Genomic DNA, 284,134 nt, shown 5'->3' with positions numbered 1-284,134 from the left:
GTGATCCAGCAGGGCTGGCTGCCACCCTGGCCCTCCAGAATAGACTAGGGAAAGAATCCTGAGGAGAGTCACAGGTCATATTTGGTAGGGCAGGGAGCCAAACTCAGGAGCTTATAGGAGATACGGTGACAGTCCCAATCCTCTGTGTCCCTCGACCTCTGTTAGCCTCCCTGCCTCCTGCTCTGTGCACCGTGGCTGGGCTCCTACGCTCTGACTCCATACCACACATCCTACTCTGAATTCAGCAGCCCTTGGCCCGTGATGAGGCACGTAGAGCCCAGTTCCCTTCAGACATTGGGCTGCCAGGGTCCTGACGGCAGAGGCATCTCCCTCTTAATCTAATCCCCTGCTGTGTCCCAGTCCGCTGGGACGCAGGGGTTGGGGACAGGTGGGACAGGCAGGAGGCACAATGACCTAGGCCTGAGGTGCACTGCTGCCATCAACACGAAGCCCGATGTTCCGGATGCCCCGTTGGTTCAGCTCATGCGCAATCGTGGCTGCCAGCCCTGGGACACGTCCTGTCTATCAGAGGGCGCTGCCGAGGCCCGGAGCCTGGCTGCATCCCACAGGGGCCAGGGCACAGGCCCTCTGCCTACGGAAATGTCTGCGTGTGGCCAGCGCTCTGCCAGCAGCTCGGAGGGGACGTTCCCTCCAGCACACTCCCCGAGGTACTGGTTTCCAGAAATAGCAAGGCAAGCATTTAGTTTCTGTATGGCGGCATTTTGTTTTTTAAAGAATGAGGGTAGAAGTGGGAGGAAGTAGGAACAAAATTTAAGAACCCATGTTGGATAGAAAAGGGTGGACAGTTGTGGGAACTAAAGTGAGTCCAACCACAGATCCCCACACTGAGTAAGCGCTCATTCAGGCAGGAATTGGGGGGGTCCACAGAGGCTTCTAGAAACATGCAGAGGGGCATTTGGGAAAGAGAAGTGCCTCATCTTATTTTTCTAACATAGTTTAATTTTCTAGTTTAGGATAGAGTTCTTTTGTTGAGACATCTATTGAATGCAGCTCATAAACTTTATAGAAGATCCTTCTGAGCGCTACCAGGTCGAAAGTGGGAGAGAAGGGGGGAAGGAAAGGGGGAGAAACGGGGGGGGGGAGAGGAAGACAGGGAGAGAAAGACGGAAAGAGAGACAGAGAGAGGGTTTAGAGCCCTAGAAATCTTTCCAGGGTCGCTCTGGTAATCTTGGAGTCAGGGACTCTCTGCTAATCCAGCGGAGCCATGGTCCAGATTTAAGAAACTCTCCCTCGGTGGAAGGATCTTACTTAAATGGCAGCCACTTTCCATTCTTTCTGAGTTAGGAGTGTTGGGAGGGGCTTGAGAGGAGAGGAAAATGGGCTTCTGTATGAAGCGTGAGTCTGGGCGTCAAAATTCCAACTATGTCATAAAGACGGTCATGCAAAATTGAGTACTGGTGGGGTCTACCATCAAGGAGGCAATTAGAGGCTAACCTTGGGGCCTGTTCCATCTCCAAGGAGCTCTCCACACACGCTCGGAATTAGATTGATCTCTTTCATTAACAACAATAGCTCCGAATACCTTTGTGTACTTATTATTACCTGGCTTTAATGGGTAATGAAATTGTGGCATAATATTGCTAACACCTGAAGGGTGTCTAATGGAGAACACAGACTGAAACTAAAGGGCTTTTTCTTCCCTTTCTTTGAAATCTAAAGGCACCAGCTCCTTCAGTCCATTAGAAATGATGGGCTATATGTAGGGGCAGCTCCGCAGAGAGCAGTGTCTCACTGAGCTGGTGACGCACCTTCCCCCCAGAATGAGCAGGGCGGCTGCCTCTGCGTGACTCCCCGAGAGGCAGTCCTCAGAGGGTGACCTCAGCTGGAGAGCCCCCACTCGGGCTACCTGCCTCCGCGATCCCACCTCACTGAACTAAAAGTAGCATTATTAACAGACTACAATGCTGCTCAACAAGCATCTTTTGAGCTCTGGTGCCAGGCTCAGTGGTAAGCACCGAGGACACAAACATGAATGAAACAAGGCCCCTGAGACCTGTCATAGACCTCGCAGTCTCCCAGGGAGACATAAGAATAATAACCGCGAAAGGGAGCATTTACTCTGTGTCAGCCACCGTTTTACGAGCTTGTACGTGTGATCCTCACACTTCTTTGAGATGGGTGCTCTAAGTATCTACATTTTTACAAATGGATGAATTGGGGTACAGAGAAGTTAAGTAACTTACCAAGGTAATGGGGTAACTAGTGGAGCCTGGGCTTGAACCCAGGCAATCTAACTCAGGAAACGATGTGCCCAAGTCTATGGGATGATGACACAGCTGAGCATAATGCAGCACGTCCCAGTCCATCCTTTGGCGTCTGTCCAATGTGTCACTGGGCAAGTTGCCTGCATTTGTTTCCTAGGGCTTCCATAACAAAGTACCACAAACTGTGTGACTTAAAACAACAGAAATGTGTGGTCGCACAGCTCTGGAGGCCAGAAACCTGAAATCGAGGTGCGGCAGGTCGGTTCCTTCTGGGCTCTGAGGGAGAGCCTGCTCCACACCTCTCTCCAGCTGCCAGCGGGTGCCAGCAGCTTTGGCATTCCTTGGCTCTCAGATGTAGCGCTCCAATTTCTGCCTTCATCTTGACATGCCTTCTCCTTTGTGTGTCTCTTCTTCTTAAAAGGACCCTGCTCTCCTTGGATGAAGGGCACCTCTTCTCCCGCGAGACCTCAGCTTAACTAACTACCATCTCCAAATACGGCCTCATTCTGAACTTGCGGGAAGGACAGGCATTCTCGGGCCCCCTATCCAGCCTACTGGTCTGCCACCTTCTGGCTCCTGAACATTCACGTCTGTCCCACATGCGAATATATGCACCTCGTCCCAACATCCCCAAACATCTTAACCCATTCCTGCTCCAACTCTAAGACCATCTAAATATAAACTCAAAGTCATCTAAATATAAAATCAAAAGAGCCCAAATCTCATCATCTAAGTCAGGCATAGACTCTGGGTATGGTCCATTCTGGGCTAAACTCTCCCGTCATCTGTAGACTTGGGAAATGTCTAACCTCCAGAGTCTGGGTCCTGATCCCATATGATGGGGAGGGAGGTAAGGGACGGGACCTTTCCTAGTAACAGTCCTGACTCCAATATTTAGGATAGAGCCTGACACTCTGTTCATGCTCAATTAATCTTTCTTGAACAAGGAAATAAAGGGCTTTGAGGATAAAAAGAGGTAATGAAAGCAAAACATTTCTGAAACCTGGGTGATAAAATTAACATTTCTTTAGGCTGCATTCAGCTTATAGGGAAAATTAGCCCGGTACATAGTAACAATGCCCTAAAACAACATAGAGGAAAAGGCAGATCCTTTGTTCTTGAAGGAAACAAAAAACTATAGGCCTTCCTTGGTCCATCTGAGGAACGGGAGCATCCTAGCTAACGGTAGAAAGTGGCTGAGGTAGCTCTGGAGGGCCCATCCAGGTTCACAGTGCTGTAAGCCCAACGTCAGCAGGAGAGATGTCTGCTTCCTGTTGCAGCAGAAGCTAATTGTCTCTCTCTGTTCCTACTATTGTCCCTCTACTTTCGGCTACTGTTGATCCAGTGAGGAATATCCTCCTAACAAGATGGGTTATAGAATTTGTGAGGCCTTAGTGCAAAGTGAAAATGCCAGGCCCCTTGTTAAAAATTACTATGGATTTCAAAATGGCCTCAGCAGAGCACTAAACACAGTGCAGGCCCTTCTAAGTGTGTAGCTTTGTGCAATTGCCCAGGCTCTGTGCCCGTGGAGCAGGCTGCCTACCGGCCTCTGAGCTCTTGCTACATCTGTCCCCCAGCAACTGCACCTCCCTAGAAATCAGGGGCCGTGAGAAGCCACCCTGCCCATCCTTGGCTCTGGCCCAGATGTACATTCATTCTCTGCGTCAGCCTCTGGGTGGAGAGCAGTCATCTCAGCACCTGCTATTTACACAGGAACTTTACTTAAAGAGTACAACAGCTAATTTCAATTGTACCCACGATATTCTGCAAGGTAAAAGTAAACTGCTCTTTTAAAGAGGTAAAATCAGGCATGGAGAGTGGAGAGGTTAAATGCCTCATCTGAATCACTGAAACTGGCACATGGAGGCAGAGAACCGAGGGGCTCTGGAACCCTGCTCCGCTGACTGCGTCTGGACTCTTCCATTCTTATTACTTTTCATCCCCTTCATGTAATATGTGCCATGAAGTCTCCAGGGGGTCTTCTGCTCCTACCCACCAGAGACAGCAGGCTTGGTCACCCCCCGCACACCATCCCCTATGTCCAGATAGACCGCCAATAGGCTAGCCTGAGCCCACATCCAGGACCCCGTGGACTCTACCCACTCGGCTCCCTGCTCACTGCCCCCGCCTAACTACAGCCAGCTCGGGCACAGCGTGATGCAGGGAGCTAGGGAGGTGCAGGTTGATGGCAGTTCATTTTGTTGTTGTTTTGCTGTTGATTGCACTTTGGTAGAAATGGGTTTTAACCAAATTATTGCAAAGCAGTGAGTGTTGCTCTGGTTTAGGTATCTGCAGCCAATTATGCTTAATGTGAAAGACAACAGCCAGACTGCAATCCGCCAAACGCTCGGGCCTGTCAAGCTCCACTGAGACCGAATATGCTCTCAGACCCAATGGCTGGGGGGTGGGGGGTTCCCCCCTCTCATCGGCAAGGTGATGTCTGGCCTCACCCAGTCACGCTCTTTCCCTGCCACCGTCCACACCGTCCCTGGCCTCCATCTTGGCTTATTTGTATTGAGTCTCTTCCAGAGCAGGAGACAGAGAGGAGGGAGGAGAACCCTGAACCCAGCTCAGAGGTCTGGCCAGACCAAGAGGTGTAGCTAAAAAGAGTTGCGAGCTGTGTGAAAAATACCCCCGGGCTTGTTATCAGACGTGAGGGCACCTCCCTGCCCTGCCACTTACGCACCTTGCTTAGGCTGCGGAGCTGCATTTGTTAAAATCTGTAAAGCAGGCTGTTGAGCTCCCCGCCTGCGAGCTCGCAGTGAGGCTAAATCAAGCCCGCCACGGGCATCTGGGCGCCCGGAGCTCTCACAGGCAGAAAGCCTCCGGTGCTTGAGAATCCCAGAGATGGGAAATCTCAGACATTATGTTCCCAAATCCAAATGTGAAGAGCCCAGACCATTCATTTGTTCAGTAAATATTCACTGAACCCCCACTATAAAATAAGGGTTCTTTTTGGCTCTGTGGGAGATTTTTAAAAGTTGCTACTTTCACTCTCAAGGGGTCCACTGTCCGGTGAGGAAAGCAGCCGTGTGGACCCTGGTTCCTCTCCAGGAAGGAGAACAGTTTGTGTTTATTGAAGACACTTCCTGTCACCATCCCAGAGAAACTAAAACAATGGCATCAACAATCATAGCGATTTTATTATGAGACTCAAACTCCCAGCTACAAAACCCATTCAGCAGCCCTGCCTGCCGGCCACACTGCAGGCCACGCGGGGCCTCTTGCACTGGCCGGCATAGGTCCCCTTCTTCGCTCTGGGGACTGAGCTGTGGCCTGCAGGGACGCCTGGTCATGTTTGGCCAACAGAGGGCAGTGGCAGAAGGTTGGAGTGAGTGGGTGCTATCTTTCCATTCTCCTCTCTGTGGAGTCGCCGCCAGGCTGGCTTTGTCCCTAGAGGAAGCCACAGCTGCAGGAGTCCTGTCCACACAGCTTTCTCCTCGGGTCCCTTCAGGCCTGAGGGTAGGAACAACTCGCCCAGTCCCCCCACACCCCTGGGACACTGCCCTCCTTCTTGTGGTTTTCATGCCCAGCCTGCACTTTGTAAACAGTCTCTTTATGAAGCCCTTCTCAGATTTCCCAAATTAATTATGCTTTGTTCCTGCCCAGACTCTGAGAGCTACACTCTCAGGTGCTACCAAAGCTCGAATTCCAAGTAAGAAGATAGACTAAACCAAAACCACCACAATATGTTGCGTAACAAGTGGTTTAAGAAGAAAGATTTTGGTATAAGACCTGGTTTTAAAACAATTTCTCACCCACCAGCTTTGTAGCTTAGAAAGCACTTTCATCTCCATGAGCCTTGGTTTCCTTGTCTGTAAAGCAGAGATAACAATACCCAGCCTTAGAGCTGTGAGGAATGACTAAGACCAAACATAGGAAACATGTAGTCCAGTACCTAGCAAACAGCAGGTGGTAAACAAATGGTAGATTCTTATTATTATTATAATTATTAATAACAATATTAGTTCTATGTAAAAACTGAAAGATTTTTTTTTCTACTTTCTAAAGCACAAAGTAGCCTCCTATTTCTAAACTACGCAGACTTTTCACATTATGCAACCCTTGAGACTTCAAGGCACGTTCTTGGCTATGGCTTTAGCCAAATGCTAGGCCATCAGCTTAGACCCTCTTTTCAACAGATTTCTTGTCCCTGGCCAGGTAGTGATCCGCAGGCGCCCACTGGTCTATGTGGTGAGCCTGCTGATTCCCAGCATCTTCCTCATGCTTGTGGACCTGGGGAGCTTCTACATCCCCCCCACCTGCCGGGCCAGGATTGTGTTCAAGACCAGCTTGCTGGTGGGCTACACCGTCTTCAGGGTCAACATGTCTGACGAGATGCCACAGAGCACAGTGCACACCCCTCTGATTGGTAAGCAGCCTCAGGGCCATCAGACACCCGTTTTGCAGGACTCCTGGCAAAGATCTGCTGTTGCATCTCAGATCTGGGGAGGGAGAGGCCCCTAGACTCCAGCTAACCCCACCTCCTGGTTCCTTCTCTCAGGGGTCTTTTTCACCGTCTGCATGGCCTTCTTGGTTCTCAGCTTATCCAAGTCCATCTTGTTGGTCAAATTCCTTCATGATGGCCAGCACAGCAGCCAGGAGCGGCCGCTCTTGTGCCTTCGAGGGGACACCGATGCTGATGGGCTTAGAATGGATTCCAGGGCCCAGCTTGTTGGGGCGACAGGTTTGTGAGAAACCTTGAGGTCCCTCCCCTGTCTTGCTTTGTCTCCCTCGGCACCAGTTCCCATTGGTGGGTCACCGGGTCAGGTGCTGGGCCATGTGAAGACTCGGAAGCCTCTGCTTCTCAGCCTCTGTGCTGCAGTTTACATGACGTCCCTGAGGACCGAAGGCCACTTCCTGCCACTTCCCAGAAAGTCTCATTTCAGCTTGGAAGTCAGGTCCTCAGCTCCCTTAGCTTGTTTGTTTCTGGGTGCGCACATGTGCGCGCACGCACACACACACGCACACACACAGAGGTATGTATAGATTTGGATTGGGTGCACACACACACACTGTATATGTATAGCTTTGGAGTGTAGGTGTTTCTTGTGAAAAGGTGTAAAATCATCTTACCCACTAAAGTTCCAAGGAGCCAACATGAGCTGGCCCCTAGCTCAGAAAGTCCCTTGGAGGGATCTAGCCTAGACACCCCACTTACACGTGTTCTCTGGGTCTTCCTTCAGCACAGTCTTGCCTCCCCTCAGCAGGCAGGGAGAGAGTCCCCAACCCCAACTCAACCCACTGCCCAGTTTCGCCCACAACCTTCCTTGAAGGATGAGGCCCTCAGCCTTAGAGGGAAGTCCAGGAGGGCCTGGTAGTCCCTGGTTGACTGGGGTGTTTTCCTCTCTCACGCAGAGCCCCCTGTTTGTCGAGAGCACCAAGCACAGTCAGGGAACCTGAAGGAAGTCTTGTCCCAGCTTCAGTTCATCAGCAACTACTTCCAAACCCAGGACCAGGCGGCTCGACAGGAGGTCAGATGGCTGGCCCTCCTGGAACGCATTGACCGACTGCTCTTTCAAGGCTACCTTGTCGTGCTGGGACTCTACACCATCACCCTGTGCTCCCTCTGGGCACTGTGGAGCCGCTTGTGAAGACCAGAGTTGGCTGGTCCCCACCAATACGCTCACAGCACTTCAGGAAGGCTGAATATTTTTGTGGGGAGATTGGAGGAGAGGCGTGTTAAAAAGCTCTCCACTCCCTGTTGCCTCTTTTCATTCAGTCCAGGTTTGCACACCTAATGCGCAATTAAATGACCCAGGAGTTGTGTAGTTACGATGAAAATGCATGAACAGGGGCATACAGGGAAAAGTCAGCCTGCCCTATATCCCAGTTCATTCCCCAAAGTGACTCCTGTTAGCAGTCTCTTTCAGCAGATTTCTAGGGACATCCAAGCATACATGTATGTTTTAGCAGGTTTTTTAATAAGTGTAAGATCCCTTCGTCTCCCAGTCCTGTCTTGGTCACTTATTCAGTCAGTCATTCAGCACAACCTTTATTGAGTGTCAATTAAGTTCTAGGAATTGTATTAAGCACACCAGAAAATACAAAACAAGTTAGTCACAGATCATTCTTCCCTTCACTTGATTCCTGAGGTCAACCTTGTGTCAACCTTTTATCAACCAGAACACAAAACCTCCACCATTCCTGTATCCTGAAGCTCTTGTTCCGCTCTCCCAGCTGAGCCCACCTTCCCCTGCGCGGCCTCAGCAGTCAGTGCGTTACTACTGGAGGGACCCCAGGCTTCCAGGTGCGATCTAGCACAACACTTAGTCAGCACGCACCACGTGTAAGGCACTGGGCTGGGGGATGGCCTTAATGCACAGCCCTTGGGTTCAAGGAATTTATAATCTGCTATCCTATATCAGTCTGCTTGGGCCGCCATAACACAATACCACAGACTGGGTGGCTTAAACAAAGATTTGTTTTCTCATAGCTCTGGAGACTGGAAGTCCAAGGTCAAGGTGCTGGCAGAGTTAGTTTCTTCTGAGGCCTCTCTCCTTGGCTTATAGACAGCTGCTTCCTCCATGTGTCCTCATAGGGTCTTTTCTCTGTGTGTGTTCAAATTTCCTCTTCTTATAAGAGCACTAGTCATATTGGACTAAGACCCACACTAATGACCTCATTTAATCTTAATTACTTTTTTTAAGGCCCTATATCCAAATATTGTGGGACACTGGGGATAAAGCCTTTAACATATACATTTTTGGGGAGACACAATTCAGCTCATGACATTAATGTGATTGTGGAGGCTGGCAAATCCAAAATCTGCAGGTTTAAGACCTGGGAAGAGTTGCAGCCTGAGACTAAAGGCAGTCTGCTGACAGGATTTCCTCTCTGGGTAGGTCAGTCTTTTCCTATTAAGGCCTTCAAATGATTGGATGAGGTCCGCTCACTTTCGGAGGATAATCTGCTTTATTCAAAGTCTACTGATTTGAATTTTAATCTCCTCTAAGAAAATAACTTCACAGAAACATCCAGAATGTTTAACCACATGTCTTGGTACTGTGGCCTAGCCAAGTTGACACACATACATAAAAGTAACCATCGCAGTCCCGATGGCTCCTCAGCTTCCTATCTATGCCCACAGATACTCGTCCTGAACAAAGGAACCCTGGTCAGCTGGCACTTGGGTAACTCATCCATTTCTGGCTCATACTCTTTTGTAGCCAAATCTGCACTGATTAGCCTATTTTATGGCAGTTCCAGTAGCTTTACATCCTGACTCCTAAGATTAAAATGCAAGCCTTCCACAAGATTTCCCTCCCCTTATACTTGACTTTCTATGCTTTGCAATGATCCCTATTGCAGAGTCCTCAGTCCAGCCAAGCCAGCCTGCTGCCACCCTCCTCGGGAAGGGCTTTGTTTCCAACTAAGCTCTACTTTCAGTTCACCAACCTGTGTGTCACTGTCTGAGGGTCCTGCTCAAACAGCCTTCTTCCCCCAACCTTTGTAACTCACGACTCTGCCCTCTTCTCTGTCTTTAGTCTTACACCGCCTTTACCTTCTCCCTTTGAATGTTTTGTGGCCTCGCGTGTGCATGTGTGCGTGCACACGCGTGCACCCCTTGTCAAGTAGATCACACTCTAGAACAGTAATCCGGTCTTGTATTTCTAGTTTACCCCTCATCTCTGCCCAGGTGCATACAGAGCTTTGCTTACGGTGATTCTGCGGTAACTATCACAGAGCGACTCTTCCTAGCTCATTGACAGTGGGTGCATTTCTAGTGTGTTTCCCCAAGTCTGAGGGACAGAATCCACCTAAGGCCAGACACCCAGTGCCTCAGTGTCCCTCACCCAGGGCAGCCGCCAGGAGTTGGTGGGTAGAAGAACAGGGTGGGCTGGGGGACAGTCACCACTCCTAACACTGCCGCAGAGGACATGAAAGTCCAAAGCTGTCTGCTAAAAACTTTCCCAGCACTAAAACTGCCTTTACAAAAGTCTGCCCCCCTCCATCCGCCCGAAGAAAAAGAATTTAAATTCAAACAGCCTTTACCTGCATCCTCTCTCTCTCATTACCTCCCAGTTAGTGCTCAATGGCAATTGTCCTTGAAATTCCACTGCTGCTGTTAATGAAATGAGCGTAAGACGCTGAGAGCAGGAAGCGTCCATGCAGCCTCCGCCCGTTTCCTCCTCGCCTCGTCCTCACCGCCGGCTTCCTCGCCTCCACCTGCTCAGCTGGCCTCAGATCTATCCCTGAATCTCGCTTTGCTTCCTCGGTTAGGAGAGGAGAAGACCCGCAGTCAGCTCCCCGCAGCGGACTTTCCTTCCTTTCCAACCCTGTCGTGGGGAAAGCGCCTGCTTTTGGCCCTGGCCCCACCACTGTCCGGCTGGGGGGCCTTGAGCTTAACCTCTCAGAGCTTCGGTTTCCCCTATTTGACATTAGGGCTGCTTCTTCTAACTCTACCCACACCACAGAATTTTGAAGATCAGGATGAAGCAATGTATTTAACAGTGCTCTGAAAACCAAATAAAACATCGCAAAATAAAAAGTCCTGCTTGCTGTTAACTGATGGATTCAGTTGTGAGTCCTTGGTGTGGGGTCCCACTTCCAGCTACCTCGATCAGAATCCAGTTATGGGCTCTGGTACTCCCCGAAGTGCCTTATTCCAGGATCTCAAGCCCAAGGGCTAAAGCCATCACACGCCTCCTTGTAGGGGACTTGAGAGATGGGGGCTGCCAAAGGGACTTTCTCTTCCAATTCCCCTACCACTCCTTCCTTTGCTCCCTCCCCAAAGAAGGTCTCTCAAGCCCTGGCAGGTGTGCACCGAGAGGTCACCGGTTCAATTACCAGTCAGGATGCATGCCCGGGTTTCGGGCTTGATCCCCAGTAGGGGGTATGTAGGAAGCAGCCAATTGATGTTTCTCTCTCTCCCTCTCTCCCCTTCTCCCTTCTCTCTGTAAAAATCAGTAAAAATATATTTTTTAAAAAGAACATCTTTCAAGTTGTTTACACCAGCCTATAAGGAGCAGCCCTTCAGGAGTGAAGACTGGCGGGCAAGCTGGGCCCCAGTGTGGTCTTCTGTTCATGTGCCAAGTGACCCTGATCTCAGCATGGCAACCAGGAACTCATCCTAAGCCCCAGAGTCAGGTCCACGTCCTGAAGCAATGCCATTATTAACAGATGGCAGGAGAGCCCTCTTCCTTGGATGGTGTCCCTCCGCAGTGAGGAAAATGGGGTGCCAGCAGCCCTTATTTACAGAGCAGCTTTAGCCCAGCCCCTCCAAATGCTTATAAATTTCATGACTCCTGTTTCATGGGGGAAGGAAACTGAGGAACAGAGCAGAAATGGGGTTTTCCCAGCTGCGAATGCTCCTACCATCTGCTGTTTCCCAGAATCTAAGGTAGTTTCAGCTCTCACCAAGAAATCACAGCTCCATTCTGGGGACTTCACCAGCGTCTAGAATGGAGACTTAGTTAAGCACAGCCCCAGGCTAGACAGGCAGCCCTCTGTTCGTCATTACATCTCAGAATAACTGCCAAGTGCTGCTGTTACGCTTTCTCACAGCCTGTGCAGGCTTTCTCATGGCCATTCATTAGGTGGCAGAGGGTCTCACTCCCCTCCCACATCCCCGTCTCCTTCTTGGGTTGTGCTGGAGGAGAGGAGCTGTGTGGTGAAGGAAGCCCAGCCCTCACCTTCGGGAGTCCAGGACCCAGCCATCTCCTGGGGGTCTGGCTCTAAGCCTAGATGGTCAGACTGGGAAGCAACCCAGAGAGCTGCCAGCATGAGACTGCCCCCGACAGGCTTAGCCCTCCCCTCAGCAGAGCCTCCAGGGTTCCCACGTCCTCCCACTCTTCAATGATCTAGTTCTACATCCACAGGCAAGGTCAGGAGCAGGGGGTGGAGCTTACATTTTCACCCTACCCTGTGGCTTTGAAGTGTTTAAAAATTTCAGATCTTGGGTTGGCAGGTAAGGAGTTCCTCCATCAATTCCTGGATGGTGGATGGTCACCTTGGGGCAGAAGCCTCGGTTCCCACATTCCCTCCAGGAAGGCTCTGCCTTCCCCCCCGCAAGTCCATCTGCACACTGGGGCCCATCTCAGGCATCTCCCTGCCCTGTTCCATGGTTCACGCTCCATCTCAGCAGCCGGAACCTCTCAGCTCTGAGTTATTTACCTGCCGAGTCAATAAGAGCTTTGTAATTAGCTGAGCAACAGCATGGAGGCTCTTATGAGCAGCCATGCCCCCACCACACTCTGGTGTCTGTAATTGAAATGACCCAGGCCAGTGATTAGATTGGGGGACTGAGCAGCCCAGTGTGCGGCCCCCGCCCCCTCCCCAACCTGTCAGGGGGGCGATGTAGTTAAGTTTGTGCTTCATTTGGCAGAGTCTGTAAAGCAGAAATTGCAGGGAGGGTTTCTGCAGGGGTGGGGAAGGACTGCAGAGCAGTGGGCAAGCCCTGTGACTGCCACAGACTCCAGATCTGGAGGTAGGGGGAGCCCCCTGCTCCCCCTTCACCTTGGCCTCACTGCTTCTCCTGCGGCCTAGTGCCAGGCTCCAAAGACCTGGAGCCCTCTCAGGCCCTGTGGGAATATGAGCCCTACTCAGTGTGACCAGGGACCAGGCTGCATGTGGACAGCCAGCTCCTGATCAGATCCCACTCTGGGTCACCCTACTAATCTTCTTGTGAGAGCTCCAGGCCAGGAGCGAGGAAATCAAGGTGCTGTTGACCGTCCTTTTCCCCCCACTTCTCGCCCGAGCCTGGCTTCTCAGCTCTTCCCATCCAAGCCACTCCCACCCCAGTGCCACCCTCCTGCTACCTCCTCCCACCACCTGGCCCCTTGAGCACCAAGGCTGAATTTGGTCAAGTTTCATAGTACCTGAAGTTTGCCTAAATTTCCGTCTCCTCCCTGCTCTTCCCTGCCCACATCTCCCTTGGGACCTCGGTCACACACTGACAGTCATTTACAACTCAGCTATCCTCAAGTACTGATAGGAGAGACCGGTCCTGCCAAGTCCTCAGCTGGGGCATGAGCATCCCCAGAGGGACACAGTGGTGTGCCAGGTGTACTCAGAGGTCCAGAATGAACATGGCTCATCTTCTATATCATTAGTTTTACTCAGTATGGTGTTAGGAAAATTATTTATTTTCCTATGAAAACAAATACTATGATATGTTTTGGTGAAGAAGCAAAAAATTAGAATTAAAATAAAATTTAGGACTTCATGGAAGTGGGGAGAGTCTTTTGGCTATGCTCCAGCTTTAAAATATTGTGTATGAATAGAAAGTTTGAGGTATAAGAAAGGTAACAGGTCAGGAGGCGACAGCCACTGAGCAGACAGATCATTACTCACAGCTCCTAGGAAGAGGGGCGCGCCATGGGCGGGGCAAGGGGGACCCACGCCAGAAAATACCGATGATCACAGGCAGAAAGAGGGGAGGGGCAAGTTTGGGTGAGAGCCTTCATTGTGATTTCCCCAAGAAGGATTAGGTGAGGCAGGGCCAGCAGGCTCAGGATTGGCTAGTTTGAATCGTTTCAGCAAGCTCTGGGGCATAGGACTGTCCTTGGACGTCTGGTACCTGACCCTAGGGTGGTTAGGGCAGGTGGGCAGTGCGGCCTGGAGTATGGGAACCCCATGAAGGAGGTGGTTGGAGCATGGGCTCTGCATTGATTGGTTTGCATGTGAGAAGTGAGCTGATGGGTGAGTTTTCTGCTATCTCTAGTAGCTGTCTAGCCCTGGGAGGGGCATCCCTCCAATAACCAAGGCCCCAGATGGCCAACCCTCAGGAGATAGAAGATAAAGGCTTGGTAATAGAGCACAAGCAATCAACTTTTTCCTGGGTGCTGCAATGGAAACAGGCAACACAAGTCAAAGGACTGACTCTGCAGGTGAGAACCTTGGGTCTAGTGTTAGAAGATGTGAGCTTGAATCCCAGCTCCACTGCTCATTAGGTTTGTGACTTTGAGCGAGTTACTGAGTTATCCATGAACCTCAGTTTTTCTCACCTGTAACTTGTGAGAAGGAGCCCTTTCACGGAGGTGCTGTGAAGATCGAATGAGATACAGCCCATGTCTTGCCCAGTGCAGTGCCTTCCACTAGAAACAGAGATTACAATTATTATTATTATCGACACCTTGCCACAGGGCTGCTCCAATAGCCCAGAGAGCTCATGTCTGTGACAAAGCTATGTGAACGCTAACGATTTCCTTCCCAAAGCCTGGTTGGTCCCTGGGCCAGCAGCACAGCAGCTCCTGGGACCTGGTTGGAAACGCAGGATCTCCGGCCGCCCCGGACCTGCTGAATGGGAATAGGAATTCTAACCAGCTCCCAGGGGTCCATTTGCACATCACAGTTGGAGAAGCGAGGATCTAAAGAACCATGAAGGAGGGAGACAGTGGGAGCTCGGGGAGGGGCTCCACCGCGGGTTCAGGAAAGTGCAGGGTCATGCGAGCCTGCCTCTGCTACCAGGGCAGCTGGGCCCACCAGGCACTTGCCATCATTGCGCCCCACTTGGAAATCCGCCCTCCCAGCAATCAGAGCAGTCAAGCACCGGGCTGCTGGGCTGCTGAATGAGAGGCTGTGGCAGGTGGCAGAGCTGGCTCTGTGTGTGCCGTCCCAAGAGAGAGGGAGGGGAGAGAAAGAAAGGCCCTTCCACTGCCCCCCTTCCCCGACAGCAGACCCCCCTTCTCTGGAGGATCACGCTGCCAGCACCACAGTCAGGCGCCCCCTTTCCCAGCTCCCACTCGTTGCAGGGGCGAACCCCCAAGCCCTCCTGCCTGCTGGGTCGTGGCCTCAGCCTCTCCAGGGACCTCAGTTGTGTGACTCCCTCTCCTTGTGTGATGTACAGATGTAGCCCCTTAGCTCACCCAAACCAGCTCCCCTCCCTAAAGCTTCACACTGAGACTGGAGGGACCACGCCTCAGTCATCCGTCCTGTACCCCCGGCACCCAGGACTAGCCTGGCCCAGGGAACACGCACAAGGGGTTCTCAATGAAGGAACACGCGCCCCAGTTTCCCTGAAAGGAGCCAGCAAGCTGCAGTAGGGGAGCGCCCTGCTGCTATCTCATATCATAGCACTGGTTTTGGGGGTGGGGAGCCTAAAAACTCCAAGTGGCTGGATGGGCTGTGCTGCTGTCCCCAACTTTATTACCCTGCCTCCAACAGTACCAGCGCTGGCAGGAGGTGCCACTCAAGCAAAGCCGCCATTCTGTCTCCTCATCAGGTCCCCAAGGCTGCCCAGTGGCCTGCTGTCCCCGCCACCTTGTCTCAGCCCCAGTCCCTGGGAGGGATGAAAGCTCTCTCCACTTCGGACCTGCCCCCGCTGGTGAGGTTTCAAACACCCATTAGGTTTTATGGGTGTTGCTTCCAGGACTACAAGAGGCGATGGCTCTGGGGCTGCAGTTCAGGCCCTCGGGTCGCCCTATAGCCTGCCGATCCTTCTGGCCACTCGGCCCTGTCCCCCTCACCTCTGCCCTCTTGCCCTTCAGCTACCGTGACACTCTCCCTAACACCTGGACTTGACACTGGGGTACCTGGGCAGAGGCCAGGCCGGTCACTGCTGCTTTGTAGGCCTAGGGTCCCTGCGCTGCCTCTTTGGGCAGCAGGGCATGTGTGCCAGGCATGTGTGTGCACGTGTGTGTTTGAGGTGGAAATTCCAAGCTGGAAAGGAACTAGGCCAGCTCGTTCAATGTCTTGTTTTGTAGATGAAGCTGAGAAAGGGTAACAATAAACCCAAGATCATGACCAGGACGATGATACCAATGCTGATGCTGATAGCCACTGCCTGTGGGACACTTACCGTGTGTCACGCGCCGCATGAGGACTTCCCATGTTGTATCTGGTTTAGCCCCATAGTAAGGTAAATGTGTAGATACAGAAACCAAGGCCCAGAGGGACTAAGTAACCTGACCAACATCACACAATAAGTGAAAGGGTAGAATTTGCACTCAGGGTTATCCGATGTGATATCTAGTAGCTTTGTTAGTATCTAGATGCATCTAGTGTCCCTAGTGTTTAGAGAGCTGGTGGTAATAACAAGTGCCCTCTGTCCCCGGGAGCAGGGGCAGTTAGATGAGCTCTTGTGGGGGTGGGAGGCGCAAGGGTAAGGAATTATTGCTCTCGACTGCAGGGCCTGGAGAGAGCTGGGGTCTTCTGCTCCCCACACAGGGTGCGTTTCTTGAGGTTTGTCCTGCTGGAAATAGGCCCTGCCCCAGTGCACTCGAGCTAGAAGACGTACGTGTGCATAGTCCTGGTCCAGAATCCCAAGGACCCCATCTACTCCCTGCCCAGCTAACGAGAAGCAACCTCAGCTTGGTGATGACAGATCGAGCTGCAGAATTCGGAAGGTTCCCGTGAAACGAGACAACATGCTTTGCAAAGGGCTGCTGCTCTGTGCGTTCATGAAATCACCTTCAGGGGAGCCAGAGGGGAAGGGAAGTTTCCAGGATGACAGTCAAGGGCGACAGCAAATGCGCTAATGTGATTATGTCAGCAAATGGAAGACTTTTCATTTAGGACTAATCAAATACTTGGAAGCAGGAAGGCTGAGAGGGTCCTCTCGGGGATGCTACTCCAGGCCAGCAAGACACTTCAGGGCCTATTCACACTGTTTGGAAAGTTCCAAAGGAGGAGGGAGTGGGTGGCTCAGCTGGAAACCACACTCCGGAGGGGGAGCACGAGGCCATCAGGGTGCAATCACTCAGGAGGTTACAGGGTTCTCCCTCCCCAACCTTGGTCTCTGAGGGTCTGAGGTTTTGTGTGATGTTAGAAACCAGACTTGGGTTTGTGCTGGTGGTTGTGAAGAGCGAGCTGCCCAAGAAATGGCCTGTATTAGTTCCCTGTGGCTGCTGTAACAAATTACCACAAACTTAGTAGCTTAAAACCACACAGATATATTCACTTACTGCTCTAGAGGTCAGAAGTCCAAAATCAGTCTGACTGGATTAAAATCAAGGTGTTGGCAGGACTGGTTCCTTCTGAAGGCCCATTTCCCTGCCTTTTCAGCTTCTAGTGGCCACTCCCATTCCTAGTTTTTTTGCCCCTTTCCTCCATCTTCAAGGCTCGCCACTCCGTTTCTGCTTCTGTCATCACATGGCCCTCTCCTCTCTGTCATCAAATGTCCTTCTGCCTCCCTCCTATTAGGACACAGTGCTACAGAGCAGCAAAGACAGGTCATGTAACCAATCCGTTTATATATTAATAAATGTTTGTCCACACCCACTGTGTCTTGTGGGAGGTGATTCAGAGCTGGGGCCCTGCTAGGTTCTCTGAGTAGGACATTCATTCAACAAATATTTACTGAGCTCCTACTAGGTATCAGTCAGTATTACAGGTACTTGGGATAAAAGTACCTATAATGGACAAAGCCCCAAAAGCTCCCTGCCCTCATGGAGCTAACATTCTATTGGTGGAGACAGATAATAAAGAATCAATGTAAATTAATCATGTGGAATGTTAGGAGGTGATGGGCCCATGGAAAAAAGAAAAAAGTAGGGCAGGCTAAGAGGGGTCAGGTGGGCTGAGGTGGGACAGGGTAGGTGAGGGGGTCAGCAGAGCAGTCAGGGTAGCTCTCATTGAGCAAGTGAGATTTAGGCAAAGATTTGAAGGAGGTGAGGGGAAATTAGCTACTTGGCCATCTGCAGGGAGAGAGCTCCGGGCAGAGGGGAGAGCTAGAGCTATGGCTCTAAGGCAGAAGATGTTGGCATGTGTCAGGAACAAGAAGAAGGCTGAGGGGCTAGGAGGGCCTCTGTGGAGCCAACCAGGCCAAACCCAAAAAGAAAAAGAGAAGACAAAGCAACCCCAGATCTCTAAACACTCTGGTGTGGAACTCTGGAAAGTCCTCTGGACTGGGCGCTAGTTCTGGGGTTAGGAATGCGTGCCTTGCTGATGTCACTTTCCTCACATTTATAAATTGTACCATTCATTCATTTCCCTCATCCATTCATTCAACAGACTCCGTCAATGACCCATGAGGTCCCAGGCTCACAGCCCAGCACTACAGGCTCCAGGGTGGGCCATGGGCAGTGTCTGGCCTCCCCACCCAGGTCCTTCCTGCTCTAATTCTTCACTGAAAGAATTGAGAGGCCTGGGCCTATAGAAAAGAAGGCATGTGGGGGAAAGGCTCTGCATTGACAAAGAACTGGAATTCTGAATAGACCCAAAGGATAGCACCAGATGGGTAGAAGCTTAAAGAAATAGATCGGGGGACCAAAATAAGAAAGATATCTGCAAAAATAAAAGAGACTGTCATGAGAGGTCCCCTCACCATGAAAGGTCTGCAAGCAAAACTGCAAAGAGGATTTCTGGGGAAGTCAGAGATTTGGGTCTTGGATGGAGGCTGGACTAGCTGGTTTTAAGGACGGAGGGAGTTCTCTCTGATATCTCTAACTCTAGATGACACTGATACAAAAGTAGGCTCTCTGCTGGGGTGTGTCGAGGGCCTTGCTGAGGGACAGATTGCTTTCCCATAAACCCCGAGGTGAGTGACACAGCAGCCCCTGAAGCAGAAGGGCCATGTGACCTCCTCAGTCGATCCTGCCTCTCCTCCGGGTGGTGTAGAAAGAATGCTTCTTAGCTGAGTACTCCTAGGAGGGCTTACCGTCTGCCCCTTGCAGGGAATGGGGCTGGGATTTCTCCCATGCCTGCCCTGTCCACGTTGTCCCATCTCTCCATCTACTCACACAACACTACAGGCTCTGTGTCCAAGAGCATTTGCTCTCTCCAGGTAACAACAGCTCAGGGGATCCAAATGCTCCCCATTCCAAGGAAAGCATTATTGCACGGGCCTCTCCGTGGCCAACTGAGCAGCAGATCAGAGTTACGGCAGCAGTAGGACTAGGACAGTCTGCTGAGTACATCCCAGAACCAGAGGAGGCAGCCAAGGATCCAGCTCCAGGGCTGGAGGCGCCCTTCCTACCTCAGTTCCAGGCCCCTGAGGAACCAGGAGGGCTCCAGAGCACAGGTGGATTTCACTAAATACCCCCACTTTTCTTTCCTTAAACTAGTGCTACTCATTCATTCACCCAACAAATATTTATTGAGCATCTACTATGTGACAGACACTCTTCTAGGTTCTGGGAATTCAATAACTAACAAAACAGATAAGATAAATGGTGTTGGGAAAACTGGATATCCACATGTGAAAGAATGAAATTGGGCCCCTATCTTAAACCATTCACAAACATTAACTCAAAATGGATTAAGGGCTTAAATGTAAGACCTGAAACCATAAAACTCCTAGAAGAAAACATAGGTAAAAAGCACCTTGACATTGGTCTTAGCAATAATCTTTTGGATATGACACCAAAAGCACAGGCAACCAAAGCAAAAATAAACAAGTGGGACAACATCAAACTGGAAAGCTTCTGCCCAGCAAAAGAAACCATCAACAAGATGAAAAGGCAACCTATGAAATGGGAGAAAAAATTTGCAAACCATATATCTGATAAGAGGTTAATATAGAAATTATATAATGAACACAAAGCTCAATAGCAAAACATAACCTGATTTTAAAATGGGCAAAGGACCTGAATAGACATTTTTCCAAAGAAGGTATGCAAATGCCCAGCAGGTACATGAAAACGTGCTCAGCGTCACTAATCATCAGAGAAACGCAAGCCTAAACCACACAAGATGTCACCTCAGACCTCCTAGGATGCCTATGATAAGTAAGAGAAGAAATAAATATTGGCGAGAAAGTGGAGAAAAGGGAAGCCTTTGCACTCTTGACAGCAATGTAAATTGGTAGAGCTATTATGGAAAACAGTACGGAGGTTCCCCAAAAAGTTAAAAATAGAACTACCTTATGACCCAGCAAGCCAAAATTTGGGCACATATTTAAAGGAAACAAAGTGAGGACTCGAAGAGATATCTCCACTCCCATGTTTACTGCAGGACTGTTTTCACAGCGGCCAAAATATGGATGCAAGCTAGGGCATCTGTCCATGGATGAACGGACAAAGGAAATGTGATATAGCTTCATCTGTAGATACAGGTATAAATAGGAATAGTCATTCACAAAAAAGGGAAATCCTGACATTTGCAACAGGACGAACCTGAAGGGCATTACACTAAGTGAAATAAGCCAGAGAAAGACAAATACTGTATGGTATGGCTTATATGTGGAAATCCTTTCTCCCCCCCCCATAGGAGCAGAGAGTAGAATGAATGGCGGTTGTCTGGAGCTGGAGGAAACAGGGTGATGTTGGTCGAAGGGTACACACTTTTAATTATAAGATGAGTAAGTTCTGAGGGTCCAGGGCACAGCACGGCAATCACAGTTAACAGTGCTGCACTGTGTACCTGAAGTTTGCTAGGAGAATAGATCTTCAGCATTCTCTCTCATGTGCGCACACACACAAAGATAACTATATGAGGTGGCGGATATGTTAATTCATTTGGTTGTAGTAATCATGTTGCAATATATCCTTACATCAAACCATCTCACTGTACACTTTAAATATATATAATTTTATTTGTAGGTTGTACCTCAATTAAGCTGAGGGGGGAAATAATCCCTGCCTTGGTGGAACTTACCTTCTAGTGGGAGAAACAGACAATAAACAAGATAAATAAACAAAATACATAGTATGTTAGATGGTGACAAATGCTGTGGAGGAACACAGGGCGTGTTGGGTATAATTTTAGATATGGTGGTCCGAGAAGGTGACATTTGAGAAAGGTGACATCCGCTGGAGTCACAGATGAGCTGTTGCTCTTTAGTTCTTCCCTCCCGCTTTCCAGCTCCTTGGGCCACTGTGCCAGGCTGCGCTGGGTCACCCCTTTCAGGTTTTATTGCTGCCTGAACACTGTCTGAGGGTGTTCACAACCTATTGCCTCATCGCCTCATTAAATTATTAATTCTCTTGATCCCTCCTATTTGTAATGGGAAGGAAACTAGCGGCTCGGGAGTACGTATTGCTTCCTGGGCGCCTTGCTACCGCTTTACAGCCATCATTTCATTCTCACCATGACCTGCGGGGATGTGTGGTTAGGCCCAATTTACACATGAGAACACTGACGTTAGTTATTTTAAGCATCTTTTTAAAAAATTGATTTGAGAGAGAGAGGAAGTGGGAGAGAGAAGCACCGATGTGAGAGTGAAACATCCATTGGTTGCCTCCTGCATGCACCCTGACTGGGCATCAAACCCACAACCTGGGTATGTGCCCTGACAGGGAATCAAACCCGTGACCTTTCAGTGTATGGGACAATGTTCTGACCAACTGAGACACCTGGCTAGGGGCTACTTTAAGCATCTGACCAGGATCATATAACTAGTAAGCTGAGCATCTGGGATTTGAGCTCAAGGCAGAGTCTGTGTTTTTTCCATAACACCATGAATTATGGTTTTTATAATTATCTGCATTAAGGGGGAGAGGGAGCAGATATCAGAATACCTGGGAGCAGGGACACATATAAATTGAGCTCAGTGATGCTGATATCATACCAGATTAACACTTTCTGACATATAGTATTCTTAAAAAAGGCCTGTGTTCAGCAGGCAGGTGAACTTAGTAGGCAGAGCCATTTCCTTTCCCTCCTGATAGGTGAGGAGACCGAGGCAGGCAGTTTCACTGGTTTTCCAAGTTTGCACTGATGGTTTTGATGGAACCAGGACTAGAACTGGCTTGTATTCCATTCTTCCCATTGCTGTTTTTTAAAATTGATTTAATTTTTTGCATAGATAACAGGTTTACATGCTACAAAATTTAAAGGCAAAACTGGGTAGATAAAATAAATCTCTCTCCACACTGTGTCCCCCATACCTATACCCCCCAGAGGCAGCGACCATTACGTTCGCCGCTCTCTCCTCTTCACCTCTTACCCCCGTGGACCAGGTAGGCGGCCGGGTCAGGTATCCAGGGGGCTGCGCTTGCTTGGCTCAGGCTTCTAACCAGGCTCGGTCACCTGTTAGCTGAGCGACCTCGGACAAGCCACTAAGCATTTCAGCATCATAGGTGTCCATCAATAAGATGGAGGTAACTTCACCTACCTTGGAGTTTCAAAGGGAAAGCGAGGGCGGGCCTGCAAGCGCGCTGTGGGCCACGCGGCCGAGCAGAGGCTGGGAAGCGCTGCTGGTCTCCTCCTCCGCCCCCTCTCCCGAGGATCCCAGACGCGACCACTGCGTGCTTGTCGCCTCTCCCAGGCCATGGAGAGGATGGACGGGAGATAGGAGGCGTTTCCACAGGATAAAAGGAAATGATTCAAATTTTACCAAGTGCACTTAAAGTTAGATATTAGAAGAAACTTTGTTTTGAAATCCCAAAGGGGCTTGTGAGGTTTCTTTCTTTGAAAATTTCTCAGAAAATTCTAATAAAATATATTAAGACATTAATATTCCCAGAAGCAAGGGGGTGAGGGGATGGATGGAAAGAAATTTCTAGTCCTTTTGTCTCTGGAAATTAGAATTCAAGTAAGAGAGAAATTTAAGCCGAACCATCTTCTGTTCCAGGTCCAGCTCTGGGGTGGCCGGATGGACTAATGGCCACTCACCAGGAATGAGATGGCCTCTCTGGCCCCTTCCTTCCTGAGTTTCGTCATTCTCTTGCATTAGAGAGAAATTTAAGCTCAGTGACTTTCTGCACCCAGGTCCAGCTTTGGGTGAACTGGATGGGCTAGTGACGCATCACCAGCACCATAAGGCCCCGCGCTTGCTGCCAGCTTGTTAATACTAGAAGCACTTTCCAGGGTGACCTGCGCTGGACACCACCCTGGAGTTGGCTCTGTTGGTCAGGGCACAGGAGTTTCCACCCTCAAGGAGATGAAAAGATTAGAATTTGAGGGAGATTTGGGGAGAGTGGTGGGGACAGTGTCATCTTATAGGAGGAGACACTCTCAGGAGGCTGGAGTATCCCTTCGTGGGCACCTGCAAGGACTGGAGTGAGGCCTGCACCCCTCTGTGCCAGAAAGGAGGAGAGGTGGGGGAACGAAGGCCCTGCCTGCTCTGCTCCTCCTCATTCCTGGGATTCCCTGTGGCTTGTATGGAGGGTCACCACCTCCCTTATGAAAACGGGCCCCCGAATCCCCACGCTTACAACACGAAGATCTGCAGGCAGAGGCACAGGGGCCCGGGCAGCCCAGCCTGGCCCCTGGCTTGCACTGTGCTTGGCTGCTTCTCCCTCTCAGACCGTTGCTGCTGCCACCACGCTGGTCTACTCAGGAACAGCCTCTCCTTAGTGCGGAAGATGAAGGCTGGAGACTCGAACATAAATACATATTAAGGGAGAGAGAGGGGACGTAGCAGAGGGTGTGCAAAGACTGAAACCTGTCTCTCGCGGCACAGGGTGCCCAGTGCTCCGCGACCTGTCAAATCTGTCCGCGAGTCTGAAAGAGTTTCCTGGGGTCCTGGAAGGTTAGCGCGGCTTCCAGGCCCTGGCGTGGGTTCAGCATTGCTTCTCCCTGTCTGTCTGCATGTGGACCGTGGCAACATGAACACGCACCTCCCAAAACAACCTCTCGGTCATCTTGACCTTTGGGGTCAATACAGAGGGGAGAAGCTCCCCTGCACTGCTAACTTCCCAATCTTATCCTTCTGGTCGGAAGGCTAGAAAAGGCCTCTTCCCCAGGTGACAGGAGATGAGAAATGACTCCCTTTGAGGAAGCCCGCCCCATGCACCTAGACTCAGCAGAATAACATTGCACCCCAGGACTCCAGCATTGCTGCCATTCTACCAGGAGGGGCTGCAGAGGTCACCAGTCCCAGGTTCGCTGTGACGCCCCACAGCTGACGTGGGAACCGGCTTGGCTGGGACCAGGATGGTGGAGGACAGCACCCCCGAATGCACTCCATACGGGGGGAAACACTCAACTTAATGGTCCACCCAGTTATTGTGTATTCTTATTTATGACGCTTTCAATAAAAATATCTTTAATTAGCAGGCTCACGTAGGGCACACACAATGAGCCTGTTCTTCAACAAAAGCAATCACGCAAGAACGAAGGCCTCAGCCATTCCCAGGATCGGAGCCAGAGTCCCATCAGCCTGGGTCTCATTCAAGAGGGTGCTTGGGATTCAGGGCAATCAGGTGGGTGAGAGCCCAGGCTTCCAGGTCATAAGACCTAATACCACACCCTTCACATGTTAGCTGTGCAATTCTCCACAGGTCGGTTCACTCCTCTGTGCCTCGGTTTCCTCTGTGCAGCATGGGAATAATAATATCTTTTTTATAGGAAATCAAGATAAAATATGGTGACGACCTTAGCACAGTGTCCAGCATGTAGTATGTGCTCGATGGATGGCAGGTGCTGCCGGGGTGGGTACAGAACCGGGCCATTCCAGGACCAGGGCCTTGATGGAGGAGAGGTCATGATGGGATGTGACAGGATAGCCAGGAAAGAAAGACAGGAGGGAAGAGGCCCCCCTATGTCTGTTGAGGACATTGCTGTTCCTCTTTCTCCCTATAAAGGCCACCACTGTCTCTTTGGCAGGGGTAGTAGGAAAACTGAATGAAGCATCTTCCCATCCTGCTGGGTTCCACATGGGTAGCCAACCCCGAAATCTTTCCACTTCCGGGCCGAGACCTGCCGGGTCCACAGAACTGAGAGGAGGAAGCTGCACCTGTCTGTCCCTCCTACGCAGTCACAGAGCAGGGAGGGTGGTTCTCTTATGGACCCTGAGCAAGTCCAAGCTTGGGTGTCCAGTGGAACTTAGTGGAGTCCTCTCCTCCAGCTGATGGGAAGGATGTAGGTTTATCGCCCATTTAGCACGGTGATGGCAAACCTTAAACCTCCCCCTGCTGTTCCCTAGCAGGTGGGCCCCTAGAGGGGCCAGATGTTTCTACAGATCACAGAGTTTTTGTAAGTTTATAGGTTTTAAAAGGCCAGGTTCTTTGGTGGTAAAAGTTTTACAGACCAGTAAAAATTTACTGCAGAAGATGGGAAATACAACTGTAATGGAAAAGGCTGGCGCCGGGAGTCTAGAGGCTCTCAGCTCCGTCCGTAACTACCTGTGGGAACTGAGGCATGTCCTGAAGGCTCTCTGGGCTCTGTGTTCTCACCTGGAAAATGGGAGCAAGAAAAATGCTATGGATGGATGTGTGGAAAGCTCTTGGCACATGTGTAAGTACAGACCTCCTTCCCAGGGTGCTGGGAGCAGCTAGACACAAAGGGAGGCCCCAGCCTGCGGCTCCTGTAGTCCTGAGCTTTTCATTTCCCACGCTGGATCGCTGCCATCTGCGTGTCTGCCTCTGCTCCCTGGGAGGAGCCCAGCCGTCTGCAACCAGAGCTCAGGAATCAAATTAGCCCTGCCTCTGCTTTTCCCTGATCCCCACCGGCCAAGGGGAGTTCATCACGGCCTTGAACTAATTCCTGTTTAAAAGGGGCAAAAGTGACTCCACAGTTTCATTGGAGGCAATTTACACCCCGCCACTGGCAACAACTCCAACTCCTCCCTGTTTGTTGTGCCATCAAATCCATTAATAGGAAATCTCTTCAGGGGAAACTTGATTGCTGCTCCATCAGAGGCACACAGGCAGTGCCCGTCCCAGGGAGGCTGCGGCCTGCCGGGCTCGCTCTAATCCTGTTACCCAAGTAGCTGATCTCTAATGCACACTCCGTGCCAAAGACGTCTTCTTCCTTCCCTAACACAATTGGCTCGTCCCAGAGGGCCCAGGAGCTCAGTGCAGAACAAGGGCTCAGGGTCCGTGGGACAGGGTGTCCAGGCGTGCGTGCTGCCCCAGATGGCTCTTGGCACGTGCCCGGGGGGCCGCTGCACTCCACAGCGAGGGAGCCCACTCTCCTCACGCCCAGGGTAGGGCGCAGCGGGCGCATCTGGCCACGCTGGGGCTCAGCCCCTCTCGCAGCTTTTGCCTCCCCCCAACTCTTCTCGACTTTTTCACACCTCCCTCCTCCTCCTCGGTTTCCTACCAGATTCCTGTCTTTTCTCATTTCCCTTTATCTTTTTCTTCTCCCCCTTCTCCTCTTCAGATCCATTTCCTATAGTTCTACCTCCTGTTCCTGAGCCCCCTTCCCTTCTGCTTTGGCACTGCCCCTTCCAGGACAGGTTCAGTGCCGATACCTCTTGCCTTTTATCCCCGCATGGCCGGCTCTGTGGAAGGGATGGGCCCCAGGCACGCTGGCCTTGGCCTGGAGCGAGATGGGGGAGCGCCTCCTGCATAGACCCAGGGGGGCATTTGGGGGCAGCGGTTACTGTGTGTGTGGGGGGGAGTGGTTATGTGTCTGTTTGCTCTTTGATGATGAAACATCTATAATGAAACCCCAAGTGGGTTTGTTACTGCCATGTGAAGGGACCCCGTCAATGGATGGTATAATGCAGATTTCATCATGCAAACGAACAGAGGAGGAAGCCTTCTAGAATTCGCAGCCGATTTAGGGGCAACAGAGGTGAGTGAGCGTGAGCCCAAGAATTGTGTTCACCCCTCCAATGTTGGGCTCGTGGTTGCGTTTAGGAATCCACAGGGCCCTTCTGAGAATGAGCCTCGTCGAGGCCTGAGCCTGCCTGGAGGCCCGCAGGCAGCCCCCGCTCTCCCTGCCCTGCCTTGTCCTGCTGTCCAGCCTGGAGTCTATGTACCTTCTTTCGGGGAAGGGTGTTTGGCTAAGTTCTCTAGGAGTTTGGGGCCTCCTGTTTTCTCCTTTCCTACCACTTCTCCTCATCTCCGTTTCCCCAAAAGGAATCCTTGGAGCTGGTTTCCCTTGTTTTTCTGGGTTGTGCAGTGAGGAAGCCCATGACCTAAAAGAAGGGCAGTCCAGGCTCCTTGAACTTGACTGACCATCCAAGGCCACCCCCTGGCTAATGGCCATGTGAAGGGGCCCCGGAGAAGGGTGTAATGCTACGTGCAGGCCTCACATGTGCATGAATAAGAGGGAAATCCAGGCAGAACCAAAAAGGACTTGCTTCTGGCCCTCGTGGGGGTTTTCTTAACTAAAATTCAGAAAGTGCTTTCTTCCTGCAATTGTTCTCAGCCCATTCTGCCCTTAAATTCAACTGAAAAGGAGTTAAAAGGAATGAAATGCCCTAGATTGAAGCCAGCATGACAGCACTCTGGTGCAGATGCATCTCACCTTGAAACGCTCCAGAGAGAAAAGTCATCTCCTCACATGGGGGGGGGGGGGCACCTCCACATACAAACTTACAGCAAATTTGGTGTCACACAGTGGGTATATGAGGGAGAGCTACTTGTGTATTTAACTTATCAAAGCAAAAAGCAAACAGAAAAAAACAACACACACGCAAAAAATAGAAAGAAAAAACACTTCTTTCAAGAAAACCACATTTAAGAGAAAAGTGTTGTGACTGCCCATGAAGTGATAGTAAACAAAAAGTGGGTCAGGGCACAAAGTTATACGATGGTATATTTACTTCCTTGCATACATATCACAGAAGGAAATTATAGAGAATATACACCAAAATGTGAGCGGCGCCTGCCTCTGGGCTGTAAGTAAGCCTGTGGATGATTTCACTTTCTCTTCATTTTTTTCTACACTGAGCATGTATTGCTATTATATTTTAACTATGCATATTTACTTTGTGTAATAAAGACACATAAAATAGTTATATAGTATAGAAAATAATTGTATAGTACAAATATATATTTCTTCTTGAATATTTAAATATGAATATTTAGATGAGAACAAAAGGGCAGACACCTGGTGACTCCAGGTCCCCTGTTTCTGTCTGCGGACATGCCCGGTCACCTGCTTAGCTAGGGGCGCTGTGTCACCCTGTTGAGCAGGAGAATGGTCCTCCAGCTCCTCCTGCCTCACCCCACCCAGCCCAGCCCAATGCTGGGAAACGTATTTACCGTGGCACATAAATGAAGGCAGCTGCCTGGAGCCCCTCACCCAAGCCATTCCTTGGGGAACTCAGTCAGGCCACCTGGTAGGACAGGAGGACTGAGCTTTGCTGAATGACATCAGCCGGACAGGCTCCCCTCTCAGTGGTTCCATTCCCCTCCCTCCCACCCTGAAACCCGATTCAGCTGAAGGATTGCTTGAGGAAAACTTGGCAGCTTCCCAACCCTGGTGGCCCGGGCAGTGCGAGGCTGCAGCCTCAGAGGTGCAGGGAGCAGCCTGGAGAGGAGAGGCAGGCTGGCTGGGACATGAGGCTGGCAGAGGGCAGATAGGCTGGCCCTGGGCTGGACTCACCCTGAACGCTGTCCACTCTGAGGCACCCACACCGTGGCAAGCTCACCATGCTGCAGTGGGTCCTGCAGGCGCTGCTGGCCCTGCTCCTGACCCAGGGAGAAGGTAAGGTGGAGGTGGAAAATGCGCAGGACTTGACTGGCCGTCTACGGAGGGGCCGTAGGGGATGCTCGATTCCTCCCAGGGTTGAGGGAGTTGGGTTTGGAGTGTGTATGGCTGCAGGAAAGTCGGGGATCTGACCGCATATGAGCTTGCGAGCATTTTGAGGCACTGTGGTCCAGCTGGGAGGTTGAGGTTGAGCCGGGGTGAGAACAGGGCTTGCTGAGAGGGGTGTGGAGCAGCCTGTTGTGTGGGACACTCGTAGACAGGGACTGGAGCGGGGTCCTCTCCTCTTTGCCCTGCCCCCAAACTCACCAAAAGGCAGCTGCAAGGCCCCTTCTTGTTATCAATAAGAATGCTGTGGTCCAGAGAGGGGAATAATTTATTCCCCTCTTGTCAACAGCATGGAGACTAAGCTAACATAGTGCTTTTTCCTCAGCCTCACCCGTTTCATTGCATGGGTTCTCTGGGCCTTTGTTTCCTGGAGTTTCCTTCAGGAGTTCAACTCCAATAACACCAAATCCCACTCTGCATTCCCGCCCATCTTTTTCCTGCCTCGCATGTGGATACAGGGTGCTTTAGTTGCAAAAGGATCCGTGTCCTTCTGCTGCAGACAATATTTATTCCCCATTTGGGAAGATTTTCCCCTCTTCCAGAGCTGGGGCCAGGGTACAATTAAGCTGGACAGGGGCTGGGCGCGATGCTTTCCTCCCTGCGAGCTGTCTCTGTGGAAGTTCAGCAGGACGAGCAGGCCTGGCTGCAAGTGGTGACTGTGTTGTGTTTCCCTGGCTGAGGACGAGCTCTGTCGCTCCCAGAAATGGCCTTTGCTCTGGCCTGCGGGGCCCAGTCTAGTTCTCTCCGAACTGGTCCGAATCCCAGACAACAGGATCTGGGCTGTTGTTGCTGCTATAGCGAAGACACTCGGGGCTCTGGGTTTGAATCTCAGCTCCTCCACCTGCAGGGCCAGTGCTCACCTTTCTGGGCCTTGAGAATTCTTAGCTGTGAAACAGGCTATCACAACAGCCACCCCAATGGGCTATTCTAAGACTGAAGTGAGTACTAAGTTAACTGATGTCCTTCCAAAGGAAACACTCAGTGCATGCTCTCCTGCCTTTCCTCTCTCCTCGATTCTCTGTCCTGAGAGAAGCTGGGAAGTCTATCAGGGATAGAGGGCTGGGGAATCTGTAGGGGAGTGGGGGCAGGAAGGGGAACCGTAGGACCAATTTGCTGTACAGGTTGCACACATGATGGACAGGATGAGAGAAGAGGCCGTCTTCTTTAGAGAAAGCCAAGCTTGAGATCTGCTGTCTTCCTAACCCCATCAAATTGCCCCCAGAGCAACGCTGTGAAGGACTGGGCAAACCCTCCCCCAGGAGTTTGTTACACGGAGGTGGGTGGGTTTTGCAAGAGGGAGAGAAGATGTCAGTTTTCACTGGACACCCACCCTTCTTTCTTTGTCAGTTGCAGGCTGGGGTCAAGGAGACCATGAGCTATATGAACACTGAGATCTGACCTTGACTGAGGCAAACCCTCATGCAGGCCTCTGGGCTTAGAAATTGTGCACTTGGAGCCACTTTTTTTTGCACCTCTCTCACCTTCCAGTATCACACCCAGGGACAGCTCCCCTTTGTTTCCCCAGAGCCCCTCAACCAGGGCCCCACAAGCTGACCTCCTCTGGGCAGGTGTCTGCTCTCAACCTTCCTCCGTCCTTGGCCTACTTCAGACCTCACCTGTCTTGTATCACCTTGTCTTACAACCCAGCTCCCTCTCTCCTGTAAATGAATGTGTAAGTTACCTTTATGAGATTATACCTTTGAATTTTGGCAGGAATCTCTGCAGACAAAATGGAAATTTCCACTTGTGGGGGTATCTGGAAGTTTTGTGAGGTGGGGATGGTGAGGACACTTTCCTTTTTTTATATATAATATATCTTTAATGATTTCAGAGGGAGGGAGAAGAAGGGAGAGGGAGAGAGATAGAAACATCAGTGATGGAAGAGTCATTGATTGGCGGCCTCCTGCATGTCACCTACTGGGGACCGAGCCCGAACCCGGGCATGTGCCCTGACTGGTAATCAAACCAAGATCTCTTGGATCATAGGTTGATGCTCAACCGCTGAGCCATGCCGGCTGGGTGAGGACACTTTCCTTTTGACAGCTTTCAACCCAGGGCTCAATGTCCATTTGGAACTGTTCTCCTTCCCAGCCAGGCGCAGAGGGGGCCCCCAGGCCCATAACACCTCTGGGCCCGCTCTGCGGAGGCTGTCGGATCACCTCCTGACCAACTACAAGAAGGGCGTGCGACCTGTGCGGGACTGGAGGAAGCCAACCACCGTCTCCATTGACGTCATCATCTACGCCATCCTCAGTGTGGTGAGCACTCAGCCTCAATATGCCCCCAACTCAGAGGTGGCAGATTGGGTGGGAGGCCATGTAAAACCAAGTCACCCCCTGGGCAACGTGGTGGACATTCAGGCACCCATAGTACCTGTGGTCTGGCACCACAGCTCAGGAGAGACTGTAGCACCCACCATCTGCAGAGCCGCCCAAGCCAGGAAACTGGGGTCACCTTTGTGGCTGCCCCTCCCACACTCCTGCAGTCAGCGAGTCATTCCCACAGGTGGTTCCTCACACACTGTATCATGGTACCACTTTCTGTGTGAGCTGTGTGAGGGATCAGACTGCCCAAGTCATCTCCATGCCCTGTGTCACACAGGTCCCTGGTACGTGGCAGGTGCTACTCGATGGTTGTTGAAGAGTTCATCACAAATCAATTAATTAATTGATTCCTTCATCAATGACAGTAGCAGGATGGGGAGCACTGCTTAGGACAGGAGGTCGGACACTGTGCAGAGATAAGCTAGAAGGCAACTTTGAGATTCAGACACTGGGGCATTGTGCTGGGTTAGGGGGGACAGGAACTGACTTCAGTCTCCACCACAGTCCATGTAGCTGTTTTGGGGATGAGAAATTGGGAATTGGATAGGAGGAAGGGAGAGTGATGAATTTTTCACTGTACTTGGCTTTGTACCTCTTGACTTCATACTAGGACAGGCGATATATATGGATATATGGAGAGATATACATGATATTGTTATATATGCCTTGTATTAGCTCCTGTGTGTATATATCATATATGTAAAGTATATATAGCATAATAGACATATAATATGCATGACACAATAGAAAATAATTGAAGGTATGTACACTTACATGTATATATGGTTTAAGAAATCACTGTATTTCTTTCTGGACCCATCCTAGTAAAAGACTGACTTTTCCTGGCTGACCCCTTCTCCTTGCCCCTTTTCTTCGCTCTCACTTCCCAAGGAAGTAGGGACACAGAGCGGCAGCACCTTCTGGGGTTCATGTGTGCAGGGCGGACCCCAGCCCACAGGGCCACCTATGCCCAGCTCCCTTTCCTTTCGCAGGACGAGAAGAACCAGGTGCTGACCACCTACATCTGGTACAGGCAGGTGAGCAGCCCCGCCCTTCACCCCCACCTCATTCCTGGGACGGGACCTGCCTTCCTGGAGGGGGTTCTCCGCCTCAAGGGGCAGGAACCTCAGGGGCCTTGGTGCAGGAAGGTGGGGGCAGGTTCACGGGCAGACTCAGCATGAGATGCAGAGGCCTGGGCTCCCCTAACTCAGGACCAGGAATGGCAGGAAACTGAAGGGTCAGGGGAGGAGAGAGCCCCGGAACCACTCTGGGCTCTGAAGTTCCCCACAGAACCCCAGCGAGCGCGTGTCCGACCCCTTGATCGAGCACCCGCAGTGGCTGGGAGCTCAGTGGCAGCTACTTCACTTTCAAACAGCTCCAATTGCTAGAAAGTCTTCTTTCTATTAAGATTGGACTACAACCAAGTCGGATGATTGAAACAAGATGAATCCATCCACTTAGGCTTCACACCCTCAGCCATTTCCCCATCCTTCCAGCTTCTGACTGGCATTGGTCAGGCACTGGTGTGTGGGTCAGGCACTGCTGTGTGAGGTCAGGCACTGCTGTGTGAGGTCAGGCACTGGTGTGTGGGGTCAGGCACTGCTGTGTGAGGTCAGGCACTGCTGTGTGAGGTCAGGCACTGCTGTGTGGGGTCAGGCACTGCTGTGTGAGGTCAGGCACTGCTGTGTGAGGTCAGGCACTGCTGTGTGGGGTCAGGCACTGGTGTGTGAGGTCAGGCACTGGTGTGTGGGGTCAGGCACTGGTGTGTGGGGTCAGGCACTGGTGTGTGGGGTCAGGCACTGCTGTGTGGGGTCAGGCACTGCTGTGTGAGGTCAGGCACTGCTATGTGAGGTCAGGCACTGCTGTGTGGGGTCAGGCACTGCTGTGTGAGGTCAGGCACTGCTGTGTGGGGTCAGGCACTGCTGTGTGGAGTCTCCGAGGCCTCAGCAGCATTTCTGGCTTGGAGCTGGTGGGGGAGGGCAGGCAAACAAGGGAGGCTGCTGTCCTCAGGTGTGTCCTGCTCTGGTAGCTCCTGGGTGTGTGGGAAAGGTGTCAGAACAGAGGAGAAACCAACGTGACTAAAGTGGGGTCAGGGAGATGAGGACAGTTCATAGAGGTCAAACCTGAGACTCTGGGGACACGCTTGGCATACATGGGTCTCTATTAAATCTCTCCCACTCCTCATGGACACACTCCACCACAAGCAGACCCTGGGACAGGAACTGGGGGACAGGAAGTAGCCAAATCCTGATTCCTGACATAATGCTCCCTTTCTGCCTCAGAGAGATCCCACATACAGAGCACACCCTCCTCAAGGGAAGGGGCCCAAGGAGGAATAGGCTTCCTGGAGATGGAGTAGGCAGGTGCCTCGGTTACGTCTAGAAGGATGGGTAAGACTCGCCTGGCTCAGGAACAGAGCTTGCCGTGTGGGAGAGGGAGCAGGGCACATGGAGATGCCGAGCTTCCAGCTGTGTTAATTCCAGGGGCTGGAGGGCAGGCTCCACAGAGAGGCACGGGGGAACGAAAAACCGAGACTAGGAAGGTAGGAGGAGGCGGGCTGTGCAGGCCTTTGCTGACCACGAGGTTTAACTTCATCCTATTGCCAATGAGGCGCCACTGAAGCATTTGAATCAGGAGAGTGACCGGGTAGAATTTACATTTTATGTTTCTGTAAAAGTGAGATTATCCATTGTACTCTGTTTTATAACCTTTTCAGTGTGTGTTCTCTTTGTGTTTTTTTCTAGTGACTTGAAATAGTCTTATTTTAATCCAGTCATGCTTGCAATTAGTTCACATCATTTTGTCTAGTTATCAGTAATAATATAGTCTATTACCTTCTGAAGCACAGCGCCCGATATTTAGAATGCCAGTCCTCAGGGACCATTCCCACTGACCCATCTTTTTCCCATGTCTTCAAATAGCATGTGGAATGTTAAAATATGTATGTATTTTAGGTCAGTCATTCTGGCAGGATTGTGGAGAATGCATTGATCAAAACTCAACAGTAACCATCCCCACCCTGTGAGGAGCATGCTGTCACCCCCACTTACATATATACAGACCAAGACCCAAGAAGCTGTTGTTCGAGATCCTTCAGTTGGTGGCTAGGGGACTCAAAACATTAGAAATGACGGAGTGATTTCCCTGGGAGAGGCTGTGTCTGTGTAGAGTTTATACATAGGGAGTTCGTGAGTACAGAGGTGGGGAGACTCAGGTACTGCTGAGTGATGTGGGTGCCACTGACACCCAGATTTCCCCAAGAAAATGCCCACCTGTCTCCTGGGCACCGAGTGGAGAAGTTGGCCTGACCTGGGGACGGCTCCACCCGCCCTGACCCGTCCTGTTCCTTCTCTAGTACTGGACAGATGAGTTTCTCCAGTGGAACCCTGAGGACTTCGACAACATCACCAAGCTGTCCATCCCCACGGACAGCATTTGGGTCCCGGACATTCTCATCAACGAGTTGTGAGTGCTGTCATAGGTGCCGGGTGGCCAGGGAGCTGCGGGCGGGGAGGCAGGGAGGGGGCTGGGCAACAGGGCCACAGCTGCTGTGTTTGCAATGCCCCACCCAGACATGCAGAGCTGTGGGTAAGATTAGCTTGGGCCCACAGTCCTTGTTGTCTGTTTCTTTTCTTTATAAAAGTCCTCTTTTCCTGTGCTTAATGTTGAAACTCTGAGCTTCTTGATCCAAGGGCCTCTTCCTGGGGAACGGAAGCCAGTGACTGAGTTTACACTGTTATAATAGCCAGACGACAGACAGCTGCATTTTTAAGGGACAATAAAGTTACTGAAAGGAATGAAGTGCTGGCCTCAAGGGGACTTGAAGCTGGGACACACACCTCTCAAGTCTCACGTGTGCCTGACCAGCCACAGGTTGCACCCTCAGCCTGAAGTGGGTCCCACTCGCTTTTACTCTCAGTAGCCAGACACTGTCTCTTTGGCCCCGGCCAACATTCCTTCCCCGCATCCTTCAGGTTCCTTTCAGCTCCAGTGCCTGGAGGCTGGTGCAGAGAAGATGGCGGGGGTAACAGGTGGAAGGAGAAGGGGGGGCAGTCACCCTCCACCCAGGACCCACTGCATGGCCCAGCTCCAGGAGTGCCACCCACAGTTTTCCATGAGAGGCAGTCGGCCTAGAGCCTTGTGCCCTGCATAGCTCAGGCTGGAGGGATTGGGGGAAATTCAAGTTTCTGGCTGAATCTGCAGTTTAAACCGTGAGGCAGCTGTAGTCCTGATTTCTCATCTCTCAGCCTCATTCCACAGAAGGCCACAGGCTCAGGACCCTGGGCTTAGACCACTGCATGCCACAGTGGTCACTTGGAAGACCCTGGGACCAGAGATCTGCTAAGATAGCAGAATGAAGTATTTTCTGCCTTGCCCCACCTCTTCTCAATGATCTTCTAGTTCCTTTTCCTCCAGCGATGATTCGCTGATTCGTCTCATTTCACAGAACTTCTAGCAGCAGGAAGCCAAGAGAGGCGCAAGTCAGGAAAGAGCCCACCAAGCCTGCCCATTGCCACCCAGCAGGTCATCCTGGGAGCTAAGCTCTGCCCCACCCAGTGGGTGGCAGTGTGGGGACAACTGGGCATGCTCCTTAGGGCCCGTGGCTTTTGGGGCCCATGGATCCTTGCCTGCCTTTCGTGGCTAGGCTGCCAGGGGAGGCAGGAGAAATGCCTTTATTCAGGAACACAGGGAATGTGGCCTCAACAATGGCAGGTGAGGAAGCCTAAGACAGACTCGAAGGTTAGAAACACCGAGTCCAGACAGAACTGCCCTGCTTCCTAGACCCCTCTGAATTCCTCTCCCTGCTGGGTTGCTCAGAGGCCTTCAGACTCCCAGGGCTTGACCTGCTTCTTGAGCCCCAAACTGACGCCCCTTCCCTGGCCAGCGTGGACGTGGGGAAGTCTCCAGATATCCCGTACGTGTATGTCCGGCATCACGGCGAGGTCCAGAACTACAAGCCCCTGCAGGTGGTGACTGCCTGCAGCCTCGACATCTACAACTTCCCCTTCGACGTGCAGAACTGCTCCCTGACCTTCACCAGCTGGCTGCACACCAGTGAGTAGATGGGCTTGGACGCAGGGTGGAGGTTGGGGGCCAGGGACACTTGAGTGAGGAGCACACACATCCTGGGTGCAGTCTCCCTTATCCAACTTACTTACCGTTTATTTCCTTAATGCCACTGAGCCTGTTTCCTTATCTTCCAAGTATGATTAATCTGGTTGCCCTGAGCCTCCCTCAGTCATCATACCGACTGACAGACAGTAAAAACTGACTGCAGGCACTCAGTAGGGTCAGTTCTCTCCCATTATCACTAACAGGAGCTGGCACTCGATGTCTCAAAGCCACCACCTCTCCTCTCCACTGATGCACCCTCCCCCTAATCCAAGCCACCCTGATCTGCCCAGGTTTCTGCAGTAGCCTCCTAGCCGGTCCCCCTCCTTCACTCCTGTCCCCCTCCAATTCATGCTCCTCACAGCAAACAGAGATCTTATTAAAATGAAAATCTGCTTAAACCCCTCAGTGGCTTCCCAGCACTCCTGGGACAGAATCCAAATCCTTCACCTGGCCCATAGGGCCCTGCAGTCTGGCCGGCCCACAGCCCATTCCGCCAGCCTCGCCTCCTGCACAGCCCCTGAGATCTGCTCCAGAGCAGCTGCCTCCTTCCCAGGCCCCACCGTGGCCGTCCTTCCCCCTATCACATGCTGCGTCCTCTCCTAGGCCACCTTGCCCTCCCCTCCTTCCTCTCCTGCTTTCCTTCTTGTCTCACTCCTGCCCCCAACCACAGCTGGGTTGGCCGACTCCTCTGCTCACCTTCGAATCACAGCCTCAGTGTCGATTCGTTGGGGAACCCCCGTCAGCCTCCAGGCTCGGCACCCCCAATGCCCAATGTGCAGCTTCCTGTTCGTCTTCCCGCTTCTACTGCATTTGCAGGCACTTGTCCACTGCGTGCTCCTGTACCAGGTATAAACTAGGAGGGGGCAGGGGCATGACTTCTGTCCCACCCTTAGGTGCCCAGCACAGTGCCCAGCACAGTGCCCGCACAGAGAAAGGTGCTGACAAACTTACAGTGAGTAGTGAACGCCAGGTGCTCACTGAGGCCTAGGGACGTGAGTGTCCCTCGACTGCAAAAAGGCATCCTCCACTTCCATTCTGATTGCAATTCTGTAAATTACAAAGCAGCCCATAACTTCCTCGACAAAATCCCAGAATTGCAAATCATCTTTGACCTTCCGCCCTCATTCCCAAACTCTTCAGCTCCCCAGGACTTACTGACTTTCAGCAGTACAAGCTCCATGTAGAGTGTTCTTCCAGGTCCTTCTCTCTCCTTTGCATATATACACATACATGCACAGCTATGGACAGTACATGGAAATTACAGGGTTTTTACATAAGTGTATCACTGGTGCTACTGCTACTTGATTCTTTACTCAGCAACAGGTCTGGGACATGTTGCAAGTTAGGGCCTCTGTAGACCTCCCTCCTCAGTTCTGACGGCTGTAGACACCCCGTGGTCGGATCGTCAGAGTTAAGCATTTTCCCGATTGATGGGCGTCTCGGTCTTTCCCACCATTGGCTGCAGTGGACACTCCTGTCCTCTAGTGCACATGTATGTTTTTCCTTGGCACAGACACAGAGAAGCTGAACACTTGCTCTGTACACGGGGGGTTTTCTTGTTTCCTAGTTCAGGCAGCTCTCCTCCGGCGAAGGTGAAGAGTATTGACTTTTGTTCATTTCCTGGGTGGGTAGTTCCAACAGGAGAACCTAGGAAGGTATGTGAAGGGGGAGGGGAGCTTCCTAATAAAAGGTTTGTTTGGCTCTTTGCATTTTGCCGTGTGTTTCGCTCAGTACTTCATTCGCCTCACTCCAGCCCACTGTACAGACAGGCACAGTGTGCACAGTTGCCTCGTTGTATAGCTGAGGAAACTGAGGCTGGAGCCGAGGAGCCGAATCCAGCGAAGTCCTGTGGCGCGGCCACCCTGCCCCGCCGCAGCGGGGTCTGTGTGCTCCTGGCATGCACCCCAGCGCTGGCTGGCTTTCTCCCCCCAACCCCAGTCCAGGACATCAACATCTCCCTGTGGCGCCTGCCGGAGAAGGTGAAATTTGACAAGAGCGTCTTCATGAACCAGGGCGAGTGGGAGCTCCTGGGGGTGCTGACCCAGTTTCGGGAGTTCAGTATGGAAAGCAGCAGCTGCTACGCGGAAATGAAGTTCTACGTGAGTGGACAGGGAGCGGGTGTGGGCAAAAGGCGAATAGACCACTAGGCCGTCACACCAGGTACACTGAGGAGACACGGGAAAGAGCCACCATGGCCCTTGCCCATCTCCAGGGTCACACTCATATTCCGAAACTTCAGGGAGCTAGTTGGGGCAACAGCTGAACTGTCCCTCACTTGTCACGAACAACCACAGCCTGGGTCCAGAGGCAGGACGTGGCGTCTGTCCGTGTCCTCTGGGCAATCCAGGCTGCAAGCTCTACCACACGAGGGGGGGCGAGAACGGGGTGGCGGTTCCTGGGCACAGGGCCTCCCCCAGAGCTCCTCTCCTGCCCCAGGTGGTCATCCGCCGGCGGCCCCTGTTCTATGCGGTCAGCCTGCTGCTGCCCAGTATCTTCCTCATGGTCATGGACATTGTGGGCTTCTACCTGCCCCCGGAGAGTGGCGAGAGGGTCTCCTTCAAGATCACACTCCTCCTGGGCTACTCCGTCTTCCTGATCATTGTGTCCGACACGCTGCCGGCCACCGCCATCGGCACCCCCCTCATTGGTAAGACCCGCTCCTGGGGAGAGCTCGGTGTGGCCAAGGAACCAGGAGCGGACCCCCACTTCCTCTGTGTCCCTCCCCCCGCCCCGGTGCACAGGGGTCTACTTTGTCGTGTGCATGGCGCTGCTGGTGATCAGCTTGGCCGAGACCATCCTCATCGTGCGGCTGGTGCACAAGCAAGACCTGCAGAGGCCCGTGCCCGCCTGGCTGCGGAGCCTGGTTCTTGAGAGGGTCTCCCTGCTGCTGTGCCTGGGGGAGCAGCCAACTTCCCATCGGCGCCCAGCCGCCCCCCAAGCCCCCAAGACTGACGATTGCTCAGGTGAGAGGGAAAGGGGGAGTCCATATGAAGGGGCCCCTCCTGGCCTGGAGGCAGGGGTGCGGCGGCGAGTCTCTGGAGGATGCACCATGCTAGAGAGCCTGCGCAGGGCCTGAGAACTGGGCACAAGTTCACTGGGAGGGGGCAGCCCACGTGTCCATCTTTCTGCACCGGCACGTGCTCCCATCAGCTTGGGTGTGGACAGAGAGGGGGTAGGAGTCCCAGAGGCTGAGCATTTCAGGAGCTGAGACCTCTGGGCTGAGGGTGGCTTCTCTCTGAGATGGACCCCAAACTGGGCCAAGAGATGCCCCTCAGGCAGTTATCTGACTCCTTGTCACTCTTGGTTAACTACTGCAGCCAGAATTTCTACAACTTTGAATCAGCTCAAAGACCAGGTCCCTTGGAATTTTTTTTTAATATATCTTTATTGATTTCAGAGAGGAAAGGAGAGGGGGAGAGAGAGAGACAGAAACATCAGTGATGAGAGAGTCATTGATCGGCTGCCTCCTGCACGCCCCCAACTGGGGATCAAGCCCGCAACCCGGGCATGTGCCCTGACTGGGAATCGAACCCCGATCGCCTGGATCCTGGGTCGACGCTCAACCACTGAGCCACGCCCAGCTGGGCTCCCTTGGAATTTTAAATACCTATGAGGCAGAAAGACAGGGGTGCAGAGGGACACTAAGTGTGGAGCTCGTAGCTGCTGTGGAGTTGTTACAGCCACCATTTGCTGGTGGTCGTGATGGGTGGTTTGTTGGTTTACATCTTGAGCATTTTGGGCCAGGCCCGTGCAAAGTATTTTCTGTGCATATCACTGGTAATACTGGTGGTGACCCAATAGGATTCACATCCTCATTTTTCAAATGAGAAAACAGGGGTACAGAGGGGCCAAGTAGCTTGCCTTAAGTCACAGAGCGAGTAGCTGGTAAAGTGTGGTTTTAAATGAGGCCCATCTGACTCTAAGCAGGTGTTTTTAATCACTGCACCCCCTCCACTGCTCTGTCCTCCCTCTGGCTAGGGCCACGCCTTTTACAGAAGATACTTCATTAACCTAAGACCATCTCAACCTGAGCTAATGAGCTAAAGCAGCAATTTTCAACCTTTTTCATCTCATGCCACATATAAATTAATCACTAAAATTCTGTGGGGACAGCAAAAAAACACACAAAAAAAATTACATTTTTCCCCAATCTGACAAAAAAATAGGTATAATTTTGATTCCTTCACACTGAACAGCTATTGTTGTGTTGGCTGTTGTCATTCTTTTATTTGACAATCTAAGGGAAAAGAGGTCAGTGCCCCTGACTAAATAGTCAGGTACTGCATGTTTGAAAAATTCTTGTGGCACAGCAGTTGAAAATCACTGAGCTAGAGCATCAGCCTAATGCCCAATTTCACTGCCACTGGGCGAAGGCAGCCATACCTGCAGGTGTGTTTTCTGGTGCAGAAGGACTCAGAGCCATGGAGAGGGCAATATGACCCAGGGGAGAGAGCAGTGGACTGACTCAGAGTCCAGATGTCTAGGCCTTGGTGGCCTCACTATTAAATGACACTCCAGCTGTGTGACCACAGGCTACTCACTTAACTTCTCTGAGCTTTAGCACCTTCATACAAAAACTGTGGATAATAATGAATCCTACTTTGCTCTTTCATGGAGCTGTTGTGAAGCTCAACTGAAATAACGAATATCAAATTGCTGGGGAAAGCCCATGAGTTAAAAAGAAGTGCCTGGGAAGGGTCAACACCAGATTTGTGATGTCAGTGACTTGGGGAAGGGACAGAGGATGTGACTAAGAATGGGTACGTAGGAATATTCAACGGTACTGGACTTCTTAATTTGCTTAAGTTGGATGGTGGGTACACAAATATGTAAGTTATTCTAGATACTCTTTCTGTCTAAAATTTTTCACAATAAAAATTTCTGCAGGCCAAAAAACCATAAGGGACAGTGTCCAGGCCATATGGCTGGGCCTCCCTCCCTTGACAATGCTTTGCCCCTTCTTCTAGACATGGGAAACCACTGCGGCCACTTGGGAGGACCCAGGGACTTGGACAAGACCCTGAGGGGCAGAGGCAGCCCGCCCCCGCCGCCTCGGGAGGCCTCCCCGGCCCTGCGGGGGCTGCTGCAGGAGCTGGCCTCCATCAGGCACCTCCTGGAGAAGCGCGAGGACAGCCGGGAGGTGGCCCGGGACTGGCTGCGCGTGGGCTCCGTGCTGGACAGGCTGCTCTTCCGCATCTACCTGCTGGCGGTGCTGGCCTACAGCGTCACCCTGGTCACGCTCTGGTCCATCTGGCAGTACTCCTGACGAGCACAGCCCAGCAGGGGGAAGGTCCTGGTTAGGATGGGGGGGGGGTTTCAGGGCCCAGGGGATGCTAGGGGTGTTCTCAAGACACAGACACAGTCCCACCCCTGTTTCCAATGCCAGTTTACCCCAGTAATCCCAGAACAGGGCCCTAACTTGTCCCCCCAAAACTTGGTGTTCGAGACCCTTACATCCTGCCCTGCCCTCACATGCCCACGATTGCTTTAAAACATGTTGTCTTAGGTCAGAAGAAACCCATGCATCTCCCAACTCCACTCTATATATCTATGCATTAAGCCTCAGTTTCCCCATTGGCACCTCCCTAAGGAAGGCACTTTGGAATTCTGCTCATTTCCCTCAGCCTTGTTTTGAGGCTGAAGGCCAACCAACTCTCCACTCCACAGGCCTGACAGCTGCATTGGGTTTACCCAACACTAGGGTCTCCTTCACTCACCTGTGACCACTTCCCTGAGCATCGTGTTTCATCAGATGGTGGGGGTGGGGTAATAAAAGGCGAGAAATCCATAACCTCTCTTCTCGACCATTTGTCAGGAGCTGGGTGGGTGGATGAAGAGGTTTGAAGTTACTGGTGAAAATGAGGTTGGAGAATTATCTGCAGTTTTGGTTGTTTGGTGCTTCCTGCCCCCAAGGAATTGGGTGGTGACCCAAACAGAGGCTGTTCCGAAGAAACGCTAGAAGGTGGGATTTAAAGTGGGAAGGTCAGGACCACGAACACTTAGCAGTGGAGAGGTGGGGCGGGGGACTCAGTTCTTGATCTCTGGAAGATGCTGGAAGGATCCACAGTCCTCCCTGTGTGAGGATCCTACAGCTGAGATAAGAACATCAGCACCACGGCCAGCACCAGCTGGTTTGGGGTTTGAAAGACAGAAAGCTCAAGTTTGAGTTTTTGTTGTTTTCTAATCCCCTCTGGGAACTCTCAGCAGCCAGCCCCTGGCACCTCCCCCAGCAGGCAGGACCACGAGGGAGGCCTGAGGCAGAGGCAGGAGCATGGCCTTTGATCTGACTGCTTACTTCTGGCCCCCCTCCCACACACTAGAGTGTAAGACATGCTGAGCAGCACCCCAGCTGTCACCCCATCCACCTAACAGGCATTCAGAGGAGAGGGGTGCCAGACCCACCGAGAGCAATCACCGTAGTGTCCTCCACGTTTGCCTGAGGCTTGCTCTGTTTCCGCCTTTCGCATTCCAGCAGCACCCCTCCCCTGTGTCAGAGGACGACATGTGGACAGGGACTGAGCATACCAGGCTAAAGGGAAAGGGCCTCAAAGGCATATCTGGAATGACTTGTTCCTGGCTGGCCAATTAGAAGAGATTTAGTATGAAACACCTAAAGCTATACCTTCCCTTGACCCAAACTCTGCAGTTCTAGTTAGCAGACCATCCTGGGCAGAACTTTGGGCCCTTGGGGCCTCATGTCTGAAAGAGCCTAGAGCCTCGAGGCTGAGGAAGGAGGCTTGTCTGGTTCAGTTTCTTTCCCCAGGTCCCCAGCATGCAGCAAGAACTCCCGTAAGGAGAACTGCCACCAGAGTTCATCTGTTACTTCCACCCAGACATATGTGCTTTGGCATTAGCTAAGGATTTTATATTTATCTTTGTTTTGTCAGTGGGTGGGTATCAGGGTCTCCCAGCAAAAGGCAGGAGATTGTGGGGCTGGAGAGAAGCCCCGCTTCACAATTGTTGCTTCATGCTGAGTAGAGATTGCTGATCCTGATGATCTCAGGATGGTCCCTGCAGCAATACTTTGGAGCCTGGTCTTGGGATGAAAAGCTGCCCCACTGCCTTGGGCTTGCTGGGCCACTCATGCTACTTGATGATTCTCAGGTCTCAGGCCTAGGGGAGAAAGTTGGACAATCTGGCCCTGTCGCTGCTCCACTGGTCAGGTCAGTAACTGGGTGGCTATCGACAAAGTGTCCAACCAGAGAGCTGGTAAGACACTAATCAACCTATTGATTCCTCGTCTCCCCCTCCCCATCCTTCGCCCACAATCGTTGGGGCAAAGAGTCCAGCACTGTGGCAGCTAATTAACCACCTCGGGAATGAGCTGCCATGTGTAACATCTTCTGCTCCACTAGCCACAGCCAATCAGCTCACTGATCCACATCCAGGCTGTACTGCCTGGGGATGGGAAACTGAGGCCAGGGCCAGGGAACCCCCAGTGTACTAACTCTCATCATCAGTATTGACCTTGGACTCCTCCCACAGAGACCTTTACCCTTTCTGGGACATGGAAAGGTCCAGAATCTCCCTCCCAACGGTTATATTTCGCGGATCTGCTTCCTTCCTTCCTCCTGAGAAGCTTGTCGGTTCTCTATCTCATCTCTCCTCCTTTCTATTCACCTATGAAGACTCCCAGGTTCTCAGCTCCCTCTCCCATCTACCCGCTTTCCAAAACCTGTCGCTTCTGCTCCAAAGATCCCGTCAAAGGTCTCGAGAGTACCGGCCTCCGCAGCGCTCCAGGCTGTGGGGCCCGAGCCCACATCCCAGGAGGCCGCCCTTCTGCGCTCGGTAACCTCAGGGCCCGTGGCAGGAGTGTAGCCGAGCTCGGAGTCGGGAGATGGGCTTCCGGGAGATTTCCCCGAGAGAACAGGGGGGCAAGCTGCCTGGAGGGGGGGGAGCATGTGGAGAGGTGTTTCAGCATTCCCCAGCCAGATTCCCTCCCTCCCCCATCTCCCTCCAGCCTCCAAATCAATACATTTGGAATCTAATCTAATAACAGAGATTTAACGAGGGGATAATGTGTGTGCAGCGGCCAGGAGCTTTGTCTCTTCTTTCAAGCGGCAGCTGGGGCCCATTATCCGGGGACAATGCCCCATGCTAATCACTCCTCTCTCCTCCGAGTGTTGGGGGAGGGGTGGTGGGTGAGAGAGGGCAGCTCCTCCCCGGATTGGAGGGCAGTGGAGGGGGGAAGAAGTTGAGTAGGGTCCGGATGGGCCCCACACAATTGTCTTGACCGGACACCAACCCACTGGCCTTCTCCCCCAGCCCACGCTGTCCACCCCGGCAGGCAGGAAAGGGAGCCAAGAGTGCTCGCAGACAGCAGATAATTGCCTATCAGCTGCAGCACCAGGGGCTGGGAGCTGGGTGGGTTTGTTGCTTTTTTCTTTCCTCTAACTTGGTCCTCTATAATTTAAGCTCTCCCATTAAGGCCCGTGATTGGCCAGCCCTGACTGGCATGGTTAGAGAATTAAACCCTGGTTTTAGAGACCATGAATACCCCTCTCTGGAACAGAAGCCTGCTTCCACATCCTCTCTCTCTTCTATCTGGGACCTGACCAAAAATAAAAATAAAAAAAATTCTGAGCTGTTCTAAATTACAATCCCAGTGGCCAGAGTGAGAGAAAGAGACGGAGCTCAGCCTGCTCACCGCTGGGGGCCAGCTCTGACAAAAGGCCGCTCACACTCCTCAGCCGACGCTGGAACTGCGGATAAATCTCCAGGTGGCTATTTCCAGGATTATTCTAAAGAGAGACTAGCCAGGCACCTCCCGGCCCGGAGCCTCTGCCTCCGACTCACACGTGAACTCTCCGGACTTGCCTCCACCTACCCAAGAGCACACCCTCTCCCTTGGCCTCTGCGCTGGCCCAGAGCTGCCGCGGCAGCTTCCTCCGTCCCCTTTCCTGCACCGATGCCAGTCCTTTCAGAAAGGCTTGTCTCTCTCCCTCTACTTGATGTATAAACACGCAAAACTCTGGGCAATGTACCCACCTTTCCTACCTGGCCGAGCTGCTGGCGACACGGACTCCATGCCCCGGGACCCACTGGCGGCGGGAAAGTCGCCTTCGCCGCCTCCCCCTGCCTCTCCTCCACTGCCACATCCTTTTGCTAGCAGTGGCCTAATAAGCCTTTCTTTTAAAAAGATTTTCGGCCTTGAAAGTTCAAAATTTTGTTTAACAGGCTTCATAAATGGACTCGGCCTGCAGGAGACGTGGAGGTTAGACTGTAGGAAGAACTTCCTGGTACTCACGTTCCCGACGTGCTTAGATTGCGACTCTGAAAGGGCAGGAGCGGGACCTCATCTCCCAGAAGCCTTTACAGGGAGGCCTTGTTTAGGCTGGGAAGGGGCGGACCAGCTGGAGAGCAGACTTGCCCCAATTCCCACTATCAGACGGGGACTGGGAGGGCTCCCGGGGCTGGGAGCCCTGAAGTTTGGCCACTCTCACTCCTTTGTGCAACACGTTTATTGGGGGCCACATAAGAGTGAACCATCCAACACTTGGGCTTTTGTCCCATCACCTGCCAGCTCTGAAACCCTGGGCGAGCGCTAAGCACTCTATGCCTTACGCTTCTCACCTGACAAAGGGCTATCACGTCAGTCCCTGGCTCACGGGTGTGGCGTGTGGCGGGCATCCTGCTCCCAGTTGGGGCAGAAGCCCAGGGAATCAGAGGCCGGAGCAGATGTCTAGCGGCTGTCGCCTGCCCTCCGTCTGCTCACGTCGCCTTCCGACCGGGTGAGAGCCTGTCCCGGGGAGAGTGGGGGAAAGGCCTTTATCCTTGCTGACTCCATGTCAGGTATGAGCAGGGCAAAGTGAACCGGTCATTCACCGTAAGGCTAGTGGGGGCTAAAGCTCCTGTCCCCGCCAGGCTGGACTCAGTCAGACCTCTGCGTCCCATGCCTGCCTGTCACTTTTTCTCCCATCACTGCCCCTCCCCGCCCCGCCCCGCCCCGCCCTGCCCCCTGTGTATTTTCAGCTTCCTGCAAAGAGTTCTTTCCTAAAACCACAGCTTTGAGTCCCTGCTCTAGAAAAGTGCACAGATGCTGGCAAAACTTGTGGCCGAGCCTTATCCTGGCTGCGCGTCTCCTGTGCAGTTCCCCCTCCTCGCTCCCTGTCTGCAAAGAGAACTCCGCTATTGGTGCGCATCTTGGGACAAGGGCAGCCACAGCCCTGTCCTTCTCAATTCTGTCCACAGGGTGGCAGCAAAGTCCAGAAGTTCTATGGAGGGGACCTTATGAAATATTTTATTGCCCCCTTTACCCCCCATATGGCCCCATGTCTCCCCAGGGGGTTCTGAAGCCCCCGTCCTTCCAGGGAAGCCCTATCTTTTGGCCAACACTAAGGATCCTGTTCCGGAGCGCTCAGTGCCCTGTTGCCATGCTTTGGGCGGAGACTGGCTCACTGCCCCCTCCCCCATCACACAGCTGTGCCCATACTAGTCCCTGAGCAACTGCTCCTCTTGCTCGTGTGCTCAGGCATAGACTCCACCCCCAGCCACACACTTAGTTGCTTTTCTACTTTCTGCTTATGCGAGGAAGATACTGATGCCTTAGGGTGAAGAAGCTGTTTTACCCAAAATACATACGCATACAGGCCCATGAAGGTATCTGAGCCTTTAATTCTGCCCACATCTCTAGGTCCCCAACTCCGGCTCAGCCCACACTGGCTCTGAGACGGACATCACTGGTCCTTAGAAAGGAAGGTTGAGAGGAAGGTGCTGACCAGACTAGGAGCTGGGGGGGCCAGCAGGGGGCAGTGGTTAGATAGGGAGGGTGGTCACTGGGAGATATTCATCTGATGGCTCCCAGGTAAGGACTGAAGAGGAGAAGTTGCTTTCAAATGGAGTTAAATAACGTGATTTTTCTACCCATTCCAGTGCAACGCCCACAGCTTTGCAGATGTCACATGCTAGCTGTGCATACTCATTTCACTGCTGCTGTAACAAATTACCAACTTAAAACACAAAGCTATCATGTTATAGGTCTTGAGGTAAGAAGTCCAAAATGGACTGGCAGGGCTGTGTTCTTTCTGGAAGTTCCTTGCCTTCTCCAGATTCTAGAGGCTGTCTGCATTCCTTGGCTCATGACCCCTTCCCCCATCTTCAAGGCCAGGAGTGTAATACCTTCAGATTTTTCTGCTTTGTCACATCTCCTCTGACTTTTCTGAGTCTCTCTTTCCCTTATAAAGACCTTTGTGATTATAATGGGCCCATTCAGATAATCAGAATAATGTCCCCATCTCAAGATCCTTAAATTAGTTACATTTACAAACTTCCTTTGATCTTGTACTGGAATAGTCACAAGTTCCAGGATTAGGAATTGGATAACTTTGGGGGGGGGGGGCATCATTCTGCCTACTGTTCTGAGATTTTGGGGCAAGTTGCTTAACTTCTCTGTGCCTCAATTTCCTCATCTGTAAAAAAAAGATACGATAACAGTTCTTACTTTTATTCACAGAGCATGGAAACAGTGCCAAACACTTGGGAATGTTGTGAGAAGCAACACAAGTAAATGCTTGATAAATTTCAACTATATGGTTTGTCAATGGTTGATGCCAATTCAAGGCCAACAGGAACCCCCAATTTGGTGCACAGTGAAGAAGGAAACTTTATTCAATGCAAAACAGCTCAATTATGATAGAGCACAGCTGTGAAAACAGCACCACTGTGAGGCAGCTCTGGGACAAGGTGGCCTAGGCCAGGCCCCTCTCTGACTAAACAGCTCTGCTTTGTTCCATGCTGGTCTGCTCTACTCCAGAGGGGCACCTTTGGTGTTTCAGCTCCAGCTGTGCATTCTTACACCCAGTGGAGAGCTGACTTATATGGACAGAATTCCCTTCCCCTGGTCCCTGACTGGTCCATCCTCATGCAAATGAGGACTCCAAATCCTCACAGTTTGTTTGGTCCAAAAAGGTACTGTCCTGATTGGTCAGAATAGAGCTGCTCTGGTTGCTCGGTGAAGAAGCTGATGGGGGAGATAGCTGCTCAGCTCTGATTGGATGGGGAAAGCCTCAGTCCTATTGGTTAAAATAGGATTCCAGGACCTCCTTTATAAGGGGTGGCTCAGCGGCAAGGAACACAGTGCAGGCCCGTGAGTGCAGGAGCTGGTAGCTCAGGGCAGGCTTCTTCCTGAAGTGCAGTTTGCATGAGAGGCCGGCCCCTTTATAGAAATGGCTGCTAGGCTCTGTTGTGTTGTTTTGATTGGAGCCGTTAGCCCAGAAGCCCTCTTTAGTATGTATCTTCTTTCTCAGGGTCCACGGGTTTTATTATTGCTCTTATGCATAAATATAGAAGCTTCTTGCCCAGGCCCTGCATGGCAAAATTGAGATGTGGTCCATCTCAGAGCCATTTAATTAATACTATATAAGGCAATAGTTTCTGTTAGGAAACATCCATTTGTGCAATAGTGTCAGGGTGATGAATACTGAGCTACTTTATAACCGTAAGAGATGGGAGATATGAAAGCAGAAGCCTGGAGGCAATGAGTCCAAGAGGCCAGCCTGGCAGGAGATGTAGCATCGGGCTGGAGGCAGTCTCTCTGCTCATCCCCTGCCCCACGCCCAGGGGCTGCTCATCCGCCTCAAGGGAGAGATGCTGGACGGTGGTGAGGGCTTCTGGAGGCCAGGGGTGTTAACGCAGCAGGGGTGCCGAATCGCTTCCCTCAGAAGCCCCTGGCAGAGGCACCGCCCCTTCCCCCGACTCACCATCTGTCTGAGGCAGTGGTGCAGGAAGGAGGGTGGACAGGATAACCCCTGGAGGACTTCCCGGCGGAAGGTCCAGGAAGCCCTGCCTTTCCATCCAGGTGACGCTTAGTCCTGGAGCAAGGCGCAGCTCTGGGCTCCACCCTTTGCTCTTTGCTGATACATTGACCGTCCTGCCTTTCTCACCCAAGGACTTTTTCTGGTTCTCACTAATGAAACCCAAATCTATCTGCCATCTGGGTTTGCCATTGGGCTTAAAATTCCCACTAAGGAGCTCATTCCTCAAAAGTCTTCTGAAGGACCCTGGTTGATGTGACTCAGTTGGTCCCATACACTGAAGGGTCACACATTCAATTCTGGGTTGGGGCACAAACCCAGGCTGTGAGTTCGGTCCCCAAATACAGCATGTTTCTCTCTGACATCGATGTTTCTCTCTGTCTCCCTCTTTCTTTCTCACTCTTTAAAATCAATTAAAAAACAAAACAAAAAACTCTTCTGAAGCTGAGAAGTGCTTCTCCTACTCCTTGAGCCTCACCCAGTATGTGCTCATTCAACACCCTCCCAATTTCTTTACTCTCACAACAATTGTTAACTCATTTATTTAGTGTTGGATGATTTGTTTAGCATTTGTCCTGGCTCCCAGCCTGTGAGTTCCCAGAGACAGGTATTTCTCAGCCCACTCACTGCTCACACAGTGCCTGACAGAGTCCATGTTTCGCGTTTAGTGAGCAAATCAGTGAATGAATGAGGGGAAAGATCTCCCACGAAGAGGGAGGGCCTTGTCTGAGATCCTTTCTCTAACCTACTCCTCAGCTCTCACTGACACTGCCTGTTTGCCGGGGAGCATGGAGCTGGCATGAGAGAGAGACCTGGGCAGCCAAGGGCACTGGGGGATGGGGGGGCAGCTGAGCTTGAGGAGGGCTTCAGAGCCATTGAAGCTCCTGATGTCACTTCTTCAGTGAACCTTCTCTGAAATCCTTTGAGGAAACAAATAACTTCCACCCAGAACTTCGGCACTGTGCCATAACTGCGTTGGGGCTGAATCTGCCTGAACCGTGAGCTCCAGGGCAGGGCCTGTCTGCTTCCTCCTCAGCTCTGTCTCCAGGGCCGGATGCCTACCTGGTGCAGGGGTGAGGCTTGTTACTGCTGAATGAAGGGCTGGTGGTGTAGATTCTATGTGAGTCCCTTTTTGCTGGATGACCATACAATTTATTGTCCAGTCCAGACCATTTCTGTCCTGGAAATGAAGGCACTGTTAATAATTGCTCACGAACAGCAGGCTGTGCCCGGGGCTGTCCCAGACAAGCAGGGTTATGGCCACCCTACCTCCCTCTTTAGGGTCCCCCTGGCCTCTCCCACAACCAAGTTCCTACCCCAGCTGATCAAGCCAAGGGTGCTTCTACCCACAGATTCTAGAGTCAAGAGAACTCAGGCTGGGGGAGGGGAAGGGAGACCTCAGCACTGCCTTTTGTCCACGGTGGGGTCATGGTATTCCTCCTGAGCTTCACCTCAGAGGTCAGAGGTCAGAAGAATTTCCTGTGGGGTCACAGGTCAAACACCGCATGTCCTCAGCAGAGCTACGTGGAGGGCCCGCTTGGCCTCTGCCCTCCGGCCCCAGGAAGAAGGATGAGCTGCTTCTGGAGCAGGAAGCAGCGCTGGGCAGGTCAAGGCTGGCAGGCGGGGCTCAAGGGCCACCCCCCCGTCACAGGGAGGACGTGGCTCTGGTGACTCCCTGAAGTGGGAGATGGACAAGGGATGGATGGGACGGGGTGGAGTGCGGTGTGGAGGGTCACTGCTAACAGAAGGGAAATGTCCCATGGGGTTGAAAGCTGGCTACACGGGGCTGGATTGGCCGGGAGTCCCCAAATAAACTTTTGCCTTAAACGTGTGCTTTTCAGTAGTAATCCCTTTCGTGGAGGAGGGAGCCCATATAGACCCGGAGGTTTCCGTGCAGGTAACAAGAAAATGCGATTGTGTTGCCAAGGGGAGAGATGGACTGGGGGCACCCCTGGCTTCCTGAGCACGCCCTGGGGGTTCCCCACAGTTTGGGAGTAGAGCAGAAACCCCCTGGGCCTGGTCAGATCTAAGCAGTAGCCCCCATAAGGTGGGAAATGGGGGTGGGGTGAGAAGTCCAACCCTGAACTGTGCTGTAGGCCAGGTTGAGGTCCCATCCCCATCCCGGTGTGCCGCCGGGCCCAGGTGAACAGGGTGGCTGTGTCGGGCTGTGCAGGCCATGCACTGTACAACCCGGGGCACCGCTTACAGGGACCCCAAGTGCCACCCGGGAAGCTCTGGTCATGAGCCTTCACAAGGTAGTTCCTGTACCTAGCATGTCGTTCTGGCAAGTTTCCACCCAGCCTTCAGGACCCAGCTTGGATTTCATCTCCTCTGAGAGTGCTGAGTGCCTCCTTCTCTGGGGCGCACGTCACACCTCACACACCCCTGCTCTGCGCGTTCTGCAGACTCGCGACCAGCTGTCTCAGTGTCCGATTCTCCACTGTTCTCAGTCTTAACCTCCTTCCCGCCACCTTCCAGTGCCTGGAACATGGAGTCACTGAATGAGCAGCGTTGGCTCAGCATTGGAGCTGGAGGGACCGGGAGACCACTGTGCACTCTTTCGTTGTAAAGAAGAAGAAGCTGTGGTCCAAGGGGGTGAAATGACTTGTCCCCGGTCACTCAGGTCTTTGTGGCAGTGAGTGGGAATAGGCTCAGGCAGCGATTCCCTGAGCCAAGGAGGCTTGTAGAGATAACCGTGGTCCCTATTCTAAGACCTCTTGGGAACAGGTACCCAAACCCTCTCCCTGGTAGGTCACCCCCTCCTGTCCTCTCTCTTCTCATTTTCCGACCAGGGGTATTTTTAAGGCTATTTTGACTCCCTCTGCTATAATAAGAAACCAGCAATTAACTATTATAAGGCTGTTTTACAATTGTGTGGAAGCCCCTTTTATCTACTTTGCTTTAAATGGTTATATCTTTTATCCCTAGTTTTCAGGAATATAAAACTTTACAGCGCTTCCTGCAAACCTTCATACTTTGCAGTTTATTGTCCCCTCTGCAGTTATATCTTCCATATAAATAAGACCTTCGTCTGTACAGTGCTGGGCTTAGGCCACTGTGGCTCTCCATGATCTCATCGGCGGGACTCAGTCTTGGACACAAGGTGGCACACAGAGCCACAGGACTGGTTGGCCGTCCTCGGTGCCCTGTCCTCTGATCAGGGCTAAGCCAGCAGCCCTGTCCAGAAAGAGGTCATGGACCCCAGGCAGAGGGAGATGTAATGAGGAATCGGGAGGGGATGGTCCCCACCTACCTTGTGCCTGATCTGAGTTTTGGACCCTTGTAGACACTGGCCAAGAGTGGCCTGGCTTCTCCTATCCTTAGATAGAGAAGGCCTCTCTGAACGTAGCTGGGAAGCAGCAGCAATAAGCTTAGCCAGAGCTCCCCGAGGGTGCTTGGAGCAGAGCACAAGCCAGGTTCATGGGCAGCCACGCCCAGGCCTTCCTGAGGCACCAGCCTAAAGGCCTCTCTGAGCAGAGGGTCTGTCTAGAACAGCCGTAGTAATGAGAAGGATCACAGGCAATTCTGTCCCCAAGTGAATTTTCCAAGTTTAAGCTGATTTTCTATATTTTTAATCTAGAGTCTTTGGATCAAATGTAAAAACGGATAGCACCTGATTTGGTGGCCATGAGGATGCACTGCCCTGGACCTCCTACTACCCTGAGGGTAAGTGATCAGGGCTCCGCCTGCTGCTCTGAAAGCCAGGGCAGCCCCCAGCGTTTGCGCTGAGGTCACGCCTTCTGGGGGCTGCCTGTAGCCACTGACTGGGTGTGGCAGGGATGCTAAGAGAGGCCCACTCCTGGGAGACGGGGACTCCTCTGATGCTGACTGGAGGACTCCCCAGCAGCCTTGCCAAACCTTTCTTACACTCTGCTGCAATCTAGGAAGATTCTGCCCAACCTCCCTTCCCTCCCTCCTCACTGGAATCAGACCTGTAGAGCAATCTGATAGCTCTCAGCCTGCGCCGACTCCCTCTCCAGCTTCCCCTCACAGGCATCTCCCCTAATAAAATCCTTGCACATTTAATCCCATATTGGCATCTGATTCTCAGCGGATCAGGAATAGCACACGTCTCATTTACATAAGGAGAGAGTTGTATGCATCAGTGTCAAGGATGGAAATCCCGGGCCTCCATGTTATTTATGCAGAAAGCTGCTAGAAAGACCAGACTGGTAGAATAGCTGCGCCTATGTCTACATGCAATGCTAGAAGCAAATCTGTGCGTCTCTAGGCATAGCATACGTAGGTGGGCATAAGTTGATAGCTATAAATATACTTTTTAAAAAAGACTTTATTATTTTAGAACAGTTTTAGATTGATAGCAAAATTAAGTGGAAAGTACAGAGATTTCCCATATAGCCCCTACCCCCCACCCCCCCACACACATAGCCTCCCCATTATCAGTCTCCCACCAGGCTGTGTATTTGTTACAATCAATGGACCTACGTTGGCACAGCACGACCACCCAGGGTTCATAGTCTGCATTAGGGTTCACCCTTCGTGTTGCACATGCTACGGGTTTGGACAAATGTACAGTGACATGTATCCACCATTATAGTGTCCTACAGGGGAGTTTCACAGCCCTAACAATCCTCTGTGTCCCACCTATTCATCCATCCCCCAAACTCCTCCAACCCCTGGCAACCACTGGTCTTTTTACTGCCTCCATCGTTTATGCCTTTCCCAAAATATCATATAGTTGGAATCATACAGAATAAATGTACTTTTAAAATTGTACATGGCAATCAATTGCTAATTAGCCAATGATGTTATGTATAGAGAGAGTAATGGATGTGTAGTCATAACAATTATCTGACATACATACGCATTTTTATTTATAGACATGATCTCACTTAACTCTCACAATAACTTCATGAGAGGTGCAATTTTATCTCTATTTCACAGATGTGAAACAGAGGCCAAGAGAGGTATCCCAGTAGCAAGTGGCAGAATCTGGACTTGACTATGTATATATGTGAAGCTAGACAATAAGTGTGCATAGACAGATAGAAGTAGGTGGGAACTGATGGGTCAGTAGACATATCTGAACACGTGGAGACCGAGTGTGGATCAGCAAATAGACAAGAATGTGTGAGCCTTTCCCCCCCCAGTCACAGCCTTTGTCGGTAACTCAGGACTCAGGATGTGGCTGTGTTTGGACTTGAGCTCAGAACACTGAGTTCTGCCTCAGTAAATTTATTTCACTGCTTAGCAGTAAATCAAAACCCATTGCTGCTTCTTGTCACTTAGTTATTTGGATTCCAGGAAACCAGTCCCAGCTCTAAGAACTGCTCTAGCACTTGGCATCAGTAGCAGACAGTGCTTTATGTGGAACTTTTATTTTGTGTAAGTGTTCCCATGTCTTGTTTTCAGATAAAACTGTTCTTGCTAAGATCAATAAAGGCCTCCTGGTTGTCCAAACCAATGGTCACATTTCAGTGCTCACCCTCCTGGCCCTCTTGGTGACAGTGACGGTGTGGAGCGCTCTCTCCCTGAATCCATCCTCCGAGACTCGCTTGACATCTCTTCCCTCTGACTTTCTCCTGCCTGTCTGGACACACTCCTCAGTCTCCTCCAGGCTGTTCTTTGGCTATTCTGTAGCAGGCCCAACGGTTTTCTCCCCTTGCTCCTTTCTGACAAAGACCTGACTTTGGGTATCCACCCTCCTCTGTGTGGCAGTGGATCCCCCAGGAGTTGAGTGCAGTCCTCTGAGATGAATCCCGATCAGTCTAAACCACCGGTTCTCAAAGTGTGGTCCCAGGACCAGCAGCCTCAGCCCTGCCTGGGAACTAACTCATCAAAAATTCAAATTCTCAGACCTCTCTTCAGACCTACTGCACTGGAAGCTCCGGGAGTGGAGCCCAGCAACCTGGGTTTTAACTAGCTCCCCAGCTGATCCTAATGCATGTCGAATTTGAGAACCGCTGGTCCGAGCCAGTCGTGCTAAGTGGCCTTGCTCCCCTTCGCAGTGATTGAATGAGGCGTGCATACGCGGTGAAGTGTTTACTAATGAGAACCCAGAGGAAGGGCGTCTTGGAAAGGCCCCTGTGCTTCCAAAAGAGATGCAGGGGAGAGATGATTCCTCTGCTGCTGACAGACACTGTTGTGCCAGATGCGGTGCCTGGGGCCCCTGGAGCCAGGTTTGACCGTGGGGAGAGCAACATAAAGAAAAGCGGGCGGGTGGAGAAGGGCAGAGCAGGAGGGGTCCATGTGGGCTGAATTCTGTCCCCTAAAAAGATGTATTGAAGTCCTCGCCCCCAGTGCCTCAGAATGTAACCGTATTTGGAAATGTGTGGTTGCAGATGTAATTAGTTAAAATAAGGTCGTAACGGAGTAGGATGGGCCCTAATCTAATATGACTGGCATCCTACTGAACAGAGAAGCACACGGAAAGGAGCCGGCCGCGAGGCAGAGCCTGGGGTCTCTCTTACGGGGGGGGCGGGCACATGGCCCTGCTGACAACTTGGCTTCGGCCTTCCCCCCTCCAGCACTGTAAGGAAGGACATTTCTGTTGTTTGAAGCCATCGGGTGAGTGTGACCTCGTTATGCAGCCCTGGGAGAGGAGTACAGGCCCCTTCTGACCCACCCACTGCCCGCAGCTGCCCCGCCCTGAGACCGCCTTTCTGCGGAATAGCGGTTTTCCTTTATCATTGAATAGAGTTGGGTGGGGCTTTTTCGTCTGTGTTTTTAGAGTCTGTGCAATGGCTTTGTGACTGATAAGCACTGAGTCTTATATTCCTCGGGGTTCCTCCGTGGCCCCTCTTCTCTTCTGACCTCACCCTCCTTCCTGGGAGAGCTGGTCCACGCTCAGAGCTTCAGATATTGCTCAGTGGGCTCCTAACTATTAAGCCTGTACCCCACCCCACGCCGCGCTCTGGAGTTTCATACCCAGCGTGTATTTAACATCAAAACTCAACGTGTCAAATTTCAATTCCCTGTCAACCCCCTCCTTCAAGCTATCAGACCTTCATGTTTTCGGTTTTGGTGAATGTCACAGCTGCTGACTCGGGTGCCCGACGACTGACCCGGGTGTCATCCTGTCATCTTCCTCTTGTGGGTAGAACGTCCACCAGTTCTGCTGATTCTCCCTCTCTCCCTATTAGCTCTTGAATCTGTCTTCTCCTTACCATCCCCATTTTCACTGAAAGAATGTAAGCTCTCATCATTTTTGCCGAGGATATTGTAACTCTGGCCTCGAACATTTCTTCACATTACTGAGCATTTAAAATGCGTCTCTTAGAGTTTGTTAAAATCCACTGATGAAGTCATCTGGGTAGTTTTCTCTGTGGACAGCTTGTTTTATAATTACAGATATGATTTATTTAATAGATAAAGGATTTTTTCAAATTTCTTTTTGTATTAATTTTGTAAGTTGTATTGTCCTAGGAATTTGTCTATTTCATTTAAAATTTCAAATTTAGCCCTAGCCAGTCTTGCTCCATGGTTAGAGCGTCGCCTCGCAGACTGAAGGGTCTCGGGTTCAATTCTGGCCAAGGGCATGTACCTCAGTTGCAGGCTCCATCCCCGGCCCCTGTCGGGGGACATGTGGGAGGCAACCAATCGATGTGTCTCTCTCACATCGATGTTTCTCTCTCTCTCCTTTCCACTCTCTCTGAAAAGCAATGGCGGGGGGGGGGGAATCCTCAGATGAGGATTAAAAAATAATAATTAAAAAAATAAAATAAAATTTCAAATTTATTGGAATAAGGTTTTTTGTTAAAACATCTTTATATTAGTTTCCTAGGGCTACTGTAATAAAATCCCACAAAATGGGTGGCTTAACACAACAGGAACGTATTGTCTCTCAGTTCTGGGGGATAAAAGCTGGAAGTCAAGGTGTCCCAGGGTCACGCTCCTTCTGGAACCTGCCAGGGAGAACCCTTTCTTCCTCTGCCCTCCTTCTGGTCATCAGTGTTTGCTGTTCCCTGGCTTGCAGCTGCATCTCCAGTCTCTGCCTCTGTAGTCCCATGGCCTTCTCCCTGTATCTGTGTCTCCTCCTCTTATAAGGACACCAGTCATTGGAGTAGCACCTACCCTTCTCTAGTATGGCCTTATCTTAACTTGATCACATCTTCAAAGACCCTGTTTCCAAATAAGGTCACATTATGAGATACTGGGAGTTAGGTTTTCAATATATCTTTTTTGAGGGAACACAATTCAATCCATAACAATCTTACGATTTTTTTTTTTAATTATCTTGTTTTGTTTTAATGCATTTATGTAAAAATTCTAAAAGCCAAGAAAATCTTGTAAGAAGAGTAACAAAATTGGAAGATTTACATTACTGGTTATTAAGACTTTTTGCATAATTAAAGCAATCAAGACAGACTGGAATAGAGGCACGCATAGACATATAGACCCATGGAACAAAAGAAAAAGTCCAGAAATAAGCTCAAACAAATATAGGTACTTGGCTTATGACAAAGATGGCACTGCACAGCACTGGTGAAAGGATGGTGCTCTGAACACACTGGGTTCCACGTGGGGAAAAATTGAATCTTGACTCCTACTTCACATCGGTCACAAACATCCATTCTATGCGGATAGTAGATCTAAATGTGAAAGATAAATCAATAAAGCTTTTAAAAGAAAACATAGACTATCTTTGTGATCTTCCAGTAGTCAATAATTTCTTCCCCAGTTTTTCTCTTCCAATAAATGGTACCACCATGTGTACAACTGCTCGAGCCAGCTTTGATTTATGTGTTTTTGTCCTGACCTGCACCTGATCACTCACCTTACCCTGTCTTCTACTTCTGAAAGGCGTATCAAACCCACCACAGTCCACTGTCTAAGTACAAGCCACCACCATCTTCCATCTGCAACAGCCTCCTAACTGTTCTCTTTGCTTCCACTTATTGTATTACTTTCCCGACTAAGATCCCTCATTCACTTCCCATGATGTGCCAAAACCTTACCTGCCTCAGGACCTTTGACATGACGTCCTTCAGTCTGAAATGCTCTTCCCTCAATTCGCCATATGGATGGTCCATTCTCTACTTTTCTCTCATAGCTCATGTCACCTCCTCAAAAAAGCCTTCCCTGCAGACCTACCTGTATTCTTCCTTACCTCAGTAATTCCCTAACACAGCATGCTGTCTTGCCACAATCCATAGTTATCTCTGTATTTTACTCATTAACTAATTCAATAAATATTTATTGTGTCTCCTCTATGCCAGGCCCTGTGTCAGGTGCTAGGGATAAAGTCCTAATTGATAGACAAGGTCTCTACCCTGAGGTAGCATACAGTTTAGTGAAGGCTACAGATATTAGTCAAATAATCATACAAATGACAATATAACCACAAACTCTGAGAAGTGCCTGAAACTTATCCAGCACTCACAGAGAGTAAGGCAAATTTTGGAGAGCAATTTGGCACTACTTACTTAAATAACAAGCTGGCAGTTCTGCTCCTGAGACCCCAAGCAATTCTCGCAGCAGCTGTTGGGGCTCCTGATCAAAGGGGGAGCCAGTGGTCTAGCTGCTGATCCAGGTGCAGACTGCAGGGCAGATGGCTTGGAGGAACCCTCAGAAGCTGGTGATGGCAGCTATGAGCCCTGAGAACAGGGCTCTGAGAGCGGAGGTAACTCACTGTAAACAGCTGTATGACCTATGACAGCCTCATAGCCAGAGTGGGGGGGATGCTCCCCTTCTAATCTCCCAGCAGGCAGCCCTGGCACTTGATTCTCCAGCCTCCTGAATGGTCTCCCCACCTTACTAAGCCACCTTGACCTTCCACACTGCTTTGAGAGTGGTTTTCCCAGAGCATAATCTAAATAAGCCTTTCACATACTTAGCTTTCCTCAGTGAGTTCCCATTGTCTTCTATAAAACTAAAACTCTTTAGCATCTACACAAAATTCTTTAGGACTGGCCCCTTCCAAAGGAGAGTCTGAATCGGGTTCTGATTACGCCTCACTGCACTGTGTGCACTGCAGCTTATGTGCTCTGAGATGACCATGCACTTGGCCCAGGTAAGGGGCCTCCGGCAAGAGTGCTGTGTAGGTCATGTGCTGTAAGCTCCGGCCTCACGTCTAATCGTGGGTATGTGTTTATATCTGCAAACGGAAGCAAATGTGCTGGAAGCTGGGCGTCAGGGCCCCTCATCTGCACAAGCCCCTTCCAATGCCCTGGAAAGATGGATGTTGGCTGTATTTACTAGCTTTTTAAAATGTGAAATTTGCTCTGATTTCTTTTTTCATTCTAAATAAATATTTCTTTGTACCTAATTATATATTCATAATTGTATTAGTTTTCTTAAAGGGGGCACTTCCAAACTGTTTAAGCTTCATGTCCATAAAGCCTAGAAATAGGTCCTTGCCTAGAAGTAGACAGGCTTCCAAAAAAATCTAACGTGACCCTCATCTATTCGGAAGTCCTCACCATTGTCCTGGGGAACGTGATTGGTGTCTGCCATGTGTCCTGAGTTCCCTCCTACTCTGTAATTAAGGAAACCCTGTTTGATTTACCCAAGTGGGATCTGCACTTGGTTATCTCTCTCAGCCCAGGCCTAACGTGGGCATACAGTTGTCACCTACTTCTTCATCTGGCTCAGTCTTACTCATCTTTTAGGATTTATCTCAGGAGTCACTGTCTCCTGGAAGCCTTTCTGGATGCTGTGAGTCCAGGCTGGGTGCCCAAACAGAGCAGATATTCAATAGCTGCTGCTTGAATAAATGAATGAATGAATGAAGCCAAGCCATCATATTAGTCCTCTCTGCTCCTAGAAAAATAAGCACTTTTTGGTTGGTCCAGTGGAATCCTGAGTTCCATCTGAAACAAGCCCCCACTCCCCTGGTCCCTGGGTTGCCCCTCTCACAGGATCCCACATCACTCACTCCTGATTCCTTCAGACAAAGGTGGTTCCATTCTCTGTTCTCTTGTTCGACCTAATCCATTCTAGTTCCTGACCTTTATATGCCACTCTCTGTGGTAAGAGCCAGAAGGTGGCATATTACCCTCTATCGTTTCTCACATATTTTCTGCAGGTGGCTGTGTTAGTCTTCTAGGACTGCCACAACAAAGCACCACAGATTGGGTGGCCTAAACAGAAATTTATCTTCTCACCATCTGGAGGCTGTAAGTCCAAATTCCAGATGTCAGCAGGGTTCGCCTCTCTGACACCTCTCCTCGGCTTGCAGGTGGCTGGCTACCTTCTCCTGTGCTCTTCCCTCTGTGCACGTCTGGGTCCTAATCTTTTCTTGTAAGGACCCCAGACATCTTGGATTAGGGCCCACCCATATGACCTTGTTTTACTGTAATTACCTCTTTAAAGGCCTTATCTTCAAATACAGTTGCAGTCTGAGGCACAGGGGGCTAGCTCTTTAACATATGAATTTGGGGGGATACAATTCAGCCCATAATGGAGTTATCCTCGTGTTATATATCAAGAAACTGATACCCAAAGGGATTCAATAACTTGCTGTCTTAGTCCATTTGGGGCTGCTATCACAAAACTACCATAAGCTGGTGGCTTAAACAAAACAAAAAAAAAACACATTATTTCTCACTGTTCTGGAGGTTGGGAAGTCTGAAGTCAAGGTGCCAGCAGATCCAATGTCTGTGAGGGCCCATTTCCTGGCTTGTAGATAGCTGCCTTCTCCCTGTGTCTTCACATGGCCAAGAAAGAGATCATGTCCCTTGTGTTTCTTCTTATAAGGGCACTAATCCCATTCCTGAGGGACCCACCCTCATGACCTAATCACCTCCCAAAGGCTCCACTTTCCAAATACCAGCTTGTTAAGAATTTGGCTTCAACATATGAATTTAGGGAGAACACAGACATTCAGTATTTAGCACCTGCCCATGGTCACTCAGGCAGCAGGTTGAGGAGCCAGGTCTTCTGAATCCAAGTCCTGGTGCTTTCTGCTACGTTCCTAGTCTCCAGGGTCAAGCCCCAAGCCCCTGGAGCTCTCTGTTCCCACTGTCATCTCCCTGCCGTTTCATTATCTGCAAAGTAACATATGTCTACACGCCACGTGAACACAGGCAACCATGACCACGTAACTGGAGGGCATGGGACTGGGAGTTCCTCAGCCAGCCTAGTAGCTGCAGCGGTGGGGGGGGTGGGGCGGAGCTGCAGCATGAAAGGGAGGTCAAACCAAGCAAGTTCAAATGCGGGCTCCCTTGCTCTCTAGCTCTGTGGTCTTGGCCAAGTTATTTGAACACTCAGTGCCTCAGTGTTCCCTTCTGCAGTACCCAAGTCACTGTTATTGAGGTGATGAAATGAATAAGTAAACAGTGACCAGCCCTTAGTATCCCCTGAGTGAGTTAGAGCAATAATTATTATTACTACCTTTTTCTACATGTACGATGTCCTCAGTCCCATGTCCTACTGCTCAGTTTTCAATTGCTCTGAGGCAGAATAGTGATGGATTCCTGTCCAGGGCTCTTAGGAGGGAAAGAGTGGGCAAAAAAGGATGGGTATTTGGAACATGCCCTGATCTCAGGGGCAATGATGCCTGCCTTTACCTTTGGGGCATGAAGTTCAAGAAGAAACAAGATCCTTGGGATTTCAGGCTGACAAGGCCCTGGGAAGACCTGGTGGCTACCCTTGCCTGCAGGAGGCCTTTTGTATATTCTCTGCTAGAATGAGGCCTGAAGACTAGGTGACAACGTGTGGCTGCCAAGAGGCTTTATGGTGCTTCATGCCAGCTCTGGCTTCTATTTCAGGATCCACAAAGGTCAAAGTCAGTCCCTGCCTTCAGAAATGGTGAGATGTGTGCTGGGAGCAGCTGGGTTCCCAGCCTCTTAGGTCCCACTAGCCAAGAGGCAAAGACCTCAAACCCATTAAACACTGGGGTTGACATAAATTCAACATTGAGTCCCAGTGGGCTGCTATGGACAGAATCCCAGTGAGCCCCAAACGGGGAGAAATCCAGCTTCTCACAGCTCATTCTGCAGCTTGCCCTTCTTCCCCTTCTCCCACTCCCTCAGCCAATGAAGTAGTTTGGTTAAAAAGTAAATACAGTAGCTGTACCTCCCCGCCTCCTCGGGCTGCTGTTGACTCTGGCAGGGCTGAGCCCCTCACTCCCCCGCCCTGATGCTGGCACTGACAACTTGCCCATAAAACACCCTGTAAACGAAGCTGAGGGGTCAGTGAGCCAAGCTAGTGACTGACTTTCCGACTGGACTTTCTCCCTTTGTGCTAGAGCCCAGAGCACTTGGTGCTCGCTTTTACTTTAGCCCATTTCCCGGGGGCCTTGTAGATTTAACGTGACCCCAGCCTGTCTACCTAACTTCCAGGTGGAGAGATTTCAGAGTGTTGATAAAGGCCCCACCCAAGCACTATGCAAAGGGGAGCCAGCTGAGGTGCACAGGAAAGGACTCTAGATTGGGGTCAGAAGGCTTGGGTTGCAGTCCCTGGCCTGCCACTTCCTAGCCACGACTCTGGAAGTCAGTGGTCCTAAAAGCCTGGGCCCTGAACAGCATTGTCCCTGTCACTTAGGAACTTGCAGAAATGCCAGTTATCAGGTCCCGCCCCAGACCTGTGGGATCAGAGACTTGTGCAGAAGCCCAGCAGTGTGTTTTAACAAGCCAGGTAGGTGATGCTGGTGCACGCTAAACGCTTCAAACTACTGTCTGAAGTCACTTCCCTTGTCTGAGACTCACCTTCTTCATCTGAAAAGTGGGGAGAAAACTTTTTGCAAGGTTGTTGCATTAGATGAGATTATGGTACTTGCAAGTGCCCGGCACCACACCTTGTCACACAGAAGGTGCCCCACAAGTGCTGCTGGTCTGGAGGGTGGAGGGTCCGGGTAGACCTGGCGCCTGAGCCCTTACTTGCAGTCTCTGGAGGAGGGTGCCTCTCATTTGCTTCTGGCTGTGAGGGATTCTGAGGCCAGACCGCACCTCAGCAGGCGTCAGAGGTGTGTTAGGAAGCAAGTACTTCCCACAGACAGCGGGAGTCCAGATCCTGGAATCCAAGGCAGGCTCGGGCCCGCAGTCTTCACCTGTCCTCCTCTGCCTGTGTGAGGGGCTGCCTGCAAATAATCTCAGGACATAAGGGTCTGTTCTCTTCTCTAACATTCTCCATAACCTGTGAGCTGAAGTGCTCCCAACCCCCAAGAGCAATCACAGAAGTAGCCACTAGAGGCTGCCATGTAGGGAGCACAAGTCTGTTTACTTCTCACAGTAGCACTAAAGAGCGGAGCTATTCATCATTGGTTTTATTACTGAGAAAAACCGAGGCGACAGGATCAAGTAACCTGCCCAAGGGCACATGGGAAGGAGCAGGTCCAGAGTGTGAACCCTGTTCTAATCCCAGTGCTCTTTCCACAGCATTACCCAGCCGTTAAGGCTCCCCCTGTATCTACCACTTGTTCCTTGATTCAGTAAACACATATATTTTTTCAATAGCAGTTTACATTCAATGTCATTCCACACCAGTTCCAGATGCACAGCAAAGTGGCCGGAAAACCATGCACTCCACACAGTGGTCCCTCCCCGCACTGCCCCAAGCACTCACCTGGTCCCATACCCCGTTATCTCAACATTATTGACTGTATTTCCCGTGCTGTAATCCATATCTCTGTGGCTATTCTGCAACTACCAATTTGCTTATTGCCATCACCTTTTCCACACAGCCCTGCCAACCCCCATGCCCTCTGACAGCCGTCAATCTGTTCTCTGTATTAGTCTGTTTCTGTTTTGCTTGTTTATTTTGTTCATTAGATTCCGCATATAACTGAAATAATATGGAACTTGTCTTTCTCTGACTTATTCCACTTAGCATAATACCCTCTGGGTCCATCCACGCTGTTGCAAAAGGTAAGATTTCCTTCTTTTTTTACAGCCAAGTAGTATCCCATTGTGTAAATGTACCACAGTTTTTTTATCCACTCATCTACTGACAAGCAAGTGGGTTGTTTCTAAATCTTGGCTATTGTAAATAACACTGCAGTGAACATAGTTGTGATATATTCTTTTGAATTAGTGTTTCGGGTTTCTTTAGCTGAATTCTCAGAAGTGGAATCACTGGGTCATAAGGCAGTTCCATTTTTAATTTTTTGAGGAAACTCAACACCATTTTCCATAGCGGTTGCCTCAATCTGCATGCCCATCAACAGTGTGCTAAGGTTCCCTTTTCTCCACATCCTCGCCAACACTTGTTTGTTGATTTATTGATGGTAGCCACTCTGACAGGTGTGAGGTGATATCTTGTTGTGGTTTTGATTTGCATTTCTCTGATGATTTGTGATATTGAGCTAATATTTGTCTATTGGCCATATGAATGTCTTCCTTGGAGAAGTGTCTGTTCGGGTCTTCTGCCCAGTTTTAATTGGGTTGTTTGTTTTTTCTGGTGTTAAGTTGTCTGAGTTCTTTATAAATTTTTAATATTAACCCCTTATCAGATGTATCATTGGTGAATATCTTATTCAATTCAGTAGGTTGTCTTTTCATTTTGTTGATGGTTTCCTTTGCTGTGCAAAAACTTTTTAGTTTGATGTAGTCCCATTTTATTTTTTCTTTTGTTTCCCTTGCCTGAAGAGATTGACATCAGAAAAAAATATGGCTACAAGAAATGTCTGAGATTTTGCTTCCTATGTTTTTCTTCTAGGATTTTTATGGTTTTGAGTCTAACATTTTAAGTCTTTAATCCATTTTGAGTTTACTCTTGTGTGGGGAGTAAGAAGGTGGTCTTGTTTCATTTTTTGCACATATCTGTCCAATTTTCTCAACACCATTTATTGAATAGACTATCTTTACCCCATCATATGTTTTTGCCTTCTCTGTCAAATATTAATTGACCATATAAGCGTGGGTTTATTTCTGGGTTCTCTATTCTGTTCCACTAATCTATATGTCTGCTTTTATGCTAGCACCATGCCTTTTTGATTACGATGACCTTGTAGTGTAATTTGATATCAGATAGCATGATTCCTCGAACTTTGTTCTTCTTTCTCAGGATTTCTGAGGCTATTCAGGGTCTTTTGTGGTTCCATATACATTTTTGGATTATTTGTTCTAGTTCTGTGAAATATGTCATTGGTATTTTGATAGGCATTACACTGAATCTATAGATTGTTTTGAGTAGTATGGACTATTGAACAATGTTAATTCTTCCTATCCATGAACATAGTATATGCTTCCACTTATTTGTATCTTCACTTTCTTCCTTCCATGTCTTATAATTTTCAGAGTACAGGTCACTTACCTCCTCGCTTAAATTTATTCCTAGGTACCTTATTATTTTTTATTATGTAATTATAAATGAGATTGTTTTCTTAGTTTCTCTTTCTAATAGTTCATTATTGGTGTATAAAAATGCCACCAATAATGAATTTTAATTTTGTATCCTGCTACTTTACTGAATTCATTTATCAGTTCTAGTAGTTTTTTGGAGGAGTCTTTAGGGTTCTCTATATATAGTATCATGTCATCTACAAATAATGACTGTTTTACTTCTTCCATTCCAATTTGTATCCCTTTTATTTCTTCTTGTCTGATTGCTGTGGCTAGCACTTCCAGAACTACATTGAGTAAGAATGGTGAAAATGGACATCCTTGTCATGCTTTTTATAAAATATGTTTTTATTGATTTCAGAGAAAAGAAAGGAGAGGGAGAAAGAGATAGAAACATCAATGATGAGAGTCATTGATCGGCTGCCTCCTACATGTCCCTTACTGAGGATCGAGCCCACAACCCAGGCATGTGCCCCGATTGGGAATCGGACTGTGACCTCTTGGTTCATAGGTTGACGCTCAACCACTGAGCCACGCTGTCTGGGCATGTTCCTGATATTAAGGGAAACACTTTTACTTTTTGTCTGTTGAATATGATGTTGGCTGTGGGTTTGTCATATGTGGCCTTTATTATGTTGAGGTATGATCCCTCTGTTCCCACTTTGCTCAGAGTTTTTATTATAAATGGGTGCTAGATTTTGTCAAATTTTTTCCTGCATATCTTGATAGGTCATATGATTTTTATCCTTCTTTTTAAAAAATATATCTTTATTGATTTCAGAGAGAGGGAGAGAGATAGGAACATCAGTGATGAGTCACTGATTGGCTGCCTCCTGCATGCCCCCCACTGGGGATCGAGCCCGAAACCTGGGCATGTTCCTTGACCATGAATCAAACCATGATCTTCTGGATCATAGGTCAGTGCTCAACTGCTGAGCCATGCCGGCCAGGCTATCCCTCATTTTTTTTATGTGATGTATCATATTAATTGATTTGCAGAATCAATTTGCAGATATACCAACGTTGCATCCCAAGAATAAATACCACTTGATCATGGTGTATGATCTTTTTCATGAACTGCTAATATTTTGTTGAAGATTTTTGCATCTATACTCGTCAGGGAAATTGGCCTAGAATTTTCTTTTTTTGTAGTATCTTTATCTGGTTTGGGAATTCAGATGATGCTGGCCTTGTAAAATAAGGCTGTGAGTCTTTCATCCTCTTGAATTTTTTGGAATAGTTTGAGAAGCATAGGTGTTAATTCTTCTTTAAATGTCTGGTGAAATTCATCTGTGAAGCCATCTGGTCCAGGACTTTTGCTTGTTGGAGTCTTTTTTTTTTTTTTTATAGGGCTGATTTTTATTTTTATTTATTTTTTTAAATATGTTTTTATTGATTTCAGAGAGAGGAAGGGAGAGGGAGAGAGACAGAAACATCAATGATGAGAGAGTCATTGATCAGCTAGCTGTCTTCTGCATGTCCTCTACTGGGGTTTGAGCCCAAAACCCAGGCATGTGCCTTGATGGGAAATCGAACCGTGACCTCCTGGTTCATGGGTAGACTCTCAACCACTGAGTCACACTGGCCAGGCTGTTGGGAGCCTTTTGATTGCTGCTTTGATTTCATTAGTTGTAATCGGTCTCTTCAGATTTTCTGTTCTTGATTTAGTTTGGGGAGATTTTATGTTTCTAGGAATTTATTCATTTCATCCAAATTGTCCAAGTTGTTGATATATAGCTGTTCACAGTATTTTCTTATAACCCTTTGTATTTCTTTGATGTAAGCTGTTATTTCTCTTCTTTCATTTCTAATTTTATTTATTTGGGTCCTCTTTCTTTTATTCTTGATGAGCCTGCTTAAAGATGTATGGATTTTGTTTATCTTTTCCAAGAGCCAGCTCTTGGATTCATTGATCTTTTGTATTTTTTAGACTCTATTTCTTTATTTGTGCTCTGATCCTTATTATTTCCTTCCTTCTACTTACTTTGGGCTTTGTTGTTCTTTTTCTAGTTCTTTTAGCTATAAGTTTAGATTGTTTATTTGAGTTTCTAAATATTGATTTCAGAGAGACAGGAGGGAGAGGGAGAGAGAGAGAGAGAAACATTGATGTGAGAGAAAAACATCTATTGGTTGCCTCCCATATGCACCCCGACCAGAGACTGAACCCACAACTTGGGTATGTTCCCTTACCCAGAATCAAACCAGCAACCAACTATGTGACACTGACAAGGGCTATTTGAGAGTTTTCTTGCTTCTTAAAGTAGACCTGTATTGCTATGAATTTCCCTCTTAGGATTGCTTTCGCTGTGTTCCATAAATTTTGGGTTATTGTGTTTCATTTTCATTTGTCTCAAGGTATCTTTTGGTTTCTTCCCTGATCTTGTTGTTCACCCATTCATTGCTTAGTAACATGTTATTTAGCCTTCATGTGTCTGTGTGTTTTTCAGTTTTTTTTCTTGTAATTGATTTCTAGTTTCATACCATGATGGTCACAGAGATACTTGATATGATTTCAATCTTCTTGAATTTATTGACTTGTTTTGTGTTCTAACATGTGGTCTATCCTAGGGAATGTTCATGTGCACTTGATAAGAATGTATATTCTGTTGCTTTGGGGTGAAATGCTCTGAAAATATCAATTAAATCCATCTGCTCTAGTGTATCATTTAAGGCTGCTGTTTCCTTGTTGATTTTCTGTCTGGAAAATCTATCCATTGATGTCAGTGGGGTGTCAAAATTTCCTACTATGAGTGTATTACTTTCTATTTCTCCCTTTACATCCATCAAGATTTGCTTTATATACTCAGGTGCTCCTATGTTGGGTGCATATATGTTTACAAGAGTTATATCCTCTTATTGGATTGATTTCGTTATCATTATGTAGTGTCCTTATTTGTCTCTTATTATAGCCTTTGTTTTGAAGTCCATTTTGTCTGATATAAGTAATGTACCCCAGCTTTTTGTTTGTTTGCTTCCATTTATATGAAATATCTTTTTCCATCTATTTACTTTTAGTTTGTGTGTATCTTTTGTTCTGAGGTTGGTCTCTTGTAGACAGCATATATATGGGTTTTGTTTTCTTATCCATTCAGCTACCCTACAGTTAACATGTTTTTTGAGCACCTATTATGTGCCAAGCAATGTGTTGGGCACTATAGCTAAGCTAAACTGAATTCGGTCTGTTTCTATATAACCAGCTCTTTCTTACCCATGTATTAGGGGAAAAGATGCAAGTTGATCAAATTATGATTATTTGGGACTGGAGTCAGATATGGGAATGTGGAAAATCTGAAAAGCATCTCTTCTGGTCCTTAATTCCCTCTTGTTTGTTATTTCATCACGTCTCCACAAGGTTGAGAGATAGATCAGAATTATCTATAAATATACAGAGGAATCATGTACTAGCATGAGAAGGCACACTCTTTGTGTCTGGAGGTGTGCGAGATGTCGTTTTATTTAAGTTTCTCTAAATATCCTTTAACTAATGGGTGTTCCTAGGCCCTTTCCTCCTCTAATCTTGCAGAGAAAGAAGAAAAGAGAAAGAAAGAAAGAAAGAAAGAAAGAAAGAAAGAAAGAAAGAAAGAAAGAAAGAAAGAAAGAAAGAAAGAAAGAAAGAAAGAAAGAAAGAAAGAAAGAAAGAAAGAAAGAAGGGAGGGAGGGAGGGAGGGAGGGAGGGAGGGAGGGAGGGAGGGAGGGAGGGAGGGAGGGAGGGAGGGAGGGAGGGAGGGAGGGAAAGAAGAAAAGAAGGGAGGGAGGGAGGGAGGGAGGGAGGGATAAGAAAGAGAAAAGAAAGAAAAGATTAGCAAGTCTATTCTCAAATGGACTAGGAGGGCCAACAGTGGCAATCTATATTGGCCTGAAATCGCTGTTCCTTTGGTGCTGGGGCCACGTGACAGCTTTGCCCTGCTGTCTGCTGCTGATCCAAGTTTTGCATTCCCTGTCCTCTGGCACTGCCCCCTAAGGGCTGCCCTTAGCTTTCAAGAGACTCTAAGGTCTTCCCAGTCACTGGGGGGTAAAAATAAGGAAGTCAAGAGGGAACAAAATGGCAGATTAGTTCCCTTTAATGCAACAAAGAGCTAGAGAAATGGGTCTTGTTAAAAAGACTTAAAGTGGCATTGTTATGGAAACAGGCTGGCTGGGCCCTGGGGCAGTTTTATGGGCTTTTGGAGTTGGCCTGAGAAGGGGGCCTTGTGGGGCCCGGGTGGGTCGCTATTTCACACACCTGCTCTCTGCTCGGCTGGCTTCCCTCCAAGCCTGATGGGGGGGGCGGGGTGCAGGGGTGAGCTAATGAACTTTCTAGTGATTGACAGTCCACCCCTCCCTAAGCTTTCTGGCTTCCAAATTAAGGGGACAAGGTTGTCCAGGACCCCACTGATGGGTAAAGAGGCTCTTTTCTTTCTCCATGACAGCAGTAAACTTCCCCTAAGCCCCTAACTTACAAATTCAGAAAGAGCTGGCTTTAGATCCTGGCTGCCAAGACCGTGCCAAGGGAAGCGTTGAGGAGAAGGGCTTGGTGAAGGGCACTGACAGAGGAGCCTTTCTCTGAGGGATGAAGCTGAGAACCTGACATTAGAAGCAGCCCTTCACCTTAAGCCCCTTGAAAACGGCTGCTGGTGAAGCTACGGGCCCTGGACACTGTGGAAGCTTCAAACAGACATGGTTGGTTGTGTATGACGCTCATGTAAAGACTTTGGTTCTGTGCCCAGAGCACTTTAATCCATTTATTTATTAAATAGCCACTTATGAGGCACCTACTGTATGGTACCTAATATGTGTCCCTAAAGTAGTCCACGCCCGAGCCTCTGATGGGGCAACTCCCTAAACTCTCTCTGGGGACAGGGACTTGGGCACTGCTGTCTAACCCCGGTTCCCCTCTCCGGTTCCGTGTGTTCATGCTTCTCCCTCTCCAGGCCTCCCCAGGAAACTGGTGAGATTGACATGAAGCCTATATGCGGTTAGTAGTAGTGTACCAATGTTAATGTTCTGGTTTCGATAACTTGGCTGTGGTTACGTAAAATTTTAACATTAGTGGAAGCTGGGTGAGCGGTATGTGGGAATCCTCTATACGATTTTTTCAACTTTTCTGTAAGTCTAAAATCAGTTCAAAATAATAAGATAAAAAATAAATAAAAGAAAGAAGTCTTGCCCTGGCCACTGTGGCACAGTGCTTAGAGCATCGGCCCGTGCACCAAATGGTTGTGGGTTGGATTCCCTATCAAGAGCACGTACCTGGGTTGCAGGTTCGATCCCCTGCCCTGGTCGGGGCACGTGGGGGAGGAAACCAATCGATGTGTCTCTCTCACATCTGTGTTTCTCTCCCTCTCTGTCTCTGTCTCTCCCCCTCTCTCCCTCCCTTCCACTCTCTAAAAACCAATGGAAAAAATACCCTCGGGTGAAGAGTAAAAAAAAAAGAAGGAATTCTCACTAGTTTTGTTGACTCCTGGCTGCATCTTTCGGTCTCTGTGGTTCTGTGTGTCTTTCCATAATCCTGCTAATGTCCCTTGTCCCTCTTCTCTGTCCCTTGTTTCCCTTCCCCAGTCTCGGTCTCCGCGCTCCATTCTCCTTCCACAAGGATCTGCTCTCCTCCCAGGCTTCTCCTCCCCACGGTGCCTGGGTGTCTATAATCAGGCACCAAGCCTGTTCATCCAACTTCCCGAATACCCGTCAGCTCCCCGCTCCTTCCGAGGCTCCTGGGTGACACCATCATCACCACACGCAGTCGCCTGGGTTACCCACAGCCCCGCTGGGCTTCCCCCCTCCAGCCTCGGCTGCGGCTGGTCCGTTCTCCACGCGCAGCCCCCATCAGGCCCGGCCCAGGCTGAGGCCGTGGCTGCATCGCCTGAGGAAGCCCAGCCCAGCCTCATCAGATCCCGCCCGTCTCCAGTGCCAACTCCCTCCAGCAGCAGCACTGGTTTAACTGGGTCCCAGCACGCTCAGAGGGGCTTCTGCACATCCAGGGGGAGCAGTGCTTCTTTCTCCTGCAGGCAGGCAGGCGGGCTGTCCTGTGTAAGGGGAGGCTCTTGGGCTGAGTGTGGACGAGAGAGAAGGGGAGAGGAGAGAGGTCTCCACGTGGGCAGAGGAGCCCAGGGAGGAGAGCAGGGAGGGGTCGCTTCTGTGCTGAGACTAAAGAGATGCCAGAGCAGCCTGTGTCTTCCTGGCGCCTGGGAAATGGACTGAGGTCCACACAGAGACTGAGGCCCCATCCTCCACACCCGTACCTTGCCTGTTTCAGCCTCCAACTTCCAGCAGTGCCACCTCTCAGCTGCCACTGAGCTCAATCAACCCTTAAAAAACCCACAGACCCTGTGCATACAGCAGTTGCACAGTCCTAGTGTCATAACTACTCACCCCTCCTCAACATTTTGTTTCAACGATACCAAACACATCACAATGTTGTAGTCACGGGGGGCAAGGGCGCTCTGGCGGTGACAAGTTTGTCTCCATCAGCCATTGGTAGAGGGTTACCGCAGTGGGGTAGGAGTCTGATTATATGGTTATACGTCCCCAGGCACTTCCAGCAAAGCAGGTTCCACAGCCTGACAGAGACACAGGTGCTGGCTGTGGGGAGTGAGCACACACCCGGCGGCTGTGCACGCAACAGTGGCAAAGGGATCTGAGAGGATACTGGCAGAGCAGGACAGCGTCTGCTATGAAAGGGGGTTGTTGCAATTTTAGATGGGGGCAAGAAGGCCTCACTGAGGAGATAACATTTGAATAACAGCCTGCAGGAAATACAAGCAAGCTCTGCAGGTATCTATCCCTACTGTCCATCACAGTGCCTGGCACAGGGTAGGTGCTCCATGTGGTTTGAGGAATAGATGAATGAATGAATGAATGAATGAATGAATGAATGAATGAATGAATGAATGAACAACTAATGATGCCTTGTGTTCTTTTTCCCCTGCATGGGAAGGATTCCGGGCTCCTGGGCTCCCCCCGAGGTCCAGTTTGGTCTGACGTTACAGTTTGGGTGGCTCATGCAACCAGCAGGTCCAGGTGCAGGCCTCTTCCCGCTTCCCTCCTGTTGACCACCCAGAGCCAGAAGAAAAAAAAAAAAAATGAGCACTTTAAGTCCCACAGCATCCTTGTGAAGTAAACACTCCAAGTGTTGGGGAGTTGCAAACTCTCTGGGTTCATGTGGGCTGCCTCGGGAGCTACAAATGAGCCTGGGCAGATGGCGCGGAGATGAACGGCGCCATCCTTTTACTGTAGCGGTACAGTCGTAATTCTGCAGAGACATTTATTAGGCGCGTCTCCCTTCTGCGGGCTGTGCTGGGGCCGGCGCAGTCGCTGCCAGCAAGGTGGGATGCGAACCCCGGAGCTGAGGATGTCACAGGCACCCACGTCTCTCATCCCTTCCTCCCAGCTCACTTCTGACAATTTATAGGTTAGTTTGACGCCTGAATAGCTGTGTCTCTCCACTAACATGTATTCTTTGTACTTCCCGCTGTGGCATATTCTAAGAGAACTCCATCAAATAATTATCTTCCCTTCTATTTACTCTTCTTTTTACTTGATCTGCGTGGCTGTAAAACAGTAGAGTAGCAAGCCTTCTCCGTGGTTGTAAAGTATGTTTGTGTATAGTATTAAATCCACACCCAGGTGCTCTTCATCTCAGCACTTGCTGGGTCTGACGGGGCTCTGGGCCCGCAGTGGGTTCCCACCACCTTCTGTTGGGAGGCAAAGAGCTGGGGTCGTCGAAGCCATGGTCTCAGCCCATAGGCCCCAATGGCATAGAAAGGCCAGCTCAGGAGCCTGTGTCCAGCTGCACCTCAGTATGCTCTGACCTTAAACTTTTTGCCCAGGATCCCCAGTGAGCCCCCTTTGCCACAAGGAATCTTGTCCAACTTGGTCAAACTTTCCCCACTTCTCAGGGCCTAGAGGAAGTGAGGGCTCACTGGGAGGCCACAGCACCTTGGTCCTACAGCTAGGACTCAGCTGCTTGCATGCTTTGGAAGGAACCCCCAAGCTTTTCTTGTGCACGTTGCTTCTCTAACTTGACTAAAGCTCCCTGCGGGCAGGCACAATACCTTTTTTCTTCCTTGTTTTTTCCAGAGCCTTTAGCACAGAGCTGGGGAATCAACTCCCAATTCATAGTAAGTCCTATGGCTTTGAGTCCCTTTCCAGGAGGCCCTTCCTTCCATGACCTCTGCGCCACATTGACTTGCATATTTAGTAAATAGCTTTACAGTTTTGTAAGAATCTCACCAACTAGATGACAAGCGCCTGCAGCATCTTACACTCTCAAACTGGAAACCTCCTCAGGGGTCCCTCCGTGGCCCTCATGTCCAACCTATGAACACGAATCCTGGATTTTCTTTCACGCTTGTTTTATCTTCCCAGGGTCCAGAATGCACAACTTGGAGCAAAGAGAAGCAAAGTATTCTAGAAAGAGCACATACTTGGCCAGGCCAGAGTGGCTCAGTGGTTGAGCAGTTTGATTCCCAGTCAGGGCACATGCCAGGGTTTTGGGCTCCATCCCCAGTTGGGGGCATGCAGGAGGCAGCCCATCAATGACTCTCATCATTGATGTTTCTATCTCTCTCTCTCTCCCTCTCCCTTCCTCTCTCTGAAATCAATGAAAAAAAGAAAGAAAGAACATATACTTGGAGTCAAGACACCTGAGTTTCAGCCAGTTCCTACACCATCCCCCTGAGATGCACAGACCTGGCCTTCACTTTCCTCACCTACAAAATATGGAAGTGCTTATCACATTACACAGTGTTACAAAAGCCAAAGAGTTAGTGGCCATTGGGCTCATCCCTCTCCTCCAGATGTGTATCTATCTACTCTGGAAAGGCCGCCAGAGGTGGAAATTCAAGAACCTTACCTGTGCCCGACCTGGGGCTTAACCACCCTGGTGTTCAGAATGCCTTCCTTGGCCTCTACAGCTCACTTGCAATTTAAGCAGAAACCCTGTGTTCTCTCAATTGCTTGCCAGGGTGAGTGTAGGTAGTTCTTCTTCCACAGTTTGGAGCTGAGTGGGAGGGTTAGAGTGAGGGCGAGGGCAGAGTGGGTGTGGACCTCGCCAAGGGACTTCTACTCCATCCAGTTCTGCATCAGGATCACTTTGGATCTGCTGGATCAGAGCCTCCGGGGTTTGGGTCCCTGAATCTGTGGTGTTTTAAAAGCTTCCCAGTTGATTCTGAAGCTCCATCAGGGTTAGTTAGAGAGGGCCGGTGGGGTCCTGTGGCTCTATCTCCTCCCCTACAGGGGCTGGAGAAGCCTCTGGTCTCAGCTTCTCCTATCAGTGGGCTGCAGAGCAGGACTCAGAGACAAGGCAGCTGACAGCGTCCAGTTCAGGACCACAGCCATGGCTGAGCACCACAGCTGTGAGACAAGCCCAGGGCAGCAGGGATGGGCCTGCACCAGGAGTGGGACTGCACGTGAGGTTGGCCCCTTGCCTCGCTAGCAGACCATGGTGATCTCTCCCCTGCCAGCTCCACCTGGAGGCGCTGTCACCCACACTAACCACCAGGCTGGCTGGACTGACACAGGGGCTGATGGGCTTCCTTTCCTGGTCACTGTGGAGTTTACTCTTCCGATAGCCACCTCATTCGAGTTCCTGAGTGTATGTAGGCTGCCTGCTAAGATCAGACAGTTTTCCTGACTCCAAAAGCTTAACACCTACAGAAAGGTCTCATCGTCCATCCCACCTCCAGCCTTGGACCCCACTGTGTCCACAGAATGTCCCAGTGCCAGGGCTCATGAGGCCTGTCTCTATCCACCCTCCTGCTGGGACTCCACAGTCCACCCGAGATTCCAGATGCTGTTGAATGGCCCCTGGTCCACAGCAGAAAGTGTGCTTTGTCCTGAGCTCTTTGGGAAGGAGCCATGTGGCCACACGTGGTCGCCCCTGATAGGATCTCACATCTTGGGCCACATCCCTCTTCTATACCCCCCTGTGTCCTACCTGGTCTCAGTGACCTTCCTGATTCTTCTGTCCATTTTTGGCTTTCGCAGTTCTTAGGCCTAAGCTTCTTCCACTGTCTCTTGACTTATAGGAAGATTCCATATTTCCAGTACCCACTCCTCCCTGCTCCACTTGCCCCTCTCTAAATGCAAGAGGGTAAACCCCAGCCAGTGCGGCTCCCATCTCTTTCTGAAAAGGATATTTTGGAGCTCCCCACACCACAGCCTGGGACATCACAGTGCACCGTGGCTGGGATGAGCCGAGCTCTGGGATCGCACCTCCTCAGGAGGGCCACATCCCCAGAGTGTGCTCCCTCCCACGCCTAGCTTGACCTGCCCCTGAGGACTCTCTCCTGCGGCTGACCAGTCTGCTCCATCTTGACTGGGGCTGGAGGCAAGTGAGACTTGTTGCAAGCTCCAAAAAGAGGGGCAGGGAAGAAAGGCCTTCCTCCTGCCTCCTCTCCACCTCGCTGCAGTGTGCTCTTCTCGCCCAGGGAACCTTCCAGACACCACAGAAAGTTCAGCAGCAGCTGTTCGACATTTACATTTTACACAGTGCAAGGTTATTTGACTGCCATGATTTGATCTTCTCTAGTTAATAACCTTGACTTATGGAATAATAGCAGCCATGGCTCAGCTCCTTTCCCTGCCAGAAGTTCCTGTTGCTGGGGTGATAGGTGAGCACAGACCCTTCTCTCCAAGACCCTCTGTCTTCCTGTTGCACAGGGAAGGGGCCCCTGCAGGACTAGGGAAGCTCAGCAGGCTACACCTATGTCCAGGTCTTCCATCAGCATCTCCCCTACTTCCTCTCTTTGTGGAACCACACCCCTGGCTCTGGTCTCTTTCTTCAGGCACCATCCCTTACCTGCCTCTCATTGTCCTTCTCAGTCCAGAGCCACAGGTAGAGGGGCTGAAATCTTGATGCCCTCCCCTCCCCTCCCTTCCCCTCCTCTTCCCTCCCCTCCTCTCCCCTCGACAGGAGTCCTTCCTAGCAAGGGTTAACTGTGTGTATAAAATTGATTGCGATTTTAGTAATTCGGTATAATCACAGTCTACCAGCAGGTTGTTTTTCCAGCAGGAGGGTTTGGAATTATTTTCTGGAGTTTGCAATATAGAACTTAAATTAAGCCTCAGAAGTCAGGGGAGCTCGGCAGCATCCCTAATGTGGTGCTAAATTCTCAGCAGCACAGTCTCTGTACTAAAGCCTTTGCTGGCAATTAGCTTCATTAACTATCACAATACCTTATTTATTACTCGTCGTGCCATATGGTTTCCCAGCTAAAGGATGGCGCCCATTCTCCTACAGACCATTTGGCATCATAAAAATGTTAACAAATAATATTATGGCTCTCGGGGGCACAAGGCCTCACTGGGTTCTGGGCCTAAGCGGCGGGAGAGAATATGAAAACATTTTTCTTCTATGCGAAATAAAAAATTCCTCAAGACAGAAGTACTCAAAGAATATAGCACTTGCATAACACAAACGGGAGCTTTATTTACTCTCGTAATGGTTATGTCACTCTTTGCATCAGCTAGGACTTCACTCAGCTTCCTCTCCACTCTCCGGGGTTCTCTCCTCTTTCCTCTCCCCATCTTCTCCACTCCTGCGGCAGGAGGCCAGCCGCAGCCAGCACCCCGAGCCCGGGCACGCTGCGGTGGGGGGGCCGCCCATGGATCCTCCGAGTCGCCTGCTCTCAGGGTCTGTGCCAGTCCCACCTGGGCCTGCTGCCTGCTCTGCTTGAATCCTGCCTCAGGCTTCATCGCCCAGTTCTATCTTCAGCTGGTGTTTCCAGCAGACACGACACGGGGAAGTCACGCATGTGCCAGTGTCGCCTGTGGTGAGCAGACATTGTGCAGCCTAGGCCCTGCCAGTGTCCCACTGTGGAGGGTGGGCATGGGGGTGGCCAGAGCTGGAAGTGAGGGCCTCAGCGGCATGGGAGAGATGTACCTCGAAGGGCCAGTCTGAGAAAGCCGCTTGAAAGGACAAAGCACCGCTCTGTTCCTTCTTCCCTGGCTGTGGGAGTGCAGGGCCTATCTCTGGGGGCTACAAGCAAAAATTAAACAGAGGCGCTCTCTGCCAGTTCTTAGTGTGCAGTGAGCAGGTCCTCCAGCTGTGAGGGGCTCCCCTCACCTGCTCTGAATGGAGGGTCGGCCTGGGCACTATCACAGGGAGGCTGTGACTCACCTTCTCCCAAATGACTTCTTAGGCCTGATGGAGACGCTCCTTGGGAAGCAATATAAGGTGATGGTTAAAGGATAAACACTGGAACTAGACTTCCTAGTTTTGAATAAGTAAATTACCGTAATAGCTGTGTAACTTTTTTAAAGGCTCAGTGTCTTCATCTATAAAATGGGGATTGTAATAGTAGCAACCCTGTAGGGTTGTTCCAAGGACTAAATAAGTTGGCCTCTAAAAGGGCCTAGGACAGTAGTGGGTACTATGTAGGGGACAGCTGTGATTAGGAAGTGTCCTGTTAGGCTTTCCCTTTTCTTTGCTCTGGTATTTCCTTTGACGCTTTGAGGCATTTGGGAGGGTGGACCACTCCCAACACTATAACCACACAGCCTCAGCCCCAATCCTGATTCTAGCCCCGAGATCAAGCCATGTGGGCAGGAGCAGTGCCAGGATGACATCTGCTGCCGCTCACACACCACTTCCTCTGCTGTGAAGACCCTTGTCTGTCATCTAGGGATCATAAATGCAATGACACCCCTGCACACACATCCCCACCTCCCACCCAACCATGGTGGGCCAGGCTGGGTGACCTGATTGGAATCATACATGAAGAATGTTTGACTGGATGAGACTTAGACATGACCAGAGAAGGGGTTGATGTGGCCACGGTCATACAGCCAGGAAAGGGTGGAAGCAAGTCCCTAATCCAAGTTCCCGTCCCCCAGCTCCACTCAGCAGATCAGTGAGGAAGGGAACAGAGCAGCCTCAGAGGAGAGCTGGAAATTTAACAAATTCCATTACGTGTCAATTACAGCAAAGCACAGAAAGCAGCAGGCCCATTGCTGGAATCCGCCGATGAGTCTGGGACGAGCCGACTACAGCAGGGCAGCCGGGAGAGCTGCTCCTCATGATCAAAATGCTGGGCCCCGGGGTCGCTAGAAAGAACCAGGTTAATCCGGGAGTCCCTTCCCACTCCCACGAGCCTGCTTCACAGTTTGAGGTGTGGGTGACTCCCTGCCCCACCCTGTCGGCCTAGCAGGTGCCTCAGTGTCTTCATCTGTAAAATGGGGATCATAATTGTACCCACCTTGTAGGATTGCTCCTGACTAATGAAATCTCTCCCTCTGTCCAAAGGCACCTGGCTTCCCTTCCTGCTGGTTTGTTCCTACTGGTTGCAGAGGCTAGTTTTTCCCCTTTGCTTCTCCAAAAGGTGCCCCCCTTGGGGAAACTCTTTTAGGAGGAAGATGTAGGGCCTGAGGTTATACAGCGACAATATGCAAAAGCACACACACTCGTTACCACAGACACAGACACAAGCCAGTACTATGCCTATGTATGTGCACAGCCAAGTGATAAATTCTCCCAGGACATGTCATCAGACTTCCAGAGCTCACTTTTCACTTTCGAGGCCCCCCACTTTGGGCCAGTGTCTTTGGACATGTTTTTCCAATACTTCTTTACCTCAGTTTCCCCATTTGTAAATGGGAGGAAATGAAAAGATTCACGTCAGAGCACTGCTCTGATGACTAAACAATACATGTAAAAAGCGTAAGCCATTGCTCTGTAATGCGCACTCAGTAAGTGCCAGCTATCACTATAATTGTTAATATTATGTATGATCATCTACCATGGTCAGGTTCTATCTAGCTATCTGCATGTTATATATATATTTCTATGTATTATCTCATTTAGTCATCACAAAGACCTGTAAGAACAGTCTCTTGTCTGTTTTACAGAAGGCAAGACCAAGGCTCACAGAGGAGACAGCTAGGTAATGGGGTCACAGGCATTCGGGCCGCATCCTTGACCCTAAGTCTGGTGCTCCTTCTAGTATGGCATTGCCTTTCCTCTGCTCCCTGAAAGGACAGGCATGGCGTGTGCAAGGCTCCACTGCCCTTGGGAACTCCCTGAGGGCTGAGGCGGCATCCCAGCCTGGCCCACTCCTGAGGGTCATGCTGTCCCTTGTTGTGGCCCCTGCCCGGCTCCTCAGGCAAGTCTGGGAAGGGGAGGGCCAAGCCCCTGGGACCTGGGGTCGGTCTCTCCAGGGCTGTGCCCTCCAGCCAAGCCTAGGGGGAGGAAGGGCAGAGCAATCAGGAGTAAATTTACCAAAAGCTGTGACTGTGAGGAGAGAGGATCAGGAGATTGTTTTCAGGAACATTAGACAGAGACCAGAGAGAAGTGGGTAATTTCAATCTAATTTAATTGTGCTGGTGTTGGCTCTTCTCCCTTCCAACCCAGTTCTTTGAGGGCCCGATGAAGTGCGGAGCCAGAAGAGACGTGCAGCCCCTCCAGGCAGCCTCGGGTACTGCGGCCCCAGGTGGACTTAGCCCGAGCTGGCGGGTAAACGGATTTTTTTCAATCTAGACTTTTCTCTTCTTGAGAGGTAACTGAGGTGAGACAACAGGAAGAACCTCCCAGGAACACAGTGTGAACTGTACTAACGGGAAAGAGGCCACAACCATCTCCTCCTACTCTTAAGGACAGAGAGATACTGACAGGGCCCTTTGCTCTCAGTACAGGATATGAGTTCCACGGTGGCCATCACCCCACGCAGCCACACACACCGTCCGGTAATGTGCGCTCAGTACCAGGCACAGGGCCCCCACCATAGTCAGACACCAGTATCAGGGACAGGCTGTGGGTGGGTGGGGCCCGAAAGCTCAAACCGGTGCTCAGACACTGGACTCGGGTACACCTGAGGACAGACGCTCAGTCGTCACTGCCGTCTGCTCTGGCACACGCACGTTAGAAGCCGGCAAAGGCCTGATTGTGACCAAGGGCTCCGGATCCTGGCTGCACTTTAGAATTACCTGGAGAGCTTAAAAAAAATATGCCGAGGTCCCACCGACAGAGATTTTGATTTAACCGGGCTGTGGTGGGGCCTGGCCAGGGCTATTTTCCAACCTCCCAGGTGATTCAAACACGCAAAGCAACGGTGGAAACCTCTCGGAAGTGGGAGAGGAGCCTTGGCTTCCCACTCTGGCCCAGCGTCCTGTTCGGTTCTGCTTTGTGACCACTAGAGGTCAGCAGGGCCTGGAGGAAGTGGCAGCAGCCGCCCAGGCGGAGGCCCGCCAGCTGGGGAGTGAACGCGCTGGGCTCCTGGAGGGTGGAGGTCAGGCCCGACTGGGCCCTGGGCTGAGAGGGGACCCCTCGAGGGGGCAGAGGCGGCCTGCTGGCGGCATCCAGGCCTGTGAGCCACAGTCAACTTCACTTACGTGATTTTAAAAAAGCATCCCCCAATAAAATCCCACAATCCGGGCCTGTGGCAGCGAGCACCTCTCGGCACCAGCATTTCCCACGTGGTCACGACCAGGCTCTGTACACAGGTGGGTGCGGCGCTGAAGGTGCGCACACACAGTGCCGTGCAATTAGGGGGCCAACATCAATAGAAAAATATTTTGCCTTTTCCGTGGGAGAAGACAGCGTTTGTATTTCAAGGGTTGTTTATTTTGACTCGCTGCTATTTGGGCTGGAGAAGAGTAAAGCACAGGGTTCCTTTACTTTGGCTAAGATGTAGCACATAACCCAGCAGAGCCCAAGTTTCAGATGCACAAACAGAAGCGAGCCAGTGGATCGGTCTTTTATCATCTCCAAGAAGAATAACGTCAGGGTAGAAAAAAGGAGGCTCCCCTATATTTTAGCTTAAAAGAAATGAAAGCAGGTATTGACAATAGTTAACCTCAAAAATGAAAACTGCTGAGGCCTCCTTGCTCTCCTCCCGGTTCCCAGCTCCGGCCATGGAAACCCCTTGGGACACTGCACAAGTTCGCTCCCAGTGCCCCCCACACACGGTCTGTGATTGCCCTTTACAAAGCCCACCTTTGCTTCCAAACTGCCAGGCCGCTTGATGGAAGAATCAGTTCCTGGCATGTAGAAGGTGTGCAATAAACATTTGTCAAACCAAAATGTTTGTTGGCAATATTATCTTGAATCTAATTTGTATAGTATTTAAAATCAACACACAGAAAATCTTCCAGATCCTTCCATAGTCCGTCCCAAAGACACCCCCCCATACTTAACTCTAAAACATTTTGGGGAAATTTGTTGAAAAATGTGGGTTACTGAACCTCAAGTCCCTAGAGACAGTGATTGGGTCGATTTTAGCCCCCAGTCAAGAACATGCATTTTTGACAAGTGCCTCAGGTGATTCCAAATGGTCAGGGGACTAGCCTTCCCCTCCCCATTCCCACCCCTCATCTCCTGGCTGGGCTCTTTACCCAGCCTCACTTCACCATGTGTGTGAAGCCCAGGGAGATAGGCCAGGATGGCTTTTGATGCACCCATAGGGACTTCTGTCCTTTTGTCCCCCTAAAAAGTTATGCTGGGAATCGTCATGGCTCCAGCAGAGAGGAATCAGGGTTCTCATCTCCTGCTCCACCTGGCCTGGTTCTCTCCATAGCACAGCTTTCTTTTCTCCTATTTTATGCTGCTCCTTTCCTTGGTTTCCTTACCAACCCCAGCAGCTGGGGCAGAATGGACCCACCAGGACCCTATCCCAGTATGAGACTATTATGGGAAATCCTCAGACTTGACTCGTCGGCTGAACTTGGGGATCTTGGGGATGTGATTCCAGGTCTTAGTGTGGCCTTTAGTGGAAGGAAAGATTTAGGGCAACCAGAGAAGAGAGGGGTCTGAGGGCCTAAAGTTCAACCACCAGCGTGGTACTCACCTGGCCACTGTCCTCTTCATAACCACTCCAAAGAGACATGATAATAATGAATTCTACAGACCATTCTTCCTTCTCACAAAGACACTGTCAAAAAGGCCACCCTTGCCCTGGCCGGTGTGGCTCGGTGGTTAGAGCGTCAACCTGAGCACAAAAGGCTTCAACCAATCAATCTCTCTCTCCCTCTCTCTCTCTCTCTCTCTCCTCCTACCCTCCCACTCTCTCTAAAAATCAATGGAAAAAATATCCTCAGGTGAGGATTAACCAAAATAAAAGGTCACCCTTCAGGGAGTTGTCTCCATGAGTCCAACTAGATTAGAGGAGACAAGAAAACACACAATAAAATAGCTTCAATTATTGAGCACTTAACACAACATTGCAGACAGTGGACTAGGTACCTTAATACACATTATATAAACACTTATACCATCATTGAAAAGTAGCCACACATATATATTACTCTCTCCATTTTACAGATGAGACAGAAAATTTAAACAATTTTCCAGGACACAGAGCTAAGTGATAGAGATAGGATCTGAACTCAGATCTGTCTGGATAAAGCTCCAAAGCTCCACCTCAAACTAAAGAGAAGGTAAAGCCTCTCATTACTCTGACCAGGGATGTTTCCAAGCACAGTACCAGGGCCAACAGAGGTCTCAGAAACTGCCTGACGCTTGAAAAACTGCATTGGCTCCAAAATACAAAGAGAAAATGATAAAATCAAAATGTTTAAAACCACTTATTTAAATGACAACACCACACATTATGACGAGTAGTTAACCACAGCTTACATCTCACAGAGTTTTATACAAGTGATGTTTAATGAGGGGCATATGAATATTCTGATAAACTGGGTGTGGCTCTTTACCCCCCACCCCACCTGGCCCTACCCATCTATAAACACTGTCACTTGCCCTGGTGCCCACAATAGAAACGTAAAGTGAAGGAATGCAAAAGGACCAGAGAGCAGATGTCAGGAGATCCCACTCTGAGCAATCTCCTGATAGCCACTTCTTATTTTAGTTTTCCTGCCTGCAAAATTTGGATAATGTAGTTGTCCTACCTAATTGCCGAGTAGTCAGAGGCTCAAATAGAACCATCTTTGAGGAGCATAAAGTCCCACAGACAACCCAAAGATCCTAGAATGTGGAGGATGGTAATCTCTCCAGATGGAAAATACAAGGTCAAATTAAAACAAGGACACATATAAATAATTTTCATTCATGAAAAAAAATGACCAGTGTCTCATGTACTTCTCTCCTCTCCCAGATTTCATGGGGTTTCAGATCTAAGGAAGATAACTCCTAACACTACAGCACTTCAATTCCTTATGCTATGCAACCATCCTTATAAAGTAAGCAGGACAGTCTCCTCTTATTTCTGTCACAGGTGCAGGGAGCTGAAGTGACTAGTTCAGGGATTCCCAAATAGTTGGAGCTGAAGCCTGTCAGACCGACCTGGACACCAACCCTCCTGAGGCTAATTACGTAACTCTCTGGGCCTAAGCCTTCTCATTTGGAAATGGGTTTAACAAGAGGAGGAGAGCCAGGAGGACGGCGGGCAGGCAGAGCCCGCTTATTAAAGCTGCAACCCGGTTCCGGCTCCCTGACCCTGGCGGCTGTAGGAGCCTGGGTGCTGACGGAGGAAGTCCACGAACAGGCCCCGGGTGGGTGCGGAGGTCCCGGGGTACTTGGGAAGCTGGTTTCATTTCATTACCAACAACAGGACCCACATTGTCACAGGAAAATATAAACCAGTCAGTTCAAAGGCTGGAGTCACACTTAGCCGGGCTATAAAGTTAGCACTGCCCAGGCTGGGTTCCGAAGGTGCCCCCCCCTACCCCCCTTCAGTGCAGAGAGGGTGGGGAAGGGGCCCTGGGCAGCCGGGCTGGAGCGCTCGGTCTCGGCCCTCCGCCTAGCACTACACTCTTACACCACGCGACCCATCTGGCCACCAGTGGTGGGCTAAGTTCATCAGCTTTGCTCCGGTCCCTGAGCCATCTGGAGCACGGGTGACCTTGGAATGAGACTTTGGAGGGTAAATGGCTTTGCCCCAGACAGGAAAGGGCAGAACGCACAGCCGTGGAAGCCTGGCAACGGTCGGGAGGCAGAATGGTGCCAACTTGTAAAGGTCTTAAAGTCCATGCCAAGTACTTTAGTCATTACTATTACTGCTATTATTTAAGTGTAGGCCATGAGAACCATGGAAGGGTTCTCATCTGGGGAGTGACCATTTGTAGGAAAGGTTGCTAAAAGGTGACTAGAAGCAGGAAGGCAAAGTGAGCCAAATCTTCCCGGTGCTCATCTGCTCTCTAGGTATTTTGCTGGTGTTTCTAGATGAAGTATCGTATGACGTGGGAGAAATTTGCAGAAAGCTCCAGTGAGCGGGACAGGACTAGGTGAGGCAAGCGCGGTGCCTAGAGCGCAAAGTCTAACTAACAAGGCGCCACTCTTAGAATCAGGCAGATGCCCAGACGGTGATGCTCCTCAGAGTTTGCACCCTGGGCGCCTCACCTGCCTCACCCTAGTCCTGCCCCGCTAACCAGCCCAAGGGGCGCAGGCGTAGGAGCCAGCATGCCTGGTTCATTTGTCGAATGCCTAAATGCAATGGCAAGAACACTAGCTGTGGGCAGACCTGGATCGAAGCGCTAACTCTTTATGAGCTTGGGTGTCCTCGTCTATAAAACGGTAAAAATGATGTGAGTGCTGGGCACAGTGCTGTGCAAATTCCAGGCCCTGTCGCCCGTTCTGCCCTGGCATTGGCCAGCACACCCTCGGGGAGCAGGATGTCATGCCGCAGGAGGTGTCTCTTTTGGAAGCAGTAGCAGTAAAAATAGCTGCAGCGCAATCAGCACATACCTGGGAGCCTGGGGAAGGGCACACTCCTCTCACTTCGCAGCCTGTTTGTTCGTTATTTGGGCTCAAATCCTTCAGTCTCTAGAACAGGCTGCCTGTTTGTTTAAACATCTTCCTGGAGAGAGAGAAAGAAGAAAAAAAAGAAAAGGCAGCACATTTCTTGTTTTGTTCTTTCACTCCTTGAACAAATATTTACTAGGAGCCTACTACATGCAAGCATTGCACGTCCTGGTGCTTTGGATACAAAGGGAAAGAAAGAGTCCAGCCCTCTGCCCGCAAGCAGCTTACATTAACTAGAGGGGAGCTCCGGGGAGGCTCCAGGGAGGAGGCAGGAAATAAACGCGCAGTTACATAAACAAAGGAAACAATTTCCCCCAGAGGGCCTGGGGGCAGGAGGCAACTTCACCTAAGGCAGCTGCAGGATTTCTCTGGGGAAAAGGCTGTTACAAGTTGACATCTTAATTTGGAGACAAGTGTATTGAGTGATAGAAGGAGAGATTTGCATGGGTGCTGCGAGGGAGACACCTAGTGCAAAGGCCCTGAGGTGGGAGCTAGCAACCTTAAGTTATGTTGTCTGCTTTGAGTCAGGTGTATAATTTTGGACAGGATTTGAGAGAAACAAATGTGTTTCTAGACCTGGTTCAAAGTAGCTTATCTATATCTGTATCTGTATCTGTATCTAATTCTCCATCCCCCCTCTGTACCAAGGACACCTTATTTGGGTCACAGCTAAACATTCCCCTAACTACAGTTGCCATGCCCCATCCCCCACGCCTTCCTCTATGACCTGGCCATGGCTTCACTGCTGATATTTCCTTTTCTTTCTAGAACCACAGAGCACCCTCACTGACAAACACCTTGCCATTTCCTGCCCGAGCTGAAGCCTGATCACTCTCTTCTTCCAGTTTGCCTGCTCCTGTGTGGAGGTGAGAGCTCCCAACACTTCAGCTCCCTCACGATAGGAATCAAAGCTAAAGCTGTGACAAAGAGACCACTTTAAACACACCCACATCATACCTTCTCTCAACCTGAAGGTGCTAACGCTGAATTCGGTGCATCTGACAGAGTTCACAGGGTACTATAGAATTTCATAAGCTAGAGTGGGCTTGGCCATAAAACTAGTCCAGTATTTTCATGTTTTCTACAAGGTACATGGGCCCTAAGGAGGGAAAGTAACTTGCTCAAGGCCAGACAGGACACTGGAGACGGGTCTTAGGGCCCTTCTCAAAGAACTGGGCAAGCACTTTAAAGGGGTTGGAAACTTTCCCATGTAGCATCTCCATCCATGCAGAGAACACTGAAGCAGAGAGACCGAGTGGCTCGCGGGGGGATTTATAAAGGAAGTGTTGGCAGAGCTGGCCTTGAATCCAGGTCTTCTGACCAGAAAGCCAGTGTTTTTATAATTTCACCATGTTCTCTCCAATCTGCCTAGCAGAAACTCAATCAATAGGTAAACATTCCAGAACATTCCAAAGAGATGTAGGGGGAGAAAAAAATTACCATCCTACATGATTCCTTTTTTTCCCTCTTGTTACTGAAGGCACTCAATAGGCTGTAAACTCAATAGAAAGAAAATTCTCTTTCTGGGAAGATGGGATATTAAGTCTTTGAAAAAAGCTCCTAACAGTCAAATATTTGTACAGTTCATTTGAGTGCTTTCCCTCCGGTGACCAGGAGCTCCTAGAGAACAGGGCTTTAGTAAACCAGAGAAACCCTCCTCTGCACCAGGCTCTGCAGTCGATTTATCTTCTTTCCTGCTTTTCACCACATTTCTCTTCCTGGTAGCATTTTTGGCATTTTAATTTTAGACATGGGTGAAGGAATGGGAGACTTCTTTTTTAACTGAAACCTGACATATGTATCACTAGAATCATATGCGATCTTAGCCTGTTTGCTTCTTTCACACAGGGTGTAAGAGATGGCTTTAAAAGGCACAGATTAGGCCCTGGCTGGTGTGGCTCGGTTGAGAGGCGTCCCCTGCACTGGGTCAGGGCACATGCCCAGGTTGCGGTTTGGTTCCCGGACAGGGTGCGTGTGGGAGGCAACCAATCGATGTTTCTTTCATTGATGTTTTTTCCCCCCCTCTCTCTAAAAAAAAAAAAAAAAAAACCATTAAAAAACAAAAACAAAAAAAGCACAGATTGGGAGGTGTGGTCCTCCTCTCCAGTCCTAATGGCCACCTTCTGCTTCCCTAAATGTGGGGTGCAGTAGAGGGGCATCCAGGAAAGCGGTAGGTTTGGGAAGCTGACAGGTTTATAGCCCAGCTTTGTCCCTTAGGAACTGTGGGATCATGGCCAAGTTTCTTCTTTGTGCTTACAGAGACCTCAGGTATCCTCATTACATAGGTGAGGAAGTCAAGATTTGAGTTAAGAAATCTGCCACGTTTTACATTGCTGTTAAGTGACAGATTTGGATTTGAGACCCATGGACGCTTTCTAACAGCCCTACAGCCCTCTGTGACTCTTGGTTCCCCTGTATCTTATGCAAAATATACATGGTCTGGGTGAATTAGCTGGCAACTGGGAGGTGGCCACTGTCCCTGCACGTTTCCACTGGATAATTTAAGGTCTAGTTAATAAATATATGGAAAAGAGAAAAAACTATGGCTGGCAAATGACTGCTGAGCACCAAAGCACCCAGCTTTTTCCAATGTTTCCAGCTTTCCCACCCTCCACTTCCTGCCACGAGCCAAATGGACCAGAGGACACCCACCCTCCCACGGTTCCCCCACACAGGGATCACTCACCCCAGGCCGGTGGGCTGGAGCCCCTCTGCAAGGCCAAAGTGCACACACACATGTCGCCTGGACAGAGGTGGGTGGTGGGGAGTCCGCAGTCCACGCCTGCCTCATCCTGGGCTTCTCCACAGACCCCTTGGTTTTGTAACCATAACCCCAAAGGTTAGTAATAATCACAACAGGCAGCCCATCACTGCCTCCCTATCTGGCTGAGAGGTTTACAACTTAAGCTCATGGCAGAGGGAGAAATTGGCTCAATCACTTGGAGTAATGGTACATGGAGAGCCAGTTGGGCATGACTGCTATTTAACGCAAGGAAACCAGGCTGCTGCGCGTAACGTGCATGTACACTAATAAACACGTCACGCTACGAGGTGAAAATTACCACCACCCCCGCACTCGCCCCCTCGCTCTGCGTCTCCCTGCTTGCCCCCAGTGAAGGGGACGAGAGTGGGAGCCTAAGGCCACCCACAGATGCTCACAGCTACGATTACGTCAATACTCACTGGTCACCTTTCACTCTTTTAAAAATATTTAAAATTTACCACGAGACCTTACCCCCAATAGTTATAAGGCATTTTGTAGGAGGAGAGTGGAAAACAAGATCACCTAACACCATCGCTAAGAATAGCTAACATTTTCAGGTCTTTTATCATGGGCCAAGCGCTCCTTGCATACCTTCCTAGAAAGTCTAGTGAGGTGGGTGCCCTTACTATCCCCAGAACACAGGTGAGGTCACTGCAACTCAGGGAGTGCAAGTAATCAGCCCAAGATGCAAGAGGTGGTAGTATTTGAACACAGGCCCATGTGAGTAAACTGGAGCCTTTATGCTGCGCTGGACACTGAGGGAGGAGGCGGGAAGTGGAAATGTGGTCACTGGCTAGACAGTGTTCTCGGCGGCTCTAATCTTGTTCCCAAAGGTCTTCGACAGACCCACATTATGATGCTTTCCTACCTGCTTTCCCACCGCACACAAGAACTCTCAACTTCTACCACGTGCCAAGTAGAGTGACACAGAGGTAACCCCACAGTCATCCTGTCCCCACAGAGCTCACAGTCTAGTGGAAGAGGCAGCTGGAGAAAAACAGGTTCACAGAAACTGTTAGGATATTTCCCAGTGTCCCCCTTGGCCTTGTCCACACAGGACGCTCCAGTCCCCAGGTGGACCTGCCCCACCTGTAACCAAACTGCCAAGAGGACTTGGGGGAGGCCCCTTGGGCTAGGCCAGAATCCCTGCTGCTGCTGTCAAATGAAACAAAGTGGATTAATAATTAAGGTAATGCTAGGTCCTAAAATAAACAAACCCCCAAATATATAATAGCTAAAAACTAGGGTAGCCAGATTTATTTAAAAGACCAATTTAAATTTTGATTTCAGATCCTTCTTTGGTTTTTTAGTGTAACTGCTCTGTGCGATATTTGGGACATTACTTATACTAAAAAATTATTTATCATTTACCTAAAATTAAAATTTAACTGGGTGTCCTGTGTTTTACTTGGCAGCACATCAAAGGTTTATTTCTTATTTATATAAAATCCACAATAGGTGTTCTTAGTAGGCAGGCAGCTCCCACCCGAGCTGCGATCAGGGATCCAGGATTTTTCCATTTTGGTTCTTCCATCTTCATTCAGCTTCCTATGTGCTCATGGGGTCAAGTCACAGGAGGGCATGGGGGATTCCAGGGGGGAGTTTGTGTGGGCCAGTCCTGGAAGGGGAAGGCTGGACTTTTGCTCACAGTCCATGCCTTGGCTAGAACTCAGTCACATGGCCTGCACCTAAAGCACGGTAAACTGGAAATGTAATCCACTGTGCGCTCAGGAAGGCATGTGCAGAACACCTGGCCAGCCTCTGCCACATCTGGTAATAGCAGAGCGATTGGCTCAATACTTATGCACATACATGCATGTCTCAGATGCTAGTTCTGGGTTCAGTCAGCAGTTCTACACCCACTGGTGTCCTTAGCAGGAGATCAGATGCTCTCTTCTCAGCCCTGGCCTGCTTAACCAATACCTACTTGGGATTGGGAGTACAAGGCCATTGTGGGAGTAATGAGCGGTGCAATTCAAATCAATTCATTTTAATGCAATGCAACTTAATAAATATTTATTAATGTTCCTAGAATATTGAGAAAAGTTTGCCCCTAGGCCCCTGAAGGAGACATAAATTGAAACAGAACGTTATGTCCTCAAGGAGCTGTATACAATTGAATTCAACAAGTATCCCCAACCCTTATTTATATCCCATTGATTTTTCAAGGGTCAGTGAAAAACCTATAGCTACAAAACACTCTGCCCTAAACATTGGGATACAGAATGGTACCTCCTCTCCTGAATTTCTACAACGCTTGGTGTATGTTCACGCATTCATTCAATTAGCTCATTCAGATCAGAGGTATAGAGTGGTCTCTTGGTTTTCGTACTCTGTTCTGGACAGCCCTTCGAGTTCTGAAACATTGGAAAACCGAGGGATCCACAGCCGCCAGCTGGGCCTCAGGACCTTGCCCTCAGCGGAAGCCGCGTGGCCTGTTTGACTTCCGAGGCAGGATCGAAAACCGAAGCGTTTCCTTCTGGGTTCAAGGTGTTTGTAAACCGAAATGTTCGTCCACCAAGACATTCAGAAACCGAGGCACCATTATTTATCACTTATCTAAAATTAAAGTTCACTGTACTCTACGGAGGGTTGGGAATGGGAATACTAATTGAACACGACCGAGACACTGTCTTCCAGAAACCCCCAGTGGAGGGTGGTCAGGATGCACAGACCTCAGTCAGGTCTAGGCAGATGGTGGTGAACACTGTGATAAACATTCAAACAGCCAGAAAGGCCTTAGGGAGGAGGGAGACATTAGTTCTGACTGGAGGACGGGGTGAAGGTTCCACCAAAGACCCAACAATGACTTCCTAAAGAGACAAGGAAGGCGGAGTCGAAGGCCTGGCTCAGAGCCCCACCCGACTCAGCCCTAATAGAAAAAGGCAGTGAGATTTCTCAAGGGGTAACTCCAAGGAAGTCTTTCATTTTAGCTGAAAAATTCACTCGAGTTTTGAATTCCACTCCACAGGATACCACTGTTTGTTTTGCTATAATAATTTAATATAATTGGTTTAAATTACCTGTCATTGAGTAAAATCATTTCATCTGTGTGCCCCTTCTGTTTGAATTTCTCCAGAAATTCAGCTTCGGAGAGTGTACGACTGGATGTTCAGTTTTCACTCACCTCTTGTCTTTTCTCCTTGTCAGGATACATGAAATATTTTGCTTTAAAGACTAAGACTGATCATAAGCTTTGTGAACAGACAGCACAATAGCCACGGATGAGTTTCATACACTTCTCACACATCAGGGGAGAAACAGAATAGTGCAACTTACACAAGAGTTGTTTTTCTGGACCGTGGTGCTCCTGGTGGCACCTCCAATGACAGTGACAGTCCTCCTGCATGTCACTCCAGGCTTGGTACAAAACTGTAGCACTCCTGTTGTAATCTCATAGGGATTGAAATCTATAACTTTAAGCACCTCACAAGTTAAACAGTTACCTATTTCAAGTTTTAACAGCCTAAGAAAATGTTACATACTTCCCCACTTCCTGGCCTCTCCACAATGAAGCACCAAAGGGTTAGAAAAGCCCCTTTCTGATGAGGAACTGGGGGTTCATTTTCAGCGCAATGCCTGATGATTTAGCTGTGGGACCTGGAGGGGGATCATGCCGCTTCAATTCACACACACTCTATAGAAACCACACCCTTCGACAGCTGCAAAATTTTAGTTTTGAAACTGAGGTTGACTTTCTCAGAACAAAGCAGATTTCTGGAATCACCAAAAACGACTCAGTGTTGGCCCAGGGCCTGTGTGTTTGTGCTTATGTGTATCCAAAGGGAGAAAACGCCTTTCTCTCCTGTGCAGATGCCCCTTCAAAGACGTCATGCCCAACAGCTGACAGCAATGGCTGCTCTGTCTCACCCCAAAGCTTTGTTAGGAACCCATAAAACCTGGCACGTGGTTTGTGACACCCAGTGAAACACTGTGTTTCTTCCATAATAACCTGAGCCCCGCTGCCTGTCATTAAGGGACCTCTCTTATTAAGCATCTCTTTTTTAAATGGCTGTCATCATCTGGTCCCAGTATACATTAAATCCCATTATAATTATAAACACACTTCCCCAGAACATCCTCGCAGATTTCATCCACACTGCCTACCCCTTCAGGGCATCTTTGCACTAATAACAACTCAGATTTGCTATTTGAGTTGACAACATTAGGTCCCAACACCATTTGCAATATGCTGGGGGGAGAGAGTAGAAAAAGCTTTCTCTTCCTCAATCGCAAGATCTGGAGGTCTCAGTAACCCAAGGCTTCAGGGGCTAAAAGAAATAACCTCTCTCCTACTCCCTTTGAAAAGTCTCCGTTAAAGATGAGAGGAAGGGTACACTTAGAACCTGGAGAAGAGCCCAAGTATGTAAATGCCACTAACCACAACTCCAGTGGGGGAAAAGATGGCAATTGCTAATCAAAGAAATCATCTTATTTGGTTTTCTGGGCTTCAACTAACCAGAATCCACAAGTCACTTGGTTATTTCCCCTCTTGTTTTTTGGAGGAGGCATCTAAGGAAGCGACATAAAAGAATTAACATTAAAAAAAAGGTAAACCAAAGAAAGTTATCAACACACAGGCTGGGGCAAAAGTAGGTTCATAGTTCTGAGTATGCAAAACAGTTTATTCTTATACTATTTATTAATTATTGTCTTATTTTGCATACAAGCAACTGTATGCACTGAGGGCATATTTGCCTCTGCCTAATTTTTTTAAAAAAAATGTTTTCATTGATTTCAGAGAGAGGAAGGGAGAAAGGGAGAGGAGATAGAAACATCAGTGACGAGAGTCATTAATTAGCTTCCTCTGGCACACCCTCCACTGGGGACCAAGCTCACTACCCGGGCGCCCCAACTGGAAGTCGAACCATGACCTCCTGGTTCATAAATCTATGCTCAACCAGTGAGCCGCACCAGCCTGGCGACTCATCCTAATTTTTAATCTCATCTGCATGTAGCTAGCAGTACCTGCAATGATGACACTGAATCACTGTAAGACCCTTTGCCATCAGTAAAGGACACACCAGGCTGCTGTGTCTTCCCCGTGGTTCCCAGTGAGGTGAGAATCTGAGAGCACCTGTGACAGCCTGGTGCATCCCCTACTGGCAGCCTGGAGTTCTCACCTGCAGTGGGGTCTGCTTTTCTCCATTCAGGGGCTTCACTGCCTGCACCTTTCTCAAAATGCTCCACTCCCCACTCATCACAAGGTTTTAGGGAAATGCAAAGTAGCTGCTTCTACCTGAACGTAGGAGTCCTTGATTTATGTATCACGATGAGAAAGTTTACCTTTAACATTTAAAACTATTTTCCAAATGAGATGGAATAAAATGAGTTGCAACATTCTATTAATAATCACAATACTCAAGACACCCCTATAGCCTTCTTCCTGGGCACCTGCTTCCTTCCAAGTTTTATTGTAATTCAAAACTCCCTCCTCAACTTCTGCCTGAGCCTTCGAGGAAGGAGGGAAAGTGCAGAGATCCTGGAGGATGTCGGCCTGTTTACCTGGACAGCCTGATTCGATGTTTGGTCCTCTGCTGCACAGAACTAGGCCTCGGTGTGTAAGAGAAGGAACAGTAAAAGGCCTTGTTTCCCTTTCTATTCCGTTAGACCCAAGAGGCTGTATAACCTAGAGGTTAGGGTCAGGAGCTTTGCAGTCAGAATGGTCTGATTTTAAGTTTCAGCTCTGATGTTTCCTAGCTCTATGGTCTTGGGTAACACACTTCACGGCTTTCAACCTGTTTTCTCCTCTGCGGAAACTGGGAAAATAACAGGACCCGCATTAACAGGGCTGTTGTATGGATTAAATGAAACGACAGAGGTAATGTGTTCAGACTCACGGTCAGTGCTCAGGATGAGTTATGGTTCCCACTGTCTCCTTCCTGTAAGATCCCTTGGACCTGGTACACCCTCCTCTCCCACAGACTGAGCTCTGACCGCCTGCTACCGGTGGGAGGTGTGTGAACAAAAGGGGAGATGAGGGAATAGGAAGATTTAGCAATGGAATTCCACCCAAAGGTCAACTCATCCATTCCCCTGTCTCCAGCATGACCTCCCTCCAGACTCAGGGCTCTTCTATTTTTAGGACTTGTCAGAACTGATGTCCCAGCTTCCTTTACCATATCCTTCAAGAAAAAAAGGAAAGCCCTGGCTGGGGTAGCTCAGTTGGTTGGAGCGGCAGGTCTGATTCCTGGACAGGGCACATACTCAGGCTGGGGGTTTGATCCCCGGTCAGGCATGATCCATGTTTCTTTCTTTCTCTCTGAAATCAATAAAAAAATTTAAAAAGGCAAAGGAAATTACAAATCAGAGAGGGGAGAGACCGAGAGGGAGAGAAAGAGAAAAGGGCTGTAATTTTCCATCCTGCTTGTTTTTAGGTGCTGCCATATGAAATCTCTGAACTGGGGATTCTCATCAGCTTTCCTGGGCCCCAAGGACATCGCCCTGCCTATAAATGGTGCCAGTTTTGGTGGTGGAGCTGCTGCTGCTTTATCTGGGCCCAATAAACCTTATCAAACTGCTGTGCAGTCAGCCTTCGGCGCTAAGTGGAAACGCTCAGAGCCCAACGCTGGCACCCAGCCCGAAGCCTCGCCTGCCTTCCTCCTTTTCGTTACCTTCTCCACCTCTTAAATTCAGACATTAATCTGTCTTTAACACTTACTAACAAGGGCTGGGCTTTTTAATGGGCAGAGTTTATGAAGCAAGGGAGATTTTCACATAGAGTGACTACGGTATGGAGGTGGGGGAGTCCCGGACCACGGAGGAGTGGTTCTCTCTCTCCCATTGTTTCCAGAGATTCTCTCTTTCTCCGATTTGGGGATTAACAGGATTAGGATCAAGGGCTAATTGTGTGCTGCTCCGGCTGCTGCACTCGGGAGGGGCTTGCGGTAGCTGTGGACCGGGAGGCAGCAACCTTCAGGGGCACCATCTAGGCAGAACCGCAACAAGTCTAATGATTCTCCACTTTCCCCGGGAAGCTTTAGGAGGGTCCTTTCTCCTCCTCTGAGTCTCTCCCCACTTGCTCTCTTTGCAGACCAGTTCGCTCTCTTTTTTTTTCTTTTAACATATCTTTATTGATTTCAGAGAGAGGATGGGAGAGGGAGAGAGAGAAACATCAGTGATGAGAGAGTCACTGATCGGCTGCCTCCTGCTCGCCCCTCACTGGGGATGAAGCCCCCAGCCGGGCATGGGGCCCTGCCCGGAATCCAACGCCCATCTCCTGGATGCCAGGTGATGGTCAACCGCTGAGCCACAGAGGCTGGGCACAGACCAGTTTTCTTAACTTTCTTGAAATTCCTTTCCTCTTACAGACTGGGTAGGCCTTGCTAGAAAAACCGTCTGTAATAGGATTGCTCTTTATTGTTAATGAAAAGGAACACCCAGGGCTGGGCTTCCCCGCGCATCGGGGGCACCGCAGCTCACGGGCGCTCCTCTGCCCTCTGCCGTCCAGCCTTCTTTCCTGCCTCCGCAGGTCCCAGCCCTGGGAGCAGGGGGCGGGAGGATGCTCGCCGGGTGGAACTGCCGGTCCTGGGGCTACCGCATTAGCGGCTCCTGGGAACCCAGGCCAGTTCCTATTTGTAAACTCGGCCCTCCGGCCTTCCCAGCCGGAAGGCATTTTTGTCTCTGGTTGGCTCCTGCCACCTTCCGTGACCCTACCGTTCCTGGGGCCTGACTCTCCGTCTGGGGCAGTGCCAGAGGCGCACGGCGGGATGTTGCTATACGTGAGTCTTGCGGAAAACCTCTGACCCACCCGCGTGACAGGGACAGAATGTGGAGACTCAGGACTGCCTGCCTGCTTGAAACCCCGCGTTGCGAGGACCTCGGGGGCTGGCTGTGCCGACACCCAGGGATGGCGCTCTCCACCCCCCCCACCCCCCCACCCCCCCCCTCAGGCTCCTGAGCTGTAGTCGGCCGCCACTGCCAGCGCCCAGAAGTGCGCTTCCCGCCTCTTTGGCCCCCTACCTTCGCCAAGCTGCAGGGAAAGGGGGGAGGGAGAGGGGACTCTCCAGGGGCCTCGGCCGCGGAGGTAGGGCAGATTTCTTCGGGTTGCTCTGCCCCGAGGTTAGTGATCTCCACTCTAAAGTGGAGCGGCCAGCTGAGAGGGGGAGGCACTGGGGGGGCGGGGCGGCTGGGGCTTCTGCAAGCTTTCACCGCTCCCCGAATACTGAGCTGAGCAGGGCGCACTTCTCGGTAACTGTTTCCAACCAGGTACATTGGGGGGCAAAGCCGAGGTCACACTCACGACTGAGAGGGATAAAAGTTTCTCTCAGGCTTCGACCTCAGCCCCCAATGATCTCGACAGCCGAAATGGGGTCCACCTCCAGCGATGGATCCCAGCGGACCCTCTGGCACTTGGTTCGCCAGGGCCGGTGAATCCTGCGCCCGGAGACTTCTCTCCATTCAGTTGCTCAGCGCCCAGAGGCGCAGCGCAGCGGGGAGGCACACCAGGCCTGAGCTTGGGCTGGGAAAGCGACCTTCTGAAAGCGACCTTCGGGGTACGGGGGATGCAGCCTTGAGCCTGGAGCAAAAGTGAAAGGCGAGATGACAGGCACTGAATTGGGGCAAACATTGGAGCCCGGGACAAAACTCCGCTGCTGGAGCAGCAGAGGGAAAAAAAAAACCCTGTCCAGTGGAAATGAAAACCCTGGGGCTTGAAGGTGGGGGCTGCTCCCCGCACCTCATCTCCACTGCCCCCCACTAAGCCTTCCGAGTCCCTGGCTCGCTTCCCCGTGGGCTCCATTCCCCTCCGCTTGGCCGCCGGCGCCCCAGCAGCAGCTAGATGTCAGGCGAAGCCCGGAGCGCGGCGCGCCGGGAAGGGAGGGGACGCGCGGGAGGGAAGGGGTGGGGCGGGGAGCGCGCGCCAGCCTGGCCAGCGCGGGGGAGGTGGGGGGGTGGGGACGGGCTGAGCCCGGGGACAGCGCGGGAGGGGGAGGGAAGGGGGGCAGCTGTGGGCAGGGAGCCCGGCTCCGCCGCCAGCACTAAAGATGGAGAGGCGCCGGGGCCTCGCAGGGGAGGGGGCTCGGCGTTGACGTGGGACGCGGCGGAGGCGCCGAAGCCGGTGGTGATTTGCTAACCTCACAGCAGAGAGGAGTTGAGGGCGATGAGAGCGGGTACTGCGAACTGCCGGGCGACGCCGCCGCTGCCGCCGTGATACCCAGCGCAACAGTTCTCCAGCAACACCCCTCCTCGACACTGGCACCCCCCTCCGAGGCACGCACACCCACCCCACGGCTCCCGTCTTGGCAGCGGTGAGTGGGGGGTCGGGGAGGGGCGCACCGCTCAGCGAAAGCCTCTCTCCGAGGCGCCCCGGGGTTGGAGAGGTCTAGGGGGCGCGTTCGCTTCGGCCACTCGGCTGCTGGGCTTGTGCCTGATTTTATTCGGCTTGTTCCCTTCCTGCTGCTGCAGCCGTTGCCACCACCAGTTGGGGGTCGGCTCGGAGGGGGAGCCCCGGCTGTCAGCTTGGGCGCAGCTGCCACCCCGACCCTTCCACTCCCGGGCACGGTCGGGGTGAGAGGCGGGGGCAGAGCGGTCTGCGGGCACTGAGGGCGCGAGCGGAGGGTTGGGGATCACGAGGCTTTGTACCGCCGGGCCGGCGGAGGAGCCGGGAGCGGTGGGTGCTCCTATGTATGCTGACCGGTGCGCGGGCGCGAGATAGGTTTGTGGTTTATTTGTGTGTTTATATGCCGACCGGTTGGGAAGCTTAATCGGAAGATCCGTGGAGTGGATCGGGGGGCGGAGGGGAGTAGGATTGGGACTCGTTTGGGTTTTGTTTTCCTTTGAAAAACGTGGTGGGCCCTTTTTTCTTGATTGGACTTGATCCCCTCTTTTTAGGAGTGAGGTGCGGCCGTGTGGAGCTCCGGAGGGTCCCCAGGGCCCCGGGTCCTCTTCGGCTCTCGGCGGGACTGGCCGTGACGCCGGAACTCGCCGTGCGCTCCCGGCCGCGCTCGGTGGGTGCCGGGTCTGCACCTGATGCGTTCGGGATGCCTTTCCCACCCGGCGCGCCCGCGGCTCGCTCCCACGGCCCTGCAACGCTCCCGCTGGCGCTGTAAACGCGCCGGTCTCGCTGGCCGGCGGACCCGCGGGACGCACGGGCACGCTGGGCGCGGACTCACTCGCCCGCTGCCGGGACGCGCGCACGGTGCCCGGGCCCCGCACGCCGGCTGCTGGCGGCGCCGGCTCGCGGCCGGGGATCCTGCCCTTCGCTCCCGGGGGTCACGGCCCTGGGTCTGAGAGGGAGGGCCGGCCGATCCCTTCTTGCCTTTCTTCCCACAACTCTCGGTGGGGCTTTTGTGTTTCCCCTTCGCGGCGGGGCGGGTCCTCCTCGCTGCTCGCGCCCAGGCGCCCAGCCCGCCCGGACTCCAGGTTTTCGTCCGGGTCTCTTTCGCTTTTCCACTTCCTTAGACCGGCTCCCTTTCCTTCAGTCGTCTGGATCCCCGGGAAAAGTTGCTTTTCCAAGTTTGCCGAAGTCGTCTCCAAGCCCTTGTGGGGGTGGCTGGGAACTGGGGGTGTGAGCGCGCGGTCGATGCCCGGAGCTCCAGCGGGTTAGCGCCGGCTCTCCCCCGCGCCGCGGGCCGCGCGCCGCCGCCGGCGGTCAGGATCGCCCGCGCTGAGCCGCGGGGCCTGCGGGACGCGGCGGGGACCCTGATTCCCCTTAGACACAAGGAGCTTGCTTCTGGGTAGGAATTCGGGCAGCCCAGCTTCCATTCTTTCCGTTGCTCCCTCCTAGCTCTCAGAAACCCCGAAGTAGCCTGCGGAAAAGCGCACAGGCAGGATGAAAGGCCGTCCCACCCTTGATGGCCTCAGTCCCCACCCCAGGGTGGGCAGCGGAACTGTCTATATTAGCGGCACTGTTAACACTTTCTGCATGAGATTTTGGCTCTGGAACCCATAGGACTACTTCTGGGGGCAGAAGCAAGTAGCGCTGGGAGAGTGAGGGAGAACCCTTGGTCCCCTTTGCTCCCAGTTCATTTCACTGCAGTATTGGCCTCAGCAAGGCAGAGACTGGGAGGGCACTGGGCCTGTGAAGTCTTTCTAACAGTCGTTAAAGGATTCAGGAACCCCAGAGCCCTGTTATTGACTCTGAACAGCGTGCTCTGGGAGAGGCCTTTGTCTCCCAGCCCAGTCTTTCCTTCATGCTGGTTGTAACTCACACCATAGATGCTGGTGCCAATATCACTTCTGGCACCTCCGAGCCATGCCCAGCATCAGTTGCTGCTCCGGTCACAAGACTTGCCCACTCCTGGGAGCCTGTGGGACACACTTGGAGTTCATGTACCTAGCTGTACACTCCTGGCTTTAAGGGTGCATATTTCTTATGATCTCTCTTAGGTCGTCCATGACCTGTCCTCCTACATTTTATAGAGCCCCCTGTCCACTGGGCACTTGTGGGCAGGGGTAAGTGTGGCATCTGATATAAGTGTGCTCCCATGCCTTCGCTCTCCCTCTCTGGTTGGTGTGAATGCACATGTGCTTGCGCACACACACACACACACACACACATACAGTTCAGATTTGGGATCATGCTTATGATAATTTTGAGGCACCTGTGGGTGAAAGTGATTCCAGCTAGTGTGTGGGTTATGTGTGTGTTCTTGTTAATGCCTAAAAGGGGGGGTCCAGGAGGACACTGGGCCTGGAGGAGGAGACCCCTTGCCCATAGATTTCCATGGGCCAGATTGCAGGCTGCTAGCCCCAGCTAGGCTTGACTTGACTTCTGGGGCTACCACAGTGAAGCAGGGTTTAGAAGAACTTTGTTGTGAAGATGAAGTTTGCTGCACAGGAGAGTGAAATTGATGGCTTAAATTTACTAAAGGAAAGGGTTCAATTCTTACTAATTTTTAGAAAGTGCTGGGCACCTCTTCATAACATGTTGGCCTTGCAAAGGCCACTACCCCCACTCTTAGACTTACAGAAAGACCAAGGCTCTGAAGGCTCCACTCAAATTTTCATTTTCCTTCATCTAACAGTGAATTGGGCGTATGTTTTGACAGAAATTTGTCTTCTCTCTCATTTGCCGATCTGTAAAGGCAGACCCCCTAGATTTTTAGGAGGCCCCCTTCCAGGATTTTCTCTTGCTGGCTGAATGAGGGCGGGGTGCTGTGTTGTATTGTTTGAATTCTTACTTTTAGGGACACTGACTAACTTACCTTTTGTTCTCTCACCTCTTTTGCCCCTTCCCCCTTTCTCCCCTCTAGCCCTCTCTGCTGGTCCAGGAAACCGACCCTGCCCCACCACGCAAAGCCAGGAAGGAAAGAGAGCCTCATGCCTAAGCCGCGGGGAGCACCATGGATCTGACGAAGATGGGCATGATCCAGCTGCAGAACCCCAGCCACCCCACAGGGCTCCTGTGCAAGGCCAACCAGATGCGGCTGGCAGGGACACTGTGTGACGTGGTCATCATGGTGGACAGCCAGGAGTTCCACGCCCACCGCACCGTGCTGGCCTGCACCAGCAAGATGTTCGAGATCCTGTTCCACCGCAACAGCCAGCACTATACCCTGGACTTCCTCTCGCCAAAGACTTTCCAGCAGATTCTGGAGTACGCGTACACGGCCACGCTGCAGGCCAAGGCGGAGGACCTGGATGACCTGCTGTACGCGGCCGAGATCTTGGAGATCGAGTACCTGGAGGAGCAGTGCCTGAAGATCCTGGAGACCATCCAGGCCACAGACGACAACGACACGGAGGCCACCATGGCAGACGGTGGGGCGGAGGAAGAAGAGGACCGCAAGGCTCGGTACCTGAAGAACATCTTCATCTCGAAGCATTCCAGCGAGGAGAGCGGGTACGCCGGTGTGGCCGCGCAGAGCCTCCCTGGGCCCGCGGCGGACCAGAGCCCGTCCGTCTCCACCTCATTTGGTCTGTCGGCCATGAGTCCCACGAAGGCTGCAGTGGACAGTTTGATGACCATAGGACAGTCCCTCCTGCAGGGAACTCTTCAGCCGCCTGCAGGGCCTGAGGAACCGACTCTGGCTGGGGGTGGGCGGCACTCCGGGGTGGCTGAGGTGAAGACAGAGATGATGCAGGTGGATGAGGTGCCCAGCCAGGACAGCCCTGGGACAGTGGAGTCCAGCATTTCGAGCGGGATGGGGGACAAAGTTGAGGAGAGGGGCAAAGAGGGACCCGGGACCCCAACTCGGAGCAGTGTCATTACCAGTGCTAGGGAGCTGCACTATGGGCGTGAGGAGAGTGCTGAGCAGCTGCCGACCTCTGCTGAGGCTGGCCAGGGTCCCCTAGGCCGACCAGAGCACCCGGCACCCACAGCGGAGAAACATCTGGGCATCTACTCCGTGTTGCCCAACCACAAGGCTGACGCTGTGTTGAACATGCCGTCTTCGGTGTCCTCCGGCCTCCACGTGCAGCCCGCCCTGGCAGTCTCCATGGACTTCAGCACCTACGGGGGGCTGCTGCCGCAGGGCTTCATCCAGAGGGAGCTGTTCAGCAAGCTGGGGGAGCTGGCTGTGGGCATGAAGTCGGAGAGCCGGACCCTTGGGGAGCAGTGCAGCGTGTGTGGGGTGGATCTTCCTGACAATGAGGCTGTGGAGCAGCACAGGTAGGTCCCTCGCCAGTCCCGCCTGACACCCGGCACAAACTTCTGGCCCTGGCAGCCTGCCTTCATACCTGGCTGCTCCCGAGTCCTGGGGCCTGGCTCCCCGTCTTCCCTGCTATTTGTAAGAAACCACTTCTTTCTAAGCCCTGGGGCTGGGGTATGCTGGTCACGTGTGGTGAGGGCTTAGGGTCTTTCCTAAGCATTGGGGGACTCCTGGGCCCAGCTTCTTACTAGGCTCTTTCCTCCTCCTGCCTTCGGGCTCCCATGTGCTTGTTCTGCTGCTGGATCTGTTTCTCTCTTGCCTGGAGTGACTGATAAAGCGGAGGGAGGGAGAAGAGGGAGTGAGTGGGATTGAGGATGAAGGTCTCCTATGGCCTGGATCTGGCCGTGTTGCCAGGCTTTAGGTACCCAGATCTCCATCAGTGGTTTCTGCCAAGGCCGAGGCCGTGTGTGGCTCAGGAGGATGGGAGGGGCCAGATGCTGCTTAGGGCGTGAGAGCAGCTGCAGGTTCCCAGCGTCATTCCTGGTGAACGTTCATCACCGGGAACATGGCTTCCTCTCCCCTCCTCATTCTCCCTTCCTGCAAATACATATAGAGGGGAAGGAGTTGGTTTAAATGTAAGGGGGAAGTGCGAGAGTCTTGGTTTTGCAGCCTGCAGCGACTTACTCGTATCCCATCTCTGCTCACGTTGAATTAAACGCTTCAGGCCAGCATTGGCTTCCTCTGGCTTGTTTTCCCTTCTCTGAAATAACCATCCACTGAGTTCCTACGACACGCCTGGTTCAGTAAGTGCTGGACGTGAAGTCACATTTTTGTTGCAACAACCCTCCGAGGCAGGCGAGGTTCTCTTATGTGGGAGGATAGGGACCCTTTACCAGGACCACAGAGGAGGAAGCAGGAGGCAGAGCTGGATTCAGGTTCAGGTCCTAACCCCCTTCCACTGTGCTGCCTCTTAGAGTCTCTCGGTCCTGAAGGGGATGGTGCCTGTAGCCCAGAGGGTTTTCGAAATTGCTCATCAGAGGTAGAGTGAATACGGAGGACCCAGGAGTGGGTTTGGTGTTTGCCTGCGTCTGTCACAACAACATGCCGATCATTTTACTCTCCAGCCCCTGGGTCCGATGAGTGGCGTGGAGAAGTCCAGTTTCTGTTGTCATTGTGATGATATTTGCTCCTGTGCCCTCTTGCCTGCTCTTTGGCTGAGTTTGGGGGGGTTCCCACTTTTGCACCCCTCTCTGTCTAGCCCATCCCTCCATTTCTCATTCAGTATAGGAGGGGATGTGACCCCGAGGGTGTGGGGCGGAGGCGAGGCACCTGGAGGTTTGTCTGATTACCCCACGCTGAGCCGGAACCTGTTCCGACAGCACTTAATCGGTGTCTCTGAGAGTGACTTACCGCGTGGAAAGTGCTGCTGAGCTAAATTGTAGCCGATTTTTTTTTCCGGTGGGTGCGAAAAACAACCGCCAGTGAGGTGTGCCTTGGTGCTTGTACCGCTCAGAAGTAGACCGAGGCAGGGTGTTTGCTCAGACTTTCCTAAAGAGGAAACCCCCTCCTCAAACTTGACCAGGTAGGCTATCATCTTCCCCGGATGTGAATTATTTCGGCTGTGTACCCTGAGAAGCGGGCTATGGTGGAAAGTGAATATTTTCCTGGCTCCTCAGGCCCTGGTTGCCTCTCTTTACCTGAGGGTGCTACAGAAGCTGGCACCCTCCCAGGCGTTCTAAGCTCCCGTTCTGTGGGACCCTCGGTCCTCTGGGGAGAGGCTGGGTGACACCCCACAGAGCAAGGGTGAAACTGGAGCTTGGGATAGCTCCCTAATCTGTCTGAGCCTTGTGTTACACTTTTTAACGTGAAGGTGGTCGGCAGGGTGTGGTGCTGAGTTAATGAAGCAGTAGCTGGAGATCCCTAGAGCTGTGACTGGCACACAGTCACTGTGAGGGTGAAGAATTGACCGTTCTGTTCCCGTCTGCTTTGGGTCTGGTGTCTGCATAACCCCCACTGGCTCCGAGTTCTAGCGTGTAAGTGCCCACAGCGCTGCCTCCCGCCAGGGTTGTGCTGGCTGTGGGGCGCCGGGCACAATGTCCCTGTCCTTGTGCACTTGTGATGGCGAGGCACTGGTGCTGGAATCCTCAGTGTCACGCTGTGGGCTGCTGACAGGGAGAATGTGCTTTGACTGAGGGTGGAAAGTAAGCTGCTGCAGCCCAGGAAACTAGAGCCTGGGCAGTGCCGTGGGTGGAAAGCTGTGAGGGTCTAAAGAAATCAAGGAGGGCACGAAATGTTCCTGCGCGTGTCCCCTGCGCACGCTCGGCCCTCAGACTGACAGCCCCTTGGCTCCAGATCACACGCACTGTGTGGGAGGCCTTTCCCCTCTCCCTTTCTCTCAAAGCTCCTAGGTTAAGGTGCTCCTTCCCTATTTCCTGCTTCCTCTGTTTCTCCCCCCACATCCCAACTACCAGTGAAAACAGAGGCAAGCCCGCCGGGCATGGCTCAGCAGTTGAGCATCAACCTAGGATCCAGGCGATTGGGGTTTGATTCCCTGTCAGGGCACATGCCCGGGTTGCGGGCTCGATCCCCAGCCAGGGGCGTGCAGGAGGCAGCCGATCAATGACTCTCTAATCATTGATGTTTCTATCTCCCTTCCTCTCCTTTCCTCTCTCTGAAATCAATAAAGATATAGTAAGAAAGAAAGAAAGAGAGAGAGAGAGAGAGAGAGAGAGAGAGAAAGAGAGAGAGAGAGAGAGAGAGAGAGAGAGAGAGAGAGAGAGAGAGAGAGAGAGAGAGAGAGAGAGAGAGAAAGAAAGAAAGAAAGAAAGAAAGAAAGAAAGAAAGACTCCTCCTCAAGCATGACTAGGAGCCTTTGGAGCCCAGAGGCCTTTGAGGGGCCCCTCTCTGCATTCCCCTGGTGTCTGGTTTAAAAAAAAACAAACAAACAAAAAACAGAGGCAAGACAAAACAATCAGAGTGGGAGATTTTGAAGTCAGGAGACAGGAATTGGCTGTAATACAACAGTGCTGAACATGATGAAATAGCAGGCTACAGGTTTCATTTTATTTTAAGCCCATAGCCTAGAGTGTTGGTAAAGGTTAAGTACCTTCCAGTTACTGGGGAGCAAAGGGCATGGAGAGGAAGGAAGGGGAGAGTGTTGGGCAGTGATGCAGGAGAGAGAGCTTGCTAGGGAATCCTGTCAGTGGGTTTCTTCAGGACTTGGCCCCAGGCTGCTGGGAGGGAGCCCGTTAGCATCACAGAACGTTGGAGTGAAACTTGGTGAAGTTGTGGCCCCTGCAGTGCACGAGAGATGTGAAGGCAGAGTCAAGTGTAGTCACGAATTGATGGAAAGACCAGACAGACACTACCTGAGTAAGTCAAATGAGACTTACTTACCTAAAGGGTCCAGAAGGAAGTCAGCACAGTCAGAAGACCTGATGAGAAGACCTGATCAGCAGCATTTCCAGGCAGATGGAGGAGCTAGCTCAACCCCAAAACCTGCCCGAGTAGGCCTACATGATAGGCCATAATGACTGAGGGAGGAAAGGTGATGTGGGGAGGGTCACGTTAAGCTTCTGGAAGACTGGACTCTCTCTAGGTGCAGTTTCTTTCTCTTTCTCTCTCTGAAAGGCTGGAGCAGCTCTGTACGTGGGCTTGTCTGTATCTGCTCTAGGGACCTGCTCGAGTGGGCCAGGTGTACCTTCTCCTTCTCAGAGTTGCATACACATGTGATAAGATGACAGGAAACTGTATGGTTGACTTAAGTGTGAACACAGTCCTCATTTATAGCCCCCAGTCTCCCCAGGCTCGTACACCCTGGCCAGAATATGTCTCTGAATTCAGCGTTGCAGGATCAGAGTGAGGTCAGGGCTCCTCGGAGCTCTGGATCTTCTACAGACAAGCCCTCAGACCAGCTACAGTGTGTGTCCTGCACACAGAGTAGGACCTCTTGCCTGGTTCTTGTAGGGATGCTCAGGAACCAAAAGGAGTGGTCTCAGCCAGCTCCCCGGCCCAGCTCTAGGGCGCCTGAGCCATGTAGCTGAGATGTCAAAGAGTTCTGCCTGGTTCTTTGCCTTGGTCTTTCTCAGGTCTTTCTTGGCCAGCTGCTGTATTTTTAGTGGTGGACCATGTAGCAGACCAGTAGCCATTGACTTTGGTTTTGGCCAATGTTGAGAGTTTAGAAGTTGCCCGGAACTCTTGGTCCCTTTTAATCATTCTGCCAGCTTTAGGGACCTGAGAGGTCAAAGCAAGTTGTTCGGAAAAGAGTATGCTGTGGAGTAATGGTAGCAACAGCAATAATGTTACTAATGCCTTGTATCAGTTGCAGCACTTTCTCCTTTGCAAAGCATCTTTAGTGACTTTGTCTCTCTTAACCTCACATCCTCTCCAAAGGGAGACAGGCCCCTCATTCCATGCCTGTGATTATGAAGTCTGAGGACCTCTGAAAGCTGATAGGTTCTGCGTAAGTTTGCAGCAAACTCATTTAGTGGCAAAACCTGATCTGACGTGAGGCTATATTTATCCTGTCTATTTTGAATATTCATATGTTTTGCTGCAAAAATATTAATGTGTTTGATTACAGAGTGCTTCCTAGACTCCTCTGGGACCAGCAAACAATATCAGCCTCATTGTTCTAAAATTGGAACAATTTGGATTTCTGAGCACCCCAGGGTTTTGGATAAGGGGTTGAGGGGCCATTAGCAGCCTCAGTTTACAGATGAGGAAAATGAGCACTGGAGCCAGTAAATGACTTGCCCAAGGTCACATAGCTATAAATGGATAGGACCAGCCCTACCTAATTCACAGCCTTGGGTGCTCCACGCCGGGCCATATAAGAACATGTGCATTGCCATTTTGGTTCAGCTCCATCTGACCTAGTCTTTAGTTGCCAACCCTGTCCCTGAGATGCCACCATAGGAGGCTACAGCTATCTTCCTTGACGTCAATCCTAAAGGTCAGGTGGCGCCCAGCTTCTCTTAGTAGCTATTTATGGCTGTTCTGTCACTCACAGATTTGCCCAAATCCTTTCTGAATCCATTTCTATTTCCAGGAAGTATCCTTTTGGAGGTGATGAATGACTTAAGAAAACTCCTGGGCTCCTGGAAATCCCGTCTTTTGGAGAGGGCACTGGTTGTAGAGATAGGAAGATGCATAAGGCTTTGTGGTATGTGCAGCTGTGGTGGAGGCCAGGCCTCAAGGCCCAGCTCTGCACTGTTTTGTGTTCTTTTTTAAACTTTTTTTAAGCTCTGGTTACCATTGTCAGTCTCTTTTTCATCCCAAGCTTTAATTTCTTTATTTGTAAACTTAGGTACTTGGACAAACTGTTTCTGGATTGTTGAGCTCTTTAAAAAGTTCCTCTTTCATCACTTGTATACCCACTTTCATCCTCATGAAGTCCTTTTGGTTAATTGAATTTTGCTCTGTTTTGGAATCCAGACTCTAGCTAAAATAAGGGGCCAGTTAGATTTGAGTCTGTCTGCTCAGAAGTCACTTTTACATCCTTTAACCTGCTTAGGGGCACTCAGTCATCCGGGATCTAGGCTGAACTCTTCCAAAATTTGAAGATGATTTATTTTATTTTCCGTGGAGGAAGGTTGCATGCTCTTTCATTTCAGGGAGAAGTTCCATTTTGATTAGACGGTGCTGTTATGGTGGGAGAGAGCGGGGAAGACAGCTTTAGTTCACAGAGCTTTCTGTTTTCCCTCCTGCTTGTTCCAGGAACACTATTTATGAATCTTTAAGATAGTGAGTATCTTAAACTGTTAAAATTAAACTCCATTCAAAACTCTTTGACTTGTTGCTAATTCAGGAGAAAAACAATTCTTAATTTAGGAAAAAAACAATTCCAATCACTTTAATTTTCTAAATTAATGACTTTAAAACAAGTCCAACTGAAAGCCCAAGTGTGAGACTTCAGAGTCTTGCTAAATGAATACAGGCGTGTCTCAGTTTGTCCAGTGGAGGCTTCCTGAATTTCCCACGATAACTAAAGGTTTTCTTAGTCAAGTTCTGTGTTGGCCATATTCTGTGAGAGCCCTGACTCAATGGCAGCTATTCTGATAGAAAGAAAAATTTACCACGGCATCCCCACTGCCCCTCATCCCACCCCACGTTTCATACAGTAGTAAAAGTATATTTTGAGCAGATGAGACTATTTGGCTGGGAATCCCAATTTCACCACTTGCCAGCTGTGTGACTATGATTACATTACTTAACCTCTCTGTGCCTGCTTGCTCATTTATAAAGTGGGAAATAATAACAGTACTTACTCACTTGGTCTGCTGCAAGGATTATTTAGTAAATATTTGTCAAGTGCCAGGAATGGTGCCACAAGCTGTGTGCTCCGTATGTGTTTGCTGCTGTATTTTTATTGCCGTTGTGAGTGGGGCACACTGGTGGTTCAAGGTGAAAAACGTGTTTGTGTTGGTCCAGGTCCTGCTTTTCCCCAGAGGTGCTGGTTCACACAGCACCGTAAGAACTGCGGCCTTGGGTGCTGTTTGGGGCTGATACACAGTGAGACCGGCATTTCCCCCAGAAGCTGATCTCTTGTACCTTGATGGCCAGGGTACTCTTTGTCCCATTGACCTGAGGCCTGATGAGTCATTCCAGTTCTCATTTAAATTTAGCTGGGCCACTCTCCAGCATTACCAGTTCCAGATACCCAGGCGGCTCATGGATGCAGTGTCCTGTGGCCTGAGCACGTGGCCAGGCAAGCAGGTCGCTGTGGTTGAAGCAGAGATGAGGAGTGGCAACACCACCCGCTGAGGGAAGCCTGGGCTTGTGGGTGCTGGGCAGTCCAGGGCTCCTTCCCTTTCCCGACCCCAGTGCAGTAGCCTTCTAAGGGTGGATTCCGCAAATGCCATTTTGAGTGCTTGATACACATACCAGGTTCTGGGCCAAGCTCATCCATAGTCAGACTCTCCCCAAACCCTCTAGCCACCTGTAAGGTGGATGTTAGTTTTGCATTTCCAAATGGGTGCAGGGAAGCACGAGAGGTTAATGGACTTGTCTCTGGTCGGACAGTAAAGGGCGGCACCAGGGGCTTCTGGCTCCATGTGCACTCTTCTCTCCTCAACGTCCTGCTTGGACCTTTGGCCCCTGGTGGGATCAGAAGGGAAGGGGGAATGTAAGAAGGACCAGCTCCCATTCCCTGCAGCCGGTGACCAGGAGGCTCACTGCCCGGCCTGCTCTGGCCTCGTTTCCTCTGGTGGCTGCCGAGGAGGAAAGGAGTGAGAGCGCTGCTTACCGCGAAGGGGTCAGGTCTTTGGTGGTCAGGGCCAGCGGGGTCCAAGGAGCACTGCACCTACTACATCGTCTCTTACTGACATGGAGACCAGCTTCTCGCGATACAGGCCTTTTGTGCTGAAACAAACAAAAAGGGAGAGGAAAAGAAACCCACTTGCAAAAATAAAAATTCCATGCTGTTAATTTCATGCCAGCCTAATCAGAAATTCCCCTTTCTACCATTTCCCCTTAAAAGCCCCGGTGTGCTGCTTATGCCGGCTCATTCTGGGAAAACCATGGTTGGGTTTTGCCTACGTGAGGCTTATCTGCAGCTGCAAGGAGGGAATCTGGTCTACTTTATTGTCAGCACAGAAACTTCGGCTGAAAACTTGCAAAAACCTGCTTAATTCTAAATGCCTAGCTCGCTTTTGACTCCGTCCTCAAGGCGTGATTTTCTTTAGCAGGAAGAGACTGTGTTCAGCTTTGCAGTAGGAAGAATCTAAGTTAGAGAAGAGAAAGAACTTCCTGAAACAGCGAGGCATTAGTGGTCAGGTTATTAGACTTGGTCACACAAATTTTGACGAAGAGGAGAAATGTGGGCCAGTTTGAAGTGGTTTTTAGAGTTTTCCCTACTTTGGGGCCATTTACATCCCCCCCGCCCCCAATATAATAAGTAAAGTAAGGACTTAAACACGCAAACAAACCAGCACCACCAGGCAGGCCAAGAACAAAACTTGTGTGCCACCAGGCCCAAGTAAGTAGTGCCAGGCACGAAGACTGACAGACTGACGCTAGATCCACTTTGAACGTGAGAACTACGCTATGAACTGGGCAGATGGTTCACCCGTGTGAACGTCAGGCTCCTCTCCTGTGAAGTGAGGTCAGCGCCTGGCCTCTCAACGTGGTTTTAAACATACGAAATGCGGTACCACGTAACATAAAGCACACAGCAGGGACTTCATGTGAGGCTGCCTCCCTGCTTCCCGCTTCTCCTGTGACCTCAGCCTGACAAGGGAGTCGCTCGGTGAGCCGTCACCCTCGCCTGGCGTTGGTCTCTAAGTGGATTAGCAGAGCGTTGTGATCTTAATGTCATTAGGCCTGTTGGCACAGCTCTCCTCGCCATAGTGAGAAGCAGATGTGGCCTACCGTAATGGCCCTCGGTGATCCATCAGGCCTGGAGTGCTGGGCGAAACATTATTAGTGTTAATTTGGGGGAGTCTCTTATGGTAGCCGGGGAAATGTGGAGGGAGTGTTTGAAATGTATTGATTTAAGCCCTTCAGCAGGTTAGATGCTGCCGCGGTCTACCCCGGCCTAACTGCCCACTCCCCCCACCCCTTTCTTTACGCACGGCCCCTCCCCGAGCCCGAAGCCCAGGCCTGATTACTTCCAGAGTTGGAGAGACAACTTAGCAGGCTCTTGTTTCTTGCCGATGTACCTTATTAGTAGCACCTGGCATCATAATCCACTAATGGGAACCAGCGCTCTCCTCCTGCGTGGCCAGTGACAAGTAGCCCTGTCAGCCGGAGCTGGCCGTGCGAGGAAGTTCCTATTAGCTTTATGGTCAGGGGGACTTGTCCTGTTCAGGAAATGAATGTTGCCGCTAAAGGTCCGCGGCCCTGACCCTGGCGGGTAACCTGTGCAGGCCGGGAGACCCGCTCAGGATGCTTGGGATTTCAGCCCCTCTCTGGTTCTCGTCATATGTAAAGAGGGAGTCACTGTGGTATGTTGCAGCCTTGAACTTTTGATTTATTTACCGAGGGCCACTTAACCGTTTCCATGCCGGGCGGCTGCGTGGACAGAGCTCGGCATGTCCGTGCCCAGGTGCCCAGGTGTGGGCGCGGAGCCCTGGGCGGGGAGGGTCCCCCCCTCCGCGTGCTTACGGGCTCGTCTCTGCCAGGGGCGTTGGGGGGATGGTTATCTGCTTGCTTCTGCATTCCTGCAGCTTCCAGTTGTTCTGGGGTTGTTGGTGGCAGAGTGATGGGAAGCTGGGAAGAACTGCGTCCACGGTCCAACCGGGTGTGAGTTCATTCCCTGCGTCTTGGAAGCCCTGTGTGGGTGGCAGGGTCCCCAAGCACCCCGTTCCTCACCCGCGAGAGGAAGTTAACAGCCTGGACCTCACGGTGTGGCTGAGATGCTGTCCGTGGGGTGGTGCGTGCGGAATGCACGGCCCAGGCTGAGTGGTGTCAGGTTCTAGCTTTGAGAGGATGTGCCTGTTTCTTTCTCCACATAAACTTACCTTAAAAATTGGCAAGTATGGCAGGCACAGCACTTTTTTCGTTTAACTTACCAAGACCCTTTTTTCCCCTCATCATATCCTTGGAGTTGTTAAAAGAAAGGCTACTTAAGGTGTTTTTTGTTTTGTTTTGTTTGACCTGCGAGTAATGTTTCTAAATGTGAATTTTGCAGAATAACAGCAGTGTTTGACCTTACTCTGGAGGGAAACTTTTGCCCCACTCTTTTTAAGGAGAGATGTTTGTGAGTTGTCTGGCAAATGGATGCGTTACTTTTGCTGCTGTTGCTGCCGCTGTTTTAAAGGTCTCTGGTGACAAAGGAGTGAACTGCACACTCGGGGGAAGCGTGCAGAGTGTGGCCCAGAAAGATGGGCCTGTGGGGGGACCGGGGCGGAGATGACGCCTCCTTCAGGAACTTGAAAGCAAGCCTGCCCGTCTGTCACCAGTATTTATGGAATCTCCAGCAGTATTTCAAGGGGGGAAGCATTCTCATCTGATTTCAGCGTTGGGTGTAAAGGGAAAAGAGCAGCCCGTCGGGGCAGCTGGACCTGGAGTTTTGGAGAATGAGACACGGGCCCATTTCAGGGCACACACACTTTCTCACCTCCCTTCCAGTGGGTTCTTCATCGTCCACGTGAAAACTGCGCAAGTCTTAGTTAAATAGCAGGTGGAAGCCGCTTCAGAGGCATCGGTAGAGTTGGGCTTGGAAATGTTCAATGCAAAGCTCAACCATGACAGTTGTCCCTTAAATTCTCTGCTAAATTAAGGATCTGCTAACATTTGTGAGTCTACCTCCCTACATACCCCCGCCCCCGTCCCCTTGGCAGAAGGGATAGAGATGGTACCTAAAAACAACGTGAAGCCGCTGCTAAATCAAGTAACTCTAAAAACATTTTTCCTCCCATGACGTTGAGTGTGGAAAACCAGGGCTGGACTTGTGTGAGCGCCGCAGACCCCTTAGGCCCCCTCCCTCCATTTTTAGCACGATGGTCTTCATTGCCACGTCCCCCCTCTCCCCCCTTCATAATTATCCGCTATTTTACTTCTTGTGTCCTGACAGCTACAAGAGTGGTTTTTGTTTTTTGAGCTGAGTAGCTGCTAAATATTCCCCAGCAGTTGATTCAATGAGGCAGGGAGGGTGGTTGGAGGGGAGAGGCCAAACCTTGGCATCCCCTGTTGCAAAAGTGAAAAATATTTCTGTTTGCAGTTAATTTTAGTGGCGAGCAGATCATGTTAACTGGATGTAATTGCTTCCAGATATGGCCGAGGGTTTTGTGTGTTGAGATGAAGGGTCTGGTAAGTGCTTACTTCCTGTGTAAATTAGCCTGTTCCATTCAGTCTTTCATTCTCATCAGCCCTGGAGTCTGTCACTCCCCCGTTTCCCCTCCTCAGCCTGCAGCCTGGTGTGAGAAGCAGCTTGTCTGTCCCTCTGGGTGCAATTCTTTTGTCACTTGGAGCCACTCACCTCTTGCTTCTTGATGTGACTTTGCCCTTAAAATAATGAGAAGAGTTTGAAAAGATGCCACCTGGACCTGCTTCTGTCTGAGCAGAGGCAGATCCACAGAGCCCAGGAGCAGGAGGCGTCTCCCCCTCACGCGGACTGTGTCTCGGAGCCCAGAACTCCTGGTTTTCCTTGGCTTTTCTCAGCACTGCCCTCTGACCCCTACTCTCAATTTGGAGAGTACCTTTCTCTCCCTTTCTGAACAAAGCGCATTCCAGTGGGCCTGAAGTCCCAGAAAAATGAAATGGCTGTTGCGAGGAGGAGAGGCTGGTAGTCACAGAAAAGAGGTACATTAGTCAAGAAGCCACCACTCTTCTTTGCAAAGTAGGTCGGCCCTGCACACACACCTTCCCCTCGGAGTGAGAAAGGGAGAGGACGGTCCACCCAGAGAATCTTCTCCAGGTTCCTGTGGGTTTCCAGGGTTGAAACCGAGGAAAAGTGTTAAGATTCGAAATGTCCTGAACTCCGATTTTGTCCTGTGGCCAGTCCCACATTCTTGGTGCTATTTGCATAGGGGTTGCTGTTTATCTTTCTGTATCAGCTCGGCCGATAACCCCTGTGGTCTGTTTAACAATCTATGAGGAGTAGATTACTTGATAAATGCCGGCTTTCCAATATGCAAAGATAAACGGTTGGGGTCAGGGCGAGGGGTGGGGAGTTAGGAAGGAGGGACCAGGTGGGCAGACGGGGCTCCGTTGCAGATTGGGGTGGAGCCGTGTGAAAGCACCTGATGGAAGAAAGCAGCTATCGTGTAAAACGCAGCGGCTGCATTTATCGCAGCTTATCAGCTTCCTGCCCTCACCTGCCCCTCTCCGCCTTCGCGTGGACGAGCAGTCTCAGAGCGGTTCCGAGTGGGCTGCGGAGGCCTGTTAATACGAGAGGGGAAAGGAAGTAGGTAATCTTTGCTCCTTGAGTTCCGGCCCTTTTCTCCCTTAACCCTCTCTCACTCCCACAAGTTGTTGGAAACCTGACATCTGAAATGGGTGGGTCTTCCCCATCCTCCAGCGGCGTGCCCGGTCGGGAGGGGGCTAGGTGGAGAGACAACTTCTGACCCCGTCACCTGGGCAGTAAGCTGCCTGGGAAGCAAACAAAAGAGCTTGGACTGGCTGCTCGAGCTAGGGACACAACTGATAGCTTTGTTTTGATGTCCTTGTAATGTTTGCAGATCACGGAGGGTGCTATTTAGAGCAGGACAATCTACCGAGGCAGACTTACCGGGAAGTTGAAACGGCGAGCCCAAAGTCCAGGAGATGCTGCAGATAGTAAAGACGGCCGGGAATGGCTTGGGAGGCGGTCCCCTCACTCCAGGAGGAGCTTTCTGGGTGGCGGTGTTTTCTAGGGACAGTGTGTGAAGTGATAAGAAGAGCACCGGCCTCAGAGTGAGGCATCCCGGGTGAAAAACCAGGCTCCGGAGTTGACTGTGTGCCTCGCGGGACGAGCTCTCAACCTTTCTGAGCCCCTGTTTCCTTGTTCTGAGGCCAAGGAATAAAATATGTATAAAGTGCATAGGACAATGAAGACTCTTTGTAAACGGGCGCGATTGAGCTCTAGAACCAGGCCCTTAGAAGTCTGTTATTTTGGCCCAGGGGAGAAACTATGAAAGGACCCGGTGAAATCTTCTGTTTTGGGCACTGCTAAATTAACAGTAGTACTAACCCTGTACTGGCAGCCAGCAGATGAGATAACAGATGAGAAATATAAGTGCACTGTGACTATGAAGGTCCTCGTTTGTGAAGTGCTACTGCTGTTCTAAAAACGCCTATGTGTCGAATAGGGATCACTTTATCCTGTGACGTGGCCGCGGCCCCAGACATTTTGGAAATCTTTTGGTATCCTTTCCCAAGTCTGGGCCACTTTCTTTTGCCTTTGGGGGAGGGTAGATTCGGCCTTTCGAAATGGTCAAAAAAATTCGGTGACAAATCTGGTGAATATAGTGAGTGATGACATCTGATGACCGTGTCTGACTCTGAAGGTAGATTCTGGAAAGAATGTGCAGAGGACTTGTCAGCTCAGCCCCGGGGGATGTTGCCCTCACTTCTTGGGTGGGAGATGGGCAAGGCCAAGGGACTGGTGCTTTCCAGCTGCTCTGGTTGGAAGGAGTTGCTGCTACCCATCGCCCAGTCCCGGGGCAGACTCCTTATTACTGAGATGGTTTTGCATTTGTGGTTTGGCCTCCTATGAGTTTGGATCCTGAGGGGCATTTCTGTTGTTAAAAAAAAAAATCTAGACCACCACTAGTAGATGTAGCTTGGGGTCGGAAAGAATGGATTGAGTGTTGACACGTAGACTCTAAGGGAGTAGGCATGGGAGGCACAGTGGCCTGAGTTTGAATTCCTCCTGTACCTCTTGGGAAGGTTCTGGAAAATGGAAGGAGCTCCTCCTCAGTGTGTATTAGTCCCCTTTTCTCACTTGCCCTGAACTCCTGGAGAGGAGGGGTTTGCCTTTCCTCTAGATGGTAAACCACCACCGGGCTGCCAGCTGAGCTCAGAGTCACCTTGGGATTGTCTGTCAGACCTGGATGTTTTGTAACCTGGCTGTGCAGAGGCCCAGGGCTCAGTTGCTCAGAGTCTCTCTCCCTCCCATCTCTTTCCCTCTCTCCCCCCTGCTCCCCCTTTCTCCTCTGTCTCCTAATTATTTATAGTAAACCATATGAGAACAGAGTGTTAAAGAGGGAAGGGTGAGTCATCCCCATTGAAACCATTGATGACATAAATAAAAGCAAAATGCTTACTATGTGTTTTGCACAGTATTTAAGGCCAGGTTGTGCTAATCTGAATGCTCCCAAACTGGATCTGTGAAAGTGTGTGTATGTGGGAAGAGTTCAGGTTTAACTAGAGGGAGGTTATTTATTGAAAATCGATTTCAGTATCTGCTTTCTCCCTTCCATTTACTTCAGATCCATATTCAAATCATGGTTGTCATCCTTCCTAATGAGGGGGACCAACTGGCTTACTCACTAACAGGGCTTTGGAGGGTTGAGGAACAGTGTGCGGGGAGCTAAGTGCCTTCTGTCCCTCTTCTTGCTGTTTGTTGAGGAGGGCGCTCATAGTTTGCTACCTGCTTTGCCCGTGTGGGTCTCAGGGTGACCACGAACTACAGATTGTTAAAGCTGGAAGGGCCCATAAAATGGTTTATTTCGACATGTTCGTTTAAGGGGGTATAAGTGAAGGTCCAGAGAGGCTCTGTGATTTGCCAAGGTCACACAGCAAGCCAGCGGCAAAACCAGGACTGGGGCCCATGCCTCTCATTCCCTGCCTACTTCAATTCGACCCTTACAAACTTGCCTGTGGCCACCCAGGTCTGCTTCCCACTTCCACCAAGGAGGGGGGTAGAGATGGAACCTGACTTGAGAGCAGTTTCAGATCTTCGGGTGAGGGGTGCTGGGTGGATTTGGGCACAGCGACTTTCAACCCTTCTGCTCGCCCTTAGTAGGCATGTACAGTGAGTCCTTAGATTTATAGGCGATATACTGTATTAAGGGGCATAAGATACAAAGATTAATAAAACATGGACTTGCCCTTGTGGAATTCATAATTTGAACAGAGAAATACTTAGAATGTGTATCTGTATGTTGATAACTCTGATAGAAAGCAGAAAGTGGAAAGATTATGGTAGATATACAGAAAAACAAAAGGAAATTCAGAGATGCAGTGCCTTCCACCTGGAGGAATTCCTTTTTAATTAAAAAATTTTGTTAACACTGTGTGCTGGGCCCTGGAAATTCAGTGATGAGCAAGACAAACAGCTTCTGCCCTATGGGGTTTCCTAATGGGGAAAGAGATTTAGCTAGCAATGCTACAAAAACTATGAAATTGCAGTTATGATAAGGCTGGGATCCCGGGTAGTTTAACTTCCTTTGACTGGAATGAGAATGATTGATACTGGAACGGTGGGCTGGGGTCAGAGGGAGGCGCCACGAATGCCAGACCAGGGAGGAGGAAGGGCAGCGTGGAGAAGTGGGAGAGCCCCGGGCAGATTCTCACGTCGCCACCGGCAGACTGCACGATCTGGGCCGTGTGCCTAAAGGGCCACGAACCAAGCTTTCCTCAGGCTGAAGTGGGGTGGTTTTGTGGGATACTGCGTGGGGATAGCCCGAGGATTTCATACAGAGCATTTCATAGCGTGCAGTCGTTATGTCCTGCCCAGTGCCTGGAATGAGGTAGTTGCCGTTAGTCTTGGGACTTTATTCTGGGGCAGTTGGGAGGCTTTGAAGGCGTTTGAAGAGTAACATCTGAGCCCCCCACATCGACGGTGTCCGCTGAGCCTGCCCCTGCTCCTTGCCTCCTCCCAGAGTCTGTCTGAGAAGGACTTGGGGAGTGCTCACCAGCCCCTCTTCCTGGGCCTTGCACCTGGCACGCTACCAAGATTTGATGAAATGACACAAAGTGGACCCTGGCCATTTCTTCTTGGTTGGAGGGCCTCTGAGAGGGAGGTGGACTCGGGAAGCTTCAACATCACGAGTTCAAAGGAAGTGACACGGTGAAGCTGGCCAGCCGGACCGTTTCCCGGCCCTCTGACTCTCTTTTAATAGAAAGGCGACTGCCTGAATTGAGGCTAACCGTCCCGGACGCCCCCTCGCCTCCCTGATAGCGAGCGGAGCGCCGGCTATCTGCCCGGCCGGTCGGGGCTGTGGTCTTCGCGCTGCGCAATGCCTGCAAACCGAAGGTGGCGCGGCGAGATAAGGCCGGCGTTGTGTAACGGGGAGCCGGGGCTGTTTGCCCGAGTGGCTCCCGGCCCCTGGTTAACTGCTAACCTCAACGGAGTGGCGGGCCTGGCTTGGCGAGGCCGTTCCAGGGCCCCTCGCTGGTTCCACTGATGCCTTTTTGTGGTTGGATAAAGGAAACTCATGTTGGCCGCCCACAGCGCAGACGCAGGCTTGGGCTGCGGGTGTCGGGTTGTTTTGTTTTTCTCTGTTCTTTGTCTTAAAAAAGAGAAGCTGAAAGGGGGACAGTCTCGCTTGGCACCTACTACCACCCATAACCCAAAACAACATAAACCAAACAATTCCTGAACGTCAGTTAAAATTCAGAGGAAGTAGAGACGTTCTCCCCTGCTTGACACCCACTGGTCCCCAGAGGCCAGCTTTCAGAAGTTGGTTTTGGAGACTCTGGGTCTTGGCTAGAAGTCCCTGTCCTGGAACGTCAGCGCCATGCCAACGTTTTAATATCCCAGGGAGTGGCCGTAGAGAATAAGTTGTACTTTGCTTACCTTCTTCCTTCCTTCCTTCTGTCCCCCTGTGCCCTTTCAGAATGAATAGGTGAGCTGTAGCACTTTGAGGGGCGATGGACCAGTACCCTGGCTTTTGGTGTTGCTCTGTTGTGATGGATGATACACTAGAGGGGACTTTTGTGGCTGACCCCCATTCTGAGGCTGTCATGTGCTCTGTGCCACCTGGCCTCTGCTTGGACCCCCCCCCCCCCCGACAGGAGTGTTACTGTTTGCTGAGCAGCCAGTTCTGTTTCCTGAGAGTTCTTTTTTAAAAAATATGTTTTTATTGATTTCAGAGAGAGGGAGGGAGAGGGAGAGGGAGAGGGAGAGAGAGTCATTGGTTGGCTGTCTCTTGCATACCCCCTACTGGGGATTGAGCCCACAACCTGGAATGTGCCCTCACCAGGAATCGAACGTTGATCTCCTGGATCATAGGTAGATGCTCAACCACTGAGCCACGCTGGCCAAGCTTCCCGAGAGTTCTTAATGCCCCCCCCCCCCCCCATTTCTGCTCTCTAGTCACAGAGCCTCTGGGCCACAGCCCTGGAGATATTTGTAAGGAAGCTACATGTATTCCCTATTTAGGCAGTGGCTTCTCCTCTCCTGATTTCAGTCCCCCGCACAGTTCTCAAAGTCTTCTTTTAGATACTTCCAGATATGTAAATTCTATATCGCTGTTGGATGGGATCACATCAGGGTGATTACATGCAGTGGCATAATCAGGTAGGTTTGACCAACCTGGGGAAGAATCAGACTCTCACCTCCACTGTTTAAAATGCTGTACTTACATTAATAATGTCTTCTGAGTACTACGCCTTTTCTGTTGTTTCCATTGTGTGCTCTGATGTTATTTTCCGTGTTCTTGGCTCTCTGATCGCTGCGAGATATTGCGGTGATTCTCAACGCCCCCCCCCCCCGCCCCCCCGAATGGGAAAGGAACTGGGGGGATGACAAGACTCAGGAGGTGATCATTCTTCAAATTTACCAGAGTGGATGGTCGGTCATTTGCAGGCCTGGAGGTTGCTCCGTGCCCGCGGCAGGGGTGTGGCTCAGGGATGGTCGGGAGGAAAGGCAGTGATTTAAAAGATTGGGGAGGCGGTGGCTTATATTGATTTTAGTTTATGTGACCCTTTAGCTAGAGGCTGCTCTTCTTTTGAGGTGACTAGCTGTAACTTAAAGCAACAGAGAAATGTATATCACCCCTTCTTTGCATAATTAGGGCTGGGAAATTCATTATTTAGAAGGATAAGAGAGCCTGAGGAGGGAGGCTTTTTTGTTTTGTTCTTAATCCTTACCTGAGGATATTTTTCCCATTTCTTTTCAGAGAGAGTGGAAGGGGGAGAGAGGGAAAGAGAGACACACATCGATTGGTTGCCTCCTGCATGTGCCCCGACCAGGGCCGACCCGAAGCCGAGGTTCGTGTGCCCTTGGCCGGATTGGAACCCGAGACCCTTCAGTTTGCAGTCCGACACTCTAACCACTGAGCCAAACTGGCTAGGGACAGAAGGGGAAGCTTTGGAACCAATTGAGAGATCTGGGGCCAGACTGCCTAATTCTTGGGCAGCAGTTGGGGGAAGGAGTTGATGAGAGGTGAGTGGTAGAAAGGAGTGATACCAGAGTCAGGAAGGTGAAGCAGGGGAGCCTCACCCCAGAGCCCAGTGCAGCCAAGCCCAGATCAGATGCCCTTCCCAGAGGGAGACCCCAAGTTAGCAATCCTGGGAGTAGCTTTCCTTACCTTGGATCTTCTAGGGATGTTGCTTTCTGGGTTTAAAATACAATGTTTAGATTAACTCAGGCATGTGTTCAGGTTAACCAAGGGTTGGTTCCTACATCCCCATTGGTCATAAAGCTGGTTACAAAGGGCCTTCCACGGAACTCTGTGCCTTCCTGCCGTGGTCAGCCAACCACGAGCTCTGCCTTCCTGCCATGGTAGCGTGTCTAGAGGACTTGCTGGAATGATCAGTGAGTGAGGACCCCGGTCCACATTTCAAAACCCTTCCATGATGGTCCCGTTCTGAAGCTGTGAGTTGTTGGCAAATGAGTGGAGCATGTAGTGGCCCCCTGCCTCCCCCAGGAATTCTCCATAAGTTATGTTTGGGATGAAACCTCTGATGACTTTCCTTGCTATCTGCTGGTCTGTCTTAGAATGGAGCCTGTGGCCCACAGTGAACAGGGTGTTTTCATCCTAACCCAGGGCTCACACATATCCCCCAAAGCAGAGGTTCAGTGAACTCGCTTCATTTTTAGTATATACTGTGGACTCTGATAGTTTCTCTTCTGGTCTGTCTCCTGTTTTACTTAAAAATGTTTGTTTGTTTTTGTTAATCCTTACCTGAGGATATTTTTTCCATTGCTTTTCAGAGCGTGGAAAGGAGGGAGGGGGAAGGGAGGGAGAAACATTGATGTGAGAGAGATACATCGACTGGTTGCCTCCTGCACATGTCCTGACCCGGGGCAGGGAGCAAACCCAAAACGTGCCCTTGATGGGGAATCAAACCAGTGCTCAGGCCAATGCTCTAACCACTGAATGACACCAGCCAGGGCTTTAAAAATGTTAATCAAGACCCACTAATGGATTGCCACCTGTAGTTTGAAGAACACCCAAATACAGTGAGGCCTTAGCAATGGGTATTCAGTTCAGAAACTATGTACTGGCACCTAATATGTGCTAGGTAGTTGCAAAGTGCTGTGGGCAGTGCAGAGATATTAATAAAGCCCCTACATATAGCTGTGTGTATGTATGAGACTGTATGCTCAGTTATATAAGTGAGGTACTGGGGGTGCACAGGGAGGAATTGAATGCTTCTGACTGGAGCTTTAGGAGGGCTTCATGGACAAGGTGGCTAGGATGGCCAGTCCTTGGAGGATGGCTAGACAGGTAGAAATAGGAACTGTTGTTCCTAGCTAGGAAGTGAGCTAAGGTGTATAGCAGTGTATGAATGGGGTTGGGAGGCCCACTCACAGTGTGGGGGGGCGGAGGGTTGGGCATGGGATTACAGGCAGGAAAAGTGAGTTGGGGCCAGGTCATGGAGCACTTTGAATGCCATGCTAACAGAATGGGCATTTGCAAAGCTTAGTTGGCTGGAAGTTTGATAACTGAGATTTTAGAGGGTGACAAGGGATCGGCAAGGCCGTGCAGTTGCTTAGAATGCTGCACCTCTTGGTTGTCATTGAGCCTTCTCTAAGTATTTGGTGGGGGTGGGTGGGGGTGCTGCAGAGCTTTGCAGGTTGCCTGGATGGATTGTGTGCTTGCTCTTTTTTGGAAGTTTCTCCCCATCCTAATGCCCGCTCCATTTAGGGGGAAGCCAGCAACACTGAGTGGGGACACATTAGACTCCACATACACCTGTCCTTTCTCACATTCACGCTCTCCCTGTGCACACATGACGCAGCAGTGCAAACTCAACCCTGGGCCTCTGAGGAGTTAGGCCAGGTCCAGGAGAGCAGATTTGGAATGACAGCGCTTTTGTTGTTTTCACCCACCCTCACCCTCACCCTCACCCCCACCCCCACCCCCACTGGGATTGTCTTTCCCCTTCTCCCTGGCCTTCTGGCCCATGTCCGTGCCCTGCAGCATCTGTAGTGTGCGTCATTTGATTACAAGCCCTGCCGCCTTGTTATTAAACTGTTGGAACTTGTGTTTCGTCTCCCTAGGTAAAACACAGGCTCCATGAGCATAGCAGTCATGCCTTATGCCTCCTCCTGCACTACCTGATGCCATGTCCGACACATAGTAGGTGCTTAGTAAATAATAGTGAGTTGAGCATTCACTATGAGCACTTCTCTTGCGTAAACACATTTCATCCTCACAACCACCCATGAGGTGAGTACTATTAAAAGGCATATGTGGGTGCTCACAAATTTACTCTCGCCAGCCTTGAACTTGAGGTTCATTTGCCCCCAGGAGCTCCTCAGTTCATTGCAATATGGTTTTCATCAGAGTGACTGTGTTAGCATCGTTCTTTCAAAGGTCGCTTGTGACCTCCTAGTTCTAGAAAGCAGTGCCCTCCTGGACTCCAGCATTGATCCCCCCCCCCCCCCCCGTGTTTCCTGAAACTCCCTTGCTAGAGGCAGTGTGATCTGGCACGTGGAGCTCTGCAGGGTCTGGGTTTGAATCCCGAAGCTGCCTCTTTCTGAGTGGCATGCACCTTGACCCCCAGTCTGTTTCCTACTCTACAAAATGCTTGGTAGTTTCTCTTCTTCACAGGGAAGGTGATGGGTCATCAGCGTGTCAGTTGACGCTGAATATGACCCTGATTCCTTCAGTGAGCTTGTTTCCTAGGAAGATGTCCTTGTCGGTTCTCTCTGTCTCTTTCTGGGCAGCCTCATGGTTTCCGTGCTGACCTCTCTGGATGACGTCCAGATCTCTATCTCTAGTGTTTTCTTTCTTTCTTTCTTGTGTTGCACACATTCCTTTCTAGCTGCCTGCTGGGCACACCAGTCCTGCCAGAAACTGGAACGTGGTCGAGTGAGTTCATCACTGTCCCTCTCGAATCTTCTTCTGTGTCCTCATGCTCTGCCAGAGGCCTTGCCCTCCTCCCGAGACCCGGACGCCCCAGTGGGACGTGTTACTTTGCCTTCCCCATCGCCATTTGCCTCTCCAGACCTATTTCCTCACTCTCACGTCACCAGATGGCTGTCCCGGTCTCCTAACCAGCCTTCCTGCAGTGCCCCTGGCTGTGGCTCTCACCACATCCTCCCGAAGCACAGCTCTGATCACGTTGCTGCAGTGGGTCTCTGTTACCTGCTCTAGAGAGTCAAGTAGAAAGTTCTCAGCTTGCTGTTCAAAGGCATCGAGGAGCCTAGATTCCAGCTACATTTCTGCTCCTGCTCCCTTTCTCAGCACGTGCCTTAGGAGGTACAACCCTTAAGCGCGGGACCGTTTTTTTTTTCACGTCCGTGTTGCAACCTTTTAGTTCATGTCCCGCACCTGGCCGCTCAGCGTGTTGCTGTTGAGTTGAACTCTCTTTCCTTCACTCGCCAGGTCCTTCTCCGTTCATCGAAGCAAGGCCAGAGCTTCCAGCTCCAGCAGAAGCGACCCCTCCTTCTCAAAGCCTTTCTTGATGCATTTCTCTTCTTTACTTCCAACCGGAACTAGTGTGTCCATCCTCTGAACTCCCATGTCGAAAGATATATAGAGAAAACTTGATCTTTTATTATCGGTGCTTCTGTACGTTTCTTTCCTACGACACACTGTGTTTTTCGTGGGTAGGATCTGGGTCCTGCTCAGTTATGTGGCCGCCTCCCTCTGCTGCCCCCTCTCCGGAGTCCAGCTTGGTGCCCTGGATTGTCCCATCAGCCGTGCTGGCTTAGTACTCGAGGCTGCCTGGGTGGTAGCGGTGCTGCTGTGAGGGTTGGGCGGGGCTTTCTGGGTCTCTGAGTGTGGTAACCACCAGGGCAGAGCCGGCAGTCAGTCGACCCAAAAAGCAGGTCCAGGCTTTGGTATTGTCAAAGCAGAACCACCTTTGCTGTGGAGCTTTTCTTTATTCTTTTCTCTCTCCCGCTTTTGTTGATCAGTGGAAAATTTGTTTTAATTGGCAACTTTCTTATGGCAAGACCAGGCCAGGCAGGTGGGAAGGGCAGGGGGCGCATGGGTGCTGAGGGCAGGGAGGTGGCCTGGGGCCGTTCACGGTGCCTTATTGTGCAGGCTGTGCCACAGCCTGTGCTCGCCCACCGGGTGACAGCGAGCGGGCTACCCTGGTCCCAGCACCGGGAGCCCTGCAACTGGGTCCCCCTTCCCCTTCCCACACCTCCATCCCCCATCCCAGGACCCACCCTACTGGACAGGTCCCAGTGAGAAACAGTCCTTGAGGAAACGCCATCAGGGAGAGCTCTGCTGAGAGGGGCTGCCCGGCTCCTGGGACGAACATGTGCTGGTTCCACCGCCGGTTTTTCCTGTGATTAAGGGACCTGCGAGAAGCAGAACCTGAGGGCCGGGACTCGGACAAGGACTTCTGCTTGGTTAGTGCAGTTGCTATAGTACTGGATTTATGTCCCTGCCATTCTTCTGTGAGACAAAGCTCTCTGAGGCCAGGGACCTGTCTTTTCTCTGTCCCAGTGCCCCAGCTGGCAGGTAGCACAGGGTAATTACGATCCATGATGTGTTCAGTGGTTGAATTGTAGAGCTGCCTCTGGTCTTTAGGACCCAGTGTGGGAATCTGCCCTCTCTAGGCCCCCAGAAACCTTCCCCTTTCCAACATGGGCTCGGACAGAGGGAGGCAGAGGCCGCTGAATGAGCTGGTGGGGAGGCATTGGGGATGATGACATAGCTCCGGTCCTCAAGGACCCACTGGACAGCTGTCCTTTTGCATCTGTGCTTGCAAAGTGCAAGGGTTCTCTAGGGCTTGTGAACCTGGTGCAGGTATGAGCTGGATCTGGAGACGAGAGGGGCAGGGGGCCTGCTGCGCCCCTTTCCTGCCTTTAGACATTGCAGGTAAATCCCGGTGTGTTTGCAGTGCGTAGGGCATAGGCATCCAGATGGCAGGTGCGGGTCTGTAACTGCTCGGGGCCTCCCTGGGGCAGCCAGCCAGGCTCAGGGCAGGAAGTGGCAGATTCTGGGTCACTTGGCTGCTCTTGTTTGCTGCTGAGATTGTTCCTATAATCAAGATCTTAGCTTTGGAGGTCATCTAGTTCAACTCGCAGCTTTCAGGCAAGAAAAGTGACATCATTATTCTCGTGCCCATTTCATGGACAAGTAACGGAGGCCCAGGGTGATAGTGGCTCTTCGGATCATTCAGTGTGGCTCCCTATGAACTCTTCTTTTTCCTGCCGGGATATGCTGTGGCTGGTTGAGTAGTGAGGTGCGTTTTCTGGGGGGGGGGGAGGCCATTCCTGTTACTCAGGTTTCTGAGGCCTCAGAGGGTCAGGCTTTATTTCTAGGGGCCTAATAATGCAGGGAGGGTGTTGGGAAGGCAGTGGTCTCTTGAACTCTTGGGTTTCTCTGAGTTGAGCCCTTGTCTGGCTAGCCCTGGGATGCTGTTGGTGGCTTGGGAAGCAAAGTAAGGATGCCTGGCTTAGCCAGAGAGCGCCCAGGCTCCCCCACCAACCCCACATCACAGAAATGCCTGGAATTTCTGGGGGTGAAGGGGTAGTTTTGGGGTCTGTGTTGCTGAGGCCTTATTTAGGTGAGAAGGTCCCGATCGGGGTTCAGAGACCCAGCCATTTTGTCCCTCAGTCCTGGGAAACTCATTTAAAACTTACCAAAGGACTCTGTTCTCTTGGACGCCGTGTGGGCCACTCTGGAGAGGTCCGAGACCACTTCTGCTTTCCCGGCCAGGAGAGGGGTGTGCCCATAGCTGCCCTGCCCTTTCTCCTGAGATACTATCTCTACCAAATTCTCAGATTGTTTCTGTAGCATTTTATCTTTGTAGGAAATTTAAGAAAAACGTGCATGGCCTTGTTGTTTCTGCTTATTTGTTTTCTCCTCCAAGGTTCAGATTTCATCCTACCCCTGCCCCCTGGCCGCCCTAAGGTGGTGTTAGCGAGAATCACCGCGGGTGTAATGGGGTAGTTAGATGTCCGTATCTCCTCCTACCTGGCTGCAGAGAGGACAGGCGACGGGCATTCAATAAAGAACCTTTCACCATATTCTCCCGTCTTTCCCTGCCACCCTGAAAGCCCAGCAGAGCAGCTGACAGACTGTGTACCCCAACTTCTGTGAATGTCGGTGCTGAGTGGATGGTGGGCGGCTGAGTGGACCTGGGGGTCTCGCCTATGTTTTCTGCATGTATGTGAGCTGAGTTGCTGCTTTTGCGTTTTTGTGCCTTTTTTCTTTCCTCCAATCTTATGTTTCCTTCTTTCTAGTCCTTCCTTTTTTTTTTTTTTTAAAGTATGTGGCCACACCCAGTGTGACGAAGCTCCTGCCTGCCTCTCCCCCTTGCTGGGACGGTGTCTGGGGGCTGTGACCGAGGGTGGGCTTCAGGCTCTCAGCCTACCTCCCTCCTCCTCATTTTTGTCCAGTTGGCTGGACCAAGAGAACAAAAGCAAGTGACCTCCCCTCCCCCCTCTCCTAAACCAGTCCAGCAGTGGTGTTCTGAGACGGTTTTCCTGGAACCATTTATAAAAGTGCTTAAATGCTTAAAAATCCTTGGGACTGACCAGGCCCATACACTCCTCAGTGTCACCCCTAAATCAGCCAGGGCCGTATCCTCTCGTCTTCCTGCCCCGTGGTGCCCAGTGAGCGCAGGCCGGGGGCCTGAGCAGCGCCGCTGGGGCTGTGTTGACCAGCAGCTCTGTTACAGTAGAGGAGGGGAGGTCTGGGGGGCCGGGGGGCAGGTCACACAGGCCTCTTTTATTTACAGTACTCTCTTTCACGGCCCTGGTGAAACAGGAGCCCCCAGAGGCTACCGTGAAAGGGCACTGTGTTTGTGCATTCAGGCCTTCCAGGACTTGCTACAAAAGGTGGGGGCACCCGGAGCACTGAAGGGGCTTTTTGTCACTGGCAGTTTGGCTCGGGGTGGAAGAAAGGGCAAGAGTGCAGGGCCGCTGCTAGGGTTGTGAGCATGTGTGTGGACAGCTCTAAGCTTCTCCTCAGAACTAACTTTGTGCTCTGTCTCGATCCTCTTATTTGGTTGAAGCAAACGATTCCTTTCTGCCTGATGTTCCTCCTGATGGTCCAGCTGCTGTCCTCACATGAGCTGTGGTTGGGGGTAAAGAGCAGAGGGGCCCCCACTCTCCTCCCTCATTCCCCTCTCTCCAAAGAACAGTTCCATGGCCAGCGATGAACTTCTGAGCTCTTTGATTCTTACAGCTGCCATTTCCTGTTTCTTCCTCTCTCTGTATTACCTCTCTGAGCCTTAGTTTGCCCATCTCTAAAATGGGGGGGTGGTGGTGACAGCACCCGCCTCTAAAACAGACAGGGTTGTGAGGATTCGGTTAGACAGCACCTGGGATTGGCTTGCACAGGGCTCCTTCCTTTCCTCCTGACCAGGCCCCGGCCCCTTGATGAGTCTAAGGAGCCACACTGGGGACTCCACTTTGTGGTGCCCCTGATCTTCCTTCCAGCCCCCCCCTGGCTTTTGGGGTTTTTCGTGCTTGTCACCCTTTGATCTGCAGTATGTGATAAAGGGGAGAGAAGTTTTCCAGAGGGACATTCAAAGGATTAAAGTTTGCGGGTGTAGTATGTATGAAAACACTCCTGTACCACACCACACCCCAAAATTGCCCTTTAAAAGAAGATGAACACCAGTGGCGCCTGCCCGACACTGGTGAATTCTCACGAACCCAACTGCATTCTTCACTGACTTGCTGACTTCTAGTAGCTGAGTCCCGATGCGTGTTGAAGCCTCACGTGTTTTTCTCTTTGCCCCTTAATTATATCTTTGAGACCATATTTTCAGAAGCAAAGATCAGGACCGCAGACTAACAGTGGCACAGAATGGTTGCGTTCCAGACCATCCTGCTAGAGAACTGGCGGCCGTTTCGAAGCCCTGGGTGGTTGCTGTGGGGACAACTCACGGGTGGGAGTTGCTGTCCCCCAGCTACGGGGGGGATGGTCTTCCTTTCAGCTTTTGTCCTCTGGTTTCCCTCTCCTCCTCTCTATGCTTACCTACCTAAGGGGCAACCCCCTCCCTTGTCCTTGCCCATCTTCGAGAGAGGCCATTAATGAACCGTGGGACAAGTAGAAGGAGACCCCTGGAAGGACATGAGTGAAAGATCCTAATAAGGATGGTGCAGAATTAGAAAGAGAATTAGAAGGAACTCTCTTTACCTGTACTCGTCTCAGGCCATTTCTGTGTCCTGGCCCAGTAGCTAGAGCCAGAGCCCATAAAAGAATTGGGAAGACACAGGAAAGGAAGTGTTCCCTTTTAGCCAGCGCTGATTACTCTGCTGCCAGGTTTCTCTGAGGGTGTAGGAGAACCTGATTTTTACCACTTAACCCATGTCCATTTCTACATGGTTTATAGAAAGGGCATCACACTAGGTCTTTGGGACAGTATGTCATATGCAAGGATTGGTTCTGGATGGTCCTTGCATTGTCAAAAGACTCTTTCTCTATTTGTGTGTTTGGAATGGTGATGACATCACTGGTTCAGACTTTGAGCCTTTCCTGGTTAAAGTCTTTAATATAGGCCCTTAAAAAAATTTTTTTTTGACTTTTTGGTAAAACAAAACCAACTGAGCCCATTGATAGTCTGAGAGGTTTGTTCATTTCTATATTGGGATATTGGTACAAGCCACTTGGAAAGGTTTGCTCTCATCGTTGGTGAGGGCTTGGGCCACCCCGTGGATTGCAGTGCTGTGGCTTTTTGCACACCTGGCTTCTGGGGTCATTGGGAAACTTAGACATGCAGACAGTGGGAAGGAGGAGGTGGCCTCCATAGAGAGCCATTGCTGCTCTGAAAATTTCTGTGTGAGCTCAAGCCTGGTTGCTAGTGGTCCATATGGTACTTTTGTGTCACTCAGAAGAGGCACCCCTTCTTGTGGGAGGATACCTCTCCTACCAGGGCCCATGACTTGGTGAGCAGGATGGGGCTGGATTTCAGACTTGCCTGTCCCTCAGTCAGGAACACAGTGATTAGAGATGTCCTGAAATGAAAGCTGTTCTGATGTTTTGTTTTTTAAGATTTTATTGATTTTTTTTTTTTTTTTTTGAGAGTGAGGAGAGAGAGATATCAATGTGAGAAACATCAGTCGGTTGCCTCCCACATACGTTCTGACCGAGGATTGAACCTGAACCTGGGTATGCACCCTGACTCGGAATCAAACCTGCCACCTTTTTGATGTACAGACAACGTTGCAACCGACTTAGCCACCTGGCCAGGGCCTGGTGAGATGTTTTGAGCCATCAGGTCATTGAGTGTCTACGGGTGGGAGCAGTGGTTTCCAAGGCCAAGGCCTCCCGGCATCTGTTTCGCTGCCCCCTCAACCAGCCTGTGTGCTCCCAGGAGCCCAGAGCCCCCCAGAGCACTTGCACCGGCTGCAGGCCACTGTGGCTCAACACCACAGGAGTGGGGCCTCTCCGCGCGTTCCGCCCTCGCTAAAGCTGCCAGAAACATCAGGTGGAGTTTATGGCATCCTTTTAGCATAACTGTCTCTTGTGACCAAGGCCAAGAAAAACAACCGGAAAGGGGTAGGAGTGGTGAAGGCAAGGCGCACATGCACACACGTCACATTCACCGTCATTGCCGTCTTTAGGGGTTAGCTTGGAAAAAGCACAGCATCTTACGCAACCGGTTTCTTCTCTGTAGATATGGGGCAGGGGGAAAGAGACCCGTTAACAAGGCAGAATTCAGCCCTTTGCAAGAAGAGCCGATTCTCTCCACCCTTCCTTTTCTCATAGTTTTGCTCACCAGGGCTGGGTCTTTTTAAAGCAACTGCTAGACCTAGGCCCGGGGGATGAGAGTGAACTCGAGGTCCCTTTAGCCTGAGCACATTTGGACACTGTGTTGACAAGACTCCGAAGTGCCCATGGTAAGTGGACCAGGGCCTGAGAATAATTTCCATTTAACTAATTATTATTCTTACTCCAATAGATTTGAAATCTATTTAACTTTCAGGGTCCCGAAGCCTTTTAAATGTTTCAAGTGTGTTCTCTCTGATAGGTTACCTTTTCTCTCCCTGTAGGCTATAATTAGTGTCCTTTACACAAAATTGGCTTAGAATTGGATTTAGAGACGATAGGAATCAAATTACCAGTATTTATCTTGTAAATTCCAAAAGATCTACTGAAGTCACTATATTTAAAAAAAAAAAAAAAAAAGGAGCTTAAAAGAAAAGTTTATTCTATGAAAAAGTAAATTCCTCATGGTCTAAGCATCTCAGGGACATTTTATATTAAAGCTGCAGACTTGCCTGGGAGGAACCTAAAATTGCCTTTTCTCTTGTCTCAGTTTTTATCTCCAGTGGAACTTCTGAGTATATGTTGCCAGGCTTTGGATGGTGGAAAGTTGATGTGGTCTCTGTTTTCATTAAAATTTGGAGGGGGTGGATTATCTGTTATTTCTGATTTGCAGTAAGACATAAACTCCTAAATATGCCTGTCTTAAAGATATACATGCAGTTTCTCTCTTGGCATTTTAAGTTATTAAGCTGTTGGGAGGTAGAGAAACAGATCTCTGGTCTTCTGTATGCTCGCATGTCCTAAAACGTCAGCCCACTCGTTTTCACCTGTTGCCCAGTATAGTGAGACCCGGCAAGTTTAAAGGTCGCGTCAAAAAACATGTCTGTGTTTTTAACATGTTGGCTCACAAAGCTGCCAGGCAGTAATGGCCTGTTCAGATCGTCATTAAGCCGTTCAGCTGCATCCCCTACCCTACCAATGCTTCCTTTATCAAGGCCCACTTCTGGTATTGAACTCAAAATTCTCCCCATCAAGATATGAAGTGCAGGGCAGGGGTAGCCCACATGGGCACTGCTCTGACCACATATGCACAATCTGTGTGGCTTTCTGCCTCAGCAACATTGTAAACGTTAGATTTCCAACCTAATTCTGTCTTTCTGTCTTTTTTGGGTCTGATGAAGGTGTTGGATGCCAAAGCACAAACAATGGATTCCTTTTAAAGGAACACAAATATATTTTGTGAGCAATGCCACTTTTGGATATGTACCCCAAAGAATTGAAAGTAGGGACTTAATCAGATAACTCACTTGTGCACCCATGTTCATAGCAGCAGCGTTCACAATAATAAAAAGGTAGAAACAACCCAAATGTCCACTGACGGATGAATGGATAGATAAAAACGTGGTAAATACATAGAATGGAATATTAATCAGCCTTAGAAAGGAATGAAATTCTGGCACAGACCCGTGCCACAGCACGGCTGAACCGTGAAGGCGTTACGCTGAGGGAAATAAGCCAGACATGAAAGGGTAAGTATTGTGTGGTCCCATTCCTGCGAGGCACCTGTGCGTATATGAGGCAAATTCATAGAGATGGGCAGCAGAACAGGGTAAGCAGGGGCTGGAGACGAGGGGGAGCGGGGGGCCAGTGTGTAGGGTGTGGAGTTTCAGCTTGAGATGGTGTGAATGTACCTAATGCCGCTGAACCATACACTTAAAAATGGTTAAAATACTAAGCACTTTATGTTATGTCTATTTTACCACTTTATGTTAATTGTGATCCTGTTTGAGGCTGATTTCTTGGAAAGTACTTAGGACATCATACTGTTAAAAAAAACACCACCCCTTTGCTAAATGAAAGACCTCAAGTACCTCTCTGTAACCGTGAGTACCAGTCATCGACCTAGCATTGCCCTTGAACCCTCACTACTGTTACCATCCAGGTAAAGTTATTTTCATCAGATGCTGCCTCTCGGGTGGTATGATGCCCGTGGAGGCCCTGCGCTTTTACTACTCCTAAGATCCTAGAAAAGATTCCCCCTTTTGGGGTCTTGAGGTTTTGTCTAGTTGACCTCTTCCCAGAGGGAAGTCTAAGGAAAATCTTCCACTCTGATTTTTTTTCCTACTTAAATAATTTAAAAAATGACTTTACAGCCCAGGAGGTTTCAGTGAGGAAGGAAATTCATTGTCGGTTTGCAAAGTTTCTGAAAATTATTGAAGAGCTGTTTATGTTTTTGACTGGGTCCCTGTGCAGTCAGGTTTCGGAGGCTTCATGCTCACCGTCTGTGGTGCACCGTGTCCCCGGCACCTGGTGTTGGATATAGCCAGGGATTCTGTGAGCTGCTTCCCTTCCTCTTAGCTTAGTTTTTATTTAAATGAAAAACTTAAAACTCCTAAGGAAATTTAAAGTGAAAATCTATGCTGAAATAAGTTAGAATTTCAAGATGAAGATGTCAGCCCTGGAGCTGGAAGTTTCCTCTGCCGGGTGGTGGCATTGCACCAAGCAGCCGTGCTCTGTGCTGCTGAGGGTTTAATGGGCAGCATCTGCAGGTATGGGGCTCACCATATATATAGTACCAGGCGTGTGGGCGCCTTGGCGCCCATCCGGAAAAGCTTAACTTTGGCATTTCTAGGTCTATTTTAAACCTACAACCTTTAACGCCAGACATAGAGCTTCTTTCCCACTTAATGTAGCTATACATCGATTGCTTTTAATTAGTGTTGGCTCTCTTTTGGTGTTTTGCAGCTTGGGATATATAAAAAGTCTGACTTAAATTTTTTAAAAAAGCAAAAAAAAAAAAAAAGCAGACTCTCAACATTCTCATGAGTCCTGCAGAAACCAGCACAGGAGCTTTTGAAATTCTAACTTCCCTGGTCCTCTTTATTTTTATCTTGAGGCAGGTGGGCCAAGAAGTAAGTGAAGAGTCTGATTTAACCCACAAAATAGATGGAGGCAATTTCCTTGTACTGTTTTGTCAGAAATTAAACATCTGTATTTAAATAATGGCGGTGGTGAGCTGATTTTTCATAGCGTAGACACAGTTGGCGATCATTGCCAGAGTTACGAGTTCTTGGCTGGGGAGAGAGGGGGGTCCGGCCTTTTCGTTGGACAGTTTTGGAAATGCTCATGACCATTTGTGGTTTCCAGCCCAGAATTCTTCCTATTTGCTTGCACGTCGCCACCCTTGTGGGAAGCCTCCAGAATTCTCCAGTAAATATTTCAGACACCCTGGGCCCTGCTCTCCTCTCCCTGCAGTAAATTACATATTAAAGTAGCCTGGTAACTGAGCACTGGTTGCTGTGAGATAAGGGCCGGGAAATCAATATGTTTGCCATGTGGCTGCTTGTTTATGACACCTGCCTCTGGAACAGTTGAGCAATGTTCTGTTTGTTAAGGCTGCATTTCAGAAGCTTGTACCCTCCTAAAACAACCATGATCTTACTGGAGGAGAGAGAGGTGCTACAACAGATACTGATTGTAGTTTTTCCAAGTATGAGATTGTACTTCTAAACAGTGGTCTCAGAGCCTGGTTTTTTTTTTTTCCCTTTGAGGAGGGGAGGTAGATGCTCCGAGACTCTGAACATACATCGTAAATCTTTTTTACAATGTTTATGATGTGGCCAGTAAAAGAAGGCGTGTAGCTTATAATAAGGAAGTTGAGGTGTTGTTTAGATTGATCTCTTCTCCGGGTACCTGGCTCCCACCAGTTCCATTCTCTCCAAACTCCCGATCTTCCCTGATAAGGGCTTTTCCAACAATAACAAAAAGCAACGAGAAACATAGCTATCACTGCTGGTAAATAAGCAGTTTTAACCTGTCTCCAGTGGGGTTTTATTTTAACTAGTGGATGATACTATTGTGTTGGGACCCAGCCTGCTGGTGATTCGGTGGTTTTAGAGCTGTGCAATGTCAACTGGAGTGAGTGAGACAGAGTGCGTGAGTGTGTGTGGGAGGGTGAGTGGGGATGAGGCCGTCAGCTTGGGAGAGACCAGGGAGGCGGTCCAGTCCTCTTCCCTTGGCTGTCCATTTTGGAAAAGAGCTTCTTTCCTCGCCTTAGAGCAGTGATTTGTAACCGGTGTGCCACAAGAATTTTTAAAAAGTCCAATACCTGACTGTTTAGTGAGGGGCACTGACCTCCTTTCCCTTAGATTGTCAAATAAAAAAATGACAACAGCCAATAGAACAATAGCTGTTCCATGTGAATGAACCAAAATCATACCCCCCCCCTTTTTTTTTTTTGGTCAGATCGGCAAAAAACTATATTTTTTGGTAGCTGCTGAATTTTATTAATTAGTTTATGTGTGCCATGAGATGAAGAAGGTTGAAAATTGCTGCCTTAGAGATTCAGTGGCATGAAATAAATTTTCAAACACGTTTGGGTGTCAGGGTGTAAAAGCTGCATTGTGTTGGTGGGCACATGCCCTCCTTGTGTTTCTGCACTTTTCTAAGAAGTGTTCCGCTGTATCCCCACTTAGTTGGTGTTCCATGGCGTCAAATGGACTTACACATAAACACTCAGTTCTGCTTTGCTTTGCCGAAAGTGAACTAAAGATTTAAAGGAAACATGAGCTCGCTTATTGAGCTGTGCTGGCTCCCTGCACTAGGATTCCTGGGAACTGGGAGATGATCTCTTAATGACACTGATATATTGAGACCTGATTTTTTGTTTGTGTGTTTTTTAACCCAGATTGCCAGGTTCTCCTTAATCAGTAGTGGCAAAGTGTTGCTTTCCTTTCTTTTTCCCACATGATGGGGAGAGGCTTATCCAGTCATCGCTCTCTGCTCTGGTTCAACCCAAGGTGACACTCAAAATTGGATGGAGGTGGCTTGGAGGAGTGCTTGGTGAGTCCAGCTCCACCAGTCCAAACCCAAGCTCCACCAGTCCAAATCCTGGGGACTGAAGCTATGTCTCTGCAGCTGACCGAAAGGTTCCTGATCCAGGAATTCAAGTTGAAGCATGTTTTTGCCACCCCATGCACTCCTTCCCCAATGCTGTAGTAGACGTGACAGTGGACTTATTTTGAGGAGGCTAGTGCATATTTTATATTTACTTAATGCTGTGGTTCTGGCCTGGCTGAATGATAAAAGTGTTTAAACCAACACTGATTCAAGCAAGGCTTTCATTTCACCCTGCTCGTCAGGAGTGTGGTCATAGCACAGTGCGCCACTTTGTGGACATTGATGAGCTGGCCTCTTACCTCTTGAGTTTATTCAACCACAGACAGAAAAAGATGAAACTTAACGAGGACCCCTCTAGTGATTTCAGTTTTCCAGGGGAGTTTTCTCATCAAGCAGTGCTGAGAACTGAAGTGACTGACCTTTCGGACAGACCCTTTTGCGAGATCAGGCACATCTGGCCTTACGAAATTATTCACCTCCTATAAGACTGAGATAATTATCAACTTAGAGTGAGGCCAGATGACGACTGTCAGATTCCTCACCTCAAAGGAACAGGTATTTACTGCTTTCAGAAAACATAATGCTGACGTGGGAATCCTGAAGGACCCCCCCAGGATAGGGAGGTATTCATGTCAGCAGCATCTCAAGGTTCTTTTGTTTTTGTTCATTTTGAACAGTTACCTCCTGTAGCGAGATTTAGAATATTCACTCAGTTAGGATCCAGCCCTTTCTGTACTCTCCAGTTCACATTGACATTCTTGGAGGCCGTAAAGGCATGTTTCTTCGACTGATTAATTTGTCTGTTTAACCAGATTTACTTGAGAGGCTTGTCGGAAACTTGAGTGACTGAGGGGAGGAGCTCAGCTGCTCCTGAATTTTGGAGTCAGGATAAACCTAAGTTGAGAACTTGGGCACTTTTTGAATTGTGTGTCTTAGACACGTCGCTTACACATTCTGAGGCTCCTGTAAAACGGGGCTGATATGAAGTCACTTGTAAGGCGATTGTGAATGAGTGAAAGACATGTAGATCTCTTTGCTGTTATCATAGTGGCCAATAAATATCAGTTTCCGCATCCCCCTTTCTCTACTTGAGAGAACAGGACCCGCTTTTATTTCTCTTGTTTCTCATGTCTCTGCACACAATGGAGATACGTTCGTGTGTCTGAGGCTCCTTTTTATATACATCATGGTGGGGTGAAAGGAGCTGGTGGCACCCTGATGGGGAGGGGCAGGCGGGGTTTTACCAGTGGCTTTTCGTTTCTCTTCCTTACGAAATTGGGGTGCTTCCTGGACCAGAAGCCCCTGGTGGTCGTGTCCCCCTTGCCTTTGGCCTCAGCAGCAGGGATGTCTTCCTTTGGTTTGGTGGTGTCTGTCCAGATGTGTGTGGGTCTCAGGAGCATGTTGGGGTTGGTACTGAGCGCACCCATGGTGGGCGGATGTCCCCACTCAGAGGCCTCTTGAGACACGGTCACAGCTGCGCCACCCTGCAGATTTGCTCTCAGTTGCAATTTCCCTTTCAAGGAAAAGGTCCTTTAGAACTCCTTTGGGAAGGAAGGTTTTCTTATGTGGCTGTAGGTGCTGGCGTGTGGCTGGCAGCCAAGGTTGGGTTTGAATCTCCCTGGGGTCTGAGGCTGCTCAGCTGCTACTCCTGATACACTCCTGCCTTTTGTGAGTGGACTGTCCGGGCTCTGTGGTGAGTTTTCCACCCTGGGGTGTTCAGGAGAAAGGCTTGCCGTTCATCGTCACTGTGCTCGTCCCTCACAGCTGCAGTGAGAGTAGTCAGGGGGAGAAGGTGGACTCAGGTGTTCAGTTTCCCTTCTTCTGGGTACTTTCTGGAACTGAACCAATTGGGAAATGCTTGGACTGTTGTTTCTGGGACGATCTTGGCATATGCAGGAAGAGGGATGGTTCTTGCCATAGGCCTGTGGTTGGTCCCGTGTCCCTGAGGTGTGGCTGAGTAAGAGGTAAACAGTCATTTAATTATTTATTGGGTACCTGGAGGATTTTACAGGCAGAAGAGCCTAGGGCAGTTCTAGAAAAAAAGCCAGTCCTGGAGCTTTTCCTGCAACTCCCTTCTTGGGCTCGAAGCCTTTGATGCTCCCTGACATTTATGGTAGCCCTGGGACAGTAGAGTCAGCCAGAGCTCTTTCATTTCATGCACTCCTATTAACAGATCCAATCAAATGCGGGGGCCCTTCCAAACCATCACGTCTTACTCCTCTCAGCTTCTGGGAACAGTAAAAGACCTGATTCCATCAAACCTTACCGTACCGGTGACGCTGGAGCTGGAGATCTGTGAAATGGCCCTTCCTCGCATCGATGATCATTCCTGCTCTAGGCCATAGCACTGGAATTACTGAGGCCAAAAGGTAGTTGCTGAGAGAGCCTGGAGGTCACTGAGGGCCTTCTCTTGCCTTCAGGCCAGGCCCTGTGTTGAAGGAAGGAGGGAGCAGTAGACTGTGCAGGGAGGACAGTTAGAAAATGGCTGGGATTGGGAAGGTGGGGCGCCCTCACCCCCTCAGCTCTGATGGGCGCAGTGGGCGGGGCCGTACCAGCCCTGTGGGGTGGCTGAGCATTCTGCTTAAACGCTTTATTTTTTTCATTTCTTTTTTAGTATGTACCGTCTGCTGGGACTGAAGAGGTTTTGGTTTTTTTTTTTTTTTAAATTTGGGACATAGAAGGCTCTGCTTGCTTTGAGTTTCGGTAACCAAATGTAACAGTCCGTGGAATCTTTCTTTTTGCTTTCTCTGAACTTTCCAAAGAGTGGGCCCCTATCTCTCGGGGATTAACTCCTCGTGGCCCCTCTGTCGTTGGTGCTCCCCCAGCCTGTGTCAGCATCTCAGCCTCAGTACACAGGATGTTTTCTCTAGCGCTTATCAGATGGCTTAGGAGATGCTGGGGAGAGATAGAGGTAACGTTTAACTTATCCTGAATTCCTTTCCAGCGTAGGGGCCCGAGGTGAACTCAGCGCAGAACAGAGGGAGGGTTTGGCTGGAGCAAACGATGCTGGGCTTTCTATCTCAGAGGGAGGTGTGGGCGCCTGTGGTGGGGTGGCACAAAGGGCTTCGTTTCGGTGGCTTATTTAACACCCCTCCCTGACACCAGTGTGTGGGTGTGGAGGCCAGGGAATCAAAGAGAAATTTAACACTCTTCTTTCTTGTGTGTGGGCTGAATAAGTGAATTTGTGGGATAGCCACGCCAGTTTCTTCTCCTTTCTCAGCTTTCTCAGCTTTCAGACCAGCATCTTGGTCCAGGTGCTCAGTTTGAGCTTGTTTGCCAAGGGTGAGTAGGGATGGGAGCTGGAACCAGATTGGGCTACAGCGATGTGAGCTCTTTCCTACACGGACGCCCTTGGATTAGGTAGAGTTTAGATTTTCTGTCGTATCCTAGGTTGAACATGCATAGAAAACTGGCAGCTAACCATGTTCTACTTTCAGCCCCACAAGAGTTCCTACTTTGAAGGCAGAAATGATGGAACCAAAATAGAGAGTGGCTTATCCTGGCTTTGTAAGTAAGTGCAGGCATGGCTGGCCTGCAGACGCGGCCTACTAGCTGGGAGGAACACAGCTGGTGAAAGACATCAGCCTTCAATTCATGTCCACACCCAAGATCTAAGCATTTCTTACTCTTCCAGGGCCCGGCCATCCCTAATTTGCTTTTTCTTCCTACCTATTCCTTTCCCAAAGCAGAAAAAGAAAGAAAAGAGTCCTTGAAACAGCCAGCAGTCAGCACTGTTGCCGGGGTGGAGGGTGAGCGGGGATGGGAGAGTGGATTGGTGCTGTTTTGTTGTGGTTTGCTCTGCATTCTCAGAAATCTCTCTGAGCATGACTGTCAGATTCACTGAACGGCTGGACCTCCTGGAAGCCAAGAGGTAGGAGATCGTGTGGCCTGGGAACAAGGAGGCCTGGGCCCTGGGAGCAACTCACTGTGGAATTCGGCCCACTTGGCCTCCACGACAGAGAACCTCATTCTAGTGTCTGTATCGTGTCTCCGTTGAAAAGCCACTCTGTCAAATGGACGTGGACTGATTCATGCTGACACCAAAGAGAAAGGTGGTGCCTCTTATTGGGACATTCTTGTAGGGACACCAAGTAATCACAACCTCTTTGAGTAACAAGATTAAGTCTGTTTGGGCATCAGAAGGGGAGTTTGTCATTCCTGTTGCCCCTGAGATTGGGTTGGTTGTCACATGGGCCGCCATACTTGACTCTTCTGGACCTGTTTTGCCAAGTGAGCCAGCAACTTCACCTGTAGCCATCCACCATCTAAGGAAGACACATTTGTAAAAAATTAGACCAGGTGGTGTTTTGACATCTGGTATACATAGCAGTACATTTAGGAAGCTCCTCCTGATAACTAATCTTGGTTTCTCTTGTTGTAATCTGAATATTCTTCTCTGATTCTTACAGCAAGCCTTTGAGCTGGGGCTGACTGCACAGCCCAAAACTTGGAATTAATTCTTTAGGGTGAAACCCTGGGTGTGGCTGTTTTTGGTGTAGGTGACAAAAAAGAGGTGTGGTATCTGTTTAGGTTTCATTCAGGCAAGGATCTGGCTTCTCTGTGGGTTCCCTTGTTTGTTTATAAACTGGGCTTAGATGAGGCTTTTCCCTCCTCTGGCTGCCCTCCTCCTCTTATCCTGACAGTCTCATCGGTAAACTTAGAAGACAAATACTTCTCAAACTGTCACCGAGGGTGCCATAAAAGAGACATTTGGACAGTGGTGCCGGGGATCCTTGTCTTTGCTCTATGTTAATACAGAGCGACTGGGGTAGCCCAGATCACCAGGGGAAGGCAGTTTTTCTTCGTTTAGCTTTTAATTGCTTTCTTTCACTTTTATGTATAAAAGATTGTCCATTTAATTAACTCAGGAATGCAATTTCAAAAACACTAATGCTTTACACATGATGGCTTTTAAAGTAAAAGTAGCATTCTAATATTGCATAATGTTTTCCTTTCCCCTCACTCCCCCTCCTCCACCCCACCCCACCCCTCCACTCCGTATTAACCTTTCGCAGCTGAGGGGTGTTGGGAGGAAAGTGCTGGTATGGTGGGGCGCCTGCCCCCCGCTTTCCCCGGGGTACTCCACAGCCTCAGTCTCGTCGGTGAAGAGGAGGAGCTCGTCCCTTTGCCTTGGCTTATTCCATGGCTAGCTTTTCCCTCTTGTGAGGTCACAGGGCCCCTACTCCTGTTGTGCTTTTTTAGAAAGATCACGATGCCCTGGCCGGCTGGCTCAGTTGCTTGGAGGGTCCTTCTGTGCACCGTAAGGTGCTGGGCTCCGTTCGCGGTCAAGGCGCATACGCGGGTTGCGGGTTCAGTCCCGTCAGGGTGTATATGGGAGGCAACCTATCGATGTCTTTCTCTCTCTGCCTCTCTCTGTCTGTCTCTCCAAAATCAGTAAACATATCCTCAGGTGAGGATTTAAAAAAACACACAAAGATCATTAGGTTGGATTTATAGGAAAATGAAAAAGAAAACAAAGCCCTGACGCCCTGGCCCGAGGGCTGATGGCTTCAGCACCCTCTTGCTTCTGACTGAAGAGGAATCTCGCTCTTTCTCATTGCATTTTATCCCCCCCCCCAGAAACGTTGTTAGTTCCTCATGTTTTGGTCTGTCTGCCTCTCTGTGGGAGGGTCTGGGAGCCCAGCATTTTACCCCTCATACCAGCCCTCGGGGCCGAGTTCCCAGCGACGGGATTTGCAAGTGTGGTTGTTTCGACAAATTTTACCTTCACCAGTGGGCTGGTGGGGCCAGAGTTCACTTAGAGGGATATTCACGTGCGTTACGGTGGAAGGGACTCTGGTGATCACTTTGACTTTGGAGATGAAATAAGAATGGAGCCCCGGAGGGGCCAGTGACTTGCTGGAGGTCTCAGTGCCAGTGAGGGTCGTAGCCTGAATGAGATCTGCTTGCCAGGCAGTTGTTCGCCTGTGAGCCTGGTGCCTTCTTGGATCTTCTCTGGTGGATTATGATCAGGTCTTGCGAGGGACCTCTGGAGTCATGTGACTCACGCACCTGCCTGGAAGCCTGCTTGTGTGCCCCTCCTATTTTCTTTCTGATGGTGTCCTGGAAAGAGCTTTATAGACCTTGCCGCATGCACTATAAAACACTTTGCTCTAAGATCTGATTTAATTCTCTCCATTAACTCTGCTTTCTCTGGCTCTGGCCTCCCTAGCAATGAAGCACTCGGTCGTTCAGAGTGAACAAGTCCAGTGCTCGGCCAAGGGTTTATCTGTATTGCGGTGCAGGTCACTCTTCAAAGGGATCCTCTCTCCCACGTGTCTGTTCTCCAAAGAGCACGATTTCTGAGCCTACCAAAGTCATCTCAGTGCGAAAATTTCCATCCCGGAAAAATCATTGTATAGAAATGACTGACAGCTTTAGAAGTGTTGGAAGAGAGAGCCTGGGCGTGTAACACTTTGCCAGCTGTGTGAAGTGGACGTGTACATGCGCATACTCTCGATTCCGTGCTGTGTTGGTAGGAATGACCTGGGAGGCAGAAGTTTCCCAAGAGGAACAGAGCTGGAGTGAGAGGCTGGAGTTTGGGGACAGTGTGCAGTACAACTTTTTTTGTTTTCTGTTCTATCTGGGGAGAGAGATTTTCAAATTAACCTGGAATGAAGAGAGAATATAGCTGGAGATGTGGGACTAGATTTTTTAAATCTGCCTTCCTGGTAATGGGATCTCTTTCTACCCGTCACCTTTATTAATATTGTCATTCCCTTGTACTTGGGAAGCATTCATTGTAGAAGACACTGCCAGGGTTTTGAATGCTGCCTGTGAGAGGAGAGGCCGACGACCATGCAGCTTTGTCATTCACTAATTCCTGGGTTCATTCATTGAGCTGCTTAAACTTCTGTGTGTAAGACGGCAGCCCCAGACGGCCTTTGGTGCCAGCTTTAGCTTTGAGACCCCAGGCCCTGGCAAAGGGGGCACAGCGAGCAGCTGAGTGTACTAAATATTTGCAGCCATTAGCAAGGGGCCCTCGAGTCTTGCATGCAGGAGCTAGTATGCCTGCCATCTCCAGCCTTAGGAATCTTCTTCCTCCTCTTCCCCCCCTTTTAAAAAAAAGCCCAGTGTGAATCGCTAAGTCAGCTTCTGTTATTGCACAGGTGGTCGGTCACAGCATCTGACTTCAGAGTGGCATCGATGTCCATGTACTCGTTGGCGACTCTCTGTAGCCATGTCTCTGTCTTCTGTCTGGAAGGAGTTCTCTTTAGCATCATGGTGAAACTCTGAGCTCTTCTCCCTCCTCTCCCTTCCTCCTCCCCTAAACCACACCTGAGCTATTAGGGAATTGCCAGTAGGAGTTGATGAGGGTAGATGGTGGTAGCGGATCTCTTTAGGCATGGGGGTAGGTAGGTGGTTCCCGTGGGTGGACCACCTGTGGTGTGCAGGCTCTGAGCTCAGTGTTGGGACACATTACCTCATCCAATCCCCAAGACAGGCCTTTGGCATCCTGGTGTTCGAGATGAAAAACCTCATTTGGACGCATGAGAAGTTCAAAGAGGTTTGATATTTAGCCCATGCTTTTATGTTGCGTAGCTGGAAATCAAACCTAGGGCTGTCTAATTGCTTAGCCTTTGCTCTTAATGCCGTCTTGGGTTTTCTCTGGATGCTGGGATAGGCTGGCTTCAGTGTGGATGGGTGGACAAAGGTACCCAGACAGAACTGGCTCCACCAAACTGCAGTTATGCCTGCCTCCTGCATTTGCGTCTTCAGTGGGTCAGTCCCGCTTGGGAGCTGGAGGTGGGGAATATGGGGTCCTAGCCCATGGCACACTTAATTGAGCTGAGACGTGGCACTTGGGAGAGGAGCCTTTGGAAGGAGCCACGTGGAGGAAGGGAAGCGTTTGGGACACCTTCCATCATTGAGGTGTCTGCTTCTTCTGCTGGAACACCTGTTGGCCTTCGGTAGCTCTCCATTTGAATGTAGCAGTTGTCTAAGGAACTTTGTTCCATTGCAGACTAGCCTGGAGGATCCTGATTCTCCAGAAGTAATAGCTAATCTGTGGCGACTGAGGCTTGTTCTTTGTGCCTTGCAATGTGACGTTGTTGGCTTAGCCAGATCTTTGGCTGGACAGAAAATGACTGTAGCTTTTCCTTGCCATCCTGGACCCTTGAAGCTAGGCCCTGTGCCCCACACCCTGGTGCTGCTTACTCTTGGAGAGATCTGGAGGTTGATGGGGTTCCCTAAGGCCGGCGTTGGGAGCACAGAGAGGCCCAGATGTTTTGCATAGGTTTTCCATTGCTCTGATCAGGAATGTGTTCCCTTAGGTCGGGTTATGGCCCGGAAATGAGCCTAATGTAAACATCCTTGCTGAGGCTGGTCCCCTTAATCAAATAGAAATGGTTTGGGGGTAAGTGGGCATGAGTTGGGGGCAGGGGAGGAAAGAAATGGAGGGGAGGGGAGAGATTTAGCAATTGAATTCAGAAAGGAGGCTGGGGGTAGGGGACTGTTCTCCCACTGGGTTCTCGGGGCGTCTTCTGGAGTTGGTGTAATGCAGCCTGTTGGTTCTCTTAGACAGTGTGAAATATTGAGGGAAAGCATGGAAGTCATGGTTTAGTTTAACAGTTGGGCAAGCAGAGAGGAAAACTCAGGTGTTCAGGAAGAGCCAAGACTTGGGATAGTGCTGGTGTGGGCCCCGTGAAGACCTCTGGAGGGTTCCTACTAATTCAGGTACTCTGGGGACCTTCAACATCACAGTCAAAATTGAACTACTTCGAAACACTATGTTTTGCGGGAACTAGACTCTCAGAGACGGGATCTGAAGTGTGTGGGAGAATTGTGCGTGTGTGCGTGATAATGGGGGTGTTCAGGACTCTTGGTGAGGACCTGGTGTCACAGGGAGGCTGACCTTCCTCGCTGTCTGCTTTGAGGGGATCAGGCTTTCTGGGAGATCCTGGGCACTTCACCCAGACCCTAAGATGGAAGACTGGGCATAAAGTGGTCTTCCGCAGCAACCTGTGTGCATACCCCCCAGAGCCGTAATCCGAGGCCACCGAGGGAAGTTCCACGCTGCCGATCTGCCCTGGGTAGTTTTGTTTTGTAGGCAGTTCAGATGCACGTTCTCTAGGCAAAGCCACAGCTACTACTTGTGCCCGGCTAGTAAACTGTGTCCCTGGGGCTTTTGTGTGAAGCTGGTTTAAAAGCATTGGCAGAGATGCCGAGACTGGCGTGTGGTTTCGCTGGTGCGGGTTCTAGGACTGAGGGTGGGGCACAGGGAAGACGACGGGACAGGGAGGCAGCACGAATCTTCCTATCCTGACATCTCGGAATCTCAGTGCTCGAGTGTGCCAAGGACAGGGGAGGTGTAAACAATTCAGTTTGCCTTCAGGATGCGGGACCTAATCCAAACATGATTAAGCTGATCTGATTTTATAGATTGGAATTTCTAAGTGCTAGAAACTGATAAGGTTAATGTGAAATATTTACTTAATAGAAAGCCTCATTACCTGATGCTGAAGGGCAGAGGAAAAAGATTCTTGGTAATGCATCTGATCTTTTGGAAATGAAGTTGGGTTAAAGTTTTCTTGGTAAAAACTGGATTCTGTGATCTTGTTTTTACACATGCTGTGCTTAAATATTAACACCAATTGAGCAAATTGCCTTTTAACTGCCTTTATTTGCTTTCATTAACAGTATAATTTAAAAGCTCAAGAATTTGCATGGAACCTGTTGTGCATGTTGTGGGGGGAGGACTATTCATAAATTAATTAATCGTGAGAACATTTTCTTTAAGGAAGGTCATGAAACACGAGCATGGCTTCTGAAAAGCAATGACATGTTTTTGCTGTTTCTTGGGGACTTGATGTACTTTTGGCTTAGAGGTCTCTCTCTGTGTGTGTGTATGTGTGTGTATTGTAATAACTTGGCTGGATCAAGAAAAAATTTAATGACTGGACATGTTTTAAGTTAAGTTGAGTGAACCTAATTACACTGTAGTTTCCAGAGAGCTAAAGGCAATACCATTGGTATTTAAGCACTAGTTTCAAAATTAAAACCAACCTATATAATTGGCTGTGCTCCTTAAATTGTTTATCTCCTCCGTCTCCATCTCTGACCCACCCCACCCCCTTCCCTCTCTCTTTCATTTCTACACCAGCAGGGAGTGGAAAGAGAGAGAGAAACTGGCGGGCGCGCTAACCACAGACTGTTCTTCGGCGTGTAACATTAACTGCATTGTCCTCTCATGAAATGACTCTAAATATGTGAAAAGTTTCCAGAATGATTTCACTGAAATCACTCGCTTCCTTCTGCACAGATGTTTTTGTGGTTTAGAACCTCAGCCAAGGCCAACATTATGAATGAGATACAGAGACCACCGTGTCCCGCGAAGGCCTGGAAGTTCCTCCGGGAGTTACTTTACACACGCTGTTCCGACACCTCTGTTTTGACAGCACTCAGCCCTTCCTTCTCCTTCGTCTCCCTCTCCGGTGCTATTGGTTTGTTGTGGGTGGTTTTCCTAATTAATTTAATCTGTGGTCTAGGTTTTCAGGGCTCACAGATGCCAGATGCTGAATTTATTTATCTCTAGTGTTTTCGTTGGCTACTGTTGAGACACATTCTTCCCCTTCCCTTTTTACCCTCTCTCTTCTCTTTTGAGGTTCCAGACCCCCTTCAATGAAGAAAGAATCTCTCGTGAGCACTTGTCAGGTGTATTTTCTTCAGTGTGTCTGGGGAGAAATATATATTTTAAGTAATACATGTATTTAAAAGTAATATACAAAACCCAAAGTATATAGAGGAAAAGATGGATAACTTAACTACATAAAACATTTTGCCTGCTTTTCTGTTGGAGTTTTGTTTTTTTCCTTACACTTTTTTGTTTGTTTGTTTGTTTGGTTCTCTTTCTATATAAATCAGAAATGTTAATCCTTTACCTGTTGAATGCATAGAAAGTATTTTTCCCAGGCTTCATTTGTCCTACAATTTTGACTATGGTTCTTTTTATCATATAATATTTTATAACCTATTTAATTTTAAAATGTCACAGTGATGTCTGTAGTGTGGATGGTATAAAGCCTTTTATGGCCATGTTTTACAGTTTGAATTTGGGAAAAGTATTCAGAAAAGAGAGAGAAGAGGAAGAAATGAATGATGTTAAAAAGAGATTGATTTGTTTTTCCCCCTGTCAAGAAGTCCACTGTCTTCTGAGGACCATTCCTTTCTCTAAGGGAATCGTTCTGGTGTTTTTAGCAGGTACTTGCAGCACAAAGATTTGCCTGTTCTGAAGAGACTTACCCTAAGAGTTATTTGTCCTCAGAAGGCAGCCTCAGCCTGTCCTTTCTCTAGGCCTGCCCAGTCTTTAAGACCTAGGTGAAACGAAAACTCCGTAAAGCCATCTCCATTTCCATGCACCTAGTTTTCAGCTCTCAGAGCTTTCCAGCTCACGGCAGAAGCGCTCCTGCGTGCCTGACCACCCCCTTTGCGAGCAGTGACCTTGCCATTCTGTCTTACTCTGAGTTCTGCGCTGTCTTTAGCAGTCAGTGTACAGTAGTAATTTATGAATGGGCAGGATACCAAACAGACCGACTCTCACTCAGCCCTTTTTCTACCCATTCTTCTGAGACCATTTCCCTTTTCAAAAGAGGTGTTTGGGGCCTTGAAGTCCAACACTGAATGTATTTTGCATAAATAAAGTTCACTTAGAGGCACTGACTTAGAAACTGGTTGGGGTTTCGGGAGGAACAAAGGGGAGAGAGCCAGCGAAGGAGGAATTCCAGAGCTGCTAGTGTGGATCTCAGGCCATTCCAACCTAAAACTCATTTATCATGACCTTTTCGCGGAGGTGAGGTGGTGGCCGCCTATTCAACAGACACTTATTGAACACCTGACAAGTGTTTTGCTTTGAGTGAGATAATGTAGCACGAATACAAATAAGTCATGATCTTTGCTCTTGTGAAGTATTCCATAGTTTGGGATTTGTTCAGAGAAAGGGACTTAAAAAAATGCAGATGTGCTGTAAATGACCCTCCCATGATCCCCTCGTTCCGTTTTGATTACCCATCCTCTCATTTCCTCCTGCTAAATGAAGCTGGGTGGGGCCGTCTTTTTCAAGACCAACTCTATTGAGGTCACTGGGGGCAGCCACAAGTTCCCCATCTAGCCATCTAGTCAGCCTTCAGCTGAAACCTGACATTTCTTCTTTCATTTGTGAATCCATTTATTCATTGTTCAGTTAGTCATTCAACACAAAGCTGTTGAATCAGTTTGGGCTAGCTTCGTCAAGTTTCAGTACGTAGGCTCCCACCATTTTTCTATTACAGTGCTGACTTATTAGTGGAAATAAGGGCTGCCAGGGGTAAAATTGTTCCTGAAAACCTCATCCCGTGGGCTGTCTTATAAACTCCAGGTGATTCAGTAGAAATAGTACTATTTCTGTCTCCATGATGTAATTTTAGGAAATAAGTAGAAATACTCGGTTTCTTCTCTTAGGGGCCTAGAATAACCTGATATTCTAATTGGGGATGATTTTTGGAGAATGTGTCCCTGATTCTCAAAACAATAACCTGCCACAAAGTAGGGGGACCAGTAAGTGTTTGCTGAAGCAGAACAATGGGTGAAGACTAGAGGTGGAAGTTGATGAGAGAAGTTACTTTGGGGTGAGGGAGATGGCAGGGAAATCCGATTGGGGAGGGGCACACAGGGGACTTCAGTGTATATGGGTGGTTTGTTGTAATACTTTTAGACCCTTTTAAGTAGCTGAACTATTTAAAAAATTTCTTACTATTTCTCCACCTGGTTGACCAGTGTCTTTGCTGCTGATCCAGCCTTAGTACTTTAGAGGGAGCATATTTAAGCTGTCGTGGTTGTTAAAAAGTTTGCTTCAGTTCTTAACAGAGTTCTTTCTAGGAACAGAATACATGTTGCTTTTCAGGACATGGGCGGAAGTCAGGGTATAGGTAACCTTCCCTTCCCTGGAATGTTCTAGTCCTGAGAGCTCAGGAACTCAGGTCCCTCGGCTCTTCTTTCCTTCTTTTGTTCAGGGAGGTGGGAGAGGGTCATGGGAGGATGGCATATTGCTGCAAACCTGTAGGCCCATTTCATTTCTCTATATTCGCCTGAGGAACGGAAGTGTTCCCACCTCTGGGAGAGACCTTCTAGAGAAAGGAGCTCTTTCTTTTATAAAATGTGGCTGTGACCAGAGCAGGGAGAATGTGCCTCCTCCAGCACAATTTAAAGTGTTCGGGGTCTGTTGCCTCTCCAGAGGTCAAAGGTGAGACAGACTTTTTGTTGGTGGTGTTTCCCTCCCCACTCTTTTTTTTTTTTTTACTCCCTTTTCTTGTTATCTCAACTTCCAAACATCAGCTTTGATGTCCTTTGTTGGGACTTCAAGAGGACTCTTAGCACATGGGCAGGTGTTGGTTTTAGTGAGCAGGCGAGAGTCCCGCATTCTTCCAGGGGAGCCAGTGGGTCCCGCACATTCCTCCCTGGCCTCGTCCTGGAGCAGCGCAGGCCGCGCTCATTCCCATTCCCGGAGCAGGAGCCCCGACGCCGCCTCCTCCCGGGCCCTGGGCCTGCGGAGCGCGCCTCCTCTCCGTGGGGTGGTGCGTGTGCACCAGGACTTTCTCCCGTCTTTTAAAAGCCTGTCCAAAGGGATCTGTCTTCCGTCAGAGCGGCTGAGGAGAGGTTGTCTAACAGCCGCGTATTAAGGTTTCATTAATCAAAGACACTTCCACTGCCCCTTTACAGAAACACAACTGCTTTGGCTGTCCTCTGCTGACAGCCCGCTAATTTATCTTTCCTGGAGGAGGGGAGGGGAAGGACAGAGGGGCAGGCCCAGCCCGCTGCCCTGCGAGGGATCGCCACGCGGCTCCTGGCCTCCCGCGGGCGTTCCCCTGCTGCTCTTCACGGTTTGGCCAGAGCGGTGGGCTGCAGGCCGAATCCCCTCCTCACCTGTCCACCCAGCAGGGGACTGAAACCACTGAAAACAGACACTGGAGATGGGTTTAACATGGTCTTCTTTTTCTATTTGCCAAGAAAATTTTCACTTCTGACTCCCAGCCCCAAGGTTTGCTGAAATTGGGGGGCAGAAAGTGCTGGAAGAAAGAAATGTGTATGGATGCGTGTGTATAAATGTGTCCAATGGACATTCTAGGTGAAGCGAGGGGTGATGGGGACATTAATCCCTGGGAACCAGTGACCTGAAATGGCACAGCCTTCCTCTGCGGCTTTGCTGAGCTTCTCCTCATTCTTGGGTTGGAATCTGACCTTCTGTAACCCTCAGCTCGGAAGATATTTGGGTGTTTGGAAACCTCTCAGGGCCTCCTAAGTGAGTGATTGAGCAGTGCGCGTGCGTGCGTGTGCATGCGTGTATGCGCGTATGTGTGCACGCGTCTGAAAGCTAGACCTCCACTTGGGAGTAGCTTTGAAATCGCTTTATTCAGTTCATCAGATATTTACTGAATACCTACTGGATGTGTTTGGCTCAGCTGGGAACGAATGGTGAGGCACAGCTCTTTTCCTGGCTCTTAATTTGGGGTTAGTACTAGTACACAAATGGCTGTAATGAAAGACAGACTAAAACATGTTCCCTAAGACAATTAGAAAGTGCATTGGGAGCTCCAAGAGGGGCATGATCATATCTGACTTATCTGTTCAACAGTATTTATTGATTCCTATTATATACCAGACAGTGGGGATACAGAAATCCAAAGACGCTGTCCTTGCCCCCAAGAATCTGATAAGCTAATAGGGGGAGGAAAACCCACAGACACTACAGTACATTGGAGTATAATAAAAGTGGCAGTGAAATGAAAAGCATAGTATAGAGAGAAGGGAGGTGAAGCAGCGATTGGACACACTTTGACAGGGGCCGCAGACAGGACTTAGCTGAGAAAGTGACATCTGAGCAGGGTTTTGAAAGATGAGAGAAGATCACTGGTTAGACAAGAGGGAAAGGCATTTACAGGTGGAAGAAACAGCATGTGCAAAGGCCCAGGGGAAGAAGGAGAAGAGAATGGCAGGCCCTTTGGTTTCACTGGCGCTTTCGATGTATGAAGAGGTAGGTAGAGGCGGTAATCGGAGGTGATGTTGAGCCTATTGGGAAGGTTTTGCTTGCTCAGCAAAGAGACCTAAATTTTATTTTGTACATTTGAGGCAAGATATTGAAAGATTTTCATCAGGGGTGTGTGTGAAATAATAGGAAGCATGTTTTAGAACGAACGCTCTGAATGTGGCACTGAGGACAGGTATGTGGAGTCAGCCTGGAGTCGGGGGCAGCAATTAGGAGCCTGTTGAGGGTCTTGGGTGAGAGATAATTCGGTTTAACTATGGCACTAGCAAGGGAGGTGAGGGGGTAGCTTGTGGGGGTGAAATGGTTAGGCCTCACTGATTGGGTGGGTTATGAGGAAGAAGTTGAGAGAGATTCCTGAGTTTCAGCTTGGGTAACTGGTAGATAAAATATGAAAGAAGTTCTGGGTAGAGAAATCTATTTTGGACATGCTGTTTGAGGAGATCTTAGAAAAACTGCGTAGAAGTAGTCTGTATTGGCAGTGGGTCAAAGCTATTTTGACAAGCAGAAATTATCTGTCTACTCATTCCATTGTGTTCATTGACTTTTGATGACATTTTAGAGTGTACAAGAATCAGAAATATCTTAATTCCATAGCAGAAAGAAGTTTTTTTGGAGCCCCCTAAATAATGAAAACTGTTTTTATCAAAGGTCTTTATTTATGTGTGTGCTGACATCTGGGGAGCAGAGATGGATACTTTCCTTAGGTCTGGATTCCCGGGCCACGAGCTCATCCCTTGCTCCTAGTCAATCTTTTGTAGTTAGTGTGGATGAAACCATGAGTCGATGAAATTGTAATCCTTGGCTATATAGACAAAAGTGAATTTATCACAGGACCCCAGGTGTGTTTCTGAGTCTATTGCATATTTGATTACTTTACAAAATCCACTGGATCTGGAGAAAACAGGCCTAGAGTTTTGGGGAAGGTTTTTTTTTGTTTGTTTTTTGGAGTCTTGAGTAATTCTCAGATGTATAGGGTGGGATCTTAGAACTGTAGATCACACAGCTGGCCTGAGGAAACTTAGGCTCTGAGAACTGAAGTGACTGGGACTGTGGCCTCTGGCTTCATAGTCCATTTCTTCTCTCTCACCCCAAGGAGACTAGGCTAAAGAGACTCAGTCTCTAGTGAGGGTGAGGGAGAGAAGAATGTTTCTAATAAAAGGCGGGTGGAGTGTGTCTGTGATGAGTGTGTTCTGGCTGTCATGGTTTTACTGATCTCAAAGTAACGGACTCGGGGTTGGAGCAGCAATGCGTCTGGGTGTGCACATCTCTCAAACAGTGTCTTTTGGAGTTCAGTTGACATACCAGGTTGACCTTTGTGATGAAGAATTCAGGGCGTGGTGTATGTGAGTGAATGAGTGAGAGTGTATGTGTGTGTGTTGTATGTGTGCGTGGGAGAGGAGTGTAAGATGTGAAAGAGTGTATGAGAGTGTTGAGAGTATGTGTGTCTATGTGTGAGTATGTGAGAGAAAGTGTGTGTGTGTGTGTGTGTGTGTGTGTGTGTGTGTGTGTGTGTACCGGGTGACTCTCCACCACCGCCATCGCCTTTGGGAGCCCGGGACTTTCATGTAAGGTTTCCTATGGAGGATTTCTATTAGGGACCCTTCAGTCGGACATCTATTGCTCTTCTGAATGGCACACAAGTTCCTTAACTTGTGAGGCACCAGAGAAGTGACACCAACAAGTGCTCTGTGTGTGTGTGGGGCCCAGCAGTTCAGAGCTGGACAGCACAGTGCAGGGAAATCCCATCTGGTCTCACCTGGATAGATGGGAAGCTTCTGGGTCTCTGCAGTGATGGGGAGGGTGGGTTTCACAACCAGAGCAGCAACTTTCGTCTCATGAACTCTTATGTTATGTTATCTTTGTGTTAGGTTTTAAAAGCCGGGTTTTATTTCGTCATCACAACAGGTTTGTGATAAGTATCCTTAAAGCGGAGTACAGATAAGAAACTGAAGCTCAGAGGGTAAAGTGCCCTGCCTGGTGTCACACAGCCAGGAAGTGGCGGTGCGGGGATCTCGACTCCGACACCCCAGCTTTCCCCATCGCCTCGGCATGCTGCTCGGGAGGAAGGCTCTTATCACCGGCTGGTTCACTCTGGTGTGAGAAGCGCCTCTCTTTAGAGGGGAATTCATCCAAAGAAAGCTTCCAGTTTTCTCTAATGATTACAAGCAGGGCAGAGTCCTGTGGCCACAGTCGGAGGACCTTGGAGGCGGAGGAATGAGCTGGGCAACCTCTTGGGCCTTCCCAGGAGGAATAGTGTAAGAGGAAGGGTGGGGCTCTGCACCCCAGCATGCAGAGGCACCTGAGGCCAGCGAGTCTTCCCAGGGACCAGAGAGCCTGCTGGCCCCCGCCCCACCCCTCAGGACTCCGTGTCCCAGGTTCTCGCAGGACCCCAGCCCTTCTGATGAAGGGGACAGGATGCGGGCCAGCAGGCTGGGAGCAGGGAGAAGAGGCTGTCCCAGCCCGTCCAGGCCTGTCCCGCCCGCTGCATTTCCCTTAGGCTCCCTACAGCTTCATTCATTCACCTGAAGCCTCCTTCTCCCGCCGTCTGGTGCCATCGTCCTTCTGTCAGTCCATTCTGCATCTTGTCCTTGCATGCGGAGTTCCCTTTATATCCCCAAGCGCTGTCTTCTGAGCGGGAGGCGTCCTCTTTTCAGTTGCCCCGCACGGCTCCGTATTGGCCGCGGGGACCCGTGAGGCCGAGTTCCTCTGCCTGCTCTCTCTGCGTCTCCTTGGGTGCTTCATGTATTCAGCTCAGTCACAAGCTGTAAAGGGCGGCAGTGCCCTGTTGGGAACCGAGCCAGGGCCTCCCCAGGGCCCTGAGGGTTTTTGCTGAGTCTGTAGATTATGGTGATGGTGACTGGTCTGGAATTGGGGTGAGGTGCTGGGAGTGGAAAGGGGAAGGGCCAGCATGGACCCTAGGGTGGCTGTCTCCTCATTGGCCTTCATCTCTGAATCTGCGGATCCCTCGGGACTCTTCTTTCCCTCTTCTGGGAACTCATGTAGCCTTAGCCCAGGATGGCCCCTGCTCTGACAGGGCCTCATCAGGGAGCCAACCTCCATAGTTCAAAGGTTGGAAAAAATAGAGGGCCAATCGGAGTAGCCCGTTGCAGTTCTTGGGTCCTGGGAAACCTCCCTGACCCATGTTCAGAGAAACCTTAGGATCCTAAGGAGTCTTAGGTACAAAATGTGGTTCAGACCCCACTTTCTTGGTGAGGAAGCTCTTCCATTGATGTTCTCTTACCTTCTCCCATCTCTTAGCATCTCTCCCTTTATCTCTTCTTCCAACCGCTTACCAAACAAAGTACAGGGTAAAAACGTGATTTGCAGCATTGACTAATTTAAAGCTCCCTCCATGGCATCAAGCTCCCTTCACTGTGAATGTGAAACCACTGAGGGCAGAGGTGGGAGGAGGTGCCCACTGTGGTGCGAGCTGGCTCCAGAGCACCACAGCCTCTGAGTGTGTGAGCCCTGGGACACGAGCGGCCCTACTCAGGCTCCAGAACGGAGGTCTTATCCTTGGTTGGGCTGCCAGTAAGAAGGGAGATTAATTCCTCACCAGATCAAAGGTGCAATCCATGGCTCTGTGCTTTGTCTTTACTGTTCCCATGTGTGGTTCTTGATTCTTGCTAGTACCGTGGATAGTAAATAAAGGTACTATGTACATTACTGTTATTCGTTGAACACTTATGTGCATTATCTCATCAAATCTTTGCAATAATCTTGTGAAATAGCGGCTATTATTATTTCCATTTTGAAAATGAGGAAGCAGACACAGAATGGATAAGTATCTTCCCCAGGGTTCTACAGCCTCTACGTATACAGCCAGAATTTGAAACCGGGACTGTCTGATCCCAGATCCCAAACCTTCACCCACCCTGTCATACTGCCGGTTTTATAACACTTCACAGATGTCTCCAAATTTGACTTTGCTCCCAAGAGAGGGTCCTCTAGCAAAACCTTAGCTCCTGATAGCAGCTCTTCATTTTGGACTGTCAAGATCGATTCTCTGAGATGTGAGGTGTTATGACCCCATCCTTGGTCAGTTTCGTTGCAAGTTGCTGGCTGTCCTCTAAGACACTTTCCTGAGCCCCAAGCTTACAGATTTCACTGAAGACTGAGATGGCTGCATTCTTCATAGACACAGGGTTTTCCTGTTCCAAAAATGGTGATTTCTATAGCAACCGTGTATTCTAGCAGATGTGTGCCTGGCATGGTTGGCAGAGGGCGGGATCAGAAATGGAAGTGGCCTTTTATTCTTCACGTGTGGAATCCACGCCCTGTATGTGGGGCACATAAGAGGGAAAACATGGCATCCTCGAGTCTGTGTAAGATCTGTGGCCCAGCAAACAGGTACTTGTTTAAGACTGATTTTTGTCTGGAGCTTGAGTTGGACAGTATTTAGTTTCTGTTTTTTAAGGAACATTTTTTGGCAGATGTACATATTGGTTTCAGTTCAATGGATGCTTATCACTTAGGTTTCTGTAGAATGTGGACATTTACTGCGGTAGGTAAGGCAGTTAAATAAACATGGAGAAGACACTTGTCTTGGCTCTTAAAGATCTGAAAGTCTATGTTCATGCATATTACTAAGGGCTCTTTTGGTTGTAAATTAAAAATAAAAAACAATTTGTGCCAGCTTTAGCTAAACAAGAGGATTTGTTGTCATAATATGGGACTGCTTCATGGAGCCCGAGGGTAGGCATGGTGAGTGAAGGGAACCAAGAACTAGCTGTCAGAGACTCAAGCAATGCACTCTTTGTTTTTCTCGTGCTTGCTTCAGTCTGTGCATCTAGTTTCATTTTCATCTCTCTGCAGACCAGAGTCTAACAGTGATAACCCCAGGACCTCCAGGGCTACGTGTGACAGGAACTGATTGAACTTTTCCTGTATGTGTCCCAAGTTCTCGAAGGGAAGGTATCTGATGAAACCTGCATAGGTGCCCACCCTGGGCCAGTCACCCATTGCAGGCTTTATGGTGAGGGCCCTCTCTTAGCTTGGGCTGCCATAGCAAAGTGTCACAGGCTGGATGGCTTCGACGACAGAATTCATTGCTCATGATCTGGAGATTGGAAATTCCAAGGTCAATACCCAGTATGGTCTGCCTCTGGGGAGAGCTCTTCCTGGCCTACGGATGGCTGCCTTCTGGCTGTGTCCCCACAGGGCAGTGGGGGTGGGAATGGGGGTGAGGGGTACAGGTACATAGGCTCTCTGGTATCCCTTCTTATAAGGACACTAATCCTGTTGTATCAGGACATCACCCTTATGACCTTATTTAACCTTAATTACCTCCTAAATATAGTCACACTGAGGCTTAAGTCTTCAACATATGAATTTGGGGGGGGGGGGACACACTGCCGTCCATAGGAGCCCTGTAGTATAAAATGGCTGCTGGGATTCACCCTCGAGTCCTGTGGATTAAAAGGGGCCCCCAGAAGATGGGAAGGCTGAACACAGTGCCAAGATAATGCCACATGCCAGATCAGAACCCACCTCATTGTCCATGCGCTGCACGGGGTCATGGCTCTGCTGTGTGTAGCGTGTGTGTGTGTGTCTGTGTGTGTATATGTATCAGATGATGGGTATATTTTTAAACGTGGACCCCATGAGCTACGGGTTACTTCTGAATTAGGAATCAGAACACGAATAATCTCCACAGGGTTTCAGCAGTTTAAGGTCACTTTTCTTTGGGGAGATGGTCGGGGATGATGGGGAGCAAATGTCCACCTTGATTCTGTGACTCTTAGCACATCCATGTCACGTTTGCTCAATTTTCCAGTCACCATGAGTGTCATGCGAGGCACATCGCCGCGGGGTCAGGGTCACTCGTGGGAGCAAGCCGCCTCCTTTATTTTTTAATACATCAGTGTCAGCAGTGCTTACAGCCGAGGCCGAGAGAAGGTGGTCTCCGGTGGACGTGTTCGGGCTGTGCTGGCTGAAAAGGCCATGGTCTGCGGCAGCGTTCTCAGGTTTACCCCGAGGCCTCTCCCACCGTCTGCTGTCTCCTCGCATCTCCCTTCATCTCTTCTGCCAACCTCCTACCAAACAAGGTCCGGACTGAGGGGTCTGGAATCCCACCCTCCCTGAGCTCTGGGCTTAGGCCAGTCACTTGGCAGTGGGATGGTGGGAGAGGGGTAGGGACTCAAACGTTAACCCCTTGGGCCATGGCACTGAGGCCTCACCATTTCGGCCGCTGGCCAGCCTGCGTCTCTTGGCCACCTCCCTGAAACCTGAGCGCCATGCACCAGAGGAGACAGTTAAGCCAAGCCAGGCTGGTGGAAATCTCTGTCCTCAGTGACTCTGCGGGCACACCTGTTCCAGCCTCTCACTCATCCTCATTGTTGGGGCCACGGGAATGGAATGACCACGACCACCGAGTGCAGAGCCGGGGCTGTGGAGGACGGTCATGGGCAGGAGAGAGGCCATCTGCTGTCCTCAGGGAGCTCGCCTGTGACTGGGGCCCACTCCTCGCCCTGCCCGCCCAGCACTGAAGGAGCAGGCCGAGCGCGTGGGGGCAGGAGGGCACCACGGTGGCTGACTCGCCCGTCTGTGCCAGGCAAAGAACTCTGATGCCATCTTTACCAACTTGGGGCTTGCCAGTTTTTACCATTTGCCCCGGGTTTCTTCTCGAGCTGACCTGACCCTCTAGCAGCCTGTTGTGGGGTCAGGCAGGTGGCCTCTCCTTCTCTGTTTAGACACAGGCGGCATGGCCTGAGCTGAGCCATGTGCCGAAGGTCACATAACTATCAGATGGCACGGGCAGGGTTCCGACACACTTCCCCATGATGTCACTTGTATTTCAATTTTTGTCGTTCCTCTTAGGACCTCTTGTAGAACTCACACAGAGAGTAGGAAAGTGGTTGCCAGGGGCTAGAGGTGGGGGAAATGGAGAGGTTGGGAAAAGGGTGCAGCTTTCAGCTATAAGACGAGTAAGTTCTGAGGGGCTAAAGTATAACGTGGTGACTACAGTTGATGACACTGCTGCAGAACTGACATTTGCTAAGAGCATAGAACTGAAATGTCCTCATTGAAGGGAGGGGGGCTTGTGAGGTGATGGATGTGTTAACTAGATGGGGGACCCGTTCACAGTGTATACGTATAGCAAATCATCACGATGCACGCTTTAAGTATCTTACAGTTATATTTGTCAGTTATGCCTTTATAAAGCTGAAAGGAATAGAATAAAAGAGAAAAAGAAAATGAGAGAACTAAGCCATGTGCGTAGCTGGACACTGGGATCTATAGATACTGGGATACCATGAATAATTGATATTTAATAAATATTGGTTGGTTAAAAAATAGGCTACGGAAGGCACATCCATTTCCTTTGTGAGGAGGGGGTGCTGCAGGACGGGGTGAAAGTCCTCCTCCCGTTGTCCTCCCCAGACCAGCGAGCTCCTCGCATCCACTGTTCTGGTTTTCCCTCCCGGGGACAGGCTGGCTGGTGGGAGGGGGTGCAGGGTGCTGCTTGTTGTAGGAGGGGCACCTTGTCCCAGATCCTTTTTGCTTTGGACCATTAGCTGAGGCCTTTCAGGATCAAACCTAAGCTCCATCAAGGAAATTCACCCCACAAATGCACCTGTTTTCCATGGAGTGGCAACAGAACAGAACAAGCAAAGTGGCCCTTCCCTCAGAGAGGTAAAATTACCGTTGCCTTTTGGCGATCTGGGTTTGTCACTCAAACTCTTGGGACTGATATGTCCTCAAAAGGAAAGGACTGGAGTGTGTTTGTGTGGAGTGCTCAGTTATACCCAGGGCCTCCAGCCCCTGCTAAATGTGAACTCCTGGATGGAAAGGCTGGAACAAGCCGTGCCCAAAGGTTCTGCCATTTTAAGGCTCTTTCTGGCTCTGAACTCTGCTTCTCTGATCTCTCACTGGAATTTGTCCCCTTGGCCCAGGCATGGATAGTGCTTTTATCTAACGCCAGCTCTGGCCCAGCTGGTCTTAAAATGAGATGAATCTGCTGCTCCCTGTTGAAATATCTAGAAAGAAGCCACTAAACAGGAGCCTTGCGATCCCTCACCCTGTTCTGTTACCTCTGCAGAGTTTTTCCGGCAGCCTGCACCTTCTGGCATCGTTTCCCTCTGAGGGGACATGCCAGATTGTTGGGGTGGTGGTGACGCTGGGTGTGACATCGGTCTGGGCCAGCCTCCTCAGCTGGGTCCTGTGAGGATGGTCCCGGCAAACTGGCCGTGAAGGAGCTGGGTAATGGGGTCCGGGACAGGGGAGGTAGTGGCGCCCCTCACCTCTGATGTGAGGGAGTTGAACACTGAGAGCAAGCCTGGCCGCGTGGGCATCGGGTGGGACTGGGGACTAGGCTGCAGTGCCAGCGGAGGTGGGAGCTGAGGCAGTGGTCAGACGTTGCTGAGTTGTGGAGGATGTTCTGAAAGGAAGTCCTTGGAGACCTTATGACTGGGAGGGAGGCCCTGTGCATGTCCTCAGCTGAAGTCAGAGGCCCAGGTTATAGGAACTTGGCAGGGATCTGCTCCTGGCCCGAGGACCCAGTGAGCTCCTTGTACCTGTGAGATGTCACCCTGCCACCCTGATCTCTCCACCTCCCAATCCACAGCAGAATCTCTGTTCCACAAAATTACACTGATTTTGAGGCCAGCCGTGGTGTTCCTGGATTGTTCCGTGTAATAACCTCACCTCCCGTAGTTGGGACAAGAACGTCCTGAAGGCCAGGACCTGTCCTTTCTCCTTCCAGTCGAGCCGCAGCAGGGAATGCTGGCTCCTGAATCCCCCCTCCAGCTGTGTAGCACTCCCTGGCTCCCCGCACACCCCTCCCCCAGGAGCCCTTGGGCCATACAGCCTGGTGACAGCAGTGTCTCCTTAGGGTAGGGCCCTGTCTCAGGATAATGGTGAAGGTGGGGGTGGGTGGGTTGGGATGTATATGTGATGTGTATTTTAAAAACCTGTCATGTGGGATGTGCCTTCCTGGTGCAGCTCCTCTCATGAGAACCCTATCCTAGATGGCTCTTCTCTTCTCTGCAGTCCAGATCAAGGGGTTCCCAAAGTGACCTGCTGACCCACAGGGCTCATGGTAAAGAACCTTGGCCACAGCGATAGTCTGGAATCAGAAGCCCTGGAGTGGGAACAGTAATTGTATTAAATGAGCTCCTCAGATCATTATAATGTGCACTGGAGTTAGAGGACCACTGGAATGGTGTGAAGCCCGCACTTGCCCACCCCCTAACCATGCACACGCACACACCCTGTTCAGCCGCTGCAGTGAATGCTCTGCCTTCCGGAGCCTGTGGGTGGGAGGGAGGAGTGCCTGAGTGTGGAGTCAGATGGGCTCTCAGCTAGGACTTGTGTCAGGGGTTAGAGGAGGGAAGGACTGGAACGGGGTTCTTGTGGGGCTGCTGGGGAGGCAGAGAGCTTAGAGAAGGGCCTGCTCCTGCCGGGAAGCCTGAAGCTGCCATCCACGTGGCCAGCCTGTGACCACGCAGATCTCTGCCTCTTGCATCGGATGTCACTTCACATGTGCTCCCCTGGCAGCCCTGAAGCGGGGCTTTGGGTGGGGTTATGTGATTAATCTTGTACCCAGAGAATGCAGCTCAGCATGTGTCTGAGGATGGAGCTGTCTCCTCAGAAGTCTGGAGACAGGGTGCCCAGAGTAAGCAAGTCCTCCCTCCATCCTAGCATCCCAACTGCAGCACTGGCTACACAAGGCACGTTAATCAAGATCTGATGGGAAGGGGACAGGGCTGGGAGTCCGGCCTGCCGGATGTAAGCCTTTCTCACTTAGGACTTTGGAAAATTTCTTTCCCGCTTGGGCAGCTCAGTGTCCTTACTCCCATCCCATCTGGCTTCTGGCTTTAGTGCACTGTTCAAGGCTACAGCAAGCAGCGAGAAACCACTAGAGCTGAGTGGCTTCTGGCTCCTTTAGGAAGGCCTGGGGATACCAGAGGATTGGTGACTTGGAGGGGCAATGCCCCTGAGTGATGCAATGTCAACGTGTCCCGCGTGCTGGTGCACCATCGCCCGGAAGCACCTCGTCTGGGGACTTCTCTCAGCTGAGAAAGGACAGTGATTTAGCCTGCTTTTGCTTTATCAGCAGGACCCCAGCCACTTCTGAGAGGCCATGTGGAAGGTGGCTGGGCCATAGTTCTGAAGAAGGAGGATGCCATCCACATGAACACAGTGGGATGGGTGGAAAATCTCAGCATCTGGGATCAGACAAGACTGAGTTTGAATCCTGACTCCCACTTTCTAGCCGTAGAGTCTCTGGCAGATTACTTCACCATCTGACCCTTAGTTTTCTCACCTGTAAACTCAGGGGTAAAACCAGCAGCTAACTCCTAGGGGATGTGAGGAAGAGTAGGTGAGGGGAAGCTGAGAAACCCTGTGTTAGCATCTGGCCACAGCAAGCGCTGAATGGGCACCAGCCGTGGCTGTGACCCATCCTGGGTGTGTTCCCGAGGCACTCATGGTCTTGGAAAGTGAAGCTCGGGCCCCAGAGACATGCAGCGTCTGGTTTGAGTTCTGGTCAGTGGAACCCTGGGCCGGTGTAGGAGGGATCTGAGCTAGTGAAGTCAGTTTGCCTTCTCTGGAAGTGGGCACATGCCTGTCACCTGCTCCCTGTTGTGCCACTTGTCCTACCCAAGCTCTGTTCATTGGGGCATTGGAGCAACCAAGGGGAGGCTGAGACACCACCGGGGTTAACAGAGTCTGTAGGCACCTGGAGCCCTGGAGCAGGAGGGGATGGGACAAGCCCCAGTGTGGGGGTGGGTCGGGAGGAGAGGGCCAGGTCCCCTGAGAGTCTGTTCTGAAGCCTGTACTTTTTAGCCTTGGGCTTGAATGGGAGGTGGTGCGCTGCACCAGGCCCACACAGGCCACTCTCAGCTACAGGGGCTACTCCGCTCTGCTTCACTTTGAAAAGAGTCAGCAAAATCCTTATTTCCATAAGCATTTTTCTGGCTGTAAAAGGCTGAATCCCAAACCTGTTATTATAGCTGTTCATGCTATTTTAATCTGCTCTGTTTAGAGGTAAGAGGGTAGCAATGACTCTGCAATTACTGAGTACATTTGATCCATGGAGCGGCTACCGGAGCCGGCGGAGAGCCCTCGCGAGCGGGACGGGGCTGTGTGTGGCAAATCACCTTCGAATTTACTAAAAATATGCCCCTTTGCAGCCATGCAGATATCATAATTTTCCCCCTTGAGGCCTGTTGAAGTTCCCGCTTGCCTGCTGCCACACGCTTGCTCCCGTGCGTGGCCCTTGGCCCTCCTGCCTGTGCCCCTCTGTTCTTTGTCTGGGCCTTGGCCAGATCCTGGCTGGCCTCTCCTGCCTTCCACTCCGCCCCACCCCGTCTTTCTTTCTCCCTCTTCATTTCCTGCTAAAACTATTTTATATCCTACCGACCAGCACACTAGTGCAGCCATTTTTTTTTTGTTTTCCATGGTCAGAAGAAAAATAGTTAGGATTCTAAACCTACCAACAATTTCACGTTTAAACAAGCCGGCGAGCTGGACCGCTGCTGCATCTCCTGCATACAGTAATTGCTGCATCCCCAGGCTCCCTGCTCTATCTCTGTTCCTATTTCATTCACTTTTCTATTTGCAGCCAGCCCAGAACATAGGCTTCTCCCCCCGCTCCCGCCTGTAGCCTCTTTCTATCCAGTGACCTTGGCTTCCCCGAGTGTGGCACTGTAAATGAAATGTGGCATTGCCACATGTATCTTGATAAAATATATCAGTGGATGAATTGATTTTCATATTGATTTCTTTGGACAAGCAAGGTGTGTATGGAAATCAAGTGTCTCTTAATGATAGTCCTAGAGAGAGTCAGGACGCCTAGGGAGGAGCAGGCTTTGTTTTTTTCCACTTTGGACAAGTTTCTGCCTGTTAGCTTGTAAGAGAGTCCTCTGCTTTGTAGGCGTCCCCTCTTTCTGAGAGGAAAGAACAAATGTCGCCAGGGTGTGACCCAACCTCAGAGAGGGCTGTGCTATCCCAGCCACTGCCTGGCTCTTAGGGACGAATGTGCATCTGTACGCCCCCGGCCACCTTGTCATTGGAAGGAGCCGAGAAACACTTAAGCCATATTGGAGGCCATGTGCACCCAGCAGTGTGGAGGGTCTTGGATGTGGAGATGAATTTGCATGAGATCTTCTTACCCTCCTTCTGGCCACTTTCCACTTTCATTTGTCAGGTTCTTTAAGATGAGGCATTTGCGAATCCAGGACTGATGCACTGGCCCAAGGGACCCAGGGAAGTGTGCTTGACCAGCTATAATTCATGTTTCGGCATTAGTGGGTGGGCGTTTGTCCGTGTGTGTGCTTGCAAATGCACACATATAAAGATCAGTGTGAACCATGTTTGTTGATTGTGTGCTTGCAAGTGCACACATATAAAGATCATTGTGAACTATGTTTGTTGGCATGTGTGCTTGTAAGTCACACATATAAAGATCATTGTGAACCATGTATGTGGGTTGGGTGTGGATGCAGTTAGACAACCGTCTCCAGGCTTGCAGTGACTTTTATTAGGGAGCTCTGGACGACCACAGGGACAGTATCCAGTGAGGTGATCAAAACTTCATTTTCTCTTCTCTGCAATTGCTTTCCCAATTCCCTCTCCCAACTGCTCTCAAATAAAATAGATGCAGCCCTCTATTCGACCCAAGAAGTGAGCTGATAGTTGAATCTTTTTATAGGGCTAAATAAGCAAAGCTTAAGGTGATGCTGAGCATGTATGTGTATCTCATGCAATAAAACACAGTTAACTGGAATATTTGAGGATGAAGCTTTGGTGATTCATTACATTTTCTGGCCTACTAAGGCTTAACTGGAAAATCTTTTTGGCTATAAGCTCTGCTGAAATGCTTTGCAAAACGAAATAGTATGTTTTCCTGCTTTTGTGATTTAAGTACTGGGTAGTGAAATAATTGAATCCTTGGACATTTCATGAGCTTGCAGCACATGAGGGCTAGTATTTGGGTTATCACTAATAATCACACGTGCCATATGGGAGGTGTTGAGCTGGCTTGAACTAATGTTTACCCTAGAAAGGTAGTTCTCAAGCAAGGACAGTTTCACCCCATTATAGATCATTATTGGCCTAAAACGTCAGCAGTGCTAAGATTTAAAAAAAATAAAAATTTAGGACGTATCTTTAAAATTTTCTGTCCAAAAAAATTTTACTAAATTCTTACACACAAAATAGTTTGTTTTCACTAGTCTGGCTTTTCCTAAGAGTCAGGTGCTGGAAATGTTCTGAGTAAGTGAAGCCTCTAATTCATTGACATTTATTGTTGCACAGAACAAATAGGGAAACCTGCCAGTTTGCAGCTAGGCAGGCCTGTCCCCAGATGGCCCGCCAGTGACTGCCCAGATTCATTGAATCATTTAGAACCATTAAAAACGGTTAGGGCCACCGTAGCTTTAAATTGAACCAAGCAGAATAAGGAATCGCAGAGGGGGCTGTAGCTGACTTTCCTCTTTGTCTTTGTAACCCAAACTATACTGTCAGAGTTTCCAGCAGAACTTTCTGATGAAACAAGGCTTATTCTGCTGATGGCAGGTCAGAGACGAACTGGCATAGACACACTTACAAGTGCTTCCAGAGTCTGTAGACACTTTCATTGGTTTTGAACGGCCCTGAGCGAGCCCGTGGCGGAACCCTCCTGGTTTTGGTGTGATGAGTGTGGTGCTCCTGAGGGCATGGGGAGGCTTCACACTCTGCATCTTTGACTTCCTTTCCTTGAAGGCATCACTGCCAGTTAGTGAATTCACAGACTAAAACACTCCTTTAAGCAGAATCTAACTGGTGTGGGGGGCGTTAGGAAGACTGGAGGGCCTCCTTTATTAGAGTAAAAGAAAAACTTTTACTGTGAAATTAATCTCACATGGAGCTTCAGTGTCAAATGCTCTGCATCTGTTAGGCAGCATTTCATTAACCTACACCTTTTCTGTCTAGAACTGTGTAAACCAGCCTAGTTAAAGGAAGTCTCTATGTCTGTCTGTCAGGTGAAGGCATGGGAGCAGCTAGGGAACATTCAGTGCTTGGTTGAATGTCAGATTACCAGTCCATGCTAACCTCTAGGTTCATTGTTTCACACAAACAAAAACAGACAAAACTGTTCCTGCATGACTGGCTCATCTCACAAATCAGTTACGCAAGGTGGAGCCGTGCAGCCGAAGCGTGGCTCATCGCTCACGTTTTATTTTAGAGTTTTGTCTTAACAGTGTATATCAGTAGAGGTGGCTGCTGGGAAGGAGGACTGTAGGTGGAGTCAGATGGCCTAGGTTCTCAGCCTGGCTCTGCTGCCTTCTGGCTGTGTGACCTTGGACACGTTGTTAACCTCTCTGAGCCTCCTAAGGACAACAGCATCCACCACCCCTCACCCCCTGCAGGCTCGATTTCAGGATCCAGGGATGGGAAAGCACTCTGTAAATTGCAGAGAGCTGAGTAAATATCATGCACTCCAGACATGGTCCATTGTTAAGCAAGAGCAGTGCCATTTGCAAACCAGGCTTTGATAGCATCCCAAGCATTGTTCGTGAGAGGAGCCAGAGCTTCTCCGCATGCGTTCCTTTAAGAACTGGTATCATGATCACTCCATCTGCTGTTTTCTGGCTGAAATGCTAAATGGAGCTGTGGGTTAACCTGGGGTCTTTCTCCTTACAGTGCAGACTCTGAGGGGGCTCGATGTATCTCCTCTCTCTTAGGTGGAAGTGTATTTACAGCCTGGTATAAATACAATCAGAGGTTCATATAAAGCTCTGTTATTACTGCAGCACAAAGTTAGAAATGCTTGAGGTTTCGGCTTCTTGGCTCTGCCATGCGGCAATGAATATTTTATGGGAAAGGAAATACTTAGTGTCTGACTCTTTTTATAGTGCAGCTACTCATAGGCTGGTAACCTTCCAGATATCTCCAAAATCGGATCGGTGCCTGTCCGTTTCTCCTTTCTTCACAGAAATCCACCGGTGCCCTGCCTCGCTGAAGTGTCCATGTTCTCATGGTGAATGGGTTCATTTACAAAATGCATGGGATACAGTTTCCAAGCTAATTAATGCCCTGAACAAGAGGAGTTGGCTGCTCACCAGGTCCGCCCCACCCCTCCTGGCACCTTGTGGTGCTGGTCAGCCCCGGGAGAGGTGTCCTGGCAGAATGCCCCCTGGGTTGGCCGTTTGAAGATCTCTTTCTGCATTTGCCGCCAGGCCTTCTTTGCTTAGTGCCCAGTAGCCACTGGAGGACACGGCCTAACCTTCTCAAAGTCCTCCCTGATCTTGGAATTTAAAAAGCAGTGGGTGAGCCTGAGGTCCAGCAGAGCCTGTTGGTCAGGCTTTTCCCTGTCGTGGCCCGAGCATCAGGCTGGCCTTCCCCAGAGCAACTGCAGAGTTGAGGCGATCCCGTTGGGTCCTTTCACGGGGTCCTTGCAGTGACCCCATGTGTATGGCAGGAAGCGGGCCTCAACAGCACTGGCCCTGGCCTGAGGTCCAGGATTCTAAGTAGAGGAAATGGGTCTTCTGGCAGGTCGGCATCCATGGAAATCACTCCTCTGGCTGCAGGATGCCATCCTGGCACGGGCTCTGCTGGGTCAGCCTGGTGGTACTCAGAAACCTGTTATGACTACAGCAGTAGCACAGGCCAGATTATGGTGTCAGAGAACATCCTGCCTCGGGTATCTAGCTCACGAGGCTCTCTTCAGAGCCCCTCACAGGCTGGCAAAATCCGAGGCATCCTGTGGATGTGGGCTCAGGGGCCTGGGTCTTTTCACTGGTGCCCAAGGAGCCCCAGTGTGGAGAGGATGGCGGACATTGAAGTGTGGCTTCTGAGACATATGGGAGCAGAGCTGGCTGTGCCTGACACAGGCTCAGGACAGTTTTTTCTTAGCAAGGGTGGGTCTGTGAAAAATGCGTAACCTAATCTGAATACAGATTCCACACGTCATTTAGGGGGACTCTGGGAGCTCCACAGTCTGGCTGTACTGGCTTCCACTCTGCCTCTGGTGTTTGTCTTGGTGTCAGGGTAGGTACAGGGAAAAAGTAATTTACAAGCCTCTAGCGGCTTTTTTCTGATCTCCCAACTTCGGTTGTGTTACGGCCAAATAGAGCCATATTTCCTCACTGCAGCTCTGTACTGAGCCTTACTCTCCCTGCCCGCCCGCTCCCTTCCTACTTTTTGGTCTTCAGGCTGAGTGGTAGGTGGTGCAGGACGAGGTTTTGGTTTTGTAGGCTTTTAGGCCCAGACATGCCTGCAGCTGTCAAGGTGAGGAAAGGGTTATTTATTATTTTTAGTAAATGGAAACGGGATCAGCCGATGGCTCACTGGAGGAATAAAGCGAGTGTTTTATATTGGGATCGACCACACAGTTAGGGCCACTAACACAGCTGACATTTCGGGTTCTTCTGACCACCACGTTGATGGGTGGGACATAGGCAAGGCTTGAAGAATTGAAAATCCTCCAGTGCTCTCCAAGCTTCGTTACTGGTCCTTACTCGTACTAACTCGCCCTCCCCATCTGTGAAGTAAACAGTGAAAATGGATCAAAGAAATGGAACCAGAGAGAGAAGAGAGAAAACTTTCTACGAAGTGCCTGCTGTACAAGAGGCACTGCTCTGGGCTTTTAAATCAATACCTCGCAGGTCAATTATGAAGCTAAGATTCGGGAAGTTCCTGATTCTGGGACCCACGTAAGCTGTAGATGGGATTACTGTCCTTGGGTCAGATGAGCTACCAGTATTGTCTCTTGGTGTCTAAAGAGAGTTGTGCCAGATCCCATGGAAAATTCAAAGACCTATATGCCCTAGTTGCGTCTGTCCGGGGCTGAGACCACATCCCTGTGAAGGCTGTACACATGCACATACACACACGTGTGCACACACACGGGTGGACATAGCTCATGGACCATGCCAGTGCAAGCTACACAGTCCAGTGCTGCAGAAATTCACAGAACTGTGACTCGGTATCTGGAAAGTGACACTAGCAAAGCCTTGCGGCTACCGTGGTGGAAGGTGGGGCAGCCTCGGGGCATCAGGCACAAGATAGGACAGAAAAGCCTGCTCCTAAAGATGCATGGCGAGCGAGTGTGTAGGCAGGACCGTGGCCCCCGAGGTGCCCACAGCCTAACCCCTGGGACCGGTCACTGTGTTAGGTTACTGGCAAAGGAGGATTAAGATTACCAACCAGCTGGCTTTAAGGTAGATTACCTGAGTTATCCAGGGGGTCTAGTGTAATTGATGTGGTCACAGTGTTTAAATGTGGAAGAGGGAGGAGGGTGAGTCAGCGTCAGTCAGACCGGAGCTGGGAGCCTGGCAGCAGCGGAGCCGAGAGAGGGCAGAAGCCCGTCTCACCTCGCCTGCTTTGAAGACGGAGGAAGCGGCCGCAGGCCAAGGACTGGAAGCAGCCCCTAGAAGCTGGAAAAGGCCAGGGGACAGATTCTCCCCTGGGCCCTCCGGAAGGCACGCAGAACCTCCCACACCTTTATTTTAGCCCAGTGAGACCCTCTGAACTTCTTGTCTACAGAGCTGTGAGATAATACATCTGTGTTTTAAGCTGCTTAAATGTGTGGTCATTTGTTACAGCAGCAAGAAGAAACTAATACAGCAAGGTGGCAGAAACCTGAATGGCTGGTCCTGGGGGGAAATGGGAGCCAGTGCTCTTCCTTTTTCTGTTCTCAGGAGCAGGAATTGACCCTTATTACCCTTCCCTGGGAAACACAGCAAGGCCCACCCTTAGCCCGCCCAGCTTCTGGTGTAGCTCAAAGGAAAGCCACTGTGCTCTTCCCTGTACTTCAGGCCCTTCCTGTGGGGTGGCTCCTCTCTTCTCTGCAGTGCTGTGAATTCACTTTGTGGGTGCAGAATCTCATGACAGGGCTCTGGCTGAGTGAGGGAAGAGGGTTGCAGGGAATTCAGCTGAAATTCTTCTGTCTTGGGAGACAGCCGCATTGTAGGCTTGGACCAGGCGAGAGTGAGGTCTGGGCTTCTGAAGTAATTCCCTGCCTTCCCTTGCTCAGGTCCTCCTCTTGTCTTCTTTTATTTTTTTTAATAATCACTTTACTTTATTATTATTATTATTTTAAAATTTATCTTTATTGTTGAAAGTATTATAGATGTCCCCTTTAACTTGTCTTCTTTATGTGAGCAACCTGGGTGAAGTTTTAAAAATAAATAGATTCTCCCAGGAAGACCTAAAAGTAGCAATTAGCCTTCAAGTACTGTCTTGACATTTTGCAAAGGTTATTTACCACTGTTTGGAGGGTAAGAGTGCTCTGTCTTTAGGGCCACCCAAGAGCAACTGTGGAAATAGGGTCTTGTCCCCATAAGGGAGAGCGGCTCATGAGTTCATAGATGACAGATGTGTCCATAAGCTGTCCAGTCAGAAAGAACATCCTCATTTATAGGTGGGAAAATGGGCCTAGAGGGCTCAGGTGGTCTGTGGAAGATCTTACAGTTTTCAGACTACCTGCGAGCTTTTCCCCCTGCTGGCTTTGGAATGTTCTAAGGTTCTTGCTGTCTAGTCAGTTTGGGGGCTGGGGTGCATTGTGGTGGTAGTTACAGAGATCTTTTTTCCAGAGTTCCCCAAAAGAGATGCATGAAACTAATCACCAGGCAGAATATTACCTCCCAAAGGGTTTGGTTTGGGAGGATTTACTCCCTATCTTGGAACCTGAGAGTAGTGTCTACCAACATTATTTGTCTTGGGCGTTTCAGTTTTATTTTTAAGAGTCAAGGTAGCTTTAATGGAAGGGCATCAGCCCCCTCGAGGGGCATGTCATGCTGCCTCTGGGGTTTGTGATTCAGCTCTTTTTGCTAGGTGACACGTCCCATACGCTCTCTTGTTGTCCTCTTCTCCTACCCCCTAGATCTCCACGAGGTCCCTGTGTTCTCTGTGGCATGCCTTTTCTTGGGGTCCCCTAGAATATGTGTTTTAGGTGCTCTGTCTGTAATGCTTGAGGACACTTATTCCTGGATGCACAGAAGGCCCAGGGACCTCCCAGGCCCTCTCAGTCTCTCATTCCTAGAAGGGTAAACTGATGGAAACTGCATCTGTGTCTTCTCTTCTTGCACGCAGGGAGACCTTTGGGGTACGTTGTTCAGGAGACCAACCATTATCTACTGTTGAAATCTGCTGCTCTCATCTCTCTACCAAAAGAGAAACTAGCCCTCATTGTCGTTATTAAGGTCACAGCCAACAGCCAGTTAGTTATAAAAGCCATTTCCGCTCCTCTCCCACTTATTGCTCCCCTCTCCCCAGCTCCCCTGGCCTCTCCAGGATGCAGGTGTCTTGGGAAGAAAAGGGAGCGGGGAGTAACCTAGAAAGGTAAGGCTGTGTGGTACTTTTTCTGCCTCCTAGCCTCGCTGGAGAAGGAACTTGATTGCACACGTGCTGAGTATACCACAGGGACACGATATGGATGTTCAGTTGGCAATCAAGTATTTATATGGCTGGACCCGAGGATTTGCAGACCATGACACTTCCTGATCCATCCAGCCCATTCGTAGAGAGGCCTGGAGGCTCCCAGCAAGACATTTAATGCATGAATCAGATTGTGTCTTCTGGAAGGGACAGGCCCCACTGTGTCACAGTTTAATTCATGAAGGATGGCCGTGTCCCTGGCTTTGGGCAGAGAGAATAAGGGTGGATTCTGTGGAGAAACCAGTGCGTCAGTGCAGTGAAGAACTCCACCGATGGTCCCCCTCTCGCCTGGTGAGTGTGGTGTGGGGAAAGGCCCTGCCTGGCTGCTCTGAGCACACTGTTCTGTTCTGGTGCTGAGTGTGGTGAGCCCTGTGTTCTACATTGGTTAGAGGTGCAGAGGGGACTCTCAGGTATGCATCACCCTCCTGGCTGGCTCATGAAGGAGGTGAGTGAGGAGTGGTCTGTAGGACCTTTGGGGAGGAGCCTGCCAGATACCAGGATGCAAGGGTGCCTGGGAGCTAGACATGCCCACCCATCTATCCTCTGTTCCCATGCTGGAAAGAAAAGCAGGTGGCATAGGAGGACAGGAGGCAACTCTTAGGGCTGATATGGGGTTTGACCCTCGAGGCTGCCATTTAGAGAAAAATAGGCTGTATGACAGAGGGGAGGGATGAGTATGTACAGCTTGGTAGACTTAGCCGTTGCAATGGAGCCGGGAAGGGATGTATGAGCCACAGTAGGGAGGCCTGGGGGTTTGGAGGTGGGTGTGGTGTTCCCAGACAGCAGTAAACCTCGGATGGGCAAGGGGCTATTTTCTGTTTGGTTGCTTGAAATCTAAATTCAAAACTTTCAGTGCTGCTCTTCTAGCATACAGCCCGCATGTCCCTTGCTGTCACGTGTTGTTCTTGCGCTGGCATTTAATCTTTTACATGCATATGTCTTGTGTTTCCTATTAAGTTTTAAGGTCCTTGAGGGTATAGTCTGTGTGTTACAACTCTTTGAACCTTTTCACAGTGGCTAACACTATGCCTGGCATTTAGTAGGTAATAACTATTTGTCAGCTTTGAGTGAATTGAATGACCACCCCTGTTCCCATCCTCTTAGGGGAGCTGTTCCTCACCTGTTTCCCTGCCCAGTTTTCATCTCAAAATGAGGTTGATGCCAGCCTCTCCCTCCTCCATAGGTGGCTTTGTGAAGACTTTTAAGATGAAAATTGTGAATGCCCCTGGACGTGTGGGAACAAGGGGTCACTGGAGCATGGGGACCATGCTTCTGCAGACTGAGGGAGGCCTTCTCCAGGCTGTCACTTCGATTTGTGGACTTCCTGTTGCTCACTGGTTAAGCTGATCCTCTGTCCTGCAGGGGGAGGGGGCTGCCTTAGTCCCTTGGCAGCTCACGACTTACTCTTTGCCCCCAGTTATTATTTTTATCGCACTTCCTTCCTTCCTTCCTGCTCCTCTCCATAGCGCCTTCACTCGCCGGCTCTGCCCGTTTGTTCAGTGGGATTGTTTCAGCTTTATTTGGAAACTGGAAGCCTCATTTTACTATAATAGTTCCTCAATGATTTTCTAAATTAAACTTGGATACTTTCTCTGCTCCCCACTTTTTAGACATAAAACAAATATCTCTAAGACGTATTATTTCCCCCCGTTTTTCTCAGAGGCCAGCAGTTGGCTCAGCCAGATGGTGATGGATGGGGTGTGCTGTGGGCACGTGCCGCTCAGCCATGTGTGTGTGAGAAGGCGACTCTTGGGGAGGTGCTGGTTTCTGTCCAGCACTTCCTTGCCTTGTTGGCATCCAGAGACGAGGCAAGACAGAGCACCCTGGCCAGTGACCAGACACAGAGGGTGGCAGGAAGGCCCCATGCCCCCGATATTCCTCTGAGGAGTCACGGAATCCTGTCCGTGAGCAGGAGGTGTGGAGGAGGCCGGGGAGCAAGTGTCTGGCCCACCTCCAAGGCCAGCTGTTCCTCAGTGCCACGTGTCCCACAGGAAGGGTGGGCATCGAGGGCGTCAGGGGAACATTCCAGCCTCTGTTCTTGAACCACCGCGACCCGTAGGTCGCCTTCCCTCCGTCCCACACCTGTGAGGGCCCTGTGTGCCTGCTTTTCTCCCCACTGGCGCTCTGCTCTGCAGTCATTTCACGTGGCTCCAAATGCTCGCCTCTGCTCCAGCTCCCCGTCTCTGGGCCGGCTGCCCTCGCTCAGTAACAGTGCTCCTCTCGTGCCCGCTTCGCCCTCGTCTGAAGTGTCTTCTCTCCTCTCCCTGCTACAGCCTTGGTGCCTGTGAGCCCAGCCTTGAGGCCCCTCCCCAGGGAGGCCTCTGAGTTTCTGTTTCCCACTGACTCTGGGTGTGGCGGTTATGGCCGAGCTGACATTTGAGTGTGTGAGTAGTAACTGGTTTATATGATTTTGTGTATTGTCTTCTCTCTGCAACTGGATGGCAAGATTTAGGGGGACATTGTTGTCCTCTGCTTTTGTTGTGTAGTCCACTTTGCCAGGTAAATACCTAATTGATTCTCAGCCTGTCTAAGCTCATGAGAGAGGGGACTCAGGTTCCCCTGCTCCCCACCCATCGCAGCTCCAGGTGACCAAGGGAAAGAAGTGACGTGGCATCGCTTCTCCGCCTCCTGTTCTTGTTGCCACTTGTGCCCTCGTTAGTGGATGGCAGCCCACTCAATTGGGTGGACGTTGCTGCCAGGTAGCAAACAGAAGCAGCATTTCGAGTTCCCGCCATGGTGTCTCATACTCCAGGGAGCCAGGAACCTGTGCTAGGCGACAGGTAGATAGGTGGTTGGTTTCAGCCTCTCTCTTCTGGTACCTTCTTGGGGAACACAAGCATCTTACTGATGCATGGCAAGGATATTGTGTTGGCATTTGGTTCTGGGACATGGACCTAACACTGTCTTTGAATGTCCACAGTGCAGAATTCGGGCACTTCTCCTTCCATGGTCCCTGCCCACACTGCGCCTTCCACCCCCAGACAGCTCCATTGTTTCAGGGAGGATTCGAGTAGCTACTCACTGACAGCAGTGCTGAGATCAAAGTCAGCCTGTGTTTTAGGGCTCCCCATAGTCCAGCCTGTTCTAAGACCCCTGCAGACTTACCCCCACCCACGCCTCCACCTGACCACTCTGGATAAACCAGGCCAATCTCCCAAAGGCTCATTTAGGATGACTTGCCTCGTTCCTAAGGGCAAGTCTTAGCTTGTGTGATGCCTCCATCACATGGAGCTCTCTCCCTTATCCAGGGTCTTTCCATTTACATTATTCCCTAACATGGGTAGGTAGCTACAGCTCCTCAAAGCTTGCAAGGCCCCTGCAAGGACCAGCTCAATCTCACCATGTCCCCAAACCATCTCTAGCCGCCCCGCCCACTGTTTACTCCGCTCCTGAGCACCCGTATGTTGGTTATTTGTTGACATTTGGCACATGACCACATCCTTCTCTCAGGATGCTTGCTTTGTTTTCTCACCGGGGGGTTATAACCTGGCCAGGGGACAAGTTGTTCTCAGCTTTTTGCTGGCTTTTTACTTGCACAAGCTCATTTTTCTACCCTCCGAGATAAGAGTATTATTTTCCCACTTGATAGATGGGAAAACTGAGGTTTAGATAACCCCTGCGTGTTAAGGCGAGTAAATTGTAACCTGGAATTTGCAATCAGGGCTGGCATCAGAATCTGAATTCTTCAACTTTTCCTCTACTAACTCAGTTTGTGTCAGGCTCTGCCACGTACAAGCTTTGTGACCTTGTGCAAGTTGTTTACTTCTTTGTGCCTCAGTGTCTTCCTCAGCAAAACAAAAATAAAAGTAATAACTGCCTCATAGAGTTGTTCTGAAGATTAGATGAGATAGTGCATGCAAATGCACGGCCCAGTGCCTGGCACACAGTGGTGCTTGAGTACGTCTTGTACACGTTTGTTCTTCTAATTCTTCATTCTCAGCATCATCTTAATATTGTTGTTTGAATTACTGTCATTATCTCTGTGTCTCTGGCATCATCTTAGCACCTGAAGCGATGTTATGCATGTGGCTGGTGCTCAGGAAATGCCTCGTTAATGGAGGAGAAGGCACTTGCGCTTGCAGGGGTGACTGGGTGGCAGGTACTTGGCGTGATGTTGTCTCTGTGGCCGAGACTGATTAAGAGCTTGCCTTGGCCAGGGTACGGTCCGGGCTCTGGCACTGGTGCTGCTTGGGCCGTAAGGCATTGTGGGGTGTGATGGACGCTGCAGTCAGAACCTCCCTATAGCCTAAAAACTTTTTCCTTCCTTTCCACCCCCTTCGCCAGTAGCTCTGAGCCCTGCCAAGCCTGTGCAGAAGCCTTGAAATGACAAAGTACCCTTTAGTTAATTGCACAACGGATTGCCTAGAGTTAAAAGTTCTGATTTATATGACTATAGCTCTAACTGCTCAATAACACAGGCCTGTAATCTACTTTCATTTCAAACAGAACGGTGATTTATAGGGCAGCATGCCGCTTTAGCTCAGAAATGAGGTGTTCAACATATGCTCTGTTGACATAAATTTGGAATTTATCGCTGTTGTCAAAACTGCCTGTTGGACAAAGGTGGGTATTAAGGCAATAAATGGCTCCGAATAGTTTTCTGTCACATTTCCTAACCATTGTATTTAGTCTATTTGAGGAGAAAATATATACTTAAAAGTAATCAAATGTCTAAAATCCATGCATCTTGTTTTGAATGTGAGAAGGGAGGGGCAGGAGGATGGGAGGCTTGCACAGGGGTGGGTGTGGGTAGGGGTGTTGTCGAGGAGAAAGCTTTTCATGAAGTTATGGCCCATTTCAGAAAGATCCCGCTTTGCTTCCTCTCCCCATCCCCATTAGGAGGTGGGCTTTCCTTTCTCATTTACAAAGAAGGGGAGGAAAATGAAAGCTCATTAAATAAAAATAGTAAAGGACATTTTTATGTGCGGGCTTAAAGCCAGCGATGTCAGGGACGAGTTAGTGAGTGCGGCTGCGAGGGAGGCAGAACAGGATTTTGTTTACGGGGAAACAAAGCCAGCGGCCAGCAGCGGTTCCCCTGCCGCCCGGCGAGCTTGGGCTTGCTCGCCGGCTCTGCGGCTCCTGTGGGCCCGTGAACCTTCGGCTGCCTGGTGAGGGTGAGGAGCCGCAGGGTACCAGGCCCCGGAGGACGCTGTATGGCCCCCATCCAGTCCTGACTTGTTACCCGCAGCATGGCCGAGAGGCGCACACCTGTGTGCTCGCCCACAGCACGTCTTGAGCGCCCACAAATGGCATGGCCTCTGCTGGGCTCGAGAATGCAGAGAAATGAGGCAACGCTCAGTCCTCAGGTAGTTTTCCATGAGCTGGAGAGACAGACAGGCAGATGCAGCCTGGGTGCCATCGGTGCATTAGCAGACACATGCCATGGGGCTAAAACAGCCCAGCTTTGGAGCGGAGGGACCAGGGGAGGCCTCTAGTGATGGTATTGACTCTCCTCTTGTCTGGTGAACTGTCCCTTTGTGGCCATTAGTTCTCTTCAGAAAGAATACAGAAAAAATACACCACTGATAGGCTTTTCTTAAAAAGACGTGTGATCGGTGTTGGTGTTTAGTGTTGAGACTGCCACCTCTGTGCTGACACCTCTGTGCATCAGCTCCGTGCCACGGACTGGCCATCGCATCCCCTGGGGGCGCAGGGGGCACGGAGGAGTTAACTAATGCAGTCCAAGTCAAGGTTAAGAATCTCTTTTTTCTCTCCATCTTCTGTTTTAAGATAACACAGCTTGTGGCATATCGTTGGTAAGTATGTCTGTGAGGTGGAAAGTCCCAGCACATCCAGAGAGCCGCCTGTGCCTGGGCTGTGGCCGGGCCTGGAGTAGCTGGTGTTAGGTGCCCCGAGCCCGCCAGCTCCGCAGGCTTACGAGTTAGGAGCTGCAGGGGACACAAGCTGCCCGGTCATTTCCCCGTGAAAACCAGGCCCAGCGGGAGGAGAGGATGCATATTTGTTGCTTTTATTTTGTTCTTCCTTTTATCTCCATGCCCACACGCTCGGAGCCTCTGGGCGTTGATAAATGTGTGCTCGCACAAACACACTCACTGTCCCTTTTCGCTTGCCCGCCTGTGTGCCACACACACACACAAACATGCGCACAGCCCCAGTACACCAGTGCCGGGTGTGGACACCAGTTGTAAGCCTCCCCTGTGTGGCTCGGCCTCCCTTTGCCACCAACCCTTGTCCTTTTCAAAGCTCCCCGTCGGGAAAGCTCATAATTTTTACACCACACAGCCTTGACTGGCCATTGCTGGAATTGCCAGCTCTTTGAAGCGCTTTCTGCTGGGGCATTTACAGGCCGTTTTAATTACCCGCAGCTTGCGAGGGGCCTTGCTCTGTCCCAGCCTTTGTTTGTTTGTTCTTTGGAAGGAGTCTGTGCAGAAAGGAATACGGTGGCCTTCTTATACAAAGAAAGAAAAGGGGGGAAAAGGAGTTTGGGGAACCCCTAACACAGCTTCTCCCTGCAGCCTGCTCCCAACACCCTCCCACTTGAATGAGCTCAGGACAAGGAGCCACCCTTGCTCTTGGCTGGCCCATGTTCTCAGCTCCATGGGTCCTTCTCCCAGAGTTTGCCTGGGATATTTTTGTTTGTGTGTGTGTTTTTATTTTAAGTATTATTAAATATATTTTCAAACTTCCCGTCGTAGACAGCAGGGCTGTCAAATAAAGCTCCCCTCATTGCTGACGAAATCAGAGTCAGCTGCACTTAAGCTGGGATCCAGCTCATATTTTTTCAACTCAACCTATTTAAGGAGTGTGTGTTATTAAATTATTGAGTCTGGACATGGGGTGGAGGGAGGGGTTTGAAATCACATGCGAAGGTAGTACCCACTTTGAGTGGTCTGGGGTTTTACTTTCCTGCCTTCACTTTTCATTTGATTCTCTCTCTAGAATGAACTAAATATAAAGAGCCTTCTTGGGGTTTCTGTTAAACACGAGCGTGGCATGTCATGTCTGCAGATGAAGATGCTAGTTTACCAGAGGAGCCTTGGAAATTTATCCCCTTCTCTGTGGGCTTTTACGGCAGCAGAATCTTCATTCATTTATTCATTTAGTCCAAAAGTGTATGGAGCAATCAGAACACTCAAACATTGCTGATGGGAATGTAAAGTGGTGCAGCTGCCTTGGGAAACAGCTTGGCAGTTCCTTAAAAGGTCAAATACAGAGTTACCACTGACCCAGCAACTACTCCTGGGCATATACCCAGGGGATATGAAAACATACGCCCACAGATAAAACTTGCACACAAATGTTCAAAGTCACACTATTCATAATTGCCAAAAGGTAGAAGCAACCACATGTCCATTGACTGATGAGCGGATAAATTAAATGTGGTATACCCAGACAGTGGAATATTATTTCACAATAAAAAGGAATGAAGTACTGATATAAGCTACAACACGGATAAACCTTGAAAACATTGAGCTAAGTGAGAGAAGGCAGACACAGAAGGCCACACATTGTATGACTGCATTTATACAAAATGTTCAGAATGGGCAAATCCATAGAAGGAGCTAGATTAGTGGTTGCCAGAGACTCGGGGAAAAGAGAGTGGGGAGTGACTGCTGATAGGTATGGCAGGATGATGAAAATGTTCTGACATTAGATAGCTGTGATGGTTACACAGCTCTGTGAATAAACTAAAAACCACAGACTGGTACACTTCAAAAGGGTGGTTTTTATGGTATGTGGATAATATCTCAATAAACCTGGTACTTAAAAATATGTACTGAATGCTTATTATGTACCAGACACTGTTCCAGACTCTGAGGGTACAGCAGATGGCTTCTGTCTTCATGTAGATTGCAGTCTAGGAGAGATAAAGAATACTAGTAAAAAAACCCATGTATACCTATGAATTGTATTAAGTGCTAGAAGGAAATTTAGTAAAGTGCAATAATAGAGAATAGCGTTGATGCAGAACCTACTTAGATGGACTGTGGTTCAAGTGCAGTCTCAGTTTCCCAGAGCCTGGCACACAGTAGGGGCTTAACAGATAGCAAGGAAATAGCAGCAGGGTCGAGGCAGTGTGCCCCTCCTGTAGGAGGTTATCTAGTCCCTTGGAAACCCAGCCTGGCCGTGGACTCTGGGTGCCATCATTCGGCTTACCTGTCTTCTTAGCTCCTCTGTTTTTGCTTCTCTCTGGTTGGGATCGGGGGATTCCATGTGTTCTCTCTTTTTCAGTATATCCTTTCTTGCTGGCCGTTTTCCTGCAACTTTTAGGGGTGGCTCTGGGAGGACATTGGGCAGAGTGGATAGTCTCTCCTCAGGTGGGGAAATGTGAATGTGGATCCCGAGCTGAGACGTTGGGAGACTTGTACCTGTTTACATGGGATAGTAAGTTAGTTAGTCTCAGTTTTCCTCATCTGTAAAATGGGGACAGCACTTTTCACCAACCACAAGATGGTTGAGATGGTTCTCAGGAAGCCCTTTCAAAGTCACATGTGATGTATAAATATATTAACATCATTATTATAAACCTCCATTAACTCAATTTATATATTTTTTGCATTTTTGCTAGAAGAAAAAAAACAAAGAAATGGATCTCTATTTGGTTTTTGCCATTTTCTATCATTAAAATGGCAACTTTCATGATGTGACTTGGTGCTGTGCAGGTTAATCTGCCCAACGTCTTGTTTTCTGTTCATAACTGATGTTTGGGGTGATGGCTCTACAGCTCAGAAGCCTCACGGAAAAGTGGTTTAACTTCCAGTGTGCAGGGGCAGAAGTGAGGCAGAGCGTGAGGCAGTGCGCATTGCGAAGATTTTCAGAAGGGCTTTGTTCCCGGGGACGCTCTTCTTAGGCCCTTAACGAGCCTGTTATTTTCAGCAGTCTGAGGATCCTGGCTGGCCGTGGGATGTGAAGGTAGCATTTGGGCTTCCTGGCTCAAGTGAGAATGTGCAAAAATGAGCCCCAACAACCAGGAGATGACGTTTCCTCCTCACACCCAGGCAAACAGGAAGGTAAAGGAGGAATCTGCAGCTTTCTGAAAACTCTTTTCTCAGAAATTGACTATTTGTGCTGGTTTGATGCCTCGTATAGGTGTGAGAGAGAGAGAAACTAAAACCCTCGCTCATCCATAGCCATCGTTCATTTCTTTTCCAGAGCTTTGTAGGGCCTGGAGAGTATTTTGGATTTATTTTTGTTTCCCTGGGCTGACATCATGGTGCTCTGTTTTGGGTTTGGAAAAAGCTCTGAGAAGCTATAAATCTTGAGGCATTTTACTATTTTTCCCCTTCCCTTTTTTAAAAACACAACTTTTCTGGTTTCTTTAAAAAAAGAGAGAGAAAAAAAGAAAGAAAGAAAATAGCAAAAGTGTGTATTGATCCCTCTCGCTCCGATCTTAGCTGGCCAGGCTGTAATACCTTGCTTACATCCGCCAGGTTTTTGTGCAGTTTTGCAGCATCGCCCTAATCCAGTGAGCATAAATAGAACATTGCAATCATATTTGGCTACCAGGAACTTCGCAGATAAGCACACTAAAACCTTGTTGAAAGAGACTGTATGAGATTGTGTGCGATAAGATCATCCTAAAGCCCAGCGCGCAAATGAAAAACTTTTGTTCTTGGTGAAATTTGTTGATAGAGATATTTCAAATAAATGACTTAGGAGAACTCAGTATTTTAAAACAAAGGACCAGTTCTGTAGCAGCCAGAAGCCCAGGCCTCCTGGTGCTCACTGGCCATGAAGATCCTTTGAGCAGTTGCTGCAGGGAGATTAGCTCGCCTTTGTCATCTCTGCCATCGTATTTGAACACACTCAGGCAGCCTTATCTGAAAGCACTGTACTTGGTGTGGTTATGGCCATGGGGAATGCCATTGTCCTTCTTCATATTTTCAAAGCTCAGGACAGCTCCTTCCACTCTTCAGTCAGCTCCAGGTTGGCCTTGATCCCAGGCCAAGGCAGGACGCCTGGCTTTCTTTCTGAAAACCCCGAGGAGGCCTTTGCTTTGAGACAATGGGGGCAACTGTTCTTATACTGGTGTGTGTGTGTGTGTGTGTGTGTGTGTGTAGAGGAGGTAGGTGTTTTTACCTCTACATTTTTCTCTTCAGATTCCCTTGCATGTTTATTCATTCATTCGACAAAAATGCACTGAGTCCCCCTCTGTTCTGGGCTCAGTGACAGAGGTTGAGGGGATGACTCTGGTGTGGCTCCTTCATGAAGGAGGTTTTGGTCCGGCTCCCATAGGCCCATGTCAGCCCTACGGCCTTGCTGGGTCATGCACCTGATTGGAAAGGACCTAGGAAATCATTGGATTCAACCCTTGCAGTGTTGCAAAGGTGTGGAGTTAGAGCACGAGAGGAGAGGTGAGTGGTCTCACCAAAGTCATTGGGTGGTCACTGACAGAGCTGGAGTGAACACCACGTCTCCTGCCCTCGGCCCAGTGTCTCAGTCAGTGTCACACCTTTGCTCTAGGTGATCCTTGCGAAAGTGTGCCCTCCTTCCTATTCTCACCATCTCCCATGGCTCCATTGTTTGGGTGCCAGCACGGGGCACTTGCTCTGTCTCCCCAGTCCTGCAGCGCGGAAGGTGTTAACCCCCACCACTCTGTTAGTTCTTGGTTGCACTTTAAATCCATTGTTTGAAATCCTTGCCTTTTATTGGTATATTTACTTTATGGCATACATAAAGAGCTGTATTAAAAAATAAATTGTGTTGTAAAAGCATTCGGTAATGTTTATTAATATTGACTAGTCAGGGAGCAACAAACTCTATTGCTAGAAGGATAATTTGTGGTAATACCAGCTAAGCATTCCCAGCTTGTCAAATGACTATCTAATCTCAACATTCGAAAAAGTGAGTGAAAGGATAATTTCCCTTATGCCTTGAGAAAATGAGTGACCCATCCTGTAGCCAAGATTAGAACCATCCCTTCTTTTTTTCTTCTTGGAGGAAGCAGGCCTCTCTGATTCCAGGCGCTCCCAGGGCAGGGCTTCAGGGCTCAGGTAGCTCCTTGTCCTGGGGAGGCTGACAGCGGGTTCACCCGCAGTAGCCTCTCATGTGTCTGCTCTGCCTGCGCCTGTGCTGAGGGGTCGGGAGGCAGAAGTAGATTCATGGTTCCTGTCTGCAAGGAGCTTATAGTTTAGAAGAATTTGTAATTGGCTAAGTCTTGAATCGTGGACTTGATATTCCAAGAAAGTACATAAGGAAGATGACACTGGGCCTAACTAGTGTCATTGACTGTTTGGCCTCCCTCTTGTCATTTGAATTAAAGGTAAATAGCATTGAAGGTACCTTTTGAACGTAAGGGTCTCGGCTCTAGGGGGAAAGAGTAAGCTGATTGCTACGTCCTTGGGTCGTTTTTTCAGTTCTATTTCTGCTTGGAGAGGTGAGCAAGGCCGGGGGCAGGTTCTCTTCCCACTGGGTTTGCAAGTCATTAGTTGCTTTTGAGACTGAGAGCATTTTCAGAGGCAGAGCTCGGTGGAGGGACCCCAGCAGGTCAGTGCCACTGGGCCAGGTCCTGCTCGGAGAGGAGCAGGAGGGTCGTGTGGTGGCTGGGTCCCCGTATGAGCAGCAGCAAGCTTTTGAGAGAGGAGGGTCATTTAGACTTGGGTTTGGATCTGATCCTCGGAATCTCCTGTCTTGTCCTTGTCTGTTCTGAGTCCCCCTTGAAGCCCTGCGGAGGCCACGTTGATGGTCACGGGATCAGAAAGCAACAGCCCAGGTATTGGGGTCACTTCTATATGTGGTGCCGCTCAGACCAGGGAGGCAGCGAGTTGGAAGGACCTGCAGGGCCACACTGGCCGGAGCTGAATGTTGGTGCAGGGGATGGAGTCAGTGAAACTGGGAACAAGGAAAATATTACCTTATCAAAGCCTTATCACTTTGTTTTTATTTTTTCTCATTCAAAGGTGGGTGGTCCAGCTGCGGAGTTCCCTCCCGCTCGCTTTCTCCAGGGGCCACTCCTAGTGCTGGTCTGACAGCCCAGCTCACAGGTCAGACAGCTTCAGGGCCCAGGAGGAGAGTGAAGAAGAGAAGCCCTTGGGCTATTGGAACCGAATTTTCCTCCCTAAACGTCCGTCCCCTGACCACTGGTCTGCTCTAACTATGTTGTCTCTGGGTGGAGGAACTTGGGAGGAAGTGGAACATTGGCGGTACTGGGCCTTGAACCCCTCTCGCAGGAGACTCAGGTCATGTATTAGAATGTTTTTAAATGAACCTATTTCTGAGATTGGGTGTCAATCTCGCCTTTCTCCTAGCATTGCCCCCTGGTCCGGCCTGGTCTCTCTGGTTACTTGTTAAAAGGTTCAGACTTGCTTAGCTTGGATTTCTCATAATGCTTCAGTTCTCTTGAGCAAATAGCTAGAGGTGGGCTGAGCGTCTTCTGCATCCCCCAAGGAGCAGCTGGTAGGGTCAGCTGTGCTCGGAGGCTGTGGGTGGGGAAGATGGGTCTCTCCTTGCTGCCACTTACTCTGCTGTTGTGTTCCAGGTCGGCTGGGGAGGGGAAGGCTGATCCCCCAGGGACAAGAGATTGCTCTGAAGCTCAGGCTTTCTGCAGCGATGAAAGAGCCATTGGCGTTCCCTGTGTGGACCTCAGGGGCCACAGGGCAGAGCGCAGCATTCGTGGAGGCTGCCCACGACGCTCTTGTACTTGTAATATTGTTAGGATGAGAGGTGGGATGCCTACACCTCACCTTAGACAGAGGAAGTTCTTCAGCAATATTGACCAGTTCCTTCCAAACTACGCCTGTGAGGAAAAGGGAAAATAAACATTGTACTGTTTATATATTAATGTTATATTCTGCCATTGCATCATTTGCAGGCTAAAGCAGATGAAACCTTTATACGTTTTCAGACTCACAGTAGTACCCAACTGTTTGGGTGAGCGTGGACTTGCTAGCTTGGTGAGATTTGTGTGGCTGAGAATCTGAGAAGGAAACAGTCTTTCTCTCTGGTTACATGTTAAAAGGTTAAGACTTGCTTAGCCTCAATTTCTCATAATGATTCAGTCCTCTCGAGCAAATAGCTAGAAACCTGTTAGTGGTTCATTTTTTCCCTGTCTTTTTTAACAGAAGTGAAATCTGTTAAATTCGAGGTGAGTTTTACCCGATGGGGTAGAGCTAGGTGTAGGGGAGAACTTGAACCTGTTCCCCAAAAGTGGATGGCAAGGACCTGAACGTATGGGGGAGAGAGATCCTCCATGGAGTGTGGAATGGAGATGCTTGGGCCATGCTGGAACTGGGTTACTTGCAAAGCGGAGCTCAGCCATGTTGCTGCTTCTTTGAGCGGAGAGTGTGAAAACCACTCAGAAAGGTGCAGAAATGTCCCCTGCTGTCCTTCCCTGATGACTTCAGATGGCCAGGAGCAGTTAGACCTTGTGGAAAGACAGGACCAGGCTGGGAAAATATGAGCGTGTGTGGTAAGGCAGAAGGAGATGGACAGAATTTCCATTTTAATCCAAGAGCTTCGCAGCTGCCTAATGCGGTCGTGGCGGTGGAGGTTGTAGCCTGGAGAGTGACAGACCGTGAGCTCATACAAATGCGCACTTTACTCCAAAAACCATTGGAATTCTGCTTCCACGGCGGCTGTTCTGCAGACTGTGCCGTAGAGAGCCTGCTGGTCGCCAGGCCCCGGAACGCACTCAAGTCCTTTTCCGTCAGTCCGGGGAGGGCTCCGCTTTGTCGCTTTCTTCCCTTGCTGTCTGAACACGAATGAAAGGTAGGAGCAGGCCCGTGCTTGACGCCACCGAACTACCGGGCCTGTGAGTAGTTCTTTCCTGGACTCTGTGCTTCACCCGGGCTCTGTGCCGTGGGAAGGACCTTGGTTCTTGGACTCCTGGGGTCACGTGGACGCCTCTGGTAACCTGTGTGGGGCACTGAGTTAGTGGGTCAGGTGCAACAGTGTCCTTATTCCAAGGATTGGACAGGATAGAACACCTGTGTCTCTGAAGGCTGGGGAGTGCATGGCACCAGAAGAGAGTTTGGTGATGAGTTCTGGAAGATTCTTTCACTGAAAGATAGACCACAAGTGAGGAAAGGAGGAGACTCAGGTCATGTATTAGAATGTTTTTAAATGAACCTATTTCTGAGATTGGGTGTCAATTTTTTGCTTCGGCTCTCCTAGTCTGACTGCGTGGGTGTCGTGGGATACTGCCCAAGTGGAAACGTGGCTCAGAGAGAATAAATAGTACCCTTGGAGGCAAGGTGCAAGGATATGGGTAAGACTTTTGAGAAATAAAATTTTGGCTCCAGAAGGGACCAGAACCTTAGATATTACCTACATCACTTGACAGGTGGAAAAACTACAGAGAGATTACGACAGCATGACTTGTCCAGGGTTATAAAGCAAGTTAACGGCCGAGTGAGGATAAGGGCCCAGGTGTTCTGGCTACTCGCCCGGCGGCCTTCCCTGTGCTCGGCCACCTCTGTGGTAGACGGTTAGAGCGTCACCTTTCACGCCACACCAGTGCACTTGGCCAAGCAAGCCGTTTCCACCAACTGCCTGGCAAATCGCTCTCATCCAGAGAAAAGGCAGGGAGGTTACCCAGAAAGTGTTCATCTCGGTGAAGAACTTGGTGTGGAATCGTAGGAAGAAGAGATGGGAGTCCGCGGGCACATGTTTATCCTGGTGGTGGCTGCTGAAACCTGGAGACTGGTCCTCAGAGTCCTGTAGGAAAACAAATCCAAACGGTGTTTGTGCCCCTGCTCCTCCTGACAGCACCTCCTGAGGAGTGGGCACCCCTGGGAACTAAGCAATCCCTAGTGAAGAAAAGGGTGAGAATAAATAACACTGAAACTCATATACTGCCAACCACCAGCCCTGACCATGAATGTGGGCAAGAGGTTCACTTGCTGAACCACGTGTGAATAGAGCTTTGCCCCTCTCTGGACTGTCTGTTAGGAAATCAGGTATCTGCCGTGCCTGCAGGTGACAGGAACACTCGGTGGTTATGCACGTGCGTTCTCGTGTGCCTGCACACACACTCGTATGCCTGAGTACATACAGCGGTCTCCCCCTTATCCACTGTTTCGGGTACCCACAATCAACCAGGGTCCTAAAATACTGAATTTTCGCAGCCATCAGCATTGTCTGCTCCCAGCATCCAACTATTCACATCGTCATGGCTGGGTGATGCAGGGTCACCTAAAGCAGGTGACCCTCCTTCTGACGCATCTCCAGAAGGTCAGTAGCAGCCTAATGCTGTGTTGAAATGTTGGTCTCAATTCATCTTACCACGTAGGGATGTGTCATCTCACACCATCATGAGTAGAAGGGTAGTATGGTGAAATATTTTGAAAGGGAGAAACCCCATTTACATAACTTTTATTACAGTATATTGTTATAATTGTTCTGTTTTATTATTAGTTGTTAATCTCTTACTTTGCTTAATTTATAAATTAAACATTATCGTAGTTAACTATGTATAGAGAAAAAACATAATCTATGCAGGGTTTGGTACTATCTGCGGTTCCAGCATCCCTTGGGCCGTATTCCTCATGGATAAGGGGAGGCTACTGTCTTCAGAAACACGCTTTGCCCAGAATGCTGTTAAGACATGTCCCAGTGCCCAGCATTGTGAAATACATTTAGAGTCAAGAATGTTCAGTTAAAATGTTCTGTACTGTTACTATTTCTCAATTGGGGTGGATCATCGTGGCCAGAAGTAAGATAACACGGGGGTGGGGTGCACTGCAGTGTCACAGACAAGGGTGTGTGTGTGTGTGTGTGTGTGTGTGTGTGTGAGTGAGTGATTGAGAAATCATTTGTTGTCTTTGGCAAGGAGGTAAAGGGAAAGCCAACAAACAAAGCCGTGATTGAGAAAGAGCTCTGCTTTGGGACTGGGCGTGGCTGCTGTCAGTGCCACGCACACTGGACGCCACATGATGTCTTCAGGCCGCTGTGGCCCAGAGACTGGGGCTGAGGAGGCTCACCTGGGGGCTCACCTGGTTTTGACACACTATGAGATTTGGAAGGTGATGGCAGTGGGTGGCTTAGTTTAGTTGTCATGATCTGGGCCCTAAGGGCCAGATCTCGGTGCTGCTGGCTTCAGTGTGTAACACTCCCTCTCACCTCCCACGTTTATCTAATGTCAGTACCAGCAGCTCGCCAACCTTTTACTGTGGTCTTAACACATCAGCATTCTGATTGCAATAGAGTGTTGTCTCTAGGGGCCTTGTATCCTCCTGCCTGCCCCGCCACCCTTGGCTCCTGCCCTTGGCTGCCATTGCCCACCCTGTTCCTCAGGGCCAGGCCCCTGGGGAGGTGGTCGGGGAGGTGCAGAGGTGGATAGAGGTGGATCCTGGATTTGGCGGAGGCATGTAAGGACCGGAGAATAGGAGTGCGGGTGGGAGGAAAGTCCGTGTTCCTGGCCAGACAGCCCTCATGCCAGCCAGAGCTCTGCTTAGAGCCCCGGCCTTGTGTGCACAGACCCTCTTCCCAGTGCTCAGCTCCCACTGGCCTGCCTGCTTCCCTGCATCTTGTTGGCTCCATTTCTGGCTCCTGACTGAGCAGTGGGGTCTGGTGGGACAGGCCCTGGGTTTGGGAGCAGGGCAGAGCACTGTTGTCGGCTGGGCCTGTGGTCACTTGTTGACAGGGCCTCTGTCTTCCTGGGGTGATCGTATGTGCCAGACCCACCACTCAGAACTGCAGTGATGATACAGTGAGATACCGTGTGTGAAAGTACTTTGGAAAACCAAAAATGACTGCTCTCACCTTTCAGTTACAGACTATTACCTGGTTTCTTGAAGCCTTTCTTTCTGTCTGTCAGGGCTGGGTTCTCATCAGGGGATTTGGAAGGTGAAGTAGGATCAAGAAGTGGAGGAAAGACATACAGCTGGGCCTCTGGGGAAGGGTGTGCGGGTTGGGGAGTCACCGTGGCTCTGAGAACATCTGGAAGCTGGAGAGAGAAGCCTCTCGTGTCCATAAAGACATCAACTCATTAATAAGCTCGTTCAGTGCCTGCTGTGTCCCACTGGAGTGGGAGCCGGGACGTGAGAGTAACGGTGCAGGCGCGGCCCTCCTCTCGCGGGGAGCAGGGCACCCGCAGTCACAGTACAGCAAGGGCAGTGCTGTGACAGAGCCACAGTCTGTGCCAGTTTGACCGTGAGCATCATGTCTGTCTGACTGTCCCGGGGCTTCTTCCTTCTGCCCTCTGAAATTGGATCTGATTTTGTGTGTGTGTGTGTGTGTGTGTGTGTGTGTGTGCGCGCGCGCGCCAGTGAGTGAAGCAGTGGGAGGTACCCTGTTCTTCTTGCCCCTGGACAAGACCAGGAATAGATGCTTCCTTGCAGGGGTACATAGGAAAAAGGGGCACTTTAGGCAGTCTGAGGATCCCGGGATATGTCTCCGTCAGTGCCCAGCTCCAGCTCCCACTCCCTCCACGTCCCTTCCTCCTGTTCACCTGCCAGAGGGAGAGCTGCAAAGCCCCCAGGCAGGGGTAGGCCTGTTTTCTGTCCAGCCAGAGCAGCACCAACCTGTCTTTTCCTTTCCCTACAGGAAGCTGCACAGCGGAATGAAGACGTACGGGTGTGAGCTCTGCGGAAAGCGGTTCCTGGATAGTTTGCGACTGAGAATGCACTTACTGGCTCATTCAGGTAGGCAAGGGTGCCTTGGCTGCCCCCTGAGCACAAGCAGCACCTCCTGCCCTCTTACCTCCACAGGGATGTCCCCACTGCCGCAGGGCCTTGCTCCGCCTTGTCCCCGGGTGCCCCCTCCATGCTCATGGAGCGGAAAGTCCATCCTGACGGTGTGCTCTACCTTCCAAATCAGACTGCGGTTTCATTAGCAAAACAGTTGTGGAATTAGGTTCTCGCTCTCTAATGAATCTGACTATTGGGTTCACATTATACAGGAGCCTTTAATTAAATAGATATAGAAAGGTTGGAACACAAAGCTAGTTACACCGTGCTGTGTTTTGCAAGTTAATTTTACCCAGTTCTAGTGGGGTTGACTAGGCGGCTCTCCGCATTTTTGCTCGTGTTTGGGCAACGCTGCTCTGCCCCACTAGACGTGAGAAGGGGAGCAGCCCTTGACGTCAGCGCGCCTGGGTGTTCTTGGTGGAAGGAAGGACACAGCAGGCCTCCTGGTGCTGCTCTGAGGTCCAGGGGTCACCTGGCTTCAGTTGTAGAGCCCTGCCCCCCACCCCACTTCCCTGCCAGGGCCTGTGCACTCTTCCTCCTTGCCCGCTTCCTTTCAGCTTTGGCGTCACATTTCGGGTGAGAGGAAGGGACTCTTCTTATTGGGTCTCACTTTCTCATGTCAGCTGTCAGCATTGCTGGGTCTTTCCCCAGATGGCTTCCAGCTTCTGGACCCCCAGGCAGGTTAGCATTTGTGAAGTGAGCATGGGCTTTGGGGTTGGGCAGATAAAGGTTCCATCTTGTCTGTAATATGTGCTAACTGTGTGACCTTGGGCGAATCTGCCCTCTGAACCCCACTTTCCGTATCTGAAAAGGGCAGGTGTTGCTAACTCATATAATTTTTTTTCTTAGTGTTAGGTGACAGAATATATGTTAAAGCATCTGTAGCTCACTCCCTGGCATACAGTTGCTATGTAATGCATGTCGATGGCTTCTGCTTCCACCTTCCTCTCTCTGCCCCCGTGTTGGTGTTGTCACCCTGGGGCGTGTTCCTTTCACAGTATTCCAGAGCTTCCGGTCTGGCTGGCTGCAGCCTGTCCTAACTCCATCCACCTCCTGTACAGTTGTGTAAGTGCTGCTTGGTGGTTTTAATGCTTCAGCTCGCCGGGGCCTTGCTGCAGAGCCCCTGTGGCTCTGCACTGCATTGCATTCTGTCTCTGTCCTTGGCTTTCATGGCCCTTCCTATGGTACCCTAACCCCTCTCGCTTCCCATTCTTCCCTCTTCCACATCCAGGGATCGAGCCGCGCCCGGGGGCTGTCTGTCTTGGCATGTCTGCCCCGTCCGCCTGTCTTTGTTCCCTCCTCCCTTCCCATCTGGCCTTTTCATCCCACACCTGGCTCCACTGACCGTCCGGGGTCCGGTCTACCTGCCCCACGTTGGCCAGCACCGAATCCGGGCGTTCCTGCCTTCAGCATCTGCTCGATACTCACGCACTCCTTTTGTTCTGTTTTCGTTACTTGCACCGTCTGCCTTCTTGCTTCCCTTCAGCTTTTTTACACTGTTTGGGGTTCAGTGTGGGGTTTCATGAGCTGTCTGCCAACAAGGCTGGCCAGCCCCCCCAACCAAGTGCAGGGTGTGGGTCTTCTGTTTCATCTGCTCCCTGCCCCAGGCCCCTGTGGTCTCTGACTACGTGGCGTTGGGCACTTACGTGCAGTGAATACCCTTTCAGCCTGTGGTCGCAGCGTCCCCACCCCTCCCTCCCTCCCTCCCTCTCTCCCTCAGCCAGATCCTTTCTCCTCAGTCCTCCCGGCGTCCGGAGCTCAAGCCAGCTCTTCTACTTCTGGGTTTGCTCTACATGCAAACCCCGTGCCCTCTGGGGAATAGCTTGCCCCAGTGCTCCCAGGTCCGAGGTCCCTTCTGCAGCACCACCCTTGACACCTCCCCGCTCACAGCAGCAGTCGTGCCTTCTTCTGGGTGTCCATATTTCCTTATCTGTAGCGTCTTTGGGCACAGTCTTCTTTATGTCATGGCTGTTTGTGGACTTGCCTTATCTCTTTTTCATGGGAGTCAGGGTTGGAATTTGGGCACCTACCTCCTGACCATGTGACCTTGCTCTGTGAGCCTCCGTGCCCTCATCTGTAAGATGGGTATTCACCTGGCTCACAGCAGACACTTGACGCTGCACCTGATGCAGGACAGGTGCTCAGCATAGGAAACCTGCCTTCCCTCTGCTCCTCTAACAGGCTGCAAGCTGCTTGGAGACAGGTCTGTCCTCACTACGTGCAGCACATTGCCTGGTACATTGCTAGAGTCTATAGATGTCTGTTGAATGAACGAGTGCAGCCTGGAACACCTATGGGCAAACTCAGGGAATCTCTAGTCTCCCTCCCAGGGGTCCTCTGGGGGGCAGCCACTGGCTCTTGCTGGCTGAGTGTGAGTGAGCTGTTGTCTCCGCTGAGAAGCATACTCCAGCAGTGCTGGTGGGGCCGAGGGAGCGGCAGAGAAGGGGCGAGCTGCTCACATACTTCCAGGTGGGCCCAGACCCCCCTTCAGACAAGATGAGTGACTGCAGCACCCCCTGACTGAGGTCTGCTGCAAGGCCTCACGGTCTCACAGGGATGCCCTGGCAGCTCTGGGAGCTGAGTCCTGTTTCCTAGGTGTTCCTTTCCTCACCTGCCCGAAGTCTGATTGTGCAAATGACCTGTCCCTCTGAAGTACACTTGCCACTGCTCTTGTGAAGGAGGGTTTAGTGATGGGGACAGTGTAATGGGTCATAAGAGAGCCTTAATCCACCCTTGCAGATAGCTCGTAGCCTGCTTACACTGATACTTCTATTTTCCGCTTCTTCTTTCTGTTGTCCCACAGACCTCTTCCCCCGTGCTAGGATGTCTTGAAAATAAAATAGCAACAAGGGCTTAGTGAGGCTAGACCACTTCCTAAATTATCCCCCCTCCCCCCCATTAAACAGGGAAGGCCTGGGCCTGGAGAGACCTGGCATTGTGGGGAGTTGGTTGGAGGCTGGGCTGGTGGTGGTGCCAGGTCTTCTCTCATATCCTGGTAGCACTAGCTGGGTTTTACATCTTCTGGCTCCTGCCCCAGCTGCTGGATAACAGAACTGTGAGATGTTTTAGAGGAGATGTTCTCACTGCTCTTTGTTGAAGGCTCCATGCAGGAACCTGAAAGCAAGGACGTCCCCTAAGGGTGTGTAGTGCTGACCCATTCTGCAGACGATCTCCCAAGGGTTGGGGCAGCAGAGAAGAGCCTAAAAGAACAGTAGTTGCTCCGGAACCCTGGGGACTGGTTTTTAAAAAGGGGCCGGCCGCAGAGGAATGAATCTGGGACCTGGGTTGGGGTCATGGTGCTCCTGGCTCCCCTAAATGTTGTTGCTGTCCCTTGCACAGGCACATTCCTGTTGTTGTCTCCTGCTCAGCGGAGCCGAACAGCGCTGGCTCCCTCGCCGCCTCCCTTGCTGTGCGTGCTCGCAGCCCCCACCCCGCCTTGGCCAGCGTGGCCTGTGTTTGTTATTGTAGCTCTGGCCCTGGGCCAGGCCTGGCTGGGAGCCAGCCTTGTGGGTACAGTGTGTACAGTGAGTGCTGAGCCAAGTTTGTCATCATACACGATTAATTTTTTTCTAATCTGGTAAGGGTGGGGTGAAGGAGGAGGCAAGGAGAGAGTTTCTCCCATGCTTGAGAACAGCCTCGTTGAATTCTGCGGGGCTGTTATTTACGAAGGATATGCCGCTCTCCCTTGGTTATCCCTCCCAGCCTTTCCGCCTCTCTCCACTTCTCTCCATTCCCTTATCCTAGAAATCGGCCTGTACGAGTCTGTCAGTGACTAAACTACTAAATTTACATCCCTAAATCAGTTTTCATTGTGTTGAAATTGACAATTTGTTTAATTAGAAGTTTGCCCTGTAGGAGGCTCTGCCTAGAGACAAGTTTTTCTTTTGCTTCCTCTAACTTCCTTGTTTTCTTTTCTGAGACCCTAAATGGTAGTAGTGAATGTTCAGTTTAATTGAAATTTTGGTTTCTATTTGAGTGTGTTAATTGATCAAGTGTTTATAAGATATACCTGATGATAATAATAAGTTTAAATTAACCAACTTTAACCTAACTCGTTACCTAATGAGAGTGATCTGGCCAGGCCCCGCATTCTCAGAGGCAGCTTGGGGGCTCCAGGGGGCCCTGAGGACTGGGAGTGGGGCTGGGGCCAGAAGAGTGACCACCCCCTATACCTTGCAAAGCTGCCCCTTGCGCAGCATGAACCTTGGGTATGGGATTGTGGCCGTGAGCAGGGAGGAGTCCCAGCCCCTCGGGGCCCCAGGATCACTCTGCCGTCTCCTTCTCCGCCCCTGCTGCCCCCTGCTTGTGGAAGCCGTAGGGGTGGGCTGCTGTCTCTGGCGTTCCTTGCTCTCACTTAGGTGATTCCTAGCTCTGGGGCGTCCATGCAGAAACCACAGCCTTGGGCGGTGGCACGAGTTGGTTCTGTGATTTGCTAGCAGCGTATGGTTTCCTACTGGGTAGTATTTCCCACAGCCTGGCTTAGCATCCTGGTGGACTAGAACGAGCACACACGGAACTGCTTACCCCTGTTTTTGACTTGGCTGTGTACTATTTAGAAGTCTGCGTGTTTCTGTGGCCGCCCTGATTCTGGGAGTGTCATTAATTTTTGGAGCCAGCGGACATTGACTAAGCGCTAAGTCTGCTCCAGGCTCTGTGTCCTTTACACTGGAGAATGCCACAGCATCCCTGCCCTCGAGGAGCTTAAGTCCAGTAGGAAAGATGTTTGATTATAAAGCAGTGGGAAAGAAGGTAGAGTGTGCAGAGCACCAAGAAAGAGTTCTAGGAGGGATTCAGAAGGGGGCGGGTGTTCTAGAGGATGGCAGAACTTCAATGGATGGTGAGAGGGGGATTCTGAAAGGAACTGTAGGGGAAGCCCGGGGCACCCGTAGTGATGTGCATGTAGCTGGGGTGTGTGGGCTGTGTGTTGGTGGGAGAAGGGAGGGATAGGGCAGGATTCTGGAGGGCCTTGAGTAGCAAAATGATTTGCGTTTTACCTGCATCACTGGAAAGCCACTGAAAGATTAAATAGGGATTAACACTTCCCACCCCCCTGGAATAGAGTGTGGGCTTTTTGATGTAGACTAGACAGGGATATAAGATTTATAAGACTCCTTGGAGAAATGGCATGATTGGAAGTCCATCTGGGGGCATGGCTGGAGTGTAGAAAGGCTGGTGCCTCTTGCACTGGTTAGGGACACACAGCCAGCCTGCCTTTGAGAACCCAGTCCTGTTAGAGGCCTGTCCCCTGCACGCTCTTCTCTGGGCACTGGAAGGAGCCACGGCTTTTATGAAATCTCCCCCAATACCCTCTTCCCCACAGTCAGAGCCACTGGGAAAGAATATGGTGTTTGGCTGATGATTTTCTGATTCCAGCAGCAGCATGGGGCGGCCAGGGCCTATCATCTGGGGCCTGGGTCATCCATCTGGCAGGAAGGGGCTGGAGGGATTGGGGCCAAAAACCAGATTGCTCTCCCCTGCCCTGATTGGACAGAAAGGAAGAAAATTGTGAGATGTTGAAGATCTGTGGATTGTTCTTGTTCCCTCTTTCCTTGTTTTTGGAACACTTAGCGTTGGGGTTCAGGGTTCTTCCCAAAGACAAAGAAAGGGGGCAAGAAAAATAGCTGGAAATTCCCTGTGACTTTGGGGCGAGGAAATGAACTGGCCCCCACACCAGTGCTGGGAGAAGCGCCTTAGGATTCATAGAGGGCTCTCAGGCTCTGCAGTCTCCCTCGACCTTGCGGCTTCCTTCTCTCAGTCACCTCTCCTTTCCCGGATTAGGCATCTCCTAAGAGGAAGAGATGGGGGTTTGTCCAGCAGGTCCGAACCCATGGTCACTTCATTCCCCCTCTCCAGTGAACGTCACTGCTCCCTTCTGCTTAGCTTCCGGCCGTCAGGGCAGAGCCAGGAGGTAGCCAGGAGGAACCTTCCTCAGGCCCTTTAACTCCTCCAGCATGCCTTCAGGGTGGGCACGATGGGGCGTTTGGGGGTGATGGGGAAGATCAGATGTGTGTGGCTCGGAGGCCCACGGCCTTCCCTTTGGTCGGCGTGGGTGCCGGGGTGCGGAGAGAGGATGCACAGTGAAGAGAAGCCACTTTGCTGGGCTCTCTGTTGAACACACTTCTCCGTCTCCCCCTCCCTGCTCTGAGCTTGGCCCGCTTCCCGAACTTTTTCCCAGAGCGGTGTCGTCACTGGCCTGCCGGCAGGTCTGGATGTTCTGCCAGCATTCCAGAGAGTTTATGATCGCTTGCAGATGTGCCTCCAAGAACACACTGTACCCAGAGCAGAAATTAATGCAGGCTTGACTGCTGTCCAAGCCCATACGCGGGAGAGGAGAAAGAAAACAAAAACTGTTTAATGCTGTTTATAAATTATACACTGGCTGATGAAAAATACATTTCTTCCCCCCTCTCCCCCCTTGCTCACAGCCCCCGCCCCCACCCCCACCCCTTCGTGCTTTCTGCCTCCAGAACCTAAACGGAGACCAGAAGACTATGGTTTTGCTTTTTAGCTCCTGTTTTGGCTGGGATCCGAACCCCTGCTGCTGATTCACAGCCAGAGTAGTTTTCCCCTTTACCTGATGAAATACACTGATTTTTCCAGCCCAGATGGGGTGTTTCTGGTTTTGTTGTCTGGGTTTTTATTTTTTTTAACTTTTCTTTTTTGGCCAGGGATTTTGTTTACAGCGAGTGACAGTTTCTGTGCTGGTGCTGGGTGCAATGCCCACCCCAGGGCAGGAGGAGCCCCCACCTCCATCTGCCTCACTGCTGGAGGTTCGTGCTGGACCCCCCAGCCTGAAGATTTCACTCATGTCAGGCCAGCTGAACAGGGAAAGTTTGGAAAGTTCATTGTAGGTCATTGTATTAAACAGTGTTTTCACCACTTCTCTCCTACTCCTTCACCTACAGCCCCTGTGTGAAGAGGGGGTTCACATAACCCCCCAAATACACATGTCTATACCTCCATTTGGTGCCTTAGCAGGGGTTTGGGAAGCTCTTTGTAGCTACCCCTCTGGATCCCAGCCTTTCCCCTACACTCAAGTCCCCCGTCCCAATTTATTCTATAAATTCGTTTCCACATTATGTCTATCCATTTACATGGCTCTTGTGTTTTTTAATACTGCTAATGTTTATCATTTGCCCAACAGGCTCGACAGATTTTGCTTCCTGTAGAGCATCGAGGCTTTAGAGCCCCCTCGTTGCTAAGTAGCAGTCTCCCTGTACTGTAATGGGCTGATTTTGTATTCTGTTCAGTGCTGTATCTTATTTTTGTATGCAAGACAAAGTGTTTTGATGGAGGACGATTGCGGCAGTGTCTGGAGGCTGTTTGGAGTTTTATGGGCTGTACAGTACACTGTGTGCTCTCTGAACAGAACACAGGCTGTTGAATTTTGGATTGGATTTGTCATTTTCCCCCCTCAGAGAGGAGCCTGTCAGATAGAACATTACTTTAAGGGTGGAGGGAAGAAAGTGGAAATTATGTAATAACCTCTTCTCTCTCTGTCTGTCTGTCTGTCTCTCTGTTTCTCTGTGTATGTGTGTATCTCTCTCCCCCTCTGATTTTTCTATCCCACAATAGAGCGGTTTGTCCCCACCCACCCCCTTTCATACCACCATATGATTTTGTGGGGCTAGATGATGACATTCTTATCAGGAAATGATTGGCTCTAGAGAAATGGATGTCAGGGCCTCCTGTGTGTCTGCTGTTGATTCCCCTCTCTTTTCCTCTCCATGGCCCTTCCCACCCCCCACCCCCCAAGTTCTGCGCTGCTTTGCTGGCTCTTACTATTTCTGAGGCTGTAGGTGGCGATGTTTGTGTGGGACCCACCCAAAGGCAGTGTCGTTTCCTTATTTCCAGGGCCTTTCCCCCTTCCTTTTGCTTCCGAAACACGTACCTCACCAGGACTCTTAAGCTGGTCCTCCGTTGTCGCCTTCTCCCCTCAGCCCTTGTACCCTGGCCTTCTAACCAGGTTCTGCCTGGGTCCCAGTGCCCACGGCTGTGTCCCAGAGACCAGATCCAGCCACACCCACGTGCCGCCCCGTCTGTGGGCTGTCATGCTCAGCACTCTCTCTGAGCTCTGTGGTGGCAGGTGCTAATTTTTCAGCTTTGCTCGTCTCTCCTGTCTTCTCACTCCAGCTCTTTGTCCCTGCCCTTGTGTCCGTAGTGGCCTTGGCCTTCTCTTACGCTCCTGCGCATTTTGCATCTTCCTTCTTAGGTCTTCATCTGTCTTTGTCCCCATCTGTCATGGTTGGTCTTCTCGCCCTCTCTCACCCCTCACAGGTTTTTAGCTTGGAAGTTGAGTGGGGATTGGGATGGGGAACAAAATGTCACCATGGTCCAGAAGTCCTGGGAAGGACTCTTGAGCGAATGCCCTGAGAGCACCCAGCACCTGCAGCCTGTGTGCTCCTGTCCCTTGCCTCTAGGGGACCAGAGCAGGGCTCTTTGACTTGGCTCCTATTTTTCCTGGGTCCCTAGTTTCCTTAAGTCGAGCTGAGTGTAGGCAAGTGGATGAGCAGGATTCAGGTTTGCAAGGTCCTGATCAGCCTTTGCTACTAAAAATCACATCTTGCAGGCACTTGCTCTATACCAAGCACCTGAGTGGTGCCTGCTGGCACTGCGTGGTTTCTTCACCATCACATTCCAGGCCTGGCACGGTGCCTGGCACACAGAGCTTCTTTGATAAGTTTGTGTTGAATAAGTGAATACACTTTTACTAAAGTGTTTGTGCTTGGGACGGATCAGGATTCAGTAGGCTTTGAGACTTACACAATTTGGATGCCTTCTCTTAGAAAAACATTATGAATATCAAGTGTTAGAGCCCCTGCTAGGGAATGGGCCAGTGTAAGGGAGGAGCTTCAACTTTGTTACCTTCAGGGAAAACAGGCCGTTGTGAACCAGCCTGGGGACACCTGCTCAGCTCCGTGGACTCTCCCCTTGGCGTGTGGGCAGCTGTTTTCACAGGTCTGCATTCTACCAGGGTCAGGACAAGCCATCCCACCTGTGGGAAACTGCCGCTGGTCACAGTGGACCTGGAAGTCTCTTTGTATCTTATACACTCATCTCAGCAAAGCCAGTTCGTACGAATAGACCTGAAGTCCCATCTGCCCCAGAGCCACCAGGTGGATAGATACACACGGTAGCATCCAGGCCTCGACACTGACCTTCAGTGACTCAATGAAAGGACTCAACATCCGCCCCTCTCCCAGGTGCTCCACTTGCCTGGGTTTGTGGCTTTGGTTCTCCTGCTTCCCTGGGGCCGTAGAGTTGTGTCTGATGGGGCAGAGCACTGGCCTCCTCCTGGGGCACGTGTGTGTGTGTGTGTGTGTGTGTGTGTGTGTGTGTGTCTTGGAGAGGAGCCATGAGAGCGAGGGGTCTTGAAGGTGATGGGAAGTGTAGGTAGACGTCTGTGGGCCTGTTCTGTGGAGCTTCCAGATTCAGACTCATCCGTTAATTAGGGTCAGTGGAGGAAGCAGGATTGGACAGTTCTTTGGGAAGGATGCTACTTACTCCCTGGAAGGTGCAGAAAAGCTGCGATTTATGTTCCTAGAAAAGAGGGACGGCCGCGTGCGTGCGTGTGCGTGTGCATTGGTATATGCGCGTTGGTATATGTGATTGTTGGTATTTGCGCGTGTTGGTATATGCGTGTGTTGATATATGCACGCATGAGGAAAAGATTGTGAAGACGCATTTACATGAAATACTCAGAATTGTTCCTTTGCTGTAATGGCCCCACACAGACCATTACCTTGAAGATTTAAAACTAAATGAGCTCATCATATCTAGCGACTTCCACCGACATTCATGCTTGAGTGCAAAACCCGAGTTACCTTTGAATTTCAGCTTCATTGTTTGTTATTAATTCTCGGGTATTGGAGGTGCGGTTCTCCTTCTTGGATTCAACCATGAACATGTTGGTTTTTGTGTGATGGATGGGAATGTTTTCAACAGGACCCCACAGAAGAGCTTTTCATTTTAAAAATAGCCCCGTGACCTCACGGGCTGAGTCTGGAGTTTCCGAGGAATCAGTGCTCTGAGGTGGACGTGGGTTCACTTTGGAGGGGCTGCAGTTTTGCATTTTTTAATTTAATGATTTGAGTTCCACATGAATGATTCTGTGTTCCGTGCAGCACCCTGCATTTTCATAACTGTCTCTTCCACTTTGGGTAAAGGAAGGGAGGGAAGACATAGCAGCAGCAGCATTCTGTGGGCAAAGGAAGAAAACAAGAGAATGGGGCAGAGAACAGGCTAAATTTAAAATTGTAATTGGCTGACTTCCACTGGCTTGCGGGTGTTTTAATGACTCATAATAACTTCATTTAAAACCAGCTGAGCAGAAAATAGATTGGAGAGGAGCCTCGGGCCATTATGGATTTGTTTTTTTTGACAAGCTCGGTTTTCAGCAGCCAGGAAGGCTCTCGGAGAGGCTTGGCTGTGCTCTCTCTCCCTCTCTGAGGGTTGGTGGTCTGCCCAGGAGAGACTGTATAGAAACCAGGGCTGCTTTTTTTCACCCTCACCCCCTTTTAAAAACTGATTATAAATAGATGCCTTGAGGTATTATTTTAGCATCGGTAGGATTTTTTTTTTTTTTTTTACTTTTGATGTGGTAAATGGAACATAAATAAAATTGTTTTTGAAATTACTGAACTAATTAGGTAGTAAAGCAACTACGATGCATACGTTTCCTTGGCTTGTTGCCCCGTTTGTATTTTGGGGGCGTTTCCTGTTTTTCGCAGCCCCTCCTCCCCTGCCCCACCAGCCCCACTTCCTCCCGGTGTGGACCCTCCTTGTGAATGGCAGGGTTCTTTTATCAGATCTGTAGGACTTGGGCAGGCTTGGTTCTGTCCAGCCACCCAGCCAGCTGGAGAAGGCACGAGTTTGGGGACTTGCCAGACAAGGGGCCTCTAGTGGGTCTAAGTCGACCTGCCCGTTGCCCGTGCCCGGGACGGTGCCAGCCAGCGGGCGCTCCCTCCTCTCTTCCCTTTTTAAAGTCAGCCGCTGAGCTGTAGGATGCGCCACCTGGGCAGAGGGACAGGCCGCCCCCACCAGATTGCTCACAGCCATTTATCTACCTGCTCTTATGGCATCTCTCACCTTCTCTGTGTCATAGCTATTTATTTACTTGTCATTTTTTGCCTACCAGGTCTAAGCTTCCTCAGAACATGTGATTTACTCCCAAGTCCCCCTTACTAGAGTAACCTGCAAGGTGGTTGTAACTCAGTCGTTTTTTGAATAAACTAATGGGCGAGTGGCCGCATATGTGGACAGGCGCCCGGGAGGGCGCAGCCCCGCAGCTCCCCCGCTTCCTCGCAGCCCTGGAGTCAGCAGTCTGGATGAGAAGACCTTGCTGGTGGCATGTGCTCTGCTGCATCCCCACAGCCTAGCACAGCGGCTCTCAGTGAGTGTCTGTGCAGTAAATGAATGGCTCAGGATGCACAGGGCTAGGGTCGTGCCCTTATATTTACTGGATGCCTGCTGTGTTCCAGGCATGGTGTTCGGCACTCTGCATATCTGAACGAACTGAATCTTACATTGACCCTAGAAGGTAGATATGCTGATTTCATTTTGTAGGTGGGTCACTAGGCTTAGAGAGTTGCAGGAACTTCCCTAAGCTCATAGCCGGAGCTCTCTGCGCCCCCTCCCCTTACCTGGCCCGAACGCTTGCTTTTCTATATGCAGCAATAACTAGTTTCTCAGAGACTGGGGAGCTGAGAGAGGGAGAACAGAGAAGGCCCTGTCGCCGGGGGTCCCTGGGGTTGGGGGGTGGCGGCACAGTCATTGGATAATGCTCAGGTCCTTGCACCTGGGCCACCGGAGCAGGTGCGTAACCTGTCAGCCCCTCCTGCTCTTCCAGAGTCACGTGCTCACTTACAGCCCACGTCTCGGTCATCACTTCCCCGCGCTGCCTGTAGGGCTGGGGTAGGATGGCTCTGGGAGCTTTGCTTAAGAGTGTATGGGTGAGTTTTTGGACCTCTCACCCTGGCAAGAGCTTGGCTGTGTCATTTCCCCACCCCAGCTCCCCACCACGGTCCCACACTGAGAGAGGAGGGGCAGGACCAGATCGCTGCTCATGGTCCCTCCTGCTGGGTGCTCTGCTCTGGGGGGAGGGGGCTGTTTGTGAGGCTGAGTCAAGAGGGAAAGGGGCCACAGATCAGTGCTGCCGCATCCCAGAAATCTGAGAGCTGGTCTACTTGGATTGTGACTAGCTCCTAAGACTTCCAGTGTCTCGGAGTATGATGACACATCAGGAAGACTGCGACCTTTCTGACCTTGTGGATGCTGTCCAGTGAAGCTGGACCACTTGGCATGAGGCTCATATGTCTGTTCTCCAACAACTGCATCTTCCCCAGGCATGTGCTGGGGATGCTGGAGCCTTCTCTGGGGACTGAAACATCAACCAGATGGGAACCAGATGGTGAAGGTTGGGCAGCAGAGAGACCTCGATGACTATTCTGGGTCACTACGTGTGGCTCTCTTGGGGGAAAACTGTCCATGAATGAACTCATCAGTTAGCAGTTATAAGCAGAGGGCCAGTGGCAGGCAAAGCTGGGCAGGACAGGCAGGGGCTGCAGCCACCCGGGGTCCTCACCTGCAAGGGGCTGTGGTCTGGCTGAGCAGGTGGTGTGAGCCCCCAGCGAGAGGAGTGTCATGCCAGGCGGGGTGAGCTCACCATCCTCACAAGGGGAAGAGCGAGTGCAGCAGAAAGGGAGAACCTTGCTGGGACGGGGGTGATGAGGGCCTGAGGAGCTTCGTGGGATTTTGATGGGCTCTTTCCTGCTGGAATGGCCAGATGGAGCTTCGTGGTAGGAAAGGGACCTGCTTTCCTGGACAAGAGGAAGCACGGACTTCTTTGAGCTAGAGTCAGCCAGGCAGTCATCTCTTCCCTCCTCCTCCTGCTCCTCTGCCCACTCAGAGCCCCGTGCCTCGTCCATGAGAATCCTCGGTGCTCCAGGGATGTCACGACCCTCCTTGGCCTGCAGGTTCGGAAACACTGCCTTAGAAACGAACAGGGTGCTTCGGCTGATCCCTTCACTTGGAGGTGTCCACAAAACAAACAGATGTGAAGGCGAGGTTTAAAATTGGATGTAGATCCCCAGTATCATGCCTTTCTCATCCATGACTGGATGAACCCCACGATATGTCATGAGTGCCCAGGGCTCCCCAGAGCCCAAGGAAGCGCCTTGGCGAGGTTGAGGACTGAGACTTGGCTGTCCTGGAGGGCAATGGAGGGGCAGGGAGGACTGTGCTAGGCTGATACACCCAGGGTGCCCCGGCCCACGCTATTGGGCCACACAAATGGAGCCCCCCTACACCTGCCTTTTAATGAAGGAACCCTTCCCATAGGTGGAAACCAGGAGGAGCGGGTGCTTCTGTAGTTAGGGGCTCTCTTCCTGGACTCTCCAGGATTCAACCTGACAATGACACTTCTAGACTTTTCCCCTGTAGTTAACATGCTCCCTTCTCCTTCCTCCTGAACTCCCACTTTCATTAGGATTCTTTCACTTGCCAGGAAAAGAAAAAAAGCAAGTCCTAAACTTTTCATTAGGTAGTTGGAATAAGAAGTCTTCTGGGTAGTTGGATGAAACCTTCGCAGCTCTCACCAACTATTACAAGCTAATGGAGCACTGGGAGCTCATTGGCGGCTGAGGGAACATTTTGCTGGAGTAATTACGCAGGGCCACAGCCGTTTGCAGTAACAAGGTAACTCCAGGTACAGAGAGACTCCCGGAAACTCTGGATGTGCTGGAGTCTTCCTCAGTTGTCTCATTAATACGAGCCCAGGACAGACAAAGGCCCAGAGACTAGACCTTTCAGGAGGCTGCTGTCCATCAGGGATTTCTGCCTGAATGGCTCAGATCTCTTGGTCCCAATGTTGGGGCCTGATAGGAACAACCCGGTCCATCTGGGACAACCCTGCTGGGCCACTTTTGCATTGATTGAGATTTAGGGTCCGTAGTCAGATGCTCTGGAACATAGGATGGAGAAAGACAGGTGCAGGCTTTGAAAGCCTGGGGACAGCTGACCAGGGGCAGGAAGACTCACAGGCCGGTGTCATCATTATTGACCAACACGCTGAGAGCAAGGCCTTTCTATCCCAGGGGATTCTTTCTGGTGAAAGACATGCCACCCACCTAGCACTCCCAGCCAGCATCATATAATCAGGAGGTGGGAGCCTGAACCTGCCATCGCAGGCCCTGGGCTAAGTGGCCTGGGCCAGGGCCTCTCAGCTCCAGCTCCCTCTGGCAGGGGCCCGAGGGCCTTGCCAAGGCAACGTGTCCTCTGGGTGGCCCTGCCTGGCCTCTGGCCTACGGCCCATCAGCATTGAATCATGCCCCTCTGAGGACAGCGTGTAACTGTGCTTCCAGATATAGCCCCTGGCCCTGGGGTGACAGGAAGAGTCATTGTCAGGGAGCACTCCATCTTTCTGACCACATGCCCCACATAGCTTCCTTCCCCCACTCCTCAGCCCTGTGCAGCCTAGGATCCTGCTCTGCAACACACGTAGAGCCATTTTTAAAAAAGGTGACCCTTTTATTTATTTTTTTATCTCCTCTACGTCCTTTTAATTTTCAAGACTCTGCCTTCGATCTTTGGCCTAGACCGTCTTCTACCTCCATCTCACAACTATAAAAGTTTGTCACAGTCAGAGGCTGGCTGCATCGAGGCGGGAGTGCGGTGTTCGGTTAAATTGTAAAATTAGCTAGGAAAGTTAATGAGGCATCCTCCCTGTCTTCCACAGAGCAGGAAGTTTATGAAGGTGCTGCGAGCACTTTGCCTAGGATGGGGAAAGGGACCAGAGGGCGCGGCCAGGCATGTGGAGGAGCTTCGTGCAGGGCAGTTCGCAGGCCTAGGACCCGCTGTGGCCTGCTTAGCTGGAAGGGACCCGAGCAGTCATCCCCTCAGCTTCTATTTTGGGACAGCCTCCATCAACCACTTTGCATCCATAGGAGCTCCCTCCCCATGTCCCAGGACATCCCAAGACTGCACGCAGCTGGCGATGGTTAACTATTCTAGCTGCACATTCCTCTTCTGTCTCGTGCAGGGCTGAAGGGACAGAGACAGCACTTGATTGTAGAAAGTTTCCACAGCAGGAGGGAGACCAGAGACAGCAGCTATAGCAGCAGCTAACATTCTCTGAGGGCCAACAAGGTGCCCAACACTTTACCCCAGGACTTATTTGATTTCCCACAAGACCTCTCTGAGGTTGATATTAGTGTTGTGTCCATTTGACAGATGAGGAAACTGAGTTTACTTGGCCAAGATCACCCAACAAGGAAGAGGCAGAGTTGGGCTTGCCTGCCTCTGAAGCCCTTGGTCTTCACCTAGAGGCCGAGCTGTTTCCTTTCCTTTCCAGGCAGCCCACTTCTTTCCACCCGTGTCCAGGCACAGACTGCACACTTGTAGACGCTCCCCTGGAAGCTTGGAAGTCATGACTCAGAGGTGCGTGCAGCAGACCTGCCCACAGCCTACTATCTGCACACGCTGAATTCTCAGGTCCCGTGATTACACCAAACCAGCCTTCCTGTTTCAGGCAGCAATCCGATGTCATTTTAGTTGTCAGATGTACTTTAACGATACTTAACGTGGGAAAGTGACCCCACCCAGGCCTGTTTCTTGAGGTCAGCCAGAAAAGATCCGTTGTTTTGTTTTCTGAGGAGAGGATGGTTCATGCTAAGACTGGACATTAAGCGTGACAGGTAATATTTCTGTTTGGAAAAGTGTGGAGTCTTAATGCCCCTGAATTTTGAGCCTGAAAATGTCAGTGCCATAGTTGTAATGTAACACCTCAATTATGGTGCAGGGGGTAAGAAAGAAAGACCCTGAAACCTGCAAGGTTCTTTAGATCCACAGCCTGAGCCACAATTAAGCTTTCAGAAACACCAAAGGCAAGCCAACGAGTGTCATTTTTAACCAGTTTGAACATTTTACTACTTCCTAACATCAGAAGCACCCAGGCTGCAGAGCCTGCTGCTTGTCCCCAATAAAGTGATTAAGCTGAATGGGTGTGGGGAGCATTATTGGGCTGAGAAGGGCTAAAAATAGAAATGCTCTGTTTTCAGAAAGCCACAGCAGGCCAGGAGAGACCAGCAGCCTTGAGGTGCTACTGAGGAGAGGAGGGAGGGTCAGAGTCCCCTGGGTCTGACACGGGGTGGTTGGTAGATGTTGTGCTGGCGAGCCAGGTGACGGGCCTCTTTCCCAGCTGTTATCAAGAATAGAGGATCAGTGGAAGCAACGTATTGGTTGCTTTTGCCTTGGTTTGAAGAAACCTCCAGAAGGGGGGGTGGGTGGGTGGGTGGGTGTGTGTGTGTGTGTGTGTGTGTGTGTGTGTGTGTGTGTGTTAAATTTAACTGACAGTACAGGAGCCTAGGATGGACATCTCAGCCTAAAATTTACATATTCAGCCCCAAAGCAATTGGGTTTACTTGCTGTTCTTGAGGGGAGGGGTCCAATCTGGGTGGTGAGTAAAGGCCAGTTATAAGGGGCACATACAGAGGGAGGTGGGGAGGGGAAGAGACCCCCAGAGCCAAGCGTGAGCATCTGCTCTGTAAACCCTTGATTGACTAGGCTGCTCCAGGAGAGTGGAAGAGAGGGACTTCTTGGCTAACTGAAGGTCAACCAAGAACCTTGTCTGTTTCAGTCCTTGTAGTTTCCTGTCATTCATCAAAGTGAGAGTCCATTTTTTCTACTTTCAGTGAATACAATTGATTGTTTTTATGATAGACTATCCTGCTTGCTTAGAAGACGAAAATGCTCAGGAAGAGAATCAGTCATGGAAGGTATACTTAATTGGGATTTTGTTGTAAGTCAGTCTGTGTGTGTGTGTGTGTGTGCGTGCGCGTGCATGCGCATGCGTGCGCGTGAAGAAAGAGCTCATATTTTGCTTCAGAAATATTTCTTTAATAAGAATAAAAATAAAAACAAGGATCAAAGGATCCTTGACTCTATGGTCTGGTCTTATATCTTCTTTGGAAAAACTTCTGTTTAGGTCCTTCGCTCATTTTTAAATTGGGTTGTTTTTTTGCTGTTGAGTTGTATGAGTTCTTTATATATTTTAGCTATTAATCCTTTATCAGATACATAGTTTGCAAATATATATTTTTTCATTCTGTGGGTTGCTTTTCACTTTGTTTCTGGTTTCTTTCTTTCTTTCTTTCTTTCTTTCTTTCTTTCTTTCTTTCTTTCTTTCTCTCTCTCTCTCTCTCTCTCTCTCTCTCTCTCTCTCTCTCTCTCTCTCTCTCAGTATATCTTTATTGATTTCAGAGAGAGGAAGGGAGAGGGAGAGAGAGAGATAGACACATCAGTGATGAGTCATGGATCGGCTGCCTCCTGCACGCCCCCGGCTGGGTATCGGGCCTGCAGTCCGGGCATGTGCCCTGACCAGGAATCGAACTGCAATCTCCGGGATCCTAGGTCGACACTCAGCTGCTGAGCCATACCAGCTGGGCTGTTGCTGGTTTCTTTTGCTGTACAGAAGCTTTTTGTTTTGATGTAGTCCCACCTGTTTGTTTATGATTTTTTTGGTCTGTGCCTTAGGTTCATATCCAGAAATTATTTCCAAGGCCCATGTCAAGGAGCTCTATTCCTGTTTTCTTTCAGTAGTTTCATGGTTTCAGGTCTGACATTTATCTTTAATCCATTTTGAGTTAATTTGTGTGACTGGTGTAAGATAGGGGTCTAGTTCCATTCTTTTACATGTGAATATCCAATGATCTCAGCATCATTTATTGAAGAGACTGTCTTTTCTCCATAGAGTATTCTTGGCTCCCTTGTCAAATCCTCATTGACTGTATATGCTTGGGTGTATTTTTGGGCTCCCAGTTTTGTTCCATTGATCTGTTTGTCTGTTTTTGGAGTGTAATGCCTCCTGTTTTGTTCTTTTCCAGGATTTCTTTTGCTATTTGGGGTCTTTTGTGGTCCATATAAATTTTAGCAATGTTTTTTCCTACTTCTGTAAAAATTGCTTTGGAATCTTGATAGGGATTGCATTGAATCTCTAGATGGCTTTTGGCAATATTGACATTTTAGCAATATAATTCTTCCAGTCCATGAACACAGGATATCTTTTCGTTTATTTGTGTCTTCAATTTCTTTCAGCAATGCCTTACAGTTTTTTGAGTAGATATCTTTCACCTCCTTGGTAAAGTTTATTCCTAAGTATTTTATTGTTTGTGATGCTGTGCCAAATGGCATTGACTTATTTCTTTTTCAGATAATTTATTGTTAGTATATAGAAACACTACTGATCTTAGTATATTAATTTTGTATCCTGCAACTTTACTGAATTTATTGATTAGATGTACTAATTTTTTGGTTCTGTCTTTAGGATTTCCTATATATAAAATCATGTCGTCTGCAAATAGAGACAATTTTACTTTTTCCTTTCCATTTCTAATACCCTTTATTTTTCTTTCCTAATTGATCTAACTGGGACTTCTAGTACTATGTTGAATAGGAATGATGAGAGGGTGCCCTTGCCTCGTTTCTGATCTTACAAGGAAAGCTTTCAGCCGTTCACTGTTGATATAATACTAGTTTGGGCTTGTCTTATATGGTCTTTATTATGTTAAGATATGTTCTTCCTGTGCCTAATTTATTAAGAGTTTTCATCATGAATGGATTTTTGTCAAATGCTTTTTCTGTATCTATTAAGATGATCATATGATTCTTTATTTTATTAATGTGATGTATCACGATGTTTGATTTGCATATGTTGAATCATCCTTGTATCCCAGGAATAAATCTCACTTGATGATGGTGAATTATTCTTTTGATGTTCTGTTGAATTCAGTTTGTTAGTATTTTGTTGAGATTTCTTACATCAGGGATATTGGCCAGTAGTTTCTTTCCTAGTAGTGCCCTTTTCTGGTTTCGGTATCAGAATAGTGGCCTTGTAAAATAAGTTTGGGAATGTTTCCTCCGCCTCAAATTTTTGGAAATTTGAGAAGAATTGATGTTAATTTTTCTTTAAATGTTTGGTAAAATTCACCAGTGTAACCATCTGGTCCTGGATTTTTCTTCATTGGGAGATTTTTGATTATTGATTCAATCTTCTTACCAGTAATTGTTCTATTCAGAGTTTCTATTTCTTCCTGATTCAGTCTTGGCAAGTTGTATGTTTCTAAGATTTTTTTTTCATTTCTTCTAAGTGGTCCAGTTTGTTGGTGTATAGTTATTTATAGTACCCCCTTATGATCATTTGTATTGCTGTGGTATCAGTTGTCATGTCTCCTCTTTCACTTATAATTTTGTTGACTTTGGTTGTCTCCCTTTTTTCCTTGGTTAGTCTAGTTAAGGGTTTGTCAATTTTGTTTATGTTCAAAGACTCAACTCTTAGTTTGGTTAATCTTTTCTATTCTATATATAATTAATTTCTGCTCTAGGTTTATTATTTCCTTTCATCTGCTGACTTTGGGCTGGGTTTGTTTTTCTTTTTCTAATTCCTTAAGGCATAGAGTTAGGTTGTTTATTTGGGATCCTTCTTGCTTCTTAATGTAGACATTTATTGCTATAAATTTTGCTCTTAGAACTGCTTTTGCTGCATCCCATAACTTCTGCAATGTTGCATTTCCAATTTTGTTTGTTTCAAGAAACTTTATTTCCCCTTTTAATTTCTTTTTTGATTCATTGGTTGTCCATAAGAGCGTTGTTTAATTTCTATGTATTTGTGAATTTTCCAGTTTTCCTCTTATTATTGATTCCTGGTTTCATGCCATTATGGTCAGAGAAGATACTTGGTATGATTTCGGTCTTCTTGAATTTGTTGAGACTTGTTTTGTGGCCTAACATATGGTCTATCTTAGAAAATATTCCATGTGTGCTTGAGAAGAATGTATATTCTGCTGTGGTTGGATAGAATGTTCTGTATATGTCTGTTAAGTTCATTTCATCCATAATGTTCGAATCTGCTATTTCCTTATTGATTCTTTTGTCTGGATGATCTATCTGTTGTTGAAAGTGGTGTAAGTCAGTTTTGAAGATAGGTTGTACCTTTCCTTTTATGTTCTGGAACTCATTCCTCTCCATGACAGCTTTAGGTGGTAGGAAGGGGCTAGGAAAATGATGGCCAGTTTACAGATGGATAAATGGAGGCCAAAAAAGCAGGATTTTAGAATACACCAGAGTCCATAGCAGAGCCAGATCTAGACCCTGTTGCTGGCTTCTAGTCCGGGCTTTCCCTGATGGACAGTGGTGTTACATTTCTGGACCAAGAGGTGAGAGTTGTCCTTAACAGTGAAGTGCTCAGAGAAGAGGGTATGAACTGAAGAGGGTGGCCTCAGAACTTGTGGGAGGGATCTTCTCACTCCCTGGAGTGAGCCAGAGTGTGGAGAGTAGCAGAGGACTCGGGCGTGCTGCCTTTGGGACCTTTCCCTGCTCCCCTTAATATGAACTTCGTACTCTTTAACCTTTTATGTAATTAAAGGCCCTTCTAATTCGCCGGGCTTCTACACTACCACCTGTTTGAGTTAATTTCTTACTGTTGACACTCACTGGCTGTGAGACCTTGGACTCGTGAACTAAGCTTTCAAACATCAATTTTCACATCTATAAAATGAGGATAATCTTAGAACTAATGGGAGAATTAAATAGCATATAGCATGTAAAGTAGTACAGTTCTTATTTCATAATAAACATTTATACATGTTATTGTTAATATTCTTATTACTATCTATGCAGCAGCAGCGTCAATCCTCATTGCAGGGCAACCTTTGCAGGACCCCCTAGGACCCTGGGACCAGAAGAGTTAGGGTGCAGTTGCCAAGTGTCAGTTACCACTGTTAGGCTCCTTCATGTGCATCACCTCATTTAAACCTCCTGACAGCCTATGGCCTCCTTTCTGAGTGAGTGCTGCTCCCTGGAGTTGTGCAACTTCAAAGTCCCACTTGTGGGATAGGAGAAATGTGTCATTACCTCTTTAGCAGGTGAGGAAACTGAGGCTCGGAGAGGTTTGATTGCTCTGGCCTGGAAGTCTGGGAGGGCTGTGGCATGGCTTCGTGGTGGAGCTGTCGGTGCTCCTGTCGGCCAGGTTCATACAGCTCACAGCCAAAGGAACAGTCAGTAAGCTGTATGCAGACCCCTGCTCTCAGTTTTTTGGTGCAGTGGTTATCACCCCAGTGATAGCATTGAAGCCCCCAGAAATGCTTTGCTTCTTGTCAGTTGTTGAAATAGGATATGGGTACTAGAACTGGGAGATCACTTTGTAAATTATATAAATGTCTAACCACTATGCTGTACACCTAAAACTAACATAAAATTATGTTGAATTAATTGAAAAATAAAAATTTTAAAAGCAAAAAAAAGAAACACCTATGGTAATTTAACTTAAAAACAAAGCACACACACACATAATTGGAAGTGGAAGTGGAGAGAGATTCTCAGAGTAGGGAGAGAGCATGAGATTCTGGGAAGAGACGGAATGAGGGAATTGTGTCTATAGGGATCCCTAAGAGATCCCAGTGTTGTGAGAAGGTGGCACACCTTTTGGTCAGTGAGCAATGAGGAGGAAGGCTCCTGCTTGGGAGAAAGGGCGGGAGGACCAGAAGGCACATGGGGCTGAGGAGGGCTGGCCCCCTTCCCTCTGAAGACACCTCAAGTGAAGACTTAATTGGCAGGTGTGCTGGGGATGTTAGGGGCCAGGTAGTGGCAGACATTAGCTTGAAATTTGTGGGCAGGTGGGGTTTTGATTCTGGCCATCCCCCCGGGAGGGGCCTGCTTTTGCTTTCTCCATAGTTCAGGCCGTATTGCTGAACCCTATCCTGGGGAGATGCATGTTGGAGAATCCCCCCCAGATTTCAGGTGAAGGCCTGGGACAGATGACTCTGAATGTGCTTTGGGAGAAAGGAGCAGGGGAAGTGGGGTTGAAAGGAGAGGAGGCCAAGGCTCAGGTAACAAATAGCTTTGAGGCTACTATATCTGAACCTCTCATCTGAGAACCCCCAAGTGGACACTAGAAAGAAGACAATTGTTGATGTCCAGGGGTTGAGGGGATGTCCCATTAAATCATGGCAGAAATCCCCCTGGGGTTTTCTGGCCTTTTAACTTGACTCCTTGCAAATGCCAAGACTGCGGTGCTATCTCTTTTAAACAAAACAAAGCTATGAACACCCGAGATTGTCACTGCTCCCTGGAACTCAGGGGTCAGTTCTGCCTCAGGCTCACAGGCTCAGCTTGTCTCGTCTGGCTGAGTCCCCCCAGCATCTGGACCCACTGTTCCACTTTGCCTGCCCCATAGAGCAGGCTCTTCCCCCTGAGAAGGAATCCCGGGCTGAAGCGGGAGCCCAGCCCCAGTGGCCCAGTCAGCACCTTCCCATCACCAAGCTGTGAGCCTCTGAGCTCCTTTACAGCCACATTTACTGTCTTTGTCATCTGCTTCCAGCTTCTCACACAACACCATTCATCTTTCGTTCTCTTTTAGAGTTGTCCCAACTTAAACGTGTCATTTACAGATGGAGAGATGAAGGGACTCACCCAAGGCCACACGGCTGGGACAAGGGCAGTCGGAGTGCTGAGTTTATTTCTCTTTGTTGCTTCAGGAAGGTTGGTGCGCCTGAGCCACAGAGCCCACCATGAGCCAGTTACCCACCCGCCTTCTGTCACAGTGACCCCTCTGTCATCCAGAACGGCTGAATACCCATGTACAGGAGCCCTGAGAGTACGGTCTTGCCTCTCCAGGCCATTTATCCATTGCAGGTGGACCCACCCCCCCCCCGAACTGTGGGGCCAGGAGTATTATGGGCTGGAGTTCTTGAAGGCTCCGGCTGGAGGGTGGCCTCCTAGAGCTTATCAACTTGTTGAAGTGAAATTCTTTCACAATCATAGTACCTATTCGGACACCTAGTATGTACCAGGAGCTTCATATAGGTTCTTGTCTAAGCTGTCTGGGGATTAATAACCCCATTTTAAGAAGGCAAGGGAGGCTACAAAGTGGATGTCAGGGTGTACCACCTGTGGCCAAGGAAGCCCAAAGCCGCTGAGGGCTTCCCCTCGGGGAGATCCCCAAGTTGGCCCAGCATGTCTGGAGGCAGCCTAGTCCGTCACAGCAGGCTCACATTCCCGTTGAGAGAGGGTTTGTGCCATCACATTGGTCACCACCATGCCCTGATTAGCCAGTCACAGAGGCGGCTGGGGAGAAACAGGTGAAAGGCAGTGCTAAGGCGATGCTCCGAATCAGTACTTGGACTCCAGGAAGATTTGTAGGTTGTTTTTATTGGTTTCAGAGAGAGGCAGGGAGAGAGAGATAGAAACATTCAAGAGAGAGAAACATCGATCACTGTCTCCTGCAAGCCCCCTACTGGAGATCGAGCCCGAAACCAGGGCATGTGCCTTGATCGGGAATCAAGGTGACAACCTCCTGGTACATGGGACGACACCTAACCAACTGAGCCGCACCGGCCAGGCTGTTTTCACTGCAGCAAATTCACTGTCCTACTTGTATTTTATTTAAAATAATTCACCTCGGGTAAGTTTGTACTCACCTCCGTAGGGTGATAATGCCATCAAAACTTGGCCAGGAGTGTTGGGAGCGGCTGGAGAGGTGCCATTTCTTTGATCTCGTCCCAGGGCAGGGCGACCTGCCCATCCTTACTTATGCATTGCTGGTTTGTGTACAGTTCCTTGGAGGTGGCAGTCATTAGTATCGTTTGGCTTTATCTCCCAGTTCCTGGGGAAAACCTGCAGAAGACTGGCTCAGAGTGGGTGGCTCTCCTCCCTCCTTTTTCTCTCTGTGTTTTGCCAGCAGTGGTAAGAATGTTTTAAATGCTATGTTTCTTGCACACATTTGATGTCTGCATGGGTCTTGGACATTGACATTGGGGGAGAAGGTAAGGTAACAATGATCTAAATGAGAGCTGGCACTTAGCAGTATCGTGTGCTGGGCATGGTGTTAGGGACTTTACATGTGCTATTGAAATTAATCATTACTCAACTCTGTGAAGTCCCTACTGTGTGCCCACTTCTACAGGCAAAGAAACAAGCCCAGAGAAGAGAATTAGCTTGCTCAGGGTGGTAGCTAGAAGTGGTAGAACCAGGGCTTGAGCCCAGGTTGGATTGCGTGAAGGAGTCCTAGCTTCCTGTGTAGCTGTAGAGTGTTTGTACTGGCCAGGGGCTGTGTTCCTAAGGCTATTGGGTTACTGCTGGTGCTAAAAGTGGTAACAAAGGAGTTTCCAAGGCTCTCTGGGCTGAGAATTGAGTGGCAGGAACAAGGGACAAGGTGGACCTCTGTTTTCTCGTGGGACATAAGAGGACCACAGGGTGCCAGTGAAAGCCAACGGCACCAGGACAGCACAGAACCTTCTGATGGAGTGAGGTTTATTAGGTGGGATGAGAAATGTCTTCTCACACTAGAGCTGCCTCGGTGTTGCCTTTTGACCCATTCCTAGGGCTTATCGTCTACAGAATGGACATTTCGCCACATGTGAGGCATCCAGCCTCTGACCAGGCCACTGATGGGAAAACGATTCTAGAGACCTGAAACCCTGCAGCCTCCGGCTACGCCCCCGTCTCCGTGCCCAGCCTGGGAGCCTGTCCCGGCGGCTTTCTCAGTCCTCCGTTTGATTGAGGCCCTGCCCCATTCGTTCATTCACCCTCCCGTCCCGCAGAGGGCCAGACTGCAGACCTTTCTCCCCCTTCGTTGTCGTCAGTGTCCTGGGCCCGTTGACAGGGCCGGTTGTTTTCCAGTCAGCCCACATCTGCCCGGCTGCTTCCCTCTTCCCACTCCCCTGAGTGTGCGCACCTTACAAAACTCTGGGTCCGTATCAGTGTCTGTCGTGTTGACAGAGGAGAAGTGTTGGGGAGAGCGTGCCTCCCAGCTGCTCTCGGGGAGCACACCTCTCCTCGAGCGAGAGAACAGGCAGTGCCGGCCTCTGGAGCTGGCAGCCCGCGCTGTTCCCTGTCTGATAAGAGGTACTGTAAATAAAACTGTACACCGCGGTCCGCTGGAAAATGCCCGCGTCTGTTCTCATTGTTCTGACAGCTTACGCTTTTTTTGGGTCTGCTGTTTTGGTACACTCTGTACTTCCTTATGTAAGCAGGCATGCATATCTCATCAGAACATTCAAGATGTTTATTTTAAAATCTCAAGGAATTAAAAGAAAAAGGACACGTTACTCAACATCAGATGCTGGCAAAGGCTGGGTGTTTTTCCAGTGGTTCCTGCCCCCTCTTATTAGCATGGGGGTGGGAGAGATTTTGGAGAGGGAGGGGCTTTGAATGTTTTTCTTCTCTCATTGGCTTCTGCCTTATTTACTTTAGAGAGACACCAGCCCACATCTGCTTGCTTTCAGCCTCTCTTCAGCCTCTCCTCCCCTCCTAGATGCTTGGGACCCCCGCCCGGCTCTGGTGGGGAGGGCAAGTAGGAGGACCCTGTGCTTTGCCAAGAAGGAGAAGCCAGGGGTGGTGAGGGGAGGGCAGCTGCGGGGAGCCCGGCGCTTCTGCTTCTACTGGATTTCAGCTCTGTTGTCCTTGGATTGCTGGCCGTTTAGAGAAAGCTTCGGGGCTTTGAAAGCACTTTCCTGGCATGTCCCTCAATTGATTCCTGCGAGTCGGATGATCCTTAGCTCAGAGCGAACAGGCTGCCACACAAGGAGGCCTTAGACCAGCTCTAGCCTCCATGTGGGCTGAGGCAGCTGCCTCCTTTCTCTTCACCTGCTTTGCACCCCCTTTCTCCTCTAGCCCTTGCCTGGCTTTCTGGGAGCATCAGGAAGTCGGGGAGGAAGGGAAGAAGTAGAGGTCTGGGAAATTCAGAACAGTGTAGCCCTTAAGACGTCCTTGAGCCCTCACCTGCAGGACCCCTGGGAGACCAGCAGGGGCAAAGGTGTCTGTCTGACTGTCTCTTTTTTTAATGCTCACCCAAGGATATGTTTTTTAATTTTTTTAGAGAGAAAAAGAGAGAGAGGGGGAGAGAGAAACATCGATCGCTTGCCTCCCATATGCCCTGATTGGGAATCAAACCCACAACCTAGGTATGTGCCCTGACCGGAATCGAACCTGCAGCCTTTTGGTGCACGCTTCAACCAACTGAGCTACCCGGCCAGGGCTGTCTGTTTGTCTCTGTATCGCTGACTCTCAGATAAACTCAGTGCCCGGGCTGGGAGTGGGGGTCAGTTGGCAGACCTCTGCCAGCCAGTTGAGGTCCACTCTTGCTGTGGGAGGGCTTCTTAGACAGGTGGCTCCTGAGCATATGGAGGGAGGGTTGGTTCTTTGCTGCAGGGGTGTGAGTCCTGGGCAGCTGGGCAGGGAGCAGAGGGCTGATGAAGGGAGATCTTGCTCCAGAGGAGGCAGCCAGCCCACTTCCTAGCCTTTCCTTTCTTCTCCCCGCAATTGCCTGGGTTCCAGCCAGAGGCTGTGGGCCTTGAGTTCTGAAAAAAGGGCAGTAGAGAACCCAGTAGAGTGTGTAGTAGAAGGACTCTGCCACCCCCTAGGGGACAGCCTGGCAATGCCCTGAGTGCCCACGGCCCCTTCCCAGATCAGTTCTGCACCTGGAAACCTTTGTTTATCAGGCATTTAGTGAACATAGTCTGCGTGTCCGGCAGGGAGCAGAGCACTAGGGACGGAGAGAGCAAGACAGATGTTGCCCACTCTCGTGGAGCTTGCGGTCTGCGGGGACGATGGAGCAGAGCCCAGCAGCTCAGGGCTGCGGATGAGGCTCTGGGGCTCGCTGGGCTGGTGTAAGAGCCGGGTGCTGACTAGCTGCCAATACTGACAGGCTGGTCCTGTGACAGATATTCCTGTTCTCTCAACAAGACAGTCACTCACCTTCAAATCAGAGGGACAAGGTGTGTGTGCAAGATTATAGTGAAATATGTCTTTACAAATGTGAGCCTTACTTCACATAAGATAAATGACCCCCAAATAACTGTACATCGAATTTCAGTAAAATCAATCATGCTTTGCACAGAGGAGTTCTTCAAAGGAATCGTGACCCAAGCCTGACTGGCTGTGAGAGCTACTCCCTCCTGGTTCTGCGTATCTGCCCTCAGACGGGGGCCGAGCACTTTACCCACCTTGTCAACCCTCTAAGGGACTACTTACTCCTGCTGTTCCCATTTCCTAGATGAAGCAACAGGTCCATTGAGATTAGGCCACTTGCTGAGGGTCATTAGCTTGGCTGATTTGAACTCTGATCTATCCAACCCGAATCTGAGCTCTTAACTACACTCTGCTGCTTCGTGAGGTAGAAATAACAGCAGTGATACCTTAGGTCTGCAGAGTGCTCGGGGCATAACAGAATTGTGTGTTTGTCAGTGTCCATTACCTTCTCCCATCCTTAAACAACCATGAGCAGGGCAAACAGGTGTGGTCATCCCATTGTACAGACTGGGAAGTAGGTTCGTTGAAGTGTGTGATGCCACAGCAGCGTGTGGCTGAGCCAGGCCCGGGACCAAGCTCTGCCCACCTGGACCTTGCCGTCACCACCTCTAGTTCACTAAGATCTGTAATTGCCAGGAGGAGAGCCCGGGTCTAGCCCACTGCATCCTGTGGTTCTCCCTTTGCTATTTACTCTCTCCCTCCACCCCACCCCCTCCTTCCACCCTGCCTGTCTCTGTCTCTGTCTCTGTCTCTGTCTCTGTCTCTGTCTCTGTCTCTGTCTCTGTCTCTGTCTCTGTCTCTGTCTCTGTCTCTGTCTCTGTCTCTGTCTCTCGCTCTGCCAGTCAACTGCATTCCCAGCGGCCCCCTGCCCTGCTGTTGCATGCAATGGGCTTTCCCGCATAGTGGTGCCGCTTGTCCTTGGTGTCAGCTCACGTGAGGCCTTCTCTGACCACCCCATGTAAAATAGCACCCCTGGCCCTCTCGATCCCCCTTCACTTAATTTATTTCTCTTCTTATCACTGTCACCACCTTTTTAATGTTTAACTTTTAAAAATATGCTTTCCTCCCTGGAATGCACGCCCCTTGTGGACAGGGATTTGTCTCTTGTTCATGTGCTTCAGTTCCCCTTTGGCATATATTTAATGGACACCCAGAAAACATGCCCTGTATATAGGGAGGACATGCTGAGGGGTGGCCATCCCTGAACTGTGCCCTGGAGTTCTCCCCGCTCCAGGATGAGCTTTGGGAAACTGTGGGGCTCACTGCTGCCGACATGTCCATATGCACCTGCTGGGTTTAACTGGCACCCCCTTCCCCCCGCACCCCCTCGCAGCGCTGCTTTATAAATGTACCAGTGGCTGAATGATGTCACCGTAATGCATTTTGGGAATAGCCATGTGGTTTATACACACTTGAGTTGTTTTGAATGCAAACCTGACATCATACCGAAGGCAGCAGCGAACAACATATGCACAGTAAACAGGCAGAGACTGTCTTATTGATTAACAGATGAGGCCTCTATTATCGATCAAAGCTTGGCGAGGAAATTTATCACTTTTAATTTCAGGGATGCCAAACATTTCTGCCTCTGAGCCAGCCATTACTGAGACAATTTAAAGGCGCAAGCCTCCCTGGGAGAGGCGTTAGAGGGGTTCTGCCTCCCTCTGCTGTGTCTGTGCCCTGGAACTGCCCGTTAGCTGTTGGGCTCGCCCTGGGGGGGGGAGCTGGAGTTGGAGTGGGGTGTCCTGGGGCTTCCTGGATGGGAGCTGACGCCCATGGTGTGCATGTGTGAGGAAGGTTCTGACTGGAGCGGCTGAGGACAGGGACTTCCACGCACTCAGCTCAGTTTTGTGACTTCAGCAAGGCAGGCAACGCGGGAGGACTGAGGACAGCCAGATGTGGCGAGGTTCGGGCCAGGCCGGCGACCTTGCCCCGACCGCGTGCGCTGATCTGTTTCATCTTCCTCTGCGCTCGGCTGGTGGTACACATCCGGCCCTTGGTGCCCTCCCTGCCCTCCTTCCTTCCTCTCTGCCCCTCGGTCATCACAGCAGCGTGGAGGCAGCCACATCCATGGCTGTCTTCTAGGAACCCTCTTGCCACATCCCTTTGAAGCGGAGCTCTCGGCCTCCTCGCCCCATCGCGGCCCCCATCGCGGTCCCCACAAGGTGGCTTGTTCCCGGGGGGCCCTCCTCTTTCTAGACCCCACTTCCCTCCTCAGGCCTCCCTTCCCTTTTTTCTATAGGGAGCCGTGAGAACTGATAGAACCAAAAGGAGAAATACAATTAAAATCCGATCCCTTACAGATCCATGGAAAATCATTGCTGGCTAATGATTTGGGTCTGGGGGAGTTTCTCTTTGTGAAGGGCTGGGGCCGCCCCCGCCCCAGTCTTCCCACTCTGCCCATCTGCTCTGAGGCTCAGGCTGCATTTCCAGTATAACTGTCACCTGTATGCCACCTTTATGACACAGGGTGACTGCGTGGACACCAGGCTTCTTGGCTCTCTTCATAGCTCTGTGAGCCCCCTCATAGGTCCTTGGGCCCAGGGATGCCCTGCAGCTTGAAGGGAAACCCAGAGGGATCCTGCTGTCCTCCCTGCCTCCAGGCAGAATTCAACTCCAGCACCTAAAACAAATGAGAGTATTTGCTTTTAAAGCATCTAAGGAAAAGTGGTTTCTTGGTGCATTTTATCATTCATTCGTTTTGTCAGTCAACAAATGTTTATGAGCACCTACTAAAGGTATATCCTGCTCAGTAAGGTCAGTGCCCTTGTAGGGCCCAACATTCTAGATCTACTCTGAGACTCTTATACCCTTCACTGGCAAGAACTGCTTTATTGGTGTTAATTTAAGACTGTATTGGTACAACTCACATTCTGAGTTCTAGTCCTAAAGGGTGCTCAGATAGTCCAAGGCAAAGGTTTTGAACTTTCAAAGAGCAGTGGAACCATTTTTTCCAAGTAGAATTTTACACAGAACCTTGATGCATACAAGGGGTACCTTGGATTTTCACTCCTTTGATTTGGGAGAAGGAAGCTGAGAGCTCACCTTCTTATCCATGAAGCATCTTTGCAGATGGAACCCAGGACGCTGAGGGGAACAAGGGTGAGGCGCAAAGGCTCTGATGTCAGCTGCTGGCTTCGACTCCACCTCTGCTGTTACCCACAGTGGGACACTGGGAAGCTGCTTCACCTATCTGAGCTTGAGTTTTCTCATATGCTAAGTGGGGGGAGTAATAGTGTGTGCTTTAAAAGGTTTTTAGGGTCAAATGAAATGATGTATCCTGCAGTGTGTGATGAAGCCTCAGGAAATAAATCTGAGATGCTTTGAAAACAGCACTAGACTGTTTCTACTACATGTATAAGAAGTAATTCTGTCTCCTATGAACTTTGATGCAAAACCAAAGCACAGGCTCACTTACAGGAGTGCTAAGACATGTTGAAAGGAACAAATGCAATGACTGATTGGGGAGGGCAAAGCAGTGAAGGGCTGGGGTGCTTGGTGCATGCATACTCCAGTTTTGGAAACAGAATGGGACTGGAATAGACAGAGGAATGAGACCAAGCATTACTGAAGCCCAGAGACTCAGGGAGGGTCGAGTGGTGCCCACAGAGGGCCAATGAGGACAACTCCCTACGGAGCTGGGCTGCTAACTGGGTCAGATTATGGAAGGCCCTGAAGCCAAGAAGAGGGATTTAGAATCCAGGCACACTGTGAGCCGTTGTATCTTCTTGGGCAAGGAAGTATGAGGAATCCAGGGCCTCTAAGGAGCCTGCATCTGTTGGTTGGATCAGAGGGCAGCTGGTGGTGTAGCAATCGCAAGGGCTTGGGTAGGGACAGTGATTATTGACATGCAGTGGGAGAGATGCATCTAGAAGACATTTGAAAGAAAACCGTCAAGGCTTACAAAAGTGCTCCCTGGATAACATGTTAGAGTCTTGAAGACTATTCGCAAGCGGTAAAAACTCCTGTTTATCTTGACATGACACTGTCGTTTTGAGCCTTGCAAATAAAGTTTACCAAATTGAATTGCACTGAATTGGTTAGTTTATTCCACAAATATGATCAGGAATAGGTTCTCACTGGGCATCAGGCCGATAACGGGATGACATGCTCCCCACGCTCCCTCCCTTGGGAGCCTGCAGTGTGTGGGGGATGGAGACTGGGCCACAGGCATTTGTAAGAGAGCATGGTGCGGCTCTGACCTGCACCCTACAGGGTGCTGTGGGAGCAAAAAGAAGGGCTCCCTCTCCCAGGCAGTGGGACAAGGTAAGGCAGCTGCTGAGGAAATGATGAGTTGAGGCTGTACCGTGGGGACAGGGAGCGGGGCAAGAATGCCAGAGACAGGAGGTACAGAGGGATGTGCGGAGACCTTGCGACGAATGAGGAAGGGTCCGGCTCGTCCAGGGAACCGGAGCAGCTCAGCAGGGCTGGGGACGAGAGAGCCGAGTGAGGACAGAGAGACAGGCGGGAAAGCTCAGCACGTCAAGAGAGCTTTGTGAGCATCGCTAGGAGTTTGGACTTGACCCTGAAGGCACTAGGGAGTCATTCAGATCTTTTAAATGGTCAGCTGTAGGCGATGGCTGGGTGGACTGGGGGTTCAATTCTGGACACTGAGTTGGGGTTTATCCAAGCAGAGGATGTTAGGAATTCTTGTTTTCCCGTGAAGTATAATCTAGACAACAGCACGTTTCCCTCGTTGTATCATTCACTCCTTTTCATCCTTCACCTGGAGCCAGCCCCCCAAAATCCCCTTCCTCCTGGGGTGTCTCAGCGGGAGCCCGGCTCTGATTGTCTTGGTTATTTGGGTTTTTCCCCCTTCTCTCCGAGAGGGCCTAGATAGGGGAACTTGGAGCTCATTTGGGTGGGGACTCACATCTTGGAGGGTCTGATCTGGGTTGGCTGCTGGGGCCAGGGATTCTCTCTGACTCCCTTCATAGGTGTTCACCCCCCTCCCCCAGTGTCCACCTGCACGGTGTTGGCCCAGCACCCCACTTCCTAATGGAATGTCACTCTTGGACATAAATGACTGCTCCTCTTTCTTTCAGCTGGTGCCAAAGCCTTCGTCTGTGACCAGTGCGGCGCCCAGTTCTCGAAGGAGGATGCCCTGGAGACACACAGGCAGACCCACACTGGTGAGTGGACTTTGATTCCCATCCCAGGTCCTCCGCAGTGTGACAGCACGTGCTTATGAGGTATCTCGGTGGCACCCCGTTTCAGCAAGGTGATAACCGGTCATCCATCTCCTGGGAGCCGTGAGTGGGGCTGGCTGTGCCAGATTCGGCTACTCTTGCACCTGGGGCAGCTGTGACTTTGCCCCATAAGAACAGTTACCCTGGATTAGGCCAAGATCTCTGTCTAACAGGCCACTGAGGTCCCATCTTCACAGAGGCTTCTACTACTCCTAGAAAGTCTGTAACGTCGCCTAAGCATCCCCTTCCCTCCGAAGGGTCAGGGAGGCTCTTATGTCCCATGTGACTAACTCTGAAACCCTCCTGTGGCCGCAGTGGGCTGGTCCCTCTGCGAGGGTCGAGTCATGGTCTAAAAGAAAGCAGTGTATCCACAGGGTGCGTCTGAACAATATTAACAAAGCACAGTATCGCGTCACTTGTCTTCAGAGCATTGGTTTCTCAGCGCCAGCAGCGTCTCGTCATTGTGATCGGCGGCGTCACCATCGTGGGTGTACCTCGCGCTCACCCGATGCTCACAGTGCCGGGCCCTGTTCTCGGTGTTCCCTGACCCCATTTGGCCAGTCTTGCAGTAAACTGTAGGGCAGCAGGCGACTCCCATGTCAGAGACGAGGAACTGGGCTCAGAGGACCACAGCGTGACTTGCCCGAGTGAGTGGGGAAGGTGGGAGGGCACAGCTCAGGCCGCCTGCCCGGGGTTAACCCTGGCTCTGCCGCTCACTGTTTGCAGCACTGTGGTTAAGTTACTAAAACTCTCTTAATTTAATTTGGGCTTCCTCATGTATTAGGAAGTGGAGTAATAATAGTACCTACCTCTTAGCACAGAGTGAATAAGATATTTTATTTGAAGCGCTTTGCTGAGTGTTTGGCCCATAGTAAGCATTCAATACGTAGTGGTAGGTGTATTCAGTTTAATAAGTGTTTGAGTTTTTCTAATGTTCCAGCACTGTTGCACGATTTAAGGTGTAGTAACATACGAGACAGTATTTCTCATGGAACTGATTCAAATAAGGAGAAAGTATAGGCAAATCAGCGTGATAATGTACTGCCAGGTGATGGTAAGTGCTTAGCCACAGCAGGGTAAGGGTAGAGAGTGATAGGGAGAAAAGCAGGGTTTTAGGTCACATGCTCAGGGAAGGCCTCTGAAAGGGTGACATCCGAGCACAGTCCTAAAGGGAGGGAGCGGTACAAAGTTCCCCAAAATTTGCAAATGATACATCTGATCAGGGACTTGTAGTTATAAAATATAAAGAACTCTTATGACTCAATAATAAAATGCAGATAACCAAAATTTAAAAATGGCCAAAGGATCTGGGTAGACATTTCTCCAAAAATAAACAGTGAGCATGTGGAGTGACGCTTGACATCGTGAGCCATCAGGAAATACAAGTCAAAATCACCATGAGGCACTACTTCACACCCGTTAGGATGTGGCTACAATAAAAATACAGGCAGTGAGAGGTGTTGGCGAGGATGTGCAAAATCAAAGCCCCCGCACGCTGCTGATGGAAATGCAAAATGGTGCAGCCACTTTGGGAAACAGTCTGGCAGTTCCTCAAAAAGTTAAACAGAGTTACCATGTGACAGAGCAGTGCCACTCTTAAGTATGTACCCAAGAAAAATGAAAACATACATCTATACAAAGACTTGCACGTGAATGTTTATAGCAGCATTATTAACAGTAGCCCAAAGGTAGGGATAACCGAGTGTCTCCCCACTGATGAATGGATGAACAAAAGGCAGTTTCTCCATACAGTGGAATAGTATTCAGCTATGAAAAGGAATGAAGTGCTGACACATTCTACAATACAGATGAACCTTAAAAACATTATGCACTGTGAAAGAAGCCAGGCACAGAAGGCCTCATGGTGTATGATTTCATTTATATGAAACATCCAGAGGAAGCAAATCCATAGAGACAGAAAGTAAATAGAAAGAGCCAGGGGCTGGGGAGTTTGGGGGAAAATGGGGGTGATGCTAATAGGTACAGGGGTTCATTTTTGAGTGATGAAAATACTTTAAAATTGGTTGTGGTGATGGTTACACAACTCTGAATATATTAGAAACTATTGAACTATATATAGTCACTCTTAACTACATGGATTTGAACTGTGCATATCCACTTACATGCTGATTGTTTTCAATAAATATACCTGTATTGTTTTTGATCTGTGGTAGGGAGTCCGTGGATTTGGAGGGCTGACTCTATGCATTGATCTACACCATTTTATACAGGGGACTTGAGGATCCATGGATTTTGGTATCTGTGGGGGGTTATGGAACTAAATCCCCCATGGATACTAAGGGACAACTATGTTTTGGGGAGTCAAAAGTTATACACAGATCTTTAGTTGCATGAGAGGTCAGTGCCCCTAATCCCTGCACTGGTCAAAGGTTATCTGTACGTTAAAAGCATGAATTGTACATTGTATGGTAATGAATTATATCTCATTAAAGCTGCACACTTTAGAGAAGGGGGAAAGTAGCTCATTACAGGGTTTGAATGGAGTATGACATGACTTGATTTGTGTGTTTGAAAGATCACCCTGCCTCCTGTGTTGATTAAGTGACCACAGGAGTGTTTCAGTTGTTAGTTGCTGTACAACAGTTGATTGAAGCAATAGTGTCTTTTATCCCGGGCAGTTCTGTGGGTTGACTGTACTCACTTGGGCAGTTTTCACCTGGGGTCTCGCATGGGGTTGCAATCTGGTGTCTGGCCCAGAGTCATCTGCAGACTCGCCTGGGCTGGTGTCTGGAATGGCTTCCCCAGTCCCTCGTGAGCTCTCAGTTCTCTTCCAAGTGCCCTCTCTACAGCAGAGTGGCCTGGACTTCATGATAGCTCCAGGTCCAAGAGTGAGGAAAGAAACTGCCAGCCTCTTAAAAGCTGGGCTGGGAACACGCACCATCGCTTCTGCCATATTTTATTGATCAAAGCAGCACAGATCAGCCCCAGGTTCAGGGGTGACGACTAGAGTCCCCTTCTGAGAAGCAATGACGCATATAGGGAAAGAGGAACTGATGGCAGTCATCTCTGGAGTCAGGGCTCGGCCATCACAGGGGATAGGGGCGGAAGAAGGAAGCCCAGTGAGCTGCTGCTATTATAATTATTGTCCTAAGTACTCCCTTGTCTTGCCCCCTCACAAAGCTGTCTCTCCCTAGTGGAAAACAAGCCTCCTAGAACTGGTGTCATGGGCTTTGGACTGGTGCTGCCCTGGCCCGTGGCAGTGGGAGGAGAGAGCCCTCCAGGTGAACTATTAACTCCTGTCAGCGCCTGCCCAGCCCCGTTACAGGGAAAGTGACTTGGCCAGGTGATCATGTTCAGGGTTCCAAAGCTGGTTATCTTGAAGGCTGGGGAGGAGCCCGGCCTCCCAAGGCCCCAGCCAGTCTCTAGACCACATGGAACCAAGAACCCCACTCTGGAAACCCCGCTCTGGGGCCGGGGAGACTGCTGTGGGCCAGCCGTGACAAGCAGCTTATTCTGTCCATCCATATTAAACTTGCAGGAGCAGGAGCAAGCTGCCCACTCAGCCAGGGCTAGGGGAGAGGCATCATCCCTGAGGGAGTGGTAAGGGGGCATTTTGTTCACAAGCAGACCCCTCACGCTTACTGAGCACCTTCTTGTGCCTGGCACTCACTAGGGACATGGCAGTGATCAACACAGACACACTCCCTGCTCTTCCCCCTACCCCCAAGCAGCTTTCTCGAGATATAATTCACATACCATATAGTTCACCTGTTTACAGTGTACAGTTCAGTAGGTTTTGGTATACTATTCTGTTAATTTTTAAAACTGTACTAAAATGTATGTAACATAACCTGGCTGGTGTGGCTCAGTGATTCAGTGTCAGCCCATGCACCAGGAGGTCACAGGTTGATCCCGGGTCAGGACACATGCTGGGGTTGCGGGCTCCCTCCCTAGTAGGGGGCGTGCAGGAGGCAGCCGACCGATGATGTTTCTCTCATATCAGTGTTTCTATCTCTGTGTCTGTCTCCCTTCCTCTCTCTCTAAAAATCAATAATATATAAAAATATTATTAAAAATCAACATGTTTCAAAGTATATGTAACGTAAAATTCGTCATTTTAACCATTTTTAAGTGTACAATTCAGTGGTAAAATGACTTTCAAGCCTGTTTTCAGATTTTGGGTGTTGATTCAGCTTTGAAAGTCAGGACGTGTCCTCGGACCAGTGACTTTCTAGGACTTACTAAGTCAGTGAGAATTTCAAAGCAAACGGTCAGCACTTTCCTGAAAGGGGTGTTTCCGATGTGACTGGAAGGAGCCTGGATTTGGAGCCAGAAGCCGGGGGTGGGGCCTCTACTCCCCCACCTGGTAGGTGAGTGACCGTGACTTGTCACTCATCCTTGCTGCCCTTCAGCCCCTCACCTGCGGAAGGAGCACAGTGCCCATCCCACGGCGCAGGGCGGGCCAGCACCTAGCCGTACTCTCGCTGTGTCTCCAGGCTGAGAGCTGGAGCTCTAGGAAGAGGAGAGGAATGGAGCAGATGAATCCCAGGGAGGCTGAGAGGCGAAGCTTTGGGAAAGGCCTCCTCGAGAAAGGCGCCGCCAGCGGGGCGCTCCTGGGCAGAGGCGCAGCCGCAGCCTCATGCTCGGGCAGGCTGGGCAGCCAGGTGGCTCTTCCCACGCGTGGCAGAGCTCGCGTGTCACTCTCTGCGCTCTTTCAGGCGGAACCCAGACAGAGCCTCAGACTTCTCTAATCACTGGAAGAACATAACTGGAAATGTACTTGCCATCTCTGTTCTCAAAAAGGGACCCCCTGATGAAGGGAGAGGCCTAATTACCGGGAATGCTGAAGGTTACACTAAATGTATTGGACTGGGAAAAGTCACCATGTGCCAGGCATTGTTGGAGAGCCAACAAGAGAGCAGAGAGAGCGCTGAAAAGGAGGAGGAATGGAGACCCTGGGACAGTAAAGGAATGGTAGTGCCACCTTGTATTTCTGACACTTTAGTTTATAAAACACTTTCCTGTATTATACCCATTTAACAGATGAGAAAATGGATGTCTAGAAGCCACCCACTAGGAAGTGGAGAGCTGGGACTTGATCCAAGTCCAGCTCCAGTGCTCCTTCCACAACTCCCCCCTGCCTGCACGTTGCCTTACTGTTTAAAGAAAGCATGTCAGAGACCATTAGGCTCATGGTCCTGATTTGGCAGGGCTCTTTTGGATCCCTGTGACCCGTTTGATTAAGAATCCTCAACACCCTGATGCCCACGTCTGCCTCCTGAGAGAGGATACAGTTTCCCTGAAGCAGACTGGTCTGGCAGTTCCATGCCCAAGGCCGCCATATGGGGACTTCACAGAGCCAACATGTAGCATTGCATCCGTGGGTCACAGTGGGGTTGTACGGGTATTCTTCACCCTGGAAAGTAAATTTAGTAGAAAGTATTTCCAGTTCCATTTTAGCCAAAAGACTGTCATCTTCACATCTGACCCTTTTGACCCCACTTAGCCTGGATTTCTATCGTGGTGCTGGACTCCACCTTGTCCCCTCCCTCCAAGAATTTGTGGGCTCACGCTGGGGCTCAGGGAGGCCACGCTGTGGTTGGGCTGGGCTTGGGCTCTGTTGCCACACTTCAGTCTTCTGTTTTGGTACAGCGAAGACACTGAGGAGATAAACAGAGATCACTTTACACCTTTTATATTATGACAAATACATATTGCAAAACACTGCTGCTTCCAAAATGTTTGGGTTGCAGAGCAGCGAGGAATTAACAGCTACGCAGCTCCCGCGATGCTTGTACTTCATTTACACATCAGAAGGTTTTTTACACTTTCCAGTAAAATAAAAAGTGAGAAGGCACACATACATGCGCTCACTGGTGCGCGTGTGCGCACACATACACACACGCACACATGCCCAGTGCACCACTTGGGTTCTATATCAAGAAGGTCTTAAATTAGTAAGTAGTTCTTTAAGTGCAGATAAACTGATAAATACCATTAATGGCTTAATTTATATTCTGGGTTTGAAATTTGACACATGGACACTATCTTGGCTCAGGAAACACAAGTGGGTTTGTGCCAGAGGTTTTAATGACCGATCAGTAATATAAATTGCTGCATCACTGAACAGAAATAGCTTCTCCATGTCATTTGATCTGGAAACTTCTCTGGCCAGGCAGCAGTTAATAAATTTAAAAATAATTACCCTCTTTATTCAAAGTCAAACTAATTAGGAGTGGTTTTTACAAATCATAACGTTGTCTAAGCCACTGTACATCCCCATTTGGGACTTGAACAGACCTAGGGGCAACAGGCGGGACTGATGGCATGAATTAGAGGGCAGGGGAGATCCCTGGGCTGCTGAGCTGAACCGGGGTGGGGGTTGGGGGGGGCGTTGGGTCAGTCTTTAGCAGCCCTGTGGGGTAGGGAGGAGGGCTCAGTGAGGAGGCATTGGGGGTCACCTGTTGGAACCTTCAGCTTTTTAAATCCATATGTGGGGAACTCAGAGCAGCGCCTTCCGGTGGTCTGAATGTGGGGAGATGGGCCAGTACTGGTGGGCCCGGCTGGAGCCTACAGAGCAGGAGAGGCAGATAGATGTGCACACGGGTCCTTGGGGAGGGTGGACCTGCCCAAAGGCCAGGGAGTGGGTAGGATGGTCTCTAGAGGGCTCTGCTTCCTGGATGAGGTTGAGCCTTAATAGGTAGAGCAGGTTTGTCTTGCAGGCTTCAGGGAAGAGGGACCCGTGAGCCTGAAGACAGAGTATAAAGTTCAGGATTTTTGGTGCATAGTGACACCCAGAACCTTGGATCTGGTGCCACACTGTCTAGTTTCAAATGCTAGCCCATCACTTTCAACTTTATGATCTTAGGGAGGTTGTTTTAACTTCTCTAAGCCTTGTTTTCCTCTTAGTCACATGGGCACTGATGGCATCTGTCCTTTAAGGGGTATTGGGACGATTTACTCTGATAGTTCATGTAGAGCATCCAGTGTAGGCCTCATGCAGAGTCAGCTCTCAGTGAGTGGTAGTGGTGGTGATCCTCATGGTATCACCAGGATTCGTCGGCAGCCATGGGGGCCACCCATTCCCCACCCGGGCAGGGAGAGGTGAGGGCCTGGTTGGTGGTAATGGTGGTGGAGGAACAGGAATGGTGGGGTCTTCCAGGGTCCCTGACTTGCTCTGACTGGGACGTTTCCATGTGCCCACAGAACTGACGGCCGCTGGAGCCATCTTTGTGCAGTTGGGGAAGGTGGGGGCAGAATGAAGGGCTAACATGTGGAACAACCTCACAGAGCAGGTTCTTGTTTAAGGCCCTAGTGCCTGAAAGCTCAGGGGACCACCCCTACCAACACCTACACAAATGACACATGGACCTAGGCCAGGCCGGCTGCGGAGCTGGGATCAGCACAGCACCACGCAGGTGTCCACCCTCCAGACACACAGCTCAGAGGAGGCCTCATTTGTCAGTGCCCTTGAAGGCTCAGGAGGTCTCCACTGGTGTCCTGCCCATGTCTGTGGCCATCAGGAGCCCGGGCATTCTGATCTCCTTCCTTCCTGTATTCAGGGCCCTCCTGATGCCCAGATGAGGAAAAGAGGCAGACACAGATGGCTAAGGTCATTCCTGGGTTAAGAGTTTGGAGGCTAGGAAGAGTTCGGGGGCTAAGGCTTCAGGGATGCCTTAGAGGCCCAGGACTCTACGTTAACTGGATCTCTAGACCTGTTCCAAAGTAGTTCAGCTCTCTCCTCTAGCCCCTAACCTGCCCCATAAGGCCTGCCAGGTGAGTGACTTGGATTTGCTGCCCATCAGAGTAGTCTATGCAGCCAGTTCATTTTGTCATTTCTCATTCACTTATTTCCTAAATTTTAAAGTTCCTGTTATGTGCAAGGAGGTTGGTAAACCCAATACCTAATGGTGAACAAAACTTGGGCCCTGCCTCTTTGAAGGTACAGTGTTGTGAGGGAAATGAGCATGTAGGGTAGACTTGATTTGGGAACAAAGAGTACAGTAGCTACACTCTAATGGATACTTGGGAGTCATGATTTATTAAAGCCTCAGTACAGCCTAAAACCTAGACATTTTTTCCTCCCTCTCCTTCACTAGAAAAAACTGAGACCTGGACAGGTTAAGGAAAACCAGCCCAAGGTGGAACTAGAAAGTGGACCTCGGGCTCCTGCACCCCCGAGCCCATGTCGTAATGCTCTTCTTTTCCCTCCCTGTGGGGGCCTGGGCATTGAACCCAGTATGCACACCCAGGGAGTCAACTCTGCCCTTCAGCAGCCTAGGAAATTGGGGCTCAGAAGCCCATATTTGAAAAGGGGGTCAGTTAAGAACAAACAAGCCAAGCTAGAATTAGGCCCCACGAGTTCTTACTTCCAGTCCAAGGTTCTCTCCACCCTGACTACAAAATAAGGACTTTCTTTTACTGGCCTAGAAAAAGTTGCTTAGTTTCCACATTCCTGTGTCACACAGGAAGCATTCAAGCAGATGCAAATGTTGAGATGGCGGTTCTCATCCTCTCTGTGTTGGCTGCAAGGGGATCCTGCAGACCAGGAACAGCCAACATACCTGGCCTGGCGGCGAGGGCAGGGGCTGTGCTGTGGGATCCGCTCGCCCCTCTGGCAGGGAGCAGGCGCTGGAGGGAGCCCTGCCCGGGGCCCTGCATCTCCACCGTGAGGAAGGCTAGAAGGCTCCTTGCTGCAGCATTGGAAGGAAGAGGTGGTGAGGGCCCGCGCGGGCACACACACTCTGCAGCTGTGTGACCACTCCCTGGGAAGGTGCAGAACTGCACCCCCACCTTGGTGGTGTCTGCTACCTGTTTACCCCTCTCTCACTCCTGAAATGTTAATATGTTAGGAAAAGCTTCAGGGACAGTCTCTGATTCCAAACTTCAGGGTAGAAAGTGAAGTCCTTGTTTGGAGGACTTTCTGTGGCTGGTGAGCATGGGAGCAGTAGCAGGCAGGAGGGGACTTAAAGGGGAGCAGCAACATTCTTTCCCTCAGGGTGGCTGCCAGCTTTGCTCCTCTCCTGCCCAGAACCTGGCACAAGGGGCAGCACTGGGCATCGAGTGACCACGTCAGGGTGGCTGGCCCCTGTCCCACAGCAGAAGGAAAGCCAGCAACTGTTCTGGCCCCTCCTCCCAAGGTCAGCCTCCCGATGCCTGGCCCCAGAGGAGCTGGGGAATGGAGAGGGGCCAGGTGATGAGAAACAAGTTAATCTACTTAAGACTTTACGTGGAAAAGGTAGGGAAGCTTTGAGCCCCTGCCCACGCTGGAGGGTAGTGGAGAGGACAAGGTCATACGCAGACACGTGGACTCCATGCAGGTCGGTTGACCTCCTCATTGAAAACATAATAGCATTTGACTTTTCTAAATATCAAGGGTGATTTGTATAGCATTTCACAAGGTGTGCCAAGAAATCGAACATGAGAAAGCTTGAGCTCTGGAGCGGCCACAGGACGTCAGAGGCTCTTTGGGAGGGAGGGAGAGTCATGTGCTGCTGTGGGTACAGTCGGTGCACCAGCAGAGACCTAGGCTCGACCTCGCTTCATGCTGCTACTCAGAGGCATGTCGAATGCCTAATATAGAGTTGTATTTCCCAGCACAGGGCGCCCGGCTCCGTCGGAGCTGCTTGCTGTGGAGTAGGGAGGGACAGTCCAGCTGTCACCTGCTGGCCCAGACAAGCCATTCTTCTCTGCTGTTCACCCTGGTGGCTCCCGGGCCCTTTGGGGGAGTGGCAGCACTTTTTTAATTAATAAACTTAATTTTTTTAGAGCTGTCATGTAAACCTAAAACTGAGTAGAAAGTACAGGGTTCTCATATGCTCCCTGCCCCCACTTGTGCCCAGCCTCCCCACCATCAACACCCCACCCCACCCCCGGCGTGGCGCATTTGTTACACCGATGACCCACAGTGGCACATCCTTACCACCCGAAGTCTACAGTTTACATTGCGGTTTAGTCTCGTATCCACCATAGTTGTGTCATGCAGAATGGTTTCACTGTCCTCAAAGCCCTCCATGCTCTGCCGGTTCACCCCGGTAGCTTTCATGTGAAGCATTGCTGCTTTGGGTGCCAGTGGTGGTTGACTGTCTTGGGGTTTGACCCCAGGCAGGCTTTGTTAGGAAAGGTAGACATCGTGAGCTCCTGCTTTGTGCCGGGTGTGTATGCTGGGCCCTGGGACAGAGGTGCAGCAGCCAGCGGGGCTGACCGGGTCCAGCCTTCACCACCCACCCACCGTGGCAGAAGGGATGCTCAGTGTTGTTGTGGGGGGGTAGTGTGGCATTTGGGAACAATGACGAATCAGGAGAAAGGAGAGAACTGAGTTCTTATCCTGGCTCTGTCACAGGCTTGCTTTATGACCTGGGACAAATTACTTTGTTTATCTGCCTCTCAAATGTTGGGTGTAGGAATTAGGGGGAAATACTGTTTGGGGGTTTTTTGGTTCCAGGCATAGTCTGCGATCCTGACCTTGTGTCAGTGGTCTGCATTTTTCTCAGCCTCGGTTTTCACATTCGTAAACCACGATCAACACTATATGATTGTCGTGAGGACTGAGTTAAGTAGTGCATGTCCAGTGCTTGGCCCGGTGATTGGAAGGCAGGGCACGGGCCTTCAGTGCTGGCTCCTCTCTCATTGTTTTTAATGTCTACAGTTTCTGTCCCTCCTCAGTAGTTAAGTATTTGTTTCACTTTATTTAGAAACTTGGTCAATAAAAATGTAAGTGCACACTGTCCGAAGAAGGGATTAAAGATGAAGGTCTTTTGCCTTTTAAAACCTATTCTAGAACTTTGAGGGGAATGATAGAAGCAGATCCCGAGCGTGGTGTTCGGAGCGTGGCCTGTGCCTAGACTGCTGCCTGTTAGAGATGCCCCACACGTCGCACCTCCCAAGGCGGGCTCACTGCCTGGGCCGCTGGCGAGGAACCGGGCTCAGAGAGGCTTAAGTAACACGTCTCGTCCAGGGGAAGGACTGGGATCCAGGTTTGGGGGCCCAGTGGTGAGTCTGATGGGACTTTGGGGGGCACTATCGTCCTTACTGTTCAGAGCTGCTCCTCCCTTTCAGCACTGTCCTTGAGCCAGAGTCCCGACTGTCACCCTCAGCCCTACTCTGGTCCCACTCAGCTCTCCTCGCGCACGTGCCCGGGCCCCCGAGCTCTCCCGTCTCCGCTGCTTCCAGCTCCCACTTTCCCCTGACTGCCCTCCCCTCTCCCTCGCGACACCACCGCTGCCGATGACAGAAAGGAGTTAATAAAAACCAATGTGTAACTGAAACTTGAAAAGCCATAAATCGCCTTGTTTTTTCTAGGATGTTGGTAGCATTTTGATTTAATAGTTGGACAAACACAAGGGCCTATTTTATTCCGAGTTTACAGGCCTCAAGGCTGTTATTCCTCCAAATTTAATAGCATTGAAATTGCAGGGTTTGCTATAATTTGCCTATCGCTTTCTGCTCCGCCATTGATGTTTATTGTCGGCGGGATGGAATCTCAGTCCCACTCACTTAGATAACATGTCTGTTAAACATTTAGATAATTGTGCTATCATTAACTTGTCACATTATTTTAGAGATTCAAAACAGAAGCAGGGTAAGTAGAGGTACCAAAGGGGGTAGGGGTGGGATGGGGGTGACAGGAGGAGGAGGGGGAGGAGGAGGGGGAAGGGGAACCTCTCCTGAGTTAAATCACCAGGAGATATGAGGGTCGATTTCAGCCTTGACCTTGCACCAGGGAGTCTGAGTTACAGTGTGAGCTGCAGAGTTGTGCCGAACCGGGGCCGGCCAGCCCCTGGGCCGGTGCGGCAGATGCTCAGAAACCCTCAGTAGTTGTTTCATCCCTAGCTTTGGCCTTCAGGTACCAAAGACCAATTCTTTAGCTTCCCCTAATGATGCTGATTGCAACCTTACGTGTAATTACAAAGCATTGAGAACCACCTCCATGCCCACAGGAAAAGAATCTGTGCATTATGGTACCTGAGTTGGAAAGATGTCCACAGTGTTTGGGTGATAAAAACTGGTTAGCAAAAAACAGGTTCTATAGTGTGATCCCGTTTCATATAAAATGTGGGAGCCATCCTGTAAGATTTTGTAAGGCTCTATATCTGTTAACAGTAATTATCGTTAGAAAATGGAATTACAGAGCAAAAGGGGTTTTACTTTCTGCTTTATCTACTTCTGAATAATATTTACTTTTACTTATATAATAATTATTTTTTACAGGCATGTATCATATATAAATTAAAAAGTTAATGTCATACTATAAATAAGAAAAGTATCACCTTTGAGTCTCATTTTTCTATGGAGAAGGACTTCTTCAAAGAAAAGGCCACAAGTGTAACTAAATAGGTTTTGAGAGAGATCAAATGTTAAAATCTCAGTTACACTGGCAGGTGCCTCAGTTTCCCACTGCTAGGTCAGATCAGTGCTAGATGGAGAACTCAGTGCCCGTGCCAGCGCTCACGGGTCACAGCAGCTGTCCTAGTTAGTTCACTGAGGGCCTGACAGAGGAAGTGGGTAGCAGAGATTGTCATTACACCTCAGTGAGGACTGAGCTCACACCTGGAGGGGTGACAGGCCTGGGGTAGATGGGAATGAGCTCCCACTCCTCAGGGTGGGGGATTCTGGGAGCAGCTAAATAAATGTCACTGAGCGTGACCTCCAAAACTTCCCCCCAGAAATTCGGTGGTGTACAGCCCCTGGTCCCCTGGGGTGACAGGTGTGACTGTGGTCTGGCTGGCTGGCTTTGGACACCATGGTCTCTCCTGCATCCCCCGGGCCTGCTCCGCGACTGGGGCAAGAGAACTCACTGATTGCTTCTCACAGCTCGTGCACCCCAGTGACACAGAGGAATAGGGAAAAATGAACAAGTCAGAAAACAAGGGTTCATGCTGCCATGATTGTGCTGTAAATAATGCAGATATTTAGGCAGCGTGAGAGACAAACAATGTAAATATTTTATAGACTGTAGGCTAAATAATGCTTATATTTAGAAAAGCAGCCTAAATATTTCATATGCCGCAGCTCAGATTCTTGCTTAGAGGGTCAACAGGACTGGCGAGGCCCGTGGGGTAAGGGTGGGGGTACTGGGGAGCCCGAGTGGAGGGGCAGAGGAATATAACACTTTGCAACAAAATACTACTTTGCAGTAAAAGTATGTGTGTGAGATTGGGGTGCAACAAAGACAGGCAACGATCAGTTATTAGGAACCCAAGTAGTTGGAAGCCTCAGGTTTTTTAAACCATTGTTAAATATCCTGTACCCTTTTTTTAACGTGAGAGACACATGACAACCTAGTAACAAGATTTTATTTTTATAAAGCAATTTCCAATTCAAGAGAATTGAAAACATACTTCCAGCCCTGGCCAGTGTGGCTCAGTTGGTTAAGCACTGTCCCATGCACCCAGAGGTCACCGGTTCAATTCCTGGTCAGGGCACCTGCCCAGGTTGTGGGCTCAAACCCCAGTAGGGGGTGTGTAGGAGGCAACCGATTGATGTTTCTCTCTCTCCCAAATCAATAAAAATATGTTTTCTTTAAAAAAAGTACTTCCACATAAAAACTTTTATATGAATGTCCATAGAAGCATTGTTCATAATAGACAAAAAAATAGAAACTATTGAAATGTCCATCAACTGATGGACAGATAAGCAAAATGTGGTCTGTCCACACAGTGGAATATTACTCAGCCATAAAAAGGAACTCAGTACTGACACATACTGCAGCGTGATGCATGTTGACACCAAACAAGCGGAGCACAGAAGGCTACGTACTGTGATTCCATGGGTGTGAAATGTTCAGAGTAGGCAACGGTGTAGAAATGCCCATGTTCGTAGTTGCTGGGGTTGAGGGGAGAATGGAGAGCTAACGTGTGGAGTTTCTTTTTTGGGTGATGAGAATGTTCTGGAGTTAGAGAGTGTTGCTGATGCGTGTTTAACTTTGTGAGTACATCCAGAACCGTCAGTTAGAGTTTACGATTTGTGAATTATATTTCAACTAAAATGAAAAGCAGGCTCCAGGTATGTTGCTGGTCTTCACAGACTCAGCTCTGGTTAGGTGACAGTTTTTACACCGGTGACCGTCAGCCACTGAGGAGGCCTTGGTGCCTTTGGAATCACTCTGCTCCTAGAAGGCAGCAAGAAGTAGAGTGGCTCAGGCCCCCCAATCTGGGAAGGAAGCAGGGAACTGGGAAGGAAGAGAGTCAGGTCAGGACCCTCAGCGGGAGAAGCATGTGGCTCTGGTGTCCGAAAGCCAGGAGGCGACGGGAGCTGCTCTGCCGAGGTCTCGGGAAGACGCTGGCCCTCCTCTTGCCTGGGACTAGCTGCGCTTGCCAAAGGCGGCACCGGACAGTATGGGGACAGTATGGAACGGTTTTAAGAAAAGACACAAGTAATGTGTGTGTAGTGTGGAGAAATTAGAAAATACATGTAAACTAAAGAAATGTGTGCACTGTAGTCCCACCATCGTTTTTAGTTTTCGCGTAAACGAAACTGAGGCTCTGGCGCGCTGTGTGGGCCACTTTGCAATCTGTTCCTTGTGTGCCAACAAACCTGTACCTTGATGATGTGTTTTCATGGTTTCCTAGTAGCCTCCCTACCCCGTTCATTTTTTCTGTAAGCCTTGGGTGCCCTACTTGAGCACTGGGATGCCCCTTGCCCTCCATGCTTTCTTTGTGGGCGACCAGGCCTCCTGTTGGAAGGACCTTCCAGGGACACAGGCAGGAGCAGTGACTAACAGATACAGCATGTGCCCACCTCTTACCTGTCACTGCTTCTGTCCACAGATAAGCTGGGCTGGCCAGGTGTGTTAGAAGCAGCCGTTTACCTGGCCATTCTAGGAAAGCTTGAGGTGCTGGGAACATATACGATCCTCATTCGATCTTCTTCAAAGCTGTTTCCCTTTGGTTTTCTCCAGCCTTGCAAGAGGCCACTGGCCATTAGCAGGGTCGGGGCAGGTAACTTAACTTCTCTGCTAACTTAACAAATGGCACTGCCTGGGGGCTGGGCAGCCCAAGGAAAATATGCATATCTATTTATTTATTAAGTTAAAACCCACAGTTAAGTAGCAGGTTAAGCATCTCCATATGTTAAGTGCCCCAGGCCCAACCAAGGAAGCTCTCCTTCAGGAGCAGAGCCCCAGATAAGTATTAGGAAAGGGCTTTCTTTTTGCATTTCCTTCTCTGAACGTTAGGACAAGTTACCTGACAGAGGGTCTGCAGGTTTGGGTCAGACAAAATGTTCCCTGCCCCCACTAGGAGAAGATCCATTACAGATTGGAAATGACTTTGTCGCTAAGTGCCCATTGTCAGAGGGATGCTCATTCCCCTCCGCCAAACAAATATAAAATGCTTCCAGCCTCTGCTGGATTTTCTATTACTGTTTCACAGGACTCCAGAGAGTTTTAAGATAGCAATTTGATTAAGCTTATGGGGAAGATCCCATCAGATAGCATTCTTTTTCTGCAGGTAGAGGTAATGTGTTCGAGTATTAAGTATGTTTTAAAGGTAATTATCTTTTCCATATTCATTTTAGTTACAGGAATTGAAAAGGGGGAGACTTTGCATCTGAAAGCTGCCCCTTGGGCCCTGGAGTCCCTAGGACTTCTCTCCTCTGGGAAGCACACTTGAGGTTTTTGACAAATGAATGAATGCCAAGTGTTTTTCTATTTTGCAGTGACTTGGGATCCATCTCCAGAGAGGTGGTCCAGAAGACGGGCCCGCTAGCTTGCATTCCCTGCTCCTGGAATACTTTTGGGCTCCCCATGACATGCTCCTGGATGCTAGGAGGGCCTGGCTGCTACTCAGAGGACTTGCCTCATCCATCTTCCAAAAGCAGAGCCTGGTGTTGAGGCATATTCAGAATGGGAAAGGATAATTCAGGGTCTGGACTTCTGACGTTGGCTGATTCCTAGACTTCACTGCTGGAGCAGAGGGTAAAGGGAGGGTGACCCTGAGCCTCAGTGAAGTCCGGTGGTTTGTCCAGGTCACACAGCAAGAATCAGGAGTTCTGGTCTCTGACCAGCTGCCTGTCCCCCAGGATATCCACAATCTAGTCATTTCCAGACAGTAACCCTCCTCCTGTTTCCTGAAAATCCCCAGAGTAGGAGTTGCTGTCCCTTTTGGCCTCCTTTGTGACCCATTAGTCAGGGTACACCTTGAGAAGGCCCCTGCAGGCTTGAGCCCAGAGCACACCCAGTGCTGACGCTTTCAACTGCCTCAGACCTTGTTTGTATACCAGCCATGCTGCTCTAAACACGCTGAAATTTTGCAAAATAGAAAAATCAGACCCAAATCCTGCCTTCAGGTTATCTCAAAAGGTAATTAGTGCTACAGGGCAACCAAACATGTGCTGTGGGTTTGGTGCAGTGTTTGTCGTGGGACACACCCCTTTGTCAGCCTGAAATCCTTCCTTCTGCCAGAATCCCCTGGTCCCACATCTCCCCACCTGACATCTTTGCCGGATCACCAGGCACCTGCCATTAGATGGCTGCAGCCTGTTGGTCTGAATGCAGCTGGCTCTGGAAAGGACCCCAGGTGACAGGTTTATATAACATTTAAGACCCCAGGAAGGTGGCGTGCAGTGTCCATTGTCTCTGATCCCCGCCTCATTTCCCTCAGACCGAGGGGCGGTGGAGAGGTAGGTGCCAGGTCGGTGGGCCCAGCCGGGCTAGGGCTTGGCTTCATTCCCTGTGTTCTGAGTAAGGATGTTGCTGGCATCTCATATGCACAACCCATGTTGCCTCTCCTGTGCTTACCCTTCAAACTATCCCCATTGTCTTACGCTACCTGCACATTAAAATCATTTGGGGAAGCTGGAAAAAAAAAAAAAAAAAAGCAAGGGCTCCCACCCCAAACCAGGTGAATCAAAATCCAGCGTGAGGCCGAGATGCATGTGGTGTTTTCACAGCTCCCAGGAGATCCCAGCGTCTAGCCAGGTGAGAACTTCCTGATGGGATGACATCAGAGGCCACTGCATGGCCCAGAAAGTGTGTCACAATCAGAGGGGCGGGCCTTGTCTTTGTCGCCCCCTACAATGTGTTCACAAAGAACCACGGACAATTTCCCATCCTTCCCTGCTGCTGTTTTTCCTCCGTGTGTCTTCCCCTAACCCCACACTCTCATGTGTCTTGTCCACATGCCATAGTCTTAGCTCAGTTGTGTCAGTGATGGACTGAATGTTTGTGCCCTTCCCCCACAGATTCATGCTGAAGCCCTACCCTCCAGTGTGATGATATTTGGAGGTATGGGCCTTTGGGCAGGCTGAGAGGAGGTTGTGAGGGTGGAGCCCCCAAGGTTGGATTAGTGTCCTTATAAGAAAAGGAAGACCTAGAGCTCTCTCTTTCTGCCATGAGAGGACACAGCTGGAACACGGTTGTCTGCAAGCCAAGAATAGAGCCCTCACCAAGAACCCAGCCATGCTGACACCCTGACTTCCAGCCTCTAGACTTGTCAGAAATAAATGTCTGTTGGTTAACCACCCAATCATGATCTTTTGTTACAGCAGCCTGAGCAGACTAAGACAGTGTCCTTCCCTGTCACATCCTTCCCCCAACTAAGCAGCAAGAAAGCAGTTTGCCTTTTGGTCTCCTGCACCATGGACATACCCCACTTAGAGCACATGGCCATCTTGCTCTGCTCATAACTTAGGGTCTAAACCACTGAGCCCTTGTCTGTGTTAGAATAAGTGTCACTCAGTAAATATCTGTTGTGTGTTTAACCAAAAGCAGTAAAGGGAGCTTCCTACTTGGAGGCAGGAAAATAGAATCTGCTCTTGTCCCAGTTCAGACTTTTGCTCTTTACTTGCCAGCTGTGTGGCCTTGGACAAGTCACTCAACGTTTGCAAGTCTCAGATTCCTTACCTGAAAAATCAGAACATCGTACTTTCTCTCTAGACCTCAAAGGTGGATGTGAGGACCAGAATGTTCTAGGAAGGAAGTAGCATCTTTGTAAGGTATAAAGCACAATTCACATTTAAGGTATTGTTATAATTGTGACATCTCTTGATATCCTTGGGGGCTATGCCAGTGCCCCCAGCCTGTGCCCTCTGCACCACCTCCCATCCCAGCTCTCGCAGGCCTTCCCCTTCCCTTGGCTTCCTCTGTTTCACCTGCTCTGTTCTCCCCTGCAGATACAAGGAATGCCGCATGAAAGCATTATAATAAATATGTATATGTGTATATATTTTCATTTATGTAACTCCATTTATATAAAATTTCTAGAAAAGGCCAAAATAGAGACAGCAGATGAGGGGTTGCCTAGGGCTGGAGGCAGAAGTGAGGAGTGACTCTAGTGGGGTATGAGGGAACTTTTTGAGGTGATAGAAATGTTCTGAAACTGGATTATGTTGATGGTTTCACAATATAATATATCTTAAATTACAAAGAAAATAAACAGGGAAGCAGGCTGGTCCATTCAGTAATTGAGTATTTATCACATGATGGGCAGAGGTTTGGAGGAGAGGTATTCTAGGATGTTTGACGAAAGTGGCCGGAGTCGGACAGTGAGACAGATTCCACACCCATAACCTCCAGTGTGGAGTTTCAGAAGGAAGCGATTCCCTAAACCGTCATCCCTTCCTCATGCATCAGCTGGCCTTTGAACACCAACCGAGGGCAGAGGTGCCAGCATCTGAAGATAGCCTGCCTTGCCTGCCCCCCAGCAGCTTGCAGACAGCAGCGTGCCTGGGAGCACGCGAGGGCAGGACCCACCCTGGATGGGGACAGTGGGCAGCGGGCAGCGAAGGCCTGGAGGCCATAGGGGACGCTCAAATGGAATTTTCTTCTCACCTTCGTCTCTCCTGCTTTGGGGTACACTTATTTTGTGGGGGTAGTGAATGACTTGCCCAGCACATCTTGTAGAGTAAAGCTTTGTGTGTCTGCGCGTGTGTGTGTGTGTGTGTGTGTGTGTAGGCTGCTACTAATCCCCTTCCTTTCTTGGACTCCTGTTTCTGAGGCTAGTGGTGCCTGGGTTTGTGGAGGGAGGAAGGGTATAAAAGGGCAAGACAGGAGACTCCGGTGCTTGGCCTCAGAGCCTCTGCATTCCGGAGACCCCCCAGAGGCCCCTCTCCCTGGACCCTTCAGGCCGAGAAAGCCATTGTGCTCTATCCTGGCCTCTGACCCTGAGGCTCTGGGAAGCAGCAGGTTGTTGACACTTGGACAATCATTTCTTGCAAGGCAACTGCCTCCCTCTGGAGTTCTCCTCTCTGCCTTGGGGTGGTGACTGTTCCCCCAACCAGGAGGGGGGTGGTGAGGGAGGAGGGAAGTTAGCTCTTGGTCAGAGTGGGATGACAGGAGGGGGGGCTCCTCAGTCTCAGGCCCTCCAGGCAGCTTCCCCAGAGTTCACTCCTCTCTCACCTGCCAGCTCAGAGGCACTCCCTCCCCAGGGGTCAGCTTCAGAAAAGGAGTTCAGGAGACACATTTCTGGCCTGGAGTTCCTCTGAGCTGCTTGTTGTGGGTCTCATGTTTTCCTGGGAGCCCCATGTGTCTCCATGGAGGAGGCCTGTCTTTCGTCTCCTGCAGTCACAGGAACAAAGACGATTGCCAGTCCTGGTGCTCTTACTTATTAGGAGCAAGACTTTGGGCAGGTCACTTGCCCTTTTAGGATTTCAGTCTTCTCATTGGTAGAATGGGGTTAAAAACTCCATTCACCTAATGGGCCTGCAGTGAAGCTCGAATGACCTTCCATGAGTGCAGCACTTTGCAGTCTAGCCTGACACACACATGTGGGGATTGTTTGTCCTGCCACGTTGTGTGTGAGCGACGGTTTCTCAGTGGGGACTTCCAAGCGTTCTCCCCTCCCTTCCTTTTTCTAATGCATTTCAGGAAGCATTATTCAGAAGACGGTGAGGGGTGACAGAGGGACTCTTACATTTTTTAAGTGCCACTTTGCATTCCTTTTGCCTCAGCCCTAATAATAAATAACTCACCTCGAGCCAGCTGGGAGCTGGGGTGTTCTGTCCAGATGAACGCCAGAATGTGGCTCCGCAGCCAGGCGTCCCCATTCAGTGGGCTTGGTCGGTACTCTTTCCCCAGCGATGAGAAAAAGCCCTCTTGTTAAGCTACAGAAAATCTCCCTTGTGTTTTAATTCTGGAAGAAGCGGATTAGTGTGGCCATATTTAACCTTTGACCCTGACACAAAAGCATTATCAAAATTAGTTACCAAGAAACTTTGTCTTCCTCTCCCCACCCCCACGTCCCGGTTTGCCAGGGCTGGTTTAGGATCTTGGTTAACTTCTGTGGAGCCAGAGCCAAGGTCCAGAAGAACAGTGTTGCCTTAGAGATACCGGGCCTGGTGCTTGCGGTCAGAACTCTCTGGACCAAGGAGGGCCAGAGGGCAGAGACCAGAACTTGCGTACAGTGGGGCTCAGGATTCTCTTCTGACTCAGCCTGTTTCTTGGCTGTCTTGGAAATGGGACTCTCTTCAGATGCTGTATTGCTATATAGACCCACATTCATCAGAACTTTCTTTAATGCCTCCTTCCACCCAGCTGCTATGTGACCCAAAAGTACTGTTTGATCTGAAGAACTGATCTCCTTCCAGCCAGGAGTCTGTAGACTTGGGGGTCAGAGTGAGGAGTATCTGGACCCAAGTCATTTCCCTGGGTTTAGGTCCCATCCTCCATGTCATTCAGTCATTGTGGCCTTTGGCAAATTATTTGAAACCTGAGCCGAAGCTTCCTCATCTGTAAAATGGGCATAACAATAATAGAGCCTCCCTCTTAGAGTTCTTTTCCAGAATTGATAACAGGATACACATGAAGTGCTTCGAATGGCACACGGCACTTAGTCACTTAGCAACTATCAGCTACTATTACCACTCTTGTTATCATGGTCATCAGTGTCATCATTGTTGATTTCTCATCTCCTCTCCATGTCCGGTTGGCTCCTGCCACATGCATTCATCCGACAAGCCCCCACCACACGGGGCTTTATTGGTCCCCTGTCCCATTCCCTGCTCCTTCCTTCGGCTGGCTGTTTGCAGTCATTCTTGGAGTCTTCTCTTGGATGTGGGAAGGAGGGGGGAATGCTTGGCTTCATTTCCCAGCTTGCAGAGGGGCCTGGGAGGGAGCCTCTGCTTTATAAGCTCGCGATGAAAGCTGTAAACCGAGATGGCCAGGGATCTGCCGGCCGGGATTACGGTGGCCCTGGAATGCCGGGGCCTCTCTTAAGAAGCCAGTGTCTATTTACAGTGTATCTCTCATAAACCCGCTCCAGGGCGAGGGCAGGGGGACGCGCCCTCCTGGCATGTGATTGATTATCTGGTATTTATGCCATTGAGGACTTGTCAGCGGTTCGGGGTCAAGGGGTCATCTCATGTGTCTTGCCGCCAGTCCACCTCCTTTTGTACAGTGCGGGCCGGGTGAGCCGTGCACAAAACAGCTTTTTCTTTGCCTTGGGAAAAGGGGGAGGGCTGGGGGGCGTGTCAGTGAAATTTTTTTCAACCTTTTCTGAATAGTGTCCTTTAAATTCTAAAGAACTTTTAATTAAAAGTATAAGGAAAATTCATCTCGAGAAGGTTTAACTTACCTTAACAGATACTTTTGTGTCCCAAGAAACTGGGAGTGCCTTTCAGAAAAAGAGTGGAAGGGTTTTTGTTGAGTCCCTCCCTCCCCAGGCATCCTCGAAGTTCCCTGGAGCCCCTTCCACCCGGTGTCTGAGTGCTGCCCTGCTCGGGAAGCTGGAAGGAAAGAGGGCGCCTTCCTCTGGTGTGGCCGTAAACCTTTAGAAAGGGGCCTCGGTCCCTCTGGTCCAACTCTCTCTTATTGTGGGTGAAGCAACGGTGCCTCCACAGGTGAAAAGACTGTCCCAGGGCCATGCAGCAGCAGGTGGCATAGTTGGGTGTTGGGGTCTGTCCTCCCGACCACCTTTCTGGCGCCCTGTTGCGCACTGAGTTGTGTCCCAAGGTTAGGGTGCAAATGAAGATAAACATGCTGTGACTGTTGTTGGTTTTAGGCCCTAGATATTTGAGACTTGGGAACCATCCTGAGGGACCACCCAGCTCATTTGCCCTGCCCCTGAGCAGGCAGTCCTAGCTCACGAGTCCCGGGGGACTTGCTCTGTGCCCCCTTCCACAGGCTGCAGAGAGAGGGGGGCTTCAAGTCCTCTCTTGGTAGGGAATGCCAGCACCCCGTGCCCAAACCCGTGTCACTCTGAGAATCAGGATGTCATTCTGAACAGTTAACTTGGTTACCTCCTGCTGCAGCTCAGGAATGGCTGAGTGGGAGCCATCTCTCTGGTCACTGGTAGGGGACAGGCCAGGACTCTTCATTCTTCAGTGCTGCTCCACTGGCCCTGGAAAACCTCACCCATGTCCCTCCGTGCCTGGTGATGCCCCAGGATAGTGATGGAGTGAGACCTTGATGGGGTGCTCTGCCCATGGCTCTCAGCTTATCAAACGGTGATGGAAACCAGGCAGAGAAATAATTTGCCTAGAAGCAGTTATTTGTAGGAGTCACATGAAACTCATGTTCCTCATATTCTTGATTTTGGCTTCCTTGCCTTCCCCACTTAAAACACACGCACGCGCGCACACACACACACAACACACTACGAAGAATGCTCTCCTGAAGAATAGCTTTAGAAATCCTAATTCTTTTCTGTTCCCTCCATTCCCATTCAAACTAAATTAGTGAATGCTAATTGGGACTGATGGGGCACCACTGTGAGGAAGGTACTAAAACTGCGTGAGAGCTGGTTCTTGCTCATGAGAGGAGAGACCAGCATGGGCTGAGCGCTCACAGAATTTCCCGAGTGCCAGGCCCTGTGCCCGTGCTTTACTGAGCTTGTCTGTCTCAGTGCTGACTCAGCTTCTCAAGGTGAACATAACTATTTCCAGGTAAGGACGATGCGCAGCTTTACCTGGAGTATATATAATTGTTGCAGTTAATATTTATCGAACATTTCTTATGATCGGTAGCGTTAATCTCCTTGAATCCACACAAAATCCCTATGGGGCAGATATTGTTATTATCCTGCTTTTACAGAGGATGAAATGGGCACAGAGGAGTCAAGTAACTTGCCTGAGGTCACACAGCAGTAGTAAGTGGCCCATCTGTATTCGAGTTCACACTTAAACTACGTTAAACTCTGCCTCTTTAGGTTGAGAGCTGGGCTGGAACCCAAGGCTTTGTGATGTCAGTGCTCACATTGTGGTCTCCTCCCACTATCCTAACATACGTGTGCTGGGGACACTGTATGTGTCTATATACAGACACATGTAAATCAACCAGAGACCAGCTAAGGTCACTGTGTGGTCAGATGGCGGCCTAGGCGGTGCATGAGGAGGAACTTAGAGGAGGGATATGTGAACGGGACAGCGTGGAGCCTCACATCTGGACGCCACAGCAAGGGCACAGGCCTCATTCCCCTCTCCACCCCAGGACCAGGTACACGTGTTCCATAAATGCCGCTTAAGCACTGGGAAGGATTTAGTGGGGCGGTGGGGTTGAACTGAATGTAAATGTTAGGAAAATGTTGTTGAAACTCTCTCCCTTTCATGTCATGCTGACCAGGTGTCTGGTACACACTAGGCATATAATTTAGGTTGCATTTAATCCTTGCAATGGTCCTATGGCTGTTATTACCCCCAGGGTAAACTGAGGCTAAAGAGGGGGGCCTGTATCGTGCCCAAGTTTTCAACGCCTTTTATTTTTCCCCAACTTCAAAATCCGTTTTCCTTCCCAAAGCAGAGGAAAAGGCGTAAGTGAAGGGGAGAAAGGCAGAAGTGAGTGAGGGCTGCAGAGACAGTGCACTTGGCATGGGGACCTGGAGTGCCAGGTGGCGGGGGGAATGTCCTCTTGTTTACTACTCGTGGTCAGGAGTTGCCTCTTTGGTAGAAAGATTTCTCGATCTATGAAGTTAACTGTGTCCAGTTAATTGAACTTACAGTTCAGCACCAAAATGCTGAAAATAGTCTTTTGTGTCCCTTAATGAGTGCTGTAAAAACAAGTGGTGAATCTAATTTTATGAATGATCCTTTATGACTTACCTGATAACTAGTAGTTGTTTAGCACAAAGGACTCATAACTCAGTCTGGGCCTCAGCTGGCTGCCTGCAGTAAAAGGACCTGTTTTAAAGTTGCCATGTTGTTCCCTCCCCAGGGGCCCGGGGTTTAGTTCTTCCCTCTGCACTGTCTCCTCTGGTGCAGGACAAAGCCCCGCTCCTCAGCCTGGGGGATTATGGAGGAGGGTCACCTGGCCTGCCAACCCCGGTGGCCAGGAATGCACCTCTCAGACTGGCTCTTTCCGCGGCTGTGGCTGCGCATTTTGGTCTCTGGCGGAGGACGTGGACTCCACCTCCACGTTGCCAGCTGGGCTGGGGAGAAGAGGAACTTGGAGAAAGATGTCGGGGGGGATGGAAGCAAGAACTCTTTTTACCGCATCCTGCAACAAGAGGCAGCGGCCTGGGGGGGTGGGGGGGGAAGCTCAGGTTAGACGCTGGTGAGAATTCCAGGGTTGAAAGGCTGCTCTTAAGAGACCAAGCAGCTTTCCTCTCTGGAGCTGCTGCTGTTGAGTGTGTAAACATGCTTATGCCCTTCATTTTTACAGATTTTTGTCATCATTTATTTTTTAAAAGTTGAATTTGAATGATTTTGTGATTACAGATTTTAAAAGTAACAGGTGGCCATAAAATGTAAGCATCATCCATGAATACAATTCCATTCTGCTCGTCTGGGAAGTCAGAGGCAGGAGGCTGGACTCAAGGCCAGTACCCACCCGTGGTGGCACCTGGGAGTGGAAGGGCTTTGGGCAGAGGGAAGCCCTGGAGCAGAGCAGCAGGGTGGGGCGTAGGAGCATTCGCGAAGGGAGGCCAAGGCTGTGGTTTCCACTTGTCATCGCCTTCCCGTTTATCTCGGCTAAGAGCAGGCCCCGCAGCCCCGAGTGAGCCTTTCCGTGGGCTGCAGAGCAATGAAGAGAAGAGGTGCCGATGCCCCTCTCCCTTTCTCCCCAAGGCCCCTCCTCCTTCGAGCACGCCTGCGCCTATAAAGGCTGCAGCTTTGGTGGATGGGTGCCTGAGGACAGTGCAGAATGTCCCTGATTGGGTGCTGATTACTTCCTTGCGGAGCTGGCCGAGGCTGAGACTTTCGTTGCCCTGATGCAAGTCTCGCTGCAGCTGGCCTTGTGCTGGACTGGCTGGTGGACCTTTCTCTCCCTTGTCCCACCCTTACCGGTTAATGAGTTGGCATTGGTCAGAAGGGGCTCTGACTTGGCCATTACCTTTGGTCAGAGAGGCTGGGTGACAAGGATGGAGAATGACAACTGGTCCAGTCTGGCATTTAGAGATGCGAACTTTTGCAGGGTTTGCACCCCAACTAGCCTGGAAAAGCCTACTTGGGCCCCAGAGGAACCTGACAAAACTTGGTGCTATCAGCCTAAAAACATATGCACTGAAGGCAGCCTGCAGCACACATTTCCCCAGCTTATGAGAGGCTGGGATGGAGGAAAATAAGAAGCAACCCCCCCCACACACCCCAAATCCAGATTCTCACTAGCTGGTGTGTCACTAAATGACCCCCCCTGCTCCTGTTACTTTGAGAAGAACCAAGACAGCTGGCCATTCACTCATTCAACAGTCATTGCATGCCTACTGTGTGCTAAGCATCCGGGGTACAAAGATGAATAAATCCTGGTGTCTTGATTCATGGAGCTCAGAGTTGGGAAGACAGACGCGTAAGCAGGCAATTACGATGGACAATACTGGGTGCGGCGATGGTGAGGTTGTGCACAGGGTACGTGGGAACGCAGAGGAAGAAGAGAGTATACAGCAGATACCCAGGGAACAGCTAAGGCCTCATGGAGAAGACACAGCAGATACCCAGGGAACAGCTAAGGCCTCATGGAGAAGACACAGCAGATACCCAAGGAACAGCTAAGGCCTCATGGAGAAGACACAGCAGATACCCAGGGAACAGCTAAGGCCTCATGGAGAAGACACAGCAGATACCCAGGGAACAGCTAAGGCCTCATGGAGAAGACACCATGAGGTTTTCAAGACAAACTGGACATTAGCCAAAATGAAGGGAGAGCTAAGCACAGAAGCAGAACCGTGTGCTTGAAACCGAGGTGATGGCTTCAGCATCCTATCTGAGTCAAGTGTGGCAGATGAGGTTGGAGGGGTAGGCGGGCCCAGACCACAGAGGTCTTGTGAGGCCATGGGAAAGACCCTAGATTTCATCCATAGTGATGAGTCTTAAGAAGCCTTTGGAAGGAAGTTACAAGATCAGATCAGTTTCCGACAGGCCACTCTGGTGGTTGTGCTGGAGGGAGGTAAGCTGTGTGCAGGCGCCTCTCGCAGGAACCCTAGTGAGGGATGCTGGTGGCCTAGACAAGGCAGTGCCTTTCTGGAATGAGGAAGAAGGGACAAGTATGGAAAGTATTTAGACAATAAAAAATTAGCCAGGTTAGGGTGTGTGGAGGAGACGGGGCCTCTGGGATGACACCAGGCACCTAGCTTGGGTGACAGAGTGGATGTTCATGTTAATAACCGAGACAAAGATCTGGGAATGGGAGCAGGTCTGGGAGCGGAAGATGTGGTTTCGGGTTTGGACACGTTGAGTTTAAGGTGCCTGTGGAACATCCAGGGGCACCTGGGTTTATGGGTTTGGGGCTCAGAAGAGCAGTCTGGGTTGGAGGTGTGGTGTTAGCCTTAGAGTGGTCACCATCAATTCTGTCTTGGCACGAGGCGAGACATAAAGTGAGACCATGAGAGTAGAGTTCACCTGGGACAGATGGAGGTGGGAGCATAGAGGTTAGACACTGTGGGGGCAAAAGGCCCTGTTCAGCAGAGATGGGGGGGTGCAGAGGGCTTCTTTCTGGAAGAACCTGATGGTGTGGCCTGCTGCAGAGATGCCCACAGACAGGTGGGCGAGGAGGTGCTCTGATGGCCCAGCTCTGGGCTGTCTCAAACCCCAGGGACCTCCTTAGAGCAGGGCCATGGCCTGGGATGGGAGAGGCGAAGCTGACAGGCAGAAGGAACAGTCTCAGAACTGGTGGCATCTCAGGGATCACAGGTCTACTTCCTGCTTCTGGGGGACTAGGTGGTCAGTCATCCATGCAGTTCTGGAAAGTTCTTAGAGAAGAACCCTCCTGGAAGACACACGTGGGTGAGACTTCATTCTGGTCCCGTTGCCTCACACACCAGCCCTTTGCATGTGTGTCTCTTTCCTCAGGTTAATCACGCTGGTTCTCTCCTGTTTTCTGGAGGGAGTATAAGTTCTCTGATTCAAAGGAAGCAGAGAACAAGGCCTCTGGGCCCTGTCCACTTGGACTCCACTTTCCCTAAAACCCCTTCTTCCACCTTCTCTCTTGCACACCAATCCCTATACGAAGGCTTCATTTGGGACATGCACCCCACCCTCTCTCTGTGCCCTCCTCCAGGGGCCTGGCATTTTGGGACCAGCTGCCAGAGTGATTGACATAAAGCCAATCTATAAATAAAGTCTTTTTCTCTTCTCATAAAGACTTTGTGGTTGAGTTTGCCTTCAAGGTCAAGATCAGACCTTTCTAAATAAACACATATCAAAGGATCATTAGCAAAGCAGCACTGTTAAATTGAGATATTAACTTCTGTCAGCTGCCTGTTTCTTTTTGTTCTGTAACTCATGACTGCAGTAGGCTTTTATTATTTTGTCCTTAGGCAGTAGCATCTGGCTTCTGTAGAGACTGTAAAAATTAAAAAGCAACACAAATCATTGCGAGAGAAAAGCAGTAAATTCAATGATAAGAATTTAAAATTAAAATGTTGTAGCGCTTTTATATTCTGCAAAACATGAAATGAATGAGATTGCTGCCTGTTGCCATAAACCTAACCCAGCTAATCGTCCGCTTGAGTTTTTTCCCATCTCCTTCGCTCATCACCATCAATTCTGCCTTGGCACGAGGCGAGACATAAAGCGAAAGCCGCGCGCATGCGTGTGTGTGTGTGTGTACGTGTGTGTGTGTGTGCATGTGCGCGGGTGCCCGCAGTAGGTTGGGGCAGAGTCGCAGATGCACTGAGACCCACCTCATTTGAATGGTGGAGACAACAGGGGTGCATCTCTTGGGAGCCCCGGTGGGGAAGAAAGGGTTGAAGATTGGTACATCCCCATGAATCAGAATTCTCTTTTTTCTTCACTCTTTGTAGTTAAGTACTAAAAACAAAGCAACAGCAAAACAGGTCACAAACATAAGCAGCATGTTTCACTTGTAGCATCCAAGTGAAATTATACAGAGGAATTTCCTGAGCAGGTGCCTGATGCTGGACGTGGGGTCTGAGTGGGTGGGTGCTGCTCCTTCCCAGCCCCGAGAAAGCCCGGCCGTTGCTTTGGGTAGGGGGCTGGGGGTGGGATGACGCAGGATCTTAGTCTTTATTTCAGCCAGAGAGTCCAGATTTCTGTGTTGGGTCATCATTCCTACTGCAAAATCAAATTGTGACACTGGGCCTAGGTATATGCTAGGCCGGGAGGGAGATAAAAGTGGAAATTAATTCTTCTTCCCTGCTCTGGAGGAACTGTAGCTCAAAGGTAGCATAGATGTGAGGCTCCCTGTGTTAAACAGCGAGAGGACAGTTTAAGGCAGGTGTGAGTAGGGATGCGGTGGTACTGTGGAGCTGAATGCAGAGGTGCCAGCGAGTGTGTGGCTTCTCAGAGTAGAGTGTGGCCAGTTCAAGGAGAGCTCTTAGGACATGAACTGCCTTGAGCTAACTCTCGAGTCCCTCGCTTGGGGCCTGGAAGCCCTGGGAAGCCTGGGGTGAGCATTGTCAGGGGAGTTTATCCCCATGTCCAACCAGGGCAACCAGGGCAGCCAGAGCCAGGAGAGCGAGGGTGGTGGGGGGGGAGGGTTGGGGGCTGCAAGTCCCTTTCATGCAGCCTGTCCCAGTTTGACTGCTGGACCACAGGCATGAGGGCAGAGCTCTTTGTCCCAGGCGAACTTCTCCAGCCTAGGGAGAGGTGAGAAAAGAGAGCCAGTCCATGGCCTCCGTCAAAGGGAATGAAGGAAAGTGTGACGATTAGGGGACGAAGGGGTCGAGTTAAGAGGGTGTGACTAATACGGCCGGTCATTCAGATAGGAGAGCATTGTCCTCTGTGCCCAGATGGTCCTGGAATAAATCAGCTTGGACAGAAGCGGACTTCCAGTCCAAGGAGGCTGGAGCAACTGCTTTCCTGCCGTTCCATGATGACATAGCCCAGGCCCTGGCCCTGAATAGCAGCCATTCATATCTCTGCTGTGTGTATTGGAACCGGATGGTGTGCGTGTGTGCATGCATGCGTGTGTGTGTGTGTGTAAACATGTCATTTTATAGCCTCTGATTCTTCCGGAGAGTATATGAAAGTTCATACTATGAGGGACCTGATCCCTTCTGCTTTAGCTTCCAGCCTTGAGATTCTTACAAGAGTCGTTTGTTTCCTTCGGTGGACGGGAAGCTCTGAGGTCAGGGACTATCTCTCTGACTCATCAGTGTATCCCCAGTCCCCATGCAGCACAGTGGCTGGCTGGTAAAGGTGCCTAGGAAATAAAAATGAGAGGATAGCTCTAGCAGCATTTTAATTTTTTATTGCCTTGTGGTAACTACCCATTTATTTATTTACTTACTTGTTAATATATCTTTATTGATTTCAGAGAGAGGAAAGGAGAAGGAGAGAGAGAGATGGAAACATCAATGATGAGTGAGTCATTGATCAGCTGCCTCCTGCACTCCCCACTACTGGGGATTGATCCCACAACCCGGGATGTGCCCTGACCGGGAATCAAACCCTGATCAAACACTCAACTGCTGAGCCATGCCTGGCCGGGCAACCCATTTATTAATTAAACTAATAATTAATTAGTACATAACTATATCAGCGAAGAATCCAGCTATTCCTCGCATGATTCCCACCTGGGGACAGTTATAAGGAATGAGATGGGGTCGGGACATCTTCCATCACCTTCACTTAGACAGTTTGGGGTGCAGGGCTTTCTCATAAACATTTCCTAGGCCAGTGCTGCCCAGTGTCCCCGGTTGCGGGTTTGCAGGCATACCCAGGACGCAGGATATATATACGTATATAGTCATCACCATGCTCTCTGTGCACAGAGGCCCCATGTGGCAGAAGAATCAGGCCTCTCTCCTGCCAAGTAGTCTCTGCCCAAATGCTACATGGTTTCCTTTTCCTTCACAGGATCCATCAGACTCACTGAGTAAATAAGAAAGCAAACAGACCCTCCCTGGAGACAGTTTTCTTTCTGTGAAGATGTTAATTTATATGAACACCCTGTCCTTTCTGTGCAGACTGCATATGACTGTGGATATGACTGCAGATCCATCCTTGGGGGCTTGATACTTTGGAGAATGGGCTTCTTTAGAGGAATCATGCCAGATCCTGCCTGTTCAGAGAGTAAATAAGTTGATTTCTCCAAAATTAAGTGCATACTAAACAAAGGACTGTGGCACCCTCACTGCATTTCGGAAGATCCAAGGCTCAAAGGCTGCTAGTGTCCCAGTTGGGAGCTTTGCGGATTGTCCTTTCCAGGCGTATCCAAGGCCGTTTCTTGTGTGCTCTGTTCTCCAGGCCCCTCAGGTGAAGAGGTGGCCTTCAGCATTCTCTGGCTGAGCTGTTACTAGTAGGAAACCACAGTCTTCTCTCAACAGGCATGGTGTCAGACAAATAGCTGCAGTGAGTGACACAGGAGGGAGAGAGGGAGGGCGAGGGGCTGAGTGTATGGCTCGGGAAGTGTTTGGAGGGTGGAGGAGCCGGGGAGGAATAAGAAATTGGTACTAAGAGTGGACTCATTTGTGAAAAGTGTCCGTGAGCACAAGCTGTCCGTGCAGGGTTGCAGCGGATGTCCCCTACGGAAAACGCTGGTGCAGCATCGGAGGGGGGGGAGGGGTGGTGGCCACCATTCTGATGGAGGCGTCTTTTGAAGGACGGGGTCTTTTTTGCTTACCTTTGTTTGACACTGATTCCAGAGGCTTCAGAAACTCCACAGTGCTTCCATCTGGGCTCAAACAGGAACATTTTGAAGGTTCCTCACTTCTTTCTTGACTTCTGCCAAAATCCCGCAGTCACTCTACAAAATATCCACAACTGCTCCAACCAGAATGAACAGGGAGTACCACCAGTGTTTCTAATTCTCGGTGGCCCCTGTACTAGCCTCGAAACATCACGGCTCCCCCCTAAAAAGTAGTTAGGGAGGAGGCATATACAGATGGTTGAATAAACACCATCTTTGCCCTTGGGAGGTGGGGACTCGGGAAGTAGGAACGAGCGTGGTGTGTGGACAAAGGAGGGGACCTCCATGGCTATGGGCAGGGACAGGGCGCCTTTGCCTGAGAGCTGTGCATCTGGGGCTGCCTGTCTTGTCACATTTGCCTACAAGGACACTTGGCACTGTGGTCATCCCTGACAGTGCATCCCTAGAGCCACAAGAACTGGGTGGGGTATTTGGCCGGGGCTGAGAACAACACCAGACCCAAATCTTACAAAAGCCTGTTCAACTCCTTAAGAAAAATCAATCTTTATTTCCCTAGCAGGATGGTATTGGAGGACACAATTTATGTGCATGTTAGTGACACAGCTTTTGGCATTTCCATTAGCAGCTCTGTTTTAGGGGTTTTCTATCTGCTGTAGAAATCGAATCTCAGAATAGTATATTACACATAATCATGATCTGAAAAGGGCTGAACACCCACCAAGAGTGTGATTTTAGAGAGCCCGTTCCCCAGGAATAGAGGGTTCTGGCGCTGGGGCCAGCCTCTGTGCCTGTGGTCATCCCAAAGTAGGCACTACAGGAATGCCGGGGGCCTGCTACGGTCTTGGAAGAGAAAAGGGTAGGAAGTGTGCCCCAGAGGCACCTGCAGCCTTGGGTCCCTGCTCTGCCAGTGGCCAGGTTTGACTTCAGGTCCCAGACTGTAGGTGCTTGCTCACAGCCCGGCAGTGGAGTAAGGTTTGGTGACCGCATTCTGAAGCTCTCCCATTGATGTGGGTTACTCTCCATCATGAAGACATATCTGGGTAGTTCTGCACACATGAATACACACATGAATGAGTACTTCCAGGTCGGGAGGAGAAACTGAGCTCAGGAGAGCCAGGCCCTGGTTCTAAAGCACGTGGATACGAGTACATACCTAATGGTCATGGGTGTTAAAGATATGGGAACATACAGGCCCTGGTGGTGGGGGGGGGCTGGAGAGGGCAAAGAGGTATGTTTACTTGGAGTTGGTAGTGTCTTGGGCTCTAGAAGTATAACTTGCCACAGAGGTATTAATAGGTTAAATTTTATGTATTTATTTATTTATCCACTCAGGAAATATTTATTGAATACCCGTTATGTACCTAGTAGCACATTAGACTCTGGGAATACAGTGCTGAGCTAAACAGAACCCCTCTCCTCATGGGGCTTATGCCGGAGGGAGACACACGAGTAAGTGAAGAAGTCATATGCAGGATAGATCTTGTTATGTTTGAGCTGTGAGATGTTATAAGAGAACGCATGAAGGCCTCCACCTTGGGTGGGGAATTGGGAGGCCTTCCTGGAGGTGGCGTCATCTAAGTTGTCATCTGAAGGATGAGAAAAAGTTATTAAGTAAAGAAGGTGGGGTCATGGGGAATAAAGGGAAGATGCGGGCTGAGGTGAGCATTGGTAAACATTTGGAGTTGGGAAAGAATCAGCTAAGTTCATGGCACTGAAAATGGGAGTGGGGGAGGGGCCAAGACCTGGGATTGGAGAGGCAAATGGCATTACTGAGAAAGGCCCCTGACAACCACTCTAACTAGTTCTGTCTTTTTCCTGAGGGCAATGAGGAGCCGTAAAAAGTCTTAGGGGAGTGAATTCAGATTATATTTTAGAAAAACGACTTTGACTCTGTGGTTGTGAATAGACTGGAGGGGTTTAAACGGAAGGCAGGGAGATTAGTTAGGGCAGTATTGCCATGGCCCAGGTAGGGAAAGGTGGGAGCTTGAAGCTGTGCAGTTGCAGTGGGGATGGACAAGCAGTGGGAAGCAATCAAGGTATTTATGAGGCTGAAGAAATTTGGTGATCGACCTGTCGTGGGAAGTGAGAGAGAAAGGAACAAGGGTGATGGCCCCTTTCCTGGCTTGGGCGTTTGGGTGATGGTGGAGCTCTTCCAAGTGGGAAACAAGGGGAAAGGCAGAGCTTTTCCATTGCTGCTGCTAAGACAATGAGCAGTTTTGCTGTTACACTAGTGAGGTGTGTGTGATGCCTCCGAGGAGGGATCCAGGAGGCATTTGGATGTACAGTTATGTCTGGAATTCAGAAGAGAGAGACTTGCTGAATATGTATTTTGGAGTCGTCAACATACAAATGATCCTTGAAGCCCTGAAAGTGGGCAAGTTTACAAAACAGGAGGGTGTAGAAGGGGAAGAGAGCTTAGAACAGTTCAGAGGAACCCCGACATGTTCTGCCCCTCCAGATCATCCACAGCCCGCAGGGGAGATGGAGTCGCTGGAGGAAGTAAGGAGACCAGAGCGCGGGGTCGCTGAAGCTGGACGGAGAGGCTGCAGACAGGAAAAAGCTGCCATCGGTCTAGTGCTGTTTGCGAAGTCCCCTAAGAGGAACACTGGAAACGCCCATTGGATTTAGTGACACGGGTGCCGTCGGTTATCGGAGCAAATAGCTGTGGTCTTGGTGGGACGAAGCGGCAGGAAAGAGGCCGTGGCGGGTGGAGGGGGGGCCTGTGCTTGGGACCAGAGGCTGCAGGCGTGGGCGGCTCCAGGCGAAGGCGACGGGTCACACGGACCCAGGGTCGGTTCGGCAGGGGGGGTGCATTGGGAGAAGAATGGGAAAGAAGGTTCAGGACCCCGCAGGAGGCGGCTAGTAGTTGAAACACGGGCCTTGAGTACGGACTGAACAGAGAAAGAAGGAAGGAAAGGAAGGCCCGCTGGGGATGCTTGGAAATCCAAGAACGGTTCTCATGCGACTCACGGGATGGGAGAGCTTGAAGGGTGGGAAGCAGGTGTGAATTTAGCACTTTAGAGGTCTGCTCTTACAGGTGGTGAAAGGCCCGAGTGTTCTCCGTAAGCACCGCCTGCAGTGGGGCCTAAGCTAAAATACCGCAGTCCACGTATTTACACGCCTGCCCCCGCGGCTGACCCAGTCCCCCGAATCAGCGATCTCAGCTACTGTGCCACAAGAACTTGGAAAACATGCAGTACCTGACTGTTTAGTCCGGGGCACTGACCTCTTTTCCCTTAGACTGTCAAGTTAAAAAATGACAACAGCCAGCACCGCAGTAGCCGTCCGGTGTGAATGAGTCAGAATTACACCTATGTTTTTTGTCAGATCTGCAAAAAATATAACAAGTTTTTTGGTGTGCTGCAGAATTTTAGTAATTAGTTTATGTGCCATGAGATGACAAAGGTTGGGAATGGCTGTTCTAATGGCTGCCATTTCTCTATTCCCTACCATCTGGCACTGTGGTAGACACTTCATGTATTATCTCCAGTCCTCCCAGCAACCTTGCTTCATGGATATTATGGCTAATACAGAGGAAGAAACCAGGGGCAGAAGGAAATTTGCATGTAGTTATATAGCCAGTAAATAAATGGCAGAGCCAGGATTTGAACCCAGGTTTTGCATGACTTCGAAGTCCTGGCATTTTGCTCCGTACTTTTTAGACTGTAAGCTTCTTGGGGGAAAGAAGTGTCTTCTTAGATCATAACTTTGGCATTTGACGCCTGTGCAGAATTGGAATTCAAGAAACGCTCAGTGCATGAGTGAGCGAGTGAGTGGTGCTATGACGCCAATACTATGTCCAAGGGAACCGAAAGTACTGCCACCCAGAGAGAGAAATGAAGGTAACTGGAAGAGGAAGAACAGGACCAGAAGATTCTGCAATCGAGCGATGCTAGCTTTGGGTGGAGAGGACAGAGATGTCTCCTCTGGCTGCTGTTTGTGGCTGGGGTGCTGGGCGCCTGGATGTGGCACGAGAGGGTGAGCCGTAAGGTTTCCTATCTGCTCTGGGACCAGCCTTGGCTCCAGTCCCGTCAGGAAGTGGCCCAGAAACTTCAGAGGAGGAACTGAAAGGGGAGGTACCTAGGAAACCAAACCCACATGGGAGGAAAGAAGAACCCAAACCACCAAGTGACATTTAGCTTTGCATTTCCTCTTCAGAGCCTGAGGTTGGGGTTTCTCCCCGGAGTTTCTTTCAGTGTAAAGGGTGTGCGCACCTGTGTGTGCATGTGCACACGTGTGTGTGTGTGTGTGTGAGGGGGTGGGAGGGGAGGGGCACGCGCCCGCCTGACGCGGCCTTTCGGCCCAGGCACACACCTGTCGGATGCGCCACCGCCTTCCCCTGGCACAGAGTCGGTGAGCCCGGAATGCAGCCCGCTTGCAAGGAGGGTCGTTTCAGATTGGGGGAGGTGGGAAAGGCTGGTAGACAAAGTGCTGGTTTTATTTTTCTTTCATCCAATTCCTCCCTCTTGCACCCTCCTCGAGTAGCAGGTTTCCTCCTTCCAGGTGTTAGAAGTCACTGCTTGCCGCCTGCCCCTACGTAGAAGCCTCCTCAGGTCTCCGTGGCTGCCTCTCCTTGCTGCTGTTCAGCAGGTCTGCATTCACTGCCGTCCCCCTTACCACCATCACCGCCAGCATATCCCCTCCGGGTGGCGGGGCAGGAGGCCTGGTGAGCCAGTGCAGGGTCACTCCTGAGGTCCACAGCAAAGTCCTGGGGCCCGAGGACTGTGGCCCGCCACCCTTAGTATTTCTCAGGCGGCCTGTCCCCTGCCTGTGTGTACACCCACCCACTGTCTCCTTCTGAGGGCTGTAGGAGCTTTAAAGGATCACAGAGACTCGCCTCTTCATGTCACAGGCGAGACTGAGGTCTAGAGAGAGAAAGTTCCTTTGTTTAGTCCTTCATGTGCTCGTTTAAGCTTCCCTCCACCCAGTAAGTATTCATCAAACACCTGTCAGGTCCACGAGATACAGAGGTGTGTAAGAGAAATGAGGCCCCTGCTCTCGGGCGGCTTCCATTCTGACGGGGAGGAGACCACAACCGCTGAACTCCAAGTGACTGGCTCAAGGTAGTCAGTGTCAGGCCTGAGACGAGCCTGGACCTCCTGCAGCGTCCTTCCCAGGACCCACGAAGGAGAGCCCTGCTTCCTAGGAGCCTGAGCCTTCAGTTCTGCTCCACCGCAGGTGGAAAAGTTGAGAAGGAATAAAATGAGATTTTAGTCTACATACTTTTGGGCAGTAGAGGGGTTGGAGATGTACAAGTAACTTTTGACCAGTCCAGACAAAGGGATTTTTCTTTCTAATTTGGTAAAATATATATAACATAGAATTTATCATTTTAACCATTTTTAAGAGTATAGTTCTGTGGCATTAAGTACAGTCACATCATTGTCACCACCACCTATTCACAGAACAATTTTATCTTCCCTAACTTTGTACCCATTAAACAGTAGCACCCCCTTCTCTCTCTCCTCAGCCCCCTAGACCAGGGATTTATAACATGTTGTGTCATGAGGCCCCTGGAGAAGTCTGGTGGAACCTATGAGCTCCTCCTCAGAGTAATTTCTCTGAATATATAAAGTACATGTGATTATAAATAGAGAGTTTAAATACAGATACCAAAATATTTTTTTTAAAATGATTTGTAATAGCCCTGGCTGGCATGGCTCAGTGGTTAGAGCGTAGGCCTGTGCACCAAAGGGTCTCAGGTTTGATTCCCCGTCAAGGGCACGGTACCTGGGTAACAGGTTTGACCCCGGCCCTGGTTGGGGCACGTGCAGGAGGCAACCACATTAATGTTTCTCTCTTTCTCCCTCCCCTCCCTCTGAAAATCAGTGGAAAAAATATCCTCGGGTGAGGGTTAAAAAAAACAAACTATCTATAATAAGTATGTATATGGTTCTCTGTTATCCTGTTAACAAGCTCCTCGAATATCTATGGTTTGCATAAATATTTTGAGATAATTGCAACATTTCCAATGCAGTATGAAAATATCGATGACCAGGTCACAGTACAGGTTGCTTTCATTCCCTGTTGAAGAAACTGCTAAATCTTAGACAGAGGTTGGTGAAAATAAAGCTGTAATTTTTCCCCTTCAAGTTCACCAGCATTGTGAATTCTAACCCCGAACAGGTTGGAGGTTGTGTGGACTCTAGGTTAATCAGTCCTGCAAGGCAAAGCCTGCCGCCTTTGCTGCTAGGCGGGCAGTGCGCAGGGCCAGGAGTGTGCTGAGGGGTAGGACGTGGGACAGAGCCCCTCCCTGTGCCCAGGCCTTGAGGGAGGGAAGGCAGGAGCATCACCGGGACCCAGCCAGCGGACCGATGCTCCCATTCTCCCCTGGCCGCCAGCCTGCTGTCTGAGGTGGGCGGGGCCGGTGCCCCCTGGAAGTGTGCCTTCTGGCAGCTTCTCCGCCCCTCTTCCACCCCCTTGTCCAAAGGCTCAATGCAGAAGGGAGCCATATGGTCCTTTGTGGACACATTCTCCCCAGTACAGTGTCTTCCTGGTGTGAATGCAGGGCCCGGCTCCCCTGTCAGCTGTCCCTCCCCTCCCCCGGTGCCTCATCCCCCACAGCCAGAGTGGAGGGTTGCGGGGGCCAAGCTCACCAAGTCGGGGAGCCCTGCAGAGTCGGGGTGAGCGAGGAGTCTTTGAGTAACACCCACCCACACGCTCGCACAGAAAACTGTTGAAGTGAAGTCGAATGTCTCAAAGTCAGATCCCTTTTTAGTATGAATTTGCTGTGTCTCATTCTGAGCACTAATTCCAATTTAATTGCAAGTGGCCTGAAGCCTCTTCAATAGGAGTAACAAATGGTTTGATTTTGTAAACTTCATCAGACTGCATTTTAAATGCGACACAGTAGCCCAACTCGAATGCCAATGAAGCACTGGAGTAGCTCTCTGTTTACTAATTATCCGTTTTTACTCCAAGCCACGCTGGCTGGCTTGTCTGATTAAATCGGATTTGTGGGATAGAGAACAGCTAGCAGAGTTTTCTCTATAGTAAACGAGATTGAAACTATGGGCCGCCTGGCTGCACACTGTAAATTATATTTCCTTTTAAAGGGGACGTGTCTCTTTTATTTCTCTGTCGTCCCTCCTGCATATTAAACTTTACGGTACAGAAATGTACCCGCTGCTTCTAAACCCAGCCTCTCCCTCTCCACCTGGCTGCCATCGAGCTTCTGTTGCTTTCCACCTTCCCCCCTGAAGAACTGGGAAGGAAATTGGTGGCTACATACATCCCATATGCACCCCCCTCCTCTCCATTTCCTTTTGAGTCCCTCTCTTTGCTCCCCTTTATCCTGGGGGTGAGATTTCGTTATTCCATTGTTCTAAAAGGTACCTGTGATGATTTGGGTTCTTAGCATCCATATTAAGTTGGCTAAAAGAAAGTCCTAGCAATAAAATTTACCGGGACGAAGCGCAGGCTGGGTGTTAGCCTTTGAGAAAGACGTGCGGGTTGGTGGTATCAGGCTGAGTGGGCAGGGGTTGGGCCTGAGCTGGTCGTGAGTGTGGACAGTGAAAAAAGACACTGGATTTCTGAAAAATGAAATTTGTCCCTTTGGTGCACCCTACAATGAAATCCTCTCCTCTGAGCAGAGTGACATTAAGGTCGCCTGGTTACTGCCTGTGGTCTAACAGGGAAGGCCGTGGAGTAGGTACGGGCGGGGTGGACGTGGGTGGATGTGGGTGGACTAGTGCCCACAGTTGAAGCCCGGGATTGCGCGCAGCTGGTGTGTCCCCTTCCTCCCTGGCCAGTTTCGAGGTCTGGGGTCTACCCTAGAGCTCCCGGACTCTAACTCTTCTTTCATCCGTCCTCAGGAAAGCCACCTCCCCCTTCCTGCCCTCCCCTTTCTTGCTCTCTCTCCATAAACAGGTGTGATCAGGTTTTGCTTAAACCCTGCCGTTGCTAAGACATTAACTCCAGGAGCTTGACCCGCTCTCACTCTTGGTATCAACCTTTGTGCGAGAGCTTTTTATATTTTAATTTGCTCTGAATATCCTGCAGAATTAACGGGTGTACACACTCTTCCCCGTCTGGCCATTGCTCGGTACAGTAGGAAGGCCTGGCGGTGCCTCTGATAGCCTGGTTACCGTGGGAATGAATGGCCACCACACTCCCAGGCTCACAGCCCTGCTTTTAATTGTTGACAGTAAAAAGCATTTAAATGCTGCTTAATTCGTAATCATCTTCTGGGGGGGAAGGAGAGGAACCATTAAAATGTCAGTAAAATGAATACGCCCTTCTCTCTTTTTTTGGTTTGGTTTTGTTATATTTATAGGGGGTAGTTTTTCTTTTCATTGCCCAATGTTTGTCAGGTATTTAAATGGCTCTGAAACAATCAGTATTTCATTTTATTTTGAATTTCTGTCTCCCCCAATCCTGCCCCCCTCCCCACCCCATCCTGTCTCTCCAGGTCTTTGTCTTGCCTCTGTCTGTCTCTCCTTATCTGTCCTTTCTCTTCTATGTGGCCTTCTCTGCCTTCACCTCACAGTCTCTGGAACACATTGAGGGTTACAGGAAATTTTAAATAAGACCCCAGTTCCATTGTTTTCGCTAAAAGACCCCTCTTCTGGGCCCCAGTTCCTCCCTAGGGGCCTCGGGATGATTTTGTGGGTGCCTGGGACTGGAGACTTTGAGTCTGTAGAAAGTGCCTGTGCACAGTACAGAGATGAAAGAGACCTGCTGGCAACTTAGTGTGCACATAAGGAAGTTGGGTCTCATCTTCAAGGGGGCCCTCTGTGCCCTCCCACAGCTCAGAATGCAGGTGCCTACTATGCTCCAGGCACTGTGCTGAGGACCTGAGACCACTGGATTCAGAGGGTCTGATTGTCTGCTCACCCTCTGTGCCAGGTCATTGGTTGTCTTTTCTGCCACCCCAGTGTTGGGGACATGGGAGAGAAAGACACTGCTCTCCATCCCCACCAGCCAGGCCCTGCCCCAGTACAGAGAGGTTAGCAGGTACCCAGAAACTCAAGGATTGCCCTTCTGGGTGTATGGCCAGTTCTTGGAGGCACTAGCAGGTAGCTGCTGGTCCCTTGAGAGAAAGGGCATGGCAGGTTCTCTCAAGTCTTGCTTTCTTCATCTTCCTAAAAACCTCTGTCTCACAGGGCTGCCGAGAAGGGTTCAGAGTGATAGACCCGACTGGCCCCTAGGAAATGCTCAGCCAAGGTTCAATCTTTTCTTTGCCTTGCCTATAACTGTTCCTCTGTGAGCCTAAGACAGTGGTTCTCACTAAAGCCTCGAGTCTCTTTAACTAAAGGAAGGCTGTTGAGGAAGACTTCTCAATGGGAGAAAGGACCTTTCAGTCTTCCAGCCCTCTCTTCAGTAGTCTGAGAACCATTGATTGCTGGAGTCTGGGAAACCCTTTAAGAACCACTTACTTCGCCCGGCCAGGCGTGGCCCAGTGGTTGAGTGTAGACCTAGGATCCAGGCGACTGGAGTTTGGTTCCCGGTCTAGGGCACATGCCCGGAATGCGGGCTGGATCCCCAGCAGGGGGCGTGCAGGAGGCAGCCGATCAATGACTCTCACCATTGGTGTTTCTATCTCTTTCTCTCCTTTCCTCTCTCTGAAATCAATAAAATATATTTAAAAAAAAAAAAAACTATTTACTTCCACCTTTATTTTTTCAGTGAGGAAACTCAGACTCAGAGAGGTTTAGTAACCTACCCAAGAGTGCACAGCAAGTTAATCACTGAGCCAGGACTTGAAGACAGGTCTCCAGCTGAAGACTCTAGTGCTTTCCACTCTTAGCTCCATCTTTAGTTGGGAGCCTGTAGTGAAAGGTCACAGGAGAAGACAGGGAAGAGGACAGCAGCAGGATGGTTATCCTGGCTTGGCCTTTCACACGCCATCCTGACTGCCCACCACACACTTCAGGGGTTCTTTGCCCAGAAGCCTCCAGGACCGGAAGAGTCAGAGACCAAGGGACCCTAATTCCTTAAGTCCGGCTGTCACGTAGCCTTGCAGAGAGCTGCAGGCCTCCCACCAGAGCTGTGGGCAGAGCTGAGCACATGCCAGGGGGGGAAGGACTGAGAAAGGAACCCACCTCCCCTAAATGAGGGAAGCAGAGCCCTTTGGCTTTGGGAACCCAGAGGGTAGACAGGTGCCTGTCTGTCTCCTTTGAACTTCACTCCTCAGAACAAGCAGTGTAGAGAAACTGAGGAAGGTAGTTCTTTTCTCCATCTTGGGAGGAGAAGTGGGTCCCCCAAGACGGCAGGGTGCCCACCAGCCCCACCCCAGCCACCTTCTCCCAGACTGGCTTCACCTCGAAGGCACCGCTCCTCCGCCACCAGGGCACTACCTGAGAGAAGCTGCTGTTGCAGATCCCCTGGGACTGGGCCAGGCTGGGTGGCTGAGGGCACCCCTTGCCTCTCAGGCCTGTTGAAGTTGGTCCAATTTTTCAATCGTGGGCCAATTAGTTTCACAAATGGGGGCCCCCCGTGGTGCCAGGGCACATTTGTTCCGGGCCTGCGCACTGGCCGGGCCCCATTGTGCTGCCTCCCAGCCCCGCGCGGGCCCATTGTCCTCGCCCTCAGCGGGTGCCGCTTACCGCTGATTTACACGGGCGGGCGTCCTGCGGCTCCAGGCTGCACCGCCACAGCTGGCGGAGGTGCTTCAGGCCTTGGACCCCGTGACCTTTGCCCCAGTCCTGCTGTCATTTTGAAAGTTACAGACCAGAGGGCTGCATACTTCCCGGGATTTACTTCCCACCCCAGCCCCTCCAGCACACGCACGCACACAGGCTCCCTTTCCTTTCCCTTTTCCTCTCCTTGCTCTTGTGGTAGAAGTTTGGATTCATTCTGGAGTGTCTGGGAGGGCCCAGGAGCTGGACTGGGAGGGTCTGAGGGATGGGAGGTCTCAGGAGGGGCAGCTAGTGTCCCCTGGTGCGGAGGAGCCTGCCGCTCTCTAGTGTGGCTTTCCATCCTCGATTCCTTAGTCCGCCGCCCATGCGGAGCTGGAGGAGTCCAGGAGCATGTCCCATCCATGTGGGCCTGCCAGGGAGCCAGGTTTGGCATCTTGTAGTTGAGTTTGCACTTGGCAACCTTCCTCCAGGGGATCATGCACCCTAGAAAAGGTGACCTGGCTGGAAGTAGATGGAACTGGGGAGCAAAGCATAGACCTGGTTCCATCTTTACCGTTTACTGACTCGCAAACTAAACTCAACTTGCCCTTTTTACCTCCTTTCCTTTATTTTCCACCCCTTTTCTTGTCCACCTCCCCCAGTTTCTTCCCCTCCTGGCTTGTTTGTTGGAGTGATTGACAAAATTAGCAAATCCATTCATGTTACTTTTATTGTGCAGGTCTCAATAAATCCCCCGTGTCCGGGGTGCACCTTAATGAGCTAGTGAGCTGACAAATTTGTTTACTGTAGCTGGAGGTACCGAGTAATGAAATGCACTTGTGTCTGCAGCTCACTGCTAAACAAATACACAGTTTTCTGGGAGCCAGCGTTGCTAGCTGCTGCCCGAGGATGAGCTCACATTCCCCACGAGACTGGGGGGGGGGTGTACACATGTGCCTACATGTGTGTGCTTTGAGACATGTAATCACACACCCATCCATGGCTTAGTTTTAAAACAAATTTGAATCAGCTGCTCCAGCTCCTCCCCTTTTTGGCTATTCATTAAGAATTCTCTGCTTCCTGGACCGAGGATAGAAAACTAACATTCCCACCCCCTCTCCCTTGTGAAATGGAAGCTTATATAAACACGTATAGGTGCCTTCTAAGATTCTAAGCAGGTAAGAAAGAAAGAAAGAAAAGACGGGTAAGGGGAGGGTTGGGTAAGGAAACCAGAATCAACAAGAAGGCTAAATGTTTCAGTTTTCAGCTCCTGGCTTGGTTTGGAAATAGTAACTGAGCACATGATTAAAAGTGCCCAGCAGGCCCTGGCCCATGTGGTCCAGTGGTTAGCGCATCGGCTCCAGCACAGAAGGGTCGAGGGCTAGATTCACAGTCAAGGGCATGTACCTGGGTTGCAGGTTTAATCTCCAGCTCTGTCTGGGTGTGTGTGGGAGGCAACCAATCTATGGCTCTCTCCCTCCTCCCCACCTCCTTTCTACTCTCTCTAAAAATGAATGGAAGAACTATTCTCGGGTGAGAGTAAGGATTAACAACAACAACAAAGGTGCCCAGCAGCCCTGCCCGGTGTGGCTCAGTTGGTTGGAACATTGTCCGTACACCGTAAAGGTCGTGGGTTCGATTCCCAGTCAGGACGCATACCCAGGTTGTGGGTTTGATCCCTGGTCAGGGTGTGTATGAGAGGCAACTGGTCGGTGTTTATCTCTCCCTCTCCCTTTCTCTCTAAAACATATATCCAGGTGAGGATTTTTTTTAAAAGTGCCCGGCAGTGCCCAGCAGTAAGTGACTAAGTGACTGTATGCAGGAGACAAGCATCCATGCACAGGTTTACAGCTAATTTGGTTGAGGCAGGCCTCCCAAGGTGTTTTCTCAGCCTTCTCTACCCTCCTGGGAAAGGGGGAGAGGGCAGTAAAGGAAACAGCAGGACTTGTCTCGCACTCTAGCAGCTGTCACTCCAGGGACCAGTGGGCTGACACTTTCCTGGGCTGGGCAGGCTGGGCCCTTACTGTGCATGTAGCTAGCTTTCTGAGGAAGTTCAGGAGCTTGTCCCAGATGGTTCTGCAACGTATGCCCAAGAGGAAAACCAGAGGGAGAGCTCTTGGTGAGTGTCATGGGCTGGGTGTTGGTTCCTTTTTGTCTGCTTCCTGCCCCCCTCCTCCCCCACACACACCTCTAGCCTTCCCCATCCTCTTGAGATGCAGCCAGAGCCTCCCTGCCTTCGGCGTGAGTCAGCCCCAGGCTGCTTGTCTGTGTCTGTCTTTTCTCCCGCACAGTGGATGATGCATCTCGACCTGGTCTTTAACAATGATGGGAGGTTGGGGTGGCAGTTTCAGTGATGGTTTTGGTGTGTGGTTACAGGGGCTGCCCAGGGCTGGAGATGGTGCCCTAGAAAAGAGTGATCTGGGAGTCAGAGGAAGACTTGGGGGTGGGGTGGAGGGGAGGGTGGGAGATGGTTCTAGTGTGAATCAAGGTTTTTACACACCCCTAAATTTGATATTTTCTTCCTCTGGGGAGAAGCTCCTTGGGTGGCAGAGGAAGCAGCTCTTCCTTTGTTGGGAGGAATCGGATGTGAGAAGCCCATCCGTGGCCCACGTGCACGGACACGCACATGCACTGACACATGCACATGCACTGACATACGCACACGTAGCTGTCACTGCCGGCTTACCAAAAAAAGCCGGAGTATATTTAGATTGCTCTATTCTTTTGATTAAGAAACTGCTTATCGATGGCGATAATAAGAGCCTTGCCGCAAGAAGGTGTAGCACCTGAGCATCTTCTCCAGCTGTGTGCCCCTCTGATCCTGCTCCTTCCTTTCTATTAAAGAGCTAATTGGTATGGAAATGGTACAGGTGTAAACATGAGGAGTTTTGTGTTTCCTAATTTCAGACCCAGTCATCACCTGGATGAAATAAATACCCTGGGTCTATGTCACCCCTCCTGCCTCCTGTTCCACCCTGGCCTTGGCTTGCTTCCCTCAGTTTGCTAAAATTAAACTCATGGTAAATTGGGAGCGTGTGAGCCGCACATGCCGTGCAGCCCACACTGGCTGTGCTGCCCGTGGGAGTGGAGGGTGGGGTGGTCTCCATCTCCAGAGATAGAATTGATGCACACAGGGCCCCAGGTATCTGCACGGACCCTGCCCACGTGACCTAGAACCACTCCGTCCAACCTGCCACCGGTTCCTCGTGCCCTTCAGGCAGACGCCTTGGAGTCCAGCCTAAGTCCAAGCCCCATTGTTTCTTCAGAAGAGCAGAGGAAGTCCTATTCTTTGACCTGGTAAATAGTTCCTTGGGCCAAGGCTAAATTATGCATCCGATTACCTTGAAGTTTACAGACTGATAGAAAACAACGCATTTATAGGATTTACAGACTCAAAAACGTTTGTCAGTTGCCTCAGAACAGCTCTGTGTGGTTGGTGTTGGAAAGGGCAGGTTCGTCATGAGCATTGTTTCCTAGATGAGGAAAGGAGGCCGCCCGGCCCCGGGTCAGGAAGCCAGGGGGAGCCCCTCTGTGCCGGAACCAGGGTCTCCTAACTGCTTCACTGTGTGAGGTGGTAAAACTGATCCTTCTATGGTCTGGGTCTTCACTTGTGAGCAGCAGAGCTCAGACTTGGAGCCAGAACTGGGGAGTCCTATCCAGCCTACCACACAGACATGAGGGACCCCACAAAGATCACTGCCTGTGGGTCACTTTCATTACTTATTCCAAGGAGAGTCTTGCTGGAAGCGCTCAGTAATGGCTGCGTTTGGTCTGCGCTTTCCCAGCTCTAGCCGGCTGTCTCTCTGTATGTGCTTCCCTGCCCGGGTCCCTCCTCTGCCCTTTGTGATCACCTCACAGCTCCTTACTCTTTAATGCACCTGGCGGGCATTGAGTGCCCACTCTCTGCCAGGCCCTGTGCTCTCTAAAGATAGAGAGACTAGTTCCTGCTTTAGGGCTTGCAACCTAGCAGGCAGAGCCTCATGTCAAAAATAAATGCAACGCAGGCCGTACGTGCTGTGATCGTGAGGGCTCGGGAGGATGTTCTTGGCACTGAGTACTAAATGGTGCAGCTCAGCCAAGATGCCTTCTCTAGGGTCAGCTTCCTGGAAGAAGCAGCCCAGAGTTGATAAAACGACTTAGGCTGTGTATTGTGCAGGCTGCCGTGAGCCACAGCCAGGTTGGCCACTGCACGAGGATGCTCGGCTGAGGGAATGGAGCTGGAATCCGGCCGCTTCCTCGCCGGAGCTGTGCACCCCGGCGAGGATCTGTGTCTGCCCAGAGCAAGAGGCATGATTTTCTAATTCAGACAAAGTGTCGTCTGGGCTGGCATTGGCTCCACTACCACTTTATAGCGATAAAGCTTTTCACATGGGTGTCTCATTTGGTGCTCTCACCAGCCGCAGGCACTATGGCCAGGGGTGAGCATACCCTGGCCCAGAGGAGTGCAGTGACTTGCTGAGGGAACGGGAGGAGTGTGTGACGGAGCCGAATACCTGTGCTGCTTTTGTCTCCCATGTGTCATGTTATCCGGCGTGGACGGGAGCAGTGTTCTGACGCTGCCGGATCCCCTTGCCTGCCTCACATCTCATTGCAGCTAATGAATTGCTAATACAATTTTCTAGATAATTTTATTTTCATAGTCCCACATTTTAATGTGTTTCCAAAAGCTAGCATTTATTTGCTTAATCTCCCAGTGTAATAGAATCTGCCCTGAGTCATCTTACATGCGGACAATCAGCTAGGCAGAAACGAAGGCAAATTGGTTAATAACTCGGAGCTAGCCTCGAGATTTTTAACATGCACGCACTGATAGCTTTTCTTGGGCCTTGTCCACGTCTCCCCTGCCCTTTCCTTTTTTCTTTAAAAATAGTTTTCCATTCTTTCAGCTGTTTGTGTCCAGGCACAAGACTGGGGAGAATGGATGCGGACCTCGGGGCCCCTTGTCTTCATCTCTGAGCCTGTGTCAGTGTATCGTGGCCAGGGAGAGCCCTGAGCCTTGCTGGATGTCCCAGGACGGGGAGAGAGACCATGGGAGGGACTTGGCTGCCCTTCTTTCTAGTTGGTGGCTGTATAAACATAAAACCTGTCACCAAGGTACAGAGCTGGCTGTCTGGGACCTCAGGTGCACTGTGCCACCTACTTGAGCCTGGGCCCCAGGTCCTGCCCTGCTGCCTCCTCGGGTTTCATTCTTTCACTCCTGTCCTTGCTGGTTCCCACCCTCCTTAAGTGGTGGCGCAAAAGCCATCAGCTCTCTCCCTGCTTCCAGCCACCTGCCTCTGCTGTTGGTCCCCAGGCTGCCCCTCACATACCAGGAGGACCATGCCAGCACCCGCATCCTTCGTGGCACAGCACTGCCTGTAGAATGAAATCTAGTCTGTCCCACCTGGCAGACTAGTGCCCTCTGTGATCCAACCCCAGTAACCTTCCCCACTTATATCTCTCTCCTCAGGGCCTGTTCTCGGTCCCCTCCTGCTCCAAAATTTGCTTGTGGTGTTTCCTTGACCTGACTCTGGTTCCCCACCTCCTAGTCCTGGTGGGGACTCTTCATTTTCCAAAACCATTGAGAAAAGCCTCTCGGAATCTTCTCCAAAGCCTCCTGAAGTCACCCTGTCTGTCCTCTGGTTGGTTGTTGGATTGGTGTCCCCCAGTGGTCTGGGACCCTAGTTCTCTGGTTGATCTCAGCACCTCCCTGGTCACAGTGTTACACTTGGTCATATTCACTGAGTCAGCTTACTGGACACAGAGTGGGTTCAGGCCATCCTGAAAAGGAGGGAGGCACAGTGGGAAGTCCAAGGGGACAGAGTGCTGTAGGAGCCTTAGTCTGTCCTGCAAGGTGGTGCCAGCCCTCAGAGCTCCTCTGGGCCTGGCTTTTTAGGCTCAGGGTGTCCCACCCAGAATGCCATTCATGTTCCCTATGACCCAGGCTCCTTCCATTCTAGAGATTTCAGGTGATACGTGAGGAAAAGCCTGAGCATGGCTTACCCAGGAAGCCCGCTCCATCTACTGATTTAAAGCTGTGCTTAATCCAGGTTCTCTGTGGGGTGACCTTAGGGACAGAGAGGGGGATGGTGCTAAGGGCCCTTGGATGGAATAGCGAGGGCTGTTTGTCAGAGAGCACGTGGCAGATGGACTCCACCCCTGGATGTGTTGGCCAGGATGGACTGGACTCTGGGGACTCACCGTCAGTGTTGGCCTGCTTCTGCCTGGACAGCCCACTCCCTTTGGTGTGGACAGCCCCTCGATCAGGTGGGGCTGTGTGGCCCCTATCTCCCAGAGAGTTTGCTGACTGCCAGGGGTTTGGAAGCCTTCAGAGAGCCAAGCCATGCCTGTGACTCTGCCCCCAGTCCGCTCCTCTAGCACAGGTTCTCTGAGTATTGCTGAGTGAGCCCTGGGTGCATGCGAGCTCCTGAACCAGCTGGCTGGACCTGGCTTGCTGGGGTGTTACTTTGCTTTTCTGGGAGAAGCCCAGGCAGATAGGTGGCAGATCCAGAGGTAGGCATGGGCCCAGCCCTGTGGTTTCTGACACCAGACTGACCTAGGCATTTTAAAATCTCAACTCTGCCTCTTTCTCACTGTGTGACCTTAGACAAGTTACTTAATCTCTCTGTTTTCCCACTTGTAAAAAGGGGGATGAGAATGCTTGGCTTGGAGAGTAGCAAGTTTTAAATGAGATGACAGCATAGATAAAGCACCTAGGACAGTGCCTATATCAGTTCCCTTCCCGTCTTCTCTGAGGCCAGGAGCAGAATGCCCTGCGCTCCTGTTGTCCCCCTGCTCGGCCTGGCCTGGTCCTGGGTGCTGGCAGCGTGAATTGCACATGGCTGCAGGCGCCTCATCTCTCAGTGTCTACACGGGTGGCTGTGAGGGGTGGAGGAATAGGGGGAGTGAGAGGTCTTGCTTTCCCACAAATCCATCCCCAGACCAGCCATGAATGGGACTGAGGCGGGAGAACAGGCCTCCCACTTGCTGTCTCCACTGGTGGACCAGAGGGCAGCCAGGCTCTTCATGCCATCCTTCTCTGCACCCCACTTTGAGCCCCTAATTCCACACTGAGCCGACTACGACCCCTGCAGCCAAAGCTCTGCCTCTTCCTCCCCTCTGAGCCGGGTGACAGATACCAGGCATGCCTACCTCTCCTGCTCTGACCCTCCCCTGGGCCTGAGCACAGGTAATACTGCCCAGATGCCAGCAAAGGGAGGTGAGCAGCGGCTGGGCCTGCTAGGGGAGCTGACATGCTAATGGAGACAGAATCCAAAATAGTGGGCACTAACCCAGTTAGGACCTAGATGGGGGTTAGGTGCTTCCTTGGGCGGTGCTGCACCCAGAGAGGCTGTGGCCCCAGGGCAGCATTGGACAGGGGCTCAGAACCAACAGGAAATGGCAGCCTGTCTTTGGAGGGTACCATGGGTACTTACCTGCCTGTCCAAGAATGACTGGACTGAATTAAATGAAAATCTCATGTTACTCATTAGCTTAAAATCCTTTGAAAATTGCCCTTTGGTCTTGGGATGAAACCTCTAAAGCTCTTAATATGGTTTTCAAGACCCCCCACGACCTGGCCCTGCCTGCTGCTTTGGCTCCCCCTCCGCCCTCTCCCTGCCTCCCAGCTGTGCTGTTCTTCTGTCCGGTCCTCTGACCTACATGTATCTCTCCAGCCTGGAGTGTTCATAGCCACTATTTTGTCTTCCAGGAATGTCTCCCCCCCCCCCCACTTGTGTGCTGGGGAACATCTGTGAGGAGAGTAGGGACTTTGTATAGTTTCCCATGGTTACAGCCCCAGTGCCAAAAAGAGGCTCCCACTTGTAGAAGGTACTGAAATAATATTTGTTGAATGAATGGACCCTTAAGGCACGTGCTTCAATCAGTGGAGCAGTGGTTGAAAGAAGTGAGACTGATGTAACTAGCGCCAGGAGAGGACGCCCTCCGGGTCTCGGGATACCTCCTGGCTCTGCCCGTCTTCAGGACTTTGGACGAGTTACTCAATCTCTCTGCGCCTCGCTCCTTATCTGAAGGGGGTGGGTGTAGAGCCTATGTATTGGAGATGTGATTTTAAATTAGTGACATTCGAACAATGCTGGCAGATGTCATCTCCCTTGACCTCACAGGGGCCACCCTGACTTCCCACAGCCTGCCCCAGACTCCGAAAAGTCCCTCCGACAGGTGCCGTTTTAGCACTCCATAGGATCGCCGGCTCCCATTGCTGCTGTGACGTGTTCCATGAATGCCTCTCTTTCTCCCACCAGCCTGTGGGTTCCATGGGGCAGGAAGGGGGTTGATTTTGCCCACCACTGGGTCACATACTGGGCGCTCCATCACCATTGCACATCCTGGGCCGCCTCTGGGTTTGCCCGAGCGTGGGGCTTGGGGCACGGGCCTGACGCTGGCTCTGCTCTTGCCTGGTGAGTGAAGATGGCCTTGTGCTCCAGCCTCCTGAGGCTCTCCCGCTCTGTCTCCCACAGGCACAGACATGGCTGTCTTCTGTCTGCTGTGCGGGAAGCGATTCCAGGCGCAGAGTGCGCTCCAGCAGCACATGGAGGTCCACGCGGGCGTGCGCAGCTACATCTGCAGCGAGTGCAACCGCACCTTCCCCAGCCACACCGCCCTCAAGCGCCACCTGCGCTCACATACAGGTAGGCCAGCCAGGTGATGGGTGGATCAGGGTCTCTGGGAACCAATGTCTGGATTTGCCTCCAAAAACGTAAGGTGGAAGTGCTGGGCTACATTAGCCCTCAGCCCTTCTTTGCCCAAGGATTGGGTCAGGGGCAGGTAAATGCTGATAGTTCTCCCCACCCCACCTTGTGGAACTTGAGGTCTCCATCTCTGCTCAACAGAGGGTACTCATTAGAGATGCAGTCTTGGGTCCCACCCTCAGAAGCTTTGATTTGTACGTATGGGGTGGGATGCAAGACTCAACATTGTTCATAAGTATTCCCAAGGGATTCTGAGGCAGGTGGGCCCAAAACTCATTTTGAGGAAAACCTACCTGCTTGGTCTCTAATTTTCTTTGCCACACACCCCTTCATTCTCCCTGGCCCCCACCCTGTGGACACACATTCCCGAAGGGAGCCTTGGGCTCTTAGGGGAATGTTGCAGAGGTGGTTCTGATTGCTCCACAATAATGGAAGCACGTTTTCTGTACTGGGGCCTTAACCTTGTTTAGGGGAGTAAATGATCAGCCATGAAATGTCTCGGCTTAGCCAGTTCCAGACGATGGGGGAGGAGAGGGGTTGTGAGTCAGGGAGGCTAGACCAGGTGGTCTGGCCCCACCCTCTAGGTTTGGGGTAGGGACACTTGGTCCCCGAGGGCTAAGAGGCATCTGCTTCCTTGCAGCTGCCCCCAATCCCCTCGTAAGGGATGGGCGACTTAAATTCTTTCCTTTCTCCAAGACAAAATTGGATGCTTGCTGACCACACATGGGTAAAGGACCCCTTCCTGAGTCTGCACGTGTCTCTGCTGTGTGTGTTTTGTCCTGAGTTTCGGGGGAGAGGTAGTGATGAGTCAGGGCCAGCGAGACAGGCAGGCAGACTCTATATCTAGTTTGTGACAGGGCGTACATTCGCGTCTGTTGGAGACGATACAAAAAAACTGTGTGGGCAGACAGGGGTGGTTGGGCACTTTCTCTCCTCACTCTTGAGTATTGTCACAGCTCCAGGATTAAGTATGCAGGTCAGGCCTTTTTGTGGGTGACAGGCTCTGCTGAATAAGGGAGGGGCTTTCTTTATGATGGACTGAGTGGCCTGTCCTGCCAACAGTGGGCATGCTCACCAAGGAGCCTGCCTGGGCTCTCGCTTCTGGATGCCACTCTGTTCAGGGGAGCTCGTGGCCTCAGCATCACCAGTTTTGCTGAGAACTCTTTAGAATGGCTGGCACAGGACAGGGAGTCCCCAAAGAGTGGGGCCTGTCAAGAAGGGCTAAGGAGGAAGGAATGCTGACAGGGACTTTCTCTGTAGTGCCTTGTAAGCATCCTTTGCAGGTGTATGCACCTTCCTGTCAACACCTCCTGCACTGAGTCCCCAAATTCAGCCTTATCAAAGAAAGCCAGTCACCTTCAGCCACTGCTGAGGATGCTGTGGGTCAAATCTCTTGGCTTCATGTGACTAGAACGATCCAGCCCTGCTAAGTCTCCCCAGGATATGGCCTACTCTGCTGGGGCCACTTTCAAAGAGCTCAGCTGTCCAAATGTCACATGCTTCTGTGTCATTCTTTGCCCAGATCTGTGGGGAGGGAGACATAGTTTGAGGGAAGCATTTAATCTCGGAAACATGGAACATGAGCACCGCCTGTGCACACAACACACACGCCCATCGATTGCCACGCCAGCGAGGCCCTGTACACACAGCCATATACAGGCCGAGCACACCCCACACAATACCTCATTAATATTCCGTTGTTCTTGGCCCATTTGCTTCTGGGGCCTGGTGTTTAGCATCGGCAGCTGTGTTTGGTAAGTTAGTCCAGCCGCGCTCTTGGCATTGATGGATCCCTGATTCACACGGCTTGTCATAGAATAAAGTCTCAGCTGTGCTGCATGGAGGGGCCTGAAGAGCCGATGAGATGGGGCTGGGGTGGTGAGGGTGACACCAGGCCTGGCCAGTGCCAGGGGAACTGCAGGTAAGGACAGACCACTGGGGTCACAGGTGCACTGGGCAGGCCCGAGGGGCCCTAATTAGTCTCGTTTGTCCTGCACTTAATGTCAAGCTCATTAAAGAGGCTACAGAGTTAATCAACATACCACAAATTGGATTTTGAGTTCTGCAGCCAGTTTTGTGTACATTATGGCAACACTGACACAATTAACTCTCAGGGTGAGGATTTTGGACCAGGTGCTTGCCATGTTTCCAGAGCCTTGTGTGTGCGTGTGTGTGTGCGCGCACATGGGTGTGTGTGTGTGTACGTGTTTGTTCTAAGTTTTTCTTACTCTTTTCCCTGGCTGACTATGGAGATTTCCTATTTAAACTCATTTAACACGTGATCCGCTACATAATTAAATTCATAAAAATCTGATCAAACAAACCTCTCTGTCTCCACCCTTTGGTCTTTAAACTCTTAGGGCCCCCTCTGGAGGGGAGAGGCGCAGCCACCGGTTCCCCCAGCCGGGGGGCTGCTGATGTACGTTTTAATTACCGGCTCTGGCTGAAGTCTCACGTGGCCCTGGCTTTATTTATTTATTTATATCTTAATGAGGATTCTGAATCCTTGATTAAAGTCGTAATCATTGCTGATTCAGTAAGGAGGGGCAGTTGGATGTCAGGCGGGGTGTGTGCAGCTGCGTACATAGAGAGTGGCACTCGGGCACAGGCGCACACACTGACCTCACAGCTAATTAGGACCGGGGTCTGCATGGGCCTCCCCTCCCCTTGGGCTGGATGGGGCTGGCAGCTGGGGACAGGCGTCTGCACAGCCCTGGCAGTCAGAGGACGGGCCGGTGCTCACCCAGGGCTCCGTTCGTCCCCAGATCTGCGTGGATGAGGCTCAGCCGGGGCGGTGCCCCACAGACTGGGGAGAACTGGTCTCGAGAGGCAGCTCTGCTCCCTGAGCTTTCCCTATCGGTCTGTTCGGTGGAATTGCTCCCACCCACCCCCCCTGTGCTTCTCGAAAATCTTTCACCTGTGAGAGAGCCCGCCAGTGGGCAGACCCCAGCACCCAGTCCCACGGAGCCGTAAAAACCCTCCAGAGCCATCAGGACAGATGAGAATTTATGTGGGTACAGGGGCCTGCCTGTAGGAGGGGGGCCTGGGGTAGCGGCCTGAGGAGGGGAGGGAGGGAAGAGAGTAAAATATCATTTTAAAGAGGAAGTGAAGGCACAGGCATGCGAGTCTATAACGAGAAGGACAATTTATGCCCAGGCACGAGCGCGGTTTGACATGGGGATAATGAAGAAACGTAGGTCATTGTGGATGACTTAAACCTCCAGCAGCTGAAGAGAATGTATGAAATGCAGGGGACATTACACGGTTGGCAGCCCGCACATCTGCAGGGGGACGAGTGAAATACAGTGGCCATTCTTTACCATAAACTGTGGTTGTGGGAGACGCAGCCCAGAGAAATTGTAATTACAGTGACAAGACGAATCAGCGATATTTAAATATTCATGAACAAAGTCTGGGGTGATCAATCTATCTTTATTGTCTGTGCCTTCACTCCTGTAATAAATAAGTAGCTCAAGTCTTCACCTTTCATCCCCAAAGCCCACGCTTTGGGTACAAGACGAAAACTGGTTAACCCCCACACCCCAGCCCGACCTCACGTCTTCCGGGGGACACTGGAATATGCAGAAAGGAGGCTGGCGGGCATGGCTCTCCCCGAGTTTCATACACCCCTTTCCTGAGTGCCTGCTCTGGATTGTCCTCATGTTACATACCGAGGCTGCAGGGAGGAATGGAGCTCCCTTTTACCTTGACTTGCTTCCCCTTAGAGGCATGGCGGGCATGCCAGTGGCCACAGTAAGCATGTCAGTCAGCAATCTGGGACAGTGCCTGTGTCCAGGCTCTGGAACCAGACTGGAGTCTGGCTCCCGACTCAGCTACTGACTAGCTATTTGACCTTGGGGACCGTGTTTAAGCATCTCTAAGCATCTCAGTTTTCTCATCTGTAAAATGAGAATAATAGTAATCTGTTGTTGCAGTGATATGATCGTGTGAAGTTCTTAGTGTAGTAGTGAGCACTCAACAAAAATGGGCCATTTTAATTAGAAGGTGTCATAAAAATTATACTACTGCTGCTAAAAGAACAAAATATGGAACTTTTTTTCAGAGAAGAAAATGTAACTCATTTTGCCTGGGGGACTAAAGAGAAGCTTCCGAATGGGTGATTTTTGCAGTGGGCCTTGAAGGATGACTAGGAGTTCACCAGGGAGAGACGAAATCAGGCAGAGAGAACGGCTATGTGAAACTGTGGGGGAGGGAAAGTGCAGAAGGCATTTTGGCAATAATGTTCTCATTGTCCCCAAAATTGGAGGGCTGTTTTAAGGGCAGGGTTGTCAGGCTGGAGTGGCTTTTGCCCCTGACCTAGTGGAAAGGAAGAGAGTAGCATGAGAAGCTGAGGGGCAAGGTCTCAAGGCCCCCACCGCGCCTGCTCTACCCTGTGGGGGCTGCTTTCTGGGATGGCTGTTCATCTCCGAAGCAAATGGGCTCTTTTTCTGAGACTGGCCCTTGACCCGTGGAGGACCACTGGGCCACAGTAAGGTTTGGACACGTGTGAGCACACGCTCCCTGTTTATGCTCGGGGCCGGCAGAGGCGGGGGGCCCTGCAGCCGTCTTTGCCGGTAGTGAACGCAGGCACTGCATGTGCCCTGCTGTCCCCCAAAACGGGGGCAGGGGTAGGCAAGGCCTGAACCAGCCCTGTCCCCACAGGCGACCACCCCTACGAGTGCGAGTTCTGTGGCAGCTGCTTCCGGGATGAGAGCACACTCAAGAGCCACAAACGCATCCACACGGGTGAGAAGCCCTACGAGTGCAATGGCTGCGGCAAGAAGTTCAGCCTCAAGCACCAGCTGGAGACGCACTACAGGGTGCACACAGGTACTGAGGGCCGAGCGCGCCCGGGCTGCTCCTGGAGGCTGGGTGCGGGCGGGCACAGAGGGCTCTCCCGAGGCCCAGCTCCGAGCCGAAGAGTAGAAGAGGTTCTGCTAAGGGCCCGTGTGCTGACCTGCGTGCCTCTGCCTCCTTGCAAGGCCGAGGCAGCCCTGCTGATCAACCGCAGCACCCCCCCCATGAGCCCGGGCTAGCCCTCCGGGCAGCCACACCAGCAGTTCCCAGGTCACGCTATTTGTGATGTCTGTTTGTTAATCCTGAATTAGCTTTCCCCAGTTAGCTGAAAGTGAAGGTTAGGATAGTATGTTCCTTGACAGGTAGAGTAAGAATTATTAGAGAGCATTGAGTTAATTTATGATGAGAGGTGGGAAGTCATAAGTTAGAATTAGGTTCTGAGATCAGAGGAGCAGATATATTTCATAAACCCCTCTGTGTATAATGTCTTACCATTTCAAAGGGACTTCACGTTTCTTTTTACATAAAAGAAACGTGAGCTATAGTTTTACCGTGGGTCTGAGCACAGAGCAAACCGAAGTGGTCCTGATGCCCAGAACTGCCAGCTGGGGGCAGTGGAGTGTTGGGGCCGCACTGCACCTGCTTGTGCACATCTCTGCCCAGCTGCAAGTTCAGTGGCATCACCTTGGTTGCTTAGCATCGGCCAGGGTGGTACTAGTCACAGGGTGGCTATGAACAAATGCTACCGATCCAGGCTTGGGGGGAACAGTTGTTACACATTTGATCACCGGTACACCACTGTCTGGGGGAACGCAGATACTCAGAAGGACTTCCTCTGAGGATAAGCGCAGTGGAAGGTAGTGGCCTGGCAAACTGGGAAGCCTCCCCTGATAAGGGGAGACAGCTGTCTCTGCAGAGGTGGGGAGAGGTGACGTCTGTGGGCGGGGAGGGGTGGGCAGAGGGAACAGTAAGCAGAGGGTATGTGTTGTCGTAGCTCTGCTTTCTTGCATCAGCGACAAGGAGAGGATGGGGTGCTTGTTCCTGACAACTAGAGTGACCCACAGGACTCCTCAGAGCCCTGGGGCTTCCTTAGCCCTTGTCGGGGATGTGACCTGGCAGGTGGATCATTAGATGCATTGGCAGTGACTATTGTAAATAGCAGGTCGATAGTTAGATCACTTTGGCTGTTCATTACTTCATTATTTGCTGGGGCCTCTGCATGGAGGAGTATCGATAGCGAGATGGCTGGCCAGTTAATTACTGTATCGAAACAGGTTCCCTCACGCCCTCTGCCCAGCTCCAGGGGGCTCTTCAGGTACCAGCTAGCATGGGGCCGTGCACTGCCAGGTTTTCTATCCCCCTGACCCCCATTGCAGCCCCAGAGGGAAGGCAGGGTCCAGTGCAATTTCTGAGAGCCTATGCTGAGGAACAAGCCCAGATGCGTCAAGTTTGAAGGACAGGTTCCCCCAATCTCACCACACCCCTACTTGCTGCCATCTATAGCCCTGCTCCCCTGGGAAGAACTGCTGAAGGGCCATCCCCAAGGAAGTTCCGGGCCTCCCTGCCCCTTCCCCAGACGCCCACGTCCCTCCTCAGGAAGGGTCGGGTCTGTGCCATTGGGAGAGTGAAGCAGAGGACGGCCAGGGCCTGGAGCTGTGCTGCAGCACCGCAGCCACTAGGTGCACGTGGTGTTTAAGTTAGTTACACAAAATACGATGAAGACTGTTGTTCCCAGTTGCACTGGCACGTGTCTGGCGCTCAGCCGCCATGTGTGACTGGTGGCTGCTGTACCGGGTGATGTATCCACTGTGGTGCAAAGTGTGAACTGGAGGGACATTCTCCAGAGAGCCCAGGGTGGACTGAGGGCCCAGCGTGTCCCAGTGGAGGCCCTCACCGCCCCTCCCTCTGTCCTTCCACAGGTGAGAAGCCCTTTGAGTGCAAGCTGTGCCACCAGCGCTCCCGGGACTACTCGGCCATGATCAAGCACCTTCGGACGCACAACGGAGCCTCGCCCTACCAGTGCACCATCTGCACCGAGTACTGCCCCAGCCTCTCCTCCATGCAGAAGCACATGAAGGGCCACAAGCCCGAGGAGATCCCGCCCGACTGGAGGATAGAGAAGACGTACCTGTACCTGTGCTACGTGTGAAGCCGGGCCAGGAGGGGCGGGGGAGTGGAGCGAGAGGCGAGTCAGAGCAGGGTGAAGTGGAGGAAGGACTGTGCAAATATATGCATCTCTCTAAGGAAAAAGGGAGAAAAGGAACCCTGGTAGCTGTCTGGCGTTGGATTTTCTCTGGGGCGCCAGGCGACCGGGATGCCTGGCCACTGCCCCTTCCTGGGGCCACCATCCCTCCTCTCCTGGCTGGAGGTTAGCCTGATTTCTTGGGTGGGGGTAGAGAGGGGTTTGTTCTGCTCAGACCCTTTTTATGTCCAGAAATGGAGGCTGGGAAGAAGGTGAGGGGTTTTCTGGTCAGGGCCAAGCAGACTCTGCCTGCCATCCACAAGGACTCCTCAGAAGATGGAGGCGGGGGGACCGGGGGGTGGTGGGGCGGGACTGGGTCACTGGCTCTAGTTTGCTGGGGGAAGATTGGGGTGGGAAGGGCTCTTCCTCCCCTCCCATCACTCGATTCACCTGTGCTTCCCTCTGCTCTGCCAACCTGGGTGTCCCCTTGTGGTCTCCAGGTGCCTCGTGGCTCTTGCCCCTCTCCCAGCTCCTGGTCCCTGCCTTCCCTTGACTCCTGTCCTCCAGGTCCAGGGAGTGTCCAGCCCTCCTCCCCCAGCTCCTGGTCTTGGCCTTCCCTTGACTCCTGTCCTCCAGGTCCAGGGAGTGTCCAGCCCTCCTCCCCCAGCTCCCTAGTGGGGAAGCTGTGTCTGACCCCAATCCCCACTCCCACCCTTAGTTTCTGAGAACACAAAACAAGTGTAATACCCCACCCTTGGAAAGCCCTGTCCTGAGCAAGATTTCCTGCTGAGCTGCTTTTGCTTCCCAGATGGAAAAACAACTAAATACATACGGTCCCACCAAGCAAACAGACATGATTCCCTACCACCCCTTGTTCAGTCCCTAGGACAAGGAATCGTGAGCGGGCTGCTGGCCAAGGGGAAGATGTGGGTGTCCTCCCCCAGATGTGCCCTCCCCCTGGGGAAGGGGACACCTGCCCCAGAGTTAGGATGCTGGCCAGGGGAGGGTGCTGACCTCTTGAACACCCCAGAGCTGGTGAGCTCAGTGGAAAACCCAGGTCCAGAGAGTGGCACAGAATTCCTGGCTCGCAGCCGCCCACCCACCCCCACCCCCAGGGAGCAGGCCGAGGGGACTTGCTGAAAGTGCTTTGGCCTTGTGTTACTTCTTTTCTGTGTCCCCGGTTCCCGTTAGCACATTGTACTTGAATTACCTCAGTTTTTGTGACCTCATGAGCTTTTGTAACCCCTGTATGGCTTTTTTGGTTGGGGGTTGGAAGAATGGGGAGGAAGTTCTTTTCTGTTTCTCGTGTAAATTAATAGTTGGTTTAATACCCGTCAGCTGGCCAAGGCCCCTCCATCCCTGAGTGACCAGCCTCCCAGCTGGAAGGAGCTGCACAGAAGGATCGAGTGCTCAGGGTCTGACTGTGGGGGCTGGGGGCTGCAGAAGGTGGGTGGAGGGGATGGGGTGGGTACTGGGGCCCTTGGAGTCACTGTTGGCTCTGCCCAGGGCATGAACTGGTCAAGCCAGCATCGGTTCAGCCTAAAACACTCTAGACAAGATCTCCCCTTTCTTAAAATTCTCTGGGTCCTTTGAGCGTGGGGGCCTGTGTTACTCAGATCCTTCCGACTGCGCGACCCCACCCCTGTGCGTTACCGTTGCCAAAATGGGTCTGTTTTCCTGGCTGGTGAGGGATGAGCCGGTCTTGGTTGTGTTGTGTCGGGGTGGGGGCGTTGTTTTTCTGAAAGCTACCTCTTATGTTCGTGCAGTTCCTTTGTCCCCTCCTGCCTCTCACTCTGCTGCTCTGCTCCCCCCGCCCCCTCCCAGCCTCCCCACCCTGGAGTTTGGAAAGCACATTTGCAGTGTTTGTGTTCACTGTGGGATGGGCCCTCCGTTTCATCTCATGCTTTATTTGTAAAAGTTTTTTTTTTTTTTTCTTTCCTTTCTCTTTCTGAGAAAGTTGTGGCTGCGTTTTTATCTTAGGTTTTAAAAAAGTGGTTTAGGGAAGCGGTTCTGGGGAGAAGGGTTGTGAGGAGTATAGGAAAGTCGGAGGGATGGGTGCTGCTGTGACCACCCCCCTGTCCCTCGGCCCCAGCCTCCTGCCTCCCCCGCAATCTTGCCCACCAAATCTGAAGGCCTTAAACGTTGTGTGTTGGGAGTATAGTAACTGGGGGGACTGTGCCGCTGGACTGTTGATTGGGGACGGTAAATAGGGAGGATGCTATTTTGCAATTATAATAATGACTTAGTGCTTTGGAAAGGAAAAAAAAGTTAAACTTGAAGTATGTGACTAGAGCAGTTGTGGTGTTTATAATAAGAGTAGAATCTTTGGGGGGAGGAGCAGTCTGTAAGAAATCGTTGTGCACTATGGCTCCCTCCCCCAGTCTGGGAAGAAAGGGGGACTGGCAGCCCTCAGGGGATCTGTAAATCTCAGAAGACAGTATTTTAACAGCAAGATGTCATTCAGCTTTGGTGGGGAAGGGAAAAAAAAATCAAACTATTCCGTAGACCTAGCTGACACCTCTCGCTCTCCCGCCTTCCCCTGCAGCCTGGGTCTCCTCCCTGTTCATAAAAGCTGAGGGTTGAGCTAATCTTTACAAGTTGTAATATTTTTGTAATGTTTGTTAGTTCTTTCATCAGTTCTACAGAACTTGCCCTTTCCTTTTGTAATGTGAATAGGAAAAAAAAAAAAAGACAAAAAAAAAAAGCCTACTACCACCACCACCAAGATGTCCCTTTGTGTGTGTGTCCGCGCGTGTGCTGTTTGTGTGCGGTTGTGTGTTAAGTCGGGCAGTATTGTTGTCTGCTGGTGCAGCACTGGAGGGTACCGAGTCGGCACCCGTCCGCCCCCTCCGTCCCCAGGGAGTCCGGCAGGGAGGCAGGGGGCAGGGAGGGAGGCCCGGCCGCGGTTTCTGAAGGAGGCTGGGCGGAGGCTTCTGTACCTGTGCTCGCTTTCTTCCCCCCCCCGCCCCCCGAAGCCTGGGACACCAGGACGGAGTCCAGCGCGCCTCAGTTCAGCTTCCTACTCACCAAGACCAGAGAGCCCCGACCCTGCCAAGGCGAGGGTCAGAAATGACCTGGAGGCTTCGATGTGTCTGGATACAGAGGGCTGGGAGCCGCTCTCCCCCCAAGTGAGATCTGAGCGGCTTTTCTCCCTCTGCTCTCGGCCTCCGGGCCTGGGCCACCTGCTGCCCTGAGCTGTGCTGCTGCTGACCCCCTCGCTGCGGCCTTATCCAGCACGTCGGAGTCTCCAGTCTGCAGAGGCCACGCTGCTCCTAGTCCCTGCCCTGGAGCTGTGTTCGCTCCTGCAGGTGTGTCCCTGATGCTTTTGGTGACATTGACCCCTCACTCATGCTCTTTCCCTATTCATTCCTTCACTCATTCAAAGCATTAAAATCCTATGTGTATATAGGATAGACAGATATATATAGAGAGATATATATAGCAAGAGAGAGATATAAATAGTAAATACCATTGCTGCTTTGGGCTGCTTTGGAGGAGGCCACGGATGTGAGGAAAGTAGACCTGGGGTGCAGGGTGGGCAGGGAGGCTGGGGGACCCCGTGATTCAGTACAATCCAGGGATGCAATGTGGGCTTGTTTAATCTTTGTGCCTGAACAGTTTTCCATGTTTAGAAAAAAAAAAGGAAAAAAAAAACCTGCTGCAATTTTTCACAAGCGTATGGTACCCTCCAGGATGCTGTTGGTGCAGCGGCTGCCGGTGTTGAGTCCTGGAGGGAGAGGGCCTTTGGGTTCCCTCCTTGCAGGGGAGTGGGTGGCAGGGGGCAGGTCTGTGGCCAGTTCCCTGCCAGCCCTACAAGAGTGAAAGCTGGGGGCACCGGATGTAAGACAGAGAAACAGAAAAAGATGATACCATTTGTTCATTTTCCCTAGGCCTGTTACATTTTTTTCTCTGCTCCCATCTTGTTTCCTCCTTCTGGAAGCTTCGCGGCTGGCACTTACCTGGGTATTTCAGTAGGAGGTAAAAAAAAACAAAACCAAGACTAGCCCTTCCCTGTGAAACTGATGGGTGCAGGGAAAAGGCAGAGGGGCCAGGAGAGGGGTGGGAGACAGGCCAGGGAGGTTGGGGCGGGAGGAGGGTAGTGAGGGGGGTGCAGGCCCCACGGGCCTGTTAGCCAGCGGCCCCGCCCCCTGAGCCCTTGGCATCGGCTTTGCAGACAGGGTACCTGCCTCCCGGTGCGTGTCCTAGCATTTGTTCACGTAGTGTTATGCATGATCTCTGTGAGGTGAAGACGCCGTGGTGGAGCACCATGACATCCGGCCCCTATATATAAAGATAAAGATATATATATATGTATGTAAATTATAGCACTGAGGGCCCTGCAGCCCTGCTGGACCAAGCAAAACTAAGCCTTTTGGTTTGGGTATTTTGTTCCGTTTCGTTGTTTGTTTGTTTTTGTGGCTCGTCTCCTGTCGTGACAGCACAAGTGGCCAGTCCGATTGCTCTGTGTTACAGATAGTGTTTTTAATTAATTGATGTTCTAGTTCATGTCTACCTCAGCACCTCCTCTTAGCCTAATTTTAGGAGGTTGCCCAATTTTGTTTCTTCAATTTTACTGGTTACTTTTTTGTACAAATCTCTCTCTCTTCCCCTCTCCCCCCTTTCCTTCCTTCTCTCTCTGCCTCTCGTCCCTCCTCTCCCCTCGCATTTCATCTCTTCCGCTTTCTGTCTCTTTTTCTCTCCCTGTTGCCCCCTCCTGCCCTGCCCCAGCCCCAGCCCGGTGACCCCAGGTTGTGCTTGCAGTCCTATCTGTCCCGTCCTGAAGCCGGTCCCTTGTCCCCTCGTCCCCTCAAGGTTGTGGTCCTGGTTGAGCGCTCTGCTTCTGCCTTCGTTTCGTGTAGATTGATGCGTTTCTTTGTAATTTCAGTGTTCTGACAACATTTAAAAAGAAAAAAAAAAAAAGAAAAATGAATTTACTGCTGCAGGTTTTTTTCTCTCCATGTGTCACTAAGTGAAGTTTGTGCCTTCTATAGCAAAGAGAATATTTTTTACATCCTACTAACAGTAGATTTTTTTGTAGTGAACATTTTTTGTATTTTTATTTATAAGTCTCATAAGAAAAATAGCAATGTTCAGTTGTATACCTTGAATCTGCAGTTAGAAGAGAATAAAGTTAATTCAGTTGTCTCTGGCTTGAAGTGTCCACGTTTGTAAAAACTGGTTTGTCTTCTCTGCCTTTCCTGGGTGGGGAGCACAGAGGAGCTGAGGCTTCTGTCTGCTGAGGGGAAGAGAGCCCTCTGGACCCCACACGTTCAACCCTATTCATGCGCCACTTTTGTGTCCTATTTCCAGGTACATGCTCACTCCATGACATCTCTTTCTAATGCTTTAAAAAATAGTGTTAACTCCGGTACTGTCATTGGATCCTTGGTACAATGTATGAGGTAGGCACAGGCTCATATCTCCCTTCAGCCAGGCACCTAGCCCAGGCACTGCTGGAGGCCTTGGGAACACAGCTGGGGCAGAGCAGGTCACCTGCCCTCAGGGAGCTGACACTCCGGTTAGCCGGTTAGCCGCTGAGAGTCCCTTTGCTTGTGAATTACTGGCTCAGGACCACACAGCTGGTGAGTAGAGGAGTCAAAATTTGCATCCAATCCCCCTGAGACCAAATTAGGTTCGGTTTCCCAGGACTCTGGAGGCAAGGATCTCTTCTGTCTGGTCGTTATTAATAGAGACATTTTTTACTTCTCAGCTTAAGCAGGCTTCAGAAAGTTTTCCACGAGAAGCTGCCACCCAATTTAAGGCGCCTGGGTCTGTGGCAGCCAAGCCCCATGGAGAAAGGAGATTGGACCAGGGGGAAAGGATCAGGTGGGAGGTGAGGGTGCCAGCCCAGCATCACTACCATTGGAATAAGTAGGGCATCCCCACACCCCTCCATGGGTGCCACCCCTTCCCGCCTCCTCTCCGCCTCTGGGCCAAGGCTTCCTTTCTAGGCCTCTTTCCCCTCACTGGGGATGGGAGCTTTGCCCTGGTGGTCTGGAGCTGGGAGACCAATTCCACCCAGTCCTAGATGTGCTGGCTCAGTGCCCCTGCCCTGCTCTGACCAAAATAACCCATCTCTTCACTCAAACCCAGACACGGCGGTGATGGCACAGGGCCCTTCGGGTGGGAGACCAGTGCTCGGGCCCACCTGGCCTGGTGGTGGCTCTAGGGCCCTTTGGGTGGGAAACCAGTGCAGGCTCAGGGGCCCACCTGGCCCGCATTCCTGGGGGTCTCTGGGAGCCATCGCCCTGCACCGTCTGGCCCCGCGGCCTGGGAGGAAGACCCGGTTCTTTGCCTCACCTGCCTGCTCTGGGCACAGACGGGAAGAGTGGCCTTTCAGCCCCTTCGCCCTTCAGGGACTGAGGACCAGGGTCTTGGGGGGGGGGGAGACCTTGGGGCTCCTGAGGTGAGAACTGCCTGGAGCTACCCTAGCCACCCCGGATGCCCTCACAGGAAGAACACAGCACGGGGCGCTCTCCCAGCCGCCAAGCCAATGGCCTTTCTATCTGTGCTTCTCTCCTTGTCTCTGCGCCTCTCTCACTTTCCCTTCCCTTCATCTCTTTTCGTTTCACCTAATCGTTCTCCTCTCACTGCACTCCTTTCTCATTATTTCTCTTGTGAGTTTTGTTGTGTTTTTGCTTTTGTGTCTCTCTCCCACCTTCTTTTGTCTCTCCCCATATTTCTTATTTTGGTAGCAATCATTTGCCAAAAATATATTTGGTTTCACATTGGGCCTCTGTCTCCGTTCCTCCAACCCGTCCATCCAGCCCTTTCTTCTGGCCTGCGCTTCCCCAGGCCTCACCCCTCCTCGGTCCCTTTCCCCTCCCCCACACCCCTCCCAGCTCAGGCCTCAGCTTTCTCTTGACAGATGGGAGGGCAGTGAGCACTCCCTCTTTAAAACAACATTTAATCGCCGTTTTCTGTTCTTGGACATCAAAGCTGGGGCTTAGGCGCTGCTGGGGTCGCTGCGGTGCAGGCTCTGGGGGAGAGGAGGTGCGTGAATAGGGGCCGGCTGAATGGGCTTTGTGTGGCCGCCAGGGTCCGCCTGCTTTACATGCTCTTTGACCCAGATATGATCTCATGGAGAGAAAGGGGCCCTGGCCGGGCCAGGCTGGGAACGCTGCTGGCCCCTCGGTCCTCCCTCCCCCGGAGCCCAGGCCCAGCTGCCCTCTGCCCCAGCCCCGCAGCAGCGGGCAAGCTCCTCCAGGACAGGGCTTGCCAGAGGGGCACGCTGCGGGGGTCAGACGAGGGGTCAGGTAGCAGGGGGAGGGGCCACATTCCTCCTGAACATGTCTCCAAGGATATTAGGTGGGAGCCACCCCCACGCACAATGTCCCTCTGGCCGAGGCTGCTTGGGTTCAGGTGGACACTTGGGTCACATCACATCAGCCTTAACAGTTCTCCTTCCAGCCACTTTGATGGGCTCCCCTCTGCCAAAAGCTGGGAGCCAGCAGAGACTTGCTGAAGGCCTGAGCAAGATGCGAGGAGAGGGGCATGTGGCACTAAGTCCAAGGCCACTGCCATCCCCATCCAGCTCAACATTGCCAGGCTCCCCACCAGGCTCCCCAGCTGCTCTGCATGCCCGTTTCAGCCTTTGCTGCTTCTGTGCAGCCAGAAGGATCTTCCAAAATGCAAACAGCATCGTGTCAATCCTTTGACTGAAGGCCTGGTGGCTCCTCATTACTCAGGATGAAATCCGAACTCCTTCACGAGGCTTCCAAGAGCCCGGTGGTACCATTTGCTGTAGTGCACACAATCATCTGCTTTCTTAGCTGTTACCTTACCCCAACTTTAAGCTTCTTGTGGGCAAGAATTGTATTTTGAATGTCTTCTTGTTTCCAGATCCTAATGCCATCTGGCATGTGGCATACACCCAATAAATCTTTGATGAATAAATTAATGAAAGAGATGGAGGAGGGAAGGAGAGAGGCAATTAGCATCCTGGGCTGAGGTCGCAGTTGCCATGGATGGGTGAAACGGGACAATCCTGTGCGTAAAATGTGGCTGCCCAAGACCCATGCATGCATGTTCTCAGCTGTACAGAGACCACAGCGGAGGCACTTCCACATCAGCTCATAGAGACACCTAGAAGGTTTTTTGCCATGTGCAAAGGGAGGAGCAGCCGGCACAGGACGCTGCCTCGTGCGTGCGTGCGTGCGTGCGTGCGTGCGTGTGTGTGTGTGTGTGTGTGTGGACACTTGGTCCACCTCCAAGATGCCCAGTGGTTCCCCAGGGTACTCTGCAGTTCTTGGCCCACCATCCCCACTCCTAGGCCTTGGCCCCCGTGGGCTGGCAGGGGGGCTGCTCTCTGGGCTGTGTTTTCTGCTCTCCAGGGTGCCTCAGTGAAAGTGAACTCACTCATTTCAACCTGACTGCAGCCCTGCAGCCCCCTGCCGTGCTAATTACCCTGTAGTTCTAAACTGATTGCTGTACACTAAGCTTAAGCCCTCCTTTATTTATTTACCGACTACATTAATAGCAAAGCCGCTGCTTTCAGCTGCTCCCAACTGTGTGCCGGCTGGCTGCACCCCGTTCCTCTGCATCTCCCCATGGAGTTGGGGTGCAGAGACACAGCCTGGCATAGAGCCCCCAAATCTGCCACCCTCACCGAGTCCTGGGGCCAGACAACAATGAGAAAATCATTGCCTTTGTCCACACATACTCCAGACTCAAGGGAGGGACCCCTTCTCTGCTCCTGCCTCTTCAGTAGAGGGGACACACAGCACAGCTCGACCACCAGGAGCACCCAGCTGTGCACACTCAGTAGCTGCCCTGCAGCTCCCATAGCTCCTGTGAGGTGCAAGCCCCAGCCACATTGCACAGATGGGGAAACTGAGGCTGGGACTCTAGAGCTGTAGGTGAGACTTGAAGAAGAGGCTTTTAATTCCAACAGCTCTTCTTTCGGCTCCACATGCTGCCTGCTAAGGAGATGCCCTCCTCTCTCCTGGCCTCCACCCACCCAGGTCTGCCAGCCTCCTTTTAGTTGTATGTTCTCATAGCTTCCCTTCTGTGCCATGAGAAAGCCCTGTCTCTCCCAGCTTTGTCTGTCTCGTTCACTTGCTTGCCCAGAATTTTCTGGAAATTCAGATGCCAGAGCCTTTCCCAGGGCAGACCTGTCAAGCCTTAGCCACACCCCCACCTCCCCTTCCTGGCAATAGTGTCCTGCCTATTCTCTTATTCCGGGACGCACTCGTGCCCACACCAGGCACTGCCTCTTTCTCTTGGTGCCCTCACATCCCTTGGCAGAGCTGGGCCCTGCATGAAGCCGTGGCAGCATTCTGAAGACCAGATTGGCACCATCACGGGTGCAGCGTATGGACCCCTGGGATCGAGCATCCAGGCTTTACCTTGATTTGAAATTACATGGTGGCCGCTGTGCTGGGCGACCCCTAAGGAAGGGGCGCAGCTGGGGTCTGGCAGAAAGAACCTGGGGTTCAGAGTCAAGATGACCTTGGTCTGAGGTCAGCTCTGCCGTTTACTGTGTGACCTTGACTACATCTCAAAATCTAAGGTTCCATTTCCTCAACTGTAAAGTGGGATACAGTCCTGCCCGCCTCTTCTACCCTCAGGACAATCACCTGAAATATAAGGCACAAGAATCAGCTTGCTAAACACCACGGTGCTATAAAAATGGGTTATAAATGGAAGGGCAGGCCCAGGGATGGCTTGGGAGGGGAGCTGGTGGCCTAGACCTTTATTTCCAGGGCAAGAGCCCCCATAGCCAGGACCCAGGAACCTGGGGGTCTGAAGTGGACAGGTCCTCTGCTGGCATCGCAGGGACTCTGTCGTCACCTAGTGGGCTCTGGCTGCAGGTGCTCCTGCCACTCAGCTGGGTCTGGAAAGTGGGAAAGTGTGTCCTTGCTTTTGGTTCCTGCTACACCAGGTGGGGCTGGGTTAGGGGAGAATGTG

At 50.5% G+C, this 284,134-nt stretch overlaps 3 protein-coding genes across 4 annotated transcripts in view; all 3 read left to right on the top strand.

Annotated features, from left to right (window-relative positions):
• The window catches only part of HTR3B (5-hydroxytryptamine receptor 3B), a 25,659-nt gene extending 17,840 nt beyond the window's left edge, over window positions 1-7,819 (top strand). The window contains exons 6-8 of the mRNA XM_016220575.2: window positions 6,387-6,597; window positions 6,730-6,912; window positions 7,584-7,819. Coding sequence (XP_016076061.2) covers window positions 6,387-6,597; window positions 6,730-6,912; window positions 7,584-7,819 — 630 coding nt within the window. The remainder of the gene's footprint in view (window positions 1-6,386; window positions 6,598-6,729; window positions 6,913-7,583) is intronic.
• A 20,449-nt stretch (window positions 7,820-28,268) lies between these two features.
• HTR3A (5-hydroxytryptamine receptor 3A) lies at window positions 28,269-41,186 on the top strand. The gene is made up of 9 exons (XM_016220574.2): window positions 28,269-28,373; window positions 30,573-30,739; window positions 31,798-31,842; window positions 34,161-34,270; window positions 35,691-35,860; window positions 37,859-38,019; window positions 38,357-38,567; window positions 38,662-38,883; window positions 40,888-41,186. The coding sequence occupies exons 1-9, from the start codon at window positions 28,319-28,321 to the stop codon at window positions 41,184-41,186; spliced, it is 1,440 nt and encodes a 479-aa protein (XP_016076060.2). The 5' UTR covers window positions 28,269-28,318.
• Window positions 41,187-99,558: 58,372 nt separating this feature from the next.
• On the top strand, window positions 99,559-274,477 carry ZBTB16 (zinc finger and BTB domain containing 16). 2 transcript variants are annotated; one of them, XM_016208941.2, is made up of 6 exons: window positions 99,559-100,841; window positions 184,993-185,090; window positions 216,980-217,066; window positions 267,016-267,186; window positions 271,909-272,076; window positions 273,963-274,477. In XM_016208941.2, the coding sequence occupies exons 1-6, from the start codon at window positions 99,574-99,576 to the stop codon at window positions 274,190-274,192; spliced, it is 2,022 nt and encodes a 673-aa protein (XP_016064427.1). In that variant the 5' UTR covers window positions 99,559-99,573; the 3' UTR covers window positions 274,193-274,477. The 2 variants fall into 2 exon arrangements, with proteins under 2 accessions (XP_016064427.1, XP_016064428.2); XM_016208942.2 differs by lacking the exon at window positions 216,980-217,066 and having other exon boundaries at window positions 99,574-100,841.
• The last annotated feature ends 9,657 nt before the right edge of the window (window positions 274,478-284,134 follow it).

Source organism: Miniopterus natalensis, chromosome 11 (assembly GCF_054644295.1).
Source record: "Miniopterus natalensis isolate mMinNat1 chromosome 11, mMinNat1.hap1, whole genome shotgun sequence".
Taxonomy (NCBI): domain Eukaryota; kingdom Metazoa; phylum Chordata; class Mammalia; order Chiroptera; family Miniopteridae; genus Miniopterus; species Miniopterus natalensis.
The sequence above is the reverse complement of the archived record's forward strand: the minus strand, read 5'-3'. Positions and strand labels throughout refer to the sequence as shown.

Bases quoted from the DNA above. Each gene is read 5' to 3' on its own strand.
- HTR3A (XM_016220574.2), top strand. From the start codon at position 28,319: ATGCTGCAGTGGGTCCTGCAGGCGCTGCTGGCCCTGCTCCTGACCCAG. The intron at 34,271-35,690 runs GTGAGTGCTGTC...TTCCCTGGCCAG, and splicing joins GACATTCTCATCAACGAGTT to CGTGGACGTGGGGAAGTCTC. The intron at 38,568-38,661 runs GTAAGACCCGCT...CCCGGTGCACAG, and splicing joins CATCGGCACCCCCCTCATTG to GGGTCTACTTTGTCGTGTGC.
- ZBTB16 (XM_016208941.2), top strand. From the start codon at position 99,574: ATGGATCTGACGAAGATGGGCATGATCCAGCTGCAGAACCCCAGCCAC. The intron at 100,842-184,992 runs GTAGGTCCCTCG...CTTTCCCTACAG, and splicing joins GAGGCTGTGGAGCAGCACAG to GAAGCTGCACAGCGGAATGA. The intron at 267,187-271,908 runs GTAGGCCAGCCA...CTGTCCCCACAG, and splicing joins CCACCTGCGCTCACATACAG to GCGACCACCCCTACGAGTGC.